The sequence below is a fragment of the Platichthys flesus genome, chromosome 5 (genome assembly GCF_949316205.1).
Source record: "Platichthys flesus chromosome 5, fPlaFle2.1, whole genome shotgun sequence".
In the NCBI taxonomy this organism is placed as follows: domain Eukaryota; kingdom Metazoa; phylum Chordata; class Actinopteri; order Pleuronectiformes; family Pleuronectidae; genus Platichthys; species Platichthys flesus.
The window spans coordinates 7410159-7697626 of record NC_084949.1 but is presented as its reverse complement, the minus strand read 5'-3'; the positions used below and the strand labels follow the sequence as shown (position 1 = coordinate 7697626).

The 287468-nt window shown below is 42.1% G+C and overlaps 13 protein-coding genes, 1 long non-coding RNA gene, 2 other non-coding genes and 1 pseudogene across 27 annotated transcripts; 9 read left to right on the top strand and 8 right to left on the bottom strand.

Annotated features, from left to right (window-relative positions):
• Positions 1-3267: 3267 nt before the first annotated feature.
• On the bottom strand, positions 3268-4390 carry LOC133954283 (uncharacterized). Its single transcript, XR_009920766.1, has 2 exons — positions 4014-4390; positions 3268-3767 (listed from the first exon to the last, which is right to left on the bottom strand). It is a non-coding gene; the product is annotated as an uncharacterized LOC133954283 (long non-coding RNA).
• Positions 4391-23246: 18856 nt separating this feature from the next.
• Positions 23247-30986, bottom strand: LOC133954440 (protein Wiz-like). The gene is made up of 9 exons (XM_062388870.1): positions 30899-30986; positions 30305-30360; positions 29155-29631; positions 27807-28586; positions 27382-27714; positions 25716-25930; positions 25417-25603; positions 25146-25305; positions 23247-24179 (listed from the first exon to the last, which is right to left on the bottom strand). The coding sequence occupies exons 2-9, from the start codon at positions 30327-30329 to the stop codon at positions 24023-24025; spliced, it is 2334 nt and encodes a 777-aa protein (XP_062244854.1). The 5' UTR covers positions 30330-30360; positions 30899-30986; the 3' UTR covers positions 23247-24022.
• A 2295-nt stretch (positions 30987-33281) lies between these two features.
• Positions 33282-38163, top strand: prdx2 (peroxiredoxin 2). The gene is made up of 6 exons (XM_062388869.1): positions 33282-33430; positions 34247-34364; positions 35259-35412; positions 36286-36408; positions 36582-36712; positions 37785-38163. The coding sequence occupies exons 2-6, from the start codon at positions 34262-34264 to the stop codon at positions 37865-37867; spliced, it is 594 nt and encodes a 197-aa protein (XP_062244853.1). The 5' UTR covers positions 33282-33430; positions 34247-34261; the 3' UTR covers positions 37868-38163.
• A 1199-nt stretch (positions 38164-39362) lies between these two features.
• On the bottom strand, positions 39363-40983 carry LOC133954438 (transcription factor JunB-like). 2 transcript variants are annotated; one of them, XM_062388867.1, is made up of 2 exons: positions 40846-40983; positions 39363-40635 (listed from the first exon to the last, which is right to left on the bottom strand). In XM_062388867.1, exon 2 carries the CDS (start codon positions 40595-40597, stop codon positions 39704-39706), a length of 894 nt encoding a protein of 297 aa, XP_062244851.1. In that variant the 5' UTR covers positions 40598-40635; positions 40846-40983; the 3' UTR covers positions 39363-39703. The 2 variants fall into 2 exon arrangements, with proteins under 2 accessions (XP_062244851.1, XP_062244850.1); XM_062388866.1 differs by having other exon boundaries at positions 39363-40954.
• Positions 40984-72409: 31426 nt separating this feature from the next.
• Positions 72410-73802, top strand: LOC133953938 (protein Hook homolog 3-like). The gene is made up of 3 exons (XM_062388117.1): positions 72410-72610; positions 72725-72799; positions 73519-73802. The coding sequence occupies exons 1-3, from the start codon at positions 72560-72562 to the stop codon at positions 73642-73644; spliced, it is 252 nt and encodes an 83-aa protein (XP_062244101.1). The 5' UTR covers positions 72410-72559; the 3' UTR covers positions 73645-73802.
• Positions 73803-73890: 88 nt separating this feature from the next.
• On the bottom strand, positions 73891-80680 carry best2 (bestrophin 2). The gene is made up of 9 exons (XM_062388116.1): positions 80529-80680; positions 80335-80429; positions 78811-79044; positions 77039-77193; positions 76535-76612; positions 76120-76272; positions 75926-76006; positions 75655-75809; positions 73891-75446 (listed from the first exon to the last, which is right to left on the bottom strand). The coding sequence occupies exons 1-9, from the start codon at positions 80678-80680 to the stop codon at positions 74654-74656; spliced, it is 1896 nt and encodes a 631-aa protein (XP_062244100.1). The 3' UTR covers positions 73891-74653.
• A 2188-nt stretch (positions 80681-82868) lies between these two features.
• get3 (guided entry of tail-anchored proteins factor 3, ATPase) lies at positions 82869-89716 on the bottom strand. The gene is made up of 7 exons (XM_062387907.1): positions 89528-89716; positions 88594-88741; positions 87378-87526; positions 87080-87230; positions 86795-86902; positions 84846-85043; positions 82869-84727 (listed from the first exon to the last, which is right to left on the bottom strand). Exons 1-7 carry the CDS (start codon positions 89668-89670, stop codon positions 84599-84601), a joined length of 1026 nt encoding a protein of 341 aa, XP_062243891.1. The 5' UTR covers positions 89671-89716; the 3' UTR covers positions 82869-84598.
• A 2083-nt stretch (positions 89717-91799) lies between these two features.
• On the bottom strand, positions 91800-93932 carry LOC133953392 (noggin-2-like; annotated as a pseudogene).
• Positions 93933-93972: 40 nt separating this feature from the next.
• LOC133953837 (target of Myb1 membrane trafficking protein-like) lies at positions 93973-102875 on the bottom strand. Of its 2 annotated transcripts, none has more exons than XM_062387964.1 (15): positions 102681-102875; positions 100446-100530; positions 99823-99901; positions 99461-99610; positions 98558-98692; positions 98313-98462; positions 97383-97499; positions 96471-96604; positions 96314-96356; positions 96028-96163; positions 95560-95626; positions 94976-95051; positions 94782-94841; positions 94627-94666; positions 93973-94480 (listed from the first exon to the last, which is right to left on the bottom strand). In XM_062387964.1, the coding sequence occupies exons 1-15, from the start codon at positions 102751-102753 to the stop codon at positions 94335-94337; spliced, it is 1491 nt and encodes a 496-aa protein (XP_062243948.1). In that variant the 5' UTR covers positions 102754-102875; the 3' UTR covers positions 93973-94334. The 2 variants fall into 2 exon arrangements, with proteins under 2 accessions (XP_062243948.1, XP_062243949.1); XM_062387965.1 differs by having other exon boundaries at positions 96028-96160.
• A 4417-nt stretch (positions 102876-107292) lies between these two features.
• grk4 (G protein-coupled receptor kinase 4) lies at positions 107293-150608 on the top strand. 2 transcript variants are annotated; one of them, XM_062387609.1, is made up of 16 exons: positions 107293-107688; positions 121755-121850; positions 126504-126616; positions 127647-127724; positions 128327-128427; positions 133653-133745; positions 134476-134539; positions 134849-134989; positions 139178-139368; positions 141370-141407; positions 142025-142114; positions 142740-142948; positions 144632-144769; positions 145414-145551; positions 145878-146055; positions 147222-150608. In XM_062387609.1, exons 1-15 carry the CDS (start codon positions 107637-107639, stop codon positions 146052-146054), a joined length of 1719 nt encoding a protein of 572 aa, XP_062243593.1. In that variant the 5' UTR covers positions 107293-107636; the 3' UTR covers position 146055; positions 147222-150608. The 2 variants fall into 2 exon arrangements, with proteins under 2 accessions (XP_062243593.1, XP_062243592.1); XM_062387608.1 differs by having other exon boundaries at positions 107294-107688; positions 145878-146009.
• Positions 150609-151531: 923 nt separating this feature from the next.
• Positions 151532-184886, top strand: htt (huntingtin). 6 transcript variants are annotated; one of them, XM_062387093.1, is made up of 67 exons: positions 151532-151904; positions 153844-153927; positions 154537-154657; positions 154895-154954; positions 155114-155193; positions 155448-155586; positions 156058-156199; positions 156389-156567; positions 156650-156854; positions 157117-157164; positions 157439-157516; positions 157652-158055; positions 160663-160789; positions 160879-160994; positions 161138-161249; positions 161437-161574; positions 163072-163230; positions 163326-163423; positions 163495-163634; positions 163720-163783; positions 163908-164008; positions 164704-164850; positions 165014-165134; positions 165236-165381; positions 165529-165707; positions 165805-166016; positions 166891-167017; positions 167117-167241; positions 167319-167429; positions 167595-167672; positions 168284-168507; positions 168612-168690; positions 168804-168965; positions 169418-169473; positions 169576-169724; positions 169825-169961; positions 170066-170182; positions 170286-170408; positions 170517-170776; positions 170891-171033; positions 171121-171349; positions 171543-171684; positions 171782-171961; positions 172116-172292; positions 172403-172479; positions 172663-172798; positions 172983-173105; positions 173293-173500; positions 173606-173751; positions 173941-174118; positions 174236-174337; positions 174496-174680; positions 174766-174892; positions 174985-175088; positions 175482-175636; positions 175719-175858; positions 175952-176034; positions 176140-176270; positions 176383-176515; positions 177637-177792; positions 177894-178084; positions 178368-178482; positions 178611-178824; positions 180399-180507; positions 180703-180865; positions 181525-181685; positions 182244-184886. In XM_062387093.1, exons 1-67 carry the CDS (start codon positions 151807-151809, stop codon positions 182455-182457), a joined length of 9468 nt encoding a protein of 3155 aa, XP_062243077.1. In that variant the 5' UTR covers positions 151532-151806; the 3' UTR covers positions 182458-184886. The 6 variants fall into 6 exon arrangements, with proteins under 6 accessions (XP_062243077.1, XP_062243073.1, XP_062243076.1 ...); XM_062387089.1 differs by having other exon boundaries at positions 180288-180507; XM_062387092.1 differs by having other exon boundaries at positions 175949-176034.
• Positions 166120-166247, top strand: LOC133954539 (small Cajal body-specific RNA 14). The gene has a single exon (XR_009920799.1). It is a non-coding gene; the product is annotated as a small Cajal body-specific RNA 14 (non-coding RNA).
• On the top strand, positions 167717-167844 carry LOC133954538 (small Cajal body-specific RNA 14). Its single transcript, XR_009920798.1, has one exon. It is a non-coding gene; the product is annotated as a small Cajal body-specific RNA 14 (non-coding RNA).
• A 1279-nt stretch (positions 184887-186165) lies between the features above and the next one.
• On the top strand, positions 186166-231390 carry LOC133953853 (regulator of G-protein signaling 12-like). Of its 4 annotated transcripts, none has more exons than XM_062387991.1 (19): positions 186166-186264; positions 188732-190008; positions 190327-190566; positions 190881-191873; positions 196023-196142; positions 214878-214899; positions 221568-221737; positions 222256-222348; positions 222950-223093; positions 225091-225273; positions 225414-225564; positions 225909-226003; positions 226162-226374; positions 227222-227295; positions 227409-227535; positions 227649-227745; positions 227873-227940; positions 228865-229036; positions 229420-231390. In XM_062387991.1, exons 2-19 carry the CDS (start codon positions 188923-188925, stop codon positions 229992-229994), a joined length of 4623 nt encoding a protein of 1540 aa, XP_062243975.1. In that variant the 5' UTR covers positions 186166-186264; positions 188732-188922; the 3' UTR covers positions 229995-231390. The 4 variants fall into 4 exon arrangements, with proteins under 4 accessions (XP_062243975.1, XP_062243974.1, XP_062243978.1 ...); XM_062387990.1 differs by having other exon boundaries at positions 227870-227940; XM_062387994.1 differs by lacking the exon at positions 228865-229036 and having other exon boundaries at positions 229420-229631.
• Positions 231391-234871: 3481 nt separating this feature from the next.
• Positions 234872-236248, top strand: LOC133953854 (leiomodin-2-like). Its single transcript, XM_062387995.1, has one exon. The coding sequence runs from the start codon at positions 235259-235261 to the stop codon at positions 235688-235690; it is 432 nt and encodes a 143-aa protein (XP_062243979.1). The 5' UTR covers positions 234872-235258; the 3' UTR covers positions 235691-236248.
• Positions 236249-238014: 1766 nt separating this feature from the next.
• Positions 238015-262071, top strand: dok7b (docking protein 7b). The gene is made up of 12 exons (XM_062387627.1): positions 238015-238107; positions 238216-238261; positions 239430-239512; positions 240431-240581; positions 242530-242730; positions 248815-248934; positions 251580-251696; positions 252225-253129; positions 258283-258348; positions 258542-258578; positions 259589-259678; positions 259842-262071. The coding sequence occupies exons 1-12, from the start codon at positions 238054-238056 to the stop codon at positions 260198-260200; spliced, it is 2229 nt and encodes a 742-aa protein (XP_062243611.1). The 5' UTR covers positions 238015-238053; the 3' UTR covers positions 260201-262071.
• lrpap1 (low density lipoprotein receptor-related protein associated protein 1) lies at positions 261880-272699 on the bottom strand. Its single transcript, XM_062387628.1, has 8 exons — positions 272414-272699; positions 270910-271054; positions 268674-268804; positions 267155-267275; positions 265961-266116; positions 264773-264855; positions 264069-264245; positions 261880-262857 (listed from the first exon to the last, which is right to left on the bottom strand). The coding sequence occupies exons 1-8, from the start codon at positions 272573-272575 to the stop codon at positions 262789-262791; spliced, it is 1044 nt and encodes a 347-aa protein (XP_062243612.1). The 5' UTR covers positions 272576-272699; the 3' UTR covers positions 261880-262788.
• Between the last annotated feature and the right edge of the window lie 14769 nt (positions 272700-287468).

Genomic DNA, 287468 nt, shown 5'->3' with positions numbered 1-287468 from the left:
AATACACAAGGGCTTCCAGAAAATGCATATCGCCAACAGCTTTCTCCATTAAACGCTGAAACGTCGCCGGCGCTCCTGTGATTCCCTGTGGCATGCGCTCAAACTGATAGAATCCGAGAGGGCAAATGAACGCCGTCTTCTCTTTGTCCTCCGGAGCCATCTCTATCTGGTAGTAGCCACTACGCAGATCTAGGACTGAGAACCACTGGCTGCCTGATAAGGAATCCAAAGCGTCGTCAATGCGTGGCATTGTGTATTGGTCTGGTGTGGTGCGGTTGTTAAGTGTCCTGTAGTCGATACATATTCTTATACTCCCATTCTTTTTGCGTACTACGACTATCGGTGAGGCGTAGGGGCTACGGGACTCGGTGATAATGCCAGCGGCCAGCAGTTGTTGTATGTGCCGCCGCACATCGTCAATGTCTGTAGGGGCTAGTCTCCTTGACCTTTCCCTGAAGGGTCTGGGATCATGCAGGCGTATGTGGTGTTCAACCCTTTTAGCCAATCCAACATCCCACTCATGCAGCGAGAAAACATTCCGCCTTTTAGCCAACTTCTGCTGAAGCCGACTCTTCCACTCTTCAGGGACGGAGGAGTCCCCAAAGTTAAAGAGACTTGGGTCTACGGTTTCAGCTGTGAGGTCGGAAGGCTGGATTGGGGTAACTGTATCCACAGCATACATCTCAGCAATGATGGTCCCCACTGGGATTGAAGTTGTCTTTTTGGATTCGTTCTGAATGAGCACAGTGAAACTGTTGCTGTCTACATCGGTGTCTGAGAGCACACCAGGCTGCACCAGCACACCGGCAGGGAGTAACTGGGCAGTGGGTGCATCGATCAGCACAAGGTCATTTGACGGGGCACTCTGTCTTTCTACTTTGCAGGTTGCATAGTACTTTGCACCTGGAGCAATTGAAAGTGAGCCGGGTCCTTTCCACTTTATCTGTCCCAAGATTTCATTCTTGGCTAACTGTTCATGAGCTTTAACAGGGGCGTACACAGACTGAATTCTCATGGAGTACACAGTGTTCTTGTCACCTTTTGTCTTCACCAGCTCCCATAAGCGGCGGAACAGGGATGCATTAGTTCCAACCAGTACAGGGGTTTGTTGTTGGTTTCTTGGCTCAGGGCAAATCAAGGCGAGCACTTCTACACGTCCCGACACACCAGTGATCTCCTCAGTAAACTCCATCTCAACAACAATATACCCTTTGTAAGGATACTCTGTGTCAGCGAGGCCCCAAAGTCCAAGGCAGGAGAGGGGTTTTGTCGGGATACCTGGTAAGTGTTTGTTATACCAGCTTTCAAAGATAATAGTTACATTAGACCCACTGTCGATGAGAGCATCGCAGACCACATCATTAACTTTGATGGTGTGTATAAACGATGGACCTACAAGACCTTCAGGTAAGTCAGTGTTGTTCTCTGGGACTTCAACCTTATTTGTTCTAGCTACACAATGCTCTTCAGCTGCAGGCTTTGGGTTCTCTTTGTTGGGAAGAGGGGAAACTCGCACCAAGCGTATGAGCTTTCTGATGACTTTCTGGAGGTTCTCAGGGGCATTACATCTGGTGGCTATGTGGCCATTTTCTCCACATCTATAACAGAAAAACTCATCATTGTCTTTGGGAGAGGATACTTTAAAAGGAGCAGGTTTGTGGCCTAGAGCTGCTTTGTATCGATGAGTCTGTGGTGTGTGTTCTCGTGGGGGGTCTGATGTGTACTTAACTGTCATTACACTCATTTTATTTTCTAGTGCTGTCACTTGTTTCCTCAGTAATTGCAGTTCACTCTGTGACTCATTTTTCTGTTTTGGTTTCTCTGTAGGACCTTTAAAGGAATCATCAGATGGCGGCTGAGGCCATGGGTTGTTTCTTTCCTCTAACTGTGTTCTCAACTCTTGAATCTGAGCTCGCAGTTCACTCTGAGAAACTGATTCCGATTCTTTTTCCTTTTCTGCTTGGATGGTGCGTACACGCTGAGGACGCATGGGTGCCATTTGGCTTTGTCTGGCTGACTGGCGACCTTCCTCTTCCATCACTTCTCTTAACAGGTTCAGGAATGTAGGGGGATTACTGCTCCGCTCCCTAATTTTCAACTGAAGCAACATGATCTCAGAGGTGGACCCTCTAATAAGCTGCTCTAATCGAGCGCTGTTGGCAACGCTAACAGATAAACCACCTCCCTTTACTACTTTGACAAGGGATCTCTCTAATCTTCGTAGGAACTCAGACAGACGCTCACCAGGCTGTTGGTGGAGGGCTCTAAACGACAAATATAGTTCTTCTGAGGACTCTACTATACCAAAAATGCTCTCTATAGCCTCCATGTACTCATGGGGGCTAGCATCAGGTTGAGTCAGACGCACAGCTTGAATGATCTCAAAGGCGGGACCTTTGAGACTTTCCAATATCCGACGTCGTTTTTCTTTGTCTGAGCACTCACCTTCCTCTACTAGGAGTTTTGCTTGCTCCAGCCAGTTGTCTAAAGACTCTTCTCCAGTGGGGGTGGGACTGACCCCAGAAAATGTCCGCAGCCGTCTGTATGGGTGGCTGTCAGGTTGTTTGTTCGTTCTGCTCATAACATCACCGACTGCACGGATGATGTCTTCAGGGTTGCTGTTACCTTCTTTGGTGGGGGAACATAGACCTTGGATGTTCTCTAAGGTTCTCCCTTCACTCTGCAAAAAGGTAAGTAACTTCTCTTCAAAGTTATCAAGCTGAGGCTCTGTGTAGTAGACAGCTTTCCAACCCCTTCCGCCACTTATAGGCATTATCTCGGGGGGAATTTTAGAGGGGTCTACCTCTTCACGACACTCGCATAACACCATCAGCGATAGTTGTTGAGGGTGAAACATTTTGCCTCTGACTTTAACTTTTCCTAAGGCTTTGATAGTCCCTGCTGTTTCTTCAATATCTTCCCTTGAAATACCTTCAGGCACTCCATAAAGAAGGAGGGCATGTTTTACATCTACCGATTCTCCTTTGCACCAGTTAATTAACTCAAATTGCGATGGACTGCTTGTTGTGACTGCCATTATTGTTCTCTGTTTTAAATTACTTTTAATTATATACTCTAAAGTTGTGGGGTCCAGTTACTTTTGATTGTCTAATATTTATCTTACGTTAATAAAACAAAATAATAAATCCCAGCGGTGCCTCCATTTATGTAACCCAGATCTCCTGGGCCTGAGTTCATTAACACTAAAAAATGTTTAAATCCCCCTAATTACTATTGACGACCACCACAACTGTATTTACAAAAATCTAAACCGTCAACAGGTGTTTATTTTCCATATAAAATAAATGCACAAAATAAAAAATACAGGGTTTCTTTAAATGCTGTAAACAGTTCCTGAATTTCTAAAATGTTAAATAAAAATGTACCTTACCCAGGTCTATGAATCAAACAAAACAATTCAAGTTTAAATTTACAAACAGAAAATCATATGTGGGCCCACTCCAGAAAATATAACCTTGAGGCTCAGTTGCAGGCCTGTGATGATGCTCGGGTGCGGTGAGACCTGAAAACTGTGGTGGCCACTTCACTCAATCCAGAGCATAAAATAAAAGCACGTGCATTTCATGTCAGTTAAATACTCACAAGTCCAAAACGAGGAGCAACAGGGCAATGATAATCTCAGATAGGGGTGATGATGATGATGATGACAGTCAATCCAAACACAGGCACAAATCCAGAGAAGAAAACAACAGGGTCCATCCAGCAGCAACCATCTCAGTTTCTCTCCCTTCACAGACGTCCGTCTCCTTTAATTACACATACTATGTTGAGCCATAAAATCTTCACACTAAATCATACAGACTTAACGATTATCCCGTTTTAGCATTGAAACAACATTAGTGCTAAAGCTATGCTATTCAACACGTGCTGCTATGCTAGCGGGTGGCTCGTGTTGCTATGCTAGCGGGTGGCTAATAACATTTCACATTCGGTCTGTTTCACTACAACATGGAGTTACAGCATACAATTGAAGGCATACATAATATATTCACCTTTGGCAGGCAACATAGAAGTGCACACAACAGGACAACGAGTAGTCGACCTCGAGACACCTCTCCAATGTTTCCCAAACCACGACACTTTCCCTCCAGGACTCCGGACCATCTCTCTCTCCCTCTCACCTGCTCAAAGCATGCTGAACCCACACGTTGCACCTCATGTCCCTCCCCTTTCTAGATGGATTGGCTGTGACTTTGTTACTGCCCAATGACCACACATCTATTTATTAACTGTGTATATTATATGTATCACGTTTTATCCCGTATTTAACCTTAATTGAACTACTATTTTTTAATAATATGAACTTGTCTATTTATAATGAACTTTCTGCACTGTATCCTAATGATTGTTATACAGGGCTACACCACATTATCCAACATGTTTCTACCATTGTTCAAACCCAAAGAAATCCACAATTTTATTCAAGGGTACAGACACATTTCCAAACTAGAATGGTACTAAGATGTACACCAGGCTCAACAGGCTCCTTATGAATCCACATAGAAATGAACTAGATCTGGATCTGGATCTGCGTTCAAACTGAACACACTCATATCTATCAGCTGCCCAAACATGCATGAATTATTCTCAGGGAAATCAAGGAAATCTCTATAAATTAAAGTTGAAAATATTTTGTCTAGTATGACACAGATTTCACTGTAAACTGTCTATAAGCCAGGCTGGAATGTAAAGGGTTGACGGGGGTGGTTTCAGAAACTGAGGCAGGCAGGGCTTCTAGAATCATAAAATTGAGATTTCAAACCCCTTCTGAAAATATCCCAGCCAACATGAATGTGTTAAGCAGGTGCAACAGGGATGGGAAGTGTTTTCTCTCTTTGTTCTTACTGACTGGGAAATTTCAGCCGTTTGTAATCTCAACAGTAACAGCCCGGTGATTTCTTCACCACACCACGTCTTTCTGCTCTGAACCTGGGGCTTCTGAAATGCCTGAGCCCATGAATCACAGATCCCTGTGGAGAGGATGAAAGGGAGAAAGAAGCTGGGAGGTGAAAGCAGTTATGAAACTACATGGAAGGTTGATCCAATGGGTGTGAAGCTGAAAAATCCAGTTTCATGGATGTTAGGAGAGTCCATTCATCTCAGGAGTTGTGTCCAATGTGTTGGCTGCCCTCTCTCTGTTCCTAAACTGTTCTCGGGAGATCTGAAATATCGCAATATCAGATCATATTTTCTCTCTTTTTTTCTGTAGTATGGGTGGGTCAGTTTTTATAAATCATTGAACAAAAATATTCTAGTTTTTGCAGTTTGAGAGGTGCAGTGTGTTGCTGTATGATTTTTATGGGAAATTTGGCAGGAAAATTAAGGAAACAAAAAAACGCTATCCACATGCAGCCCTTAGTTGGGGCATTTAAAGTTTCCACCTTGAGGAAATTAAATAGAACTACCTCTGTGTTAATATATTGACTTGACTTATAGGTGTAGCGTGCTGTGGGTGGAGAGGACACTGGGTCACTGGGTTGGTGTGGTAAAGTCAGAAAGGGAGCGTTGGAGTCTGCTGGCTGATCTCCATGACATCTAAAAGCATCTCATGAGACGTTAGCAGATGAGAAGCAGAGAAGCAGACAGAGTAGTGAGTTTGGGTGTGTGTGTGTGTGCCACTGGTTGATAAATGTATTTGTTTGTATGTAGTCTGATTTAGTTATTCCTTTTGCACACTTAACACTAACCCCTGCCTTGAATTTGATTGGATCGATCCGTTTTTTTACCAACAGCCGCAGAAGCACGTCATCAATAACGCTCCCCCAACAGGTCTGCCAATAGAGCTCTGACCTCAGGAAGTAAACAACATTCATCACGTAAAGGTCATTGGCGTCTGTAATCTCAGGGGCCTTTAATAATGGATTAAAGCAGCGGTGGGGGAAACTTTTTCCAATTAAGATCCATTTCAGTTTTACAACTTCCTTCTGAACACAAATATCACGCTAACATTTCTAATGCAATTATATTGGAGTTGCTTCTCTGGCGATGAGGATGATGCTATAAACGCGTCTGAATTTATGCAAAACAAAGACAGCAAAATATCTCATCAAACTCGGCAGTCATCACATTGGACTGTAAATAAAGACGGATGACATGTCTTCACTTCCACCCACTATCCAGAAATGAACCCCCAAAGTATCTGTGATACAAGCACTGCCATCTTACATATTTTTTAGAGTCTAGAGAAATTTGGGAGATGGAGCCGCAGTAGCGAGGTCTCACCTATACGCGCAGTGGACCAATCACGAGTCAGTCTAAGCTGTCAATCCTGGTGTTTCATCCCTTTTTTATTTCGTCAAATCACCCAAACTTACCGGAACAATGGACATTTAGGTTAAGAAACCATCTTATCTTTATGTATTCTGACTTTTTGGTCTTGTCTATGTCCCTCCTGCTAACGTGGAGGAAGGAGGGTTTATGACCTGTTCTGCAGTCAGCCTCCAGGGGGCAATCAATCCGCTTTGGTTACTCTTAAGAGGAGCTGTGATGTCATCCGACTTTTTATACAAGCGGTTACATATCAGTGGCACAGCCAAGGCCGAACTGAAATGTGACCGCTGGTCTACGGAACATCTTGTCGCCTAGCAACAGACCTGCAGTTGCACAAAATGGGAAAGTTTACTGGCTCAGGACACATGTTTGTAACATGAGCACTGTTTGCTGCTCGGTTGAGTTGACGTGTGATGGTCTTGGCACGTGCCTCTGTGATGAACGGTTTGTCACTGAATCACAATGACTCCTGAGATGGGTTGGCTCGAGCAGGATCCACATGGGAGCCTTCGTTTTGTGCCGATGTTAGGCCACATTTGAAGGAGCCTTCGAAATTGGACGGTCTCGTCACGGCACTTTGACACAATGGGCCTTCAATTGCAGCCTCCAAAGACTGCAGCCCCTGAATTGAGAAATATCTACAGTTTATGGATCCTACGCCCCAAAACGGCTGGCTGTTGTTTCATCACAGATTTGTCCGAACTCTGTGTCCTTCACGTTTTTTTCCTCAGTGTTTTTCCTGTGCTATATCAATAATCTGCTCTGCGGCAAACGGACACTTTGGAACAATTGAACTTTGTCTGGTTCCAGCAGCTCCACAGCAGCAACGAGGCTCCTTCACTAATTCTCCCTCTGAGTGAGGTTTCGGCTTTTTAGCTGTTACCTCACTCACCACAAAACTCGCCTGCGTAACGTTGTCTCCGTCCCCGTGCAGCAATGTGATAGCTGCTTGTTGGGCACACTGACTCCTGGAAAGAGCATTCACTTTATCGAGAGCTTTTGTCTTTACAGTTCATCCAGTGTAGCTGCATGTTTCCAGTTGAAATGAGGCTGGAGATTAATCTTTTTCATAGCTCATATTTCAACCCTGCAAACTAGGTGATGGTTTGTCCGTTTCTCTTCGAAAGCACCGAATTCTGCATCTGCTCCTTGTGACTGTCAGCAGGATGCTGGGCAGAGATGATACTTAACCAACCACGTGTGTTTCATTCACCCTGACCGTGATCTGACAGACATACAGCCAAGAGGGACCACCCTGAAGGACACGTTATTTAATTTGATTTCAGATCTGCTTTTTTATAATATTCATAAATAGTTTCACAGGCTGGATCAAACTGTCTCTTTGTGAAGGAACCCCTGCTGAGGAGGAGGTGAGGAGAAACAAGGCGAAACAAATCGGAGAGAAGAGGGAACAATCTGTTATGAAACAACATGAGTCAACGTCTGCTCAACAGCCAAACTCTGCTTCTCCCTCAGCGGAATCAGGACGATGCATCTATGTACAGCAGAGCGAGGCATCAGTGTAAACACCGCAAAAATAAAATTACACAGCAAGCTTTCAGAGATTTTGGTCGCTCCCTAATATTAATGGCTCCATATTTGGAAGCTTGTGCGGCCCTGCGCGGCATCACGGCGCTGTGAAGGAGTCATGTGTTTATGTGACACAACCAAGAGTCACTGAATGCTATGTTCAAACTCCAAAATGTGTAATTTCTCCCCTCTGCTCTGCAAATGATGTGAGACATACAAAAATGTCACAAGGTTTTTACTTTTCCGAAAAAGTTCCCTTTAACTCAGATGACTGATATGGAATGAATAAACAGTGCTGTGTGAAGGGTACTCTACACAGAATATGGGATTACTGTTGCTGACAAGGCTTTATAGTTTGCAGTATTTGACTTGATAAATGAAGTGTTGATCTTGAATAATTGCAGAAAATAATAGGGTTTCCATTTGCCAAGTTAAACATTACGGACCAAATTTAATATCAGACTTGGTCTTTACCTCAAACCACCATATGTGTATGGACTTTTTAAACACTGATTAAGGCTGACTCACTGTTCATCCACTGGAGCGGCTGTATGTTGCTCTGCTTCAGATGATCCATACCAAAGTGTCTGCTAACAATCACAAACCCATTGTACCGTACTGTACGGCTTTCCTGGAACTTGATTGCATGGCTTAGTTGAGTCATTGTGTGGAGTTCACTGTTGCAGAGGCAGACTCAGTTTGAATCAGCCACAGGTAGAGACTACACAGTCTCCAAAATAGCCCTGTGGATCTTAATCTACACAATAAACGTAGGAAGAAAACATGCTGAGGGTCAACGCAGATATTAGTCACATACATCCCTGGCCGAGCCTGAGATACACCTGGAAAACAACACGCCAGCAGGGTTTTACATTTGTTGGCCATATTTGATTATTGCTCTATTTTATATCTAAGTATTTTACTTGACTACTTTCAAAAGTATGAGTTATACTCAACAACATTCCATGTTTGCAGGAGGCTTTGAAAGACGGAAGTGTCCTGCTCAAAAAGTCTGAATGTAACAACATGTGATTTCACAGAAGGAGGAGATCAGGCATCCATTTCTCCATTCCATATAGACTGCATGGCCAACACGTCTCCACCTCCTCTCACTATCCAGAAATAGCAGCAGCGACCAGGGGACGGAGTCGGGGTAGCGAGGCCCTGCTCGACCAATCATCAGTCTCCGCTGTCAATCATGATGTGTTTTTATACCATCAAATCACTTATGAAAACCAACTCTATGAGCACTTGAACAAGCATCAGTTGGTTAATAACTACCAGAAATGACAGGAACAATCTTTGAGAAAAATAATGTCACAATCATTTTTATCTCCCTAATACATCATGTGTTTTCTCTCATTTCTGAACCCTCTGCCCTGACGTCCTCGTGAATCATTAGTTCAGTTCGGGGTCTCAGAAACCCCAGTTTCGGAGACATGGTTAAATATAATGGACTGAATGATTTTCATATGCTCGATCTGTGATTCTGGCTGACAGTGCCTTTTATGCAGGACTAACATTATAGGGATTTCTCTCTATTTAGTTTAACTGTGAGTCAGATCTCTTGACTTCTAATGCTTAATGACATTGTGTGTTCCTGTAGCTCTGAATGTTTTTTTTTGTCAACAAAAATTATACAGAATTTGCAGCTAGGCAACATATAAATCACAAAATATTTACCTATTTGGTGTTTGAAAATGCTTTATGAAATTTTCTCGATTTTAGCACCTCCATCAAATATGTGAGCACAGCTTGTGCTCACATATTTATACAAAAATACAAAAATACAAAATAATACTTTTCTTAAAACGGAGTCGTTAAACTCTAAAGAAATAATTAAAGTAATAAATGCATGTATTTTAAGGAAAATATGTTTTCTGCACACTCAACAGTAAGATCTGAGGGAGGAAAGCCAGAGTCAACAAAACACTGGGGCTAATCTTCCCTGACACTAATTTAAAAAACTCTTGCTTAACAGAACCAGAGAGTTCAAGTTCTTTGGGACTGGAAGTGAAATATCTATTTTGCATGGCTTACACCAGATACTTCACTGCTTCCACATTACAGGAGCCACATTGGTCTGGAGCTGGAGTGGACTTAGCCCGGGAAGCGTTGATGTAATGAGCTGAGCTGCAGTGTCAGTCTGGGCCCTGTCACAGTATCCTACCAAGTTTTAAAAAATGGTTCATGTAAGGTTATACAGCGATGGGAAGGAAGCGACAGCTTTTCATTGAACTGCTCGTAATTGGTGGAACTTCAGAGGCTTCGATGATTTACTTCGAATTTCAAGGATCTCTCGGCTCATTCATCCGAAACTCTCCCTGGGCCCATTCACACTGTGTGGTTAATGTGGAGGCGAGCTGTTGTGGGAGGGAATCCATGAAGAAATGGTGGCAGATTCGGAGGCAGACGGAGGCCTGGAAAATGCAATAGAGGATATTTATTGTGTCAAAGCTGCCGGGTTTTCGGCAACCCCCAAAATGTCAACATGTACTGTATGTTTATATAGTCAAGTTCACACTTAGTACAGCTATTAACAGGAGTGACAGCCGGGGCCTGAATATTAGTTTCTTTTGTGGCCAAATACCTATTTCCTGAGAGAAGAAATGTGATGCCCCGTCACATCATCTCTTTTTATTTCCCATGAGTGAATATGAATGTGACTCATATTGTGTTCATGATTACTATCCCCGTGATGGACTGGTGAACAGGCCTGGCGCTGCCCCTGGCCTCCAATTTAATTCTTGTCTTTGCACCGTAAAAACGTCAACATCAACACACTCCATATGGACAAGAAATAACGTGTAGTTCAAACAACTTCACTGGGAACTCTGTGTGTTGGTAAAAGATTCATGTTACAAAACACAGAAACGCAACCATATGATCTGGGGTTGCAACCAGGGGCGTTGTTAGGCCTGTTTTAGGGGGGCTGAAGCCCCCCTAAAATGTTCCTCAGCCCCCCCAAATAATTATTGTGATTTTTTTTTTTTTTTTAATTTAAAAAAAAATTTAACTATTGTTTTACACATGGACAAGTTATTTATAACTCTAACATGCTACATATGTGAGTGTGTTTCTGGTTTGTATGTTTTCTCCCCTTCAAATTACAATCCAATAGCCTCTCATCATACTTAACAATAAAAGACCGGGCACTAGGACCTTGGGGAGTCTGCAAATGAAAGGGAATATTGTAATGAGCTATGTTAACACTTAGCTAGCTAGCTAGCTATTTTGTTAGTAAATGTCTCCAGTGAGCAAGAGTGTGAACGAGCAAATTTGAAATGTAAGAAATAACTATCAACAGCTCTCTATTCTTTGCATTAATATCTATCTCTAGTATTTAAAACAATATTATCAGTGCCTTCTGCTCATAATACAACAAATAAACAACTCAGAAGTGACGCTGGCAGGTCCATTCTCCATCCATTGTGTGTGGTCCCTTTAAGAATTAGGATTTGGGAGTGACGCGGATATTGAAAATTAGTATATCCGTCTTTCCTTTACAAGCAGGAAAAATAATTTCTCTCTATTTGAGAAAAGTTAATTTTTGTGTTGTCAAATTTCACAATGACCCTGAAATTCTGTCTCTTCTGTCATCTTATACTGAATGAATGCAAGGAAAGATACAGGGAAAAATCACACTCTTTCTGATTGAACCAATCAATGAACTGTCTGAAACAATGGATATCCGCAGCCCCAAATTAGCCCTGAAAAAATAAATTTGGCGCGCGCTACGCGCGCAAACATTCAGCATCCTTAGGGGCTAAGCCCCCCCTTTCTTTCAATCCTAGAAACGCCCCTGGTTGCAACGCAGCTCTGTAAAGAAATTCAGTTTTGCTTCCACATCGAAATGTTTCAACTTGAGAATTCACCATCACAAATTTAAATTGCTGACATGGTTTTAATGAAGTTGGGCAATTAGTGGGGACACAAATTATTATCCTGTTTTTCATGTTGAGATTATTGGGCTTTGGCTTATTTTCTGTGCGTGCCATTGTGTAAGCGAAGTGTGTGGTCCAGTTATTACATGTATAACTAATGTTGTGGCGACTTGTCCATAAAGGGAAGAAAAACAAGTCCCTGGCCAAAAAAAGGGCTGGTCATTGGAAGATCTATATTTACAAAACAATCATTGGGCTACTGCCATTATATCTCTCCTCTCTCATCAGCTGGAATTGTAATAACCTCAATACCCGCTCCCAGAGCAGGCTTTCATTATATCTGCTTTGTGTTAACACTAACTTGGGGAAGACAGTGTTCTGTTATAAGGCACCCTTCATCTGGAATGAGGTCAAAAAAACTTTAAATTCTCGAGTCTAGTTTCATGTACGGCTGGCTTCGCCTGCAGTGATTGTAACTGTTAGTTGGGTTAGGCTTAACCATATTGTTTTATAGTATGTTATTGAATCGTCAGGGTTGATTGTTTGTGACCTTTTCCCATGTGTTGCTGTATGTATATATGCATATTTATTTCATTCTTATTTATTTATTTATTTTCTCAATGTATTAACTGTTCATTGTACCCTCGGCACCATTGTAAATGAGGGTCTTATTCCTCAATTTGTTTTCCAAGGCTTAAATAAATAATAAATCAATCCATCAATAATGTGAAGAAATGTTTGAGGCTAAGTTTGAGCTTCTCCGCTCCCTTCACTGGCTACCAGTGGCTGCCCGCATCCGTTTCAAAACATTGCTTACCGTGCTGTGAACAGATCGAGTCCAGTAACAATTCACTAGCACTTAGATGGCACTTACTTATAGCACATTGTAGTACTTTTTTGGAAGAAATTGTACTTTCTTGATTCTTGTTGATCTGGGTCTATACCCTTATGGTTGAATGCACTTATGTAAGTCGCTTTGGATAAAAGCTTCAGCTAAATGAAATGTAATGTAAGGGTTAAGGTTAAGGCTAAGGCTAAGGTTATGGTTAAGGGACAGAAGCTGTGTCCTGCAGCCACAGCTGAAAGAAATATGGTAATGCTCATCCTGTATCACAGCTCGCAACATTAAAATTCAAAAGATAAGTTTATGGTTTCACACTCTGGCACATCATTGTCACAGTTTAGTTTTCCTTGCACTCAGATTGTGTTGCTTAAAGCAAAACCAGTTGTTTTGTTGTTTTTGTTGGATTTTGTTAGTCATGTTTTCACCCCACTCCAGAAGTTTGTTTATGAGTTGGTTAGTTTTTGTGCAGGATTATGCAAAAATTACTTGATGGATTTCCACAAACCTTGGTGAAGGGCAGGGACATGGGCCAAGAGAGAACCCAATACATTTTGGCAAGGATCCGGTGGTTACCGGATTTGTTATATCATTTCCTTTAACATTGTGAAATAGGTTGTTTTTCAACCTTTCTCAGAGAATAACTCATGGATCTTGATGAAAGAAGTCAGACATGTCTAGAGTACTGATATATACTGATATTTATCGATGTGTATAATTTGGCAGAGATCGAAGTGAAAGCTTCATAAGGGGACTATTGGGCCATTCTGGTTCAAATGGTTTGAGCTGTCAGTGTACACGTCTGCTCAAACCATTTTGTTAGGTCACTCAGTTTACTGTATGTCTCGCTTTCTTAGCAGGATTCCTAAGTGGGGCTCTGTTGGTTTGACCTCTTCCATGTTCCCAACTATCGACTTAATTTGCTTATTTTTCCATTGATTTGTATTTTTAGCATCTTATGCCAAATACAATGACAATCCCATTTTTAAGTAATTGTGTGTTCATTTGACTGCTTGGTCGATGACAACCCGCCACGCATGCACGCACAAACACACACACACACACACGTTGCATCATAGCGCTGTTGACCCTGCCTACTCCTGCTATTCCCACACTCTTCAAATGTTGTAGTCGCGCAGGAACCGGCTCAATGTTATTTCAAAACATTTCTCACAATCTCACCCAGCTGCAAATTCAGGGTGGAACACAACAAACACAGCATTTTCACAATCCATCAATAAATAAGGCAAAAAGATTCTCTGCTCAGACGGACGTTCGAAATGAGCCGAGCTCCCAGAGAGCCATGTGTAAATCTGTGCTCTCAGTTTTACAAATCAAACCAACCAACCAACACCACACAAAGGGTTAAATTCCTCTCAACAGCTATTGGACTCCAGTCAATACAAATCAAATGCAGTTGCACCGAAAAGGAAAAAAAAGCCGGAGCTGCACATTTGAGGTAATTCATCTGTGGAACCAAAACCATTCCCCCTGAAAGAAAAATGCATGATTAAAATGACCCAGTGATGAGAATGGCCTACTATGGCAATGCCACATAGTTTTGTAAATAGCGTGAGGAGTATTATGTGATAAGATAATGATCTCAGAGGGAATTCGTGAAAGATTCTAGTTACAGTCAAATATGTAGACATTACGGGGCTTCATGAGAAAAGGGGATCAATAAGTACCCTTTAAGAGACGTGCATTTATCTGAACTCATTTTCCTAATTACTGATGAAAATAGCCGCGGTGAATCACTGGGATGTGTAGCCATCCAGCGCCTGGGCCCAGGGGTTTGATGTTTTTGAGTGGTTAAGTGTTCTGCTCAGATGAAAGCTCCTAGGGAGAAAAAGAAAAATACTGGAAAGACACTTTATCTTCAGCTGGATTTGTTCTCATTTGGCACTGGTGTGTGGTTGGGTCTTTGCAGGAAATAAAGGGGACCTAACACTTCCATTGTACTTCCTCACTGAGACTTTTTCAATCACTGATGCCTTTGAAGACGCAGAGTTATGTATTTGCGCTGATCCCTAAGGTCTGGTGGCGAATGATGTGAAGGGATTTACTGAAATGTTGCGTGACTGCTTTTCAGATGAAATTATGAGGGGGATCTCCGGGGCCCATATTTGTCTCATTACAGAGGAAATTCTAACTAATGTAAAATTAGTCTGTTTCCTATTCTTAAATCAGGTGTAATTCACATTCTTTATAACAACATTGGATCAAATGACTGCAATGGGAAATAAATCATTCATAGTGACAAACCAGAATCTGCTTTTCCACTTAAATGGTTTTATTGGGGTCTTATTGACTTTCACCTCATTGTTTTGGTTTTCAAGCTTCCAACTGAACATTGTTACTGGCTCATGCTCACTGATCCTAAGGCTTTTTTTTTTTCTTCAGAGGAAAACCAGATGAACATTTAGCAGAAGTTGGTGCAGACCAAAACAGAGCAACAAAAAAAGTTAATGAGTTCAGTGCATGTCTGAAAGCAGCTTAAGTAACTGCTTGTTAAGTTTGCACGACAGATGTTTTCTTTTTTTGCCTTATCAAAACCTGGTGTCTACATTACCCACAGTGCAACACAAAAGCTGACAGACTTTACTGCCATCAGTTGGTAACTGATTGTGTGTGGGAGGCAGCACGTGCTCGAAATGGAATAGGATTGGGATGGCACCCCGAGCTATATTACGTTACTTGACCACATCAAACTTTCTACTTTAATTTGGCAAGTTTGCCTCTTTTATTTTACATGGTTCATTTTCTTCTTAAACAATGGGCTTGAGAGACCGACATCCTGATATCACTGTGTTCCACCAGGCTCTTCTTACAGAGTAGAAGAGAGGCTATTTTAAAAAAGGTTCTTTTTGCAAACATTTTAAATTGATTAGACCAGGAACTACAGAAACTTGAGCTCCTTCCATGCTTGTTTATCAATTTAGTATATACCAGTGACTGCCTGCATCCGTTTCAAAACACTAGTACTTGCGTACCGTGCTGTCAATGGATTGGGTCCAGTCTACATCACGCTATGAACTGTGGGTAATTCCCTTTTGGCAAAGTCTGCACGAATGGAAATAGAAAAAGAGCATAAAAGGCTCATAAAAGCTGCGAGGGAGCCCTCACGCACTCTATGATTTGACAATGGGAAAGCCCTGAGGCCTCAGGGACTGACTGGAGCCTTGAGGGTGGGACTGGGCCTCGGATGTTCAGAGTTGAGGAGAGGTCTACAGAGATGTGGTAAGCGCACCATTAACATGGGGGAGCTGGATTTATAGCCTATACTGCAGCCTGTATTGGATGTTCCCTATTAAGTTCTTGAAGGTTTAACAGTCAGCGGTGTGTTAGAAATGAAATAGTTAAAAAGTTCTGGCTGATATCTCCAAAGACGCACACACACATTTGTAATATCTCTCCTGGCTGTGCACCACAGGTGGTGCTGAAGATGGCAAGATCCTCCTTCCACTGCACCTGACTGATTTACACTGATGTTCCACCTCGATCATCACGGGTTTGTTTAGATTGTTGCAACAGACGTCCTGCATGCCTCCATCCACACACATGCTGGAGTCATTTGAGGGGGCAGATCACTTCAGGGGTCTCTCTCACACACATACACACACACACACACATACACCCACACACCCACACACACACACAGAGAACACACACAGGCAAACGCACACAGTACTACTGTATACGTGCTGAGCAAATGTGAGCTTCACTCTGTATCCGCCCCCACAAACACGCAGCCCAAATCCTCGGCTAGTTATCATAATGCGTTGTGACAGAAGTCTGTTCTGAATCTCTCCAGCGGTCATAGTTTCATGGCCATATTTGTCTGGGGGGTGGAATAATTATCTAAAATACCGAACCAATCGTTATCGCACATCAATCTGTGGAGAATTTAAAGCAGGGCTGCAATAAATGAGCTCTGCATCCAATTTGTGACTGGAACAGGAACACTGACATTTGACAAAAATAAGTATTTTTAATGAATGCATCAACGTAATGACAACAGTTTGTGGCAGAGGGTGAAATCCCCATTTCCTTACTTGAATTCAATTGTGAAGATTTATAGTTTTGTCGAAGACGCATGTCGCATGTTTGCAAACACTTATCTCCGTGCTGTCCTGCTCTGTCCTGTCAGTCGGAGGTGCGGTTGCATCCTGTCCGACACACATCTGTTCAATCAGTTGGTGTGCTGGTGTCTGGCTTTGTTCTCCAGCCTCGCACAGCTTTTGCTGGTTAACTTTTTGTGAAGTTCAGTTGTAATACACAAATATGAGCCTGGCCGGGATTTCCAAAAAGCATCTTGGCAGCGGGTCGTGTATTTGTTCCACTGTAAATCAGAGGGGTGATTAGTTGCTTGTGGCAAATAGGTTTCAGATTCTGTGTGACTGATCCAGGGTCTGTTTGGTGACCTCAACCCAGGAGTTATGTGAGGTCATCTGACCAGCCTGCAGGAAGACTGGCAGGCTGATACCTGCGGCAGATGCAGCATGGCCCTTTGCCTGGGAGACGCTCTGTGCATGTCTCCGGTGTCTCGTGTCACTGCAAACCACACAGAGGAGCCAAGTGCACTCCGATGACCTCGATATAACCTGACCGCCTGAAACTGTCAGCGCACCAAAATGCTACATTGGGACCGTGTGACCGTAGGGTCTGTTAGACTTTACCTCTGCTGCACAAATCAACGAAGAAATGCGATGTTTCACTAATTAAGGAAATTCCCAGTCATAATTGCACACACAGATGTGTGCACTGATCTGTGCTGGGACCAGTCCTGTGTGTGTGTGTGTGTGTGTGTGTGTGTCTCTGTGCTGGGCCCAATCCTGTGTGTGTGTGTGTGTGTGTGTGTGTGTCTGTGTGTGTGTGTGTGTGTGTGTGCGTGCGTGTGTGTGTGTGCGTGCGTGTGTGTGTGTGTGCGCGAGTGAATGCTTATCTTCGAAACAAGCAGAGAGAAGAAACGGAAAAGTACAAATGAACCAATAATGACAGATTGCACAGTTTGGGGGATTCTGTCCCTCAGGATCATTGCGAAGCCACAAGTTATGTGATAAAACTCCATCTTCTGCCAAGCCCCTTAAACATACTATAAATCATACAGGAGATGCTGGAAGAATGAACTTCCAGACACATGAGTCATAGACAAACTGGAGGAAGGAGAGAAAGCCTGCTCCATTTTGGATTCCCTCTCCCTCCTCCTCCTAAATAACAAATCAATGGTCATAAGCATCTACCTTATCCTTCCCTCAAAGAGAGGGACCACAAGTTACTCTGTTTACCAATGATTATAATTCCTGTATCAGGTTATGGATGATTGCATTGTGTTCTGGGTCACAAGATATTTAAAAATCTGAAGATGTAAATATTATATTAAAAATATTATCTCATTACAATATTATATAATATATCAAGTATACTTTGTCTGCTGATGCTGTTTTCTCTCTATGTATTACTTTACAGTGGTTGATCGTCTATTTTTCTAAATCAAGGCCACAAAAGGGCCACAATATACAGGGGAGGGGGCGGGAAATTGTTCCTTGTTCAAGCACATTGTTTATTTAAACAAAGATTAGAAAGTAAAAATTCTTAACACATTGTCATATTTATTGTTTGTAAGTGATTTGTTTATTTATTTTTTTAATTAACAGGAAAGGGGAGGGTATTTCAGGGGCCAATCAGATCAGTGTCTCCCTTGGCTTGGTTCTGGCTATTTTCTCTTTCTTTGTCACAGACCATTACAACAGGAATGAGTTGACTTGGGACTCGAACGCTGAACAGCGACAGACCCACTCTGTTGCAGTTAGCCGACTACACTTTAAAGATATTAAAGAAAACACTGCTGTCGTAGCTCAGCTGCACTGACTGACGTTTTGGTTGAGTATAGGCAGGACGTCAAGCAGGATCTTAACATCTCGACGTTTTATCGCCCGGTAAAGCTCCGATGACTAATGTGTCATATTACAGAGCAACATCAGCATTCGCCTGGAGTCATGTTTCTGGCAAACATTTACGGCCGGAGAGAAGAAAAAAAGGAAAAGGGTTAAAACAGTGGTTTTCTTTCATGTTTCCCTTTGGAAGCTGAAATAGAAAAAGGGTTCAGTGCAATACATCAGGACCTTCTCCCGGCAGACACTTTTTGCAAAGGCGTGCAGCCGGAGAGACTGTTATTGGCTACACCTGCGTTAGACAAGTCCAAAAAGAAAAAGCTGCGTGCCGCTCCAACGTTTAGGTTAAAGAAATCTGCGATTTTTTTGTTTCCGAAGAGACCAGGAATGTCACCTTAACTACATCATCATTGTTGGACATATAAAGAAAGAGTCTACTGTATGATTTTCTGGTCTGCTGTCATAACTGCAGCCTTGTCAAGAGAAGTTCAACCAGGATTACACTTGACGACGAGAGTTGAGTGATTGCGCTCGACTATCCAAGGTCCTTGCAAAGCGGAGCCACGGTAAAGCCACGGCGGATTCAAAAGGCCCGTGAAGCACAGTCAGGAACCAGAAATGGCGCCAGATCCTCCAAATCCCACGGCCCTGGGAGACAGATGTGCTCCTAATTCTGGCTCTCACTTCAATGAGCGCTTTGAAATTCCCCCCCCCCCCCCACACACACACACACTTGTGTACGTGAGGCGTTGATAGCCGTGAGCAACAGCCTGGCCTGATTTTGTCAGGTGGGATAACTCGCTCGCTCCGCAAGTGCCTGCGCATACCAGCGTTTATCCATCCGCGGGCCGGGGGCAGGCCTCCCTCTGGCAGTAAATCACACGTTATCAGTATTGAGACTTCAGGGAGCATCACTGTGGCGGTAATGTGTAACAGAGGCAGTGACAGAGAGAGTGGAGAGCACGGACTGTCTATGGCGGAGGCAGTAGAAAACAGAAAGAGTGTTTTGTTGCATGGAAACCTTTTTACAGCTCCTGCACAGCCTCACTGGAGAGAGAGGAGGACAGCACAGAGGAGGGTCCATCAAGGTACGCGTGCAGGAGGATTTTTCCTCTTTAAAAAACAACAAGCATGTGTTTGGACCCGCTGCTTTTTATCATGCGAGTGTTCCCAGACATAAACCTGGCAAAAATAAAGAAATGTATGGTGCATATTATTTGTTGCTTGGAAGGAGGATGATAACTTCATCTGGGCTCAAAGCGCTGCCCCCCCCACGACACAGCAGGGGCAGGAGAGAATAAATGACTGCATGTTTTAAAGCATAGGACAAAATGGTGATAATCCCTTGTTATCTTCTGCACTAGTTTTATCCAAAGCGTCGTCCAATTGGTGCATTCATCATCTATTAGGGGACATTCAGGGTTTAGCGTCTTGTCTAAGGACACTTTGGCATGGGCTGGGATTCAAGCCGCCGACCTTGTGGTTAAAGGACGACCTCTCTACGCCCTCAGCCACAGCCGCTTGATCTTTAGTTGCCGACCACCGGGAGACATTAGCGCCCACCAGCAGATGTTAGGGACATATGATCAGGTGTGTTACTTTGTTTAATCGGGTGGTTCACCCTCTTCTCAGGTTGGTCCACCGCAGGCTGATCAGACCTGGGTGTGTGTCCCCTGCATCTTAGGGACCAGTTGGTGTCTTTCCTCCTCATCCAGAGCCATCGTCTGCTGTGTGCTGCAACCCCCTGGTTTGTCTTTTATGGTCTAGGCCTCACCGAATTATTAATCGCTCTTTGACAAATCTGATGGTGGATGCTGAGAAAAACACACATCTCAAGCATTTAAAGACTGATGTATTTTTGGAAAGATGGGCCCCCGTAACTGAATTTTTAAAACTGAAAAATGATGCAGAGTTCTACTGACATAATTGAAATTAGGCCGAATACGACATCCATCTTCAGGAAAAAATCTGTAACCACTTAAGTTATTCTCACTATTGGGAATTTTCAGTGTCATTTCTTTCCCTTCCATCTTTTGTTTTGTCATTACTTATTCTCCCCTGGCACTGAAGTCCTGACCGATATAAGGCGTGTATTACACTGTACTTTGTTTCAATGACAACAGCGGCTGAAAATGTTAAATGCACAAATGTTAAATTTTTTTTAAATTAAAAAAGCAAGTATGCTTGACTCATTAATGTGCCAATGTGGCCTGAAAGATGCAAATCACCCTCATATCTTCTGGTTTTCAGGAAGTGCAAAGCAAATGCGCATTATACACAGTAAAGAGGTGCAAATCATAAAGACATATAAAGCAGTGTTTGACCCATAAGGCAAACTCTGCTCACATGGCCAAACAGGGACACCAAAGAAATCACTTGTTGCGGACGCTTGACGCTTTTGGTCTGAGAGAACATTATATGCAATATTACTTATTTTGCCATCTGGTAAAATAATCCTGTATTCTAAGTCCTTAATTCCTTATGTTATCAGGCTACTACATGATTGTTGATTGTTGTTGATTTGTCCACTAGTCAGTGGCGTGTTGATGTCCAATTGTGGTTGCTAATTGAATTGAAATAACGAATTGTTCTTCTGGTATTATCAAATTGTTGAATTTTGAATTTAGATATGAGTGAACTCAGTGCTGAGCGAGGTGCACAGACATACAATCCCTAAGAGGTGTTGCATTTAAAACCTGGGCAATACAACTAGTGTTGTCCTGGAGGAAGATGAGTAACAAACTTTCACTCACATCTGGAAGACATCACTTCCAGAAACTGGTTTGATACAAACACCCACATGGACAATGGTTCAAAAATACAGTAGTACACACATATGGGAGGGGAAATATGACTTATTGTTTAGAGTGAAAGATGTGTTTACCAGATAAAGTGAAAAAATGGATTGAGAGATAGACATAACACTATTATGAATATAAATTATTGAATTAAGAATCCTGATAAAGGTGAGATGTATGAAAAGTGTCCGATGTAAAAAGGTAAAACCCTTTACAGTTGTTTCTTACTTCTTTTTTGTCGTTTTTTTTCTTTTTAAAGCAGCAAAGACTAAAAAGAAAGATTTTCCTCTTCTCAGTAAAAAAACAGATTTTTTAAAACCTGAACACAAGAAGGAGAAAGTGAAGCAGAGGAGACACTTCATCAGTCTCACAGATTTCCATCTGATATCACTTTCGTATTCTTGGACATTGTAATAAAGAAATTTTGAATAATAAAGTGTTCAGTAATTTATTAGGATGTAAAAACGAGGACATGTTTTGAGAGAATCTAAGGGGATGAGGGAGGCAGATCCTATTTTATGGACGTGTGCAGTTTTCTAAACCACGTTCCCTGAGCAGTTCACAGAGCATCTCAGAGCAGTAAGGATATCGTGGACTGCAGAATCCATACAGGTTGCAAGATTGATGACCCTGGAAAGAAGAGGGAATCTAATCAGAAGTCACACTGTGGATGTTCTGGGACACGAGGTTACGGCAGCTCAGAGATGTTTTGCTCTTCCGACTGATATTTTAAAACTGATTTTAAAGTCCCTGCTGCTTGCATCAAGACACGTGAGGTGCTACCCAAACGCCTGCAGGGCTGGGGAGCTGCACACTGCACTCTCATGCTGGTGAGGTTCTGGTTTTGAAGGAAAACATGGCTCATAACTCGGATGCTGGATGTGCAGCTTCTATCTCGGCTCTTTCCACAACTTTAACAGACAACAATGCTCCGAGGAGCTGAAACGCTATCGTCTGAAATGTCCACAAGCTTGAGATTGGTGGTTTACACAATTTGGAGATACTCTTATTCCAATCTGGCAGAGACGACACTTGATTAGACTTGATTTTTCAAGGAATGTATAAACAATGGAACTTATTTTTTTCTATACAGGCGCCATGAGAAAAGCAGCAATCTGTTGGCGAGACTGTGGGGAGATAGGTCCGGGGGTTAAAATCTAAAATATTTCTACAGCAACACTCACTTTAATCCTGGTCAGCCTGAGTGTGAAAGTTAAAAATTATAAATATGCTTTAGAAACAACAAGGTTTTGGATGTGAAGTAAAAGTGAGAATGGAATAAATGGGTTTCTGCAGGTTTCAAGTACGACAGATATGAAGGAATATCATAGTCCCAGATATATCTAGACTTCCCTATAACTGGAGATAAGGTGAAGTAGCCTAGTACAGAATTACCACTAATATGTTATCCCTCAAACTATAGACAGAGACAGTATGTATCTATAATCCTTCCCACAGCAAAGACTGAGATATCAGTTGAGTTTTATTAAAGCAAACATCAGTTTGTTTTTTTTCTCCAGAAAAAAAGGAGAAAATTATTTTAAAGTGCAACGTAAGAAGCATTTAATGAGCATTAAGAAATTAGGACATACTTTAAGATATTTAAGACCTAGGCCATAATATTTGAATTGATCAAAATGGCTTTTTAAGTTTAAATTAATTAAGTCATTAAATATTTATCATTCATAGCAACTCTTCAGGAACGACAGAAAACCATCTATGAGGAAGTGATTTCTCAACATACTGAGTGAGTCCATCTGACGTAGATCGTCTCACTGTCACATGGGACCTGTGTAGCATGTCAATTTCAATCTTTCTACTAAGGACTCGAATAAAAGTATAAAATGCCTTAAAAATTATAAAAAATACGCAAAAAAAGCAAAAATGTATTGAAATGAGAAGATAGGAATATAAATGTGTTCGATCCCTGACACGAGAATCTGTGTGCTGAATTTCACACAAAGTTCTTCCATAAACGGCTAAGACAAATATTGAGTCTTACAGTGAACACAGTGCACGCTCATGTCCATTTATCTTCATTTGTACATAAAAATCATGTTTTGTACACAATACGTTTACAACAAGACAGAATTTAATCCACAAAATGGTGTTAAAAAAGGAATGTATATAGAATTTGATAGTGTGTGATCAGCAATTATACCTAAACATGATGTGTGAACAGAAAATGATTGATGAACCAGTTAAACACACATTGTGTAACTTTTTGGTGTCAATGTTTCACACCTAAGTGTTTTCTGTTTGATGGATAAATTAAATTGTTGAGGATTTAAAAAGTTAAAGACTTAAAATGTACATTTTTAAAACAAGGCCTGATTCAAAGGAGAAATCGGACATCACAATGAAATGGCGACCATGCCAGTCTACTCAGGAGAACAAAAACATAAACTGGAGATTCAATTTAAGCTCAGAATGTCCTCTTAATGTGGGATTGGTTATCCATTTATGACATTAATCCGATTGGAACACATTTAGAATTGGTACAAATGGAAGGAATGTACGGGCAGGAGGAATAAAGCACTGATGGTCAAAACGAGGAACTACTTTTTCCAGAAACGCCCACTTATCAGTGTTGTGATCGACTGTATCTGTGGGATTTGTATAAGTGGATTAATAGCGCCCTACTTTCAAACATGGCTCAGGTTTGAAACCCCCAGGTTAAGACAGCAACATCTATTTCACACTCATATTATGCACTTCCCCTCCACTCTGACTTGGTTAAAATGATTACCACGTGTGATATTAATTCCAGAGAGATGTCGTGGACTAGACAGCGACTGGATCCACGAGCGCAGGAGCTGCCACCGGTGGGGCAGGAGGAGATGCTTTGCCTTTGTACCCCAACGACAGGATGTGTTTCTGGAGGTGAGTGATCCACTGCTCCTGAACAGACAGAGGGCCGTGGAACACCTCTTCACAGAACCTGAGCAGCACGACAGACAGACAGATTTCATTCAAACTGAGGCACAACATCATTAGTGTTTACTACATATCTATATAATTACAATATTTATTTAAGTGAATTGTGACTCATAGTTTTGTTGTGGTAACACAATGTAGTTTTGTTTCCTCTGTCCATTTGATTTTCAGCATGATTATACAAAATCTACGGATTGTCATGATTGGTGGAAGGATGGGACACGGGTCAAGAAAGAATCCATTCAATTTTGGATCCAGACAAAGGGACAGATCTAGAGACAGAGCCCTGGTGGAAGTATGCACACTACTGAGTGCCATTCTATTTACTATTTACTATTTATCCTGGAAAGGCAAAAAAAAGTGCAACCTATGGATGGAAGGGGAGGGATGTCGTCCCCAAAACAACTGACAACTGCTAGAAACCGACTTCTACGTTACTCGCTCGGTAACTTCTGGCTATTGTCTCTGTTTCAGGGTTTGTGTAGACAGGCAGGTCAGTAAGTGACATTCAGGTACACCAGCGACCTGGCATGTTTGTTACCGTGAGGGCCACAGACACCAGCCCCCGCCAGATTTGTTGATGCTATCAGATCATAAAGAGGATTTCAATTTCAACAAATAAGATAAAAATGTGTTTCAGAACCAACGCTGCTTTTAAAACCGCAGTCTGACTTGGTAAAATCCATTTTGTATCTTTTTTTGAAAACTTCAGTGAAATCTTAAAGTCCTACACGAGAAAGGAATCATTTTATCCACAGAATTCAGCTCGATATACGGTATGAAGCTCCCCTACACACAGAAAAAACTAAGATCTGAGAGATTGACCAATGTAGATGACAAATCAAGCTGCTGACAATCTCGCTGTTTCTGCTGATGGACTAGTCTTTTTCATCGTGTCCATCAGGAAGGACTTTTATTATTCACTTAATACAATACAGGGACAATGTCATTTTGAGCTTGATAAACTGACCTGCACTTGAGTGAGTAGATTTTGCCAACCAGCTTAACCAGTGGAGTGAGCGGAGGCTTTGGCAGCATGGCAGGGATGCTGCCAGACCGTGGTGGCTGCTGGGAGTTTTTGTCCCGACTTTGTCCCCCCCTGGCCGCTATGTGTTTGGGCGGATGGACCCCTGTAATTTCACAGAGAGCCATTACAGTGATGTGGGGAAAAAAGGAGGAATGTTTTCACTATCTACAGTAAATCTGTATCCGGTCATATTCCAGAGCCTTTCTTTTCTCACCCCTTGGTGAGCGCACACCAGGGTTGCTGTGGCCTGCAAGTGTCCGTGTGTGGCCTTGCGTTTGTCTGGATGAGCCTGCCATGACGCCCAAGTTCTCTCTGCCCGCCCTGGGCTCCAGCTTCATGCTGCTGCCTGGCACAGAGTCGGAGTCTGGGGACAGAGGGGGCGAACCACCGGGCTTCTGGACCTGAAAGAAAAATAATGTGTTGTAAATGAGAATATATTAGATACATCTGTGGATGTGTCCAAGTCTGACTTGGAACTACTTATTCTGCAACATATTTTAGAGCACAGCTCACCTTCTTGATGTACAGGTCTCCTGAACGGTAGCGGCGGGTTATTGCCGCCACTTTGACTGGGTCTCTCCGGATCAACTCACCGAGGAGCTCGATTGGCGAAGTTGCTCCGTCTGCCTTCCATTCAATGATTCCCAGCTGTCGGAGGTGGGCCCGCGCGTGACTGGCCAGGGCCTTGCGGTTCTCAAAATTAAACCCACAAAGCTCACAGGATGTGTCTGACACAAAGAAGATGAGACACTTTTTGGACGAGTATTTTTAGACGAGTATTAGTCATGTATTACCAATTTAGTGAGATTCACAAATCATTTTGCCATGTTGGAAATACATAAATATGGACATTTATGGTACACTCCCCTCTAATGAACTGGCTTAATCCACAACTGCCTTCAGGGATTTCATCCGTAACACAATGCCATGAGATGTGGATCTGCATTTTGGTGCAAATACGTAGAAACAGCTATAGATAGTTAGAAAAGACAGTTGAGTTATGGCAAGAGTCAGTTTTTCTGCATTCTGGGGTATCATGGGGTGAGACTATATGGAAAAAGCTAAACCTATACAGTCAAGTCTGAGTTATTAAAGGAGATGACTGGTGTTGACTTCTTATTTTCCAACTGCATTTTCCTATCTGTTGCACTCTGCCAAAAACAGAGTTCAATTTATTTTTTAAAAGCTCAGTAATTTCCTAAAACTGCTGCACAGATTCTACCGAGCATCAGGGATGCCACGTATGGAAATTTTCACATCGGATAATAAACTTCTGACAACACTGGTGTGACCAATAAAACCGGACATTTAACAAAGCCAGATGTGTGTTGGCTTAGTTCTGTGCAACATTTACTGAGCGAGACCTGCAACATTCGATTCTACTGGGGGAAGCCTCGGACTCTTCTGCTGCAACTGAAGATTTGTGCAGTGTTGGATTACCTCAATACAAAATAAAAGGCTTTAAGAAGCTTTGTGCTGTAGGTTCATTGTGAGGTGCAGAACACCCTGCACTGGTCTCTCTCTCTCTCTCTCTCTCAAACTAGAGTGAGCATACCCCACCTGTTGGGAACTGTCAGGAACCATCTGAACCCACTGGGAAAGATCAGGTTCATACAATAAAGGTGACCCGAGTGACACTCTTTCTAACACACTCTCCTGTGTGTTGCCGAGTTGGTGGACGCGCAAAATATCCAACGTTGTGATAATGTTTTAACAGCAAATCCTCATCATCCTTGTCTGTCAACTTCCATCTCCTCCTGTGATAAGACTGTTACTCTTGTGAGGTGACTCTGCCGCCGCGTGGAGCAGATACTTCACTTTATGACCGCAATATAGACTGAATATAGATAATTAGTAGCATGGGTGCTACCACTGATACACACAAGTGAGGCGGACGGTGTGGCTGGTGGTAAGTGACAGAAGGTACAACCTGGACACCGGTAACACAGACTACAGCAGGAGGTGTCCACTCCCACATTCTTGGAGCTCTAGTGAGTATTTATGGAACCAGGACAGGGTGCTTCAGGATTGAGTCAGTGCCTGTGTATGCCGGTCTACTTGTCATATCACACGTGCGTTATTTCTTAAACACAATTGACCACAATGCAAGAAGACACTTTGTTCAGTGGAATATGACACAAAGAATTAATCTATTGCTCTTCAGGGTTGCATGTCTTACCAGGAAACAAGGCAGCACTCTTGCCAGGCGGAGATTTCTCTTTCATGGAATAGTCAACAGGTGAGGTGCAGGTGTTGGAGGCTGGCTCCTTCGACTGGGGGCGCTCCGGGGCCTTTTTGGAGGCTTGAAGCATCCAGCTGGCTTTGCCTGAACCTTTAAGGCCCTCTTCACCGCGCAACATGACCTCTTTGAGAAGGTCGATCGGCGACGTTCTGATCGACCAGGTGAGGCCGAGCTGCCGCAGGTGGGCGCGGACGTGGCAGGACAGGGCTTTGCGAGTGTCAAACAGCTGGCCACAGAAGTCACAAAGGACGGTAGGTGGGGTTTCGACGTCTGAGGACATACAGAGAGGATATGTACATGTACAAATACAAACAAACGGTTGGAAAAACAAGTGTGTTGGAGCATGAATTAAAACGCTTTACCTGCACTCAGAGGCTTTGAAGCAGCAAGAGCCTGGGGCGACTTCTGAGGAGAGCCGCTGAGAGTGTTGGGTATCTCCGATGGAGCAGACACCTCAATCTCCTCAGGCTCGGGCTTCAGCTTTCTGAGGAGGGGGTCCACTGCTAGCCGGAAGCCTTTCTTTGCCTTTGGGGCCTTATTAACCAGAGGTGGAGGAGAGTGAAGGCTCTTTTCAGGGCGCTGGGACAGGCTCAAAGCTGGAGACAGAGCTGGGGATAGAGGACAGGCTGGGGATTTTGATGGCACCGATGAAGAGCTGGATGCACGGTTAGGTTTGGGGTGGTGCACAGCTTCCAACATGCCACTGCTGACCAGCTCCTGGAGGGTGTCAAGTGCAGAGTTTTTCCCCATCAAGTCAGTCATCCCGAGCTGACGCAGGTGAGAACGAGAGTGGCTGGCCAGGCCTTTACGATTCTCAAACTCCTCCCCGCACAGGACACAGGTGCAGTCCTTCGTGGTTTTGGGACGTTTGCCTGGGGGAGAGGTCAGCTCAGAGGGACGTTTGGAGGAAGAACCGGAGGCACGGTTTTTGATGAGCAGCTTCTGCTGGTCAGGGCTGATTGGCTTCAGGTCCTCCTCCTCCATAATCCGGTAGAGAAAATCAATTGCGCTGCCCTTTATCTCGCTGTCAGGGATTCCAATCTGACGTATATGGGCCCGAGCATGACTGGACAGGCCCTTGCGTGTCTCATACCAACAGCCACAAAGTTGGCAGACGTAGACCTCGTCAGGGGTGTCAGAGGCTGCAAGAGGGAAGACAATGATGGAAGAAAAGCACCATGTCAGCAGGAGAGTACTGAGGACCTGATAATTAGATCCATCCAGACAGATCTGATCACAATGAAAAAGCCTTAAGTTCACAGGGCATTAAAATGGGTCCTGAATGTAACTCATGTGACCACTTGTGATCGGATCTCACTTCCCTGCTCTATACACAAACATACAAACAAAATCAATATATGGACACTGAGAAGCTTCAAAAGAGACGTCAGTCAAGTATGTGGTCCTTCATATGTGACCCAAGATTAAATTGGGTTCACGCAGCAAAACAAATGTGGCCACGTGCCATTTGAGTGATCGGATCACAGGACGTATTTAAGTGCGTTGACCACTGGAGATTGTATCACTCAGGTTGGATGTTGATACCAGGTCTGAACACGGTCTGAGATGTACTTGATTCAAATGGAAATGTTACATCTACAGCCAAATATTTACACTAAATTAGATATTTAAAGTTGTCTTCCACAGGGAGATACTCACCTCGCTACTTACAACATTTCTTTAAGACATTTATTCAGAATTCAGCCATACCCAAGGTAATAGGGGCATCAGTCTCCAGCGGTGCCCACAATGGCTTGGTTGGTGTTTGGTGCTCTGTGGATGACGAGCTGCTGCCTTCAGAGAGCTTATGAGCCGAAGGAGACGACGGCAGGACAGTGGCTGCTGACTCTTTAGATCTAACTGGAGATCCCTGATGATCCATCTTGTGGGGAGATGTCATGACTCTGACCCCTGGAATGTTAGAGGGACCTTTGTCCTGCAGATTTAAGGGAGTCCTGGACTCCTGCTGGCTTTTTTTCCTGAGGGGGGGCTCAGGAGTGGAGGAGTCTGCTTTGAACTTGGGTAAGGAGCCACCACTCTCCTCCATCAGCTGGTAGAGGAGCTCGATGGGAGCTCCGCTGCTTTCTGACAAGGTCACGCCAAGCTGCCGCAGATGGAGGCGGGCGTGGCTTGACAGTCCTCGTCGTGTTTCAAAGTATGTCCCACAGACTTCACATATGACTGTTGCTGTGGGGAAGGGCAGACGGCAGGATGTCACCACAAATTGCGTCTCTAGTAAAGAAATAGCCGTTGTCTCTTGAATGTTCTGCTCATACTATAAATATTCTGTAAACACTGTTTAATATTTGTATTCTATTTTATAATATCCTTGTGTTTATATTGCATGTTTACTTATTTAATATTGGTGTCTGTTTTCTTTTACTTTCTCCTTCACTGCAGCAACGGCCAATTTCCTCATTGCGGGACTAATACGGGATTACCTCATTTTATCCTATCCTAACTTCAAATGTGCAGCACATCTGTATCAAACTGCATGGAACTTGTTGAGATCACTTTTCTGTAAAGTAACATGAAGCCCTCCGATGAGTGAATGTATGTCAGTGTCTGTCGTATAAATCCGGCGGATCTATCATCGATCTCGTTGATCAATAATATACTTGAGCCAGTGGAATGCACAATGACAAGCTCAGTATGAAATGGCCAATAATTACTCTCGTCGAGAAGGTTATGTTTTCACCCCTGTCCTTTTGTTTGTTGGTTGTTTATTATGTTTGTTTGATTTCCTCAGAACTTTGTGGAAGGATGCGAAAACTGATTTCAAAATAAATCAATCAACTACACTGCTACAATTAAGATCTAATGATGGAGGTGTTCTCATGAATGAGTGCACACCTCTTACCTTGTGCATCAGTGGCCGCAGACATGTTAAGTGAGACGATTGACTTCCTGCCGATACTGTGAGATACAAGATGAAGAATTCACTGAAATCAGTCCACTTAGAAAATGACAGAAGAAATAATGCTACTGCTGTAGTCAGGGACTTATGGATTTACAGTTGTCAAGCTTTTCAAAATAATAGATATAAGTAAAAATGACTTCTACAAACACAGTCTGAGGCAGATATAGATGCAATGAAGAACAACATAGTTGCTGTGAGTTTAAGTATCCGTTGGTATATTACTGTACAGCTGTAAGCTGCAGCTTTTCACAGATAAACTTCATTAGTCACGATTCTACGGTTTGCTTTTAACAACTATTAAAGGTCAGAACGTTAATGGTAAAACTGTAGAAAAAGTGGCTTAATCCAACATTTGACAGCTAACTAAACTACCTCTCTTTCACCCCTTTGTATTATTCCTGAAGCATGCTAACGCTAGCTTCATGCTAGCCCGGATTACAGTTCATATGAGAAATATAAAATAAGTACAAACATTGAGCTGTCGACTATAAAATACACTTCAATGATCACTTAGGGAAGTAAAAGTAGATTTACCTAAAAGCCTGATCAGACTGTCTCAAAACATAACATCAGCTTCACACAAGGACTAGCTTAGCGGAAGTAGCGCTGGGGCACATTTCCGGTGCTGCTGGTCTTTCATAATAAAAGCCCTGAAGATTTATCAGCATTGGAGTGTCAGGGGATCGCCTGCGCCCTCTAGTGACTCTCCAGATAAAGGCCAACTCATGTTCACCAAGGAAAACGTTATATATGTCATTCAATTTTATGACGACATGAAATAGATTTTAATATGAAAAAATATGAACAGTGAATCCGTGTAAAATAAATTAAGAAAACACAGAGGGAAATCATGATATACTCTCTAAGAATGTTTTATGATCTAGATCCCCACACTTATCTCCTGTATAATATCCAATTTATATTAGTATTAGTACTGTTTTTCTAATTTATTTGTCAGTGATTAATAACTATTGTTCCACTCAAAAGTCAACTGTTTAGTATTTTTTAAAAGTAAACCATAGTTAAGTAAACTGAGTTGTCTCTGCAACCATTCAACGTGAAAAAAACAGGATTAACTATTAAAAACAACTTAAATAAAAACAAAACTTTACAAAAAAGAGGTAATTTAAACTTTATAAATAAATGTGCTTATTCCTTAATAGCATCGATTGTTAATCCTTTCATTTTTATATTTCAATCTAAATGTATGTTGTAAAGTTGTAGCTCTAAAAGACTGTATTGTACAGTTGGAAGTTAACGTGTCACTGCTGAAAGCATCTTTCTGTATCTTAATAATGTGGTTGTGCAGTTAAGCCCTCTGGCTATCCTTGTTAATGAGATGAGATTCAAATAAATCGACATGTACTGTTCATGTTTGCTGTTAGATGGACTGATGACTGGATCATGGTCTTTGTAACCACATATGACTTCATGTTGTGTCGATCTCATCTTGTCCTCCTCAGTCCAGAGAGAGAAAGCTGCTGGCCTCCCACCACGATGTGGAGGTATTTGTCTGTGAGGGGGCGTCAGGAAAGTGCACTGACACTGAGAACTAAAGAAAGGTTGCCAGCAAAATCTCCAAAGATCTCCCCTTGGTGCAACAACAACCACTGGAAGAGGTGGAGTACAAACTGTTGGTTTATAAAATCTGAAACTGGAGTGAGCACGAAGAAATATTTCATAATGACATCTATCACATTTCAAAACCAATCTGAATAATGGCTGTACAGTTTGTGTTTTACGCGACAGAATAAATATAATCTTTCATCTGGGATATTTCATGATGCAAACAAGGGATCAGCACTCATCACAGTTGTGCTTTCACTAACCCTTATAAAAGTATGGTCCTGGACTGAAGAGTCTACGTGAAAGAACCAGGGATAGTTAGATAACAGAGCTTCACTGCCACCAAGTGGAGTCTTCTTAAAACACATAATTGTTGGGAACCGCAGTGGAAAAGTAGGTCAGAGGTCACTTAAAGGTTCAGTGTTTAAGATTTAGGTGAAAGGGATTTTTGGATATAAAAAAAGTGTGTTACATCTACATTGCACACATTTTTGTTTTCTTTACCCTAGAATATGCCCATTATATTTAAAAACTTGATATTAACATTGGGAGAGGGTCCTCTCTACGAATGGCGCTGTGTTCTATAACAGTAGCCCACACTGGACAAACTAAAGACCTTTTGAGGTTTTATGAAAACTGACAGCTTCTTTGTTGGGAAGAGGCGGACGAGGTGAGGGGTATTCATCTGCAACATGCACCTTCATCACTAGATTTCACTAAATTATAAACACTGAACCTTTAAAGTGAAGACATTTTAATTAAAGTACTTTGAAATTGTGCTTTGATTCAACTCGACAATCTTCAGATCTTTATCCTCTGAGATTTCTCTCTTGCAGAAGTCAGTTTCAATAAGATTTAGGGGGGAGCAAAACGTGAAATGGCTTTTCACAATTTAACTGATGTTGGCTCGGAAGTCAATACATGTGTATACAATTACACCCCCTTCCCCTCCTTACCCACATACCCCTCAAAGGATAAACAGTATAGACAATGTATGGAGGGATGGAAAATGCATGTCATTTGATTATTCGGTAAGCAGTCATATCATTTTGTGCATGTTCATTTTCTAATGTTATAAAATGTTTTACATTATTAGTTTGACGCTTTAAAACAAGAACTTTTATTAGAATGTTAACTCTGCAAATGGATGAATTACAAAAAAAATATATATATATATATATATATATACTGAACATGACAACATGTATATACAACACTGTTTGTTGTGTATTGATTGCAGTGCACCATACTCTGTGCTTGATGTTACATCATTTAATTAACCGAATATTTGAATTCATTTAAGTCTCTAACGATTTATGTGGTTCACGCGGACGGAGGGAGGCAGATGCACAGTCATATCCCAACTCTTACTTTGAAGGGTTGTCATTTTGACTTCCGCTCCTGCCTCCTTCTTGCTGTCGCCTCCTCGCTCCTCCTCTCTCTTCTTCTCCTCTCTACTCCACGGAACCGACACTTCTGCACGACTTTACTGAAACACAGGTGAGTGTGACCTGAGCCTTTGAGCCACGTTTTACTCTGAGAACTCGTCTTATTTACTCGCACAGCTCGGACCGGTGCAGCGGCTGTTCCGAGGGGAACAAAGCCCAGCTCGAAACAAGCCGGTCCGGTGCACGAAGCTAACTGTGAGCTAGCTAACCAGCCTCCTCTGTGTGAAAATGTGTGGGCCTGTTTCTGGCTCACTCTGTTGTCTGAGGCTCACAGACGCACTCCAGGTCACTGACCTCCTCCATGTGGCGACCTGGAGCTGCAGAGGAACTGGGACCGAGCGGCGCCTGCAGTGCGTCGCTTACACAACCCATTGAAACCGACAGAGCAGCGTTAGCCTTTGTCTGCCTCTCACTATGACCATGGCAGACAAATGAGGATATGTCTTAGTGTGAACTCGATTCACTGCACCGCTGAGCTGCAGCCACTTCAAGGACTCGATTAGTTGGATCAGTGGTGTCCGAATGTCCATCTTAACCATGACTAACCGAACTGGTTCGCCTGGTCGCGGTTATATAAGCTTCTTAATTCGCTGTTGTTCCGTGCTGCCTCAGCATGACTTGCATGTGACTGCACGAGCTGCTCAACCATGCACTGCAGGATCCGTGAACCCTCAGCTTCGACCTCAGGCACTTAACGCTCAAACGTCATGTTTGCTCTTTGACTGCAGCTTCGAGATGGTTTTGTTATCGCAGCCCCAGACAGTGCCCCCCCCCCAGGCTCCACCCAGCTGCTTCACTTATCTTACAATGGTCCTTGAGCTGCAAGCTTTTTTCTGAGTTACTTATGTTTGTCCCATCTCCCCCTCAGTCATTGATCACCACCATGTCTTCTGGAAATGCCATGATTGGGAAGCCTGCCCCAGACTTTAAAGCCACGGCCGTAGTGGATGGGGAATTCAAGGACATCAAGCTGTCAGACTACAAGGGTAAGTGTTCTACTGAATGTACGAAGACGCTGGTAGGGGTCCATGGCACATTTGTCCATTTGTCCGGCGCTGCCTCAGGATTGGGGAAGACACACACATTACGCCTGGTTGCCTTTTACTGTGCTCAGGTGTCTCCTTCCTCCCCACTTTCCTGTTGGCCTGTGCTTACTTTGCACTTTAACAAGAAACATAAACACTAATCAGAAGTTATTAGGTTCACTCCTGATTTTATGAGGCGTTTCCTGTAAACAACTGGGTTCGGGTGCATGCAGTTCACCTGCCACACACCCCATAAGACACCAACATTCAGTACGACAGGGGGGAAGCTGACCCTAATGATTAAGATTCGTGATCTGACACCTTTGATAGATTACTAAATAAATGTGTTATAGGTAAACAGTGTCAGAGACGAGCAGACGAACACTGCAGACTGGAGAGAAGTTCTTCATTCACACGTTGGCCGGCCTGCCACCACTGCTAAGAAAAATCCTAGAAGCAACATGGGACTTTATTTATGAAACGCTTTTCCAACTTTAGCGTGAAAAATGTAAAGAACTTTATTTGATTGATTTTTATCACACAACATTCACTGCCTGCACAGCATCGGCATTTTAGCATCAGAAGCAAACAACTCTGTGTAAAATCTTTCCAACATGGGACAAAGTTTGGTCCTATAGTGGCACTATAAAAGTCTGTAACTTAACTTGTTTATAGCACCAGATGCCCTGTTATTTCATTTGTGATGAGAAAAGCTCTTCAATTTAACCATATGAACTTTAGACCTAGTCTGACCCATTTGGTTTCAGATTATTAACATTTATTTTTCAGCCTTCTCCTATGTGGTCGCATCAAGCTTAATACTTTCCTTGTTTTTCTCCCCCTTGTGCTCTGTAGGGAAGTATGTTGTCTTCTTCTTCTACCCTTTGGACTTCACCTTTGTGTGCCCCACTGAGATTGTGGCTTTCAGCGACAGAGCAGAAGAGTTCCGCAAAATCGGCTGCGAGGTCATCGGCTGCTCCGTAGACTCTCACTTCAGTCACTTGGCATGGTGAGGATTCTCACTAGCTGGAAGGAAATCTGGACTTGAGTTCAACTGTTATTAGTGGGATTAGTGAGATTGTATGCTTAGGGAACATGACTACCTCAGTCGTCCTGAGCCAACACTTAGGAAATAATAACATTCCCTCTGACATGTGTCAGCAAGTGATTCATTGCACTGAAGCTGCTTGTTAAAAACTTTTGTGTGATACATTTTAACATTTGTGTCGTTCCTCCAAATCCTGTCTCCACCAACTCCAAAAAATGCATGTGAATATTCTTAACACTGACACCGGAAAAGCTGTTGCAACCTAAGAAAAAGCACAAGGATTCTAGTAAATCCAGCTGTGGTTAAAACTCGACTTTAGGCATTTTGTATTTTTTATGAAGGGGTAGTGTGCACTCGTATCTTTAATATGGAGGGGGGGGGGGGGGGGGGCAGATATTTGATCAGTACTTTGTAGATATCATCCGATTATCAATGACTCCATAGTCCGTAGTTGACAGTTTTCACAATACACTGTTAACCCTGAAGATTAATGGCAGATCTGAAGCAGGATCCTGGTCTAGTTGTTTATCTCCTCTCACTCAGCTACTCTGCGTAGTCTTGATAAGTTCTGAATTAAACTGCTCTTCATTTGAGGAATAAAGAGGAGTAAGGCCATGTGGGGCAGGGATCTGTTTGACTTAATGTCAAGATTTTACTCATTGGTATTGTTTAATCTAAATAAAATTGAGGTAGGAGTTCTGTTCTTTGGTTCGATTCTTTTCTGGATTATACTTTCAGTAGAATACTTAAGTACACATTTGTTGTATGTGCAGCTTCACCATATTTACCGACAATGGATTGTTGCTCTTCTAATTAGCCTTATATGTCATACAGGATCAACACTCCAAGGAAGCAGGGAGGTCTGGGAAAGATGAACATTCCTCTTGTAGCAGATCTCACCAAGTCAATCTCCAGAGACTACGGTGTGCTGAAGGAGGATGATGGCATCGCATATAGGTAGGACCACTTGTCATTTAAATACCGCATCAGCCCAATAGTCTCTGTCTAGTGTGAGCATGGTAACATGTATTACCTCTGCACTATGGTTACTATAATGACTACGTAAGCTCTGAAAGTGTGGAGATGTTATAATTCTGTGCAGTATTTTAACCTCAGTTTGTGCTTCTCAGGGGTCTGTTTGTGATCGACGACAAGGGCACCTTGAGGCAGATCACCATCAACGATTTGCCTGTGGGACGCTCTGTGGACGAAACCCTGCGTCTGATCCAGGCCTTCCAGCACACTGACAAACACGGAGAGGGTGAGGAAAATGAATTGCTATTTTCAACTTTAAATGTGTTGCACTGCAAGACATCTAAAGTTGATATTTCACATCTAGCATTTGGATATATAGGAGGGGAAATGTTTGAAATGTTTTTATTTTATTTATTTTTACAAAATACTCGGCTGTTAGACAACAATCCTTTTTTTGTCACAACTTGTCCATCCCTTTAAGATACATTAAGATGCACATTACATCCATTTTGTCGTCTCAGCAAGGTTCTACCTATATTGTCCTGTCTATGGGTGTTGCTAATCTCAGTCACAGTGGCCCCTAAGCACACAGGCAGAAGCAAAACTGAATTAAGTGACACTGTTTACATCCGCGTAAAGTGGATCCATACCATGTCATTTTTAAAAACAAACTAGTCTGTTTTTAAAAACTCTTCTCTGAGTGAACCGCAGTCTCGACCGGCTTGCATGGCGACTAGCAGCAGGTTGGCATAGCTGTACAGCCCATAAACTGTATAATATGAGGTGTACCTGCTGTGTTTCTGTTTAAGCAGCACTGTTAAAGACAGAAAATGGATGAAAATTACCGTGTCCACCTTGGTGTCATTGCCACTCAGCTCACTTAATGAAGGTGGAGAGGACCAACTGTTTAATAGAGAGGGACTAACATGACCGGCTACCAGATTGCAGCACACAGAGCGACCTCGTTATCTGCTCAGGGTGCTATCACTCCATTATATTTTTACATAGAAAATGGATGTGGACTACTATATTTAAAATCTTGTGTGCGTGTATATTAGAAATAACTATATTCATTAAGCTACCTGTAGGTACAGGGGCTCATAGCCATCCAATTTGTACTGTAATTACCTGTTCATACAAATTGCTTGTCATAGCAAATTTGTCTGAAAAGGAGTGTCCGGAAAAGTAAAGTCCTAGTAGCTATAAACTGACCTGGTGCGTTCAGAGGATAGACGTGGACTTGAGTTGTTAGTTTATCCTCCTGGGTAATAACACATGTACTTTGTCCTCAGGGTTTGCACATTTTATTGTTTGCCATTGACGCCTTATTTTGCACTTTGTCCCTTCCCCCTCTTCAGTTTGCCCCGCTGGCTGGAAACCTGGTAGTGACACCATCATCCCAGATGTCAACAAGAGCAAAGAGTTCTTCTCCAAGCAGTAAACGTGAAAGTGTCCTTGCTGATTTGTAGCACTTGCCTTCAGATGAGGTGTCCCTGTGAAGCAGTATCTCATGGCGTCCAGTCTAATCTATTACACTCAGCAAAGTTTCTGACCTTGTTGGGGGAAAAAAACCTTTGTGGCAACTCTTATCTATGTATTTACAGTTGTTGGGGCGACCGCATAGTCTTAAGCACTGAAATAATAGTATTGTTCCTTTTTCAGAAAACTTTCAGATGATTTTCCTTGCCATGAGTAATCCTGTTACATCTTTAATAAAGCACTTGGGAAAAAATGCAACTGTATTGTCTCGTAAATTTATCTTATGGCACTCAATATTTTCTGATCATTCCAAATGTGACCTCAAGGTGGTGCCAGAGATATTCCTGAATCACTTCTAGATTGGTGACTAAATTGGAAAATATATATTTGCGAGCAGACATTTATGAAATATACTTGGTGTCGGTCCTGTGCCTGGCAGAGGCTGTGAGTACGTCATGAGGCTGAGTCTTGGTTAATATTGGAGTTCTTGTGGTGGCTGACTCAGCTCAACAATCTGGTGTTGCCAAATGGCACCGAGAAGCTCATTGGGAAAGATTGGATTGTTGGAAAAAGATTTAACACAGGCAAACACGATGGTCGCGTCTAGAGGTTCCTTAGAGGATGTCTCGTGATTGAAAGATTCAAACTCTTAAGATACAGTCGAATCATCTGCTGATCCTTGACAACTCAAAACATTAATTAGTGCGGAAGAACTTCGAACGCACCAGATTCACCATCTTGCCCTATATTCTTAAATTATCTGATCACTGTATATTTGTCCCTCTGGTAATACTATAATCTTCTGAATAATAAACATTGGACGACACCTGATAACTATTATAGATAGTGGAATATATATATCACTACTCTGAAGTAATCCTATGTTTAAACGTGTTATTTGGTACTTTTATGTTGTCTGGATTCTACTAGCTGGCGGTTATTTCTGCCAGTGACTGTTGCCACTAATTCTTGTAATTTCAGGCCAACTCTTTACCATCAGACAGTCTGATGACTTCTGCTTGTTTGTGTGGAACTTTTTTTTTGCAACCTTTTTTTCCTGAACTGTTCTTACAGCTTGTTTTTGGGAAACTGAAAGCCGAATGGGGAAACTCCATTAACTCGAATCAACCACTCATTGACAAACCTTTATCTATATACACACACACATTGTGGTGTGAAGTGGAGAGCGCAGCGTCTCTGCCGGGCAATGTAGGAGGGAGTTCCCGGAAACCTTTTCTGTTACGTGACGTGTGTTAGCTAAATTGACCATATATGGAGTGACGCATGTACGTCAATAGGGAAACAGTCCTCCACTGGGACGTCTCCAACGTGGAGAAACTGCTGTAAACTTTACTGACCAGAAATAACAGCAGCACTGATCCACTTTATTCACCGAGTCCTAATAAATGTCATCTAAACACAGGTGATGTGAATAAAAAAACTTCAGCTCTGGTTCATAGTTTTATAATTTCATTTACTTAAATATACTGTACAAGTAAAAAACGACCGGCTCATCAGGCTCAACCTGATAAACTCAAATAACTTACATAAGAGGCATCACAATATGCAGTCAAATAAAATGTAAACAGGCAAAGCCAAGACGACACTTTTAAAAACGTATTCAAAAATGTCCAAAGTGTTCTTTTGTTTTTTTAAAGTCTGTTGTTCCCTGCGAGGAGGGTTCTTCCCTTTCAGCCAGAGGAGCCACACAGGTCCAGCTCTGTCACAGTCTATGGAGCTCATGGTGTAGTCAGTGCAGTCCTTGTCCAGTGTTTGTTGTTGAAAGTGCATCGTTTCTTCAGTAAGACTTGACTTTGGGCGCCAACATGAGCTGGCAGCCACTGCTCACATGTGTCATGACTTTCTGTTTGAGCTGGGCCACCTGGTCCCTCAGCACGGAGGCCGTGCTCGAGAGTCCGGCGTTGTCCGTTTTCAGGATCTTCACCTTGTCCTCCAGACGCGAGATGCGCTCCAGCTTGCGCCGCCGACACTTGGAGGCTGCGAGCCGGTTCCTCAGCCGCTTGCGCTCCGTTTTGATCCGCTCCTGGTTCTCCATGTTGATGGGGGACATCGGCGGGGAGCTGTCGCTGCTGTGCGTGTCGGGCACCGTCTGCGGCTCCTCTTTCAGCCCAGCGTAGCGCTGCAAGTGGAGGCCGGGGCCTGCCAGCGAGTGCTGGAAGTGGTGGGACCCGTGCGCAACGGCCTGGTGATGCTGGTTGTACTGGTGCGGCAGGTAGCTGATGGTGGTGGACGGGTAGCTGGCACCGGAGGACAGGCCGGGGTTGTTGTTGCAGCTGCTCAGGGTGGTGTACTCCAGCTGCTCCGGCTGCATGGAGGAACCGAACACGGAGCCCGGAACCGGGCAGCCGATGCCGCCGTTGCCGATGGACACGTTCGGAGGCGCCATCTGGTTCATCTTGTGCAGGTCGTCAAGCGCTTTGACGAAACCCTCCGCGAAGCCCTCCTGCTCCTCTGTGATGCCGCGGCTGTAGAGGAACTGGCCGGGTGTCGGCGTCGTAGTGATGACCCCGTTACTGTTCTGGATGATCAGTCGCTCCAGCTCCGGGGAGGCGAGCTTCAGAGAGCCCACGTCCGCCGCCGCAGCCGCCGGATAGAAATCAGTGTCGGCGCCGCGCAGGTGCTGGGACTTGAAGTTTGAGCTCCGATATGAGTCGGAGAAGTTCAGGTTCATATTCTGCTTTAGCAGCTTGTAGTCGTGCAGTGCTGCGCCTGGATGGCCATAAGCAGAGAGAAACGAGTCGTCATAAAAAGGCTGTTCCATTATTGTGGACATTATTTTTCAAATCAGACAGTCAAATACAAGAGTGCGCTGCAGCAGACGCTGGACACCGAGGCTTCAGTGTCCCGACCGAGTTATCAAAAGCAGAGCAAAACTTCCAAATGAGTGGAACTGTACTGTACCCAGCCGACGATTTGTACCTTTTGGGTCGCAGTGACTAAATCAGACGTTTTCAATCCACTCGTCTATCGGAGCTCAGCGTGTGTTTCCCCTGTTACTGACAGGCAGCCCGAGCCGCTCCTCCGCATTTATAAGATTCGGCTCCACATGCGCTCCGAGCAGCCCTGTGATTGGCTGTTTCTCTTCCCCGCCTCCGGGATGTCACGCAGATCTGATGACGTTGTTGCCAGGAACAAGGACTGTAAACAAGACGAGGCCTATTCAGCTCGTGTGTGTGTGAGTGTGTGGAGAGAGGGAATCTAAACCCAGGTACCGGCGCACACAGCCTGCCTCCAGAGAGCACCCCCCCCTCTCCTTATTACTAAGTCACCTTTACTGTTCCCCTCTTCCACTTCAAACACACTGAGGCTGTGGTCCTGGGACTCCTATAACACCACAGCAACCACTTTCCCCCCAGTTTCCCTTCCACATCAGGCCCATGGGTTTAGGGATATATACTTCTGGTGCTGAGTCATGCGATCCAAACTGATATCGAGCAGTCCATATTTGGGTATCCTGGCGCAACCAGTTCCTCCCTGACAGGAGCGGGAAGCCAATCCCATCCTGGCGCGCCTCCAGTTCTGTGGGATGTGGGAGGTGGAGGAGGCGCATTCTGCTGCCGCTGCCGCCCTCCCTCCCTCACCCTGCAGGCACGGAGAGGATGGGTATAAGTGGTGTTAAGTCTTGGGCGTGAAGTCTTAAAAAAATAAAATAAGAAACGCACCAAGCAAATTGAGTGTCTGGCAAGGGAGGACACAGGCTCAGGGGATCAGACGGGACAATGTTATTCATGTGATGAAGACAAATACTAGGAGATTATACCAAGCTAACACCAGCGTGGGACTTTTAATCCATCATGTAAAATGTGGTCTAGAAAGTAGGACGAAACGTTCAATATCCCTTGTAAGGTTGAAGGTCTTCTGCAGAATATAGGTGACAGAGTGTCAGTGGATGTTAGCAGGTTTTAGTGGCCACCAGTGAATGTAAGGGACACACATTCAGTTGTGCACCCTAGTGTGTGTTTTGGGCTTGTAATCAATGACGCAGGCCGAACTTGAGGGTACACTTAGGTTAAAGGTGAATCTCACTGGCTACTGGCTTGTATGACAGTACTATGAATGTCATGGGAGTAGATCCCGCTCAGTAGATCAGACAGCATTACCTCCATGCCTTAGTATCATTAACACAACTGGGCCTTACTGTTATAGCAATAGTTGTCGTTTGGGTTTGTTGTGTGTCCTGAATTCAATATCTGTAATCTATAGAGATTAGAGCAGTGTAATCACATGACACAGCCTCGGAGATACTTGAGTGTAAAAACATGCTCCTTGAACAGAACACCTGTTTGATAGAAAGACGTCTTTGTCTTGTCTGAATCACTTCCCAGAGGGCCACACGCCCTTTGTAAGTGTGTGTGTGTGTGCGTTTGGTGTAAACACACATGAGATAACATCATTGTAAGACATATCTTATGAATATGAATGATATGAGTTAATCTACGTTTATTTATGTTTATTTCATGTTCACTAAAGAATTACCGGTCAAAAATAATATGAATGAATTCTATTTATGAGTTACGCATTCATGTTCCTTCCATTATGGCAGGACTTTAGCATGAATACTTTTGAGATGCAATCAATCGTTGTAATCATTAAAAGATAACAAAATAAGATTTTTTATTTAAAAGATACATATTTCCTACTTTCATGATTTACCTTAATAAGTTAATGTAAAAGCACTTTCCCGTCCCCACTCCTGCCTCACGAAGTCATTAAGGTCTCTCGCTTATCAGCTGTAACATTTAACAGTTTGGTTATAACAACTTGAGCTAACCCACACCATTAAAGTTAATGGAAAAATCACAAAATTGCTCTGCGAGTTAGACAATCCAAATGTAGCTTCATTATCTTCCCTGTTCTTTATTAGGAGCTGAGTGCACACACAGCCACAGAGACATCAGCATTGAGAATGGCTCAGGATGGGTCGCATAATAGGATAGTTACAGCAGTGTTGGACACCTGATGGGATGAAGTTTTACATAATAGTAATAATAATAATAATAATAATAATAAAAAAACGTAATTTAAATGTGCTTTGATGGCAAAGCTAGAAAAGTGTGTATAAGAGAAATAACAATCAGCAGGATGCAATGTGACAAGGAGGCCAGACAACCACTTTTAGGTGGTCGAGAAAAAAGGTATAGTGTTCAAATCACATAAATAAATATAGAGATATGTCAGATGAAAACTTGAACACATAAAAACATAAAATCAGTAATATGACAATGAAAATAAATGAAAGTCTATAAAAATGTTTTTTAAGAATTGATTTAAAAGAAGACATTGAACACTATCTTCTGTTTGGAGCTGTGAAAAGATGAGCTTTAAAGTAACACTAATGTTTTAGTATTTTTCTCAAATAAACCCTAACTGACTCAGACACTCAGATTTGAAAGGGAATAGGGAAAGTTGAGGCAGCAGAGGCCGAGATATCCAGACTTTAGTCTCATATATTCAGTTTACTTCCAGGATCGCTGGATCCTCCGTTTCCCATAATGGAGGTTAACAGCTATTTTTATTTTTAGCCTTGTTCAGACCTGGTAGTAACAACCCGATTTGTCTAACTTCCCGCTCTACATATAAAATACACACATAAATCAATTTGGTTTGCACAGACCACATTCTTACCACATTGTATAAAGATGTGTCTGTTGTCTGTTTTTTGGCACGAGCAAGGGAGCAGTAGAGAGAGCGAGGAGCATTGTGTTGTGAGCAGTGTTGATACTGTGACAGTGGCCATTAAAAAAAAAGAAAAAACGTATGTGCACTGAGATATGATACACTCCGTTTATCATATAGTGAGGACGTGAGCTGAGTAGGTGGTTGATTAGATGGAAGAATAGGGCCACATGCATCCAAGACCTCTGAATGTGGTCTGACTGATCGGACCTTGTGACACATTTGTTTTCACAAATGAAATTCTGTTGAATCCATATTACTATGTTTTGGTTTGGAAGCGCATCAACCCTGCTACAGACACGCCTGTTATCCACACTATTCAGAGGTTTAGGAGCCGTTAAAACAGAGAAGTTTGGAAACTCTGCTGCCCCGTTCTACCCTGAAATCTCCGGGGTGGCATTTTCCAACAGCTTGCTGAATAGGTCATTTCGGTCATAACATAACCTCCACTGATTTGTCATGCTCCTATCACATGACCCTTCCAGAAGCACAACTTTTGCTCAAGTTCCTAGTTGACATCACCATGATGTCATCTGGAATGTTTTTCTCAGACTTCCCAAAGGTGGAATTCTTCCTCAATGTGTATTTTACTCTATGGGTACCTGGTCGTGTACATTTCAGCAGTTCATGTGATACTGAATTGGAATGATAAGTTTATTCTCTCCCCTCAAGTTATAAGAACAGGTTGACCTTTGAACCGTTGCCACAAACAATGCTCCAACAGGCCTTACATGAAATAATAAATGTTAAGGTGAAACAGAGAGGCTGCTTTTTGCATTAAGCAAGTTTATTAGAATATTTGTTGCACCATCAGTCCTGTCCTCCACTTCCTCAGTTTGTGGCAGTCGCAGAATTCAAAGGTTTGGCCGGCCGTCATGTAAGCTGTGGTCAGCTTGGGCTGAGCTCCTCCCACTCAAACATGCGACCAGGTGTCTGTCAGAGAAAAAAAAAAGCTCAGGGGGGAAACTGAAGTAGTTTCAGGGAAACGGACTGAAGTATCAGCAACTGGTCAGTTCCAGTTTCAGACTGACCTCATCCACTTTCCTTATTATGTTCATAAGAGTCCCTGCTTTGAGATATCAGTAAAAACTGTGAGCTCTTTTCATCAGGTTTGATGAACGTTTTCTTCTGATGAGAGGATGAACAAATCAAATATCCTCTGTAATATTTCATTTGATTGACACATTGTTATTGATTATGTGACTATCTCTGCCTCATCATTGTTAAATCTGCAGGTACTAGAAACTCTACTGTGCAGGGGGAGATCATGGGCCAAGGAGGGAGGGGGGGGGGGGTGTCACCAAGCTGAAATCTGACTGGCCCCTGATGTGTCCCTGTCCTGTCTGTAGCCTTCAGGCTGCTGCACACTAGAGGATTTTTAACTCTTGATTGATTTTCCGAACGTGGGAGACCTCAGCTATAAAGACAGATTTAATCATCACGACACACACACTAGGTGATTTGGCCAAAACATAAGACCACACACTTGCCCTTTGTAGGAAACAAGTTCACAGTGGAGATCCAAGAGACATGGAATCTCACAGGAACTCGCCACATTATTCACATGACTTCAAAAGGAAAAACAAACATGATGGAGGACCAAAGCTGTTTCTGGTTTACATAGAAAAAACTATGGATCAAATCATAGCTGAGAAGGCGGAACTGGCTCTCAGCGGCTATTGCAGGTTTCTTACGGAGACGATTATCAAGCATTTAGGATATTTATGATTCAACATGCCCCCCAAATTGTCGGAAGGGGTTAATTGGGTCAGAAATCAGCGCCATTATCCTCTAGTGGGCAGCAGCCTTTACCAACAATACTAACAATAATAATAATAATACTGTGCTGACAATGCTTATGGTCTAGTGGCAGGAACTTGGACTATGGGCAGAGAAGGTCTCCGGTTCGTCTCTGGTTCGACTCCACAGAGAGACAACAAAAGGACAAACCTGGATTGATCTGTCCAAAAATCCAAGAGTCTCCCTACGCTGTCTAGTGCCCCTGAGCAAGGCACCTTACTCCCCCAACATCTGCTCCCCCTCCAGATGTGTCAAAAGCAGAGATTAAATTTCCCTACCTGCATGAGTGTGCCTTTGCATGTCTGTGCATGTGTTTGGGACTAATAAATGCATCTTAATCTTAATCGTAAATGAAACACCCCTCCTTTAAGCTTTTTTCAGGTACACAATGTGCTTAAGGAAAACAGTTGTAGATATATTCGATGAATTGTAGCTTTGCTCATAGCTAACAACAATCGAGGAATGACTCAAATGTGTATCTAACTGAATCAAGAATTGTGCATGAATGTTGCAACATACAATTGGCACCTGTGTGTAAATTCTGGCCCCTGATTTAAAATAACTTAGATCCGCCACTGGTGGACTATTCAGGTTGAGAGAGAACAAGAGCAGCAGCGGAGTTATGAAGAAAAAACCAGCATGAAAGCCACAGAGGTGCGTTAAGGTTCAGTTAGTCTCCGCGGTGCAGACGGCCCCTGTGGCTGAGCCATATAAAAACACTAGTTCCATCAGCTTTTAGCACATCACTGGTTACCGCCGGCCGTGCCTGGGAGAGGTACCGAGGCAGGGGAACTGAACTGTGAGAATGAGAAATTAATTCAATTTGACACATTACTGTACAAATGGGTCATTTGGAGCAAATGTATTATAATGTCAACCAGACACCTGCACTCCTTCAGTTATTCTTAAAAAATATAAGAATTCAACTACCTGGAAGCAGCCAGGACAGAGCTGCTTTAACCACTGTCTGGTGTGAAGTGCAAAATCATGAAGTATCTCAGTCAGGGTTTCTTAGGAGTGTGGGAGGAAGCATAGTACCCGTGGAAAATCCTCACAGACACAGGGAGAACATGCCAACTCCACAGGAGCACTGTATGTGAAAACGCAAATGTCAGAATCCGAGGCTTTGGACTTTTCCAGAGTGTTTCCAGCCAGCGCCCAAGAACTCCGGAGAATGTCTGATTGAGCTGATGTGAGAACACAACAGGAGATCCTCCGCAGGATTCACTGCGATTGAGTGGGTAAGTAGACGATGTTTCTAACAAATGACAGATGCAAAAATGAGAAAAAAACAGAGAAGGTCCTGATGCAATGTTTATTTGTGAAAAGCAAACTCCCGGAGAATGTCTGCACAATTGCGTCCGACTGAATCAGGATGCAAACTGGGAACCATTTTGCTGTGGGGCGACAGTGTAACCCACTGTACCACTGTGCCGCGGTCAAATTGTAATATGGATTTACAAAACTTGGTTTGTGCCCTTTACTCACCAGGCGAAATGTGATGCCTTGAAGGTGCTTGCATGAATATTCTCATAGGACCAAAACAAACTGATGGGTATGGTCCTCTCTGAACTGTTCTCTGTAATTACTTCACTGACTTCCACTTCTGTCAGAAAAGGACAAAACTGAAGATCGCCTGAGAGCTGCCGATGCTCATTTGGCCTTCATAACCACTTTAACTCCTTCCTCTCCCTCTCGCCCCATAACACGGCCACCGCAACCTCTGCAGCTCATTCAGGCACTAAAACACATTGCCGGGATTTATTAAATGAACCAGAAGTAACGTTTCTCTTGCCTCTTTGGCAAGGTCTCCCACGGTGCAAGCTTGATGACCTGGAAGGGGCCTGTAGGTGTGGTGAGTCAGGTAGGGGTGTTCGTCAGGAGTTGGCTGTCCCCGCGAGGAGAGGACAGCTCACTCCCTCACGAAGCTTATTCAGTCAGAGGACTGTTCGTCAGTCCTTTAAGAGTGTGAGGGTCGCTTAAATGAATGCTTACAAGCAGCCATTGTAGATGTCTCTTTCACAGCGTCCTCCTCTCTCTGAGCTGAACCCCCCCCTGTATCAAAAGTCGTCTTCCCCTTCATCGTTATTTGGCTGCCTGTGGGAAATTGAACCGCCTTGTGCATGTAATCGCTTTAATGAAGGCATGTTTAATCAGCATATTCTTCGTCTGTAGCTCGCAGATAGTGCCAAGGAGCCTTGTAGCAACGAGAGACCTTTAGCACAAGACAAGATGATTGCTGGGGCCAAATGAGTGTGGCAGGAAAAGACAGTCGGACCCGGCGGTCCCCTCAGGCAGACGTAACGCATATGGAGCTGTCCTTACCACTTCCCCTCCATCTACACGGACGCTTAAACTCCCTGTCACTCTGCCCGTCTGTAAAAAGAGCAAATTTTTTTTTTTAGACGAGGGACGGGGTTAATAAGTTCTAATCTGATTTCACATGGCCATTTGGTTTATTAATTGAGCTGGCTCATCGTTGCCTTTTTTGTTGAATAAAGAAAAAAATTTGAATGTCATAATGAGTGGGGGTGGAACTGTGAGCAGAACAGTGGCAAAATAAGAGCTTAGTTTTTCTAATAACCTCCAAACACAAAGTACAATGGAGGCTGAAGTAAATATCATTATATTACATAATGATAATAAAAATAAACCAAAATAGGGATGCAATTTAGGGTTATTTTTAATATTATTATCCAAAGAATACGGCTCGCAATTTGGCTGAATAAATAATGTCACAGTGATTTATTGATTAACTATAACAGAATATTAGGGCCAGGCTGAAGATTTTGAGAATCAAGTATTAATATTAGGCTTAGTGCCATTTTACGAGGGAGTATCAGACAATCCGCCTGTCCCCTGCGTTAAAATGTTGCTTTACGTTACAGTTATACAAATAATTCAATTCTTAATATTTGGACTTATCAGCACAGCATTATCATACGTATCCAGACGTGGAAGAGATTGTGAAAGAAGCTGAGTCTATAAGAATAACAAAATTCAAGGAAATTGCTTCTTGTGTGGAGGAGGAGATATCGGGTAGTCGACTGTGTGGTTATTGCTGGTAACATCTGTGTACAGGTTTCATAATTTCTCAAGAAGCAGAGAGATTAGTAATCAAGATTTTGGAGGCAGAGGGAGTGGACTGCTGTGAGCAAAGGCTCTTCTGCTTATTTCCAAAGAAATGTCATTTTTTTTACTTTGTTCTCGCAAAATTACAACTTTGTACTTCATTTTCTTTATAATATTAAGACTTTATCTGTTTAATATTACATGTTTCCTCATATCATTTTTTCTTGAAATCTAAGATTTCCTTTGCTTCAATACTATATTTATCAGAATAATTGATGATACCTTTTCTGATGATCAGCCAAACAATGAATCTTCAAATTGTTGTAGCTCTAAACAGAAGTGCTGGAAAAATAAAAATTTGGTCTGATGGCTGTGGTTGATGAAAAGTCAAGGCATCACTAAAATAACTTCATCCTGAGGGGAGCGTGACTGCGTGCAACACATTTCATGGCTATCCGTCCAATCAAGTTTGGAGTTTTGCTAAAATTGTGTAATGACCAATAGTCGAACATATCCATCCCCACATTCCTCTGGTATCAGTTTGACTGTATCTGTTGAATGTGCACATGTACATTTATGTGTATTTAGTCATGAACCAAAACTGCTATCTAAAAAAAAAAAAAAAAGAATCTTATTTTACCAGACTCGTATGGGAGGAAGGTCTGAAGTGGAAATGAGCAGCAATTACAAAAAGGAACCGACAGGTCAGAGTTTGATGTCAAATGAGCGACACAGTAAAAGTGAGTAAGAAGCCGAACACAGCTCTTTCTCCAAATGAACCCAAACAAGACACATCATATGTTTGCTGTGAAACTGTCAGGGCTGATATACTGTGACTAGAAGGTTTGCTCCCAGTGCTCTGAGCCTATCATTACGAATACAATAAAAAAATATTCATATAAAACAATGAGTACCTTATTACACACCCTGAGACTGCCTGTATTTTAAACCTAAATAAGTCCTATAAAGATGAATGGATTCAGATTTGTTCTGAAGTGTTGGATTGAGGAGGAGAGGAGGGATGTGTTGCAGATGTTGAATTCCTATATCTGATGCCAGCCAAGAGTTCCTCTTTGTGAGAATAGGAGAAGTGAGTGCGAGGTAACAGGAGGCCAGGGTGTGGAGGATTTGGGTAAACCGCATTTTCATTTCCTCAATACAGTGTGTGGCAACGGGCCAGCTGTGGTGCCAGTGTGGCAACAGCAGCCTCGAAAGGTTCAGGCCAGAAATCACATTATAACAGACACATAAATTTAGCTGGTAACCAGTACTGATATAAATCCTTCCAGGAAGTGTTCCAATGAAATGCTAGAGAAGAGTTTTACAGTAAATCATTCCACTGCTCCTTGATTAACCTCCACCAGTCACATCATTCTATAATGCTATTCTTCGTCATTATGAAACAAATTTAACTTTCATATTTATGCTACTATGCTATCACATGTTTATTAGAAAATTATTGCCCAAAACACTTAAGAAATGATTACAAGTTGCTATTTGGGGAGTGAGACTGGGAGCTGGGATTGCCTGCAGCCACTGTGGATTTCCTGGCAAATGCTTTGGTGATAAACAAGACTGCAGTGTTTATGCTAAGCTGAGCCATCCCCTGGCTCCAGCTTCATAGTTCTAAATCATCTCATCTGACGCTCAGGAAGACAGGACACAAGTTTATTTACCAAAACTTTTCCTTTAATAGTGGAATTTGTACACAATATCAAAATCTGGGCTCCGCATGAGCTGAATGATGCAGTTTCTCTTTGTCTATGTGAGGTATGTTCTGGCATATCAATGTCAGTGGTTCAATCCCCAAATCTGAAGAGTCCGTGGGCAAGATGCTGAAGCCCAAATCCCCCCCTGATGGCTGTGCGGACAGTGTAGGAATGATTTGATAGAAAAAGTGGTTGATATGAGTGAAAAAGCTCCATGTCAATACAATCTATTTAGCATTCACCCATGTGTGTTTGTTTGTTTGTTCATTTGTCAGCAGGACTATGCTAAAACTCCTGAAACCAATTTGCAGCAAACTTTATGGAGGAATGGGACCTACGCCTAAAAAGATCCCTTTACAATTTCCAATTGATAATTTCCCATCATCTCTTAATTCAGACCTAATGCACATGGGTCATTCAATTACCCCTGTGCAGTGTGACCCTGTGTAAATATCTCACCCTCCTGCTCCCCTTGTCTGCAACATTCCTGCACAAACAAATTGCCCCTGTAAAAATAACCATGTGGAGAACGTAAGTCTTGACCTGTGAGAAAGCGAGCTCATTTAGACGAGGGCAGACTGTGACATTAATCACAGTAGCTGGTGTATGACTTGTCTTGTTTACGCTCGACGCGGAGAATGAGAAGCTGCGGTATCGGTTCGAGGTTAGAGGCCCCACTTCAGCCTACACAATTTCCCAGCAGGATATTTAAATGAGATATAGTAGATGTGTATAACCAGGGCAGAGACAGCATCGGTAGATTATATTACCGATAAAGATATTTCAAAAGTGATTAGGTGGATGTTTGAAACCCGAACAGCATACCCAGGAAAGCTGATCACAAGAACTGTTGTGTCTCTAATGAATCTACTATATAGATAATAGTAGTCGACTCATAAACCAGTCATACTGTGCCTTATTTTTGATTTTATTGGCATGTGTGGGACCAGCATTCCTGCCCACAACTGTGAGCGCCTGTGTTATGAGAAATGTTTACCAAGGAGACCCAGATACAGGGAAAGGACAGTGAGACTAATCGCGTGGTTACTGGCGAGATCAATGGTGCGAGCTGGGCTGAAACTGTGTAGGCGCCTCGAGCACATTCTGATGCACTGCCGCTGATGATCACCGAGAGTCGGCGCTGAGAGACGTTGCTGCTTCCAGGAAATAAAGCAGAGAGAAGTGAGCAGAAGTGGATACTATGATTCGGCTGTCTGAAAATAGGCACGGTAAAACTCCTGCATGGCTGGCGTCACAGTGAACAAGGGAGGAGAATGTAGAGCAAGTGTGGATTTTGATTCTGTGTCAGTGTTTCAATACGTAACATCTGCTCTAACCCCGAGCAGCAGAGGAGGGCTTCAAAGTCAGTTTCCCACCTCTCTCATTCATGAGAGCAGCGCGCTCATCTCACTGTACCCCACACACTGATGTGCATTTTGATAAGGCAACCAGACTGAGGATGCCCACACATACAATGTGAATCATATATAATTCAGCACACAGCAGAACACGATAATATTTATCTTAAAATGAAATATTCCACGTGAGAACTGTCATAGTCAGAAAACATGCTCACTTAATCCCCTAATTAGTCATTCAAACCCCCTCAAACTTTCATCTGGATTCTGCAGCAGCAGAGACTTTTCACTCCACCTCGTTATTTACTGCCTGTTTCACCAGCAAGCACAGCCCACCACTATCTTATTTACCTACACAAACACCCAGACAGGAACAGTCCTGTCAGAGTGGAGTTGTTCTCTCACTAAGAAAATGGGAAAGGCTGTCAAAGGTGCCAGCTTTATATATCTGCGTGCGCTGAATGCCTCCTCTCACAGCTATAAGCAGGATCCTAGAATAATTATTTCAACCTGTGTATGAATATGAGACAGTGGGGACAAGGGTTTCAGCCAGTGCTTGAGCAGCTATGTGTATCTGTGCTATCCTGAGTTGTACTCTGAAAGTTTCAGATTCGAATCGTCACTTGACCCGATTGTTCAAGTGCAGTGTTTAGTTGTTGTTCTTTTTGTTTCCAAGGATCCTCTGTGGCTGCGCAGACCCAGACCCAGGGTGAGTCTGAGTGAGAGGGAGGAAGCTGACCTCCAAGATCACATCGGCATCCGCCTTCTGCCTAGAAGTGATGAAATTACAGCTCACGTCACCCTTACTTATATACTGCACTTTCTACTCCACTACATTTTTACAAGGCAGTTTGTCAGGTGTTCACATTGTGTTCTTTATTATTTTTTTTATTAATCATTAACAAGAGGGGAACTGGTCCAAGGATGTGTTTGGAATGGTCTGTTAACTTGGCCTCCGAAACTGTAAAAGCGACCTGCAGTACTGGAGCCACAGCAAGTGAAGACCAGCTGACAGTTCACAAACCCCTGAAGCTGCGTCTCCCCTGCTGCACAAAGAGCTGTTCACCGGTTTATTAAACGTTCAGTGAAGCTTTACTCAGTACACTGAACCACAAACTGGAGCCGTCGATGCTGTTGTCATCATCAACAAAGGACTCCTTATCTTATCTTATCTTATCTTATCTTTTCTTATCTTATCTTATCTTATCGATGACATCACTTACTTTGATAAGTCCCAGCTGCCGCTGCTACAGTGCTCTGATTACAGCTTTATTCAAGGTTTATAAATGTATGACGTTTCCAAATTGCACCAAATTCAACACAGCACTTTGTTGGACCCTTAACAATACAATACAGTACTCGAGATATGCGTTCCGTGCACAGTCAGACAGGCAGAAAATGATTAGTGGAAATAGTAGATAGATCCGACCATGCAGGTAACACTAAGTCCTGCCTCCTGCAACAGCAGCATCACTGGTGTAGAATAAACACCTGATATGGATTTGGGAGTGGCCGATACTCATGAGGTATAGGCTACTTTCTTCAAAAGCTTTTACTTTTAATACGTTAACTTTAATTGAAAGCAAGTACCTAATTTTAATCAAGTAAAAGTAGTACAAGTCAATGTATTAATTTTACTTTTACTTGAATACATTTTTGTATATTTATTTGTACATTTACTTAAGTACAATATTTGAGTATTTCCTCCACCACTGATTGTTGACTATTTGTATTAGTAGAATCTGATTCTGCTGATAAAGCTCTGCCTTAGTTTGATCATTTACTGTATCTGCTGTTTAAGTCCTTTCACTCAGTGTCTGTGTTGGAACATTCAGAATGAGCCGTGAGTTCTCAGATGTCTTTTAACTGATGGTTTGATAATCAAGCAGAAGTTCCTGATAAATGAGTCACCATCAGTGTGAATCCAAACTGTATGACTGGTAGTGTTGGGCTGCCACATATTGAGCAGCACAAAGCAAATAACAAATTTCACATATTAGCTGGAAATGTTAGTGCACAGCATTTCGCTTTGCGTCTCATGAGAAACACAAGCCCAGGTACTTCTAAACATGCTATTCATTCATGTCAGCTGTACATTCACATTCTCTGTTCAGTGCCCTGCTAACATCACACATGCTTACACAGTTTTTCAGGTTTTATATATTTCACAATCATCCATCTTAAGTGCTGGAAAACGTAAAATGTACATGTCTGAGTTTGTCTTTAATATTCTATGGACCTTTTAAGAATGTATAGCTGAACTGATGATTTAAATCATATAGCTCTTAAATGTGTTTCTTTGTTGGATTCAAGAGGGACTCTAGGACTTTTAAAATAACAAAAAATAACTCAATCTTGCACTTATAATTAAAAAGCTAAGCTAAACATTTTATATTTTATTACTTTGGCTCAGAGGTTCTGCTGTTGATTTGTTGGCCAATTCAAATTTAAGCTACATTAGCTTGTGTAACTGATATTACTGACTTGATGATCTTCTCTACATTTGACCTCTTCTACTCTAAAGAATTTTTTTTTCTTTAGACTTGTTACTCAGCAAAGTTTTTCTATTTTTGTCTTTACTTCCCTTTTATTGAAAATTCGGACCAGTGTTTCATCAATGCAAATATTAAAGATGCAAGAATTAATTTATTCAAGTTATTATTCATTTTACATAACATGTAAGGGCTCATTCATCAATTCATAAAGGATCTCTTCACATTTGGTTTCCAATTGATGTCCAACTGATGATACTCGAAGCCATCATATTCACTCCCCTCAGACTCCCGTGAGAGTAAAAGGGACAAAGAAACACAGCAAGGGGGGAAATCGCTGAGTCATTTGTAAACAGTCACTTCATCGAAAGGCATCCCATATGCACAAGCACTGAAGTCAGCAAGTGGAGAGCCCAAGAGATGACGCACATATGCTCTTCTCATTAACTGAGTTTTATCAGGACATTTAGTTTCATTTCAGGGAAGTGCAGGTTCAACAGCTTCAAACCACCATTGTTAATGAGTGACTTCAAGAGGCGTCCTCGCGATGCTCAGTGATCTGTCAGGTAGTGGTAGAGGCAGGCGTGACAGGGAGAGGTCCATAGCGAGACTTTCATCACCGCTCATCGGATTGAAACTACTAATACATAGAGACTGAGAGAGACAGCTTTTAGTCAGACGACCGCAGCCAGCTCAACTCTGTCCGGCAGTGAAACGGTTAAAGTGCACTTTTGCTTTTTTTCTGCCTCCCAGCTGTCTGGTTTTACTGGTGGCGTCCTGTGCCCAGAAATGAGGTGGAGGACTTATCACTCAATCAGATGGGTACGATAGTTACCATCAGGCAATGTGTAAAAGGATCTATACTTGGCTTTGAGGTTTTCTCTGAAATACAGCGTCCTTTTGTTCCTCGTAGGTCGTCTTCTCTTTATCTATCTGTCCATCTATCTGTCGGTTTGTCAGTCTTTATTTCTCTCCCTGTGTACATGGGCGCATTAGGTGTGCTTTGCTGAGCATGCTGTTTGACCCCAGGGTGTTTTTCTAAGAAGACATTCTTGGCACAAGCAGTGTATTTAAAATTCTGCCCAGGGGCAACACTTGACCCTTGTTTACGATGCAGGAACACATAGGTGCACACACGGTAATGATGACACAAAGTGTTCTTGTCATGCAGTTTCTTGATCGAAACAAAGGCGTCCAAATGCAAAGATTCCGACAATGTTCTGCAGACAGTGGGCTCATTGACCCCTTGGTTTTATAACGGTTTTACAACGATAACAGTAAACGTAGTCTTTTCTAACAAATGTTTTTACTTCTTCATTAATTCAATAGAAGAAGGTTTTCCCTTACTATTTAATGTGGTCCATGTTCCATCAACCAACACGGAGAAGGCTAGGTTTATAACCTACACAGCAACCAGCCACCAAGTGGAGATCAAGCCCATTTGGCTCCACTTCTTGGGAGCGGTCATGTTGACAGCTTATGGTAGAAATGGCATGCTTATTGGTCTGGGACGTAATGCTAGATTGAAATTAGCAAATTAGTTAGTCTAGCATACTAACGGTTAACTCTTAGATTAGAGCAATGGCTGCCTATAAACCGAACTGTGTTAACCATGTTCCTGAAAAGAGTTCACAATGCAAACATTTTGAATTACTACAGAAATAATTGATTTAATCAGCTCAATCTAAATAAGAATTGTTTCAGTTAACATTGAGAAATGTGAGTCATCTTTCTGAGGATACATCATGTTTTTAATTGACCATCTCATATTTGACACTCAAACTAGTAAACATCGGTTGTATAAACTCAGATTTTCATTCTTCAAACACGTGGGCCTAGAGAATGACTTGTAATGATAATTACACTATTGTAGTACTTCAGAGGTGCTGTGAGTGAGACTGTGGTCCACAGTGAGAGTGGCTCTCATTCATAATACACTTTAAACACGCTGAGTTACTAACCTCACTTCCTGTGCCAAATGCAGCAGGAAATGCTTCATTTCCTGTAGTGAAGTGTGGGTGGGGGCTACAGTGTGTGTGTGTGTGTGTGTGTGTGTGTGTGTGTTAATCTGACACACTAGGGGTCTGTATTTGTATGTTAGTGCAAACATTTAATTGACTTATAAGGGTCTATCAACCACAGCAAACACTTTTCTCAGAAACATTTCCTGGGAGCAGCCCTTCATTAAACACGATAAATTGGGACATCCTGTTTATTTTTGGGGATAATGGCTTCCTCTTAATGATTATTAGGTTCCCGCAGATGGACTAGGCTCATTAACAACTTGGAAATTGCAGAGAAGTGTGAAATTTATTTAATCAGCAAAACCAATGACCCACTAAGCAGTAAAGGAAACGCATCTGATGTCGTCTAATCCCCTGGATTTGTCATCGTCTTCATGTCATTGCCCCAAAATGACGACAATGAATTTCCGAACAGATGACAGATTTGACTCGTATGTGACTCTCAAATACAAATATATTATCCACCCATATCGCACATTGTTGTGTTGTTTTAGGGACTAAATCATACGTGATCTCAACAACGTTATGACTCTGAAAGTGACGTAAAACTGAATTCACCAGAATAAGTGACCTTGTTTTGTAATTTTTTTGGAACATCCCTCTTGACTAAACAAGCTGCTGTGTTGAATACGCACACACACGCACACACACACACACACACACACACAGATCATACGCGTACATGTACTTGTGCGCACAACTGCCACCTCTGATCCCTCAGAATACTATACTGTTGTCAAGGAAACAGCCACAGCCTATTAAATTACGTGTGTGTGTGTGTGTGTGTGTGTGTGTGTGTGTGTGTGTGTGTGTGTGTGTTTTACATCTTGGAATAGCTTCAGTGACGCATACATTTGCTCCCAAACACCATGCCAGCAAACCGCCCTCTTTCACCTCTCTTATTCGCTGTTACAACATACATCCATCTGTCTACCCATCTTTCCCTCTTTCCCTTACTTTTCTTTACTTATCTTTGATTTGATTTGATTTTCGTTTCAGCTCTTCTCTCCTCTCCTCTCCTCTCCTGTTGTTTTTAAATCGCTGTGAAACACTCTCTCCTCCCCCCTTCATGGAAAATATGAAGCAGGATCAGACATTTCCCTTAAACCCACAGATTCAAGTTCCTCCTCGTGTTTGATCAGCTATTTATCCTCCTGACAGCTACAAGAGAAACATGATCAATCCTGATCATATTCTCTGATTTGACCAATTTCTTAAAAACTAATTTCCACTGAGAAAAGAACAATGCACCACGGGCTGCCAGAGCTTGTTAGTTTGTGATATTGTTGTTAGCAGGTCTGCTTCGGAGGCACGTAAGGTTTATTTTTACAGCCAGTAAAATCTCATGAGGGAGCGATGATTTCATATCGTCTCCGATTAGTGGTTCTACACGAGGATGGGGGCTGAATGTGAAAACTCAGCCAAAATCCCTTCCCCTCCATCCCTTTAAGGCATCTATAACCTACTTTCATACAACAACCACGCTCTGGTGTCAAAATGTTGTCTTGTTTTCATATCTGACTGTTGAGGAAAACGTTGTCCAGCTGATGTTTTACATGTGACATGAATCTCAATGTTGTTGATCAGATAATTATCCCCGAAAATAACAAATATAGGCGTCAGTTGCTACGAGATCTCGAAGGAACAGGTTTGGCATGTCTGAGGCTCTATCGTCTAATGTGGATTAATTTTGACGTGACAACAATAGCTAAATTTAAATACTAATCCCTAATCCAGCATCAAAGAAGCTGAGGAACTGGTACCTTTCATTACTGATAAATATAAACTTAAGCTCTGTGTTCACATGTTCACTTTTACGGCCTCTACATCAAATACATGTGACTGATACATTTTTAGCCACATGAACAAAACAATGCAGATAAAAAGGATGATTTCAGGCCACATGTGACAGCAGATCAGGAGACGTGTCATCAGACAATTCCCCGCTCCCTTATTGGTGAGTCCTCCTGCTTTAACCCTCATCCTCAACATAACAGCACTCACCGTGATCGACTCGCATCATCCACACGAGCTCAGAGGACCAATAAAGTTTGCCACAGTTCTGGCATTTTGGCGAGTGATTGCGTGTATGTGAGAGTTTGTGATGTGTGTGCGTGCGTATGACTCGTTGTGAGTCACTAGCTGTCCCCCTGGGTGCACAGCCCGGGCAATGCAGAAGGGTTTCTGTGTGAGTGTGTGTTTGAGAAAGAGAGGAGAGTGTGTAGACAGGCCTATATGTATGCATGTGTGCACAATAGCAGCCATACATATGTGCGTACGTGTGAGTGTGTGTGTGTTTGTGTGTTTGTTTGTCCCGTGGAGCTGCCCAGACCTGAACCCCCTCCTATGATGACTCAAGACTGTGACTGCCTCAACACTGACTCTTTCTGTTTTAACTGTCGAAGTCTGTGTTCTTTAAAAATGTTGTTTTCATTTTGAAGGGAATGTTTTAATATTGTATTTATTGTAAACAAATAACATAGAAAAAGTCATGTATAGGCCTACTACAAAAAATTACACATCACTTATTGTTGTTGCACTGTCCCATGTTCCCTTAGCATGTAGTTTACCTAATTAACCTAGTTCGCTTTGAATGAATCCCACACGCACCATCCTGCTGCCATGAAATCTCATAAAAGTTCAAAATGTGTATTTATCCACAGTTTTAAATAGTCCTGATCTAGGCTTCCAAAATGCACTATTTTAACGTAAGAAACATTTGCTGAAAATAATTTTAGTCTATTTATTTTTTTGTGTGTACTTTTCTGACAATTTTTTTAGGATTTTTGACCTCATTTACTCCAGCCGTCTACTTTGAGGTAATAATAAGCTGGGGTCAGACATTCACTTAAGTTTGATGGTTTTCCTGAGGGGCTGTGTGTTGGAACGGAAATATCCGAGTCAGTTGTTCTGGACATTTCCTGGAAATGTCAGGGCAGGCCCATGTGAGAATTCAGTTTTGGCGTGTAGATGATGTTTCTGACACATGACAGATGTAAAACTGGATAATTACAAACATCTCAGGATGAAAAACAGGAGCCAGACACGTAGAACACATGGATGAAGAATTTCTTTTTCTGGACTTGATATCTGAAAGGAGGTATATAGAGAAATGGAATGTGAATGGTCACTGTTATCTTCTGCTGACTAAAAACTCTGACTCCTCAAATAAAACAAGATAACTAGGAGATAGCTAACCACAAGAGCCAAAACAAGAGGGCCTGAGCCAGCTGGTCTGAACATGTGATCTGCCATTAATCAAACAGTCAATCCACTCTGGTGCGTGTGAACAGACTAGTCTAATATCCTTGGTCCACCTGAACTCAAGCGTGTGACTCAGTGGGACCAGCAGCGGAGTGGGTGAGGAGCAGATCCGATGGGCTCTTCCTCACCAGAGCCAATTAAGCCGTGAGCTTGTGTGTGTCTGTGATTGGAGCGGGACCCACTGTCTGTGACTCAGGATGCTGCTGCCTCTATGAAGCACATGGAAAAGCAGCATCATTTCAGGGGCCTGAGTCTGGTTCTTTTGGAGGGGGCCTCCGTCTGGACTGGACGGACGGGAGTAGACGGAAAGATGAAAAGATTGAGAGAAGGAGGGTGTGTTTCCTGCCAGCATCGCGGGGAAAGAAAACATGACAGAGGCCTGTTACAGAAACTCGGCTGAGATTAATCGTGTGGCTCTGTGTAATTCCTGTCTGATTATGTGTGTAATTTTATGGTTTGTGTGTTTGTGTGTGTTAAACGTTTACACCCTGTGACAAACTGTGTTGACATTAATAAAAGAACATATAGTGACCTGCCGTTGAACTCAGCAGATGAGTGACTATCACTTTCAGACAAGCCGTCAGTCAGTGAATGTGTTGTCTTACGAACGGCTGAGCAAATAGCAGGAGGTGGGATGAAAGACGGAGAGCGGCCCTGTCAACGGCGTTCGCCCAGGCGGACCCACGGAGGTGTAAGGCTCCACGGGTAGACGTTCACATAAGACACGTCTGGAACTAAAAAGGAGCAGTTTCAAACTGCTCCTGTGACTCACGGCTCCTTCTCCGAGCTTTACGGGAAGTGGAATGTGTTTTTAATTCCTCAGTACTGCCCCCCCCCCTCTCCTCTGGTTAAGGTTTTTCTGTCTGTGTGAATGTTGTGGTGTGTCTGTTTGTTCAAGTGTCTCTCTCCAAGTCTATGTTTTATGGCAGATAGCCTGAATGACTTCATTGCTGTCTAGAGAGAGTTAGCCTAGCCACTCCGCCTGAGAGTGAGGCCTCTGCGGTCTGAAAACTAATATTAGGGTTAATCAAAATGACTGAGCAATTTTAGATTCTAAGATAAAATGACAGTTTTACAATTTGTATTTTTGAGAAATAAGACTATTTGCATTCGGGTCAAATGTGCAGATTGAAGGTGGATTGGTGATTCGTTTCTGAAACACTTTTTATGTAATTTGTGGAAATCCTCTCCATGGCCTGAAAGCATCAATGAGAAAAGTCGTCTGAGGATGAAAAGAAAAAAAGTTGGTGTTTGTGACCCTCGCAGGACTGTAGTGAACAAAATAATTTCAGGACCGGAGTCTTAACCTGGAGAGGCATACAGTGACGATAGAGGATAGAGAGCAAGTCACGGAAAGGTTGTCTTCTACCAATTGCCAGGCAGTGACCGTTCATGTGTTTTCAGCTCAACATACATACAACTCTAATGTTTATATAATGAACACAACCCTTTACAGCCAGCTGTCAGTTCGTTTAGCTCAGACTGGGATATGGCCAAACAGCGAGCCTGGCTCTCACTGAAAACAAAATCTGCCTACCAGCATAGAAGGAACTGTAACGTGTTATGTCTTGAACATTTAATCTGCTCCAATACTACAGTGTAAAATCAACATGTTGCAGTTTTTACAAGGGGCTCTGTTTCGCACTATTTCTTGGCTGGGAGCTACAACTTCGACCATTTATTGCTGAGTGCCTAGCAACCCTGCTGTGTTGACAAAACCTGTCAAACTGCTCCTTGAGGCAAATGCTGGGAATAAGTGGAACACATGGTTCAAAAGCTCAGAACATATTTGAATCTTTAAGTGTCTTTTCACACAAATATGGTTGTTTATACAATTGTCTCTTTCAGAATAAAGTTCAAGGCTTTTAATCTGGAATGCATATGCCTCAAAAATGATGTTGCAAAATGCTTCTTTCTTAAGTTCCTGCTATTAACATTTATGGTAGTTAATTACAGAACAATATGCCAACTATGAAATAAAATCATGGTCTTACAAGAGCCTCAAGATGAAGAAATTGTTGTTGTTCTCATGTTTCAGTAAAGTCAAACTATAGCACCTTGAAATTGCCTGCACGAGTAAATGTTTTTTTTTCCGACTTATTGATCTTGACTTTTATTTTATCTTCAACCCTCAACATTAAATCATAAATATCTGAAATAACACCTTATAATACCATTTAATATCCTTTTAGGCTTGTTGAGGAAGACGGAGCCAGCGGACATTCATCTCACCTTAGAGTCTGTAATCAATCTAACAACAATCTGCATGGCTGTGGACGGTGGGAGGAAGCTGGACTACCCAGAGACAACCTGGATTTGAACCAGGAACCCTCTTGTGATCAATACTAACAACTGCCACACCGTGCTGAATAAGTATTTAATATTTATATTATATTAGAAGTACTGTGGCTTTCCCCTGCAGTGGCCGTGACCTGTTCACTGTTCCAATCTGTTCCTTTGCTGCATATCTTCCCCCACTCTCCCCATTTCACACTTTAGACTGTCCTGTCAATAAAGGTGCAATGCCTGAAAAGAATCTGCAGAAAAAAGAAACTGTGTTAATGTAAACATCTTCCTACACTGCCAGTAAATATCACACTACAGGAGAAAAATCCACATAATAATTGTCCAATACATCGGCCCTCCATCAAACACCATCTTTCTGCAGCTCAAACTGTTCTTTTACTCTCTCTTGTATTGTGCTCCCAAGTTGAGCCTGTTAAAATGTTTTTTAGGAGCTAAAGAATAATGAGAGCTTTTTATTACATCTGCTTCTAACCGCCACCTTACAGCCATAAATGCAGAGCCTTGTTCTGTTGCCCTGTGTCAGTCAAAAGCATCACCTCCAGCCCAGCCTGGCTTCCTCGGAAACTCTTGGCCTATTTCTGCTTGACGAGGGTTTTTCCAGCCTGAGGTGGCTATTTTGGTCAGATAAATACAATGTTGTTTTGGGAGCGGGGGTTGAGGAGCAAGGCGCAGATGAGATCACCTCTCGAGGCTCCTGAGCAACAAAACAACAGGCAGCAAGACAAGACAAGAACAGAGGCGGAAAATAAAAGGCTCGGGAAATTGTTGACTTCCCTCGCTCTGGATTCAGGTTTGCCCGAGGCGAGAAATCTGGAGAGAACCTGTCCATTGTCTCCTAGAAACACGGGGAGAGAGATTTGGAAACATTTGAAAACAATTCAGCGAAGAAATATTTTTTGATCATAAGACACAAGGCTTTGTACAGCTGAAAAGAAGAAAGTGTGTTTAATAGCTGCTGAGTGTATTTTTAAGGCCTCCACCACAGCGCAGACCAGGCACGTCTGTATTTCGTTACATGATTGGTTTTGATTGTGTGTGGGGTGTTAGAGCCGTGAGAACATGCACCTCTCCAATTCAGTTTTTGTGTATTTCATACGCAGAGAACATCTGTCTTCCTTACTGCCTCCCTGTCTGTCTGTCTGTGTGCGTGACTGTGTTTTGACAATAGGAATGACTTGAATGACCGCGTTCTTCTAATCAGTGGCTACGAGTGAGTGTGTGCTGGTGTATGGGTGTGTGTTGCCATGTTCACTCATGTCTGTGTGTGTACGTGTGTGTGTGTTTGTGAAAGACAGTTTATTACCATGTGGCTGTCTGCGGTTCCAGCCAGGTGTGGTGGTAGTCGGATGGCTGTTTGGCTTCACTGCCAAGGTACAACACCTGCATGAGCTCTCAGACACATACAGCTGAACACAGCATGGTGCGTGTGTGTGTGTGTGTGTTTATTTCCATTTTGCAGTCCTTCCCCACTACATTTAAGAGGGGCATATTATATTTTGAATGCCCTTACATTACTTAAAAAAAAAAAACATGTACGCCTACTTCAGGAACTCACTGCTCAGCCTAGCTAGTTCTTGCCTTCTGTTTCCGTTTTTTGGGTTAAGCTAACTGGGTGATAGCTTAGCACATATTCCCGGAAGTCACAGCTCAGCCTGGCTCCTGCCCCGACTTTCCAGCTTTAGTGCTAAGCAAAGCTAATTGGGTGTTAGCTGAGCTTATTAGCACATATCTCTACACATATGTCGCGTTCCAGTACACCTTGGACCTCGGAGCTCGTTCCTTGGAATGAGGTCACACCCTAGCCATTGTTAGCTAAACCAGTTCATAATAACACATTACGCGGCATCTCACACATTCTAATGCCGTATTAAAACGTCCACAGACAGTAATTGGACGGTACAATGTGTAAGAAACATTTGATTGCATAAGTGCTAATAACCAGTAAAAACTAAATCCTCACTATTGTATATATAAGGAGGGGCTATCTTGGATTTCGGAATCGGGGTGGAAGGAGGTTCCTAAACTTCCGAGTCGAACTTCCAACTTGAAGGGGCGTTCCAGGGTAGGAAATGTCAAGCTCAAAGGGTTAATGGAACGTGGCATTACTCCGGGAGGTCACTGCTCAGCCAAGCCAGCTCTTGCCATGTGTTTCCAGAGTTTGTGCTAGGCTAAGCTAACTGGGTATCATTTACATATTGCGTGTGTTTGTGTATGTGTCACTAATATTTTGATATAATGATTTTCGCAAATAATTTCATGGCCTGCAATTGTATATCGCTTTGTATGAGCATGTAAAACATGCATGCTCATATCTGAATGTGTTCAGTTGTGATAGAACATGTATCTTTTGAATGATAAATTATGATAAAGTGTTGCAGCTGTAGAAATTAGTTGTCAGATATAATATGTACCTTTGGCAAATATGCAGTTGGCTTTAACAATAATCCTTTTTAATTTTTTCAGTAAAAGATATTTTAGAGCAAATGTTAGGATCTGGTTAACATAAGTCGGTCAATAACGTCAGTGGGTTCAATGTAATGAAACCTAGTACACCAAGATAAGAAGAACTTATCCTAAGTAAACATTCCCTCTAAGGCAAGTACGCTCTGCAAAGTTTGCACAGAATCTATTTAACATTCAAAATGATGAATGTCACTTGCTTCCCACCCATGTCATAGAGGTGCCAGTTAACATGATAGCTCGGCTCACGTTGGCAGTTCACAGATGTTTGGAAGGAATGAGCCAATAGAGGCAGGACAGGTGACAGTTTGACGATCAGTGGACAGGGTTTGTAAATCAGCTCAGGTCAATGCTTGTGCTTGTGACCTTTGGCCTCTAGCTTGTATCTTCGATGAAACGTGCACAGATCAGAATTTGTGTGTCGTCACTCAACCTTTATGAAATCAAAAATTTTAAATACACCCATGCAAATTCTATTTACACACACAATTTTTTTTTTCTACAGATACAACATTGCACACAAAAAAAGGGGGTTGTGTGACAGGTGTATGTTGCTGGAGTCAGCAGGCTGTCAGCTTAGTTTAGCTTAGCATGAAGGTGAGAAGTGGGAGACACAGATCAGCTGGCTCATCCAAAAGTAACAGACATCCACCACAGCATTGTAGTATCGTACCTGAGGCTTAAGATCATCGTGTTTTTATATAATATAATATATCTATTATATACATAAATACTTTCATAAAACAATGTTTAGACAAATTAGAATCTGCCAACAAACATGATGAAAACGTGCTGAGGTAAATAAACTTGGTTTACTTCAGTGAGAAAGTTAAGCTCCACTCCTGACTATGTCTGTGTCTCCCACCGCCTCCACCAGCATGCCAAGCAGGATTGGCTGGAGAGACGTCACATGAGCACAGATGCGTGAAAATTGGTCCGTATTTACATACATCATGAAAACAAACGTAAAAACAGACGTAGGATTCATATTTTACCATAGCCTCCTGATTGTTGTAAGTCCTACTACTGTCATTAAATTATGAAAATATGGCACATTGTGTACATTTTGGCATTATTGATCATAATATCACAAAATATTATTATTATGTAAATCATTTCACCTGCTCAAAACATCAATGACCCTCATTTGAAAAAAGTGACAGAAGCAAACATTACACAGATGTTATAAGGGTAAGAAATTGACAAAGGTCGAAGGTCACGTACCGCCGTCATCGTACTTTACCAACATTGTTATTCTACTTGTTTATTCTGATTTTATTTATATAAGAAAAGGCAAATTTTATACATCTCTAGGGTGTGTGTGTGTGTGTGTGTGTGTGTGTGTGTGTGTGTGTGTGTGTGTGTTTGTGTGTGTGTGTGTGAGTGTGTATGGGTACGTGTGCACATCCTCATGCATCTGGAGCTCCTTAAAGAGTGTGTGGGCGGAGGGAGTTATGCGGTAAAATGAGGTCATCATTGCTGTTGATTTATGTGACACACACTATTACTTACACTCCTGTGACTTCACCACCGTGTCAGCTGACAGCATGAATAATACATGTGCCCACCGAAAGATGACATCCTCCACTTTCTCCTCTCTCTCTCATGCGCTGTTTTCTAAAGTTTACTTCATCATTACTGACCCATGACAACATAACGTGTGTGCGTGTGTGTGTGTGTGTGTGTGTAGAGTATGTCCCAGTGTTATTTCCAGACCGGCTCCAGAGATGATTACCTGCCATCTTCCATCCAGTTCAACAAGTTCGGCCTTATGTCAGTAGTTCATGCCATCGCACAACAGGAAGTGGGAACAAGTGTGTGCATGTGTGTCTGTGTGTCAAACACAAAGCCACTCCCTAGTTTTTAAGTGATTGGCATGCTTGTAACTTCACTTGCGATTAATTGTGCAACTGTACACAGGTGTCAATCTGACTAATCATAAAAATGTATCTTACGCATGAAATCAGTTGAGTCATGAGAAAAGCATTTTTACAAGAAGTAAAATTCCACTTTTCTCTTTCCGGAGACATGCAGGGATTTGCCTGTAGCGTTGAGAAGCACAACTTGTCCGTGAGAGATTAATAGTCATGGATGGGTGGCAGATCACGTCCTGAATGTGCTTTTGACAGCCAGGGCTCAGACGTTTTGCCCCCCCGAAGAAGCTGAGAGCCGAGCCGCAGGACGGCAAACTTCCAAAGCGAGGTCACAGTGGTCAGAGCTGAGCGGGCGAGGAGGCGAGCGGGCAGACTGAAGGAGGGAGGAAGGAGGGGGTTGGAGGGGTTTGGGGTGCGCATGGGTGGGCGGGGGGGGGGGGGGGGGGGGGGGGCGATGAGTTAGGGGACGGAGGACAGCAGTTCCTGTCAGGATCCATCAAGGAGCCCAGGGGTGACATGGGAAGAGGCAAGAGAGGGGGAATAAGGGGATGATGATGAGGAGGCGAAGAGGCGAGGGCGGCGAATCGGCCCTTAACTAGTCACCCCTCAGCCCTCCAGTACACTTGTTTGCTGTCCCACACCCCACACCCCACACCACCTCCTACCCTCCTCCTCTTTCTTCATGTGTTCACTGTGCAGATGTGCAGCCCTGCAGCTGCAGGATTTCTCAACATGTTCTGCCATACAGGACCAAGCTTGTTGTTACAGTGTTAACTCCAGATCATGAGCACAAAATACACCTCGAACAAAAAGTAACCGAGATGTAATTTTCGTACAATGCATGATTTGGTTTAACCTTCTATCGCCCGGTTGGTCAGCTCCTCCATGGCTTTCAACCAAGAACAGACCAGTCTTTAAATACAGTTTATCGTTATGTCGTTTCTAATTCCGTCTGAAAATCCTCCTCAGCTAAAATACTTAGCAAGTCTGTGCTGGAAGCCTATGACCCGTCTGTAGTGGTGTTTAATGTTGATACACCATAAAAGAGTACATTTTAAAATTATCTTTACACAGATACCGATTTTTTGAAAATATGATTGAAATAAAGTTCTGGACAACTCAACCCATCAGGTATGTTTGGCGCTTCCCACTGATCAGGGACTTTTCTTAATAAATAAAAAAAAACAACAGACAAAATGAAACAGGATAATGTGGAAATAACGTTCTTGCGAAGATTGAGAATTTAGTTTGCTTCATTTCAAATATAGTGTAGTCACATGTAGTCACATGACCAGAAGGGACAATTTGAAAAACAGTCATTAGGGAAAGTCCATAATCGACATTACCAGTCTGTAGCAACAAATCTTAGAGACAAGAAAATGTCTCTGCTACTTCGCTAGATATTCTTTTTTTATTTCATTTATTCTGTCATGCACAGTTAAGTGCTCCGCCCACACAGACATTATAAGTACGTTTAGTGTGGTGATATTATAAAGCGTATCCACATGACATTAATCTGCCAATAAGTAACTCTGTCTAATTGTTGAAGATCAGTCTCATGTTTCAAGGTGAACAAATACAAAAAGTGGCCCAATCATCCAACCAAAAGAGCTCATGAAAAAACTTTATGGTCAGTGCTCTTAAAACTCTGAGGTCAAAACTTGCTTGATCGTTCCCATAATCAAGATTTTCTTTCTATCAAGAGGAAAGATTTATTACACCTGAAATGCTGAATCCTCCTTTTATTCCCCTTCCGTTGAATAACAGCTGTAGGTAGAAACCCCTCCCATCTGTGAAGCTGTCAGCCTCACCCTCAGAAATAATAACCTCCTCAGGCTGACTTAGATAATAACTCGCAGTCTGACTGCGGAGACGTCGTCTGCCCGGTTTTTGGAGCCTGCGAGGGAAAACATGTTTTGCTGCGGCCGGTCAGTGCTGAGGGTTTCAGTCCAGACATAAACAGTGGTGTGGCCGGGCAGAGGAAGCTGTCAGGTGGCGGCTGGCGGTGCAACAGACAGACTGACAGGCCTGCATCACTGTGTGCTCAGGTGTCAACACTGAACACACACTTTGTAACTCACCGAAAAAACACACACTTGTTGACGATCAAACATTTCTGACACATCAGGGATTTGGAATGAACGCAGGGTGTTTAAGGGTTTTCATGCTTTTTCATATCAAAAACTCTTCATCTCCACCCCCAGCCCACCTCCTGCCAAAAAAGAAAATTACCCGCATTAAACCATGGACCCTGTTTAATTAGATTTTTAAAAATGATCCTTTGGAAGCACATCTGAAAAGACTGTTGTTGTTAAATATAACTTGGAATGGGATTATACAACTGAGTTGATGCCAGCAGAGGAACAAAAAAGAACAGTCCATATATGTATATATTTTACTTTGAGAGGGTAAAAGCCAGTAAATTTCTCATCTGACAACCTGATGCCACTTTCTTCAGCCACTGAGGTTAAATATCATTGTAATAATTCTACATGTGCAAACACAGCCCTGAAATACTATACTATACAAGCATTAGAGCTTATTATGTGAAATTAAGGGTGAGGCTAGTTTTATCCGTGTTATAGGCGTGTATAACTATCTAAAGCTCAATTCAAGTTTTTATTCTGACCTTATTTGTCCTGCAGTTGATCTTTAGCTCTTATTTAGTTGTTTCATTAGATTTACTTGATTCATTTGCCTTACATTCAATTTCAGGTATTTATTACTTTTTTACTATTTGGCAAATAATAGTTTCTTCTTTGTGTTTTCGTGGTGTATTGGATTTATTTAGTAAATTAGGTCTCTTTCTCAATGTTATTCCAAGTTAAAACAAAGGTTCAATGAACGAATGAATGAATGAACTCAAAAAAAGTACTATGCCTAGAACCATGACTTTATATGTTTCGATTACATATACAATTTCTTAAAATAAATAAGAGTGATTTTAAGTTAGACTTATACATAAATATATATATTAAAAACACAATTTACTTAAGCAATAAATGATTATTTTTTGGAGTATACTGGACTGTGTCTCCAGCTTAAAGTGACCTCCTGTTGGGCCCGCAGCCTAAATAGTGACAAAAAAAAAATTGGCATTTTACTTTTTTTTTCATTGGCCGGAGCCTGGCTCATTGTTTCCACTTCATTCCAGTTTCCAATATAAGTGGTATCTATCTTCTCATCTGAATACCATCACATGCTTTTCCCAAAATGTTGAACTGTCCCTTTATGTAAAGATTGAAAAAGGCCCATCAGGAACCATGTTATCTCCCGGGTGCTTTTGACACACAGTTAGGATCATTGTTCACAACTGTACACTCAACCAGCCAGCAGAAGTCTTTGAGCTGCCATTTATCTTCATACCGTCACTGTCAGACAGACCATTAACAAACAGTTGATTCATTCTGGCTCAGACAATACTGATAAAGTGCTCTTGTTTGAACAAAGATAGTGCAGCAGACAGCTAAAAGGTACTGTATGTGTGTGTGAGACAGAGAGACAGAGAGCCAGTCTGTAATATACAGGGTTGACAGGCACACACACACACACACACACACACACAGACACGCACACAAACACACGCGTAGAGAGAACCAGACAGACAGGTCCTTGTGCGCAGAGTATGTTTTTTTTCATTGAAGCAGGGTGTGTAAGACAGGGAGTGCCTGACAAACACACACACGCACAAACACACTGTACAGACACACACAACAGACAAAAACAAATGTGAAAGTACAGGGTTGGAAACGGTCCCACAAAAACTGACTGGAGTCACATGCGTGTTTACTCCTTTGAAAGAGAACATTAGACACCATTATTATCTACGTGCAAACAGTGGAAACAAGTTGAGGTTGTAAACAGTGAGTAAATACGTCACTACAAATATTACTGATCTTTCTCTGTCTGATTATATACAGTGTGAGTTTATATACATCTTTTATTCTAATGTATTCACAAGGATGTCCATTCTCCTCTGTCCTCTGGTTGTTTTGAATTTTATGGACTTCTGGTGTTCAATGTTCGTCTCTAAGTAAAATCTTCCTTCACTTCCCTGTCACCGACATCATGACATGTCATACACATCATGGTTTAAACATTTGTGACTGTTTTTTATTTAATTTACAGAATCTTGTGTTTCTGTTAAACCATATTTCATTGATTTGTTTAAATGTTCTTTTGTTATATTGAACGTAGCATTAGTATTTTTTTATTTATATAATAATAATAATGTGATTGTGATATATACTATTTGTATCAAATTTTTTAGATTCTTTGAGATTGCTGTGACATCATGTAAACGTCAGACAGGGCAGGGAACACAAACAGGCAGGTAATCAGACAGGGTTGAGGTTAATGGGTTAGTCAGACACATGATTAAAAGTTCAAAGTACGAATAAGATCAACTTATCTTAGATGCGACAAAGTGTTAAACACATATCGCTTTCCTGTGCAGTGACAGGCCATTACTGACGCCTCAGGTTTACTCAGTTTCAGTTTTACCTCTCAACAATGTGGTTTAGATGATTTGGTAATCTTTATTGCCCCACTGGACTGCCATGTAATGAGGTTGATGTGCACGTACACTCCTGCAATTACTTTTGTGAGTACAACGAAATCAGAGCACATACTGTAATGCAATGATTTTGCAACGTGGTGAGTTTCCTTTAGTGTCGGGGTATTAATTGGTTTAATAAAACTCATAGCTTGAAGGAAAGTAGGAGGAAGCTTTCACAAACAGATGCTCAATTCCTGCTGTAACGATCAGGACCCTACAGCACCTTGTAGGTCTGTGGGGGCCTGGTGAGCAGCATCTGGTTCAGAACAACATTTACATGTTTCAAACGAGGCAGATTCCAAGACACATGTCTGTGAAAGTTTCTTTTCTTGGCACGTTTTTTTTTTCCTCTGTTTTGTTTACCTCAACGCAGGTTTGTTTTCGACAAAGACCCACAGTATTCCACAGAAAATGCACGAAGCTGGTCTGATAAGTCAAATCTGAAAATCACACGTGTGCACACACTCGCAAACATCCATTACCATGTGGTTAGCGTGGCCACATCACTGGTGGAGAGCTGCAGGGCAGATTTCAGTCCTAAAATAGATAGTTTCAGTTATTCTTTCTGCTGACCTCAGTCCTCCCGGTTCCACAGAAACAGGCACACACACTTGCACGCACACACACACACACACACACACACACACACACACACACAGAATTCTTTGAAATCCTCCCACACGCTTGTGTTTTCACACTTAATGACAATAACATGAACCACATTTCCCCTAAAGCCAGTACAGGAGTCGGTTGATCACGGTGAAGACTGGCACTAGGAGACAGGAAATAGAAAGCACCATGTCGACAGCCGAACAGAAGTGGTCAGACCTTTTCCCCGTAGCTCCATCTCGGCTGATGTGCTGATACTGCTGCCCTTTGAAGCGGGTCAAGTGATAATTAGGGGAACTACAGAATTTATGGGTCATGAAACTGGTAATGACTCAATTAAACAGACAAACATGCACATTAACTCAAGGATCCATTCATGAGTGAAAACATTAGAGCCCCTAGAAGCTCTTGTACTTGCACAGTGTGGTCCACAGCAGACACTGCATGTGTGTCTCCCAGTTTGGATTCAGGCCTCAGACACCACGTTAAACCTCGGGATTTAAAACGTTCCTTTTTGATAAAGCTTCTAGTTCAGGCTGGACCAGCTGAGCCCTGAACCTTCTCGAAGTTATACTGCTGTAGGTCTAGACTGCTGGGGGAACTCCCATCATGCACTGTGCACTTCTCTCTCCCTCTGTGCCCCCCTCCCCCACAGTTTGTGTGTTCTCACTCTCTCTCTCTCTCCCTCTCTCTCTCTCGCTCTCTCTCTCTCTTTCTCTCTCTCTCTTTCATTCTGCAGGTGTCTCTAATTAATATTAACAATATTGTAATTATCAATAATAATAATGATAAATTTGACAGCTACAAGTATGTTCCTGGTGTCTCTCCTCTCTTTTCAACTCAACCTCTCCTCCATTCTTCTCTGGTCAACCCAGCCAGTTGATCTAGATTCACCCACATTGAGTCTGTTTCTAGAGAAATGCTGTGTGTCCCTCTAATAATTTACCCCCTTTATGTAAAGTGCCTTGAGATAATATATCTTGTGATTTGGCAAATAAAAATGTAATTGAAATATATTAAATTAATTTCACCAAGGCAACAAACATGATTCCAAACCCTTATGTGCTTTGGAGTGATTTAACTTTCCCCTCCCACTTTTCATCAATGAAGTCGTATCTATTATCGAGGTGGTTGTATTGTTGTCCCTTACTGATCCCAGAGCCCGGTGACTGACTGTCAAACAGTGAATGTGCCGCAGTCAGCAGGATGGCATCTTTGACAGTGGCGAGGAGCCAGAGCACTTAAGCCTGCAGCGACTCTCCATATTGTTCTATTTGCCCCCCACAACAAAACCAGGGCCTCTGCTGCAAACTACAGCCAGGAGCCGCACTGGGCCACAGACAGACGGGTCCTGTCGGGGGGGCTTCTGTCCGTCAGGCACACACACATAGTTCGTTGGATTTGAATGTGTTGTGATACATTTTGAAAAAATGACCACCAACGAGGATGTGAGACTGTTTGACACCACAGCTGCCACACAGGTGAGATTGTGTCCGTTCAGGCTGAAGCACAGTTTGTTTGTTTTGATCCTGATTTCACTGTGCTAATCTGAGCTGGTAGAAAAAACAACACTTTGTGATTTTCCAATGTCCCAGGACTCTCGGGGAGATGACGCGAGGTCGAGCCAGGAGCAAGAGGAGAGACGGATCCTGACGGCCTGGAAAAGCATGGTGAGAACATGAGGGAATCAAAATCCTGATAACCGTGTCCCAGTATACTTTCGATCAATTTCGATTATTACAGTGTGTCAGAGGTACAATGAAGTTTGTGTTGTGATTTAAAGTGACATATACATTCTTAATCATAATGAATCTAACAGTTCAAACAGGACCACACGCTGTTGTGCAGTGGGTGTGTGATTGAAGGAACATCTGTGTTGGTGATAACGTGAAGTAAGGCTTTGTAGTCTGGAAATATATGTAACACTTTTGAACTTCACACACAGTCGTGCATCAAATTTCCCACTTCAAGATAAGTGCTGATTTGTTCCGGTAAATTTGTTATTTTCCTTCCCAGGTTTTTGTGCTCTGACCATCAATGATAATTGATAAAGGATAATTCTACTATTGATCATGAAGAGAAGACAGCCTATTCGCTTCTCTGCTAATTAGACCAAAACAAAGGAGATTCATGTCATCCCTCACTGGCTCCCTGCAAACAAGCTGTTTGTGTGGTTTGAGAATCAACCTGTTTTCTTCTCAGCTCAATAAACAAAATTGTATATTGATATCGCTCTGAGGCGAGTGTTACACATGATCCAAAAGTCAAATAAAAAATAACAGTAGTAGCAGTTGCATATTTTATTCGTGGCAATAGGCCTTTGACGTTCCTACATTTGAGTATAATAGTGTTTACAATGACATGTGAAAGGTGTTTGTGCCTCTTTCAGTCCTCCACTCTCCATCGACACAGTCTGTGTGAGGACTCCGCAGCTCCAGGACCAGCTCAGTCTTTCCTGGCCCAGCAGAGACAGTCCACCCTGACCAGGAGGGTGCTCCGACTACAGCCCAGGTAGGAGGCCTCATGTGCAGGGAGAGACGGAGGAGATCAGGATGAAGAGCAAGAGTATGGAAGAAGGAGAGAAGGTTTTTTTCCTGTTTGACCTTGGTTCTCACTAATGTTTGCTGCTACCACCTCCAGCTGGTCAATGTTGGTACTACAGTAAATATTAAAAGATCATGTTTAAATCGTAACTATAAACGAATGCTGACTATTTCTTTCTTCGTTAGAGTTCGAAAAAAAAACACAAAAGCGCATTGAAAATCACTTTATTTACAGTTTTTTAATAATCAGGGTGAATAAAATAAAGTTTTAATTGTATTCTCTCCAAACTGCTGAAAAAAAAGTTGCCCAGACTTAAGTAGTAACAGGTCATTTGTACGCCTAACTTAAGAACCAGAAATTAATTATCTTCACACACCCTATGCTCTCTGGAAGAATTGACCTTTGATTTGCTTAGCAGAGCATAACGTAGCCTAGCACACAGGCTGACAGTAGTGAGAAATAGCTATGTAGTGTCAAATGTGTTCAATAAATGGAGATGTGAAAAACACAACATTTTAAAGAGCCTCTAGCATATTTACTAAGATCTCTGCATCGTGACACCTTCAGCTTCATAGACTTTCATAATGAGAACTAAACCCTGTGACTAGTGTACTAGCTACCATGAAGCAACATGTCAATAGAAAAATTGTCCTTTATTGTGTCCAGTTTCCATTCCTTCCCTTCCTTCAAATACCAAACATTCCTCCCAGGTCCCAGATGATGTGTCGCAAAATTGAGTACATTTCAAAAAGTATATTTTCAAACATCATCAGTAAGTCGGGGGATATTTTAGAACTATGAGGGGGCTAATGCTTTACATGACAATGTCAGGGAGGGTCACTAACTTCCCAAAAGTGCTCCTTGTATGGCCCCCAAGGTGCAGTAGACTCAAAGTAGATTAAGTAGTAGTACAAATATTTATAGTTTTAACAGATCTCCCTTGTGCATTGAAATTAAAAATCACAGTTTCAACAGTCAACCTAAGATCCAGTGAGATCTGAGCCCATGCTCACACTGCGAAAGCGCTGAGGCTCGTTGTAAGACGGCACAGTGAGGAAGGACTTTTTCTTCCCAGCAAATGGGGGTTTAGGAATTGTGGGCACAGCTCTGTTGTGGTTGATGGCTGGCTGGGAGCTGCAGTGCTCCAGACTGGAGTGAGCAGTCGGGTGAAACTGGAAGGCAGAGGTGTGATGGCAGGTGATGGGAACGGTGGAGGCCGGTCGAGTGGACGTCTCCATTGATGACTGTGGGGGAGGAGGAAGCAGTGACACTGACACAGGAGTTTGGGCCTCCCACGTTGTACTTCCTTGATCCCCTCCTTCCTCCCTCATCTGCCACTCTCCATCATTCCTCCTCTCCGCTCCACTCACCTCATTCCTCTCACTGAGGGCAGGGTGGCCCCCTCCCCTCTCCTGCTCCGCCCCAAACTTGATCTCCAGCAGAGGAGTTCTGAGGCTCTTATCGTCCGTGAAACTGGACCCGGTGCTCTGGTTTTCCTGCCCCAGCCCTGATGGCAGAGAGCCCCCTTTGCCTATCTTGCAACTTTCATCGTCATCATCGTCGCTGGTGCACTGGTCAATGCTGGGGGAGTGGCGTAGCCTTTGGAGCTGGGCTGAGGTGCGGCGAAGAGCCCCTCCCATGAGGCCAGTGGGGGATGGAGCTGCGTTCAGGAGGCGGTTAAAAAGGGCCATGTTGGGGTGACGATTGCTAGACTCCTCCATGTTCTCAGCAATTTCTTCCAGAGGCTGGAAGTGCATCTCCTCCTTAGGAACCCTGTGCAGAGATGATAATGCATCAGTACTTCATTTACCTGAAACACAATGACTTCACAGATCTCGTGTTTGAAGTTTTTCACACTACTTCTGAAAGAGCGCTTTCATTTTCATTGTCTGTGACTTTCTCACGCTACTGGGCGACTTAAACTGAAAGTGTCACGTTCACGGTCACACATTCAGCGAGCGCGTAAAACCCCAAAACTCACGCCATGTCAAAAGTGGACCCTTGGAAGGAGGGTTTGCGGAGGACAAAGAGGGTGGCGGCGGTGTACGGGGGCCGGGGGTTGGAGTCATTCCAGTAGCGGTCTCTCTCCATCATTGGCAGATCTCCGTACATCTCATCCACTGCCATCATGGACACCTGTAGAGGTGAAACAGCAGACATTGATCAGGCAGTACTTACTAATCATTGGCCTTAAATTGCATTTCCTGGGGCAGGGTAACGAATTCAGAACAAAAAAAAAGTTATTAAGAAACCTGGAAATTTCTGTCTATCAGCCAGTTAGTCTCAAAGTCATCATCGTCTTCTCCGAAGGGGTTGATCAGCTGCTCTGCCACCTTCAGCCCAGAGAAAGAGTAACAAACTATTAGAAATGGTCCCTGGTTGTGAAAAGCAAACATTGCGGTTGAGTATCTCACAGACCAAATGGTATGTGACCCTTTTATCTGACCTTAAGCCACCCTGCATAGAAGAAGAACTGCAGCAGGGTGAAGATGGGCACGTAGAGGTCGAGGTCGTGACCTGGGTAACCTCGACTCGGGTCCAAGAACTGACGACCAATCAGACACACCAGGAAAAAACTGTACACGGCTAAAGTGACCACCTGAGGGACAGATTAATGGACACATGTTACTTTTGCCTTTAGATTCCAGTAATACCTTTTTACTTTCATTTCGTAATTCTCACACACAACAAGCTGCGGTCTGAGTTTGCGTAATGCAACCAGAAACCTCACACTGTTTCAGGCTCTGTAAATAAAACATTAGCGGAGGAGCAGAGCTTTAAGAAACCACCGAAAAGTATTTTTTGATTATTTAAATACGTGGTGTGTATGTGTGCATGAGAACCATATACATAGCACCTACCTGAGTGTAGACCAGGGGGACACTGATCATGTCATAATGAAACAACATACTGCACTTCCCTCTGAAGCCATTCAGCTCCTGTTGACACAGAAAGAGAAACTTTGTGAGATCTAAACTCTCTGTCTTCGTGTCTCTGTGAATATACATCTCATATTAAAACACAGGAAACTGCAGTCCCTTCTGTGTGTGTGTTCGTGTGTGTGTGGCTACTCTTCCCAGGGTCCCCGCAAAGTTTCGATACAGTTTCTATTTTTATATACTTCAATGATGATGCCTAATTTGAGTCCAATTGAAGAAAATAAATCACCTCTGAACTTTAACCATTAGGTTACTAAGAATAAAATGAGAAAGGTGCTCATTACATCCACATGATAGCTTCAAGATAAAAAAATAAGTAAAACGTGTTAACAAGGAAGTCACATGTGTGTTTGTGTGTGTGTGTGTGTGTGTGTGTGTGTGTGTGTGTGTGTGTGTGTGCGTGTGTGTGTGCGTGTGGTGGTGCACCTCCAGCAGCAGTTTGAGTGTGTGGTCGTCTTTGATCCTGCCCTCGCAGCGGGCCACAGCAGCCAGGTTGGTGAACCAGACGCATGGGATCCAGTACTTGTTGTAGGGAGAGTGAAGGCCCTCGAACTTCTTCCTCTCCTCTCTCGTCATAAATCCTGAATAAACAGCAGAAAACAAAACTTCATGCCTCAGATTCGTTAGATACAATCATAATATAAAAATGTTGCTCACAGAGAGAGAGAGGAATGACTGATCAGGATTCAGCAAGTGGTGGTTTGAACTTTTCTATGAGTCAGATTTCCAATCAAGGCGTTACAGTGAGTGAGAACTTCTGCAATGTGTCGAGAAATGACACCAGAATGGCTCCATGTATAATTTATAAAACACAGAGGAGGGGACACCGTGTCTTGTGATCTGGTTACGGGTGTTTGATAACATCCCGTTATCATCTGTGAGTTTCAGTATGTGCCTTGTCCTGGTGATTTATCCTGCACTCTCTGGTGTAGACAAGGAACAGAGGAAGAAACAACACAACAGTCATGACGTGTACGTGTGAAAGGTCAAATAGGCCAAGGTGGCTGGATTGTGCATTGGAAAAGTCCATTTGATTGATTTGATTGGGAGCTGCTGTGACTCATGAGACAGAGCTGGTCGTCAACTACCCAGAAGGTTGATGGTTCAATCCCAGTGAGTGCAGAAGTATCCTAGGGCCAGATACTGAACCTAAATGTACCCTGGTGCCAGTGCCAACAGTGTGTGAATGGTGTGTGTGAGAGAAAGTGCTCCACATACACTCACCGGCCCCTTTATTAGACACACCTGTTCAATTGCTTGTTAACACAAATAGCTAATCAGCCAATCACGTTGCAGCAACTCAATGCATTTAGGTATCTAGACGTGGTGAAGATGACTTGCTGAAGTTCAAACCGAGCATCAGAATGGGGAAGAACAAGGATTTAAGTGACTTTGAACGTGGTATGGTTGTTGGTGCTCGATGGGCTGTTCTGAGTATTTCAAATGCTGCTGATCTCCTGGGATTTTCACGCGCAACCATCTCTAGGGGTCTACAGAGAATGGTCCGAAAAGAGACAGATATCCAGTGAGTGGCAGTTGTGTGGACGAAAATGCCTTGATGATGTATGCGGTCAGAGGAGATTCGGCAGAGTGGCTTGAGATGATACGAAGGAAACTGTAACTCAAATAACCACCATCAGCAGAAGACCCCACCGGGTGCCACTCCTAACAGCCAAGAACTGCAAACTGAGGCTACAATTTGCACAGGCTCACCAAAATTGGACAATAGAAGATTGGAAAAACGTTGCCTGGTCTGATGAGTCTCGATTTCAGCTGCGACATTCAGATGGTAGGGTCCATATTTGGCGTATTCAACTTGAAAGCATGGATCCATCCTGCCTTGTGCCAATGGTTGAGGCTGGTGGTGATGGTGTATTGGTGTGGTAGATATTTTCTATTAGTACAAATTGAGCATTATATAAATGCCAGCCTTGTTCAATCCATGCTACGAAGAATTAAGGCAGTTCTGAAGGCAAAAGGGGGTCCAACCCGGTACTAGCAATGTGTACCTAATAAAGTGGCCGGTGAGTGTATATGCACTGTATGAATGTGTGTGTTCTGTAAAGAGCTTTGAGTCGTCTTAACTACAGACCATTATCATCCCAAGCTCTATTGGTTTAAAGCTGCTGTGGATAATTGAACGTACTCTTACTTTACTCACTGCTAAATCACAGTTGGAGCTGGAGGTACCGACTCACCGGCCTCCACCACATGGTCCATGGTGGGGAAACGCTTGAAGACGGCCGTGCTGACGGAGCGCAGGATGAGCAGGGCTGACAGGCTGGCGTAGCGCATCATGGTGCGCCTCAGCAGGCGGCCTCGCTCGTCGCTCCCCTGGAGCCCCCCCGACAGGACACACATGAGCCGGTCAGGGAGAGGGATGCTGGTGTACTGGCTCCACCAGCGGTTCACCACCAGGGTCACGTAGAAACCTGGGAAGAGCAGTAATGAGGAGACACAAAGGTGATTACACTGGAGACGCGGATCAGAGCTCAAATCTGGCTCTCCACTGAACTCTGGGGCCCAACGGTTCACATCAACTGAGGTCAATGGAATCTCCAAGAAAATGTACAGCTTTATTGTTACATAACTCACTCTATTAGGCCCAGCTAATACATCACAATGTAAGTAATATATGATCATCTGGATTCATAACACACTGACTATGTATGTAAGCTTTCACAAGATGATGTAAATTCATGAAGAAAATAATATGTGGAAAAATACCAAATCAACATATGTTCACTGTGGAGTCTTTAAGAACCAGGGCCGATATTTAGATCTATCACATACTGTGTTTGTATGATTTATGATGTATGCTTGACGAACACAATAAAAATAGATATATGAAGAAAATCTTAAATTAATAAATGAGTCTGTAAAAAACAATTAATACCATGCTGTGTATTCATAGAAATGTTCCCCACCACGTTTTAATTGATGTTTTTGCTTTATCAAAATTACCTCACACTGCTCCACAATTTCCACAATTAGTTAAATAAATAAAAATTCTAAAGTTGTTTCATTCAAATTCTTATCATTAAATAATGCTGTCTGGGTTTCCCTTGTAAAGTCTGACGCTTTTCAGCTGTTGCCCCAACAACAATAAAAATGTTTTTACGGTCACACAACATTATACTATGGAAAAAATGCATCAGAGAGCAATACTGTCAGATCTCTGTGTATGCATGGTTTAGTGTATGTATATGAATAAAGAAGTAAGAAATATATGGGACAAAATATTAACGCAATAAAGTTGTAAGTGCATTTGTTTTAGTAAAATGCACGTTGGAGTCTGTAAGAAGAGGTTGATATCATAATGTATAGTCAGAGAAAAGTCCCATTTGTATATAATATATATGTTCTAATAGAATATTTGATCTCTCCCAAAAATCTCTATTGACATAAATGATTTCTGCAATTAATTAAATTAAAAATGTGTAATTTAATCAATGTTCTCATCTTAGTCGGCTACATATATTTATATCTATGTGTTCAATGCAAACCTATAAACCAATAGAACATATAGAGGGTTTGATGTCTATAGATGAGGATCCCTGACATGAAAACAGATAATAAACTGTCATGAACATTTTCTGGTTCTCCTTCATCAAACCCATCTTAGAAACAAACAAACATGCAGACGCCTGGGACACACTGTGGCTCGGGCCCTGTCCCCTCCACTGTAATCTCAACGTAACAATAACATGAGGAAATCTTACCCAGTACGAAGGACATGGGGATGAGACTGGCATAGTGGTTGCAATAAATCGCCAGTTTTTCAAAGTACCTCTTTTGGTCATCATAGAGGACAAATCTAAAAATAAAAGACAAAATTATTATTTTTTTAAAGCTCTGTAAATGAAAATACTGATGCGTCTCAGTGGAGAGTCTTTTCTTGAAGCTGCTGTCTCACCTGTAAGTGACGCTAATGGCCGTGTACATGGCAAAGAAAGCCAGGAACTCTTTGTACAGCACCTTGTAGATGCTCCCCTTCCACACCAGCAGCAGCTTGGAGAAGCCACAGAAGCGGGCGTTGGCAACTCTGGCCGTGTAGGTGACCGTCATTGATGAGAGATCACTGGGTCCTCAGGGTCAGAAGAGCTGAGAGGAGGAAGACAAGCACCTTGTCTGTAGGTAAACATCTGCAGTGGGACCAGAGCTGATCATGGAACAGAGATGCTCCAACACTCATATCACATTCAAGTTTTTCAAGGTTTCATTTGTTCAAACTATACAAAAGCATAGAAAGTTTTAAGATGTGAATCCTGAACAAACAGAGCTCCCCGTAATATTAAAAAAGAATATGCAATGCAAAACAAATGCACTACTTCAACTTACAATGATAATGTTAATAAAAACAGAGTGGAAAGGAATTCATATCTATTTGAATCACAAGGGAGAGAACTCAATACCAACATGAATTAATTCATTAATAAAACAGTTCAACTAATAAAGCAGAGTTCATTGTTTGCTTCCTGATGTGCCACTTAAACTTAGTCTAGATCACATTCACTTCAGGCTGGGATATACGTTTAACACCACAGAGTTTAAAGCTAATGCTTATTTATTTGATATTTATATTAAAAAAGCTTCTCACCTCTTGTGGGGTTTTTCCCGTGATGAACGCGCCACTTGCTCAGCGCATCCCTGTGCGTAATTGGCACCACTGGAGAGGCACAGTCACATTTTTCACTTACGCAGGCCAGTCCTCTCTGTGTGCTCGCCGGTGGTGGAGTGTTCCTCTGTCTTTTCCTCACAGAGCTCATAACTCTGATGTCCCCTGGCGTCAGCTCGGTTGACTCGGGGCTGCTCCGGCTTGTAATGGCTGTAATCCTTCGGAGCCTCAGTCGGTGCGTCCAGTGGTCAGTGCGCCCCCGGGGTTAAATCCCCCCCAAAATGAGGAGGAGGAGCTCGTTAACGCGGCCCCCGACCGGCACAGCGCGGCTCGCTGATGGACCACAAGCGACAGGCCGCAGCGCCGGGGCCACGGAGAGCGCACAGGGCAGTGGAGGGGATTATACAACTGCAGCAAGTGGACCATGGCAAAGTTTCGTGTTAAGTGATATGAAAACAACAAGCAATTTGCGGCGTCACAGATCTACAAGTCGCGAATTGTTGCGGATTGAATAACAAACTGATTATTTTACACCAGAGCAGACAGACACAGTGGAGACGTTTGTCACTGCGCCTCCTTCACCTTTTCTTATAAGAATAGATATAAATTACAGTTGGATGAGAACATCCCACTTGTTCCAAACAGTAACTGGACCGAGTCAGTTTCACCGCAACGTTCCACCAAAACCATTTTTTTAAAGCAGTGTGTATTTTTTTAAGTTATGCCTTTACACGTATCCCTTTCAAATTTACCATTTTATAAAAAATATGAATAATAAACTCAAAAATGTTAAATCTTAATCTAAATGTGAATTTAAATATTAAATTCAAATCTAATCACTAAATGATAAACCTAAATGTTGAATCGAAATGTTAAGCGTTAATCCTAAATATGAAATCTTAATATTTCATGTTTAGGCTAAACATGGAAATCAAATTCAATATATCTTTTAATCAAAAAGGTAAATTAGACAGCTTACAAATATTGCTGTAAACCAAAAGTAAAAAATTAATGGCCAAAATATGGGGAAGTCGCTGTTGTGTTCAGCCTGTGCTGCAAACATTTAACCCACTATCACCAACAAAAACCCACAATATTCTCAATTTAAATCTGTCATCATCTACATAACCTTTGTGGGTTCTAAGACTAAATCAAATATTATAAAATAGGTAAAAATGGGTTGATATTAGGCCTTACAGAGCGACTCTCAAATTGTCACTGTAGAGAATAAAAAGGTTTCTTTAATTGACTTTGGAAAACTCTTCCCCTTGCAGTTGGTGTCCCTGACCAGTAGGAGGCACTGTAGCCCCCTCATTTCAGGTGTCATTGCAAGGTTTTGAATAAAAAAATGTGGGATTAGTACTTTAACTTCAGTAAAGGATCTCATTACTTCTTTCACCACAAATGCAATTCTGCACCAGTAAAGTTCATTTAAAGTTAACACTTTATAATTTAACAAAATCAATTGAGAATAACAATGGCACTTTTTGAATGCGTCTTTCATTTTTTTTAGCATAAAAGGCTTGTTTGTGCTCCTGAATCTTCTTGCTCGAGGTTAAATGAGTCCGTCGGACACAATCTGCAGCCTGATCAGGAAAAAACATCAGATCAACACAATGACCACAAAAGGCTCTGAGCTGAGGCAAGTTCATTTTAATCAACTCTTGCTAAATAATTTATAGAAAACAGCTTTGTATCGTCTCAAAAGCATTCAGTTACAGAGGGGAGAGATAAAGAGTTGGATTGAGGGGTGGATAACCTGTCTTCTCTATGTGTCTGTTGGGAAATGAAGTAATTCAATCATCAGGTCAGCCAATCAGAGCCCACTCTAGGGCAAAGATGCTTTACTCACCATTGATTGGTTCAACATTATTGATCAAGCAACATTCATTATATTCTTAGCTAACAATGCACTAAATAAGGCTACTAATGTCTTTCAATTGTGTTCCCATAAGTTATAGTCTTCAGTAAACAGATATAATGATGGACAAAGCTTGTGGGAGCATGTGTTGGGGATTCAGCAGAAATAATAATGAACGTTCAGCCACTGAAACATCAGGTCACAAGCATCATCTGTCTGAAGCAACTAGATGCTACGATATTCAACAGAGGCCATTAAAGGCAGGGTTGGTAATTTATTGAAATCCTCTGCTCGTCCTGATAGCCATCAATAAATACCTTCTTTTTTTTTAAATGAAGAAATGCCTGTGTCTGTGCCCCTCGCACGACTTAATGAAATGATTGGCTGGTGTACCTGTCAGTCACTAACGGATGTGCCTGTCTGTGATTCCCCTGTTCGTGCTGTCACAAAGCACAGGGTCTTCACAAGTCGGGGAGACATTCCCCTCTGAAGCAGAGACGTTAGCCAGAAGTTAGTGAGCTTGTCACAAAAAAGTTGTCTATTAGAGGTTGTAAGTCAGTGAGCTTTAGTGTGCTTCAGGGGCATAGCTTTGTTGAGAGGGACAATGGGAGGGGCTGGGATGCATCTGTGATATGGTGTAGCCTGCTTTTGCTAGCTTCTCCAGGATTACCAACCCTAGCTTTAAGACTGTCCAGTTAAAACAATAACAGAGGCACAGACTATTTCAAGCTCCTAGTTTGACTTGATTCAAAATCTCATTGACGTTAAGTAACTGCATTTACACCATAGTCGCATGGAGGAGTGAGTAAAGATTTGACAAATGGTAAAAGACACTTTTTTGGTCTCTGCCAAAAAAATTCTTTTCTTGACCACAAGCCATATTCCTTTTAAATAGTTTTTCTTTATGTCTGTTTTCACTGCCCTGCTGTCACACTGAATCTGTCGACATCCGGATGGAAGCTCCGGATGTGTGCGAGATGAGTTAGTGGGAAATTTTAGTCAAAAGTCAAACTGGAGAACGCACACAGCCACCAAGTCACACGGAATAAACATCAACAATCTGAAATGAGGAACACACAGCACCGTCACTGGAAACACTTATTTAGTTTTTACAGAATCGATCGTGTCAGATGGACGGGGAGGGGGGATGTTAAGAAAATGTTAAATGCTTTAAGTAGGAATAGTTTGACTGGCACACAGAGGATATGGAGACAAGCGGTGAAGTTGAGAGTCAGGCAGCGCCTATCTGTCTTATCTCTAACAATACAGCAGAATATAATTCGGTGTTTGTGATCATCAGCTCCCCTTCATTAAGCGCCTGTGTCTCGCTGTAGAGGTGCTCTACTTCGGATGATGGGCTGACGACTGAGTGGATCACCTTGAGCCTGTTACTGTGGGGCTTGAGGCCAGTGTAGGAGGGGGCTCACAGGAGGGGAGGTCAGACTGTAGATAGAGGTGTGGTCTGCAAAGAGGGGGCACAGGGAGGGAAGTCCTGCAGGGACGGAGATCACTTGTTTGGGGGCTTGTACGGTTCCAGAAGTTGCTGAGAGAACGTGTTAACCTTTTCGGCACCTCGGACTTCATGGGGCAGCAGCGGCAACTTGACTATGTGGAAATCTTCATAAAGGTCCTCCATCTGTAGAGAGAGGACAGGCCATGAAAAAGGAGAATAACATGTTACACTTATTAAAAATTTTGGTTTCAATAATGCATCTGTATTTTAACAGCTTTGAACACAAACTACTACCTCTTACCTGGTCTAAATACTTGGACTGAATTTTATGGCGGGCTTCACACATTTTACACGGCCTCTCTGTCTCAGGGAAAACAAGTTGGTTGACGATGATGTTGTGCGTGTCGATGCGGCACTTGGCCAGCTCCTGGATGAGCCTCTCCGTCTCGTACAGGGAGAGGAACTCAGCGATACAAACACAGATGAAGGTGGTCTGTTCCTAATGGACGGGAAAGAAACATAGAAGAGTTACACCCACATAAAGAAAAGCTTTTAAAACAACTAATTTAAAGCTAGGGTTTGTAATCTTGGAAAAGCTAGCAAAAAGGCAACCGATGTATCCCCTCCCATCAGCCCTCAGATTTGTGATTGTGTTATGAGATTTGTGAATTTCTCAAAATCTGTATTAAGAGTGTGTGTGTGCGTGTGTAAACCGATACGTAAATGTGTATTTAAAATGCATGTGTGTGATAAGGATTTTGAAATTGGTAAAGATAATATCTTAAAATATGTATTCAGATTTGAAAGTGTATTTATATCTGTAAATGTAAATCAGTTGACAGGTTGAAATGGAAATGGGATGTCTACGTAAAGCATGAACCAGTACTAAAGCAATTTCTGGGAAAAAACATTAGAAACATTCATTCTTAAATGACAATTTTATGCAGCGGTGTAGTCATTGTGACATGAAAACATGATCTAGTATACAGAGGAGTGAAACTGTGTTGTTGATAGTCCTCTTGTCACAATACTACATGTCCCACCATTGTACACAGGCGTACAGTAGGACGGGTTGAAAGGCTGCACCAACAAAGCACGTGCCTCACGTGTAGATGCTGTATAAATGCACACAGCTCAGTGATGAGAAGGTTTACATTATAAGTGGCTGTGCTAGATCACTAAATGTTAAATTGGTTTTAATAACATTATTTGTGGATTATATCCTTTTCTCCACCTTCTTCAGTACTGGCACCACTTCCATACTTTTGTGAAGCTGTACATAATGTAAATGAACCAGCTACAGAGCTGGAAAGCCTTTGAGCTCGGCTACAGCCACATCTCATAGGAGGAGCCCAGGAGCTTCATTTTTAAAACAGTGAGTAGGATTCATACTAAAAGTGTACGCATGCACAAAAGCCGGAAATGGCGCATAAAATTCAGATTTATAAAACCGTGCGCACGCACACCTGAACGCAAAGTTCGCTTTATAAATCACAGTCCACCTGGAAACGTTCGTACGTGGATCTGCCTCCAAATCCGCCCTCCACACGCCCACTTTCAACCATAAATGGTCAATGCAAAGCACGGCATGAATATTAAATTATGCTGCTGACCAATGGATTTCCACGTGAGTCCTGACGGAGTCACGGCATCAAGCGATGAGAAGAGGAAGCGAAACTTTCAGACACTGACATCGATGTGTTGTTAGTGAGGTGGAGGTGAAGAGCGACTTTATGGGACAGTAGTGATGTCACTAATAAAGAAAATACTCCACTGTTAAATGTAATCTAAACGTAAGTTATTTAATATAATTTTTAATTAAAAAGGTTCGATTGGAGCAGATATGTTTGTATGAGCAAAACTAGGCAGTTGGTTTTGGTGTAAATTATGAATTGGAGCAATAATCCGGCTTCAGTTCACAACCTCACGTCTGCGTCGCCACTTTCCCGTCTCCAAAACGTTCGTACGCATTGGTCAGATTTTTGATGGATATAGGAAAATGTTCGTCAATTTTGCTTTTTTAAATCCCGACGTTTGCGTTAGAAGTGGTGTACGCACGTTTCAGGCCCCGTTTTGTGTGTATGCAACGGTTATAAATGAGACCCCAGGTCTGTAAAGTGTAGTATGACAAGCCTAGTGTATATGCACACAAGCACAACGAAAACAAAAAACCCACAACATTACCCACACTGTTGAGACAGTAATGTGATTGTAAATTAACTACAAGTGTTGTGTATCTACGTAACTTACAGGGTCTTTGAACTGCTCACTGACTGAGCGGATGACAGGCAGCGTCTCTTCAAGCTTCGAGGCAAGCTGGTCTGCGTTCATGTCACCCAGACCGAGCATGTTACACATCTACAAACAAGGAGAGAAACAGAGAGAAGGCTGTTGGCATTGCAAAAGAAAACATTTCATAAAAACCACAAATATAATGTGATTGCTGCTTTTTCCATTCATCTATTTGTTTTATTATTTCAATTGAAAGCTCATCAGCAGCCCAACGGGTTTTTGGACACCCTTCATCTCACTTACCTGTGAGATGAAAGGGCTGATCTGGTTCTTGATCTGCATGAGACGACCCAGCCCACGCTCCACGATGGTGGGGAAGTTAAGCAGCCGCAGTGTGTGGCCAGTGGGGGCAGTGTCAAAGACCACCACTGAGAAGTTCATTCCTTTCACTAACCTGATGCACAGGAAGACAATTTTATAACTCAAAACTGGCCAACTATTCTTCATGGACTCCATAAAGGTATATGCATCGGTGGATCTATGAAACAGTGCTGCTTGTAGGAAAATGCGCTTTGGTTCTGTATCGACCAGGAGATCTCACCTCATGACCTCTGCGTAGCTCATGGCCTCATCAATGCCAGGGAAGGCACTCATGGCTTCCTGCATCATCTTCTTGCCCATGCTGAGCATGTTGTCCTCTTCGAAGAACTCATCAGGCAGCTCTGCTACACCCAGGCTAGGGTCAATCTCCTGCACTCACACACAACACAAACACACATTGACACACACACCAAAAAAACATGTTTGAAACTGCCTGCAAATGTTTTTGGGGCCTCCGGGGATTCTGTTTGATACACAACGATGGTTTGTACTTTTGAGACCCAGATGTGGAACTGACCATCCTCATGACACAGAAGAGATACTGATCTCATGCGCAAAACTTCATTTTCCAAAAAGAGCATAAAGAAACCTCTTTAATAACAGATAGAGCAATAATTCTATCCACTTATTTTAGGAGACGTTTAAAATGTGATAGGGCCGTGTCAAGCGATTTTAAGTGTCATGGTCAGAACATCACTTGAGCTGTTGTTTAGTCAGTTTTAATTTCATCAATCAGAGGTTATATTTGTGAACACATCCATAATTGTCAGATGGCGACAGTTTATTCAGTACTCCATGTTTGTATAATTTATTTAACTCCATGTCTGGGCTTTAGGCTGCTAACTCAGTTGATACAAGGTAAAGACATTGGATACATGGATGGATGGAGATAAACTGTGCAATTTTTTTCTGTTTCAATACTAAAAAGGAAAAGTATTTTCTTCATTTCTCCCCCACCGAAGGCAGAACTGATAACGTCAAAGCATTTCCAATTGGACCAGTTAAATAGCGGGTTTTGGAAACCATCCCTTATGGTGTCAAAAAGCAAATTGAGTCCAAATTAGCTGCTTTAGTTTCAGGGTCATGGAATTGTGCATGCCTGCTCATTGTGTCACACTCTCATTTTGTTACTGGGGCTCTTGAACCGTCTGAACTTTTCCTGCAATGAATAGTCCAAATGTCTCCTGTAAAAATGTTTTACAGTACTGATATAATTCTAGCTTTTAAACAATATTTCATTTTAAGTTACTTGAGGGCTGAGTGCACAATCAATCCGTCTATGTTGATTGTGTAGCTTTTCCCATTACTTTGATTTAACTGTGGATTTTTCATTCAACTTATTTGTATTGTAGAAATTAGATTACTCTACCACCATTGTACAGACACTCCTTACTCCGTCTGCGACATGTTCCCGTTCTTTTCGCAGGTTGACTCACCATCGCAAAGAGGTTTTCATAGCCCATGACCTTGGTCGGCACCTTTGAGAACTTCTGGTCAAAAGCATCAGAGATGTTATGGGCAGGATCTGTGGAGATGATCAGGACACTCTCCCTCACAGCAGCCAGCTGGACAGCCAAACTACAGCTGAACAAATGACACAGAGGAGACACCTTGGTCAACAGCTATAGAGAGCAGCGGTTAAAGTTCCATGTTGTATCTGGTACTGATAAAAAGATTGAGATCGAGACTTGTTGTGACGTTGTTAAGCTCCTCACATGTGCTCTTTTCCTAAGCTGCATCAGGTATATTAATTCATTTTAAATCATTTTATTTGATATAAAGAGTGCTGATTAATCCAAAGACAAAACACTGCACATGAGCCAGAGTTACAAAATATTCCTAATGATATTTTAAGCATCACTCAGTGAGTCTTGGCAGCTGCAGTTGATGGAAGGTAGCGAGCTAGTATGTAGGCTAGTGTGTCCTCAAGAAAGTAGTCGTCCCTTAGCCACAAAGCTAATGCTAAGTCTATTTAACACGGTTTAGCTAGATCTTCCATTGAACATGGAAATAAACAGCTTGACAATGTCAAACCGCAGCGGAATGATCACAAACACACTGACAAGTGCATGTGTCAATTGGCTAAAGTTAGCAAGTGACAGTGCTAGACAGCGAACAACCAGCCGGTAAACTGTGTACTAACTCAGCTTGCCTGACTGACGTTAAACACAACGCTAATGTCAATATAGCTCAATGCTAACACGTCTTCAGGTAGTGAGCTAACTCCCATTCAATTATTGTTCAGGGAAAACTGCGCGTGGGACTCGTTTACTCAAACTGATCCACGTCAACTAGTAATACAGGCTAAAGCTAGCTGCGTTAGCTAGCGAGCCGAAGCCTGGAGGCGACGAGCGCTTCTCCTCCACTCACCTACAAGTCGTTTTACCGACACCTCCTTTCCCTCCCACAAATATCCACTTGAGGGATTTCTGCTCGATGATGTTCTTCAGAGTTGGTTCTAACGGCTCCACGTCAGGAGCATCTTCAAATTCGTCTTCCACAGAAGCTGCCATCTTGTCTGTGTACAGTACTGCACCGTGCGGCAGTGAGGGCAGGCCTAAACCGTGGCAGGGCGGCCTCGTAGAGGCACTTCCGGTGTCAACAGTAACTCCCAGTGATATCGAAATACAGCCTTCTTTGAAGCCACACTAAAGAAAGATGTCAGAGTTGCCACACTGTCTGAGAGCCACTAAAGCTGTTTGTGATTTATTCAATGAGATGTAAACTGGATTATACAAGTTTATTAGATAGTTTGATAGCTCGGGGGTTAGACTCAAAATGAGTCAAGAAGAGTTGCACATCTATCAGATCCATATGCATGATCTTGGTGTCTATGGATAAGTGGGAACTCAAAGACTATATTAGCAGTATCAGTTACAGTGGGACTAGTGAACTGGGATAAACCAAAGGAGAAATGTACATATATATCCTTGCCTTAAATGGTACATTGATTAGATGGTGAATAACTCCATGATAGCAATGATGCACAGATATGCCACTGTTCGTGTAGCAATTTATTGACTACAACTGTACCAAAGTAGATGGAAATACCTCAAAGGAACAAAGTGTTTAGCAACGGCAGTAGTACAAGGCACTCTTTCCATATATTATTTAACATCTCCATGATTTCTTTATAAATGTCATTATGTTATTTGTCCGGTGTTGCTGTCAGGGGTCTGACGTGTGGCACAGGCAAATCTTATAAATGATCAGTAGACAAAAATTACAGAATTAACATGGCATGGCCCCTTAAAATGCTTAATACATCTTAATGTGCAGGTGCCCTAATGCAGCCTGGCCAGCAGTGGGATTTCAAGTTTCAGTTTAATGACACAAAACACAGGCAGAGCATCGACAGCATTTAAGCAGAATCGGTACAAATATGACAAAATAATCAGCACATGACCGAGCCACATGAACGAGCATGTTTCACCAAACAAGTGGAGAAATACAGATCAATTAGTCTTGGTGCTGAAACACGCTGATACACATTCATAAACTACGTATCTCAGGGAATAGGTCACAAACTGCGGTAGTTTCCCCTAAAACAGCTGTGACAGCTGCCTTTACCTATCAGTGGCAGTTTCTGCTGCCACCGGAAGTGCGTCACAGAGCTTCTGTCTCACCCGTGAGGCTCCTGAGAGGGGAGGAACCCGGATGTAGAGATTCTGATGCATTCAACGACACTCGGAGTTCTGGCTCTAAATACAGTGGGAGTGGTTTAAAAGCATGAATGTTTCAGAATAATGATAAATACTGTCAGTTCTTAAAATACACCCATGTTTGAAAGTAAAATCAGACAGCAACAAGAAGTAATGACAACAAATGGCTTTGTGGTCAGTTTGAGGGATGTATCCTAATTGTTGTTCTGCGTCAGAGTTTATGACAAACTACCTCTAAACGTGTCACTATCAGGGGAGGAGGCAGAATGAACAGCACAGTGGACATTTCAAAAACCAGGTGGCAGTAGTGAGTCTGTCCCCTTGATTTTATTATGGCCCTAGCACCAGCAGTGCAAAGGCCCTACTGCTCATCATTTGATTATATTCAGGCAAATGAATCACATTTTTGTTGGCCTGAACGTACTTGAAAACTCACCAAACTTTGCAGGCACGTCAGGCCTGGTGAAAATGTACGTATTCTGGAGTAATTTGAAATGGTCGTGGCAAAATGACTCAACAGCATCACCTACAAACACAGACCTTGAGTTTGCTTTCACCGATTCACTGTTATCCTACTGCCTGGAGCAGTGCTAACCCTTTAAGCTTTTACATATAGAACTATGAGGGCATCACATACAAGAAACATCAACTTGCAACTTTTCCCTTGGGTTTTTCATTGGTGAGTTGACATTGTAATGTTTTTTTGCTGTAAAAAATTAATTAATTTGTCACTCTTTAAACCCAGAGGACTGTTGAAAAGTTGGCAGTGTGCTGAAAATGCTGCCATACACATTGAAACCACAGCCCACATGACTTTATGCAGCACAACCCTCGAGGGGCTGCCGGGGTCTTAACAATATATGTTTAGCTTCACTGATTCCAGACATTTACTTTACTTTTAGGGGGACACTCGTAACAGGAAGGCTGGATTATTCTAGAGAAGTGACACAGAGTGATTAAGTAGCATGTTTATATTTATATAAGAGTAGAGTATATTTTTATTCAGGCATGAAACATTAACATAGTATACACATAGTCAACATTCTATGTAGAAAGAGAGTGAAAATACAGGCAGAAGCATGATGCTTATATGACTGTCCTACATTACTGTCCTTACAATTCATCATCCAGATATAAACAAAGCAAAACAAACAGAGTATTCATACTTGTAACCCTCAACAATAGCGCCACAGACCTATACATACAGAGTAACACAAAACTTTACATTTGCGTTGTTCCAGTCTAACCCCAACATAATAAATGCATCTCCTTTTGATCTCCTTTATTGCTTTTTGTACCACAAATTTGCAAACTTCTCTTTAATCATATTTACTCTCCTGAATTGAAAAATACTTTTGAACACAACTTTGGAGTGACTTTGATATAACTCTAGACCACAATTGCATTATTTTATAATATATCAAATCAGGTAATTTCCTCACATCGGATTTTATAAATAATTTGTGTGATCATAATAACCTGCCTTATTGATAATACGTAAAGCTCCTTTCTGGAGTAATACAATGGGGTTTAAAGTTGTTTTAAAAGTTGACCCCACAGTTCCACACAGTGCGATGGATAAGGAAGTATTAGTGAACAAATCAATGATATGGAAAGCATCATGATGTAATGCATCTTTAGATTTGTACAGGATTGCTACAAACAATAAACTTGGGACATGGGTAAACTTGTCCCCTCATTGGTTGTATGGTTGCCAAGTGATGTTATTGAGAAAAAATTTCCAGAGGGAAATTTATTAGATTCTGCCTAAAGCCATGTACAGCACATGCAATGTCTCATTTAAAGGTGCCTCAAAATAGCAGAATAAAAAGGGTATTGTGCATATTGAAACCCAGCTGAAGCCGGTGAAGAGAGAAACATTCACTTACATGAACATGTACATGCTGGAACCACAGGATAAGACACTTTCCGGCATAAACAACTCTTCATGGCTTCACTTGTCCCCACTTCTGCGCTGGCATTATACCCTTTGGTCTTAATCTTTCTAGAACCACGCCAACCTCCGTGTCTAGTCCCCCGAGCAGTGCCAAGCCAGTATCTGTATATTTGCTGTCTGAGCTCTCACACACTCCATTCCACTGGGAAAGGAGGAAGTTCGCACTTGTTTCGATCTTTCGCAGTTTGTTTGCCGCAGCCAGCGAGACCAGAAAGCTGGGCCCAGGTCCTGCCACTGGTAGTTTAGTTCACACGTGGCAGAGAGTAGCAGCCAGGATCAAACTGAACTGGCGCATCTGTGGGAAGAGGACCCAAGTCTAGACCTGCAGTTTCCTTCTCAAGCTTGTGGTGATGGTTTGCTGCAGCCTCTTTCAGCTCTGCAGGAGGATTCAGGTTAGTGGGTGATTTGTCATGCGGTGTGTCTCCATGCAGTGGCCCCAGGTGACTTCTCAATAGACATCCAGAAGGGTTGGAAAGAGCATCCAAGAAGACGCAGGAGGCGAGAAGGCCGGCGGTGTCTGGGTTTAGGCATGTCCTGGTCAGCAGAGCATATGGACGCATTGGCTGAAAGAAGGACAGGAGACTGGCTCACAGCATAAGAAATGGTGAATCAAAGCTTGAATCCCCCTGGTCATGAGGGTTTGAAAGTCGAAGGCTCCAGACATGATCCTGTGACTGTATGATTAAACAGAGGAATGTAAAAATTGTTCCTCTAATCTTCCTCTGGCTGCTTCAGGGACTCAGTGTACTCAACACCAGACATCCTTGAGCTCTTAACCAACAACATACTGAAAATGATGGCCTCATCACACAAACAGCAGGCGTATCATGGAGTATGGCCAGAGGCCAACCGAAGCTCCCACTTCTCCTTCAAGGCTCTAACTCACCAGAATGAACCAAAAGATACAGCACGGCTCTGCTTTGGTTTCATGTAAAAGTGTTGATTCCCATAAGTAGAAACAGAAAAAAAACCATTTGTATATTTCACACAAAGCAGGAAACAAGACAGGAAGAGGCATGACTTGACCTCAATTAAGAGGAGCTTTGTCACCAACACCAGACACAAGATCTTCAGAAACAACAAAGGAAGAGTTTTCTAACACAAAGACGACACTGAGATCGGATAAAAAACAAGCTCCAGGGAAAATTCACTTCATGCCGGCTAAGAGAAAAAAAATGTGAAAAAGAGGACTGATGAAACATGTTTGCAGGACAATGCCCCGTTTATTCTCATTTACACAAAATCAAATTTCTTTTTCGAAGGCCTGCGATGGTGTAATATCAAATATATGTTCAACTGTTAACTCTTGTTCACATCGACATTAGAATAATACATTTTATAAATACATCCACATAAAGTTGTTCTTACAGAAAGGTACAAACAGCTAAATTAACTAAGAAATCCTGCATACGAGTTGATTAGGCACTAGTTCTGTAGTGTCAGGTTTTTACTCTGTGTGTGGGTTTGTGTGTGTGTTTGTGTGTGTGTAGATGTACTTTCAGCGATAACCTGACTTGGCACAGCCTGTCTGTATGCTAAGCCTTCCACGTCTCCCCACTCAGAGGGAAAAAAGCTGGTCATGTGATCTGTCCTGTTGCTGGGTGGCCGGTGGCGGCGGTCTGGAAGCTGCGGGCGGCATGCTGCGGGTCCCCTGGCTGCTGTGGTCTGCCGCCTTTGCCCGATCCTCCAGAAACATATCAAATTCTGCAAGAGATGTTTACAGTTAAAAGGTGTGTGTGTGTGTGTGTTTGTGTGTGCGTGTGTTTGTTAACATATGAACACACATTACAGAGCAGGATCTACAAGAACATATTTAAAATTAAATGGCGGTAATGTGGCCAGTTACACACCTTCACTGGACACTCCCTCACTTACTGAGGACTGCTGCCCCTGCATGTCCAAACACAGAGATAACCAAAGGTTAAAGTTCACATCATACTCTTATCAATCACTCTCCCTCCTGAAACTCACTGCGTTAGTTCCATAGAAAACTGTATAGCCTCACCATATCGCCGGATAACCACTTGTCAATATTGTTCTGTGGAGAGTTGCTCGTCTGTGGCATCTAAGGGGAAATGTAATCAAGAGACAGACATGATGACCCTGTGTAGTAGATATGTATACAAACAGAAATACACTTTGTACTTTCAAAGGGAATCTTCTGTTCACATCCTGTGTGTGTTTCTGAGGTTCACTCACTCCTCCTGTGACCTGCAACCTGGTGTCCAGAGCTCCGGCGAGGCCTTCCACTGCTCTTGGGTCCTCATATCTGACACTGGACACAGCCATCAGGGACATATTGTAATAACGCAATGCAATGTGGGTTATATTTAAGTGTATAGGAACTGACAGTTGTGTGGCGGAAGCGGCAGCTGTCATTACTTCAGATTTACTGAAGTAAACTTTTTATTACTTCTTTTTACATTCATTAAACGGCCATATCATGAAACAACACAGGAAATATGAGACAGACGAGGATGACATGCAAAACAAGTCCCCAGGTAGGAATCAAACCATGGAAATTTATGTGACATGCACTGTAACCATAATTCCTGATTTGACCACCACACAATGATTGATACCTTTCTAAAATTGGTAAAAAAATCTTTCTTCATAGCACAGGTACATGAGATTCATTCACATCCTCCTGATCTCTCGCTATACCTCGCTCAATCTGACACACAAACACCCAAAAACTGTGTCGAGTCAAATTGTATCTCTCATGGCGGATGTTAATACCAGGTCTGAACAGGTCCTGTCTGTCACCGGTTAGCACCACTCACCTTTTCCTCTGATCAGCCAGGGAGCTGCCTCTGGTCTGAGCAAACATGTCAAACTCCTCCTCCTCTTCTGAAAAGCAGAGGTTCCCTCATGAAGTCACGACTCAATGTAACAACAGCCAAGATTTCGTAATGCATCCTGTAGTCTTTGTAAAACATTACTCACAAGCAAACAAATGGTGAAAACATAACCTCCTTAGCGCAAGTAATAATAAAACCCTTCTGACTGATCCTTTCTCCACATACAGATCACATGGTACAACAATGAATTTCTTTAGGATTTACTCCATAGATCCACTGTTGCTTTCCCTACTATGCATAATTCCCGCTCATGTGATGTCCAGCCACAACATCCTGTTTTTACCAGACATACGAATAATAAATGCTAGACTTTAGTTACAAGAGATCATTCATGTAGATTTGCTGTTGCAAAATAAGGCCCATACAATGTGAGGTTCAGCGTTGACTCACTGTGACTGGCCGGTTGACTCTGATTGGTGGAGAGGCTTTCTGTTGGTTGGCTGGTTGTTGGGATGACAGCAGGTTGGTTGAGCGTGGGAGGCTGTGGGCTGACGTCGATGAGGCTCGTACTGCTGGTGGTGCTCTGCTGAGAGGAGGACACGGCCCACCGAGTGTGAGTAATCTCTTATAGCTAACGTGGCAAAGACAAGAAGTTCACACCTCACAGCCTTTTGGGAAATGCAGTAGTGCGTTCATTATTTCAAACAAAAGAGGAAGACCACATCTGTCATCGTACCTGCGGAGGACTTGATATCTGGGCCTTGTTAAGTCGGTCAAACCTAAAACACAAACACAATACAATGAACGTGAAATAAAAAAAGATACATACAGCTACTCTTAAAACGAGCCCTGTCTGACTCATTTTAAACAGCAAAAGCTCGGCTGCAGCTCACCTCTCGTAGCGGATGAAGGCGTTGTTGAGGTCATCGTTGACCACGAGTAGCTCTTCCATAAACCCTTCATCCAGCAGCTGAGGGATGAGCTCCACCACCCGACTCTGCATGTTCTTACACACTGAGTACAGCTGCTGCTCATGGAGAGGGAGAGAAAAGTCAAGATCGTTAAAAATCCTTCATGTTGAATCCAGACCAAGACATGTGTATTAAGATCAAATGGTATTGACTTTTTTGGTGTAGCCAGTTTTACTGCTACATCCATATCTCACATAAATCACTAACTCCTACAATTCCCAGCATTTGTTTGACTACAACACGAGAGGGAATCTGATTGGGCATTCACTTGCTGTTGGAATAATCGGAAAATGTAGTTCCCAACTGGGAAAAGTCACATGAAAGCCACCTCTGGTTTGAAAAACCACTCAGGAAAGTCAACGAGTGGCTGACATGATCACTTTTAAACCAATTAACATAATGTTACATTCAGCTCCAAAAACGCAGCTACTTATGTTAGCTTGTCATATTTTTGTCACTTGCAAACTAGACTTTTTAGCCATTTCAGATTTTTTTCTGTTGAACATGCACATTTTAAGTTATTTATATGTCTGTCACACCTAATCCAATTTACTTTGCCCTTCGTTATTATGCAAATATTGGAAGGAGATTTCAAGACGTTGCTTAAACGTTCAAAATACCTCTAGAGCCTCCATGTTTTTGTCACATTCTGACTTCAAAGCACATGATCACAACAAGGTCAGAAGACTGACTTCACAACCCAGGAAAAAGGACCTTTCCTCTGACTCTTTACTTTGAACATAAAAAGTGGTGATAAATGGTGGGGGCATGTTATCTCCATCTGTCACACTATGATAAGACATGCTAGACCATTGTGACACAAAAAGTACAGACTTGTAGCAGCTCCGTATCATCAGGCTTGCTCTGTCCAGGTACGAGCTCATTCAGCATTTCAGACATCACTGTGAGATTCCCCTTCACCAGCGCCAGCTCGCTGCGCAGCTTCTGCTCCTGGATAAATGCAAAGAAAACTAAACACGGCCATTCTACAGTTTGTTTTTTGCTAACTGTTAAGGTTAACAGTGATACAAGCAACACTGTTACTATTTAAGTCTGATTTGACTTGTCATAGCAGGAAATAAACAGATGGAATTAATAGTGTTAACACTGGCTCTACTCCAGCAGTCACTGCAATGCAATGTAACAATGTTATACAATCAGTTTAAAAGTTAAAAAGCATCTATTCAACTTCAGTTTCAGCCAACACATTAACAGATTAGTTAAATCAATTTGATTGACAGACTGATATTTTTATTCTGAAAACAAATGCTAAAATACTCTCTACTTGTCAAATTAATTGATTTGTGTTTTGCACTGTTGGTCAGACAAAATAAAGATATTCAATTGTCACATTTGGTTTTTCTTATTTTAAACTTTTTTAAACAAGCCCTAAATTGATTAGTCAAGAAAATTAGACAGGAAAATACTCAGTGGTCTAACTAAAGAGGAAATCCTCCAGATAGGAGAAAGCTTAGTTGAACTCCTAGACCTGATTAAAGATACAGTGTTATTTGTATAAATGGTGTTCCAGAGGCTATTGAAAGTGAAACCTCACAATTGAATGTGTTTTTCGTGCTGTAAAGTCTAAACAATAATAAAATACGGATTGTTCTTTGATTAAATACATTAATGTCTGTTTTATTAACAAATGTTTTAACGGATATTCAAATAAAAATCTACATTTAGGGGTTGAACATGGCTCATATTATCACCCAGCCATTGCAGGGCCAACACTAGCTGACAGCTGTTATTTGGCAGTGGTACCTGCTCTGCAGACAGCGATGCCTGTCTCTCGTTGGGCTCAACTGGCGGTGAGGCGTTCATTTCCGTCGCCTCTACGGGAGCCTGTGGTTGTGACTGATGAGCTGGAGGAGCGACAGCGGTCGTGTCAGGAGTTTCGTTTTCTGGGATACTCTGCGAGATGAAGGCAGAGAGGTCCAGCATACTTAGATACACACGTTTCTGCTTTGATTTGATGTGGTACTTATAAAATCTGCAAGTAGTCTCACCCTGTTTGGAGTGTGGATCGGGGACAGAGCGTCCAGGTCCGTCATGGGGAACTCCAGACCTCGCCTCCTCAAGTCGTCATACACAGTCACCACCCCAGCCAAAGAAGGAGAGCTGCGAAATGCATCCGCCCAGGACTGGAGATGGGAGCGAGAGCATATGAGGCCACATAGTAAGAATGAATGAATCTTCCATCCCGAATCAATAATACAGTAAACAGTCCAAAACAAAGATCACATGTGAAGAAGAAGAAAAGCAACCTCATAAATGTTGAGTGTACTAATTGTAAGTCGCTTTGGACAAAAGCGTCAGCCAAATGACATGTAATGTAATGTAATATAACAGGGAGCGAGATGAGACATAAATGATCCTTTAGCATTAACAAGCCTGAATCTGTCTGTCTGATGTTATCATTCCTGCTAAAGAATACTGAGGATAACACTGTTGTACATGTCTGCAGACATAATAGAGTTGAACTTGAGTAAATAATAAAAGCTGTGGGATGTCAACATACAGCAAGAAAAGTACTCCCACTCTTAAAGTAAAGGGCAGAGTAGTGCTGACCCAATAATGGTCAATCGATTGTTTCAGTTGGTTTTTTTAAAGCAAAAATTACAAAACAGTTTCGATTCCAGACCCAGGTTTAAAATATTAACAGTTTTTTATAACATTTATTTTCTAATCTTTTTGTCAAATGTGCCGGAACGAAGGTAACTTTCTCTTTGGCCAAAGCTATAGAGTTACCAGTCATCAGGAATTGTTGGATGTTGGACATAGAAAATGTGTCATGAATATTCCTTGAACATTAAAAGAAACAACCAGCAGATTAATTCACAATAGAAATACTCATTGGTTGCATTTGACAGTTTCTATCACACTGTCCCCTGAAGGAAGTATCCCCTTACCTGTATGAGGCTCAGTATCCTGTCATGCAGGGCAGTGGGTGGGTTATATTTGGGCAGAATGGAACGAACCAAAACCCCTTCAACGAACTCCTGCGAAGCCACGAGGACATGGAAGCGGTGGCCGCAGTTCTTCACACAAGCCTCAAGAACCTGTGAGACCCACGAGATAAAGAGACATATTTAAATGTAAATCAAAACATTAAAATAAAGCTTTGGTCGTCATGTTCTCATTACCAATGTTGATCCACTATAAGCATGTGCAATGAAACCATTGCCTCTAGACCAGCAGCCAATCAGGAGCTGATCTCATGAACAAATTCATAAAGCATTTATATACAGTGACCTACAGATGATTAACTCACAGTAAGGGCCAACATGATCTCTCTGAAGTTCTTGTTTCCTACGATCCTCTTCTTTAGAGCTTTGACCGCATCTTTGGGACTAACAGAGAAAAGATTTTTTAAAAACAGGATGTTTTAAAAAAAAGAGAAATAAAAGGCAATAACTGTAAAAAAAAAAGGTAAATCGTTTTTCTGTTGCAGAAGCACTAATGAAAGTAGAGCTGTTCATGATTCAAATGTTCATTGAACGTTATTAGTAAATAAAAAGGTTTTACTGTAATACAACATACACACTTTAGACTTACAGTGACATTCTTCATGGCATCACAAACCAAATGGCAAAAGAACTATAGAACTGGTCCTAATGTAATAATAAAAGCCAGCACCAAAGAGAATAGTTAAACCATGAAGGTAAAACTATAATACAGTGTAATAACTCATCAGTAAGGTTGGGCAGTGTGCATCATATCATGAGACTGTGCTGGGTGGTCTGGATTTGCCTCTTTCACCAGTAATCATGATACTGACTTGTACTGAGAGGTCAAGAACAGGACAATCTCAGTCTCTAGTCCACTGGCTTATCTCCTCCAGTGGAGAGATAGAGACCAAAAATAACTTAGCAGAGGAAACGACATTATCCTTACCCCTCGTCCGTCTCATTGATGATGTCACATATCTCTATGTTGAGCCCCCAGTCCTCTGACTGCAGAGCGCCGCCGGTTGCTCTTTCTGTCAACAGAGGGATAATCAAGAGAAGTTAGATTAATACTACTGACATGGGAACAGACACGTCACAATAACCAGAAGAAATACTCCCACTATTGAGATAACTGAGTCATAACAGGAAGTCATTTGAGTTGGTCTTTTTAAGGATTATTTTAGAATTAATTTACAGGAAGCAGGATCACCAAATGACTGTTTCAAGGTCTGCCTTCATGAGGTGCTTTTATTGCTTTATCCCTCGATCTTGCACAAAAGTTCACATTTCCAGTTCTGATCACTTGAGGTTACATTAAAGAATCTGATAATTTACTTTCAATCTTAAATACATTTACAAAAAAATAACCTGGTAAAAAAATACGCTTTAAATTTGATCTGATTAAACCTTTTTGTGACTTGGCCAAAGTATGAATCACCTGTGAGCACAATGCTGAATGTCAACCTGTTGAACTTGATGGCAAACAGTGGCTTATTTATGTGTGGTTTATCCGGTATTTATGCATGGTGCTTTATGCAGGGTGCAATATGCATGCTCTACAAAGTCCTGATGGAAACATCTGGCTCTGTAGCTGATAAACACTTCAATATGTTCACCAAGTAGTCGCTAGCTTTTTCCCAATATAGTTGCTGGCCAGAAAACCAAAACAACTACAGATAACCTCAAAGTTAGTTTCTCCATGTTCATATAAAATGCTCACTAGCAAGGCTTAAACAAAAGTCTCTTAATCTATCTATCTATCTATCTATCTATCAAACAAATTAATATGAAAACACAAGGACCTGGAGTTAATTGAGGCAGCATACTCAAAAGATATTCTAGAGTTTTTCCTGAATTCTACATTTCCCATTATACGGCCAAACAATCCATCAGTTTATAGCTTTAGTGCCAAAAAGAAAATGTCATCTTCAAACCCAGGCCGAAATAATATTGAGGATCATTTAAACTGTAAAGTAAAGAAAAAAATCTACAGTGTGTTTTTATGGGAACTGCACTGCTGGTTGAGGGAATACGTTTTCACCTCTGACATAAAAAGTTTAGCAATCAAAGCCAGCTTTCTTTGCACTCCACCCCTCACAGGCTCCTCATAATCTCCTTCATTCCTTTCCACCAACACAGCCCTCCAACCCCCCTCAAAGAAAATCTTCTACACTGCTTTTCTCAATCCCATCGGGCTCCCTCCCCTCTCCACCCTGCTGCTGCTGCCTCCACTTCATGTGACTGTCAGCTGCTTTTGTTCTCCTTTGCCTCAGAAGGAGCTGAGGCCACTCGGAAATGTATGTGCTAGAAAGTGAGAGGGGTTGAGAGGAAAGAAGGAAGAGGAAGGTCGGCTTGAGATCTGATGGGTGTGTCATACTCTCTCACTACTCATCACTGTCCTCATGACACCAGTAGCTGCTGCTGGCCTCGAAGTAGTTACACACACAAAAACAAAAATCACACTAAATTCAATTTTATTTGTATTGCACCCACATATATCACCTGAAGGCACTTTACATTGTACGTTTGAGAGCTTTCAAAATTAAAGAAAAACCCAACAGTTCCCACAAGGAGCAACCCTCTAGTGACAGAGGAGAGAGAGAGAGAAACCTCTTAAATGATTATTATGTTGGCAGCTGTGTGCATCGACCGGTTGGGGTGAGAGGGGAAGAATGGGGGAGAGAGGGAAGGGTCTAGCAAAGAGGGGGGAGAGAGAGAGAGAGAGCACCCTGCCGCCATCAATGAGGAAATATAAATCTGCTTTCAAACTGGCACTGCTTCTCATTTCCTTCTTGAACCGGAGCAGCGATGTTTCTAACTGTTGTGAGGCTGTAGCTTCACTCAGCACATCTGTGACTGAGGAAGTGAGAGGAAGCAACAAGCGGCTGTCTGATTCGCCACGGCAGCTGCCACTCTACCACAGCGACCGATAGCATTCAAGACTCCGAGAACCGAGTCCCGCCTCCTCTGCGTCGTTTTCTCTTCAGACTTTTCTTTTACGTTTCTGTCATTATTAAACATTTAGGCATTTGGCAGCTAGGAATAAAAGCGTGTTTCAGTCCCTTTGCGCACCGTGGGTGTGGTTATAACACGTAAATAAATGAATCTACTGACGTTTATTTATTCCAGCAGCACAACGACTCACATAGACATATAAAGTTTGAAAAGCTAAGCGACTCACCGATTCTCTGGCCGACGGGCGTGGAGAAGGGGTTTCCAATGAGAAACTCCATCTTCTCCCCGAGTGAAAACATGCCGGCAGACTGGCTCCACGGCGTTCAAGAGTTAAATGCTGAGCTGCAGCAGCCTGTGTTGTTTCCTCTTGGATCCCAGTGAACACCGCTGCCTCTGAGACGCGCTGGCCCTGTGAGCGGTCACGTGAAAACACACAGAGTCAGGAAACAGCATCAACACACACCGCTGCCCTGTGATCACATCAAACACACTCAGTCACTCACTCACTCACACACACAGAGGATTAAGACGCTTGATGTTTGATTAAGGCCCCAAGTAAAATATATATAAAAACATTCAGAAGTTTTCAGGATTAAAAATAAGTAAAATTTAGGACTTTTTTTTTTAAGCAAGGCCATTCGAGATGCTTTTAAAAGACTTAATGGTACATTGTGATAGCAACATATACTTACTACACTACTAATAAGAGGTACAGACAACATAACAACATAAAAATGACAAGCACAACAGTAAAAGCAACTACACATAGTAAGAAATGGGTAAATATTGATTTCAATAAAAGTTCATGGCAAACAGGAAAGTCTTCAGTGTTTTCTTTAAAGAACTGAGAGTTGCAGTCAATTCTCTGGATGAATGTTCATAATATGTGAAGTATTTAGTTTTGAGTACTTAAAATGAAAAATTCCCGTTTAAAACTCATTCAAAGTAAAGGCCTTTCAACTCTTAAATGTAAGCACTGAAGCAAATTACCTAAGTACAGTAGAAGTATTTCTAAATTATTCTTGAGTTCCACCATTAATTAATCGATTATCGTTGACTTTAGTTGTCAAATGAATTGACATAGACTTGATTATTTTGTTCTGAAACAAAGCGTGAATGAGAATATAAGGTTACATAAAATACCAAACGTGTTCTTAAATGTATTAAGGTAGTTTGTACCATATTTCAAATCCAAGCATCATTATATCTGCACTTGAAGGTGACTTTAACTTTTCCTCTATCTTTTTTCATTCCCATCTCAAATTGCCTGAAGATAACCTAACCAAGAGATCAATTCTACACAGCTAGAAATGCGAGAGAGAGAGAGAGACCGGATTATCTGCTCAATCAGCTTCAAAAGATTTTATTCAAAGTGTGTTAAACAGGTCCTAATTCCCTGGGGGACTCATATATCATATTTATTTGAACAGTTTGAAAACTTGTCACTGATAATATGTGCAAGTCGTTTCTTTGTGTACAAATACCCTACAGCTACTTTTGATTGCAGCACCAATAGCTACAGCTTTGCAACAACCAATGATAGTTGATATAACGATTTGTATTATTATATCTTCTTCTATTTTAAAGAAACATTAGAGGAAATGTTTAATTCTGTACTGGTTGTTGTACCCAGAGACACTGGAGTTTGCTGAGCTGTTAAAATTAAAAATAAAAATAAGAAGTTTGCCCTGGCAGATTTTCATTCTACTATTTCACAAGTTTATGTACTCATCTACAGTGTGTCGACTTTCGTAAGACTGTTTATTGCCAAACTACTAAATTCTTCTCGGAATGTGCATCCTCTCAACAAAAGTCTTATGACATTTTTGTCAGTGTTGCGTTGCTGTCTCTCTGTTGTGGATCCTTCAAAACAAAGTTACAAAGTGCTTCACAATAAAACAGATGATGTAACACATAAAATAGAAAGCATATGATGTAATCAGATAAAACACTATAAATAGTTTCAACCATTGCAAAAGTTCAGAATATGCCAGTTTTAAGAAGAGATACTTAGTGTGTCTGCCTGAAATCTCCAGGCATCAATCATGAAACATATTAAAAAGGTACATTGTCAGTCTTACTTTGTGTTTGTGTTCCCATTTCATGCCAATCTAGTCTTATTTTTACATGCCTACAATCTCAGTCTCACATATATTGTAAATATCTAAATATGTATATACAGTGCACACTGTGGTTACTTAGTAGAAATTCCAAATGATGAAACCACAGATAATTCCCTGACTTGTGATGCTGTGTCCTACGGTAATACCACATTTATGAGAGTAGCACCACCTTGTGTCGTTTTATGTATCCTGCATCACATCAGAAAATACACGTGAGTTATACCGCTTATGTAAAGAGGAGCAGTCACTTACTGACAATATAAATAATATGTTAAAAGCTAGTGACCATATTTGTAATTCTCTGTTCTCTGATGTTGTAGAGAGAGATGTGGTACAACATGTAACAATAATGTCCTTACCTGGACACGTGTGAAAGGCAGCTGTACAAGCCACCTCTACCTGTTTCACACATAAACGCTTAGTATAGGTTTGTCTGCAGAAATGACCATTTCCTCTGAATTATTATACTACTTTTATTTGCTTTTGTATCTCTTTATATTTTATCAATTACTTCTTCCGCAATCCTTGTTATTATAAAAGCTATTAATGCACACATACATATTTTATCTCGTACATGCATACGCAAAATCAATCAAACATGTATCTAATAATAAAGTATATTGCCTACTTTTTTTTTTTTGTATACCATATCTTCTGATATATGTATAAATGGTCTAACCTGCACAACATAACCACATTTGGACACGTTTATCCAAATATCTCCTTATACATATTTACAAACAGTTGTTTACATACTCGAGCAATCATCCTGTGTCAATTCACTTCACTGTCTATACATAACATGTCTATATCTTATCTTATCTGATCTTTGCCGTCTTTTGTGTATTTATGCAGTGTCAGCACTAGGTGGCAGCATTGAATCTAAATGTGATGTGAGGAATGGATCGCTCTGTGATTTGTGCAGTCTATGGTCATGGTGTATTTCTGAAGTGGTGAAAGAATGACAGTCAAGTTGATGTACAGACTCTCTTACTTGAGGAAATCTCCTCTTATGTGATCCTGATTTAGGACTTGAGTTGTAGTAATCCATAACCTGTGTCTCAGAGAGGAAAGTATGTCACAATAAATTGAAAGTAAGAGCAAATCCTGTGCTGCTGTGGACAGTATAGTCCTGATGCTTTTTCAGATTCAAACCTGTGATTGTTATGTTTGTGAGCATCCTGATTGTATCTGTCCCAAAACCACAATCCGGTTTCTCAAGTAAATAACAATCATGGTAATGTCTGGAGAAGGTGTGAGAAACAGACTAGCCCCAATTCCCGATGTCATGTTTGAACACGCATACCTGTTCCAAAACAACTCCATGCTTAAAATCCATGTCTTTCTGCTGCATAAAAAAACAAATGTCCAACAGTCCAACATCAAAACATGGAAGAGGGGAGACAGCACATGATTGATCCCAATGCTCTGATTGAACAGCAACTAACATTTTCTGTCTGTGACGATGTAAACTTAGTGACCTTTAAGTTCCTCAGGGCTCTGGTCCACAGTTTCTTTAAGGCCTGTATTGTTTTTATGATCCTTGCGTGTGACTACTCTTTACTGTTCCTTCTCATACATTACCACCATGAATAGATTCTATACATACATCTACAGCTTGCACAGTGTATTTCGGCAGACTTGATGCATTGTGGGTTGAGTAGATAATAAAGAGTATGATTAGACAGCCCAGAGGGGTGAGGATGAGAAAAACCAGTGTGTTGTCGCTTTGCTCCTGGCTGTAAACGGCCTGGCATGAACCAGCAACTCAAAACCCTCACGCCATTGTATGCACAATGAGAGGTCTGTATCAGGCTCTGTGGACAATGACATGCATGTTTCCTGAATACATATTAGCCTGCCGCAGAAGAAACAGCCACATAGCTGAACATGACAATAAGGAAACATCTTATTTTTATGATGATGATGAGGATGATGATGATTGATTGTATTATTATATAATAAGCATGTTGTCTTCAATGTTTTTTATTTTTGTTTTCCCTTTTCCTATTTGTGAAGCTAATAATTATAATCAATTTATATAGCACCTTTCAAAACAGCTGTTCAAAGGGCTTCACAATGACAACAAATCAAAAACAAGACAACTAACAAAACAACAATATATCATAGGCAGCAAGTAAAATAATACATCATTTGTCAGCATTGGTGAAAAGGAAAAAGATGAGGTTATTATAGGTAATTGTGTAAAAGTACGTTTTGGGAGACGGTTTGAAAACTAACAGTGAAGTTTCTTTACTAAAGTGTTAGAACCTTGACACCTTCAGTCTAACTCATCATATCTTAACATATCAAATCTTAACTTATCCTTTCCTATCCTAACTTATCTTAACGAAAGAGTATCTTAACTCAACTCATCATATATTTTCTTATTATCCTAATTTAACTCATTTTTCCTTAACTTAATTTATCTCATCTTATTTTACCTTAACATATATTACCTTAACTTAAAACTCTGCGGGGGGGGGGGGGGGGGGGGGGGTTGTGTAGAAAACGACACAAGAAAACGAGCTGTCACAAAATCACGCACGACTATGGAAGCAACCAAGAAATCGCATGCATGTATGTAGAAAATGCACTTTGCCTGTGTATGTGTGAGTGTGCGTGCGTGTGTGGTTGCACTGGTTGTAAAGTGATCCCTCCTACTCCCGCTGGTTCGTTGTGCAGAGGAGGGGCGACGAGGAGGAGGAGGAAGCAGAAAGGCAGGCAGGGAGAGGGAGAGTGAGAGAGAGAGAGAGGGGTAGGGAGTCAGGCTGTGAATGCTAACGAGCCCCGTTCGTAACCGCACGCAGCTCCGTGGGTCGGCTTCGATAAAAAACAACCCGTGTAGCAATGGAGAGGACCGAGGAGCAGCGTTAGAACCACCTACTATGCGCCAGTGCCGCGTCCGCCCCGCAGGCGTGCAGCAGCCTCACCGTCGTCGGCACGTTTGATACGAAGAAGAAGAAGAAGAGGAAGAAGAAGAAGAAGAAAAAAACCACAACGTCTTTTTTTCCGCTGAGTGAAATGTGTCGCTGCTGCTCCGGACTCACATTCTGACAATGGAGATTGAAAATATCGTGGCCAACACGGTTCTCCTGAAGGCGAGAGAAGGTAAGAGCCGTTTAAATGTGTTTGTGTTGTGTTCACCCACCACCACCACCACCTCGGTCACGGTAGAGCCCGGAGCTGTCGGCGGCAGCAGCCGTCCTCCTCCTCCTCCTCCTCTTCCTCGCTGGGATTTACGCTTCCTCCGTCTCATCATCCCCTTTGCGCAGCGCTTTGTCTCCGGGCAAAAACACGGAGCATACTGGGCAGTAAACCAGCAGCTTGTAGCTTCCACCACCACCGGCAGCTCACATATATGTGTTATCGTACCGGGCAGGTTAACACCGGGCCCGCCAAGCAGCGGGGCTGAAGAGGGGGATGAACAACGCAGGGAGTGTTTGCAGCATCGAGCGTTGCATTAGAGGCTGTGTCGAGTGGATTTCCTCTCATAAGCACCATTGGTTGTTTTTTTTTGGTGGCTATTCACAATGTAAGACGATTTAGCTGTCACCAAAGTGTATCCCCGCCACACGACGGTGGATGTGGCGGCAGCTGAATGTGCGCAGTGGGGCTGCGAGCCTCGTTCTCACCTGTCATTGTAGGTCTGCGTTCGGAGCCTCGTGATGGAGGGGGACGTGAACGTGGGGTTCTGATTTGACGCGAGAATGATGTGCTGCTTTTCAGCTGGGATGGATTCTCCTTATCTTGGGATAATGGTGGGTTTAGGTCTAGAGGGGGAGTGGGGGGTACAGCCCACCACCACCAGCAACACCACCGTGTAGCCCCGGCGGCCACCGCTGCTCGGTTGGCCCGTGATGCCAGAGCAGCTCACCTGGAGGTGGTGAAACGAGGAGGAGGAGGAGGAGGCGGCGAGTCTCCATCTGTTTTCCAGGAGGAGGCAGAGCAGAGAGGCTGCTCGGTGGCCTGTGAGTGGGCGCAAGGTGGGTGTTCAATACTGGATCAGCACCCTGAGGGGAGAGAGAGAGAGAGGAGGGGGTGGTATTACTGCTCAACGATTTCCACTCGTGTTTTTTTCCTCTTTCCAATCGGACTGGACTGGACAGCAGCAGCAGCAGCAGCAGCGGTGGTGTATATGGTCCCAGAGTATATTGTGCAACTTGATCCATTTTGCTTTTACATACATCGCTGGAGGGGCCGTGTCTCAGCACCCCCCCCCCCCCCCCCATACACACACACACAGAGGCCCTCCCTGCCTGAAAGGCTCACATTTTGTTCAGTGTGCGTCGTCAGCTCAAGACTAAACCCTGCTGTGAAATGGATTGTTCACAGCACCACCGAATCCGTTTCATAGCAGCAAACAGCAGCTCCCTTCGAGGCAGCAGGCTTTCCATTACCTGCCATCCAGTGGTGCCAGGCATTGTCGTGAGTGTTGTTGTGCACCGATCAGCTGCACAGGCTCGATACCTGTCACAATCTATGGTCACCAGCGGCTCCAGAATGCCCTCAGTGATAGATCTGACGGTGTGAAGCATTCAGAGAGGGGCAGGAGCCTGGTGTCGCTCAACATGAGGCCCCAGAATCACTAAAACATCTGTTGTTAGATCAGTTGCATTTTAGAAGATTGTGATATTGTTAAGTTTGGAATCATTTGAGTTGTCATTGATCTTTATTTTAAGCGAGGGAATTCGATTATTAGATTAATCAGTAAAGGAAATTATCTGTATTTGTCGTCTTTCCAGTTTAAATTTAGTTGGTATAACATGGAGAATGCTGTGCAGCATAAAAAAATGTTTTTCGTATATATTTCGCCCTGATAATTCACTGTCTTAATTATCACAGAGATTAAATCAGTTAATGGCTCCCTTTTTATCTGTGTACGGTGCATAGGAGACTAATTTGGTTTTAATTCACATTTCCAGTGGTGGATGTTTGTAACTGTCAAAGTGTTTCAATATGTCACAGAGACGATGCTGGTTGTGTTACAACCCCCACGTTTAATCGCATAAAACCCAAGAGAAAACAGCTCCCGTGCATCAGTGGTCAGTGGCCATTCATCGGAGGGTTTTGTCTTCGGCCTCCTTCGTGCACGCAGGTGGCATTGCAGCCTCTGCTTGCAGCAGGATGGTGCTTGCAGAGGCAGCTTTTCATCCGCAGGAGCTGAATCCAAGCCACTGAGTCAGCAAGAGTTTGCCCTGCTGATGTGTCCTTGAGCAAGACATTAAATCATTTGTTCTGTAACTCGCTGACCTCGCTGCAAGAGACTGGAGATGACAGAGGAATTCCCGGTTTGGTGCTCAGTCTAAAATCCACTGTGCACGCAGAATTGGAAGTTTTCCTAGTTGGTTCTCCATCTCAGAAATAACACTTGGCTAAGATGTCATCCTGCACATCCGTCAGTCAGTCTTTTCACAAGATGATCAAAACTTTATCGTACCTGTTGATGTGAAACTGGGTGGCGAGAGTGAGAGGGGTTATGACGGGGTGTGATGGGCCTGGTTTGAGTTGAAATGACACATCAGGGGAAGTGGTTTAGAAACAACAGTGTTCCCAGCTCTCTACCCTGGACGCTGTGAATGCACACATACAATCTGGTACAAAATGTAGACAGGAAAAACACATTTGCATTATTTAGATTTTATCTTTGCCTCAGAGCTACTTAGACTGCCTAAGAGACGGGTGCATGAGGAGGAAGTCTCCTAAAGTTAAGGGAGTTATTCCCATAGCCCCCCTGAGAATATCTACAATTTAGAAAATTCGTGATAATCCCAGGAGGGATATATTTTGGCAGAGATGCAACCCACAGTTTATGAAGATTTAAAAGCCAAGCCAAGTTTACTAGAATATTTTTCAACATAGCAGTACGTGTCCTCATTGTTCATCTTTAACACTATCAAATTTGTAATTGTTTCGTGAGTCTAAACCCTTTCAAATCTGTTACTACCACTGAATGTGATCAGTATTTTTTATACAGGTATTGGTGCACACATTGGCTCATTTCACTGAAAGCTGCAGTGCATAACGCAGTTAAAAGTCCTCGGTAATTTAGAAACAGAGGAGTCTTGGTTGTCCCGCAGACTCCACTGTTTACAATACTTTGCAGAACCTGAGTGGGCAGAGCACCCTATCACAGCGCAGCAGATGGTGGTGCGAAGTTTGTTAAAGAAAAAATATGCTTACTCTTTAGCTGTCAAATATCCTGCCTCATTCCACTTATTTTTCAGAGCATTAAGTAACCAAATCGTAGGGTCTCGTTTACCTATTCGTTCCTCATAAAAACACGAGTTAAGAGAAGTTAATGGGAAACAACCGTTGACATAAACTGTTGTGTCCGGGAGCCTTACATGTAGTTGTATCATAGATAGAAGTAAGCTGGGCTGATCAGCTACTGGAAAATGTTTTTGAGACATATTTTTTCCTTCTTGCAGAAAAAGTCGACGGATACGAATCCTTATCTCCCCTTGATGCTCTAAACAATCAAAACCAAGCTGAGGTTAACATATTTAAAAAACATCTGCTCTGATATTATTAGATATAATTAGTCTGTACTCTACAGGAATTATTTTGTGAAACTCTTTGTGTTTCTGGTTCGGCAGATGACGACCACTTAGACTGATGCAATATTTCAAAGAAAAGTTGAAAACACAGAGGTTAACTGTAAACATTTTTTTAGAGTTGATCTTACGGCTTATGCATTTAACGACCTACTTGAGGTCTTTTTAAAGCATTAAAGTATTAGCTTTTGTGAACAGCCCTGGTTTGAGTGATGTACAGCACCAAAGAGGCAAGAGGAGGATCTGGGTGTTATAGTTTTTAGGTGACAGCTCTTTAGCATCTAGGGAACTAGATCAAGCTGCCAAAACTGACATAATAAGGTTAGTTGTTGTCAGTAAAAGTTCGTTGCCTCTGCCATTGTTACCTCTGCCAAGGAGGTTTGGTTTTTTTTTCTTTGTCTGACATGATTACAGAAAACATGCTACAGGGATAATGAAAAACATTATCTTTAACATTATGAGAAGGGCCCTTTTTCATGATTTGCCTTGATTTGTTTTTTCTTAGAGCATTATAACTCCATCTTGATAAACGAAACCAGGCATGTTAAGGGGACTAATATTTATGAGTGTGTCTAATTTAGTGCATACAAAAATCCTGATCTAGTGAATTTAGCTGTGGACTGTGTGCTCTTGGTGAAGGGAATTTAAATAAAAATATTGATTTTTAGTTTAGAGTTTACCTGGATTAATACCTTTTAACAGATGTGAGTTATATTTGTAGTTGCTGTTGAGATTATCACATGAGTTGTATATGATGAACTAAAAATGAAAAATTGTTGTTTTTGATGTAATAACGAGTAAAACTGTCAGTTTGTAAGATTGAGGGTTTTGAAGAGAAATGTTTCACAGCCAAGAAGCAATGAAACTGAGGACAGAGAGGAACAGGATTAACTGGTGCAGCTCAGTTTCAATACAAATACCAGCCAGATTAACATATTTTTACCACATTACATTTTCACACATATTTCATTTATATATGATGAACAGTGACTGGACATGAATATGACACTCCTCCTACCTCTTTTCCCTGAAGTCACATTTACTTGTTAATACAAGATGAGTTTCTGTCATTATTGCAACTGTTTACTTCTAGAAGGAATGCAGAGAGTCCAGTGCTCACATTCCTCTGACAAACAGAAAAAACTTTTATCCTGCTTATATATCTCATTTCCACCGTACAAGTTTGAAACTTTACTCTGATTATTTTTTTAGTTTTAAAGTATAACATTACAAATGTCTGGAGTCGGTGTCACTAACCTCTATGCGCTCTCGGCTCCACCACAGCTCAAATTGTAGGCCAGCTGGTCCTCTTTGACGACTTGTGAGGGTTTTTCGTGACGTTAGCCAGCATGGCTTTATTAGTCTTGTGGCTATAGCTAAGGCTAACACTTGTTGTCATCACTCTGGGGTGTTTCCTCCAGCTGAGGCTAATAAAACACATTGCTTTGTGACTGTCCCTTGATGTGGGACTCACTTTACAGTTATGACACCCACAAATGGGCCGTGCGGAGAATGAGACTCTGTGTCGCGTTCACAACCTCTGCCGCATGGCAGTGGCAGCTACGCTTTGCTTGGTGGCTACTGGGATGTTCATTAGCACAACTTCTTGGCAGAATGACGAACCATAAAGAGGCACTTTTTTAGGAACATCATAGGGACGTTGCTCCAGCTTCCTTCCGAGCTGAATCCAACAGTACGTAGTAACAGGTTTTTCAGGTTCAAAGAAAGATTTGGTTTCTCTGAAAAGAGTTTTAGGTTGTTGGGCAGAGTTTAAGTCCAGGAGAATGCACGTTATATGTCAAGGTTCCTCATGTTTCTTCAGTTTAAAGCTAGGCTTGATAATCTTGTATTTTAAAGTACATTTGCAACTATCCCACCACCTCCCCTCTGCTCTCTAGTCAAAGTTACTTCCCCAAACACATGAGCACACACTGCCTGACAACTGCTAGAAGCCGACTTTTCCCTGACTCACTCGCTAACTTCTTACTGTAGTCTGTGCTTCAGCTGTCTATGTCTCTCAGTCTGAAGACTGCGGTCATGCGCAGTGACAACACTGGCAGGGTGTGCACAGGCAGGCAGGTCGGTTAGTGACCGACAGGTACACCGACCAATCATTTCACTCGGTTTTAATGAAATGTTAATTTATTGATGGGTATCGGAATGTGAAGAGGGTTTCAGAAACCAATTACCAAACCTACTTGTAAGGAAATAACTTTTAAATCTACCCTTTGTTAAATACTGTCAGTCCTGCTTTGAGATATGGTTCAAAGGTTTTGTTTTATCAGAGATTATCTTTAAGGTGTAATATGTGCTATGTGTTCCACACTCAAGGGCTCAGTCCTGGAGAGGCAGGTTCTTAGGTTTCCTGTCCTTTCAGGACGGCCATGAAATTAAGCAGTGGGCGCCTTCATCTGCGAGACAGCTGTAGATAACATATAGATGATTAACCTAACAGTTTGTGCTCTTACACACTTAAAACATCTTCTTGCGCATCTTGCTCAAGATTAGTCTCACAACGTTCCCATCACCCCCCTCTCTCCCTCAAGATGCTGAAAACATTGTCAGTTTTCGAGCACGTCTCAGCTCAATATAATGGAACATCTCAAACATAGAGAGAGATGGACTGCTCATTCCACAGCACGCTGCTGGAATGAGCAGTAGCCTGTGTGTGCGTCTCGGGGGTTTAAGGCTAGTGTTAGGTAAGAAGTGGTGAGGTAAAATCAAAGCAAGTCTGTGTGTTGTCCTCAAAAGTGACCTGTTACTACTTGTGTGCTCATGTGAAAACCTGCTCTACCTCGTGTGACAACCAGCACCTCGTGCTTGATTGTTGTCGTGTCCCGAAATGTATACTGATGTTGTAATGTGGTTTCACATTTTTGCACATGATTCAAGCCTTTTCTCTCTGTGCCATATGGATCAAGAGAGAGAGAGCGAGAGAGGGAGTCTGGCCATAAATAATTAACGAAGACATAGCAAGAGAAGAAATGTGTTTAAATGGGGGAGGGGAACAAGGAGCTGAAGTCAGAGAGGGGATGAAAAAGGGGAACGGGGTATGTGAGAGAGGTGAGGATTAGAGAAGAGCAGCGGTGCATGATATTCACATGTTTCTCTTTCCCTCTCTCTCTCAGCTGATGTGTGAGTATACACATGGATTACATTGTGCAAACACTGGGCCTTTGCTTTGAATAGGCAAATATACTTGCACCTAATGTTTTCCTTATCAGAGGCTACTCAGGCCAATCACACACTGTATTGTAGAGTGACTAGGAACGCAACAGGCCCATTCATTTCTTATGGCAGGACTCCATTGTGCCCATGTGCATGTGCATGCTCATATAACAATGGGCCCTAAAGTGACCCTCTCTCATTTCCTACCATTTAAGTAATAGTGGGAGAGTAGTGCAGCCGTCCAATCCGATCCTCTGCATTTGCGGCTGCTGCAGGGTGAAATCAGACGAGGCAGGGCTGGCACTAAATACTCACCGGACGATTATCCCGGTGAAAAATATTCGCTAAACAGTGTTATCAGTGTTTTGAAAGTTTGAAATAATACCGTTACTGCCAAAATGTAATGGAGTTACCTCACAGCATGTTTAACTTTTCTTCCTTTTCACTCCTTTTGCTCTTCTCTTTGGCTTTTCATTTCATGGTCACATGATATTTCCAAGCGCATAGATCTGGATTTTGAACTCCATAGTCTTTCATAAAAGCAAGCATCTACTCATATGTTAAAGCGTGTAGCCAAATGTTTGGGAAGCCCATTCGGTCACTGTCACAAACGACATGCATTTTCTGGCCTTGTGGCTGTTATTCTCAGTTTCAGCAACTTCTCCCATATAGTGATGAAAAATAAAGACAGGTTGTGAAGACAGCAGCACCGCACCGCTCTGTGTTCAGGGTAACATCTGAAAAAAACTGGGAATCACAGCAGAGGTTGCCACTAATGCTGTTTCCAAGTGCTTTTATTTTTAGTTTATCACATCTTTGTCTTTAATTATCACAGAAGCCTAGTTGTCAAATAATCCCCATATGTTTTCACATATTTTGTTTGTTTTCTCATTTAGTATAGAGTTGATGAATAACTAAATAATGTTAAGGGCTGTAGCTGGATGTATTGCCATTGTCAAATGATTAACCAATATAACTGTATTAAACCAACATACTAATTCTCTGATAACTGGTTATTTGTTTGTTCTGTAAAATGGCAAAAAGAGTCTTGTGTGATTCAGTGACTTTTGGCCAAGAAAGGCATTATTCTTATAACAATTAAAGGTATTCAACAAAATTCTTACCCATACATTTTCCAATCAATGACTTATTATTTAATCAGTTGTTATTTAAGCTCTTAACGGATTTGAAGACTAAATCCAATCTCACTGTGTCTGTTTTTCTTGTAAAATAACAAAATCAGCATTTAAAAAGAACTGAAGAGAATATGTTTCATATTTTGTTGTTTGTATCTGACATATTTGGTATTAAATATGAAAATAAACCTGAAACTGCAATACAAAATCTGACTGATGCGTTGGACACAAGATTTGTGATTTAAAAATGTCAGACAACAATCTCACTGAGGCGTAACGATTCTGAAACTGAGACTGAAACTGTGACACAAACGTCCTGGCTTGTGACACAGGACGACACAGCCATCATACCTAAACTTCAGCCCTTTGCCATCTCTACTGTTGAACTCTCATTACGACCATTACTTTTTTAACAACTCTCATTTTACCACCAAAACTTCAACACAGGTAATCACTAAATTATAGTTAATCCATGTGATCCCTTTGGTCCAATATCGACCAAAAAGTAAGGCTATACCTAAAATTGGCCACTGAGAAACAAAACAAACCATGATGCATTTTGAGAATTGTTACTTCCCTAATACCTAATGTGTTGGATTTATTTAATTTGTGACAAGGAACTGTACTCAGTGCTGTGGTCAAACAATGTGATATTAACACGTTTTCTATATAACCTCAAACGTATCTTTGAAATTTTTACAGCCATCTTTTATGGCTTATCAGTTGTTTATAGCTGATATTGGCAGACATTATGAGTCCAGACTAGTTGTACTTGTTTCCAGACAAAAAGTCAACAGATAGAAAGCAATTAAAATGCTGTTTTAATATTTGAACATTTGAGTTATAATTTAATTTATTACACAGTCATGTCTTCTGTGAGCTCTGTCTTATTTTTTCACTTTAGCATTTTGAATGTGAACTAAGTGATGAACTCTATTTGAACTGGCATTAAAAATATATAAATCTGACTTGGTGGAAGCTGTGTGAACTCTGGTATGGTGGGGTGGGTGGAGACTCGCTCTGAGATGATGCTGCCACATTCTACTGTGAGTGACCTCCTCCTGTCTGGCTCCTTCTCCCACTTGAGATGAAAGGGAGAGGAGCATTTTTTGGATGGTGTTGTCAGACTGTGTTTTGCTGCACACGCAGTACGAGCATGTGAAAGCTGCATCCACTCACAGGGGGAAACTGAGCAGAGACAGAAAAGACCCATAAATGAGCATTGACTAATACACTCATACAGCTCACTCCAGACCGACAGAAACATATAAACCAAAGAGCTTTTTTTTTACTAAATGATCCATCTACATGAGAGGTTTGAATCCCAGGTTTTAATCCCAGTCCATACTGACATTTATGAAAACGCATATCACATTACCTCTCATGTACACTTGGCATACACATGCTGATGTAAAATGGAATTGTTAGAATACAAGTCTCCTAGTAAGCAGTGGTATATTTGTAAAATACAGAATTGAACTGCACAACAGCTGTGAAGCAGCAAACACAACAGTAATCACTTGTAATTGATTAACCATGTTGTGTTCTGCACTGGTAGCTGAGGTTTATGCCGGTTGTTGTCCTCTGAATCCGCAAAGGCTACGTTGTGACCATAAATACTCAATCAGCAAGCAGCTGTGTTTCAAAACGTTCCCATTTCTGCCGACCCAGACTAAAAACGCAGCCCCAGAGTTTTCAAACTAAAACAGGGTCAGCAGCCTTTCCAAACTTTTCAGGTGTAGTGTGGATGCCAGGTTTATCCGTAGCAGAGTTACAACTGAAAATGCGGTAATATATATTCAGGCTTAGCTTCCTGCTTTAAATTGTGCAACAAATGAGATCAGAGTTTATAACGTTTTGCCTGCTGACACACTGTTACGTTTTGCTTTGATGCCACTTGGCACTCTATGTCCCCTTTTTTAAACTACAGACTGTAGGACTATTATCAATGGGTAAGACTTTGCTTCCATAAAGTTGTTTTAAATGAGCTGAGTATTATGATAGCTTATCTATTCAATGGTGGCCAAAGCTGTTTGTCGCAGTTCTTTTAAGGCTTTTTCTTTGTGGCGTTTTGTTGGTTAGTTGACGGTAGCAAGTGACTTCTAAAAAGAGAATGGGATGATGTAAGGTAACGTTGTGTGACTCAAATCAGAAATGTGCGCCATTTTCAACACATCTGCCTGCTGTGCCACCAGGATGCCCGCTATGTCAATAAAGCTGCAAAGCAAATTAATGTGCGTCGTCTAAGTCAAGCAGCTTGAGTCTCATCTGGACATCAGCCATTTTCAGCGTTTGAATCTCGTGACTGCCGCACATGCGCAGACCCGTCCCAGGATCCTGTGCGATGATCTCAGCGCTGGCTTCAGCTCGGCAATGAATGAGCAAAACTGCACTGAAGTCAGTGTTTATGGAGGGCCCCGTTCTCTCGGAGGGGAGAACCAAAGTTCAATAAATACTTGCTCCATCCTGTCTGCATTAAGGGCCTGCACACATGGCTTTGACGTCAGAGTGACATTAAACAGGGTGGGGTGGCCCAGCCGGCTCTGACAGGCATGTGCACACACGCACACATTCACTTGCATACACACAGACGCTCTCTTCCGTACCTCGGCATTCAAATCCCTGTCTTTCTTTCTAGTCAGAACCTTTTTTTCACTTTTGTCATTTCCCCCTGATCCTCTCTGAGTATTTCTTTCATTCTTTTTTTCGACTCGACCTCAAGTTTAGGTCACATTTCACCCACATTGTAGTCGTCTGTACAGGATACAAGTAGGGCTTTGTGTCGCTAACTTTCAGTTTATGAAACATAAAACAAATTTAAAATAAAACTTTCCTGAGAAGAAATTAAAGTCTTTAAATGTCTTGTTTAGTTTTGGGGGAAACAACAAACCCTGACCCCCCTGGATCAGTAAATCAAATATCCAAATGGTTGATTGACTACTTATTTTTGTGTTGATCAGCTCATCCATTAATTGAGTTAATTTATTAATTGACTAGCAATGACACTGCCATACTTTGTTGGTCTTAACACTTAAGGCCCTTTTCTGACATGAACTCCGGTGAATATCCACGCATCTGGGTCAAGACATTCTTTGGAGTTTGCTTCCTCTCTCTCATATGGACAACCTGGCAGGGGATTCTCTACTCAGCCGTGTTCACAATAACACAGAAATCTCTGGAGTGAGGAGTGGCGAAACAGACAGAGGTCCAATGTGACACATAAATTCTGCTGCAGAGATCACATGTACTTATTTACAACATATGGACACCGGTATTTGCCCTCATCACTAAAAGCTCCCTTGACATCTTCTTCTGTGTCTTCTATGTGTATGGCAGTGCTTCACGACCGCTTATCTAAAAGCAGCTTTAGTAAGTGATTTGCACTGCGTATGGCCCGTGGTCTGCACTAAGCTGTCTGCGTTGTTCAGAGATTTTCTTCCACACGTTTACTCTACCAAAAACAAACTGTGACTTAAAACATGCCTAACATTCCTACCTGATCTGAAAATGTGTTTCCATGATATAGCCGCCCTCCCGAAATACACGTAAACTTGTGTCACATAATATGGTGAACTCGGGTACACTCAATATTTGCCTTTCCTCCATAGTGCATTCTGTGCCTGGCTGGATGCTTTGTTTCTAATAGACACACACAGGCTCATCATGAGCTTTGCTTTGGCGCAGTGAAAAATCGATCTTGCCCGGCACAGCCCAGGAGGTTTGTGTAAGAGTGAGAGCAGGCACACTCCATACAGTGCCTGTTTGTTTGTAGGGCGTTGTTTTGCATGTGTTTGACCACATTGACCCCTGTATGTTTTTGTATTGAAGTTGTCACGTGTCACTGCTGGGCCAGCTGGTGTGTAGTGAACTTAGAGGGCAGAGGATTTCCCTCCCTGTCATCCTAAGAATGTGTACATGGTTCACTCGATCTCGGGCAGATTCGTCAACTTGATGTTTTAACACAGAGCTGATATGTTGGGGTAGACAATTTTTATTCAATTGTTCTCTCTGTGTCTGTGTGGTTTTTCTCCAGTTAGCCCAGATTAATCACAGTGTAAAGACATGCAGATTGGGGTTAGGTTAATTAAAGACTCTAAATTGACCGTAGATGTGAATTTGAATGGTTGTTTGTCTCTGTTGGCTCTGTGATACACTGGAAACCTGCCAAAGGTAAACCCCACCTTTCACCCAATTACAGCTGGGATTGGCTCCAGCTCCCCCGTGACCCTCTAAGGATAAGTGGTTTAGATAATGGATGGATGGATGGATGCATTAAAATGAAGGAAGCCTTTTTGCCAAACTATGGTAACATGTTATCTAGAGTGCAATATTGAGACAGACAACAGGAAAAATATGATGATTCTTACTTCTTACCAATCACTAGACTGTATCTAAACCATGGCATTTCCAACTGTATTTGATTTACAACTGCTTATGTTTCAGAATTTGTAACTTGTGAAGTGTATCTTGACCTGTTGAAATCTGTAAGGGGCTTTGTAGAAAACATGTTTGAATGCTTTAGAGAGAGTTATTGAAAAAGGCCTTTCTTTTGTTTCAACATTAGGTATCCAAATTCAAGCGTGTCATCAAATAAACTTACCAGAATCCAAGTTGCCTTTTAAAAAGTTTGGCAAATTAGATAAAAGTCATGGAAAGCGATTGGCCTTTGGCATTTATATAGTTTCTTAGCTGGTACTAAGAGCTGAAGGCTCCATCAGATGTTTTATATTAACGTCAGTTTGGCGTTTTGTTTTTCCTTTAAGAAAAAGCAGCTGTTTTTTATCAACAGTGAAGAAGAGGAATTTAGTTACATAAACTTCATTTAAACGAGTCAAGTGTTATGTCTTGTTATTGTTAAATCTCTAAAGGCTCTTATCTCGATATGTATTGTTCTCTTCAAACGATACATGCCCCTACATTTGGGTTTAAATCAGAGTTCTGACAAAATATGTTAAACAAAAAATGTTACCGTAAAGAAAAGTTTTATACTCATAAAGGATATGTACACTTCTCAAGAAAGTAAGGGAACACTTACATCAAAATCAGATCTGGATGAACGAATAATTCAAGTTAAAAATCTGCATTAATCACATGCAAGCCATTCCATTTTTGTGGGTTGTCTTGCTTTTTCCTCTCCATTGCACCTATTGTCATTTCATTTGCACCAGATCAGTGGAATTGATTCAAAATCTGCCGTGCTTCCTAAATGGACAGATTGATATCCCTGAAGTTTAACTGACTTGCTGTTATATTGTGACGATTAAGTGTTCCCTTCATTTTTTTTGAGCAGTGTGTTTTGGATGTGCTCTGGTATTTTCAACTTTCTTGGATATTAGATAATTATATAGAGATAGATAGGGAATAGGGGCAGAGAGAGGAGTTTAACATGAAATAAACGCACCATAGTCATTCTCCTACCAAGTTGCCCCAATAATGATTATTTTTACAAACAGCACAGACGTTATTAATAAGACTGATATCTACGAGTATGTGTAATTGAGAGCAGCTTGAATGAATTTAAGCTGTCTGTCGGGCCTTGGTGGAGTTATGTGCTCCACTGAGTTTTTCATTTTAATCATTATGTCAGAAAATAATGTAAAATATCAATCTCACATTGCCAGAGCTAAAAGTGATGTTTTACAATGATGAACTAAATCTAAAAAGGAAAGTCATCGCATTCGAGAAGTTGTAACCAACAAATCGTTGTTCATACATAAACAACTCGTTTGCAAGCACACACATACACATACATTCTGTCTGCCTCTAAGAGTAAATACCTCAGATTGACTGTTTCTTTCACATGCACACAACCTTGGTGCTGTTGGAATGTGCATGTGATATATATTGGATGACCCCTGGCAATTTGAAGTCTATGGTTCTACCTAGAGGTCAATCATCTCTCACACCAGGGTCTTCTTCTAATTGGCCTAAAGAACTTCCCAGTACCACTCTGTGTGTGTGCGCGTGTGAGTGTGTGAGATAGCCCATGAACGTTATGTTTGGCTAATGTTTGACTGAGCTCCAGGGAAAGAGCTGTGTGTGTGTATCTGATGATCTTTGAAGCTGTCAACATTCTTCACCACATGCTCTGTCATGATGCATAGAGGTGACTGGTGAGATGAACCAGCTGTCCCTGCCTGTGGTTACTGCAAGGCCAACATGCTCACACTTGCACATGCACAAACACACTTGGCAGGGTATCTTGTTCGTGCGTTGAAATTGCCATCAGATGTATGTGGTTGAAGACTCAAGTACAGTGTTTAACAGGGACCTGATTGATGTGCTGATTTACATATCTTCTCTCTGTGTATCTCAGGTGGAGGTGGGAAGAGAAACGGTCGAAGTAAGAAATGGAAGGAGATGCTAAAGCTTCCGCACATCAGCCAGTGTGAGGAGCTCCGTCGCACCATCGGTAAGAAATGAGGGAATGTATGTGTTGCGTGAGGCAGAAACATATCGTGCCATGCTGTTTCTTTGGGGTGTATCTGACTGCGGGAGGAAGTTCAGATTGGACTTCCTTCCTGTTTCTACCCGTCTCCACCCGTAGTTACAGGCAAGGGACAGGAAACACAATGTGTGTGGGTGTGGGTTTGTGTGTGTGTGTGTGTGTCTATCTGACACAGGGAATCCATTTGGAAGACGTTTCTTAGTCTCACACTTATTCCTAATATTTTGTGTGTGTCAAATCTAAATATCAGTCAGTCCTGCTTCCTTCCTGTTCTCTGAGTCCAGGTTTGACTCAAGGGTAGGGGCAGGATTTTCTCTTTGTGGCCAGAAAAGTGCTCTACTCTTGGGCTTCATTATCTCCACATCCCTTCCACACACTGAGGTTCTCTGAATGCCAGAGCACTCTGTGTGTTTATGTGTGTGTGCTGGTGCCTGTATGTGTGTGCGTAATAGTGCGTCACAGCTATCTCTGCCAGAGATTGCAGTGCAACCCTCCCCCACATTCTCTCCCTCCCTCTTTTCTATCTCCGTGCCTCCCCCTCCAACTATCTCTATCTCTCCCTCTATCCCGCTTTCTACCACTTGAGAAGAGGAGAGTCATGAAGAGAGAGTGAGTGAAAATCAGAAACAAAGACAGAGGTTTTTACAACGGGAGGACAGATATCTTAAGGACATGAGCGAAGGAGAGAAACATGAGGGAGGCAGAGTGAAAGATGTGGCTGCACATCATTCTATCTCTTATGCAGTGTTGATTGTGTTCCTCATGGAGGTGTCTTCATGTCACAAACCGTCACCCACCGATCCAATTATCATAAACTTGAATGTATCTTTTGTCGGCAGTGATAAAAGATGATATCTATTCAAAAAACAGCCCATAAATGTCACCCTAAGTGTGAAGAAGCATTGTGATTATCATATCTTGCATATATATTGCCATTTGGATTAAAACTTTGCAGAGGATTCAAAATAATGGACTGTATGTGCCTCTATTTCTGTGAGTGTGTGTGTGCAGGCAGCAGCTGTTCAGGGTTACATACGTCACTATTACATAGACACTATTGCGTAATTTCCCTATCACACTGAGCACAGATCAAAATAATCCCCTTTGAGTACCTAAACACACTGACGTGTAGGCATGTGCATGTGCATATACACACCTGCGACAAGCACACGCATGCCCATGCACCACGTAGGCAAAGTGGATACAAGGATACAGTAAAGTAACTGATAAGTGTGTCTTTGTTGTGTCTTGATAATGTCAGGCATTTGACCTTAGCCTTGACAAGTGTGCAGTACTTCTAGGAAGCCCAGATTACATTATGTCGGCTGCAGCCACTTTGTCTGCCAGCGTCTGACCGCTTTACAGTTCTGTTCCTCTCCTTCTGTCTCCCACTGTCTTCTTTAGTCCGGTGTCCATGCAGCACATATGGTTCATGTGCACCTTTTGCTTTTGATCACTGACATGTAAGCTTTGTTCAACCTCCCCCTGTAACCAGTTTTACGGAGGCTAAACGCTCTCAAATGCGCAGCAGCCGCAGCAGTACTGACTGTGACTCAGTACTAAGGTCTGTGTCTCATAGTGTGCACACAATTCAATATTTCACACAATTGCATTTGTGCACATTTTAAAAGCCATTCACTGTCTCACTAACTCACTCCGTCTTGGCCTAAATTGAAGTTTTAATTAAAATGTAATTGCAGCTCACTTCACGGTCTGACAGTTACTAGTCCAGACTAGTTCAAGCTTTTCAACTGTCCCCTCCCACTTTTCACACCTCATTTTCCTGCTCCATTTTTCTCTGACACCTTGCTGTCTCTCACGCTGTATTTCCCCATCTTTCTTTCTCTCACACACACACACACACACACACACACACGCACTTTACAGAAATGACTTGCAGATAAAGTCCAGAGAATTAACACCAAAATCTCTCTTAACATCTTTGGTGTATGACACCACTTTTTCAGATAATCCGGAGACTCTCACTTGGACATTTACGTTCTCACAGGTACTTCCTCTGGAGAAAGTGCGGGGAATCAGGGATATGAATAAAAAGACACATTTTATCAACGGTTTCTCAAGAATTATCTATTTTATACCTCGATTTGAGAAAGTTCTCTTCTTTACCATTAAATTCTGAAATAAATGGATATTTAAATGTGTGTCTGGGCATTTTTCTCACATCACAGTTCTCTGTGTAATGACAGTAAATAACACGTTCATGCTGACACTGCTGAACGCCTTCCGAGAAATTGGAGATGAACTGTGATAGAAGAGGCCTGTGACCACAAAAAAACTAACTCTGACGAATTAAATTAGCATTCTTGGTTTGCCACTATTTGCCACAGAACGTGGACTGGGATACTGACGCGTTCCCCAGTCCATCCACATATTCAGTACACAATTATGGTGTCTTGAATAGCCGTTGAGATGTAGGCAAAAATATGTTAAATATATATTGATATATTGTATCATTGTGGCATAATTATTTTGAATCAGATGAGTTACCGAATGGGAAATTTAATAAGAACATGGAAACCCCTTCAAGAACATTGTAAAACAGTTTCTGGGATTTTTGCTCCACCTCTTTGAGTTGCACATTATATTTGCGTGGACAATAATAACCCAACTATTGACCCTGTTCTGAATAAGAGATTACTCCATTCAAGATGTTTACATGGGTTGATAATAGAATATTCCATTCATATTCCCCTTTACATGTTACAGACATGAAGTGAACGCAAATGTGTTGGTGATAGGTTCTGGAGTTTCTGAGAACTTTCTTCGCCTGGCCCCCTGGTACTAAGTCTGCAGAAAGATCATAGAAACTGATGTTAGAAGCGGGACTTCCCCACTGGACTCTTCAGGCAGAAGACAACAGCGAAAATGTTAACCGGAGATCTTCCGCAGGACATGTTTAAAAACGGCTTCTGATTATGACTCATGTCGTCATTATGTCCACTAAATAATACATCAAACATTCCTGCCTGCAGTTTAAAACCTTATTACCCACCTGAACTCAAATATTTTTTGAGATATGCAATTAAGATGTAGTCATGTCCACATAATGCGACTGAGTACGAGATACTCCACATATTTGATAATTTCTTATTCAGGTCAATGTAATCTGAGAATGCTGTTAACATGACAATGTCCTATTCAGACTAATGTTTTAATCAGGTTAAAATTATATATACACGTCTACTGTGTGTTATTTGATTGTAAGCAGCTCAAACGGTGCTGTCCTCACCTGGTTCAATTATATCAAACAAAAATTGCTCTCATCAACCAGGAGTGCACGGGGAAATTCCGAGCGCCCTCCCACAGCTGAACACAGCTGATAGGGAAACACCAAAGTAAACCTCGAGAAACTTGGTGATCAAAGATGAAAAGGCGAATTCTGAAGGCAGCGAGACTTTCTCTAAGAGCTTTTGTTCTTCGAATTGAAAACACAGCGGTCACACAGGGAAAAGGGAAGCAAAAAAATATCTCTGCACTCTTCTGTTTGCGAACAAACTGATAACTTAAGGTTCGTGATCGTACAAGTGGTGAGTCTGAATGTGGAGCGCTCAGCTGCAGAGCAGAGGGGAATGCTGTGCAATAAACAGTGCAGCTACAGGGCTGTTGTGGAGATTTGATTTAGCCCGCTGTGGGAGGTTTTCCTGTAGCTGTCACTACTCAGAACAGTTCATCCCATGCATCCCTCCTCCTCCTCCTCCTCCTCTTCAGGCCACAAGCGTGCATGTGTATGTGAACGTGTGTGGCCTATTTTTGTTTGTATGTTTATCTTGTCTTTATGTATGTGTGTCCTTACTGTCAGTCAGTGATGGAAAACGTCCTGGGTCTTCTTCCTCATTTGGAACCAGAGGAAATATTACTCAATTGGATGCCATTAGTCCTAATAAGCTGGGGCCAGCTGCACAGAAAACATCAACACACGCACACAAACACAAATAGGCTTACACACATACAGAAAGCATGGATCCAGACATACTGTTGGTTTATTTGGTAGGGAAGCGCAATATAAGCAAATGTACAATATTTTTCCTCTCTCACTTCCTGTTTAACGGTTTTCCCAGCCTCTGTTTACTGCATTTTTTGGAAAAGGGTGTTACAAATCCTCTGTCTTTATTTTAAGCTAAGGGTGTTTCTCGTTACACTGTAAAGTTCTTGTCCTTCCTGGAATTGAATGTGCCTCTTTTTTAGATTTAAACAGTTATGTTTAGTTTTTAGGAAGGAAATCAAAAAAACATTCTGATTTTAGAAACTAGTGAGCTAAGCTAAGCTTGCACCCTGGTTCAAAGCGGTGAACCGAGACATTAATACATGCTAATGTAGTAGGGCTAGTTCATAGATCCCAATGTATTTCAATGAAAGACTGAGTCATTGTACTTTCTCAGTTTTAATCCAACTTTTAGACTCATAGATTGTGAGAACTGCACAGTACTTTCAAAAAAGTAAAGGACGACAGAAATATCTGACATTATTTTCCACTCTGGTTGTTGGATCTGACGCCAGGTTCAGAAACACTGTTATATTGTATTTATTTGTGTAATAACATTTCTCCATCTGCCCCCACCCCCTTGTCTCTTTCTCCCTTTCCTGTCCTCCTCGTAGAGAGGGACTACACAAGTCTATGTGAGAAGCAGCCCATTGGGCGGCTGTTATTCCGTCAGTACTGTGACACCAGGCCGGAGCTGAAACGCTGCATTGAGTTTATGGATGCTGTGGTAAGAGTCTATAACTACCATCACTCCATTCTCTGACACATCCTCTTTTTCTGGTCTGTCCCTGCGTTCTCTCTTTCATGGGACTGGCGTGATTCGGCCCCCGCAGAGCAAGAAGTAGGAGAGGAAAGTCAGTCTTGGTCTTTTGCCTGCTCTTGTTGGCAAGCATGAGGTGTTGGTGGGGTGGGCGTGCGGAGTGATTACCGCCTTAGACAGGCTGTCAGAAAGCAGACCCCTCCTCTTCCTCCATGCACTCCTCCATGAGGTCAAGCCCACGTCAGAGGCAGGTCCCCTGGGTGAGCAGGCAAACACAGGCCCGAGCTTGTGTCTAGGCCCCTGGAGGTATGCGAGAAAGGAAAACAGGGGGGAATCATGCTTATTTAATAAGAACCTACATTAGTCATATTCAAGGTAGGCAGACAGGCAAGTACATATGTGCGCTGCGAGTCACACGTACTTCCACTGGCTGACAAAACTCAAGAAATGAAACAAATATTTTAACGCTCAACATGCTGTTAGTCTCACTGATAACTTCATACCCTGACTGTGATGTGTAGTGGCACGACTTGGTCCCGTTCCAGTCTGCCGAGCTTGTTTTCAAACAAAACATATGGTTCTAGGCAGTCAAACTCCAGTCCATCTCCCTGTTGACAGCCATATTTGACCAAAAACACAATCTGTGCTGGTGCGATGGGGTGAGATCTATGGCATCATCCTGGTAGGTGACAGATGTAACGGGCTATGTGTGAAGATGAACACAGTTGCTTGTTTGCTGCTTTAAATAAGATGATATTTGGTCATCAGTAACATCTCTATTTGTCTGTGGTCCCACGCTCTGTCTTATTTTAATTGCTTTCTCTGTCTCTCTTCTCATTAACAAACCCCCCCACCCGTCCTTCTGGATCTTCCTCCTTTTCTCAACCCTCTGCTCTCGCTTTCTGTGTCTCGTCTCTTTCTGACCTTATTTGGAAAGATATAAAATATGGCTTCCTGCGCTGTTGTGGTGGCTCACGCTTCTTTTCTTCTCTGTCAGGCCATGTATCAGCTCGCTCCTGATGAGAAGAGGAGGGACTGTGGAGTGAATCTTATAGACACGTACTTCAACAATGGGGTGAGACACACACGCACATGCTAACAGCAGGCTGATATGGACTCAATTCATTTTTTGATATTAGTCATTAAAACTTTTTAATGCACTTCATACATAATTTGAAATAAAACAATTGTTTTATGGTTTGATGTTAATTACAATTGAAATACTGACCACATTTGCCAGAGATGTGTCACGTATGATTTACTGTGGACATTATCATCGTTATCCAAAGGTGTGTGATGTCAGCCTTATTCCCCTATCTGCAAAGGGCTGTGTTTACACTGTGTTTTGTTTTTTTGTTATGGGTTAATGAACATAATTGGCAAAGATTCCTCTGTACTTCAGTTGATGATAGAGGAAACATCTTGTCCATTACTGCAAAGAGGAAATATGCTGTCCAAATTCGTATGGTCTAGTTTTTTTTTATGTTGCATACATATATCATAAATTGTTATGTGCTCACTATAACCACAGTGAGATCTCTTACATCTCTACCAGACAGACAATATAGTCTCATAAATAGAGTAGGGTAGAGTGGACATATACCATATTGATCAGTTTTATTATTACGCCAACATCTCACTTCTGTTTCTCTCTTTCTCCTTCCTTTTACCCCCAAGTCGGCCGCCCATCTGCCAGACGTACCCCAGGATGTAGTTGCTGGGTGTCGGGAGAGGCTGGAGCAGACTCCGTGTAAGGAGCTCTTCAATGAGTGCACAAAGTAAGTCTGCATCTCCCACACGCATGTGGCATTGCTCTGTGACCATACTCTCCTACAAAATTAACTGACCTGCATTTCTAGGTTTGTGATCAGGAGTCGAGTACTCCCAACGCTCATACCGTTAATGTGAGCGATGCTTGTTATTTGGAAGTGAATCGTGTTTCTGTTTTTCTTTCAAATTTAGCCTGTCAAAGTGCAGGGGCACCAACAAAATCTCATTCCTGCTAAATTCATGCGTGTTTGTACATTCTGTGGACTAATGCACCCTGTCACTAGTGATGATGAGGCAGCTGGCACTGGGTGTGCAGCATTTTACACACACACACACACACACACACACACACACACACACACACACACACACACACACACACACACACATATACAGGGCTATGCAAAAACATACGCATGGTGGATGTGAATGAAAAAGGGCAGTGGGCAGGGAGAGCATCCGGATGGCTGGCATGAAAACAACAGCCACCTCAGTGTTCCCTGCACACACACAAACGCACACACACGCTTGCAGGTGTTTCTGCTTCCTGTTCTCAGAGCCAGGAGAAGCAAACAGGCTGTGGATTATTATCCCCAAATGTACTTCTCATTGCACACACACAGACACACACACAAACACACACAAAATAAATATCATGATAAGTTGTCACGTTTAGCTTGGTTATATATTATATATCTATTATATATGTGTCAGTGCACAGTCAGTGCATTATATTTTCTACCACAGACCCGTCCCTGTGTTGACTCTCGTCTGACGTGCGGTTATTGATGAATTACAGTAAGAGCAGTTAATGATCCAGAATGCTTGAGCTGAACTGTGAGCTGATTGGTTGGCTGGAGCTGTTGTCGGAAGTTGTGGATTGTTTTATATATTCTCCGATTAATTAAAATGGAATTCAGAAGTTTAATGTAGAATTATGATGTGAGGAAACTGTGGTTGGTAAGATAAGTTCATGATGAAGAGACAAGGGAGCATCTTTCCTTTCTTATGTATGAGCATATTTATTTGTGAAAGACACCTGAGATAGCTTCAGGAATAATTTAATTTAAAAATATGTCTGTGTTCTGATTTGATTGAAGTATCATTTTGAGAGGAAGTTCAGGTTTCGATGTGTATTGTGGCTGATGCCTCACGCACAGTTTGAGAGAATCTTGTTCACAGCAAACTACTATACAACATTTTACCTTACGGAATTTTATTAGTTTCATTAGCTTTTTTGGGAAGTGAAAAAATAGTTGTATGTAATAAGACAAGAAATATAGATAACATCATAACAGAGGATGTACATCAAAGCCCTCATCAGATCATTAGGGTGAAAAAATAACATGTTTCCTTAGTCTTGGCAGAAGATGTATTTCTGCAAAGTCTCAACTTTTAGCCACACAGGCAGATGGATTTGGTCTGAAAATGCTGCGCCTCTGAGTCACTTGAGCTTCCCCTGGGAATACTGGAATCTTCTAGATGAAATTCAGGAGAAGTGGGAACCGATGGGAAAACACTCACTTATGTTCTCAGGCTGTACTCATGTTTTGGCAAAACACACGGGAAGAGCTGTTCCCGAGCTGTTGGATTTATAAAATCAATAACCCACATGATCCAGAAAACTTGCTTGGCCGTTTGTGGCGGCTGTGCAGGCAGAGTTGCTGTTGACAAAACCTTTTGAAGCTGTGATCAATTTGTTTCCAATGAATGTTTAATTTGGTCTGGACTGGGTGATTTTTCTTTGGGGGGCGGGGTTGTTCAGTTTATCTGTAGTTTATTCACCTTTACAATTAGGGAGATGACGCCAGAAAACTCAGCATGATGGGCCGCACAGAGGTAAAAGAAAGGAGGGCAAAAATAGGGAAATTGGGAAAAGGGAGGATTAATGGAAAGAGAGTGTTAAGGAGAGCAGGGGAAAACAGCAGGGTGAACAAACATAGAACAACACAGGCACATGTTTGTTACTGGAGCCTCGCCGCAGCTCAGATGTTTTTGAATGAGATTCATGTTCAACTTCTGTCATCACTCCTTCCAGTATCATCATTATTTGTATTCCAATGTGGTATTTTGATTTTCTTCAATTTCTTGTTCTTTTCCTAAATTCCAATACGTAATTCGGGACCCGGGATTACTCAGAGGGACAGCCTGTAGGAAAGCATGGTGCTACACATGGAAACGTGATTTCTGGCAGAGCCAAATATCCACTAGAGGAGATGTGTTAGCTCACTCATGGATTTTCTTCTACTGCAGTGGAACATATGGTTATGTCATAATAAGAGTAGAGCATGGCCGTTCAGTCCATGTGTTATCATGACATTTCAACAAAGGTCCAGCTGCTGATTTTCCACCCTTCTCTCTTCCTCTCCACACTCCCTTTGTGTAACAAAAGCCATATTATGGCCTTTTTTATTTCTACTCCCAGTGGTGTCTGTCTGAGACCCGACTCCAAGCCAGGCACTGCTAGGCTCCTGCCCTTCTGGCGCCCCTTTCTTTAAGTGTCCAGGACCAGATTTGCCTCAAAAGACTCTGCAATGTTCATTGACCTAAGAGAATGTGGATGAGATTCTGGGCCAAAAAAGAAAAATCAATAGCTTAATGATGAGAGTTGACAAAGAACTTAATTCATAGAAAAACGTATGCTGTGCTCAAGATTTTCATTAAAAATAATTTCTTTAAATGAGCGTTGATACAAGATATTAGTGTAGACTAAGTCTCAGAGCTGAGGAGCAGCAGAGAATAAAGTATTTAAAACCTTTAGACATATGAGAAAACTCAAGATCTCTTCAGGAGAGATGATGATAGATATACGATGACATACCGGTAATTCAGTTTTCTTTAACACTGCAGAGGGTGCTCCCCATGTTGAAACTCAACTCTTCAGCCCTTTTGCCAAGAACAGCCACCCCAGCGCTGCTGGTAACCACAGGCAGCTTTCCACATTCTCCTTAGTGATGAAGTAATATGGTCAAGGAAAATCTCCAGGCCAAATATGAGCATCTCTTCAGCGTCTGGGTGGTAGAGGAGGGAAACGAAGTTTGTAATTTTGGTTTTTCGTCATGTGTCGTAGGCTGGCAGAACCGTTTGTGATTGCACTGATCAGCAGTAGAGAAAGCTGCACAGCACAGGTTTTGTGTTTGTTTTGTAAACACCATGTTTTGGATCATAATAAAGTATTTTGCCTCATTACGTCTGTAGATATCCAATGTATTAGCTTAATCACTTGCTTGCTATTTGGAAATACTCTAATGTCAATTAAAGAACCTTCATACCACAGTGGTGTTGTCCACAATAGAAAAAACGTTATATAAATTTGCAAATTTCCTAATGTAATATTGTTTAGTAAAAACATGTCACTCCAATGGGCAGTTCATCACTCAAATGTGAAGATTTTCTTTGAAGATTGCACATAACCAATTGCATTTCCCCCACTAAGACACGTTAAGTAAAGTCTTAAACGTGCCCTGATCAGTTTTCTTGTTAATAAACACATTTTCTGTTCACATTCAGGCTACATCCACAATTTGTAAATGCCGGGCTCTGTTTAAAGGGCCCATATTGTGTAATGACTTGAAGGGGTCAGTTAGGACCCTCAAAGTGTGAAAACAGTCACTCCACAGACTTTTTCACTCAGTCCATTCTAAGAAATATGTTTCGTTTCCTACTTCCTCCCCCATTTGAAGTCATTCGGGATTGCAGTCGTCTCTCAGCTCAGTTACCCGGTACCAGTCACGCCGCCGAATCCACCACCCCCGCTCCTCACCACCATCCCTCCACACCAAACTCGACACCAAGCAGACTTGTTGCAGAGCTAGCAGCTAGTTTGCTACCACAGGCTAACCATAACAAACTGGTTACTCCTTACTGAAACTCCATTGTGAAACTTGGGACTGAAACTTGAGTGGGTACTCCTACAATGACCAACTGTCCTGCTAAAACTCGAACAAACATGACGATGGTGTAACTTACCGTTCAGAAACATCCTGTTGTAACCGCTTCATACATACTTACGGGACTTTCAAGTGTGTTTACCAGAGAGATCGATCAATGCGCCGAAATGAGACGTGTGATGGGCCTGGTCGCATGTCACTCAAAGTGCAGTAAGCAAATCAGAGGAGAGGCTCAGGAGGCAGAAGAAAGGGCATGGAAATACACATTGCAGCTGTTTTTATTACAATAAACCACCGATATATCATCTTAGGGGTACAAATACCTCAAATTAAATCCCAGAAAGGTGTAAAATATGGGTCTTTATATTTGGAAACTGGGGTTGTCATCAACACTGACAGCAAGGACAGTAGAGAATTAAGTCGCCATAGACACCACAACTGTCTTTCTGACCTGAATTGTTTTTTTCTGACAATCCATAGAGCTGAAGAGGTAGTTGTACGTTACCTATTGATTCAGCTCGTGCCTGTTTGGTATGACTGTGTTAAGGAAACAGGGTGTTGTAGTCAAACAACATCTGTGGTCAAGTCGACGTAGTTAAGATGGGCACTAATATGAGAGGCCAGAGGGGTCAAGTCAAGAGTCATGTTCTAACAACTCTCAGTGGACTGATGGTTGACTTCTGGCCAGGAGACGTTGAAGCTGTGACATTTCATGACCTTTCCACTCTTTAAAGAAGTTAAGTGGTGTTTCGTGTCATCGTGTGTCTGGGCAGGAATTTCACAAAATCAAGGTTTTTTGGTTGCTAACGTCAGTGTACATGACATAATCAGACAAAGCCAGACATACTCACACCCACTTTTACGTTTCCACTAAGGCGTTCCACAGAACCGCCTGCTCAGTATAAAACGGTTTCCCCAAAGTCCCCTGTTTCCTGTTGCAGTTGAGAGGAGTGTTTCTGTTCAAAGGCATTTTTCATTTTTCACCGTGACGTATCCACAACGAGTTTTTCTGTCTTTCCACTGAAAGCGGCTTTGATCCATAAAACAACCAGCAAGGCCTTAACACACGCACACACACAACGTACAGTTATTTATTCAAATATGCACACATGTGATTCAGGAAGCAGTCAGATGAAGATGACATTTTATAATCATTGCAAAGGTTAAAAGGCATTTTCTAGGAAATGCAAGTGAACTCTGAGTGGAAGATTGGGCATGAAATCTAACATGAACTTGTTTTATTTTCTTCCCCTCTTTGCTTGTTGACATGTAAATTGCAACGTCCTCATTAAAGTGTTCTTGAAATAATCACCACTCCCCTCTCTCTCTCTCCTTTCCTGCAGAATAGTTCGCGATTATCTGAGTGGAGTTCCATTTTCCTTATTCCATGAGTCCATGTACTTCTCTCGCTTCCTGCAGTGGAAGTGGTTGGAGAGGTGGGTAGTTGGTGCAAACATACAAAATAACCCTTATGATCTTGTTCAAATTAGTATGTGTATTCTATGTTTGTGTTTACTAAGGGCAACACTTAATCTCATTTAACCCAATCAGGTCTGGGGTACAGAGCAGAATTGCATTCTAAAACCCAAGCGTTGTTTAAAAACACCCACTTCAAAGCTGAGGGCTTTCTAAATAGCTGGCAGAATTGCCAATGTTTAATACAACTTGTATTTTCTCAGCCTCTGAAGCAGAAAGAGACAAAAGTAAACAACATTTGATGGCTTAAACATTGGACTTTTTTTGGAAATAATTTTTTCCAATGTTTCCTTAAACTTAGTAAACAAAAATAATCAAGCTAGCAAACTCGCAGAGTTTAATTAATTAGAATTAAATATATTTAAAAGTAATCTGTATAATTGCTAGACATATTGTATGCAAAATAAATTGCATATTGATAACATGCTTTCAAAAAACAATAGGCATTATATCTTTACAGTATGCCCAACTCACAAAGGTGGTGACGCCAATCAGTGTTTCTGTGTGACTTTTAAATAATTGATGATGGTTTGCATAATGGCTGGGTGGAAAAAACAGTCATCAGGGCAGATAAATAATATATTAGAGCATTACTCTGTCTGCAACAGCACAAGGTCTGAAAGAATGAAATCACTTATCAGATTTTTTTATGTCCCCCTATTTTGTCTCTCTATCTTTCTTCATCTACAGGCAACCAGTAACCAAAAATACCTTCAGACATTACAGAGTACTAGGAAAAGGTGGATTTGGCGAGGTGAGTGTCTCAATGATCAGGAATACATGTTGTAATGCTGTTGCTGTTACAGTTTACCCTGGCGTTGTCCTTGTCAGAGTTTTTCTGACGGAGACTGAACCAACATTATGTTCCTCCTCTAAGTTTGAAAATTAGATGTCGATGTTAATGATTTCAATTTCTAAAAGTAACCTTTAACACTTTAAAATGCAGCGCTGTTTATGTCTCCGCTGCAGTAATCGGTGGTGTGACTTATTAACTTCCATTAGTTACACTTTTAGAGGGTGTTCTGCATGTGTGATAATGATTCCCTGTTGCTTGTTTTTCCAGGTTTGTGCCTGCCAAGTACGTGCCACCGGTAAGATGTACGCCTGTAAAAAGCTGGAAAAGAAACGTGTGAAGAAAAGAAAAGGTGAAGCAATGGCACTAAACGAAAAACGCATTTTAGAAAAAGTTAACAGTAGTTTTGTAGTAAGTACTACCTTTTTCTTATTCAACCTTTTCATCCGAAATGTACCTGTTTTCTGTGTCTTTGTGTGAGTGTTTGTGTGTGCACCCTGTCGCTGTCTGTGAGAGTGTTGTTTGTTATAACTCCAGGATCCTGCAAATAAAAATGAATGGCGTGTTTGCAAAGGCCGTTGATCTGCTTCAAAGACAGTTGCTGCGACCTCTCAACTGTTTGTTTAATGACGTCCACGACGGTGACTTAAAGTTCCACGTGTTGCAATGTGGAGAGACGTGACAAAACCCCAAAAGGAAGGACATAATTATGTTGCAGGTGCAGCCAGGCTTTTTCCACAGTATCTGACTAGTTCTTCCGACCAGCATAGAACCCTGTTACGTTATATTTCCGTAGCAAACCTGCCATTTTGCAGACACGCCATGTTTAATTTTGTTTGGAGTTTTCTGTCAATCCTCAATCATATGTCGATTTGTTCTTGAATTGATTGAAACCTGTTTACGGCCTTACTTTTCCCCCGATGGTGTTAAAAAGCGAAACCTAAGCTGCTTTCAGACATGCACCAAACTCTGGATAATCTCCTAAAATGATCCAGAAGGACTGTATGTGAGAACGCAAATGTCTGAGTGTGCGGCTCCTGACTCTCTTGCCAGTCCCCTAGTAAAAACTCTGGAGAATGTCCGTATGATCCCATGTGAGAACACAACAGGAGATCCTCAGGAGAATGTACGATGAGTGAGTGGGCATGTTGATGATATTTCTAACACCTGGCAGATGCAAAAATGAATGCAAATATCTAAATGAAAAGCGACCCCATACACGTCGAAGACATCCAACTGAGATTTTGAGAGAGTTTTTGGTGATGTGGGCCGACACTGGTGTCCATGAGCTGTAAACAAAGATATGTGATCTCTGCTGCGGAATTCATTCATTATCTCCTGCCGTGCCTGCTGCATCACCCCCCACCTCAACGCTCGAGAATCTCCTGTTGGGTTAATCATGTGTGAAAGGCAAACTCCGGACAATTTGCAAATCCAAATGTGTGGAAACTCTCTTTGGTTCATGTCTGAAAACAGCTTTACTGGTTGACAATACACACACGCACACGCACACACACTTACTTTCTATTTGTCTGATTTGAACTTTTTACTACATCCTGATTTCACTAATGGCTGGATTCCTCAAAAATACTGGTATAGAGTCACCTTAAACTGAAAAAAGCCCATTGTAAAGATTCTTTAAAATATGAAGATCAGATACCCGTTACTAATTGACTCAGTTTATTTGAGGCCAGAAAAAAACAGGCCTGCAATCGGAAGAAAACTGCATGTCACAGAAGTAACCTGGGCATGGTATATAAGCAGCTGTTTCCATGAACAAATTACAAAAGAATTTCATAATAGAATTGCTACTACGCTCATTTGGGAAACACTGTTTAAACTGGTTTCCCTGGTCATCCAACCACATTAAATAATAGGGAAAAATGTCACTAGCATAGTTGACCACAGGATTCAGAGGAAGGTAAAAAAGTTCAAAGCTTTTCCAAGCAGAGCAGCTAAATGTAGAATGAGTAAGTACAGTGTGTACACATGATGTGCACCAACCCAAAGATAGAAAATCATTACCCTGCCACTGTACCCCAATGCCTCAAGCTCTTAATGGTGGCATTGCTCTTGGCTGATTTTCCAATGGAAGATTTCTATAAATTGAGCCATAATCATGAGTAAGCAGTGGTTTTTGGCCACTGCTGTAATGCCAAGCTTGAACGCTTTTTAGGGAGTCACCTAGCTTTTAATTTCTTCCATGCTGCACCAAAGCCCTCCACTGAAGGGCTGGAGTTTACAGCTAATAGTCCGTTAACCTGTAAAATGAAACTGTGGGAACAGATTATAGGAAAATTTCATGACCCTGAAGGTTTAATTTGTCAACTATAACATGTAAAGCATTGTTAATTGGTATTCTATCAAAAAATTATTTTATAAATGATAAGCAAGAGCTGCTATTTGTCAGTGTTTCATCTCCTGAGACAAAAACACAACAATCAATGAAGTTTTAGTGAATCAGAGTAGAAGTTTAACATTTTACAGTTTTTAATTTCCATGTCATGAATCATTGAAACTACTATTACCTCTTACTGTGTTTGAAGTTATACATGTTCCTCATGTATCAATATTCCTTCGTCCTCTTCTTGTCACTTGCTGTGTATAAAAAGTTAAATCCTCCTTTAAAGGAACATGTTGACACCCGGACTCAGACGCATTTGGAAAAGTAGTGCTGTGGTTCTCTTTCCATTTTGTCCAACTGTACGCACAAGAAACGTCTCAGGTGCTCAGGCAGGAAAAGAAAACTTAGCTTTGGCTCAACGTCCTGGTTCCCCCAGAAAAATGATTGTTCCAAAGACAAGAAATTGCAGCAAGTGCTCATTTAACATTTTTGGAACACGTTGAGGAGAAAGTAGAGGGATCATTTTTGTTCTGTGGGTGTGAGTGTGTGTACTTTAAATATTTGTACATACTGTAGAACATGGTGTAACTACAGAACTGTGCTATTGATCTCTAGTACAATAACCTAGACTGTAAAAGAGCCCCCCCCCCCAAAGTCTCTCTGTCTCTCTGTGTATTCTCTATGAGAAGCTAACGGTTGTGTTTGGGTTCTACTACGTGTTGGATTAGTCTGTTTCAAATGCCGCATGAGCTATGCTGCATGTCCTCGTTTTGAGTGAGTCATGGCAGAGACATGTATGGGCATGCACACACACACACACACACACAGAACCATTTGCCAATCCCAGGTGACACGATCTGCTAGTCTGAGGTTCTGTAACAAGCCCACTCGTGTGTGTGTGTGTGTGTGTGTGTGTGTGTGTGTGTGTGTGTGTGTGTGTGTGTGTGTGTGTGTGTGTGTGTGTGTGTGTGTGTGTGTGTGTGTGTGTGTGTGTGTGTGTGTGTGTGTGTGTGTGTGTGTGTGTGTGTGTGTGTGTGTGTGTGTGTGTGTGTGTGTGTGTGTGTGTGTGTGTGTGTGTGTGTGTGTTTTCTCTGTGCTGCAGGCAGAACTGATGACTCTTCATGTGCCTCTCTACCTACGAGAGCCGCTCTGTTGCCTAGCAACACTGACCAAACAGCAGTAGCAAGGAGAAGAGTCAAGTGCTCTCTCAAAACCCTCATTTCTCTCTCGTTATTCTTCTTTACCTATTTTTTTTATCAGTGCATACGATTAGTCAATACATACTGTTTGGTTTAAGATATAACCCATCCACATATTTTGCATGTGGGTGCGTGTATGTGTATTTTGCAGTTGCCAGTTTGGTCAAATATATTTAACAATTTAAACGCTTCTTAAATTGAACAATACAAGATTTTTCCATAAAAGATTATTACATAACTGATCACATAGTAACACAAGAAAATCTAATTTTATCAGTGAACAATTGAACATGAGAAATGTCCATAACTGTCGTGTTCATTACTTGAGAAAACTCTGGGGGGGGCCACACATGTTGTGATGTTATGATTCACCTCCTTTGAGAGTAAAGCCATTTCCAGTGAGCTAATGGATGCTCTCCTATCGCAGGAGAGCAAGTAGACGACATTTTGATTGTACAGTTAAACAGCTTTTTTCATTATTGCGAGGCTTTTTGGAATTATAGATTTTATTTTATTATTCGTTAATGTGTGTGTTTGCGTGTGTGTGTGGTCCAAATCTGACGACATACTCTTTAGCAGATGGGATTCCTCCCAGTGGCAGCAACATCCTGCTTGTACATAGCGGCACATGCACACTCACAATACCCTGCATGTCATTGAACCACAGGGGGGAGGAGGAAAAGTGGACGCTGGTGGGAATGAAGGGAGAAAAGAGAGATAGATGGTTGGATTAGAGGGACAGGACATGAGCGATGGAGTAATGAATGGAGAGGAAGCTTCTGGTTTTCCATATCTGTGATGTATCGCCCCCGTTTTTCTTTGTATACATTCTTGAGACTGTGATGTGGGATAATGGACCAATAATTTGGGCATTAACCAAACCAATTGAAAAATATTGTGCTCCTCTAGCCACTGTGTCTCTTACCACTGTTCTTCCCTCTTCCTCCTCCTTCTCCCCACTCTCTCTCTTCTTGTCCTCTTCTACACCGACTTCTTCCCTGACTCGACCCTCACCTCCCTTGTTATCGCTTCCCCCAAATTTGCCTCCCTGTCCAGGTTAGTCTAGCATATGCCTATGAGACCAAGGATGCGCTGTGCCTCGTGCTGACCATAATGAATGGCGGTGACTTAAAGTTTCACATCTACAACATGGGCAACTCTGGCTTTGACGAGCAGAGGGCCATCTTCTACGCTGCTGAGATCTGCTGTGGCCTTGAGGACCTTCACCGTGAGAGGATAGTCTACAGGTAAAGGTCACACATGGGTTAGAAACACTTTGGGCCAGGTGAAGATGCTTTGTCAAGTCAAAAACATATATCATTTTATTATTGTTCCATGATCATGTCTTTGTTTTGAACATTTTAAGGTCCTGTGGGCCATATGTACTCTCTCACGTCAATATGGAGGCTTTAGGAAAAATGCTTGGGGTATTTTAAGGTTCTTTTTCTCAGGGGACATTGTGAGGTTTACAGGCCCAGAAGCACTTCATGAAGTTGCCTAAAACTGTCTAAATGTCCTGGAATTTAAAGGAGCTCTGTTCAACTTTTTCACATGAAGTTCAGGTTACCTACTCACAGCGGTACTGTTAACATGTGAATGTTACCAAGCCCTATCTTTTTTCCATACTTAACTCCCTCTGTAGTTAAGTTGCATAGTATATTCTGGTGTACTATTTAACCATAAATAGTCTGCATTTAACATGTTTTTTGTTTCATACTAAGTTTTCAGACTTACTCAGAAGCTTGCATACTGTTCTAATGTAGGAAATGGCTTGTTGGTAGCGAATTTCCAAAGTAATTTTCCGACACTGGTTGAGGTTTGGCTAAGGCTATTATAAATACCAAGATCATGTCAATCAAGATTTAAAAGGCCCACTTAATCTTAAAATGAATAATCCAAAATTTTGAGAAAGTAAACATGGGCAGATTAAATTTATAATTACCTCAAGATGACAATGAAGTTTGATGATTTGTCATTTATTTCAATATCTTAGGCGGTGACTGCAGGTATGCATACACTTACAACACAACATGGCACCACAAATATTGCACTAAGCATGGAATGCGTTGACTTTAAATAGTGTAACCACGCCACTTTCTGCTCGCCGCTACCCTGCCTCACTGTGACTAAAGCAACATGTAGGGATTATAACATAGCAACATTAGTTGGCACGCAAACCTCCTTGTCCCGATTATTAAGACCTAGCTTGTGAAAAGTGAACACATGTATACTATTTTGTGGCTGAGAGAAAATATCTGAATTAAGACATTTAAATGGGATTAGAGATATCTCAGATTAGGTTTGGGGCTTGACATTTGTATTAAAATGGGTGTGGAGATTGAAATGTTTTAAGCACAGACAGTAAGGATGAAATGAAAAGATTTAATCCCAATGCGTCATGGAAGATGTGAGATCTGAGATATTGAAGTCATGAGATCACTACTGGATGAGCAGTAGGGAATCAGTGGGATATCCCTTATATCAAGAGACGTAATTTGGTGTAACAATGCAAGAGGTTTAAAAAACATTCAAGAAATGTCTGTCGGCACTCTGACCCAGCCATGGTGTTAATAGGAGAGATATTTTAAAGAAGAAGAATAAAATAACGTTTTGAATGATGACCTGTGACTGGATTAATGTTTTTCTGATTTCACTGAGGTGTGTCACACTCAATGGAACCTCAAAGTAATGTCAACATAAACCCTGATGTTCCTAGAACACACATGCTCCCTCATACACACGCCCCACATATTCACATAAACACACACGGTATTCTTTGATGTCCACGTGTGTTATAAGAAACCTCACTGTTAGTACTGTGGTTAAGGTTGGCATTCATGAAGTGACCCGGTTTTCATATATATTATAATAATACAATAAATGGCAAACGTCTGGTATCTTACTTTTGTCAAACATTACATTACCTGCGATGATTAATAAAACAAATGATAATTAAATGTTTATTAAATGACAAGAAAAACAAATTGATGAGTTTTGAGGGGGGTTTAATACAAAACAATGACCAACGAGCTTAAATCCTCAGTGGCTCAGTACCATACATTACACATTTTGTCACAGATAAAGCAAATTAAGATAAATGTTATCTAATCTATTTAATAATCTAATCTAATGAGAGACTGTAAAAGAACAGAAAGCACACAGGCACTAAAAGACAAGCTAATGACGAGTACAACTATTTATCCAGGGTTTTGTGTATCTCTCACTAATGTGCCCTTCTTTTCTGGCAGGGATTTGAAACCTGAAAATATCCTTCTTGATGATCGCGGTAAGTTCCAATTCTTTTTTCCCCTCTTGTTTAGTTAAGACCATAGTGAGCCAATATGTGGGCAAACTTCTTGGCTTGAGAATATTATTTGTTTTCCACTGTTTATTTGAAACTCAAAACACTTAGCTCACAATGTTCAAAACAAGTGAACAGTTTTGTAAGGAGCCCAATTTGTAATGTGCTTGCACCACAGCAAAATGTCTGCCCATCGTTCTCAGGCCGAATATTCCTCTCCTCAAGTTTCTCACATCACGCTCTCTCCTCTGACTCATACTCTTACTGTATTTTCTCTTCTCTGAGACATGGTCTTATCTTGAAATAGAGGAATCTCCTCTTTGTCGCTCCGAAACATTTACTCTTTTTATTCTCTGTCTTAACCACTTATATGTATGTATGTATGTATATATGTATATATACATTTTAGCATAATATGATTGTTGTCAGGGCACTTCTGCTTCGACCTTTGCTACTTATTAGTGGTTTCTCAGGACAGTGGAAGTCCCAGAAATCTAATTATATTTCTCTGTACATCACTTAAAGAAGTGTAAGTGATTATTGAAATATGCACACCACCACCACCACCACCACTGGGTAGTGAATCTGTGGTTCTTGTTTAGGACACATTCGGATTTCGGACCTGGGCCTTGCTGTTCAGATCCCTGAAGCAGAGACGATACGAGGGAGAGTGGGGACTGTTGGATACATGGGTAAGAATAAAATAAAAAACTTTATTAAAGTTGAAAGCGAGCATTAGCACACATGGTCACTTTATTAAATCAGGTTTTGCTCAAATATCTCTCTGATACCCTCTTCTACCCAATTTCATTATTTTTACCTCAATACAACCATCCTTTGCCAACCGTGCTTTCACATGCTCCTCGGAAGGTCCCATTTCCTGAGTTTGGAAGTCATTGTTCTGAAGTCTGTGTGATCATGTGCTTTGAAGTTGGAATTTGGGAAAAAACATAGACGCTCTGTGTTGTATTTATGTGTTTGGAGACACTGTGCACATTAATAGTAAAAATGTCTGCCCTGGCTTAAAGAGTGAGAGATTGACGTACAGTTTGCAAGTGACAAAAGTGTAGCATTCAACAACGTCAATTGAAGAGCGGTTGTTTAGAGTTAAGTGCAAAATTATGTTAATTGTTTTACAAGTGATGACGTCAGCAATTCTGCAACTCCAGTACTAAAATGTTGATGTAGCGTTTTTGAATTTTCCCAGTTGAGAACTTCTTTTTCCAATTATTCTGACACCACATGAGCACCACAACTCATCTGCATCTGTATCTCAGTCTTAGATCTTTAATTTCTTCCCCCTCATTTCTCCCTCAGCTCCTGAGGTGATCCAGAACGAGAGCTACAACTTCAGCCCGGACTGGTGGGGGCTGGGCTGCCTGATCTTTGAGATGATCCAGGGCCAGTCGCCCTTCCGCAAGCGCAAGGAGCGCGTCAAGCGGGAGGAGGTGGACAGGCGAGTGCGCGAGGACCCGGAGGAGTACTCTGATAAGTTCTCAGAGGAGGCGAAGGACATCTGTAGACAGGTGAGCATAAGAGGATGGAAGTGCTGGATGAATGGGAAAAGAGGACAATGGAAGGAAAGGACATTATAACTTTCAGAAAGGAATACTGAAAAGTCTTTTCTTTTGTGTCATATCTGAAGTTTTTATTAGTTAAGTTGTTTTCTAAATGTCTTCTTCATCACAAGCCTTGTTGTAAACTAGCATTTATGCTAATACACTGTAAACAATGCATCTGGTTCGTCCAATGACATTGTCATGTCCATGTCCAAATAAAATAAAATCAATCAATCAAGCCAATAGCCACCAGTCCCTATTCCCAAATAAATGTAATTTAACCCTTCTACACAATGTTTTCGGCCACTTGAGGGCAGTGGAACAAACTATTAACTTAACAGATATATAGAGCTAAAACTCCCATTCAATTTCGGAATAGAGATTTTCATTATTAGCCATAATTTTGTCCTTTTAAGGAAAACATGTTTGTGTTTTATTACATTGTGTTTTATTCACATGCTGTTTCCAAAGGGGTAAAAATCTGATCATATAATGGAGTGTAGTGTTAGTGAGGGCCAACTTGTAGGTTTGCAATGGTTTTTGGGATTCCTAATTCCTCCACACTGAAAAAGATTATTATAATTATGATCTTTTAAAAGTTGAAATGCTAAATTCAGAAACTGAAAAACTCAAACAGTAGGGCGGAAAGAGGTTTAAATACTCTGAAGAGCTGATGGATCACACTGCTGGGCTGCCATTATACAACACCACAAGAACATTTCACGCACACATAACATTTCAAAGTTAAGGTAAAATATTGATTAGTACAAATTAAAGGAAAGCAAAGGTTTATTACAACTCCATCGCTCTTTCACCTTCTCTGTCCTATACAATGTCAGAAACTTTGTGATCCAAGAGGGAGCCACTGAGTTTATTTGTGTGACGCGGTGGAACATTCTGACCCGAGGTTCAAGCAGATTCAAAGGTTCCCCTGGGTAGAAGAGCAGTGGTGGACTGAGCGGGGAGAAGAGAGGTTTCTGCAAGAATGGGAGTTAGATAATAAAGAAAGCCAGGGAGCGGTGGCTCTTACCGCAGCCAAGAATAAAGTGATCTAAGTCGTCAGGATTGGAAAGTTAGAGTGAGAGTCTGCTTTGAACCCTGGTGTAAATTAAGAAGGGATTGCACAAGGACAACAGCAAACAAAGTGGTAAATATACGAGATGTGCTGAAGAAAGTGAGAGGATATGTGTCAGTGAAAGCCCTCAGCTTTTAGATGCCGAAAGGGCCAGTGAGAGTATCCACTGATCCACTTTATAAGCCTGCTGTCCTGTAGGTGGTATGCTGGTAATAATATCGAGAAGCTCTTAGAGAGACAAACTCGAACTCCATCCATCATAGGGTTGCATTATATACTGGTTTGTATTGGTCTTCATTAGATTATTTAGGATCAGACACATTATGGACCATGGGTGTTTAGTATATGATGTACTGGAGAAATTGGTCATAAAACTCTCATGAGTTGTCCAACACCACCTCCATGGGTGTGTGATTTGTCGTCAGAGAAAAGGGCTTTAATAGTTTTATGGTATTCTACATGAGAAATTAGTATCACGTTTAGCTATAATATATCTACCAGAGACATTTGGGCACACGCGCATCTTTAGAGAATTAAATGTATTCACTCTTCCTCATCCTCCTCCTGTGCATCAGCTCCTGGTCAAGGACCCCAAGGAGCGCCTAGGTTGCCTGGGTCACGGGGCCATTGAGGTCAAGCAGAACCCGATCTTCAGAAACATCAACTTCAAACGCCTGGAGGCAGGCATTCTGGACCCTCCCTTCAGCCCAGATGTAAGAACTACTCTCACACACTCACAAGCTCCCAGCATGCACTCCACTGTACATACAAGCTCAATTCACAGCTTGTAGCCTGAAACCTTGTTGAGCTGCGAATCAGCATACAGGAAATACCATTGTTACAAGTAAACAAACACTTCCAGTATAAGACCAGTGATCAGGGAAGCCAGAGAGGCTGATGAGGTGTGGTCGTACGATTTCAGTGTTGTTGTATGAAATCCCAAAGTGGCGGATGGAACCAATTATTGCAGACATCACAAATGGATGTAGTTCAACAAAAATAACCGCTAGCTTTCGTGCTGCACTCACAGACTTGTGACTAGCATAACAAAGCTGTTCATAGAAAGAGTCATCACAGTTTCAGTGTCAAAAATAGAGTCTATGAGGGAGAGTGAATGACCCGAGAGCTTAAATCGATAGCTGAAAGTAGATAGTGTTATCTGCAATTCTATTTTGGGTAATTCCGGTCAGTAGAACCACACTGAAGTCATTAGAAACACAGAGGCCCAGTTGTGTTAAGATTTATATGTTTGTCAAATATCCTTTTTTCCCCCTTTCGTTCAAAATACACGCGCATTTAACACTTTTCTGTCTATCTCCCTCTTTCTCATTCAATCACGTCTCATTCTCTCTTTCAGCCGCGGGCCGTGTACTGTAAAGACGTCCTGGACATTGAGCAGTTTTCCACTGTCAAAGGCGTGAACCTTGACCCCACAGATGACGACTTCTACCACAAGTTTGTCACAGGCAGTGTCTCCATCCCGTGGCAGAATGAGGTACTGCACACCCAGGCCTCTCCGATGATGTCATTGTTCAGTCTCACAGTACAACACGGGTGGTGTCATAGTGATACATGTATCAATGTAGGAGGATAAATTGTGGTTGATGCTCATTTACAGTTAATTCTGAATGATTAAAGTCGGTGGGGTGTTGATGATTTACATCCTACATGTGTAAACCCGATGGATATACTGAAGGTTTTCTGCAAAGAAGGTTGCAGATAAACAAACCCACCTAATGCAAACTAACATGTCTGTTGTAGAATTAAAATCTGAGAGTGAAAAGTATCAGGCTTCATAACAGGACCTCTCGTCTTTTGCAGATGATCGAGATGGAGTGCTTTAAAGAAATCAATATCTACGAGACGGATGGGACCCTGTGCTCAGACCTAGACATAAACCGGCCCAACCCTCCACCAAAGAGAGGCTTCTTCTACCGCCTGTTCAGAAGAGAGGCAAGTGCTAGTGCTCCGGCAACTGTTCGAGGGGGTGGGGGCTAAGGTACTTCCTCTCTTACTTCTTTCCTCCCTTTTTTTCCGAGGCCTTGTCCAAACTCCACATGTGAAAAGATTACTCCTCAACCCCAGAGTCCATTTGTGTTAGTTGGAATAAGGCCTCAATGGGAAATTTTCTGTCCCTTGCTTATCCCTCTGCACGTCCCTTCCTGTATTTTCCAATTATAATAAATGTAACTTTATTTGTATAGCATTTTTCAATACAAGTAACACAGTGCTTTCCAAAACCAATATGAAGTTCACAAACGGAGTAAATAAATAAAAATAATGCGGATACAAATAATAAAAGTGATAAAATCTTTTTCTATAAAGATGTGTCCTATGAAAGGGAGATAAAACGCTAACTGATTCTGCCAGTCTCATCTCTTGTGGCAGATTGTTCCAAACTGTAGTGCAATAACATGACAGTTAGTGTTAAGTTGCCAGCTTGATTACCAGTCCATTTTACTTCGAGTCTTAAATACATCTGTCCAAGATGAGCTTTGATATTTCAAGTTAAAACCGACCTCATAGCTAGGAAGTAGCTAAATACTATTTAATCACAGCTTCTGAGCTGTCGATATGTCCCTCCAGACTGTAAAATCTGTTTGTCAGACATACTATTCATATGACTCATGAACACTAATCACAGCAGTACAATGTTATTCTGTAACATCAGGATTTGAGCTTCCCACCCTGAGTGTGATGTCAGCGGAAAATGTCCACCATGTGTAAATGGTCTACGAGCGTGTCACTGACGTATTTGAAGGCACTCCACCCTCCATCGAATATCAATCCAAGATCCACTGAGATCTTCTTAGTTAAGACAAAAATGAATACACCATCAGCTGTCAATCAAGGAAGGGTTAGTACAGAAAAACATTTAAACGGACAACGTATTACATTGCTTAATGTTTTATTTAATATTTCTATTATAGAGGAAAGTGCAATAACAGAAGAATCTTTGTTTCCATCTCATGCCTTACGTTTTCTTCTAACATGCTCAGAGTGTCTGTGTCTAAGTGCTGGACACCTGCTTCAGAATTACATAACGTGGTCAAGTCATGGACGGTGTTCTAGATATCATGGCAACATTTGTTTCACAAGTGAGATGGCAAAATGGTGAGAGTTGCTGATAGTAGTGATATATTTTGACCTTTTGGTTCTCCCCAGGTCTGTTTTAAGAGCAGTTACAGTGATGATGAGACCGGAGAGCCCTCGCGACTTTAAACCACTCCCTTCAACCCGCTGGTTAGCCCCGCCCCGCCCCCCCCCTCGCCGCTGAACTTCACCACAAACTCCAACCAAGCGCAGATCTTAGGAACTCAGTGAATGTTGACCTGTATTTATGAGCTGTATTAAAAGTGTATTATAATTAAAGAAAAAAGTATGAGTTTTAAGATTTTGTACATTTGTACTTGAATTTATGTCTAGATGTATATTTTCACTAAAGGTTGTATTGTACAAAAAGCCATAAAAGTACCACTTGAATGCATACATTACATTTTTTTTTTTTCCTTTCTTTTTGGAATGAGTATGGATAATGTGTATTGGGGAGTTTTTTAAGAAGCACAGTACCAGTTGTTTGTTTTTTTCTCAATGTAGCATAAGGCCTTTTTTGTTTTTATATGTGCTGTATGTTTGTCATTGATTTGACCAACGTGACATGTTTTGAGCACATCAGGTCCAAACCCATCCCGAACTATCCTTTAGCCTTTCGACCCATTGAGGCTCAGGTAGATTTGATTGGGCGTAGATCTAAATTAATCCAGTCTTACGTTGCTGTGTTAGGGCCATGCTGCTTAAACCTTCCCACATATTTCCCAGCTCTCCACATTTTTCTTTAGGAAACTAAGATCCTTCCCTCAGTCCAGTTAGGCAGTTTGTGGTGGAATGGACGGCCTGCGTAGTTGAGCATCAGCTAGTGGCCTGGACCTGCTCCATTCTAGCAGAGACGCTGGATTTCTTCCTGAAAATGTTTTCGTCAGCGCGCGCAACATTAAGTATCCCTACAAATACAAGGGACATATTGTGGAGGTCAGTTTGCGTGACACACAACCTGATTATCATTCCTGGACCTCTCCAAAAACCTTTCCAGAGAGGCAAACTCAGATGCGCAGTGTTTTCTTTGGGCGCGCAGCTGCTGAGTAAACGTCTGTTACATTGCTCACTCAGGCAGAACATGATTCGGTGACCTGTATCACCCCCTCCTCATGCTTTTGTCTTACTACCTAGCTTTTCTGTGTCATTGCTCCGTGCAGAGCGGAAATGCTTTCACTTGAAACTTCTTAGTAATTTGCTTCTGCTATTTTTTTTGTACACTAGAAAGCCTATGAGTGATTGAACGGAGAATGACTTGGAACATATGGGGGACAGCTGAGGATGAGGACAATGATGCCACTGTATTAGATCTGACCTGCAGCATCATCGAGAAAACTAATTGCTGATGCATCAATCTGACTTCCAATGATCCAGCTGTCAACAGCTATTAGCCTGTGCACACAGTCGAGACGCAGCCTGCTTTGGCCTCTGCCTGTTGATCGTAGATAGCACAATCCCTTTTGACCTCTTATCCTGCTGGTAGAACGCTAGTAACATCCAGTGGCTTCAGCTGTGTTTGTGATCATGATCAAGTGGCCATCTTTGATTATTGCTTTGAAGTCCTGGATGTTGTTCTCTCAGAGGAACGACATCAGAAAGTTGCTTGTATGAGAGTCGACCAGGAGAAACACTTGACCACTTTCACTGCTACAATATTTATGCATTTAGTTTGGTTACCTTTCAGTTTAACCATTCATGAACAAATACATGCTCTGTACATTGCCCGACCATGTAATACACAGGATTACTTTTTCTGCTCTCACTTGCATTTCTGATGCCATTTTGCTTCATGAGAAAGATGCTGTATACTCCCAATCACCTGTTTTAATGCTGTGAATATCCAATCTGGACATGTTAGCTTTGTGTGTGTATATTACACTGTATGCTAATGCAGCTTTTGGTCAGTCTAATGCATTGAAGTAAATTAGCCCTGTGCTGTAAGAATTGAGTTACATTAAGGATTCATTCATAATCTGATTCTATTTTTTTTCTCCACAAAAAAAAGCGATGCCTGCCTTTTTTTGTCAGCACAACATTTCAAAATCATTTGGGGGCTTGAACACATTTCCAACATTTGAGATGACCTGCAGTTGAAATGGTACGCATAGAGTCCCCCGTCTGTTTGGAGAGTCTGCGGTTTGCTGATTTTGTGATTTTTTTTAATTTTTTTTTTTAAATGTTTTTTTTCTTTCCTCCTCCCCTTGTTGCACACTCCATTATCAAAATCAGGAATCGAACGGCTGCATCTAGCTGTTGCTGGCTTTCGTTACTTGAGTTTCCTTAGTGTTTCCTTAATTTTTTGTTGTTGTTGCTCTCAGGCACATTTTAAAGCTGATTTCTCTTGCCAGTGTAGATTTTAGCCTTTTAGCTCTTTAGCCTCAAAAACCTTGTAAATGATGTATTTCTAACATGTAACTAAGCTCTACCACACACACACTCACAGGGAAACAAATGTGTTTGCCTGCCATGCCTCTGTCATTGTTTGGAGTAACTTTACTGTCATACCACCCATACAGCAGTAAAGTTGAGTTCTTTTCCGTTTCATTGCACTATGGTGTGTTTTGACAATGATTATATAGGAAGTGTCTTTAACTTTTTTTGCCAATGATACCAAAAGCGACATTTTAGTAAATCGAACTTGTTTCGTTTGCTGAAGAATTTACTAAAGAAAGACTGACAGCCTTTATTCTATGTGCCAATTATTAGTTATTTTCTGACATCCCACCTTTTTTCAACCTCTTTATCCTTCCGTCCGCTCTAAGAGAAATTCCCTCACATAAAGGAATTTCAACAGTTCAACAGTTTTGAATGTCCGCACTAAGTGCATTTTAATGCCTGTTTAAAAAAAAAAAATACATATGTTTTATTACTCAAGCATGTATTGGTTTGTAATACTTCAGGTTCCTTATATATGTAAATTATGACCTTCTAGTGCCAACATATCTCACTGGTATCTGAGAAAACCTTATAAATGGCATGGTGACCAGCTGAATTAGCCCAGTTTGAATACACAACAAGCATTCCTGCTCTCCTGCCTTCCTCCAAGGCGCTGATGGCAAGTGCGTCTCCCTACAAAATGGGATGATGCTCGCTAGCACCGGTTAGAAGTGAGAGATCCTCAGTTCCTTAATGTCACCTGAGTCTAGTTTAGGGATAACCACCAATACAATTCTGGAAATTCTCCAGGATTTTGTCCAGATGTGACAGTGAAGTGATTTATTTTCTTTTCTTTTTTTTCAAGTAAGGAAGCAATGGGAAAATGCATTATGGGTGTTCAGACTGGGCCTGGGACTTCTTTTCTTTTCTTCTTTTTTTGTATCTGTACAGTCATGTCGTTCAACCACTGCAGTCATTGTTAATTATTGTACAAGTTGTATCACTGGTTGTTGTACCATATCTGACATTTGTAATTATGAAATAATACACTGCCATTTGTATAAAAAAAACCTTTTGTCTTGACTTACTTGTGTCATATTTAATGTTGTGGTTTGCTGCGAATAAATTGGACTAGACACGGAAAATAGTTTCATGCTGCTATAACCTGTGTCGTGTCCAAGGCACAATATGCTACTGCACTGATTGCATTAGAGCAGGGACTCCCAAAAAGTGTCAGGACCACCTGGGGTGTTGTGAGACACAGAAACAGGCTCACAGAACAACACATACTGTTTAAAAACAACACTAAAACATTTTAGCCATAATTTCTTACTAAAAATTAAATAAATTGTTTTTGAATTTAAAATCAAGCTATGCACATAACATGTCTTCAACCCCACTAACTACATGTGATCATGACAAATAAGTGACAGCATCAGTTGCATAAATGTCAATTTACAACAAATACAATGAATACTGTGAGATGTGCTTGTAGATGATGTATTTCATATCCATATCCTTTGCGATTATTGGAGTATTGGGGACCCCTGCAGTAGAAGATAGCTGCTGCAGGTGGGACTTCATTTAAGCTCCAACTACTAGTACTTACTATACACATTAAATAAGATTTGATGACCTGTTGAAGTTATAGATTTCTTTATAATTGACTGTAGTCTTCATTCATCCTCTGCCACCATCCAGTCTGAATGATGGTAATAATAAACTCAGTGTGTCAGATAAAGTTAGATCTCCATCCTCTTTGGTCTAATTCCCTTGTCGCCTCCTCCCACTCACCACTGATCTCCCTGCTACAATATAACTGTTTCACAAATCTCTATTTGTACCGATCTGGATTTCAGGGTCCCGTGACAGCAACAATAACAACAGGGTGAAACAGTGTCACAGGCAACCATTGGTGTCCCCCCAAGTCACTCAGGGTAAACACGCATCCTAATTGGCCGTTGAGGCTGAACCACGCCCCTTCTATGCAAGCTGTCACAGACTCCACTTCCCGGTGAGATTTGACGGGGGAACGCGACGCTGCATCGGAGATGGCTCGTCACCGACAAACGATTCGCTCACTCGGGAATAACAGCGCGAAGGAATAAGATACTTTGTTCGTGAAGAGGAAGCGGAGAGCCGGCGGTAGCTGTCGCGAGCAGTGTTAGCGCTCTGGCCGCTCCACGCCCCGCTGTGCTCGCTCCGTGCGGCTAACCTGCCCCCTCTGTGCCCGTTAGCTCCCAGAGTAAATATTAGCTTTTTTTAGTTGTTGATTGCTAAAATGGCCACCATGGAGAAACTGATGAAGGCCTTCGAGTCCCTGAAGTCCTTTCAGCAGCAGCAGGGGCCACCGACCGCCGAGGAGCTCGTCCAGAGACAGTGAGTGGATTTTAGTCTAACGAGGGCTAGCCGCCGCTCGGCTGGACGGCGAAGCTTAGCTCGCTAGCTAACGTTAGCACCCCTCATATTTAGGAGCTAGCATTAAGCTAGCTACGCTAACAAGCTGGGAACCAGAGTCGCAGCTGCTATTTAGGTATCTCTTGGTACAATAGCTTCTTGCTAGACACTGTAGCTACAGATGCCGAAGCTCCGATCCTCGTTACGCACCTCATGTGTTAACTACACAGGTTCGGAGGATCACAGCAGCTGAATGATAGCTTACATCGAGGCTACGCAAATCTATACCCACGCACCTGCAAAAGGAGTCAAGGACCGAATGATCAGTTCAGATCTGTGTCATGAGTTAACCTCGGCTCTTTGAAAAGACGCGTAACCAAAGTGATGTCACATTTGGCATGTAACGCTACAGAAGGAGGCAGGTAGTAGAAATGCTGCATTCACTGCCCTTTTGATGCACTCACGTCATTTACTCCATCGTGATCAGTGGAGCAAGTGGTCCTGCAACAATCCGGCCTGTATGCCTTGTTATTGTTATGCTGCTGCTCAGGAAACGAAGCATGTCAGTCACATGCCAGGTTCTTTCAGCAATGACAGCACCGTCTCTTCAAATGTATAGTTCACTTCTAACAGAAGGTAATAGACAGGATGATCCAAATCCTTTTAGTCCGACAAAGGGAAATGTCCAGGGGAAAGTCAAAACAGGCAAGGTAATATAATATGAATAGAGAGACCTTGCATTGTCGTCATAGGGATCTGTCATGTTATGAATATGACTTTTCCGTGGTGCTACAATGGTTTTAGCCCAGAGGTCCCTAAAACAATTCTATCCCTTCTCAGCAATACCTACTCTGTCAATTTCCCCCTTTCTGAGTGGTATAACTAATTGATAGAGGTATAATTAATGTCAAACAGTATGTTATCTACCTTGTTGTATGAAATGGGTATCGCCCTCTATCCTACACAGTTGAAGGCGATCATCCAGAATATGTTTTGATCTACAAGGAATTACTGTATCTAAAAGGAAAGCAGGTCTCTCCCATCACGCACTGAGCATCGGTGGAAAGCAGCTGTGGTGCCAAAGCTGCAGCTGCCTGGCGTTGGATGATACGATTATCATTCCCTTCTCAATGCGACAGGGCAGCAAGTCCTGAGGAAGTCTGACTAAAGTTTATTCATCTGACATGTTACGGTCACATGAGATCAGTACAGTGGCAGGTCATGTTCATCCGCATGAAGTCCACAGCATCTTTTATTGTTGTTTGTATGTAGACTGTTCAGAAGGTTTCTATAAGGAGATCAGGTTATTTGATTAATTATGTAATGACTGATAATAATTGATGTTTATTCGCATATGACACAAAGGGAAACAGCAGCTCCTTTAAATCTGTACCTACCATTTACCCTTATACTCTACATCTACATATTCTATATTAGGTTTGGTGCATGCATTTACTGTTAGATGATGCAATGATGTCATAACCATGGATTCCGATGCTCAATCGACTCAGCAACCTTATGAAACCCTGAAGCCAACAGTACATTCCACAGGCTCTTACCTGAGTCATGCTACTGCTATTTCACTTAAATATGAGCTTAATGATTAGATATGGAATAGCTTCAAAGCATTTGAAATGGACATTTCTGTTATTTTATCAGAGGACAATGAGTGGCACTGACTTCTTGTATTTAGTATTCCAGTCATTGTTCTGTTTGGCTGATTAGCAAGAGATTAAATTAAGATTCCATCTTGAGATGGGAGATTTCTGGCTCTGGACTTGCATGAAGGCACTGACATTGCCTGCGAACACGATAGTTTTCTCCAAACCTTCTCTCTTTCTTTTTCTGTCCCTCTCTTTCTTTTACTCCCTCTTGCTTTTGGTTGCTTCTACTCATGCCCTCCATCTTTCTTCTTTCACAGGAAAAAAGAACAGGCTACTACAAAGAAGGACAGGGTGACCCATTGTCTGACGATATGTGAAAACATTGTGGCTCAGTCTCTGAGGTAGGCCTTGTTAGTTTAATTAAAACATTTTTCCCCCTGACGTTTAACGGTCCAGTGTGCATGATTTTGGCTTCATCAGTAGAACTTAAATATAATATTCCTAATTATGTTTTCATGAGTGCATAATCACCTGTTATTAAGAATCCTTGTGTTTTCATTACATCAGAATGAGCCCTTTATATCGAAATCTATTTCTACAGTAGCCCAGAACATACAAACCAAACACTGGCTCTAGAGAGGGACTTTCCCGTTGTTGCGTTACCTGGGGTGGAGGTCACTGTAGTGTAGGTTCTTCTACATGCTTGGAAGGGGAGGGTCTGGCTAGATGTTACTATAATCATCAATAAGTTTCCATCTAAAACTCTTTCAATTATGTCAAGTTTTATCACTACTTTAGTTTATCCAGTTATAATGGAGAATGTTATGTGTGTGCATGTGTTTGTGTGAGTGAGAAATGTTTGACCAAAACATACCTGAGTGGAAGAATGTCGCTGGTGTGGGCATATTCCTTTGTGAACAGTTGAGAGTCGAGTTATGACATACACCAGCAATGTCTGTTATATATAATGACATTTGCCTGACCTTTGTTCTCTATGGTCCTGGGAGCAGAACTTCTCCAGAGTTTCAGAAACTGCTGGGCATCGCCATGGAGATGTTCCTGCTCTGCAGCGATGACAGCGAATCAGATGTCCGAATGGTGGCCGACGAGTGCCTGAACAAAATCATCAAAGTGAGCAGGAACCCATGAACTCTCTGGCCGGCTCCCTTCAACAGCCTTCATGTTTCCTTAAAATGAATAGAACAATCAATATATAACAAGTTAATGTCTATCTGGTGCACACTATGGACATGGTAGACCTAGGAAATAATGACTCATCCCTTTATTTGTGTTGATGATAATCTTAAATACGTTTTCTTTGCTGAATCGTCCATGTTGTTCACAGTTCTTGTTTATATTTCTCTTAAGGCTCTGATGGACTCCAACCTGCCCCGACTGCAGCTGGAGCTGTACAAAGAAATTAAAAAGGTGATGAGATATGTCTCTTGTGTGAGTCAGCCTAATGATCAATGTGAAGTGTGAAACCTAATTTATTGATATTGTTTTTTAAAGAATATTGCTAAGATTATTTTAAATGGTGTCAATGTGATGGTGGTGATGTTGATAATTGTTTGTGTGCCTCTGTAGAACGGTGCCTCTCGGAGTCTGAGAGCAGCTCTGTGGAGGTTTGCTGAGCTGGCCCACCTCATCAGACCACAGAAATGCAGGTAAATACCTGAAATTAGTTTCTTTACTTTGTTCACATCACAACCATATCCTAAAAGAGAAGCAGCTAATTTTGGTGTACATCTAGACATCGTTACTCATTCAAATGTCTGTGCCAAGTTATTCATATCCAATGTGTTTTATTATTTGACATTGCATGTCTCAGAATCACTTGCTTAAAGGAACGGATGCAATGCCCTCTACTAATCTCACCCCCCCCCCCCCCACTCCCTTACATCTCCTACTTGTGGTGCAGACCCTACCTGGTCAACCTGTTGCCGTGCCTCACCAGAATTACCAAGCGGCAGGAGGAGTCGGTGCAGGAGACTCTAGCGGCAGCAATGCCCAAGATTATGTCAGCCCTTGGACACTTTGCCAATGATGGCGAGATCAAGGTATCGACACAAAGTGGCAACAGTGTCGAGTGGACATGACATTTATGCTCAGATAACTACTTCAAATTTTGCGTTGAGGAAACTGGTGTTACTTTTCATGTCCTGCTCTCTTCAGCCTATCACATGCTTGACATAGTTTATACTACAGGTCAAACGCTTAAGAACATTCCCAGTTCTATATTTTTTGTCCAGTGAATAAGTCCAGTGAATAACCTGGAATTATAAAAAGTTAAAAGAACAAATTGCCCATGGTAAAACAAAAAAATGTAGGCCACCAGAAAGTGACAAATATACACTTAAATATAAAACAGGCCTTTTTTGGAGTGATTAAGAAATTGCATAGCTTATAACTTCCCTACAGCAATGGAAGTAAATCAAAACTTGAAAGTTATGAATAATCACATTCTATGTCACTGTCCTATGCTTGTTTATGTACATGTTTTCATTGTAGTCTAACCACATCTGTTCCAGTTGCTGCTAAAAGCATTTGTGGCCAGCCTGAAGTCCAGCTCACCGACCATCAGACGGACTGCAGCGAGTTCAGCCGTCAGCGTGTGCCAACACTCCAGGCGCACCAGCTACTTTTACACCTGGCTCCTTAATGTGCTGCTGGGTAAGAAACCACAGAGACCAACACACGTCTTGCCTTTTTTATTTATTTTTCTCTACAGCTGAAACAAGCAGTCAATAAATTACATTTAGGAGCTAGTTTAGTATAAGACTGCTTCAGTTACAGGTTCAAAGCAACACATATTCACATTTGACAAAGAAATACACTCCCTCACCGTCTGTCTTTTTCCAGGACTGTTGGTTCCAGTGGATGAGGAGCACCCCACCCACTTAGTCCTTGGGGTGCTGCTAACTCTTCGCTACCTGATGCCTCTGCTGCAGCAGCAAGTCAACACCACCAGCCTCAAAGGAAGCTTTGGAGTCATGAGGAAGGAGGCAGATGTACAGCCAACACCTGAGCAGCTGCTACAGGTAAGGAAACGATTGGTGTGAGAGAGATGTAGAGATAAAGTCCTAATAAAGTTTTGACTCACTTTTCTGTGCGTGTCTCAAGGTGTACGAGCTGACGCTACACTACACGCAGCACTGGGATCACAACGTGGTCACAGCTGCTCTGGAGCTGCTGCAGCAGATGTTCAGAACGCCGCCGCCAGAGCTTCTGCACATGCTCATCACCGCTGGCAGCATTCAGCACGCCACGGTGTTTCGCCAGGACACAGAGAGCCGTGCACGCTCTGGCAGCATCCTGGAGCTCATTGGTAAGCACATCTGTTAATCCCTCTTGTGCAAGGTAACGTGGGCCCTGCAGTGGTTAATTCATTATCCCCATGTTAACTTTGTCAGGATATTCGTCAACCTTTTCTAGTTACTGCTTTGGTCTGTCTTTGTGGCTTTGGGTTTGCTTTGCTAACTCACTCCCTATCCTCTCAAACTAATGTTCCCTATGAGTCTCTCTGAGCTTTTGCTGCTTTTCTCTTCCTCAACTTCCTTTTCTATTTCCTGCTTTCCTGCCGTCTGCAGCAGGGGGAGGGTCTTCCTGCAGTCCACTTCTTCTCAGGAAACCGAGAGGTGACTAGTTTATTTATCTCCTGCTCACCTCGCCCTTCTTACTGAAGTTCAAATCAGGGCATGGGCAAATTTTTGACTTGACCTTTGACTCCGTCACTTACTGCAAATCATCAAAATAACTTTAATGTGTATGATTACTGATAAACTATGAGAAAGTTGTTGGTTTCTGTTATGAATGTGCTCGGTCTGAAGCAAATTGCCCACCCCCAGGTTTTCTCTTATCTCCATCTGGTGTTTATTGACTGTTCGTTATTGTGACACCTGCTGTTTTCAGGTAAGATGCTGTCAGGAGAGGAGGATGGTTTGGAGGACGACCCTGAGAGGACAGAAGTGACTGCTGGTGTCTTTACAGGTGAGATACATCAACCTGGAGGCAGAATGCATAGTGTGTAATAAATGTGGCGCTCTGACCAGCTCACTGTTTACACAAGGTTGTAATGCCCCAATCTGCAGTAAAAAGTGTTATTGTCTATATCTTTACTCACAGCGTCAGTCGCTGGTGCAGACAGCTCCTCTGCAGCTCAGGTTGACATCATCACTGAGCAGCCCCGCTCCTCCCAGCATACCCTGCAGCCTGGCGACTCCGTGGACCTCAGTGCCTCCTCGGAGCAAGGCGGTGGCGGTGGCGGCACATCTGCGTCAGACACGCCAGAGTCTCCCAATGACAACGAGGAGGAAATGCTGAGTCGCAGCTCCAGTGGTGGGGCTAACATCACTCCAGAGACAGCTGACTACACCACGCCAGAAAACGCCACCCCCGAGGGGGGGCCATTGGGAGAGGGTGGGAATCTGCTCGGCACTAACGATCGCTCATTCCCGGCCAGCGACTCATCCCAGACCACCACAGAGGGGCCGGACTCGGCTGTCACTCCCTCAGACGTAGCAGAACTGGTCAGTATGACTGTACGCGCATCTGAGCGAGATCTAATGAGTTTAAGGACATCAGCTTGAACTTACAGCACCTTATTTCTGTTAAATTTAAAATACAGAGGACAACATTCTTCCCTGGAATAAGAAAAACTAAAATACGGTCAACAACTTGGATTTTTCAATATCCAAACACCCAGTTAACGTCTTTGAAACCTAATTCTATAGAGTGAAATGTAGCATAATTCATACATTTTATTCCTATTTCTGTTTGTCACAACAGCTGCAATTTTACCTTTCTTCAAATATTAATGCAATGTTACTTTTTTACTCTAATTATAACCTGAACCTAAACATTAAGGAAAGATAGACAGCGATTGTGGCATGAACAAAAGTTTGGGTCATTTTGAGTCAATACTTATTAACCTTCCATTTTTTTTGCACATTCATATTTGTAGCGTGCTTAGAGTCTTTCTGCTCTTGATTCAGAGATTTTCTCTGTCTCTGCTCGACCACTTGATGGTCTGAGATATTTTTTAAGATCTACAAACAGATTTCCAGTGATATTAAGGTCTGCAGGATTGGGGAGGCTTTTTTCTATAGTGGATTTTGGGGACTGCTCTGGATCATCATTGTGTTGTAGAAACCAGCTTCTTTTCAGTTTCACTTTGTCGACTCCTGGTAATTTTCTTCCAGAATCTGGCAATGGTTAGTAGAATCCCTCCTCCCCCCTCATCTTTGCAATGTTTAATGTGCCCCTGGCTGTCTCATAACCCCAAAGCAGAATATTTCCACCCCCATGCTCACCAGTTGGCAAATGGGGGCGTTAGTAGCTTTAGCACTTGCCGCAATTAACATTTAAGGAAAGAGTAATTTTTAATGTCTGTTTTTCTGCAGGGGTTGTTTCATTTTAAACCACCACAATATGAGTACACTTCTCTGTCAGTGCTCTCTGAAAGCAAAGAAGGATATATTTGTTATATCTCATTCCAGACAGCCAATGGCTTCACTTTGTGCAGTTCAGTATGAAAGGATTTGGTTCATGGTGGTGTTGAGGGCTGAGATGGTGAAAACAAACTTTAAACTAATCAAACCTCCGTGAACACTGTTTTGTTAACGGTGTTTCCAGGTGTTGATTATTGAACTGTTATTCTCTTGTACACAAGCACCTTAATGAATGACTGGGTTCAACCATGTCAATCATTCGTGTGTGTGTGATGTATGTTAGAATTTAAACTATGGACATCTCCTTACTCTATGATCGACAGCCGTGTTTGTAATGAGGTTTTTGGTATTTAATGGAGTGAAGCATGAATTTCAAATGTCACACAAAGATTGTTATAAAATGTTCTTCTCATCATAACTCATTGGAAAAATGTGGCCGCTCACCCTGCAGCTGGAATCCATTGAGTTTTTTGAGGCAGGTCATTTGAACCTGTTGCCCTCTGGAGACATCATGTTGTCAGATTGTCCTGTCTAACAATTCCTCCCCTATGATCTTGCCCCCCCCCCTCTCCTTTATCCTTCTCCTCACTCCGCCGCAGTCGCACACTCCATTGCCACGGGTGATCGAGCCGTCCCCACCCTCGCCAACTTCCACGGAGGGTCCTGACGGCACCGACAGCGACTCCTCTGTCTACACTGCTTCCTCTTCGTCATCTTCGTTCTCTTTTTCCTCCTCCTCCTCTTTCTATGCCACTTCCTCCTCTAGCACTAGTGAAAAGGTCAGCCAATTGGACACCGTGAAAACGAGTGGGAGGGGCTTGCTTGTCTGGAAACTTTTGGCTGTCTTCATTCTTTCACCTTCCGTTCGTTTGTTCTTCCATGCAAAGAATTAGCCCTGATTATTTCTTCTTCCCCCTCTTTACTACATTGCCAACATACTCCCCTTGTTCCCCTTGTGTCCAGTGATTTTCCTTCAAAAATAACAAGCCTCTGAAAGTTCATCGTAAAAACAAGCAACCCTGATATCCTCTGTTACTGGCTTTCCACCAAGTTCAAAAATAGAAGCATGGAGACCATATGTTCCTTAAATGTGTTTCCCTTTCCCTTTCTAGAGGCTGTGACGGGCTTTTGTTCCAGCTGGAGTCATACATGGACAGAAAATAACAAAATATATATAAATTCCTTATGAGTACTTTATAGATACAGCCTTTTATCTCCCAACTAGTTTTCTGTAAAAATTCATGCAAATGACCTAACAACCATGTGCACCTTTCTTGGTTGATGTTAAAATGAATACTTGACTGATCTAGGGGACATTCATTTTAGAGAGAGTTTGGATCAAAAGCTTGCTCTTCCTCTGGCAGATTGTTGCAATCACAATTGAAGTCGTCGAGCCTGTGCTTCTTCCTGTATGCAGTTGATTTACTGTAAATTGCGTTTGGACCCAAGCATGATTCAAATGACGAGTTTTATTTTAGGGAACACTAGTTTGACATGCAATTCTAGTCATTTGTTGTGCTGTGTCTTTGTGTTTCACCCAGCCAATCTAACTCAGTTACTCAAACCTCTTCAGATGTCCTTGCACGTGATTGCATTTCAAACTAATGCAGATCGTCACATTGGGTGTGTTTGCAAAGTTGAGTTGAGTTCCACTCTGGAGATGTCTGTTTTCTGTCTGTGCACAAGGTGCTGGACGGCAGTGAGAGTCAATACTCTGGGATGCAGATTGGAACACTACAGGATGAGGAAGAGGAAGGAACAGCACCGTCCTCCCAAGAAGAACCAGCAGAACCCTTCCTGCAGTCAGCACTGGGTATGTTTGTGAACACGCACAAACACACACAGCTCTGGTGACTGATATTACGCCATGATTATGATGAATGTTTCTGTGTTTGTGTGCAGCTCTGAGCAAGCCTCATCTCTTCGACGGCCGCGGTCACAACCGTCAGGGTTCAGACAGCAGCGTGGACCGCTTCATACCAAAGGACGAACCTCCTGAACCCGAACCAGACATCAAGGTAGAGACTCACCCAACATAAAAAAATCTCCATTCCGGCATTTCACAGTGGACAATAAGGTCTACGCTACAAAGGTCCAATAGAAGCAAAACGACAAACAATTCCTGTGTTTTGATTATGAATCTCCTCTGCCTGCTTCTTAGCAATCACGGATAAAGGGTCCTATTGGACATTACACAGACCAGGGGGTGGAGCCACTGGTGCACTGTGTACGGCTTCTCTCTGCTTCCTTCCTGCTGACAGGACGAAAGAATGGTGAGTGCTAATAAAAAATTGTTTAAAGGTTGAGGTCAATGAAAATGAACTGAATCTGAACATTATGGTGATATGGTAACCATTTATCCCCTACGAAGAACAGATAATTAAGAGAACAACGTTAAAAACAACCATTTTGGTAAATTGATAACCACTTAGTCTTCTAATGTCTTTTCTCTTTTTCTAGGTCTGATCCCCGACAAGGAGGTGCGAGTGAGTGTGAAGGCCCTGGCGGTCAGCTGTGTGGGAGCAGCAGGAGCGCTACATCCTGAAGCCTTCTTTAACTCCCTCTACCTGGAGCCGCTGGACGGCGTCCCAGCAGAAGGTAGGTCTCTGTGATGCTTGACGCCTGAATCAGTCGCTATCAAGAAAAACACATAATCAAGTCAATGGTCCCTAATTTAGAGGTGCACCTAATGGACAATGTTATGTTGCAATAAACATCAGAGCATTAAGTCACATAATTTCAGTTGAGCTCATCCCTCAGACTCAAGCTGTTTTAATAGGTGTTTGATAAGGCTGTACCTAACCAAGAATTTTACATTTAAAGATATTAAACAATTTGCTCCGTATATTAGTGAGACTATAAAGCAACACTTCATCCAGATGCCAGATTTTTGGAACAGTTTTCCACGTGACCTTCAGGCTGACTTTAAAGTCATATAATAATCAAACATAGTAATCCCTCTGAGCTGAAACATTTTAGTGACGGACCGAAAACCAACTTGCTCTTCTCTACATTATATATCCAACGACAAATCGTGTTACGTTGCTGTGTGCTGATAATTCACAGCTTCTAGGCAGAAAGTGAAACATAGCACATCCTCAGAGACTGACCTGTCAAGGCTCTCTTCCTCTGGGCAGATGCCTGTGTCTCACACTCCTCTTTGGTTTGGCTCTGCGGAGGGGGCGATCTGATGTAGTGATGATTTTACTTCAGATTTTATTACCTCTCCCGAGGAGGTTTTTATTCCATATGCGTTAGTTAGTTTGCAGCAGCAACAAGTACTCTTGATTACCCTGAAAATGCTGTGAAGGGGCAGGGCATTACCCAAGGAACAACCCATTAAACCCATAAGGACGCCCAGCACCCCTTCAGATGTTTTCAATTGTTACCTGATTATACCTTTGCACAGGGAAAGGGTGGGCGGGGCTCCACAGGAAGCATTGTGATGTCACTGCACACCGTGAACCAGTAAACTAGCAGGAGAGAGGGAGGTGCAAATTAATCACAGCTTGTACACACTCATGTAATCAGGCCCTAAGTGAAAAGACCAAGTGTCGGTGGAGCATTGATATTTAAACCGCTCACACTTTTAGGCACCTTGAGAAGGACTAAATACGAGCTTGCCATGAGGTTGTCATATGGATATCATGATAAATTAAGACTAAGTTTAAGATTGAATGTAGCTCGTAGTGCTGGATTTTTTATCTTTATTTTTTGTAGTTTTTCTGACTTGTCAGATGATGGCGCCCTTTGTTCAGCCCCATGAGGCAAACTGGGACATGTGCCTATGGAGCTCTACAAATATAATGTTTATACAGCTTTATAAAGTTTTGAAGCAAACAGCAGGATTCTTGATGCACTTTTGAATTGTTACAGGTAAAAGTAACTGTTTGATACAATAGTGTTTGTTCTTTCTTCCACTAACAGACATTGTTAATGTGGATTTTCTTTAGCTAAGGCTGTTTTAGTTTATCTAGCATAAGGAGTAGTTTCAAGTGTTTTAAAATGAGGTCTTGTGCTCTTGTTAAAATGCATGAATTGTATTTGTCTTTTGCACTGTCAATGACCCTCATTCCTTCCTCTGCCCCCTTTCAGAGCAGCAGTATATCAGTGATGTGCTCTGTCTCATTGACCATGGGGACCCTCAGATCCGCGGGGCCACAGCCATCCTCTGTGGAGCCATCATACAGGCCGCACTCATCAAAACACGTTTCAACATACACACCTGGCTGGCCAGTGTGCAGACTTCAACAGGTTAGTGTGTGTCTCTTTACACAGGCCTGTTGGTCTTGCTGCTGACAAACGGAAAGACTGGATTTTGTTTAATGGTGCACTTCTCACCTGTCCAGGTAACCCTCTGTCCCTGGTGGACTTGGTGCCTTTACTCCAGAGAACGCTCAAAGATGAGTCCTCCGTCACCTGCAAGATGGCTTGTTCTGCAGTGAGGGTAAGACACATCTGTAAGAGTGTGTTGATCACCTGTGTGTTTTGAGTCTGACCTTTTTATTGTGTGTTCAGCACTGCATCATGACGGTGTGCAGCAGTACTCTGAGTGAGCTCGGCTTGCAATTGTTGATAGACCTGCTGGCGCTGAGGGATTTATCCTATTGGCTCGTTCGGACTGAGCTATTGGAGACCCTGGCTGAGATGGACTTCAGGTATGGTTTTTTTTTTTTTTGGTTCCCAGCTCAAACTCGTCAATGTTTTATCTGACTAAATATATCCACTCATTTGTGTTTTTAGATTAATTAACTTCCTGGAGAGGAAAACGGAGAATTTGCACAAAGGAGATCATCACTACACTGGAGTATGTCATTCTACCTTTCATGCATTTCCTGTTCATGTTTTGGATCCACAAACATGTGCAGCGTAATTTTCATCTCGACCTGCCTGAACTGTGATCCCTAATTTGTCTATTGTTCTTCATCCAGCGGCTGCGGTTGCAGGAAAGAATCCTAAATGATGTGGTCATCCGTCTTTTAGGAGATGATGATCCAAGAGTGCGGCACGTGGCTGCGTCTGCTGTCAGCAGGTACTACATCTTTTCTCCCACAAGCTGTTTTAAGACATGTCCTGTGGAGCACTGCAGAATTGGGTCCGCGCTGAGTTCCTGTTTCACACATGCACAACATAGTGGGAGATTTTCTGCTCAGACTCATTCACAACAGCAACCAAAAGTCTGTATGATTCAGGTGGGGGGGTGCAGAGGCAGGAAGTAACTAATTTATTCCACTGTAGAGATCACATGGTTTTAATTACAGCACAACAACATTGCTGTCGGCTCTTATCTCCACAAAATCTCTCAGCATCTTCCTCAGTGTCGTACGTGTGACACACTTTTTCACCTGGCTATAAACAACTTTTTTTTTCCAGTTCTTCATCTATTGCATAAGAAGCATTATCAATCCCCCCCCCCCCCCCCCCCCGCTTGCTCGTGTTGACTCAAGTGTGGATCCCCTGCTGTGTTAAGATCCTGCAGACTTTATACCAGGGGACCAGACGGAGAAAGTCCGCAGGAACCGCCCTAACACACATAAACCCCCTCGGGAGAAAATGCAGGGGAACTCCGGAGCTCAGTGCATATTCGAAACCAGCTATAGTGTATTGTCAGGGCTGCACATCTTGTGTAAAAAAGCCCATTTATTCGTTTTTTCTTTTTGAATTTTTACAATTTACTAAAACTGTATTTTTATTTCCCTCATGTCCCTGTTTCCACCCCTCCAACAGACTGGTCCCCCGGTTGTTTTACGACTGTGACCAGGGCCAGGTGGACCCAGTGGTGGCTATTGCCCGAGACCAGAGTTCAATCTACCTGCAGCTGCTTATGCATGAGACACAACCACCCTCCCAGTTCACCGTTAGCACCATCACAAGGTAAATGCATTAATTTGCTGTCACTTGTGACTTTGGTGTTGACAGTTTAATCTTCAAACCATGAAACAACAATTTACACTTTTCTTTTCCATAAGTTCAAGTGGAAAGGTTATGACTGAATGAAGGAAACGTCTTTGTTGAACTGGTCTCTTTTCTATGTCAGGACGTACAGAGGCTACAACCTGTCCAACGCTGTGTCCGATGTTACACTGGAGAACAATTTGTCCAGAGTTGTTATGGCCGTCTCCCACGCTTTCACCTCCTCTACCTCCAGGGCTCTAACTGTAAGCCTCTAGACATTTGTATAAAAGGCCTTTTTTCTGTGGTGTCAAACTCATGGTATTTTTGCAATTTCATAACTATCATTCCTTTTATTTCTCTGCAGTTTGGCTGCTGTGAGGCTTTGTGCCTCCTGGCTTCAAATTTTCCAGTGTGCACTTGGACCACTGGCTGGCACTGTGGATATGTTAGCTGCAGTAGCATGTTTAATTCCCGCTCCAGCCTGAACCGCAGCAGGGGCAGGGCTCACAGGTTTGTCTCGCCATCTTAAATTCATTCTTTTCTGTAAATTTAAGGCCATTCTTGTAGTTTAATCTGCACCGTAACGTTACCGTTACGTTTCAAATGTTCTACTATATTCACAACTGATTATCCTGTCACTGTCCTGTCCCCCTCCAGTCTGTCCCAGCCCAGCAGTGCTCCAGGCTCTTCAACCACCTCAGCACAGGACACAGAGAGGAGGACTCTGACCGTGGGAATGGCCAACATGGTCCTCTCCTTGCTCTCCTCTGCCTGGTTTCCACTTGATCTCTCTGCACATCAGGATGCACTTATGCTCTCTGGGAATCTCCTTGCTGGTGGGTAATATTCTGAAAATGTCCACCCTGTTGTAGCTTCCCTCAACCTTCATGGAAAATTGGTAGCCTGTAATTGGTGAATCTTTGATATTTGCAGCTGTGGCTCCAAAATGCATGCGCAACCCCTGGACAGGAGAGGAAGAAGGTGGCAGCACTAGCGGAGGCCAAAATAAGATGGAGGAACCCTGGGCAGCACTGTCGGAGCGCTCCCTGGTGGCCATGCTGGAGCAACTTTTCTCCCATCTGCTAAAGGTGCTCAACATCTGTGCCCATGTGTTGGACGACACACCACCTGGACCAGCAGTGAAGGTAAGCCTCATTAGCGATTGTTATTTTATAGGCTTTTATATGAAACATTTAATAATCCAAAATAATTGTTATATTAGAAAAATAATATAACAGACCTGTGTGTGTGGGGTCTGAATGGTGCCAGCACTGAGCAGTGTGCTGCACCTGGTGTGACCCCACACAGAGTGATACTGGTTCCTGCCGACAGAGACTGTATAGGCATTGTTCTTCTGTGCGATGGTTCCATACATTCATATAGCAAAATATTTACAGTAATGTACTGGTTGAAAGTCATCATGTTGGAGAAGCTTGATCGCCTTCAAGACAGAACGGAGCATTTCTTTTTCCTGAGTAGAATAGACACTCACACTAACAAAGCATTGTTTTATTCAAGACCAAACACATCAATGGAAAGCATTCTATAAATGTTTAGACTCTAAGTAAAGGCACTGACTTTCTAGATAATAAAATGTTTAATATTAAGAAATGTTTCCAAACTTGATGGATCAAATCGTAACCGGTCTGTGCTTGAAAGCATATCACAAGGAAAATTGAACTAAATGCTCACATCTGTGGCCTCTATGTTTATTACAACCTCTTCCTTTACTTCCATTCACAGCGTGCTACATCTGACCAGTTCAAATTGGCGTCTGATACTCAACCACATTTTAAAAGATAATGTGACGAGCTACATACCAAAAATCCAATCTACAAAGTCTGAATTGAGGACTAAACAGAGTGAACATGGCTTCTGTCTCTTTTATGCATTTACAATGCCAAAGAGGAATCAAATAACAACACGATATTTAACATTTTCCACAAGCTTTTTTTTATGCAAAGGAAGATGAAGATTCTTGACTTGTCTGGTTTGATACTTATTCCCTGTACTTTTCAGGCCACCCTCCCCTCCCTGAGCAACACCCCCTCCCTCAGTCCTATTCGCAGGAAAGGTAAAGAGAAGGAGGCTGCGGAGCCCAGTGCGGCCCCTATGAGCCCAAAGAAAAGCAATGATGTCACCACAGGTACACTAACCCTTCGCCATGCACTAACCCAGGTACAGCTAAGCTGATTGTCTGTGAATACTTAATAAAGATGTTGCTGGTTGTTTTTTTTGTGAGCAGGGAGGCCAGCAGACATCACAGGGTTGGCAGCTCTGAACAAATCTTCCACGCTTGGCAGCTTCTACCACCTGCCACCCTACCTCAAGCTCTATGATGTCCTCAAAGCTACACATGCCAACTACAAAGTAAGAACATGTTTTTTTAAACGCCTAACAAAGTATTTCATGGAGCCTAAACCGTGTCACTGTTTTTTTGTCTCCAGGTGACGTTAGACCTTCACACTACCCAGGAGAAGTTTGGAGGTTTCTTGCGTTCCACTTTAGATGTTCTGTCTCAGCTGTTGGAGCTGGCCACACTACACGACATCAGCAAGGTAAAGAAGATGACATCACCTCTTTGACCATCTCAATCTGTCAATGATAGTGGGAGCAAGAATGAGAGATTGGAAGCAAGAATTTATTTTTGTGTTAATAAACCAATGAACAAACTCTAATGTTTGGCGTTAATACAATATGATGGGGGTTTTGTTCTCTTTCAGAGTGTGGAGGAAATTTTGGGCTACCTCAAGTCCTGCTTCTCCCGAGAACCAACCATGGCTACAATTTGTGTCCAACAGGTCAGTAATCTGTTGTGTTAATGTCCTAAATGTCCTGTGTGTGTGTGGGGTCTGAATGGTGCCAGCACTGAGCAGTGTGCTGCACCTGTTGCGACCCCACACAGAGTGATACTGGTTCCTGCCGACAGAGACTGTAAAGGCATTGGTCTTCTGTGCGATGGTTCCATACATTCATATAGCAAAGTATATATAGTAATGTACTGGTTAGCTGAGTAGCTTGATATGATCACCTTCAAGGCATTAGGGATGATTTAAATAAAAGTATTACAAAAACTGTTCCCTAAATGGATTGGAGGATCTTTTCTCATTAAACAAAATGCTGTCAAAGATAGCACAGTTTGTGGAGAATATATGGCGCATTTCTTTTTCCTCCGTACACTAACATTACAAAGGATTCTTATTCAAGACCAAATACACAAACGGAAAGCATTCTTTAAATGTTTAAACTCCAAGTAAAGACACTGGCTTACTAGATAATAAATTAATGTTTAATATTAAGACTGTGTTCCAGAATTTCTGCAGTGAGATACTCATGAAAAGAATGAGAACTATTGGGAGTCTGAGTTAAATGTGGTATTCTTTATGGTAACTGAAGATGTCACTTTCTATAGCTGTTAAAAACCCTGTTTGGCACCAACCTGGCCTCCCAGTACGAGGGGGTCCTGAGTGGACCCAGCCGTTCCCAGGGTAAGGCTCTGCGTCTCGGCTCGTCCAGCCTGCGACCAGGTCTCTACCACTACTGCTTCATGGCCCCGTACACACACTTCACCCAGGCTCTTGCAGATGCTAGTCTCCGCAACATGGTGCAGGCTGAACAGGAGCAGGACACATCTGGGTGAGTTGTAGGAAAGCACAGATTAAACGCAAGCAGACAATCTCATAAATTTGCTATGAAATATGTCAGACATTACTTAATGTCCCTCCTTTCTATGCTTTTAGGTGGTTTGATGTAATGCAAAAGGCCTCTAATCAGCTGAGGTCCAACATTGCAAATGCAACTCGCAACAGAGGAGACAAGGTACTTGCATCGTCCTGCAATTTTTTCAAAAACTGTCATAGGATGTCATGTCAAGACTCTAAATGTTTCTTCAGTAAGTTGCTGCTGCTCTAAAATGTTCCTTTTCTCTGCAGAACGCCATCCACAACCACATTCGTCTATTTGAGCCACTGGTGATCAAAGCGTTGAAGCAGTACACAACCAGCACCTCTGTGGCCCTGCAGAGACAAGTGCTGGACCTGCTCGCCCAGCTAGTGCAGCTCAGAGTCAACTATTGCCTGCTGGACTCGGATCAGGTAAAATAAATACACGCTGATGGCTTTACATGGGTTCATTGGTGGATCGTGGTCTAGATGGTTGCTGAGCATGGACTGTGCTTGCAGCGGGACTGCTTGGCATGTCATGTTGGGGTTGTCCTTCGGGATGTCTACCCTCATCAATGCTGCTAGAGACTTTGATTATTGATGATGTTGTCCTGCACGTGGCATCTATTGCACTTCTGTCCGTCCTGGGAGAGGGATCCCTCACATGTGGCTCTCTCTGAGGTTTCTACATATTTTTACCCTGTTAAAAGTTTTTTTTGTAGTTTTTCCTTACTCTTGCTGAGGGTTAAGGACAGAGGATGTCACACCCTGTTAAAGCCCTATGAGATGAATTGTAATTTGTGAATATGGGCTATACAAATAAAAATTTGATTCATTCAAAACTTTGAAAAGCTCCCTCATTCAGAAAATATTTACTGTTTCAGGTGTTCATCGGCTTTGTCCTTAAGCAGTTTGAATACATTGAAGTGGGACAATTCAGGTAAGTTCTCCATCACTGAATTTAGTTAAACTTCAATATATCACCAATGTCAGAAACCGTTCACTTGGATCTAAATGAATTGCTGTTAAACTTTTCCAACAGAGATTCAGAGGCCATCATTCCAAACATCTTTTTCTTCCTGGTGCTGTTGTCCTATGAGCGTTACCACTCCAAGCAGATAATCAGCATTCCAAAGATCATCCAGCTTTGTGACGGCATCATGGCAAGTGGCAGGAAAGCTGTCACACATGGTGAGAGGATCACAAGCAAAGCACATGACATTAAATAATTTGCTGTACTTGTACGCATGTTCTGTTTAGCCCTTTATTCATCTGTGCTTTTCCTCGACAGCCATCCCAGCGTTGCAGCCAATAGTTCATGACCTGTTTGTCTTGAGGGGCTCAAACAAAGCGGATGCAGGCAAAGAGCTGGACACACAGAAAGAAGTGGTGGTCTCCATGTTGCTCAGACTCGTACAGCACCATCAGGTAAGGTTACAAGCTGCTTCAGGAAGACAACAGCAGGTTCTCTACAATTATTCCAGCCACACGTTCCTCTGCCTGACTTGTTCCTCTCATATGCATGTTTTTAGGTGTTGGAGATGTTTATCCTTGTGCTGCAGCAGTGTCACAAAGAGAATGAGGACAAGTGGAAGAGACTGTCCAGACAGATTGCTGATGTGCTTCTCCCCATGATCGCCAAGCAGCAAGTAGGAAAATCCATGCATTGTTTCTTTAATTGGTCCTTGACACTATAATGCATGTAAGAAAGGTCTGAAGCTTATAACGTATTTCCATGTTGTGTCTTTACAGATGCATCTGGACTCTCCGGAGGCTTTGGGAGTGTTGAACACTCTTTTTGAGACTGTAGCTCCCTCTTCTCTCAGGCCTGTGGACATGCTGCTCAAGAGTATGTTTACCATCCCAGCCACCATGGTGAGACCTGTCTTTGCACTTGACTACCTGATGTGCCGTATCACCTTGTCTGCTGATTGTTAAGTGATTGCAAAGTAGATGTTTGTAATCAAACCTCTTCTCTTCCAGGCATCAGTAGCTACTATACAGCTGTGGGTGTCTGGTATCCTCGCCGTGCTCAGGGTACTCGTCTCCCAGTCCACTGAGGACATTGTCCTGTCGCGAGTCCATGAGCTCTCCCTCTCCCCACATCTCCTCTCCTGCCACACAATCCGCCGCCTGCATCAGCAGAGCCCCTTTCCGAGCGAGCCGCCCACTGCTGACACACTTGTTAACAAGGAGACTAATGGAGAGGCACAGAAAGTCCAACCTGAGGAAACCTTTGCCCGGTTAGTAAGCGTATTCACTGTCCCATGATTTTAAATGTTTCTGAAATGTTTTTTTTTTCCTATTTTGTCCTACACATTTCTGAATTTGAATTGTCATGTTCCACCTCCCTCCAGGTTCCTCCTGCAGCTGGTAGGAGTGTTGCTGGATGATATATCCTCCAGAGAAGTGAAAGTGGACATTACAGAGCAACAACACACCTTCTACTGCCAACAGCTGGGTACACTACTCATGTGTCTCATACATGTCTTCAAGAGTGGTGAGCATAGCATTTTATTATTCAATTTCTATATTTTAAATTTCATAACAGGTTTTATTTTGAGATTTATCTATTTCCTTCCTTCAGGAATGTTTCGCAGGATCACAGCTGCAGCCAGTCGTCTCCTGAAGGGCGAGGGTGGAGGTGGACAGACTGGCACGGAGGCCGGCCTCTTTTATCCCCTGGAGGGCCTGAACAGCATGGTGCAGTGCCTCATCACCACCAACCCCTCCTTGGTGCTCCTTTGGTGTCAGGTCCTCCTCATCATCGACTACACCAACTACTCCTGGTGGGCTGAGGTTCACCAGACACCAAGGTAAGAACAGTGTTTTGGCCACATTTGTCATATGTTTGTAAAGACTCTGAAGGACATTTTCTTTAAATGAGATTTCCTATTGTAATAGATCCCAAGCAGCTTCTGGCCTTATACTGAATTGATTTTGTACATGGAATGTTATTGAATATCATCCTGCCCATCAATCCTAGCTCTTTTCTTTTCCTTCTGACAGGAGACAGAGCCTCTCGTGCACAAAGTTGCTGAGCCCTCACTCCTCAGGGGAAGGTGAAGAAGACAAACTTGAGGCCCAGTTAACAATGGTCAACAGAGAGATCGTACGGAGGGGAGCTCTTATCCTCTTCTGTGACTATGTGGTGAGACTCCTAATGTTTAATTTTGCTGACGTTACTTTTCCCCCCCGCAACTTGGATGTTTAGATGTTTAAGCGTGCTGTTTTCTCACCTTTTTTAGTGTCAGAATCTCCACGACTCGGAGCATCTGACCTGGCTGATTGTCAACCATGTGCGTGACCTGATTAACCTTTCCCATGAGCCGCCGGTGCAGGACTTCATCAGCGCTGTACACCGGAATTCATCTGCCAGTGGCCTCTTCATCCAGGCCATTCAGTCGCGCTGTGACAACCTCACTAAGGTATCGGTCATTTCATATCTGCTTTATTCAGTTTGGTTTTCGTTCCACTACCTGCTGACAACCTGGTTAACTTTTCCTTTTCTTTCCTCTCAACCTTTACCACCCTTTCTGCCTGGCCACCATCCCCGTTATTGATACCTTAACTCTGATGCAGCCTACCATGTTGAAGAAGACTCTGCAGTGTTTGGAGGGCATCCACCTGAGTCAGTCTGGATCGCTGCTCATGCTTTATGTAGACAAGATGCTCAATACGCCTTTCAGAGTTCTGGCTCGCATGGTGGACACGCTGGCGTGTCGCAGGGTGGAAATGCTGCTAGCTGAGACTCTACAGGTACACGTTACATGTTGTTGTTCCACAGGAGTTTGGCTGTAAGTTGCAAATATGATCCTGGGTTATATATTGTTTATATACCTCACTACATTGTTCCTTGCACCCTCCAGAACAGTACAGCCCAGTTACCTGTGGAGGAACTGGACAGGATCCAGGAATACCTTCAGACCAGTGGGCTCGCTCAGAGGTAACGTTACTGACAAACACTTTAATGAACATACTTTTTTCTTATCTAATGAAGTAAGGAGCTAGATATCCCACCAGCAAAAACAGATCATAAGTGAATACAACCAAGCACACTGGTTTTCTTTTTTTGCTTGATCTCCCATAAACTATTTAAAATCTTAATGTGTTGTATCCTCTGTCACAGGCATCAGAGGTTCTACTCCCTGCTGGACAGGTTCAGAGCCACTGTTGCTGACACAAGCAGTCCCAGCCCTCCCGTGACATCACACCCGTTGGATGGAGATCCACCCCCTGCCCCTGAACTGGTTATTGCAGGAAAGGTGAGGAATTATCCATTCGGCCTTTGCAAGTTGTGTTCAGTCAAAGCTGGATAGCAGAGTACTAGAGTGTGTGTATATGTAACACAATCCCCAAAACACTTAAAGGAGAAGCTCAGTCTCCTAATGGAAAACCATTTAATTCATGCACATTAAGGAAATATTAAACCCTTTCTCATGTTTCTAGGAGTGGTACGTGGCTCTGGTGAAGTCTCAGTGCTGTCTTCGTGGCGATGTGTCCCTTTTGGAGACGACTGAACTTCTTACCAAACTACCTCCTGCTGATCTCTTGAACATCATGAGCTGCAAGGTGAGACGTTACACATGCAGCCCTTCAGTCTGCACACAAACTTTACTTTTGCAGTAAAATATGTCTATATCTATTTTTGCTGCAGTGCCAAGGAATCGTACCTCACACGTCAATTTATTGACAAACTGGCATTTTGTATTTTATTGCATCACTTAATCTGAATTTTGCCCTGTCGTCTTTTCACCAGGATTTCAACCTAAGCCTGCTGTGTCCATGCCTGAGTATAGGCGTGCAGCGGTTAGCACGAGGTCAGGGTCCGCTCTTGTTGGAGACGGCCTTGCAGGTGACCCTCGAGCAACTAGCAGCGGTCACCGGGTCTCTTCCTGCACCACACCAGTCCTTCCTGCCTCCTTCCCAGCCTCAGCCCTACTGGGTACAACTGGCTGATGTGTATGGTAAGAAACATTGGATGAAAAAGTACAAGTCAGTCCAACTTGGTTAATGCTCAAGTTGTCATTCCTTCTATTTGTTTTCTCTGATAAAACTTTCCTCTGTTTCAGATGTGGCAGATTTCTACCCTCGCGTTTTGTCGCTCTGCAGAGCTCTGTCCCAGTACCTGCTGAGTGTGAGCCAGCTGCCTTCCTCACTTCATATTCCCTCTGACAAGGAGCATCTCATCACCACTTTCACCTGCACTGCCACTGAGGTAAACAACCACATAATGTAATTATCCTTTTTGAGTGCTTCGGACGACATCTGCATCATCTTGCAGCTGCAATGAATCAGTATTATAGGAAATAAGTATAAACTTACGCAATTAGTTGTGATTGCTTTACACCCACTGCCTTTGTATTGTTTTGCTGTCATCTTACACCTGTGAATGTGTGTCTGACAGGTGTTGGTGTGGCGTCTGCTCCATGATCAGTTGCCCCTGAGTGTGGACCTACAGTGGGCTCTATCCTGCCTCTGTCTGTCTCTGCAGCAGCCCTGTGTCTGGAACAAGCTCTCCACTGCAGAGTACACCACACACACCTGCTCCCTTATCTACTGCTTACGTCTGATCATCTCTGCAGGTAATTGAGGCCAGCAGGATCATTAAATCCCTGTGATTTGGTTCTGTAACATGCCACGACTGCCTCAGCAAAAAGTTTGATCCATGATGAAATATTCCAATTCCTATGTCCTCCTAGTGGCTGTGAGTCCTGGTGACCGCTTGCTGTATCCAGCAAAGAAAAAGACAAAGGCAGAAAGAGACGCTGAAGGAGACCAAGTGGACTCGGCACAAGCTGACCGTGAGCATTCACTTACACATTTAATTACATTATATTACATGTCATTTGTCAGACGCTTTTATCCAAATTGCCTTACAATAAATAAAACAGTGAATGTAAATCAGTACAATGTCACAGCATTTAGCTTGGAATTTACGCATGTACTGTTTCCTCTGTAGACATTTTCAAGTGGCAAGCATGTGAGATCATGGCTGAACTGGTGGAAGGGCTGCAGAGCGTCCTTGCCCTTGGTCACAATAAAAACAGTGTATTCCCAGCTTTTCTCACACCAACCCTACGCAACATTGTCATCAGTCTGTCCCGACTGCCTCTGGTCAACAGCTACACCAGAGTTCCTCCACTGGTCAGTGTTTGGAATGAGATTCTTTGTGCAATTTAGAGACAACGCATTGGTGTATTTGTTTAAATGGTGGGTGTTTGTTTTGCAGGTTTGGAAACTGGGCTGGTCCCCTCAACCAGGAGGAGAATTCACCACAACACTCCCTGAGATCCCTGTGGACTTCCTGCAGGAGAAGGATGTCTTCAGAGAGTTTCTCTATCGCATCAACATACTAGGTACAGAATTTAAATTGTCTCCCTCCTTTCGTACAGTATTAATGTCAAATTGTTCCTAATGTGACGTTTACATTTTTTTCACCACTGTACAGGCTGGAGTAACAGGACTCAGTTTGAGGAGACCTGGGCCACTTTGCTGGGGGTGCTGGTCACCCAACCCATCACAATGGACCAGGAGGAGGAGACGCAGCAGGAGGTACACACTGAGATTTACTTGCTTAAAAAGAACAAGTGAAAGCGTTTTGTCTTGACACCTGTATGAAGCTATTATTGCTGCAATCTTGTGTGCGTGTGTAGGGAGTTTACCAACTGTATCTCAATCTGTGTGTGTAAATGTGATTTGATTGCAACTCTGATTTGTAAATGGTCAAAAGAATCTGAAGATGTGTGCAGAGATTTGTGAATGTATACAGGAATCTTTAAATGTGTTATGCCATTTGTAGGTCTATTGAGCTTTCCACATGTGTAGACCAATCTGCAAAACGTGCATAGATCTGTGGTTGTATTAAGACATCTTTAAATACGTACATGGATAATAGTAGCTGCCATTTCTTTGGTTTTACTAAGGCATGTTTATCATTGTCTTTAGGAGGATTTGGAGCGCACCCAGTTGAATGTGTTGGCAGTGCAGGCAATCACCAGCCTGGTGCTGAGTGCCATGACCCTGCCTGCTGCTGGCAACCCTGCAGTCAGCTGTCTGGAACAGCAGCCCCGCAACAAGAGCATCAAAGCCCTAGAAACACGGTAGCTCTACAGCTATTGTCTCATGGGGAATTAGCCTAAAATAGGAATGTGGCAATATTTAACTTGTTATATTTGTGTCCAGGTTTGGAAGGAAACTTGCGGTGATCAGGGGCGAGGTGGAAAGAGAGATTCAGGCTCTTGTGTCCAAAAGAGACAATGTCCATACACACCACCCGTACCACGCCTGGGACCCTGTGCCCTCACTGTCTGCAGCCTCTGCAGGTAATGGACAACCTTCATTCAAACTGTCTGCAACTACAGCTCCACTTGATTTAGTTTAAACTGAATACATTCTGTTATACGCTGTTTCAGCAGGCACGCTGATCAGCCATGAGAAGCTGCTGCTTCAGATCAATACAGAGAGGGAGATGGGCAACATGGATTACAAACTGGGGCAGGTGAGAGAAAAGCAGTGATGGGTGGAGGAAGCTTGAATAATGTAGTGGATTTAATAGATAATATCTAAATTGAATATGCATTTTTCTCTGCATCTCTTTTTCCAGGTCTCAATCCATTCAGTGTGGTTAGGTAACAACATCACCCCTCTGAGGGAGGAAGAATGGGGTGAGGATGAAGAAGATGATGCAGACACTCCAGCACCCACCTCTCCGCCGCTATCTCCTATAAACTCAAGGTCTTACAATGACACATTCATTCACATGCAGTAATGCCTTAATCTCCAATGCACAGGCGACTGAGCATTGAAATAAGCTTGTACACTGACTTACCATTGTCTCTGCTTTCAGGAAGCACCGTGCAGGTGTGGACATCCATTCATGTTCTCAATTCCTCCTGGAGCTCTACAGCCAGTGGCTGATCCCTGGCTCCCCGAGTAACAGAAGGACTCCAACCATCCTCATAAGTGAAGTGGTCCGATCGGTGAGTTAAAACACACGGTTCCTCCATTCTATGTTTGGAAACACAAACTCTGATACGCCTGGCATCCAGTGCTCCTGAGATTTAGAGCTGCTAAAATGGAGAAGTTTGAAAAAGCTACTGGCCCTGTTAAAGTTTGAAAACTGCAGGGCTGCATTTTATTCTGGATGGGTAGAAACTGAGAACTTTGGAAACAATGACGTAAACACTTGCAACGGCGTGCTGATTAAATCTTGGTTCATGATGTAGCTTTCACTGATTCGTCGGGCTCTTATCACATCACTCCGTTCAACAAGAAAACAACCTGCACCGTTAAAGTTAAATTCTGCATTTTACAACTGACATTTGTTGGAGATGAGCTATTACTTGATGAATTCCTGTATACAGTGGCACGCTCAGCCTTGTTTAAGTTGGCACGTGCATACAATTGGTCACATGATGTGCATTTTCAGGTGTCAATGTGGATGGTGATTAAAACTTGTATGCCGCAAAACACTTTCCTGGCGAATATTGAAACTGAGAAGATTGTAGACACAAAGATCTCCCCTCGGTATGAAATCGAGACGTTTGTATACCTGCTGTCAGCGTAAACATTTATTGAGATTACAATAGACATTGAAACTAGTCGTGGGGGAAAAGATTCGTTCTGTTCAGTATTTGTGATTATTCTCAGGTTTATGTTACTCTATTTCTGCTTTATGTTACTGTACTGTATTAAAATAATTTTAATTTATGTGCTGGGAGCTCAGCGTTCATGTGGGAGGTCTCCTATTCAGAAAATAATTACAAAGGTCCTGAATGTTGAAGGACTTAGTTTTTGCACTTCAGTTAATGTGTAGAAGACAATGTTGTTCACAGAATTAAATGTGTCATTTGAAGTAAGTTGAACAGTCTTATTTTTTATAATGCCTTTAAATAATATGGGGACATGTATTGCAATGTTAAGAATCACAATAATATTAAATCCTGGCCCAAATATCGCAATACTATGGAATCGTCAAATTTTTGCCAATTCCCACCCCTAATTGAAATTTTAAGGCACCTAAAGAATATTATTTCCATGTGCATTGAACCTAAGGTCACTTCTCTTCTGAACCTCTCCACCCTCTTGTCTTTCTCTGTAGCTGCTGGCAGTGTCAGACCTGTTCACAGAGAGGAACCAGTTTGACATGATGTTCTCCACCCTGATGGAATTGCAGAAGCTCCACCCGCCAGAGGATGAGATCCTCAATCAATACCTGGTGCCTGCCATCTGCAAAGCTGCAGCTGTGTTGGGCATGGTGAGCTTGTTTTTGTGTTGGTGAAATGTTATTATTTTGTGACACTAAATAAAGCTGATATTCGACAGATAAATATTAAGCATCTGAATGTGTATTTCCAGGACAAAGTGATAGCTGAGCCTGTGTGTCGTCTGTTGGAGACGACCCTGCGCAGCACCCACCTGCCGAGCCGCATGGGGGCCCTGCATGGAGTGCTGTATGTGCTGGAGTGTGACCTGCTAGACGACACAGCCAAACAGCTCATCCCCACTGTCTCGGAGTACCTGCTGTCCAACCTCCGGGCCATCGCTCAGTGAGTATCGCTCCTATTCTCATTACAGAAACAAACGCAGACCCTGACCTAATTAAATGAGCTGCATTGGTAATGAAAGGGTCACATTGAGCCAATGTGTTAAATGTCAGAGCTGAGTCTGACCCCCTCCCCTCCACACTAAGTGGACCATGTAATCTGTTTTATCCAGCTTAATGCACTGATTGAATCAGTGCAGTGCAACTGTTGGCCACTAGGTGCTGCTCTTAACGTTTTTTTTACAATCTGAATCGTTGTCCCATTCACACCTCTTTCTATTCTGCAGCTGTGTGAACCTTCATAACCAGCAGCACGTGTTGGTGATGTGTGCTGTGGCTTTCTACATGATGGAGAACTACCCTCTGGATGTTGGAACTGAGTTCATGGCTGGAGTTATACAGGTGTGGTCAAATTAATATGGGAAAACCAACCCTAATGTATGTCACACATTTCCCAGTAAACTAAAGCAGGAATGTATAAATTATAAGCGTTTCTCTGTCCCGCTCTCACTTCCCCTCCTGTGCCTCAGTTGTGCGGTGTGATGGTGTCTGCCAGCGAGGACTCCACTCCCTCCGTCATATATCACTGCGTGTTGCGCGGCCTGGAGCGCCTCCTGCTGTCGGAGCAGTTGTCGCGTGTGGATGGAGAAGCGCTGGTGAAGCTCAGCGTGGACCGAGTCAACATGCCGTCACCGCACAGAGCCATGGCTGCACTCGGCCTCATGCTCACCTGCATGTACACTGGTAAGTAAGGTGATAACACACCTGCATGCTGGTTAAACCACCAGAGTTCACAGTAATAGGACTGTGTTGTAACTTTGTCATTCTGCTGCAAACTCATCATGGCATCTGGCTAACTCTCCTGCATGGACCCTTGTTGTAGTAGTTAACTACTGAATCCTGACTAGTCCTCACTGAAGCTGATGTAGTACCAACACTAGGGAAGCATAGAGCCATTCAAGTTAAATGCTCTGCGCTCTCACACCAGGCTCCTTGAGCAGGATAAGATCTGCTGTTAAACAATGAAAATGTTCCTTCCCTCCTGTTCCACTCTTGCCTTAGACTATTTATCTGCAATACTCTGAAACAAACACAGGTTAAAAGCTAAGTGTAGCAAACTCATTGGTTGGGAAGATGAGGCTGCTAGTAAGCCCCCTGCATTGCTAATTGGTTGGCTTACAATTTATTGTGTATGCATCTGAAACAACATGCACACATAAAATTGTATGTTAAAACAAATTGGGATTTGTGTGTAAGTTACTTGCGAGCAAAAATTAATGTGTTCATTTTAATGCTACCATCAGTACTCAAAGTACTGTATGAAAGTATTTGTATTTACTCAAAGTCCCAGTTTTCATTTCACCTATGACATCATTTTACAAACCTGCTTGATTCCCTGCATCTAATGCGTATGTTGCAGTGTTTCCTACACAACTAGACTGTGGTGGTAGCTTACTGGGCTGGTTGTGCTGCATACATTCCAGGCACATGCAAGTGGCATGCTCTCATGCACACCCTAAAATATTTTTGACCATCCACCTGCATGACAGGATTTCTTCTGGTGCTTCTGATGAACAATGTGTACGAACTGTCAAATACATCAATGTATCGTAAACCTATATATTTAGTTCAGTATGGAACAGTGGTGGGCTGCCACAGTCTAGGTAACTTTTGGGGAAACACTGTATTATGTACAAATGGTACCTCTGACAGACCCTACCTCTAACCCCTACGTTGGTCCCTACTAACTCTCCCTAGCAACTCTTAGCATGTTGTCCTTATGCTGACAGCCTAAACAACTTATTAAAAAAAAATCCGCTGAGATACCCAACAAATTCCTTGAGGAAACCTCTGCTCTTGCAAACCTACTTATCACTTCCTGCATACCTCCCCTTTACGTTCTGTACAGCAGTGCAAGCTGAAGCACATTGGGGTCACAGGAGAGCTAATCTAGTATGTGCCGTACCACTGTACCCAGGAAACATGGCATTGAAAAACTCTAATACTTTAAGCACCAGTTGCTCTATAGAAACCCTTCTGAAGAATGTTACTCGACGTGCGTAGCTCCCTGAAATATATAAACCAATTTTTGATTATGAGATCAACTCAATTTTGGTCTGAATCTTGTGATGGCAGTGTCCCTACTCCACCTCTAACCTCTCACCCACTGGTTCAACCGGTTCCAACCCCCCCTCTCGTCCTCTCAGCGGTGCTTGCGTCGGGTTCAGACGTGACAAGGGTTAGAGGTCAGGTTGACTCTGGCTCTGCCGTAGCGGAGGCGGTGGGCGTCACGGCGGGTCATGTTGGTTTCTCCTCAGGCAAGGAGAAAGCCAGCCCTGCCAGTCGCCCTGACCACGTTGACCCTCAAGCCCCAGACAGCGAGTCGATCATCGTTGCCATGGAGAGGGTCTCTGTGCTCTTCGACAGGTACACACAAGCACACCAACCCACCATTGTATGTAAACTTAATTTAAAATGTATATTGCAGCCTTCTTCTTTTTTTATTTTACATGCATGGGGTTTGTAGAATTCAACAAAAGGCTGCTGTAATTCATGATAAAAAGCAGTTCCACATGTTTGGTTTCCTGTCATCTGCTCTGTTGTGGGGTTTCCTGTTTGTAGAATCAGGAAGGGTTTACCAAGCGAGGCTCGTGTAGTGGCCAGGATTCTGCCCCAGTTCCTGGATGACTTCTTCCCGCCACAGGACGTCATGAACAAGGTCATCGGAGAGTTCCTCTCCAATCAGCAGCCCTACCCGCAATTCATGGCCACTGTCGTCTATAAGGTCAGCAGCAAGACATGAGTCCATGCAAAAGAAAATCACTCAAGTTTGTTTTCCTTGGGCATTTTATGCAACGGCAAGATTAAAAGCTCTCAAACAGGTTTAGCTCTTTAGACTCAAAAGGCAGAATTTGATCTGACTTATTCTTTGACCAAGGAAATACTGCATTGCTCAGTTTCCCTTTTACCCCTCACTCGGTCTGCTTCTTGCAGGGAGCAGTGTCTCAGTAAAGTCATTACTTCGCTTTGACCATGTAAGCCAGCTCTTTTGTTGTCCAATCAGACAACAGGTTGTCAAGACAACACAAGCTTGAGCAAATACAAAGGGTTTAACGTTTTTGTCCAGGAATGTAACATGGTGATAAAATATAATAGTTCAATAAAATATGAAGCATGACTTGCGTTTGTATCAAAATTATTATTTTTTCACATGTTGGTATTTTCTTAGATTGAATATTTGTTTAACAGAAATTAAGTAATTTACCTGAAATGTTCAAATTGGCTGATAAATAAAGACACCTGGCATTTCAATGAGTCTCAGGAAAGGAGAGCAACTGTGTTCAATGCTCCTCTTTATAACAATGTATTTAGACGATATTCTCCATTCAAATGTGTTGGCCTAATCGTTCCTCAACTCTCCCATTGCTGTGCACCCATCCTCAGGTTTTCCAGACACTCCACGCCACAGGCCAGTCGTCTATGGTGCGAGACTGGGTGCTGCTGTCCTTGTCCAACTTCACTCAGAGGACACCCGTTGCCATGGCCATGTGGAGCCTCTCCTGCTTCTTTGTCTCTGCCTCCACCTCTCAGTGGATCTCAGCCTTGTATCCTTTTCTAGTGCAGTGCCTGTTCTAAACATGTCTGTTAGGGCTGGGCTGTTTGCCTGGCCTGTGATAATGCTGGTTGCAGCTTTCTTTCTTTTGTTTTTTGTTGCACCAATTTGATCCTGTTCAAAAAATGAAACTGAATTAGCTTTGACTGTTCACTTATCTGGTTTCTACATAGAATGACTTACTAAACCTGTTTTTCATACATTGCATGTTGGCTATTTTAGAGGTCTCTTAAGCAATCAACAATCCTGACTGATGGTCTGTAATTGAGAGGTCAGTTTGCTTGTTTAATCATATTTTATAAATCTTTATTACAAATTTGACGCTGCACTTCCCTGGTCCACTAACAATACACATGCCGGGTTTGAAAAGGATAAGATGAACAGTTCTTGAGATGTGTTCTACATTCAGGCAGGTCTTTGGAATTAGTAGATAATGAAAAGCCGCTCTTTTGAACAAGACGGTGATTGTCTTGTATTGATGGTCTTAGACAAGCAAATGAGCGAGAATTTGTAACTGTCTGTTGTCCTTAACCCCCCCGCTCTTAAACAGACTGCCTCATGTGATTAGCCGGATGGGCTCCAGTGAAGTGGTGGACATCAACCTGTTCTGCCTGGTTGCAATGGATTTTTACCGGAACCAGATTGACGAGGAGCTGGACCGCCGGGCTTTCCAGTCCGTCTTTGAGACCGTGGCCTCACCCGGCAGCCCTTATTACCAGCTGCTGGGCTGCCTGCAGTCAATCCACCAGGACACATCACTGTGAGAGCAACAGGCTGAGACGGACATGGAGGCACAGAGTGAAAAAGAGGGGCCGGGGGGGGTGGAGCATGGGTAGAAGAGTGGATTAAGGTGATAAATGTGGCAGGCTGTGAAATTAAATCGAATGTATCCCGCCGCCTCGGAATGCTTCATTACAATGACAAAACTTCTGAAGTCACCATAATAAATTCTAAGGAATCAGTGTAAACGTATTTCAAAAAAAGAAACTAAGGGAGATCTAACTCCATGTCAGGTTTAGAGTGTAAACTGTACAAGAGCAGTCTCTGAATAGGATGAGTGAGCTCCTGTCCCTATTATGAAGGACCACACCCCCACCACAGACATTCCTCAAGACTAATGACAGCACCTTGATTTAGAAAAACAATATAAAGATCACAAATTGGAGTTGTTTATTTTCCTGTGAGGACTTGCTGGAGTATTGTGATGTAAAGTATAATAGAGAAGAGAAAAAAAACATGAGAAAATATTTACTATATTTAAAGTTTCAATGCATCTATTTTTCAAGTGTGTTAAATAGGTGTGATGGGCCGACATACAAGTTGTTAATAACTAGTATCTTTTTATATTTGTTGTGGTCATTCCAACACATTGATAAGATTTCATGTGAGTCATTTATGGCGTTGTCTTGTTTGTTTTTTCGTGAGCAGGGGATGGGTATTGTGATGTCACGTTACTCCTGCATCCGTTCAGTGACACATTCTGGATGTTAAGTGAGATTACAAAGAACCAGACGGGTACAAACTGAGCAGTGTAAAGAGAACCTCACTTTGTGCTGATTCTAAATAAAATAGTTTTAAATGATTAAGGGCCCATACGCCTAAAGTCAAAAATACCAAAACTGCAGTGATATTTTTTTATTTTAATAAGTTGCAGGAGGGAAATCTTTTCCTCATGATTTTATGATCTTGCGTCTGTTTATTCCTTTGTTTCCGGTACAAACACCTCCCCCAGGGCACCTGAATGATTCCACCTGTCAACTTTAATTCTCAGGATGTAAGATGTGACTATTGTTGTAATAAGGCCAGATGTAATTTACAGTCTTTAAATGGAGTTACCTTTTGTATCTTGTAAAGTAATATGGAAATCATGGTGCATGATAAAATGGGAAGCTGTGTAAAGGTGAGATGTTAAATAGATGCATTATATGACGCCATCTTCTTCGTCTGTCTTAAAACACACGTACACGATGAGACGAAGCGGCAGAACGCTTGTTTCATTGAAGACTTGACCTTGAGTTGCCTGGGAGTGTTCTGGATGTCGTCACTCTGTACATACACTTGCCTTAGATAAAAGACTGAATATATGTATGTCCTGTACACTGAAAGCTTGAAAGCATGCTTAGCATTACTGCTATTTTCTTGCGTAGTCCTTAATACTGTATTTCTGTGGGCCGACTGTTGCCGTGACTGTTGTGAGGGAGAGATGCAACACAATCCAAAGGGAGCCTTGTAACCTTAGCAACCAACAGCCGCTTTGACAAATCATCAGACTGGGAGTGAAGCGTAGAGATGCCATGTGACGGTGGTTAACTGTTTTTGTTGAGCTTTAAATATTGTTTTGTCTCAGTTTAAGATGGGTAAATATTTCATGGTCTTTGTACAGAATATTAAATACACCTAGCACTTAAAAACAGGAAGTTGTCCTCTTCATGTCAGAGCATAAAAACATTTGACTGCTATTCAACTTTTAAAGGCAATGGGACCGGTTTCCTTTGGTCCCGTTTAAATAATATATTCCCATAATAAATGGGTCTTATTGAAATCACAATGTGAGTGCTGAAACAGATCACATTCGTCAGATCAGTTTGGATTCATTATTTTGTTGTCCTCTCTTACCTCTGTCAACTGGACAGAAGAAATGGTTTCACCTAGTCCTTTGGTATTTCCCCAGGCGTAAGAAAAGCAAATGCCTGACTGGGGATCCCTGCAGGGGGTAATACGATTACCCAGAAATCCTTTGTGGTTTTGAGAGATGGGCGGGGAAGCTGTGGACAAAGGTCATGTTTGACTGATTTAACGCGCTTCCCTTCAAGACTTTATTTTCCTTCTACTGAAGGAATGAAGGAGCTCAGAGGATAATGTAGTCACTGCTTTTGAACCAATAAGTCTTTTCTCTGCCAAGTTGTCCCATAATGTCCCCTGAGTTTACGATCAGCATGTTGACGCTTGGCATTAAATTAATTCATCTTCATTTGGTGCCCACTTGCCACAGTTGTGATCTATTCAATAAGTGTGTGGAAGAAGCAGATAGTGAGAATTCACTTTGCAGCTTTTTAATCTGTAGCCTCCATCTTTTTTATTTACATTTGCCTGTAAAAACATGATTAAAAGCGATTGTGTATTTCAGTTCATTTCAATATTTTGATCACTGCATATGGTCCATTGTAGAAAATGAATAAATTATTTAAAGATGCTACAGTTATGTTTCGTTATTTAATGATTTCCTCCCCTGTGGATTCTATGCTGGGCTCGACAACCTGACCGGTTGCCTGGCAAACACAGGGGCCGCTGTGCGTCTGTAATATGATCAAACAATGAGGTTATAACCATTAAATGTTCTGCCACGCTCTGCCTCCTCTTTCCCTCTACCAGAAAGAACTAGCTGTGGCCGGCCACCTCAAAATAACCAAACGGGCAACAACTGGTCAGGGTTTGATGGAAACCACAAAGAGATGATGGAATTTGTTGCCCTTTAAAGATCTGTTGTATTTGACCTTATCTTTACCTCTTAACTGACCTTTTCCATGGTGAAGTAGGTCACGGTCACATTTTGTACAGTTTCCTTCTCATCCAGGCTGTAATTCCCTTTTATTGACCAGAGTATGAAAACGTAGTTCTTGGATTTACAGCACCCATTAAGATGGGCTCTTCATGATTAAAAGGGTGTTAACAGGATTACAGCAGCTGCCATATGGTTCATGAAGCACTGAAATCACAATGGTACAGGTACAATGCAACTATGTACAGGAAAAAACTTAAGGCTGAACTTCAGACTTTATCATGTCATCTGTGCGACCTACACTAAATACTTTAAATATCAGGACAAACAGACAATGTTCACATAATATAAAAACAAATGGATGACACCTGAATAGAAAATAAAAGTATGTCCCAAAAATGCTTTAGATCATTTTATAGACCTATAGAAATATACATGTCAAAATCAACTTTTGAAACAGAACAAATCTTCAGATGTGATTTGCTGTAACTGGTCTTCTATAGTTTGAAATAAAACTTGGGATGTGAAAGTTGTGCCACAGCTTGTACATTAAAGATGTGTTGACGTGCAGAACTTACGGATGGAAAATTATCTAATGTCCCAACAATGCTTTAGATTGTTTTAGAGGCCTTATTGCATAATTAAAATAACTGAAACATTAAAGACAAATTAAAGACAGTTTGACCCTCAGAGGTACAGATTTCTTATGGAAGTGAGTTAGTGAACAAAATCTGAGTGTTAAAAAGTGACTGCTTGTACCTTAGTGTGAACAGCCTGGATAAACTTACCTCTCTCACACACACTAGTATAAATGGATCAGTTGAGCTCCCTGGATGAAAACTCTATCAAATGAACTTGTATTATTTCATCAGTTTGAAGTCTCCCCCCTCTGCTGCCCACCCTGAACACCCCTCCCTCCCTCACTCCCTCCCTCCCTCCCTCTTAAGGCTACTTCGCCAGATGGTGCAGCCTTTTCTTTTGTTTACCCATCGTCCCTGTGAGTTTACCGAACCAACCCTAGCTACTCAACTATGGAGCCTGGCCGAGCAGCATCATCGTCCGACGGAATCAAGTAAGTCATTTAGGGGGTTTTTTTATTCTCCGGCTCTGGAGGGATCCGCTTCACCAAACTTATTTATCGACACGTTAAGAACAAACCCTGCATCCACCTTTTCCCTGAGCTGTCCCTTCTTCAAACCCACAGCTTGTTTGAGCAGTTTCCCATCTTCAAGCTGGTTAAACACTGGTTTCCACACGCGCCCTGCTGCTGATAACACTTCGTATGACTCCGTAAATGAAGTTAAGGGGACATTGTTGTGACTGTACGTTTTGACACCTGTGGAACGAGCTACTCTCGCTACTTTTAGCTGTGATTTCTCAGTCGAACTTTCGTCAATTTGTCCGCACAACTGTTGCCGCTGCTGAGTGACAGCTCCGCGCGCCAATGACGGGACGCGAAAGTCTGTGTACAGTGCCGTCGCCTCGGTTACGCGCCGACATTCCGAAGATGTGGGAAGCGGGGGGGCGGGACTAAGATTTCAGCATGGATGGATGCACTTTTTTTTTTTTTTTTTACAACAGCAAGCCCAGGCAAGTAAAAACAAAGTGTTTTAAAAGTTTAACGACCCGACGCGAGGGGAGCATGGCGTTGTTAGTATGGTGAGAAACTCATGGTGTGTTTTTTTATCCCACCCGCAGTCTTTACTCTACCAGCGCTAACTTTACTAGCATGCAGAGCTAACTGAGCTAACGGTAGCTCGACAGCTAACCATAGCTAACAGGTTCCAGTAAAAGTCCGAGGCTCTTTATGGAGAAATAGTCGTTCAACACTTACACGGAGCGCAGGTTGCGTTGAGAATTAGAGATACGCCTGTTCTAACGTAGAAGACGTGAAGTTCCCTGCGAGTCTCAGGTGTTGTCTGCTGTGTGTGTGTGATTTACCTGTCAGGTGAGGACACGCCCCTGCTCAGAACACACACATGTGTGACTGGACAGAGCTGCTGTGACTCCGCCCTGCACAGGTGTGTCTGTCCCATCCCGTCCATGTGCTCTCTGAACCTATCAATACTCAATAATAGTCCAGTACCAATTGTATTGATCACCTCCACAGGCCAGACAGGCTGTTCGATCTACTTCAGGGCTTCATGTATGAGAGAATAAACATTTCACATATTCTTTCGTATTTTGGATACTGGATAGTCTAAATTCATCTGTTCATCTCTGACATGCTTAATGTTATCGTCATTATGGGCAAATGTCACATCCACTGCAGGTCATCAATGGTTTATTAGTCTACCTACTAATTCAGATAATGTCTGTCTCTCTGTATATGTGCAAAGTCCGGTGGTCCATAGAGCTCAACACACTGCAAATTAAGAAAATGCATGCAAAAAGAAAACAATACATGGAAATCAAGATATGAGCTTCATCAATTTGTAAATATAGAAACTTGCTGCAAATATAAAAAAAACACACAAAATGTTTCCAGGGGACCCCAAAGGTGATGAACCTGGCTGAAATTCAGTGCTCTGAGTAGTAGTTCTTGAAGTAGTAGACTTCAATAATTTCACAAAGCGTTGAACTACAGCCAGGGTCGTCACCTTTTTGGATCCCCTGGAAACATTTCAGTTGTCATTATTAGCTATTTGTTCTGCGTTTCTATATTTGCAGTGCATGATAAGGTTATTTTCTTTGTTTGCATGCGTTTTCTTATTTTGCATTGCTCCCGGCCACCGTGTAAAAACAATTCTCTGCTTCTTACTTGGTGTGTTCTTTGTCGTCCAGGGAAGTGCAGTGTTGAAGTTGGTGTGATTTTGACTCACAGTTCAATATTGATAGAACTTGAATGAACTGACCCGCACTCCGTAGCACTTGGGTGTGAAGATTGTGTGGATTGCTGGACAGAACGTAACACCAAACAGTAATGAAGCAAATTTCTGTTTTATTTTATGAAAAACATTGACATCTTCACTTCAGATAAACCAAGTAGTTTGACCACTACGTTTTCTAACCTCACTCTGCACCATAGACTCTTTATGAAAAGCTCTGCACACAACGCCCAGCACACAAACGATAAAACCTGACCTGTTTGAAGACGACTCACTAATAACAACGAATAATTTTGAAGTAGCCTCAGAGCATTAATACAGGCCTGTATTTGAAGGTTTAGAATGGGCACCACACTTGTGGTAAACCGAATGCACTGTGGTAAAGCAAGGACATTTTATGAGGATATATGTAAGATCTTGTTTTGATTCAAGTCTCCCCTTTTTGGAGGTCTGATGTGAGCCGGTTGGCAGGATTTGTTGGCAGGGCTGGAGTATGGTATTCATAGGTGTGTGTTTAGACGCACCTGACTACACACTGATCCTTTAGTCTATACTTCCTATCCTATTTTGTGTGTATGTGTGTGTGTGTGTTTGTGTTTTTTTTTTTAATCTAATTTCTTATACTTATCGAGTCACTGACTGAGAGACAATAAGAGCATGTTTTGGAAGTAAAAGCTGCCACTGACTTGGTTTTGTTCCTTTGTGCTGCAGGTAAACTTGCCCATGAATTGGAGCAGAAAGTGACACCAGGATGGGAGGGCTAGCGAGACCGTGCCAGAACTGAGGCCAAACTCTCACTCCCCTGCTGCATTCAGGACCGCTGCTCCCTGGATATTTCCTTGTGTTTCTGCCTGAGCAGAGCCCGGGAGACGAATGATGACTAACTGAAACTTATTGAAGCGATGGACTCGAGAAATCTCCCTGGCACAATGTTGAGGCCAGCAGACACATCATCCAAGAGGCGCCCGTGTGGTGGAAGTGGGCCAAACTTGCCTCCTCCTCCCCCTACCTCCTTCTCGCACCAGCAGGGCCGTATCCACGCCGTGGAGGTGGCACGAGGGAGGACAGGGTACGGCTTTACTCTTTCTGGTCAAGGCCCATGCATCCTCAGCTGCATCCTGAAAGGGAGCCCTGCAGACTATGTGGGCTTACGTTCTGGAGACCACATCCTCTCTGTTAATGACATTAATGTGTCCAAGGCCTCACATGAAGATGTGGTCAAGCTGATTGGACGCTGCTCTGGTGTTTTGAAACTAGTCATCGCTGAGGGAGAACGTCAAAGGCGCCACCATCACCACCAACGCGCCGCTGGAAATCGTCATCACAGCAGCACTACTCTGGGAGCATCTCACCTGGACTCATGCTCGAGCGATGATGAGTTGGATGGCTTCTATGACAACAGTGTTAACAATAACAATAACAGCAGGTCAGGCTGTGGCGCTCGTGGGGGGTTGTACAAACCGAAAATGGATTCTAAGCAGCTGGGCATCAACAGGGCAGAGAAGGTGGTGGCCGAGCTGCAGTCCGGAGGAATCTTTAACATGATCTTTGAGAACTCCAGCCAGTCGTCCAGTAGTTCGGACAAGGAGAGGCCGGGGGTTAGTTCATCATCAAAGCCTCGTCCTCTGTCTGACCCAGAGTTCCCACAGTATCGAAGCTCCTCCTGTACCCAGAGCAATCCCAACCTGCTCTCTGAGGAGGAGATGGCTCAAGTTCTGAATGACGATTCAGTCTTCCTGGACTCAGACTTCCGTCACATCCACATCGACCCGCATGAAGAGCAAGACGTAGATGTAGGAGATGAGGGCGGCTTGGGCCTCGAGCCTGGTGAAGGCATCCTCAACGTGGGCATGATCGTTGGCTACCTAGGCTCCATTGAGCTGGCCTCCTCTGGGACGAGTTTAGAGAATGACAGCCTGCAGGCCATCAGGGCCAGCATGAGGCGTCTCAGAGCCGAGCAAAAGATTCATTCATTGGTCCTAATGAAGGTGAATCTAAATCTTTTATTACCCATCTGAGGAAAATAGCTTGTCAGCTGTATTTTGTATCTAGTTTCAAAAACAATAGCCTAATTGAAAAACCTAACCTTGTAAGACTTTAAATGATATATTGAAAGGCCTTGAATGAGTCAAATGTCTGCAGATCTATTAGCCTTAAACATAGAGCTGTTAGAAAAGCAACTAGTACATTTACTTTGAACTATTTCAGCAGATTAAACAGTGTCTATAATGATGTCAGGAATCTGTTATTGCCTCATTATTTCCCTTGGCACCAGGTACTAACATGCATTACTTATATCCGGCCAGGTGATGCATGACAGTGTGCGTCTATGCAGTGACAGGGGTCTGGTCCTGGCCACCTATCCTGCAGAGAAACTAGCCTTCAGCGCCTGCTGTCCCGACGATCGGCGATTCTTTGGACTGGTCACGATGCAGGCCACCGACGACCACGACTATCATCGCTTTAGCAACGGACAAGATGAAGATGGCGGTTTGAGGACTTCCTGTCACGTGTTCATCGTGGACCCAGACCTCTGTCACCACCAGGTAACGAGAAAGACACAAGTCCAGGCTGCTCTTAGAGATGCAATAAAAACAAAATCACAGACCAAAAAGATACACAAAAGATGACGGCTGTGCCAACAGTGTGTGTGATGGAGAAAAGGCTGCACATAAATGCACTGTATGAATGTGTGTGAATGGAAAAACTGAACATTGATGTGATTTGAGTGGCCTTTACTAAAAGAATACAGAACATCTACCGAATATATTCTTATGCATTTCTGTCACAGAGAAAAAGTTAATATATGCCAGCATACATCCAGCCATACACACTCTTATGGTGACTGTTGTTTCCTCAGGTCCATTTAGGTGTAGCCAGGAGGTTTGGCTTTGAATGTACCCCCGACCCGGACACAGGAGGCTGCCTGGAATTCCCGCCCAGCTCTCAGCCTCTCCTCCAGTTTGTCTCTGTCCTCTACCGAGACATGGGCGACAACATTGAGGGGGTTCGGGCCCGGGCCTTCCACGATCCAGACAACGACGCCCAACAGAACCACAGCACCAGCAGCAACAGTGATAGTGGGATTGGCAACTTTTTACCAGAGGAGAAGAGCAACCGAGTGCTTTTAGTGGACCTCGGAGGTCCTCCTAATCACAACCACATCTCCGGGCCACGACACTGGGACAGCCCTACTTCCTCCCAGCAGGCCTGGAGCCCCACCCTAGGAGCCGCCGCCTCTCTCCCACCTCCTCCTCCTCCTCCTCCGCCAGCTCTGAGAAATGGCCACTACCGCCACGATCCACACCTGGCTGACCTCCCTCACCCTCTACCCTTGGCTCACCCTGATGTCTCCAGCAGGCACTCCCGAGGGGTCCACCCTCACCACTACCAACTGGCGAAGCGGGGAGGAGCTGTGGGAGGAGGAGAAAAGAGAGGGGCTGGAGGAGCAGTAGGGGTGGAGCCACAGCGGTGGCTCCCAGTCCATGTGCTTAGAGACTGGCGCCAGCAGCACCACAACAGCCACCTCCAGGGCCTGAGCAGCGACCAGGAGTCTTATGCTGAATCCACTGACGGGTGGTCATCGGCCAACTGCAGCACCTTGCCTCCACCCATGAATAAGATCCCTGCAGACCGCTACCGGGCTCCGCTAGCTCCGGGAGACCACCTGCCACCACCTGGAGGGAACCATTCTCCTCCTCCGGCACATCCCAACTCCCACACCCAACGGCTGGCCGCTCAGAAAGATGAGTGGGCCAAGAAGCTGTTTGGCGCTGGAGACAGGGAGCGGCCTCGAGCAGAGAGAAGTGAAAGAGAGAAGAAACGGAGGAATGCAAAGGAGGGAGAGAAGAAGGTAAGATTAGCACAAATTCATAAACATTTGTTTTTTAAGACTCTAGATTCAATGCTTACCACGTTCACTTGTACTTGCTATATAGCCAGGGTTTCCATAATAGGGCATTCATTGAAGTGTTTCCCTGTGCCAGTTGTGGATTGTGGGGCTTTTGGAAGACTCGTGTTAAATCTGACCATGAGCTGAGAAGCCCGGGCGGCAGGTAGAATCCTCATCACACCCCTCTGCTGTGGAAATTTCCCCTGACTAGTGTATGCCCAAGGCTACAGTTTATTGAGGCTATAAATCCATCTGTATTTATCCCTCTGTTAGCCATCGCATTTTCACCCTCTCTGTCAAGGCACGAAAACTTGAATTCTCTCACTTAGATGGGAAACTTTTCAGTGGTGTTTAAAGTTGTAATAAACAACATCCACCTCAGCAAACGTCCCTGTGCTGTATTGAATAATGTGAATGCCGCAGTTGGCTCTCTACCCAGACTTAGTACAAGTGAATTGATAAGTTATTTATTCCCACTGCTCCGGTATCATCAGGTCATGTATTATGCACCAACCAGCCATCTGCCTTCACCTGAAAACCACCTGTTTCCCACCGTAATTAGTCAGTGGTAGGAGCAGGGGATGCGTATGATAAAGTGCTGCACATACATGCACTGTGTGAATTTGTATGTGAAACACTGGCACAACTGTACTGGCAAGCTCTTTGAGTGGTCAACAAGACTAGAAAAGTGCTATAAACCCAGACTGTTTTAAATACTGACCTTTTTTATTTCACACAATATATATAAAAATAAAGTATGTGTGGGATGTGGTAGAAGCCAGTGACATCTTTTAAAAACCATAATCAAATATAACAAGAGAAATTCAGAACACACTGAATCTTCAATCCAGGTTATATATTAGTATAAAAGAGAAAGTTCTATGAATCTTAGTATAACAGAAAAAACACATTTCAGAAACATTTACGTGTCTCCATTATACGTTATATACTAAACATTAAATACCCTAAAACCCATCAGCTGAATTGCTTGTAAAAATGGTCAATCATTACAATTAGCCAGTAAAGATCTGCCTCGTCTCAGTCTGCATTTAATACAAATAAGTTTCTTGTTTGTCCCTGACACTTAAGGAGGTTGTTGCTTCCCCCAGTAAATCTTGTGGAGGACAGGGTCCGAGGGGAAACCGCAGGGGGAAATCAGAGCAATTGTTTACAAGGTCAGGGTCAGTAGACAGGAGGTTGGACGTCAACCTCTCTGAACAATGTTCTCAGAAAGCTGTCCCAGGAAGCCACGATTACTTGTAGCAGAGATGTTAGTTTTTCCTTACATGTACTTTATGCTTAAGAATTACATTGATATTATCTCTGAGTTGCTTCCTACAGTATATGTAGCAAAAACATAAGTTGTTTTCCTATATTACCTGCTTTTGTCTGCCACATGGTGGCACTGTTTTATCATCTAAACCATAAACCTCCCTGCGAGCCTCATGCACCTCCATTGTCAATTGGGAATAAAAGATATACTATCAGTATACGTTGTATAGTACCAGACATGAATCTGTAAAAATGAAGTAGATGTGGCTTTAGTTTACTCGTGTGCTGGGAATTATAAGGAAATGTCATATTGGAAAAAAAACACTTAAATGTATAATTGATAGAGAAAGCAATTGAATTTTATGAATATGACACATTGTTCATCCTAAATTTCAAGTTCATTTAAAGATATTTCATCAGTTTTTTGCAGTTTTCAATGAGGCCTCGTTGTACTGCTGCAGTGTCTGTTTTTATAAGAAATAAGTGGGATATTTGTCTGTGTTTGTGCTTCGCTCTTATGTTGACAGCTGTTTCAGTTGTAAACAGGAAAGATGCCTTGTTTCTTTGACATCTACCCCGTATGTGTGTGTGATTGGAGTTTGAGTTTTCCACTAAAATGTTCTTTCTTTTAGATGTTTCTGTTAAAGCGCTGTGGTGCAGCCACACCCAAAACAAGCACAACATCAACATGTTATCATTTCCTTTTTATAGTTAGAATCTTTACTCTCTGAGAAACAATTTAGTTTGCCTTAAGCGTAAGTGCTATAATAATTAAGATGTTAAACTGAGCAGGTTAAATGTGGGTCACTTGTGAATGTTTGTGTCTCCATATGTAATCTCTCCTGACTGATACACACGCACTTAGACGAAGGGGTGACTTTGTTTCCAGGCAACACTACTGGTCATCTCCTGATGAAATGCCAACAAGACCTGTTCCTAATCAGCCAGTTGGATTCAACATGCGCCACAATTGGCCTCTGGATCCTGACTGTCAACATCGATTAATTACTCATTAGTTAACGGCTCCTTTGGCGTATGCTCTCTGCTTGAGTTTAAGGAGATTAGCCAAATGCCATTTGTGAGCGGATAGAAAGAAGAGGAGAGTATTTGTCTAGTTCTCTAGAAACAGAAGAACAACAGTTGTTAAAAAGCTATTTGTAAACTTGGGAAGGCTACACACGCCTCTCCTCTTTGGTTTAGTGCACCACTCACTGTGGTTACATCATTGTCAGATGGTCTTCGGACAATAAATCCTGATGAACCAATGACTAATTTTCTAGTGCCCATTTTACTCAACAGTTTTATGGCATCATGTAGCAGCTGGTCAGTTTAAACTTCATTCCAGTGTCACAGCATTAGTCTGTACTTGCACATTCTTTTTGTGTGTATTTTTTTTATCAGTGTGAGTACCCTGAGCAAACACAATAATGACACTACCTTAGCGATAATTAAATCTTATGTTCCTTGCTCTGTAGGTGTTGTTATCATGACCATCCCCTGGTTGTGTGTCAGTGTGGGTTTCTCTGCTATGCATGGTTGTGGGTTGACTGAAGTACAATATGTTGCTGCAGGCACAAAACACAGGACTATACATGCCTGTGTCCACCATGTGGAATTTAACATTTAAGTGGAAAGGAAAAATGCGTCTTAAACAGGCACGAATGTGTAGCAGCAGGGCTTCAGGCAAAGTGGCATACATCCCCGCATATAGGCTCTGATATAGGATTCGTATGTGCTATGTGTGTCTTTTTGTGACCTTTTAACACTTAGACATTGCATTTTCAACAACACCTTTTCCATCACACTCTCACACACACACACACAGGGTGCATGAAATAGTGTCATGCTGTTTATGAACGTGTTATTGATAAAAACGTGTTTCAACTGGAACACGGTTTGGATGCTACTAACAAACAGATTCTCAAGACAGGTTTTGATGGAAAGCCTGTTTAGCTCAGTGCATTAAAACCATCAGTGAACTACACTGTTATTAACAGATTAAGTAAGACTTTTTAGCTGCTGGTTGCCATGGTTGTGACCCAGCACAGCAGCAGCACAAAGACTGTCACGACTCCATGTGCTAAAATTAAAAATTACATTGATCATTTGATTTTACAGCAGAAATAGTGACAGAAAAGCAGAAGAATAAGATAAATGCTCTTTGCCCCTGCCAAGGAGGAAGCTTTGTTGTACCTCCTGTATGTCGGTCTGTTTGTGGATTACACAATAACTTATTTCCATCAAACTTGGTGGCTGGATTGGACATGGGCCAACCCATAAAACATTCTGTCACTTCAAAGGCAGTATTTCATGGATCTTGAAAAGAAGAAGACATATTTAATAAAACTGATAACTAATAGTGTGTGCAATTTGGTGGAGCTAGATGGAATTTAAGGAGGTATATGCTCTTCTGGGGTCCATTGTAGTTGCAGGCTCTAATTCACATATATTCACGTGTATGTTTTATTATCATGGTGTGCACTGAATAGTGTCAGTAAAGAGTGATAGAAATACGTTAGAGCAGAGAGAGAGTTAGAAGTCTAATGATCATGGTTTGCTATTCATTCAGAGTCATTCACTTCTACATTATCACATAGGGGAGGTTCCAAGTCAACCTCTCATTTCCGCTGACTTTACGATGAGGTACCTTATTGGGAGCTCAGCAGTAGCTGCTGACGAAGGCGAGACACTCACTTTCCCCTCGAGCGTTCTCACCTGCTGGAGTTTTTTTTTTTTTTTTTTTTATCATCACCACCTTGCTTGTCTGATGAGTGGCTACTGCCCTTGTTATACTTCATTCTGAATGCTATTTGAACATGTGTGTCTTTGTCCCCTCAGGGCAGTCGGTTCCGTGGTCTCACAATGGGCTTCCCTCCTCTCCCACAGCGCTCGTCAGCCCGACGCTCCTTCAGACGCTCCAAACGCCACAGCATGGCCCGCTCCCTGGACGACTTGGAGGTAAGAGGGTACACACACTAACACAAACAGACTAACACACACACTAACACACACACACTAACACACAAACACAGAGCATTGTATGTTAACGCAGTGCTCAATGTCACTCTTACCACTGCATTGTTGTCACATTTGAACCACCCGTGCACCATCTCTAATAATAGCAGCTCATGAGCATCATACATCCTCACATGATAGGTCAAGCCCTCTTCTCACATCGCCATGGCAACTTGCACACATACTCATGGACAATGGTTTCTTATAGAAAGAGCCCTGAGACATGTCAGGCATATAGATTTGGGTTAAGATGTCTTTTTCATTAGATAGCAGACGATTACTGAGGTTACCGTTTGTTCCTTGCAGCCACACATTTAGTGGAAAAGCATTTCTTCGGACTGGGTGCTCTACGGCTATACCGTTACAGGAATTATGCTTTTGTTCTCCCTTTAGCTGTAAGAATTGACCTGATATCCAGTCATTTGAGAGCCATGAGTTTCCCCTAACAATATGCCCATTTAGTTCTTCTTACAACATTTTATAATTAGAAAGTCTGCAGTAGCTGCTGTATTACTCCCGACAACAAATGATACAATAGACCGCTATCATGATTATCACAGTAAATCCTTGCACAAGGTTATACGAATCATAACAACGATGGGATTAAAATCTATGGTGTTTCATTTCCAGAATCTATATACATTTTATCCATAGTATGTTGTATGTGTGTGTGTTTGTGTGTGAGAGACAAGAAACAGAGTCCTGCTGTCTGTGATCACGGCTCATAACAGTAGTTTTGGTCCAAAGATAGAGATCAGAAGAAAGCTAAACGTTTCCGCCATTTAGTGGCTATACTGAGGCAGCCTGGGAGCAGATAAGGAGATCCCACACTGTCGCTTCAGTAGTGAGACTTGTTTTGGTTAATATACTGTACATATTTGGAATTTTTTTCTTTATTGGATGGCTCAGTAGACAGTGACAGGGAGAGCCTGGGAGAGACAAGGCTCTCCCTGTCACTAAGAAAAACGTTAGATGGGTTAGATGGGTTTAAAACAAGTTGATTTTAAGTACAATTAAAGCGTGTAAAGTAAAGTTTAAAGTTATAAACCATATAAAGGGGAGATGCTATTTCTAAATCATGTATTGCCAGAGACTCTGCCCACAAATTTCTAGTGTTGTTTAGCTTCACCTCAAACTATAATTAATTTGTGATTTGACACAGTGTTAATTTCCATGTTGCACTGAGCTTATGCCGACAGAATACATCACAAAACTAGAAAGGCTCTCAGTAGAGTGTTGGACCCAGTCTGCTTAAATCAATCAAGCTGCACCAATATGTACAAAATCTTTGATATCAGTTCCCTGAATAGATTTTTTTCATGAAAATACATGGTAAAGAAAGTGATATCCTCCTGTTTGGCCTGTATCTGTGCCAAAGTTTAAAGGTTTAGTTTTTTGGCCCAAGTCCCATCCTTCCACCTAATTTCAGGAAAATCGATTCAGTAGGTTTTGCGTTTTTCCTGATAACAGAAAAGCGATGTTTCGTTCAATCATTATTATTAATCACATTCATTTCTTTTTAGTCATTAGGTGGTAATGACAGGAGCACCAGTGCTTTATAAAGGGGTAGATGTATCTCCCTCCCACTGCCAGACCATCCCATGGTCTCTCTCGCCTTTTCTCCTCACAACCCCTCCACCCTCACTCCCCTCTATTCTACCTTTTTCTTCCGGTCGTTAGGCCTTTTTCTCTTGCTTCACATTCGGCAATGTCGATTAACAGAGAGGGCTTTGTGTTGTGAGAGGGGGAAGGACGGAAAGATTGGTGTTTGTGTGTGCGCTTGTGTGTGTGCATGCGTGCGCATGTATTAATGTGTGTGTGTGTGTGTGGTGAGGTGGTGGGGGGCAAAGTGTTAGCCTGCACTTCTAATGAGCTCTGATGAGCAATAAGCTGACATTGTCCTTGTTAGTGAGGCCACAACACAAAAGTGTTACAGACACACACAGTGGACAGACACACACACTGTATATATGAAGAGCTGGGCGTGCACATACACAAGCAAGTTGCAACCCACTCCAAGTCAGCAACACAAAAACACACTGATGCATATAAAACTTACATCTACACACATAGTCATCCTTATGTTGTTGCTCTGTTATTTTCATAAAGCGATTGAAGTGTGTATGTGTGTGTGTGTGTGTGTGTATGTACATGTGTCTGCAAGATCTTGAGGCTTCCTTCTTATCTCGTGATGGTTCTCATTATAGAGCCTACATGGACACACAGCACATAACACATATGAGACACATAGCGACACTCACAACAAACAAACAGACAAAGTCTTATGACAGCTAGAGGGAAGAAATCAGGCTGTCCACATCAGCTCTCCTGCAACTGTGTGTGTCTTGATTACAGTGGCCTCATGAACTTCTTTGCACTTATACAAACAGGCCAAGAGAAACTTTCAAAAGATTACATTTGTAACTTTGATGAAGCCGAATCCGATACAAGTGAAGTAACTGGCGAACAAAACTCAGACGTTATAAAACAACCGACAAAACATAGCATGCCTCCATACTGCTCGTGTGGTGTCATCCTCGTGTCCGTAAGCCCTGACATTCATATTCAACTTGACACGGCATCATTTACTCTGTGATTTTTGCCTTAATTTCCTCTGATATCTTCCTACGAGTTGCGTTCACTGACCCTCTAACACACTCGAGTGGCTATACCTACTAGCTTAGCCACTTTCAGTGGACTTTTAAATTATCTGAATTTACATAATATACATTCTATGGTGCAGTGAGAACACTTTTAGTTCATCCTACATGGTTTCTAGTCAATTTTGTCATACAATGAGAGTGAATTGGTTTTATTACTGTTGACTTATTTAGCTATTTCAACAAAATAACTGGTGTGCTTTTACTTTGAAGACAAATTACCGGGCAGCTCCCATGACTCCTGGGAATGCCTGTTTCTCAGTCCGTTATGCAGAATTATCTAAATGATCTGACGCCAACTTTTGACTCGCGGTTTTACCCAGTTATAGTTTATCAGAGCACATAGAAGAAGACATGTTCAGCCTGGCCCTCAGACTGACTGTTAAGGCATGCTGCTCCCCCCTTCCACTCACCAACACACTGACAGCTACAGAGCACTGGTGTTATTTTATTTCCATTTTGTTAATATTGAGCATATACCATGTCCAAACCGCTCCAAACTCGGCATTGCACTTCTCTTAACATATACCAACTGTGAAGTCTACAATATGAAAAGTTTGCGAGATAAATATTTCACATAGTAGGTACATTAAAAACAGCAGAAGCACTTAACCTTTACTAGTCCTTGAACTTGAAGTATTACTTGGTTTACACATCTAAAAATTGAAAACTGTTTCTCCATGGGGAAGAAGTGGGAAGTCTCAACTGATCTCACATGCAAACACGCACCATGACCTCAAAAGTCAAAAGCAGTCTTTTTAGTGGTGAAACAATTTCAGGGTTTTGAAGATGCACCCCTCATCAACCTCCCAGCAAACCCGGGAGGTTGATGTGGGGTGCATGTTCCAATGTCTCAATTAGCCCAGGATATGCTTTGCCCATTGTTACCTCTCTTATTATTATATAAAGTCAAAACATATTAATATTTTTACAGTAAAATGCAGTGGTTTGACCAAAAAAAATAAAAAAAATTGTGATAAATGGTGTTTCATGTGCCGTGCGTTCACGCTCTGCATGTCCTTTGGCCAAACAGATTGAGACCTGCTGAGATCCCTATGATGTTTGATTATATTAAAGAATTATCTCTCCAAATGACACTGTAAGTGGACTTAGTGGAGCTGTTCATGGCTCCCTGGGTGTCTCCCCCGGACTTGGAGGCGCTGTGGCCAGGCTGCGTGCCTTCTCCCTTGGGCTGTGGATATGTGCGTCAGTAGTCAGGGACTGTTTATGTATAATTTTCACAAGTCATATCATCATTGCGATATTCAACAACGTTATCGCTTGTTTTCCTAATATCGTGCAGCCCTTCTTACAATAGTACCATCCATATATGTAGCTAATGTTCATTGCAAACATTTCAGCTCTTCTCTACCAACATCGACCATTATCAGACCTTTTCCCAACATGATTACAATTTAAGAGATGGCAGATAAAATGCACATGTCCAGTTGTGTGCAGCAATGCATCCTGAACAGATAGTGGGGATGTATGAATATTAGGGCTGTCAGAGTTAACGCGTTAATCTATGAGATTATTATGCTCGCGATTAATGCGATAAAATATTTTAACGCAGTTAACGCAACTTTGTTTACTTCCGGTGTGCGGAAGAAAATTCAGCTCCTCGAGCAAGCTGTAAGCGTCACCCTTACTGGTGACCACTGGACATCAGTCAGCAATGACAATTACCTGGGTGTCACAGCTAATTTTTATTGACAATGGTATGGAAATTTTGATAATTTGCATCGAATCAAAAAAAACAGAGACCTGACATACAGCGGAGAACTGTGCAGAGGAATTCCTTGACGCACTTCAACACACAGCCAGAATGATTGCTCTTGAACATATTTATAACACCACACTTGAGCACAAACAAATGATCTTAAATCACACACAAAGTCACTCGCTTTTCAGCCGAGTGATTTTCTCTCAGGTGTCTAGTGTCTGAGGCGCTGCCTTTGAAAGTGTGAGGACCAATCAGCTAACAGCTCTCACCTGTGCTGTTTGATCCTCTGTGGTGCAGGTGAGGGTTCTCTCCCAGCCCCTTCACCTCATCATGCTCATAATTCTGAATTACATTTTATTTTCTATTCAAAATTGAATGTGTCTAGGCAGAATATTAAAATTGTCAGGATGTTTGAAATATTCCGATTGCACAGTGAAATAAGATTTCTAGGATTCGGTTCTATTAAACTGCACATTACTTAAAATCACCCTGATTTAAATGCATGAGTGGTAATAATCATATAATATATAGAACACAATCACAGGTTCCTGAATATGAGAACTTATTCTTCTCTAAAACTTTCTCTTGTGTAAAAATAGTTTTAATGCCTGTAGCATTATTTTTCATGATCTGCATACTTGAGTACTACCACTCCAGATGTTTGTCTATCGGCAAAACTTTTCAAAGTTGACATAACTTTGTGGCATTTCAAATTTAGTTCTGATATCTGAGAACGTCTGGGACTGAATCCGGCTTGAAAGCCAAAACTTCACAATAAGTTCACAGGCCAACTTCGGCTGAAAAGTCCAACCGAAGCCCCGGAAACTGTAATACATGAAACATGAAACGTTAAAAAAAGAAATCCCCTGGGGTTAAAGTGGGTCACAGGGATACGCAATACAGTCGCAACTGTCAAGACCTATTGGTTTACTAGTGAACTACTTAATGGGGGCAACAAGTACAAATACTTTCAGCCTTACTTTATAGATCCCTGAGGGGAAAATTCTCTTTTGAGGCATATTTAGTTTAAATAGAACGTCTCCAAACATTGTTACAAAGTGCTGTCTAACTATGAAACACGCAAGTTATAGGAGAGCTAATTCCATTTATAAGGTGCAGAACACCTGAAACCATTAAGTTCTGCCAACATCACTGCAAGCATATAGGATATCTAGGGTGATATAGTCACTGGATGGTATTCTACTGTATTATCTCTTGTTTTAAATGAGAGAAGTGTTTTTAAGTCCAATTCTAAGATAAGGATAAAAACAGAATCCTAGAATTCCCATAAATTCTCACAAGACCATCCCTATCTTTTTAATACCTGCATAGTTTACTTCTCATATCCAAGATAACCCTGATAACCTAATCTTTTTTCTCCTGGAGCTTTAACCATGATGAGTATAATGATCTTTATATGTAAAACTGGTGGAGCAAATATCTTCTCTTTTATATCTCTGTCAGTCAGACATGCTGTTCACACACAACTCACACCAATGTGGAAAACCATTGTAAATAAACTGCTGGGACAGCCCCTGTGTTATCCGTGGACTACATGAATGACCTTTATCTGTATTGCTTCTCCTAGTTAAAGGACTTTTAGAAAAGTTCTTCAAATCAGTTCCCAGAGCCTTTTAAAAGTCGTCTGATTTGCCTTATTGTGACAAACCTTTTTCTTTGTAATGTTATCTTTGTTATTTAACAGTTTAAATTGTGAGTGAGGTGGAGGACTGACAGGAGGGGCATTTGTGTATATGTGTGTGTGTGTGTGTTTGTGTGTGTGTGTGTGTTGGTGTGTGTGGGTGTATGTGTGGTGGGGAAGGGTTGGTGGGGGTGTAAGGAAGAGTCGAGGCATGTTGAGGAATGCAGCTAACTCCAATCATCGTTAGATGATCAATCCTTGCTGTCAGCTGTAGCTTGACAGGTTAGTCGTCTGCATCGCTCTCTCTCCGTCCTCCTGTCGCCTCTCACTCTGCTGCTTTGCCTCTTTTTGTGCCCCCACCCCTCGGTGCCCCACATCGTGAATGTCAGTTTACTCTCCGTGCCCGTGACATGCGCAGGGCATACTAAGCAGATGACAGAGGAGCGCTGAGGGTAACGCATTCAACTCCACACTGATTTTACTTGTGGGTGTGTGCGTTCCTTAATGGCAAGGGGTCTGCCTCCGCATTCGCCTTGAATGCGTGTGTGTGTGTGTGTGTGTGTATGTATGCGTGCGTCTCAGCCCACAACAGTGTGGGTGGAATAGAAATTATACGAGGGTGGGTGGAAAAGCAGAGAAAGAGGATGGGTGGGGGGAGCAGAGAGGCAGGGCGAGGGAGTCGATAGAGAGAGAGAGGAGGAGGAGGAGGTGGGCGAGCAGGGGGATGAGAGCGAGAGGGAAGGGGAATCTAGCGACAGCGACACTCTATAGTGGTTTGGACATTTGAAAGCCATCAAGATTTGCCGCTTCGTGTCTGAACACAGACACACACAGACACATTCAACAGCTGATGAAAATGTGTACTGAGGGGAGCTCTCACATGCAGTGCTGAGGATTACAAGTCTCTTTCTCCATGGAGCAGCAAACTTTGAGCGTGGATTCTGAAACGACCGCTGATCCAGTGAGTAAACGAGCTGGGTGTGCATATGTTAGCACATTATGTGTGTGTGTGTTTCCCTATATGTGATACAGACAATATTTGATCCTACAGATGACTCCGTTGCCATACATGATATGAAGGCTTCGCCACTCATTCTGTTATGTGTGAGATCTGTGTTGCTGTAACAGGTCAAATATTGTTGAATTTGAATGCCTATCAAACTCTTACTTGTGATTTTGAAGCTTTACAAGCACCAACATCCGAGTTGACGCGACTGCTAGTCACCGCTCTTTTTCTCTGTTGCTCTTTTGGGTCTGTACATTTTTAATAATGGGTTAGTATTCATTGATTTTGGTTCAAATGAACTGAATGCACTGAAACTTTACCTGCAAGGTCTATCTCTGGATTGACAGATCATGTGACACGCATGGGCCAATCACCAGGCTGCCTTAGGCTTCGCTGAGTCAAAGGGAAACCTGTTGATTCTTTGGTTTAGTTTATTCAAACAATTCAAATGAGGAAACTTTTCCAATTTTGCGCCAGTGGTCCTGAAGAAAATGTATGTGTGTGTGTATTGCTGGTGTAGTTGTATGTCTAACAGTGAATGGTCATCTATAGTTCAGTAGTGTTCTGTGTGTGTGTTTTGACAGTTTGGTGGAAAGCAGCAGCAAAGGACATTATTTCACAAAACACAGCAATAAGAAAAGAGCTGCCTGCAAGCCGTCTGACCTCGCACAGACACACTCAGTCTCTCTAACACACACACACACACACACACACACACACATTCACACACACACACTCGCACACACAGGAATAAAAACCTAATTTATATTGTAAAAAAGTAAATAATCACACAATCAGACGCACAAAGATAAGAACCTGAATGCACATTTCTTCTTCAGTGTGTGTGTGTCTTCTTGCTGTGTGTTTAGTGCCGCTGCTTGTTGATGTGTGTGTTCCTCGTGATATCCCCTGGGTACAGTAAGTTTGGGAAGGAAAATCAGATGATAAGACAGAATCAGCGCTGCTCCTGTACATGAATCACCTCAGGAGGCCAGCAGTTACATCAGACGCAGCTCCAATTTTCAATAAACACAAGTGCCTCTTTTTATCTTCGTCATGTGCCAGATGGCCACAGTTTACCACATCAGCACTATCAAACTGTGTCATGGGATTATTAGTCAGTTGCGGGCCTGCATATTAAATCGACTCACGGATACAGAGCGTAGACAAAACTCACCAGTTTGAGGTTTAAAGTAGCAAATATCCTCTCAAGTGTCCCAGTCAGTCGGTTGGTGGAGGTCTACTTGTGACTACTCTTCCTCTTCAGCTGTGCACTTTTTCTGTGTTTGATATGAGTGATTGTGGTTTTCATGATTTCTCCCCTCTCCTTCTTAGATATTTTTACACAGTCTCAAATCTAATTATAAAAGGCAGCAACACATGTGAGTCATATTAGGTTGAATGCTAATTGGCATTATGTGTCATCTTTAATAGACAGCCGCTGAGTTTGTTTTTAAAGAAAACCCGTGACACAATATCAGATACACATGGCTGCATTATAAGTCTTTCTGTTATTTTGTTCAACACATGTACTTTGACTTATTTCATTTGACTAGATGCTGATGCTCTCAGTCATTAGGGATCAGTGTTATCGAGGTTTAAGGTCTCAGTTCAAAAACAACAGCAGAGGGCAGTGTTGAGTTTTATTGAATGTTTTTCTGCACAGGGGAAAAAAGAAAAACACAAGGTGATAAACTCGTCTCTGCAGAAAAACATAGTTCTTTTGACTTAGATTGGAAGTGAGCTGACACATTTCTGAACTGGTCACTGAGCCGTTCAGAAAAAAACACCTTTTGAATCCTTTAATGTTGCTGTACAATGAAACTCTCTGTAATATCATTGCAGACAGTGGTTCTCATTTCCTCTAATTGTATTTCAAGCATTAAACTTTTGAAACGTTGCTCAGTTTTGTAATAAATTCACACAAAAAATACTTGGTAAAACTAGCAAGGTAACAGCGGTAGGTTTGAACAATGTTCTGATGTCAAATTAATCTATAGCAATTAGTCGAGGGATGCTAACCCTCTGGTTGTATATGTTAGCGAGGGGCAACCCTGTGAATTTGTGAGAAGAACTGCATTATGACAATATGTTGGATTCATAGGGAATTTGTATTAATGTACTGAAAACCCCTTAATTTGTCAGCTATTTAATTCAAGAAGCTGGCCAAAGACATTGTCTGGTGTATTTATCTAAGAATATTCTTATATCCAGAAATTGTACTACATCATGTACATACATGATGTTGAATTGTATTGTTGGTGAAAAACTGCACACCTCCTACTTTTTTAAGTACATCATAATGTTAAAACACAGATACAGTAAATTACATCTACAAAGACAATGTTAGAAATACCTGACAGGATCTTGACAGCACAAAAGATGACATGTGATGCTATTAACAGTCTAATGTGACCTATTTCAGCTGAAACTAATTTGTGATAGGTTCTCAATTCGACTGTTCCATTCCCTGACTCTGGCTCCATATAGACAAGATGGCCGAGTTAATATCAGGATACTTTGTTTATTTCTGGGTGGTGGGATGAGGTGGGGATACATTCTCCATCTTTATATACATCTATGATACAAATAAAAGGGAAAACCTGAAGGCGAGTGGAGAAACAAGATGACAGTGTCCCAAACAATGAGTCAATGGTTTGATGAGGATGGAAATGATGTGAATAATATGCTATAGCCTTCCCAGTCAACACCAAGAGGAGATTTGGTGTCTAATCATGCTAGACAACACTCCACCACCACCATCAAAACACAAAATGAAGGAATCCCTTTTGAATGAACAGTGTTTGTCCCTTCAGTAGAGTCCACATGGTGGTCCAACTTCTAACAGGGACACTATTTTGTACGCGTTATGAACTCTCTTTGACATGTGCCTTTGTTATTTTTTACCAGTTTAAACACAGCATGTGTTCTGCTTTGTTGCCAAAGACAAATTTCCACATAAGTGGACAATCCAAATGTCTTTGTATTAACACTTAGTTGATGCAAGTGCAGTTAACAGGCCGTACAGGAGTACACAGCACCAAGAGTTTTTGTAATTACAGTACATAAAAGAAACTGCCCCCCCCCCCTTATAAAAAATAAAATAAATATTTATCTTCATATGTAGCCCTTGAGGAATTAGTTTCTTTTTTTTTTAAACTGTCCTAGAAAAGACCATGTTCTACGGCACACGCACATGCACACGCACACACACGCATGCATTCAGAAACATGCATGCACAAACAAAGGAAACAGGGTTGCTTGGTCAAACCACAGAAATTAAGGTAAAGAGATGCGTGAGACATGAGAAATATTTCATCTTTTGTTTTCGTTTTTCTCTCTTTGTCTCCGGTCATTTCCTCCTTTTCTCATCAGGATGTGGACTTAGCCAACTTAAGCTTTGTCTTATCTGTTGTGGCGCTCTGCCGCTTGTCTCTTCTCTGTCCCTGTGCTGACGGATATGTTTCAGACTAAGCTTCAGCACATATTACTCATACATCACTTACTGTTCTTTTCTTTTCATGGAAAGTCTCTCTCACACAACGACTCTACAAAATGTGTTAGATTACCTATGAAAAAGAACATTGGAAATTGAACCCCCACAAATATATACACATAGACATACCAGTGCTAGACCAGGTTACATACAACCACACACACACACACACACACACGTTTACTGTAAAGGTTTTTCTTGTGAGTCTATATTTGAGTCATCACAGTCTAAGACAGTGAGATGGAACAGACAGAGTGTCTTGGAATGAGAGAAGGTGAAACAGAAACTCTTAAATCTTTTTTTATTTTTTTGGCCATAACAGGAAATTAGGGGGAGCTAGGTGTAGGCTCAAGGCTATATACACAACTTCAATTGCAGCCTTTGTTTGTATGTGAGAGAGAGAAAAAGAGAGCCTGAATGACCTCCCTCTCTCCCGTGAAGTGACTTTGTTGCGTCCGTTCAATAAACCTGCAGATTTCCATGTGGATCATAAGATGAAAAGTCTCTTTTTACTCCCCTCTTCTCCACTTCCTCTGGTTATAAATGATAAACCATTAAAGACTCTTTGTTTCTTAAATCACTGTTGAGTGTGATCTTAGCTAAACCTGCCGAACGGGGATTTTAAACAGGCAGGAGTAGGAGGAGGGCGGAGAGGTGAGGGCTGTGCTGCCGCATGATTGGCAGACTGACATTTATTCCCTCCCCGTCTCTGTAACTGCTGCCTGATGGGGGCGTTTCACTATGGAAACGGATCTGTGTGTGTGTGTGTGTGTTGGCGTGTGCGTGTGCGTCTGCCAGAGAATGGAACTTCCTAGTCAGTCTGTCCGCTCAGTGAGTTTGGTGTGAGAGCGAGAAGCAGAGGTGTATATGTTGTTGCGAGGGACCTGGTGTGTGAAGCAAATTCCAAAGTGTGTATGTGTGTGACAGGGACATGCTGAGCAATGGCTCCATCCAAGTTAGCTGTCCGGATGAATATCCTCATCACCCTAGATAGCTTCTGAAGAAGCTCTGTCAGCGTGTGTGTGGTTTTGTGTGTGTGAGTGACTATGCGTGTGTGTGTGTGTGGTTCACATATGTAGATTGAGCAGTTAGTGGGTTTCCTCCTCTGTGAGAGGGGAGCAGGATGAGCCTGAGGAAGAGGCTCTCCTTCAAGCGGGTCTGGAACTTCAATGCAGTGAGTAGTACCTACATACACAAACACACATATACTGATGTTTCTTTACAAGTGGTCTTGTGCACAACTTGTAGGTGAGACTAAGTTGCATAGTCATTTACTCATTAAATCATTTATGTATTATTTATGTCCACAGAAGCTGATTTAAACCCTGCTAGATTCAAATATGCCTGCATTCACTGATTTAGAAGTCCCATTAGTTTTTAATAACAAGCTAATGTCTGGCTCTCAGGCCGCCAACAGTGTCAAGAGCAGAATGTCTTCACAGCCGCAACAAAAACCCTTCACCACTTCATTAAACAAATTCATTAAGAGCGAAACCATAATACTTTCCAGTTTTGTTCTGGTCACCAGTGAGAAAGACAGGGACAGATGGAGGACTAAGGTAACTATTACCGAGCAAAGTACGGACGGAGAATAAGAGGAATCCATCATCTTCAGATCGTATGAGGGGGGAAAACAAACGGATGAGAGGACGCGTACAAGACAAATGGAGATGAATGAAGACGAGAGGTTGTGAACCTTGGGAAAAAAACTTGGCAGAAGATGAAATGAACAACTCATCCTGCTTGTCTGGTGTTTTTTCTTGAAAAGGGGGCACAGTGGTGGCAGACTGTGGAAGTGTGCGTGAGGGTAAAGTGAGACAACAGGAAAGAAAAGACTAACAAGAGCTGGAGATGGCTCCAGGCTGTTTCTCTTCCTCTCAAAGCCAGATGTTTCTGGGGCCAGAGCAGGCGGGAGAGAAAGAGAAAGAGAACAAGGGATTGAAACAAATGGAGTAGAGGACAGAAAGAGCTTTTCTGTCCTCGTCTCTGCGAGTCCTATGGTTTGTAGATTTCACCTCGAAGGCTCGTCTTGTGTGTGAGTGAGTGTGGATGTTAAAGAACGTGAGAAATGCATTAAAAAAGGTGAGCTGAGTCACTCATTTTTTTGTGCAACTCACTTAATTCAGCGTGTCGAGCAACGGCTGGGAGAGTGTGAGCTTGGGTTAAGGCAGAGGTTTCCAATCAGATTATGTTTAAATCTTGTTCCCTCATCTGCCTGCATGACGCTGGTGTGTTTAGGGCAGCGAGCCAGGTACAAGAGACACTTATCAGCTACTCAGCCTCTGAGTCACTTCTCCTGTGTGGCTCTATTGTACAGAAACAAACATCATCCGCATTCCTTTCTTTCGAAGAGAGTGGATATAGATTTCCTAATGCATCGCAGCGATGTAGGGCTTTGTCCCAGTATTCCAGAGATGGTCACAGAGGATTTCACTCTGGAATATAAAGTGTAGTTTTAAAATGTTTGTGGGGAGATGTTGAGACGGGTCCATTTAAAAATACTATTAAATCCCCCCCCTTTTTTTTAATTTTTTAATGTCCCATGTTTCACCACGTTTAGTGTAGGGGACAGAAAACCAAATACACATGTCATGGCTTCTGCTATTGAGATTTATGTTGACACTGCGGCTGAGGTCAATGATGATATCTGCTGTCACTCGCCTTCCCCTTCACGCATCATGCTCACTTATTTATAACCAATAATGTGAATATAAATAAACTTAAACCCTACATCAAGCATCTTCCGTCATGCTCACACCTGCAGGTCCTCATTTGGCGTTTGGATCATTAATACCTAATCAGCTTATGCCCCTCATCCTTTCCTCTCAGAGTTAAGCTACTCTAAAGCTCAAGCACTTTCATGCCCGCCAATCCTGGCAGGGTGACTGGTCTTCTCAATGGCAGCCACTATTCACCTCATTTTCAAAAGTAAACACACAGGCATGCACGCACTAAGGCAGCTTCCTCCTCAGTTGAAAGTGTATGTGTGTGTTTGCACGCGTGCAGTGGGGAAATCTGTGTTGTGAATTCCAAGTCACCTCTTTAGGACAGCATGTGTGTATGTGTGCGTCAGTTGTTTGGTTATAGGTGTGGTCTCCTTTCGCCATGCCAGGCCATAAGCAGATATGTTTCGTGTCCCTGGATGCATCAGTCTCTTCAGATATCTTCTACGGAAGCTCGTATAAGAGTGGATGCTTATTCTTACCAAAGGTGGCAGTTATAGCTCCAGCTGTGGAGCCAGGAATTTGTTCCTTTGGTACAAACAGTGTTGTCTTTGTGTGTTTCTCGCAGACAGTTTCTCCCATAGATAGACATTTTGTATTCACTGTGTCAAATGTTAATGGCTGCGCTGCTGTGTGTCATCCTATGTACCAGAATGCCATTTTCCAGGCATCATCTTCTACACACACACACTGACCGGGAAGCTTTTGGAAACTTAAGATTGTTTAAGAGAACTTTATGCTTAAAGTGTTGATATTATAATAACATTGAGAGAGAACAGCTATAAATTGTGCCCTGTGTTTAACCAGAGTTTGAACCTGACCAGGCTTCATAACAGATGATGTAAGCCAACCCTCTCCCTCTAGTCACAGCTAATAAAGCACTTGGGACCTGCGCGCACAGTGACCAACCACTTCCTACACAAACCGAACATAAACAGGCCTCGGCGTGTGACCTCAAGGTGCCAATTACTGGAGGTGGATGTAACTGATCAAATTGGGACCTGCAGACAGAAGTTTGCTCATAATCCAGCTGGTAATCAACAAAGTCATAAAGCAACGCAACGCCCCGTCCACACTTTGCTGATTTGTCCTGAATTCCAGCCAGGGACTCTTGTGCAGACATGTGATTCAGCCATCTTATCTTTGTTAAAGTGGGTGTTGGAGTAATGTGTGCTCATTGTATAAATGTCCACAACACTTCCACTGTATTGCCGTCATGCTCACAGCACTTCTCAGAACACCACAATAAACGTGTTAATTTTTGTGAATTCCTAGATTTTCATCTCGATATGACGGCATCATCACACTGACTATTATTTAAAATAAGGCTCGTAGCTTGGTTGCAGAAAAGTAAAAAAAAAAAAAAAAAATCCCAGTGACTCTGCAGTCAAATCTTTGCCAGAACTGCTTCATCCACATAAACATCCGTGTCAGGCGTTTTGTTTTTGATGCACTTGTTAGTGCAATAGAGAGTCAAACTAACTGAAGTTAATCTGTTGGAGTGGTCATTTGTTCGTATAATTGTGTCTATGCAGCTGCAGCTTGTAGTAGAACTTTCCTTCTTTGTTATTGTTGAAAGGATGTTTGAAAATATAGATTCTTTGGTCGTCTTTATGTTTTGTTTCTTCAAAATCCTCTCTAGTTCAGCATGCCTCTGGACTGAAATGTCATAAAACCATAGCTAGTAATGGCTGTCACGCAGAATCAGAACTGAAAGCATCTGAGGCTGATTGAAAGCAGAACTACGTATAGTGATGACATGTTAATTGATGAGAAGAAACCATTAGCTAATGCTCTGTGTGGCCTCATGACATTCATTAGCACATACAGACACATTCTGAGGTTTTGCTCTGAAATATATTTTCCCTCTTTGATCGAAATTGACACCATAGTCCTGACCCTCAGTCATGTACTGCCGTGTCACTGTTTTCTGTTTATCTTATCAATGCATTGCCTGTATGATGGGAACATAAAAGCCCCAGTTATATATGCGAGTAATCAGTGTCAGAACAGACAGTAACTGCGGACAACATTGGGCCTCACATGGCGGGACATTTTGTGGAGTGGAACTTATATAGTTGGAAAGCATGAAAGCTACAAGTAGCACATGCATGGCCTATGGAGAAGCTGGACTTTGTTACATGCTCTGGGAGATGTATTTGATATTAGGGCTTAATATTATCAAGACTGTTACATTTTCCAGCTGCATGTGTCTCCGTGGTTATAAGGGCGGGCAGAGGAAAGGAGGGAAAATTTGGAAAACCCCAGTCGTTCCCTGTGGTCTGTAAGGAATGACCAGGATCTGCCAGGAGAGGAGGAGGAGGAGGAGAAAATCAGGTTGAAGGTTGAAAGAAGGAGGGAGTGAAGAAGAGAATGACTTGAGCGGAGAGTGGAAGGAGAGAAATGGGGGTAAAAGGGGGGACGAGTGGGGAGGAGGGAAAGAACAAACAAAAGAAGTTTGAGGATAAGTTTGAGGGAAGTTGAAGGAGAAAAAGAGAGGAGAGGGGACTGGGGGCCTCAACCACCAGCGAGTATGCCTGGAAGTGGTCACACACTCACACACACACAAATGGATGCCAAAGAATGTACCCTGCAAATAAAAGACACATCTCTACCAGATGTTGACCATATGCATACATACTGTAAGCTACTCCCATTCATACACACAGATATTGTAACACGCACATCAGACACAGAATATGCACTGTTGAAAAGTGTGAGATGTGAAATGTGTGGGATTCTAACCAGCGCGAGGATCGGGTAACCAGTTTCCACTGGTGAGGTTTCTGCCTCTGTCATTTTCTCAGGTCCTGTGTGGAGGTTCAACCACAATCAGCTGCTAAAAAGTCACATCAAATCTCTCCTCACACACTGGTGCCAGCCTCCACTCTTCTGGAATAGTTAATCCCAGTAATTATGCTGGCTGTGCCATATGGTCCACACAGACCAGCTCAACTGTGAAAATGGCCCAGGTATGTCTGTTGAATCAGACCAGCACATATGCTGTGCTAAGAGGTCAATGTCATCAGATGTAAATACTGTGCATTAAACCTGAGTCGAGAGAAGGATCTGTAAATGCTCAAATGCTCAATTTTTTCACAAAAGCTGACTGTTAACATGTACCACAGAAACAAGGTCGCTGGAAGGAAATCTGGTTATGGTTGGAAAACGTAGGCGTAACTGCAAATTGTGCATATTCTTTGATGAAGGTTGGATATTTTGTTATTGTATGAAGCTGGTTTCAGACGTTTACTGAACTCTGGGTAATCGTCTGGCATACTCCGGAGGGGCTGTATATGTGAGAGTGCAAACGTCGGAGTGAGAGGCTCTGGAGTTTCTCCAGAGTATCTCTGGCCATTAGTAAAAACTATGGAGAATGTCCGATTGAGCTGATTTTCTGCAGGACGCACACGGTAGAGTGTGTTGATGACATTTGTCCTAAGCGTCAGACGCAGAAATGAAACAAACAAATGGTGACATTGACAGAGATGTCAGGAGACTGTGTAGTAACGAGGGCTGAAAACAAAAACAAACCATCACATGAATTCTGCGAATGCTCTTTTGCTGTTGTGAATGAGCAGAGCATGTGTGAAAGGCAAACAGCTGACCCAACTCCTCAGCAGGTCATGTGTGAAATCAGCCCAAGTCCCAAGACAAAACATTAATGACAGCAACAGCAAAACTTAAATTTATTATTAGGGCCCGAGCACCGAACGGGTTGGATGCCCTATTGAAATTGAAATGGTGAAAATGAACGTATTCTGGAGTATTAGGAAATGGGCGTGGCATAATGGCTCAACAGCGCCACCTGGAATATAGCTCATACGTTTCCACACGCTCAATCTTCACCAAAATCGGAATACAGGTGTATTTTTTCTTGCGTTCTATTTATTTGTCAACTCTCCTTGAACTCCTGCTCTTCTGTGCCATCCTGGGAGGAGGAAGAACATTTCACAGACTGGTCTTGGCTTTAAGGCCCCATTGGGAACCCAGTTATGCATATATATATTGCATTAACTACCTCATTCAGCAGAAACACAGCTTTCTCAAAAGCTTCACTTAGCATTACACTGACATTTAATAAATCAGGTTACTAGAGATAGCTAACGTGTCAATGCAACCATTTGCTGGTTCTCCATGAATGGGTGTCGCACTTCCCTCTCGATTAGAAAGCTTTCAATGTGAGGATAAGGATGTGTTGTGGACACCCTGCTGCTCAGTGTTTAATTTGAATATAATATCATGTTAGATTTTTTGCGGAGAGGCTGCACCGACAAAGCCTTAAAGTATGCAAAATCTACAGGCCACTGTATTAAGTTTCAATCAATGAGCTAAAATGGGGAAGAAAGTTCCTTAACCCATGTAGCTGCTCCATGACGAACCTTCTACCTAACAAAACAGGTCATTAACAAGATTAGTGGTCAGATTAAAGACATCAAAAGTCTTTTGACACATCAACACTAGGGCTCAGTGTTGAGATTTATCCGGAGAGCTGATCTTATATCAGCTGATCGAACACCAGCTCTGTGGATACAAATATCACTTGTATTCTCTGCTTTTTACGCTTTACTTACTTCTTTCTACCACAATGTCTTTTGTCTGTTGCCCCACACCTTCTCTCTCATCCCTCTCCTGTCTGTCCCTCTCTCACCTCACCCTTTCTCTTATTTTGACTTTGCCTCCGTCACGGAGTGGTTGAAGTTTGTTCCAGAGTTAGTTACATTACTGATGTGTCTGTTGAATGATCTCATCCCAGCTCGGCATGTCTGGGATAAAGATCACTGTATTTTGTGTGTGTGTGTGTGTGTGTGTGTGTGTGTGTGTGTGTGTGTGTGTGTGTGTGTGTGTGTGTGTGTGTGTGTGTGTGTGTGTGTGTGTGTGTGTGTGTGTGTGTGTGTGTGTGTGTGTGTGTGTGTGTGTGTGTGTGTGTGTGTGTGTGTGTGTGTGTGATGGTTAAAGAGTTGATCAAACTGTTATTGTTGATTGTTAGATATGCAAGCAAACATCACACTTAATTGTGATATCGGGTCAGGGAGACCCAGAGTTCCCCTTCTCACCTCCTCATACACAAGCACACACACACACACGCACACGCACATGCACACACACACACACAGTATTCTCCACCCCCCTTTGGAGGTTTTCTTGCAGAGCCAGTTCACAGATGATTCCACCCACTCACTCACTCACACACACACAAAAGACATTGAGTATTCCGACTCTGTCATGAAGTGCAAGTGTGTGTGTGTGTGTGTGATAATGGGCCTGATCCTGTGAGAACCACACTCAGTCTGTCTCCATTTGGCCGAAAGAGCATGCCTGGACAGCTGCCTCCCTAACCTCATGTCCTGTTGGGACTTGTATGAGTGTTTGTCATCTGGATGATGAGCGAGGATCCTAATCCATGTCTCTCTGTGTTTTTTTACAGTCCGCTGCAGTCTCCGATGGAGGTGAGTAGATGTACCTTTTCAACATCTGTCGTCCTCAGTATCTGTTCACATCATTTATTATCCTTTGAGTTATCTATAATATTTACTGTTGCTCCACCATTTCCTCTTTGTTATCGTGGTCATAAAGACATTGACCACGATATATTCATGCACCACAGTTCTTTAGTTGTTAAGATCAACCCTAGGTACATATATACATATAGTTATCCTGTTCCACTCTGTATGGCCAAGCTTAAAGGGGCTTTTCAATGATATCCGGCGGCTTTCATTCAAGTCCCATGAAAAGTCGACAGTCTGGTTTGACCTGTTCAACTTCTGCCTCACCTCTGCCTGCTCTGTTGCTGTTGACAGCTGCAGCCTAAAGATAGTCCCCGAATCTGTAAACGTATTAGCTGCACATGAGCACTTGTAGCAGCAAGTCAAGGATAGGAGAGGCTGACATTTTGATTTTGCCCCACTGATTGTCATCAGTGTGTTTGTGACATGAAGTATCATCTGAAATTGTGCAGAAGCGTTGGTGTTTTTGTTGTTGTGAGTCTTGTGCAGTTCCCAAAGACAACTGTGGTGATGTGCACATGAAAAGTGACTGAAGAGATTGTGTAAAATAAAATAAGCGAGAGAAGTTGAAATCCTGTCTGCTTTCTCACCGCCACACAGCTGGCATACATCTCGGTGTGACGTGTTTGTCATCCCAGAAAATCACAGAAATTGTTGGACACACTCTTCAGTACATTGGTGTAGATGGAGAAATTTCATGGTTGCAACCATTATCAACCCATTCGGACACTGTGTTTTTACATGGATGGATTCCGTCATAGCATACTGTTGTATCTGACCTCATCTGAAGCACACTGTTGTTTTTGTTGTGCAATTAGCACGTGTCAGTGATAACAAAAGCTCTCAGACTCCTAATGGTGCTTTAACGCCTCAGAAATGCACATGAAAGACACAATTTGCTGCGGATCCGAGATAAAAGGAGGTGAAAACCAGATAAAAGAGGAGAAGACACCCTGGCTTCAGTCTGAGCTCATGTCCAAGTGTTTACGGCCTCTGTTCACACCACGTGTGTCTCCGGAGGGAAGAATGTGTGGTCAGTGAGTGAAATGAAAAGCTTGATCTCCTTCCACATGAGCTGTATGTACATGTGATGTAGGGAGCATGGTAATAGAGATGAGTGGAAATCTTTCCTTCCAGTTGTTCAAACTGTAAAGTGCTAGTTACAGCATGTAGCTGCAGCAAGCGACTCATTTATGCTGTTTTCAGACATGAACTCTTGTCGACTGCGTCTGGACATTTTCCTGAGTTTATCTTTCACATACACACAGCAAGAAATAGATTGAGTCTGGCACTTTCACAACTGGAACATGACCACAACATCCAGGCCAGGGGTGGCGCCTGTAGAGCTTGCAGGAGGGAGGGCGCATAAATTCTGCTGCATTTAACTTACAGCACATTGACACAGGCGTTGGCTTGTATCGCCAAAAGCTCTCGAATCTCGTTGTCTTTCCAGGATGAAACCAAATTTTTCTTCTAGTTTCGCGTCCGTTGCATGTTAGAAACATCTTCAACATGCCCACTTGCTCACTGTGGATTTTCTGGACATTTTCCTACTGTATTCTATTCTAACATGGGCTCACTCAAACATTTCCCAGACATTTTACTCGGGAGCTGGCAGGAGAAGTTCCAAAGAATATCCAAAGCAGCTGACTAGGAGCAGCTTTCCTATACTGATGAGCGGGGCAACATCCCAGCTTTGGTTTATTTAATTTTTTGCACAAATATCTTCAATATTGTCTATTTTTTAGCTTTTTATTGTTGCATAATTCGGAGACAACAGGGAGAAAAACTGGGAGAGTGGTTGTTCATTCATGCAGCACATCAGGAGTTGAGATACTCATTAACTCAGTCCAAGATAAATGGTGAATGTTGTAAGTAAAATAATTCTGCAGAGATAACCAAACAGCTCTGTGAGAAGGTGGCTTAAAAATCTATAAAATAGAAGAGATGCACAATTCAAGCGCTGTTCCGGGGTTTATTTACCTAACTGTAATCTTTATGAAGTTATGGGACAGTTGTGATTCATACATAGTAACTGGAAGTATTACGTGTCTGTACAAATTTCTAATGAGAACGCCTGTTTCCACATAATTTGTCACCAACCTTAAAGTACACCTTCAACACTTCTCAAACGATTGAGTCCTGTAGTCATTCAAATAACACTAGTAGAGATGTTGATAATTTTGTGAGATGCAGACCTCTGTGCTGAAACTGTCTGTATCTCCTGAACCACATGAGACACCACTTCCCATTTCCTTACATTGTTGCATTATCAAAAATATTTAAAAAAAAATCTCATAATGTAAGACAAAGTTAAAATAAAATGTGGGTTCAGTATCCCACCCTTCCACCAAGTTTCCATAAAATCGGTTCAGTAGTTTTTGCCTAGTCCTGCTAATAAAAAAAAACTTCTTTGCTAAGGGAAACATGTTGGTACATTATATCTGATACATTATAAATGTATAAAATTGAATTTCCCTTATTCTGATTTGAATTTACATTTTCTGAACTTCCTCTGTAATTTCCCAGGTCTAATAGCAGGGCTTTTGCCAACTTTAGTGTGTACTAAAAAACTGTCTTAAAATATATTTATCATAGATTTATTTTGATCTGTTGTAGAAGTTGAGACAACAGTTGTCTCACAAATATTATTCCATGCTCTTTTAATCAGTCTCTGTATCTGTCTGTGTATGTATTTGTGTTTATAGCTGTATGAGGGCTGTGGGCCTCATTAGTCTCAGTTGTGGCCTGTCTTTAACAAGATTCTCATCAATACTGCAGTGTGTGTGTGCGTGTGTGTGTGGGTGCGTGTGCGAGTGCTTGTGTTTGTTCTGGCGTTTTTAGTTCCCCCCTCCCTCCACTCTGAATTATTCATCATTTCGAGGTCTGTGTGTGCTTGTATCACTTACCTGCCTGTGTGTTTGTGAACGTACGTGCGTATTGTGACCTGACTCTCTGTAGTCTCTCAGGTTGTCAGCCAGGTTGGTCCTCACCAAGCTCGCCTCCGACCACCTTCTTTTTTCCCAATTCTCTCTCTTCCTCCCTAAGTTTCTGTCAGTCATGAGTGTGTGTGTGCATGCTCAGCCTTGGACCATGTGTCCAGCCTGGTGTGTTTGAGGTTGTGTGGGGCCCTGATAGGCTGAGAATGGATGGGGGGGCTTGGATCCCCCTCAGGATTCGCTACCTGCCTCGCTGGCACCACACAGGCTCCTACCAGCTCTACCCAGGTGAGGTGAAAGCTGGAGCTTAAGATAGCCTACTTGTTTCTTCAGTAAAGGAAGATATTTTTAAGGCACAAAGGAGCAGTTAACTTAACATATTGATCCTGAATATTGGGTTAGCTTTAGTTAAGCCGCTTAAATTCTTTCAAGAATTGGCAAGTTCCCCAATCACAAGATACAAATAGTTTGTTGGTTTTGTATCTACCAACAGCAGGTTGGGGCTTAATGAGCCTAACCTTTGTGAATGAGTGTGGTAGTCCAGCTGATGTTTAACAATGCTGTTGCTAGTTTAAATGGTGTGATGATGATGTGGTTTATTACATTGTACTGTACCATCCCCATTACAAGTTAAAAGTGAATAAAGAGTTGGCTTTGAAAAGAAAGTGTCAGGAGCCAGTGCTCTGACCAAATTCTAACATTTCTTAAATAGGGAAATACTTTTTTTTAGAATGGCATGTCATTATGGCAGTGTAACTTTTCTCTCTTGGTCCCTGCTAAGTTCTGTTAAGCCTTTGCACTGCAAAATATCTCATGAAATGGTTGATGTCTTTTGCATGGGTGGAAAAATTAACCTTTTTTTAAAGATTTTTTCTGTTGACAGTGTTAGCATGCAATGGTGAGAAAGAGAGGGGGAGACATGAAGCAAAAGGATGGGTCAACACCTCAAGCCCCCCTATATAGCTCACCTTGTAGATTGGGCACCAAATCTACAGAGGCTTGAGTCCTTGGGACTTTTAACCTTTTGTGAAGATATCAAAATGCACAAAATTAATAAAAAAAAAGGTTAGTTTAAACATGCATATCCATATTTTAGAAAATTGCCTTTGTCTTCAAAGAAAAAAACAAAAATAGATTATAAATAAAAAAGAACAGATAAAAGAGTTGAAAAGTTCTCTTGTAGCCATGTTGGTGGCTCCTGGATTTTTATAGCACTTTCCCGTGAGAAGCAGTTTAAATTGTGTTTTCAAGGACGTTTTAACATTGATGTTGCTCGCCAGCAATAACCACTTGTGGCAGTTTCGCTCTATACTTAACAGCCAACTCACCAGCACAAGTGACCACGTTAAAAGACAAGATGCTTTCCACTAAAAACACAATCTATGTTATCTATGAAACTCATAATACAAATACAAATAATTTATCATACTTAAAACCTCCAAAAACTTGGGTTTAGTGGCATCTAGTGGTGACATCGCACATGGCAACCACCCTAACCTTGCAAGGAAGGTGGAGAACCTACTCTGGCTTTCCTCTGATGTGAAAATACAAAAGGCCTTCTCTTGAGCCAGGGCTTGGTTTGTCTTTTCTGGGCCACTGTGGAGCGTGGAAGTGAAACTTGATGGGCCTTATCACTCAGGAAAGGAAACACAAATGAAATGACACCTACCTTCAGGCTACTATACGCTTATTAAGATAAACCCATTAATATTAAGTTCTATTTCTGCTAAAAGATTCCTCTAATTCCTACAAACTAAAACTTTAAATCTCTCTATGACATTATATATTCATTAAGCAATAACGCAGAAAGTTTTGGAATTGGACATTTTAGATGATAAAAAGCCTCTGTTATTATTGATTAAGAGTTTAAAACTTATTTTCAAATATTCACCTATTTTCTATACACATGTGTTGTACTTAAAACATAAAACCGGTCTAAAATAATGCAGTCGTATCTAGTGAGAGAGACATTCACAAGGCTACTGTGTATAGTGGCCTACAAATCAGCACAGCCTCGGAAGTGACATTTAAAAAGATACAACCTGGTCCAACACATTATTCAGTTGTGTCCAGTTTTGGATTAAAATGTTGCCAGACCCTGATCCAAATTCTAACAATAAGGAAAGAAAATATTCACATTGTTCATTCCAATATTGACACTGGCAGAGATTGTTATGTTCAACTTAAGGAGACCCTGCCTAATGTTTTAATTTAATTTAATTTAATTTAGACGGTACTGACTGGAAGCATTTTGCTTGTTTGGTTTGGATGAGTTGACCCAAAACGTCATCAATAGTTTATTGAGATTACATTTTTTAGGAATATGTTGGAATTAGTGATGCAAAAACAAGGTTGCCAAACAACACAAATACCTGTAGCTTTGTTCTTGTTATTAGCATGGTATGATAACGAGTCCTATTGTTGTCCTTCTCTGTGATATACAGCTGCTTTATGCAAGGTGTGCATTGTGGTAGACTCCCTGTGACACTGAAGAGTTGAGAGGAGGAGTCATGGAGGAGTCATGGATAAATGTTTGCTTCTCAGTCGCAGAAGCAGTTTACCTTAATGCCTGAAGTTGTTGAGTTGTTTACTGTTAAATACTGATTGAGAGTGAAAGAGCCAAGCACTTAAGAAATAGTGATGAAAAAGATATTCATTGTGAAACCTCGTTGAAAACATTAGGCTGAAGAAAAAAATTTTCAAAAGCAGAAATCACACTGGAAAATATCCATGAATAGCCAAGTTTCCTAGTTTTAAATCACACAGGCCTTTGGCTGTGGGCAGGATACTGCTCTTACAGTTCAGTTAGAGGATTTGCGTAGTTTCAGGCACCTGACCGGTGATGCCTTCCCTCTGGCTGTTCTTGTATTTATTTTATCTCAATTTAGAAGCCCAAATTTAGTTCATCCGGCCTGAAGCACCTTCACTCTGGTTACTCTCAACTTTTCTGTGTGCCTCTGTCTTTGTGCCCCTCTGTCTACACATGAGGAACATAGAGGTAGTGAGTGCAGTCCAGTGGTGGGCACAGTTATCATTGTTAGATGAGTTGGTATTATACGCAGGGCAACCGAGCGTCACACACAAAACTTGTTAAACGGAATGTTACAATTCCCTTTTATTGTATTTAATAAAAAGAAAAAATGTCTTCAGAGTTTAACTTTCCCAGGCTAATGTTTCTACATAAAAATGTCACCTGCACCCATACCCTATGTGCCCCCCCCCCCCCCCCCCACACACACACACACTTAGGATAAAACAAGCAGAAGTACACACAGCTACACAATGCACCAACTGAGACAGACACCAAGGTAGAGATCTATATGGTAGATAAGAAAATGGGTTTATCATGAAACTGTGGCAGGACAAATTAGAATACAGAGGGCGACCACAGAAGGTAATTAATGGGAAACTGTGGTATTAAAGGGATTGCATGAGTGAACGTGTGCAACATGGATTTTGCTGCTCGGGCCTAACGAGCTCTTGAAAGTGCTGCTTTCAAGTAGAGCCTCTGTAGACAGAGGAACAGTTAACAGCAAGAAAGCAGAGAGAACCTCTGAGATATTGTGAAATGCAACATTTTCTCAATATGATAATTGAAGAATCCGAGCCTTGTCCAGGTCAACCTACTACTGTACAGCTGTTTTAACGGTGTGTGTGTTTGTGTGCAATCAGAGCTGAACAGCGTGGAGCTGCAGGGCTGCAACAGCGACAACAGTCTGAACAGTAATGCCAGCCTTCCAAGCGTCCAGAGCCACAGGCGCCACACAGAGAGGAGAGTGGCCAGCTGGGCGGTCTGCTTCGAGAGGCTGCTGCAAGATCCCGTGGGAGTCCGCTACTTCTCGGTACGGTGACAGCACATGACTGGTGTTGGCCAGCACATGCTCACCGCATAATTGACCTTTACTTTATCTCGTAGAGTTGAAACTAGTAAAGGGTTGCTTGTGTGAGGTGCAGAATTGGTTTGTTTTTTGCACCAGCTAGTTTTGACCATGCATCACACTGTCAATTTGAAGAAATAAACCTCTGAGCATTGTAATGAAATGTGATAAGAAGCCTTATCATTAGAAGTTAATCTCTTATCTAATATATCCTGTAGAAGTGAATTACAAGCTGCAGCTGAATCTATGATAATAAATAATAAAAAAAAACTGAAGGAAATTGTTTTTTCAAAATGCTAAACTAAATAAAATGTCAAAAATGTCTTGGCTGGTAAGGATGTATCACCAGACATAACCACTGACTGCAGCAGAATAGATTTATTATATTTAGAAATGAGAATTGTAAAACGTCACCTTATTGCATTTCTGTTTTATTTATTTTGTCGTTTTTCAGCATTTCTTATTTAATTCTTGTACTACAGGAGTTTCTGAAGAAAGAGTTCAGTGAGGAGAACATCCTGTTTTGGCAGGCCTGTGAGTTCTTCAGCCACGTCCCTGAGAATGACAAGAAGCAGGTAACAGACATGGTTTGAAGAATATCTATGCACAGTCCTCTTGTAATAATCTGATTTCAGACATGCGCTGTACTTTTGAGAAACTCTTGACAATTTCTCTGGCCGGTTGGGGTTAGCGCAGAACTCCGGAGAATAGCTGCTGAGAGCTAGCTGGATTTGACGGTTCTCAACCTCTCAGTCCGGTTGTTGTCATGTCCTCACTCCCGGAACCCCTCACCCAGACCCAGGTCTGTCCGGGTTCCCTTCCCCGTGGACTGAGGGTCCGTGTGCGGACATGAAGCTGAGCAGTGGGGCTAGCTCCGGGCTGCTTCCTCCAGCTGCTAACATTCTCACTGTGCATCCTCCTGTCACATAACGAAATCCAGTATTTTCATCGATGAAAAAAAATGTCATCTACGAAATTCTTAATGTTCATTAATGGATCGTTGATTAACTATGCCCATCCCTAATGGCTATATTTGGATTAATCTGTGAGCTGTTGATCAGTCCTCTTCACTGCCCATCTTATCTTTCTCTCTGTCTTATCCCTTTTTTTTTTTTACCTTCAACCTCTCCTTCACCCTCTACTCCCCATCTTCGCTGACCCTCTAACCCTCTCCAGCTCTCCCAGCGTGCCAGGGAGATCTACAACAGCTTCCTGTCCAGTAAAGCCACAACGCCGGTCAACATCGACAGTCAAGCTCAGCTCGCTGATGACATCCTCAATGCTCCCCGACCTGACATGTTCAAAGAGCAGCAGCTGCAAGTAAGCAATCACAACAAATGCACATACCAACACCAACACCACACTCAAGGTACCCACTATTCACCTATGTATTAGCGGAAGCTTCTTCTGCTTTTAGATCAAACTGACCTTTAACCTTCCCTGTTAGGCGGAAGGGAGAAGCGTCTTTCCCTGAGGGGCGCTTTATTTTTACCAATAAATCAGACACATCTATTGAAAATGCACTTGTATTACAGTACTTGATGCTCATAAAATATAAGTTCAACTGTTCTTCCTGGCCGGCTGTCTGGCATCATGGATCTGAATGGCTTCTTAGATGTGCATGTTGTGGGTGGATGGGGAGGGGGATAACTGGCTGAAAAGCTCCATTGATTTCAACAGCTGAGCTATGATGTTCCAACTCTGATAAGAGTCACAAGGCTGGAGATATCTGCACCGTCACCCTTTATATTTTTTCACATCAAACATACACACACACACACACACACACACACACGCCTCAGACCAACTTTTCCAAGATATCCCTGGATTGGAGATCAAGGGTCAGACAGGAACTTCATATGGATTTAAGCATTCACAAATAAAAACGCATAAATACACACACATATATTCACAGTTTATTCAATACATGTACTCCTCTTATATGCATATGTTTTTTAACATAACGATTATCTAGTCTCTCATTCAAAGTGAAGTTACAACTCTGGACTAATACAACATGGAGATGTTAGTTAGACATTGACTATTGATTAAATATGAAATTCAATGTGTTTATTAGCTTACTGGCCAATGGGGATCTCTCAGTAAATAAAACCATAGAGTGTTTAGCCAAGCAGTAATCTACATAGTGTTTTATATTTGATAATGTATAAGAAAGAATCAAGGGGAGCCTGTTTAAAATTGGTTATGGGTTCATTGCTTGTTGCTGTGCTGTCATTAGAAGAGTTGATCATCAGCCTGTTTTAATAACCAGGTAGCAGAGCCAAAGCTCAGTGTTATTATTTGTTATTCTCTATATTTTGGTTTCTACAATTTCATTTTCATTTTCACTCATCTTAAGGCGAATTAGAAAATATTTTGTTCAGTAAGTTTCGTTTGTACCATGTTCTGTTCAGTACAGTTCTTTTTTTATTCTTAGATCAACAGATGGAGCAGACAGTTTTACAGGAGGGAAGATTTTAGTGTGAGCACGGGGGTGTCAGGTGTGACTGTGAGGTGTTATGGCAAATGGTTCACACGGCTCATGAGTCAGGTAGGAGCGGCCCTTTCTTCAGAATATGGCTTTATATCTCAGGGAGCTCAGGGCCGACTCTGGAGTGAACTGAGGCACGTGCCATGAATCCTGACATGTGTATGTGAGGAGGGAGAACCCTATAGCTCCCTAATGCATATCATTACATTTAAGTGGATCTTACTGCGCTGCCGAACACAGTGAAATAAAGTCCCCTTTAACACAGAGCATTTTATGCACAGTGCTGGTACATTGCTAATTTGATTTAGTTGGTGTAATATTTTTTCACATAAGCCATTTCTATTTGAACAGTCTTAGTCGAGAATTCATTGATTTAGTGTGGGCCTCACTACATATTGTTTACCAGTCCTCTTAAACTAAAAAGTTAAACTTATACATGTACATTAAACACACAATCTATTTTATCAAATCAATCTCAAGTTGTTTGCAAACATACCTGGGGCCTTATGTATGCATGCCTCATATACGTACACCCAATGCCACTGCAAGAAATCTAAAAACAGGCTGATTGCAATCATTTGATGTTGCAAATTTGAAGGCACCAAAGATCAGTAGGTTGATGGTATTTCTAGAAGACTTCATCATTTTAAATGATTTAGACTTGTACTTCCTCCCATTTGTTTTCAACATCTGTAAGCATCTGTTTTTTCTCATCTCTTCCTTCATTTATTTTCACTTCTTTTTTTATTTGTTCTTTGTCCTTCCCTCTTTAAACCTTTTGAGTTTACTTCATTCCACTGATTAATTATTTCTTCCTTTTCTGTAGATCTTCAACCTGATGAAGTTTGACAGCTACACACGGTTCCTCAAGTCTCTGCTCTACCAGGAGTGTATGCTGGCGGAGGTGGAGGGCAGGCCTCTGCCGGACCCTTACCATGTCCCCAGCAGCCCCACCTCCAAACACAGCACCACAGGCTCCGACCGCTCCAACCTCTCCACGCCCAAGAAGGTAACACAGCAAATATGGTCGATTGTGTTTCCTAACAATTCCTATTTCAGGGTTGACAGTGACTCATGGTCTTACATCCATCATGTGTGGCTGCCTTTACCTCTACCCCAACCTTCTTTCATTTTGTTTTTGTGATACAGGAGGACAAAAAGAGTAAATCTGGTCGATCGTTAAATGACGACAGCAGAGATGACTCAGGCGACAGAAAGAAAGGCATTTTCTTCTCATGGTCCCGCAACAGGAGCTTCGGCAAAGGCCCCAAGAAGCGAGAGCTGACAGACTTCAACTACAGTCAGTAGTCTTCTGTTTTCATGCTGAGTTTCCTCGGTTGAAGTATTTAATTGTAAACAAAAAAGTTCCTATGAGAGAACAATGGCAGAATTGTTTGCTTGTGCAATAGCACAGATCACATGATTCATCTCATACTGTAGCTAAAGTTTCCCTAGAACCTTATAAGTTACATGTAATTGATTTTAAAAAAATGTATTGGAAGAGATGCTGTAATACGATGTGTACAAAAACATGTTAAAATTTGGAGGGCCATCTTTTATGTTGCATACAGTGGTTTTGAATTATTCCTCTGTTTGTCTCTCCTCTGGATAACACTAAGGAGGATGTTCTGTATTGTGTTTTAGATTTCTCGGGCAGTAATGGTCGGCGTGAATCGCAGGGTTCACTGTCGTCAGGAGCCAGTCTGGAGCTGGGGACTTCAGGGTCTGGGAAGAATGAGGTCAGTCTGGAAAGTGATAATCAGCTTAGATGCTTAAGCATTCACGTAAACTTTATCTTCACCCTCTTTAACTGATTTACTTTAAAGTAATCATGAATAATAAGACTGACAGTTTTGTTGTTTCCCTCCTCGTCCCTGTCTCTATTCTCTTTTTCCAGGGTGATACTTCCCGTGGTGCTGTATCGCTGTCAACAGAGCGCGGAGGGGGCAGCGCCCCCTTGAGGCAATGTAACATAAGCTTGCCGGATGGCTCGTGTTGCTCTGTGCCACTGAGGGCCGGAGTGTCCATCAGGGACCTGCTGCTGGGCCTCTGTGAGAAGCTCTGCATCAACTTGGCAGCTATAGACCTCTTCCTGGTCGGAGGGGAGAAGGTATCCCAAACCACAAACTGCATTTACAAATCCGAAACCAGATTGAAAACACTAAATTAACAATGCTTAATAGTAATGATTATTATGCTTGATTAAAAGAAGTCTATTTATTAGGATGATAAAGCATCCCTTATCATTAATGTTATCAGAGTAATAGGAGATATGCAAACGCGATTTGAATTATCATCCGACTCTGCAGTTCTTCTTTAGTTCTATGCAGTGTTTTTGTGATTTTCAGGTCATTCTTTTGGTTTTACAGCCCCTCACCTTTACTGTTTTAGTTCTCCCGCACCGCTCAAACAGGCAATAATCAAATAACATATATACATATTTTGCGCAACATTAATACAAATTGAATGGATGAAATATAAAAGATATGTGTGGGGTATGGTAGAAACCATTAATGGCTTGTATGTAATCCACACCAAATATCCCAAAAAGATAAAACATACAGAATTCTAAATACAGGTTATGGTGAAGATGTTTATATGATAAACATGCAATATGAATTACAGAAACTACCATTTCATTGCAAATCAAATGTTGTAACAGCAGAGCATTTCTAATTCTCTTTTTGCAAATGGACAATAACACAATGAAATCCAACAAATGTTCCACAAGATAACTACACACTAGTTTATAGAAAACTAACCCGCAAATATCAACTTTATACTTGATGTAGGACTTACAAATGATAACTGCTCCCATGAAAGATGCATTTCATATCATATCAGGGGATCAGAGAGATTCCATTCCTTGTAACTCAAAGGGATCATGAAACTTTGAGGTTGTGCATGAACATGGACACACTTCAAGAAGACATTGTCCTGTTTCTCTTTTCTCGCAGCCACTTGTTTTGGACCAGGACTGTATGACGTTGTGCTCAAGGGACCTCCGACTTGAAAAACGCACTCTTTTCAGGTACAGTGACATCAAGTCTTAGACAGTTCTGTATGCTGTTGTTTCACTGGACGTCAATGTTCCAGCCACAGAAGCCTACGGAAAAGCACTAAATCCATTCTCTTCTTCTCAAGACTCGACTTAGTCCCTATCAACCGGTCTGTGGGCCTCAAAGCGAAACCCACCAAGCCAGTGACAGAGGTCCTCAGGCCTGTGGTCGCCAAGTACGGCCTGCACCTCTCTGAATTAGTAGCTCGCATTGTAAGTCCCTCCTCACCATGGCCCGCCTGAGCACAAAGAGAAAGAAATACACAGACAGTGAATGTGATGACCTCAAAATCTTATTTGAATGTGTGTGTGTGTGTGTGATGCAGAGTGGGGAGTCAGAACCTTTAGATCTAGGGCTTCCTATTTCCAACCTGGACGGGCTGAGAGTGGTGTTAGATGTAGCGGACTCCACTCCTGGAAAAGGTAACACATGTTGGCTGGTGTCTCATTGACCATAGCTTCTGTATTTGTGTTACTTTGTATCATTGTTGTAATTGTATATACTCTGTATCAGATTCTCGAAATGTGCCCTCTGTCCTTCACTCAGCAGACAAACAGAAAGTAACTCCCTCTAAGAGTCACATCCCGGCGTCTACGAGCAGAAACCAATCTACAACTGTAAGATCTTTACCAACTTTTTGTTTCTTATCTTCTTCTCGCTCTGGAATGTTCCATAACCCACCCAATGTCTCCACTTCCTGGTTGACGATGTCACGCTACTAAGTGTCCCTCTCTTGTCTGTTTGCAACGTGTTAAAAGCGTGCGCAGGCGTACGATGTGTGTCTCTGGCAGCGTGTGTGACTGTATTTATGTGCACTGTCAGTGTGGAACCAAGAGCCGCATTACGCTCTCCAGGTTATTATGGTCTGCCTGTGGCCGAATGCATCATCAACTTTGCTCTCTGGTTTGCTGGTTCTCTTTCTTCCATAACACGCACACTGGCCGGGCGAGACCAGCCCGGCCTCACGGAGCAGATGCTGGTCTCACAACTCTCGAAACTCTTTCTAGGGATGCAGGTGGTGGTGGCAGCTCTCTGGGTTTTACCTGTTACCTGAAATGATCATTTATTGATTTCATGGTTGTTTCTGGATATTGTTTCTTAAAACAGGCTCTACCCTCCTCAGGGGCAGTAGTGTTGCTTTAAGCTGTAGATAGTTGGTCCTCTGCTGCTGTGGTGTATGATCTTTGTCTACATGTTGGTGCTGCTGAGTAAACACTGCCTGACATTGTGGTTGTATGAGACATCCCACTTGTCTTCTAGTTAGAGCTGATCAATATATATATGTTTAACTAGAATCATTTCTAATTAATGAGTGTCATCGATTATTATCATAATCATTTCACTGTCATAATTTATCTCATGTAATTGTCCCTCTCAAAAACAGCCACTGTCTTTGAAATGAATGCCCCATACCCCAATCAAATTATTTCCACCATCAGTAGAATTAGTCCCCATGTGTTGTCATCACTTGTGCCCGTACTTGCACCACCATGACTCATCAGGGCTTCAATGCCTCGCTCCGCTCTCCTTGTGGCCCCCAGGGGGAGGATAGGCCAACAGGGAAAGCCGGTTCAGCCCACCCCCGTGGGGAAAACGGCAAAGCTGGGCACAGCCCTGACCCAAGAGGCCTGGCCTTACCCAACAACTCTGGGTCTCTCCATAAGGCTCCGGAGAAACGAAAGCAGAAAAAGATTAATATAGACGAAGCTGAAGGTAAAGACTGATCAACCTCTCTCTCTCTCTCTCTCTCTCTCTCTCTCTCTTTAGCTTCGTTGCTGTGATCACACTAACACTTTTGCCTGTCTGCAGTATTGCAGCAGCAGCACAAAATGCTTTCAATGCTAGCTAGCTACATGTAGCACAGTCTGCTCCAACTGAATGTAGCTTTGACCTGTCTGATTAATACACACCCTCTGCTGCATGTTTTCTGAATGACAATGAATGTTTTTAAACTGTTATTCTGGGTGAATATTCATTTGCGAGTGTGTTTGTGTGTATGCACATGCATTTTCTTTTTTTATGAATATATGTGTGTGTTTGTGTGTGTGTGTTTATATATGTGTGTGCATGTGCGTGTGTGTATGTGTGCCCTACAGAGTTCTTCGACCTCATATCCAAAGCTCAGAGCAACCGAGCAGACGACCAGCGAGGCCTGCTAAACAAAAGCAACCTGCAGCTTCCAGACTTTCTGCGCCTGTCGCCAGGGGCAACCAACCCATCGGCCCCTCCCCTCTTCGACCCTGAGCCCAGTTGCTCCACCCCTAATTCCCGTAACCCCAACAACGGCAGCTTCCCTAGCAGCGGTCGCCGGGGCAATAAGACAAACAGCAATGACAGGGGCGGAGGCGGCGGTGGCCCTCCCTCGCTCAGCGCGAGCCATCAGTCCCAGAGCCTGGACTCTGCACTGGGCACTGAGAACGGAGGGGGGAGGAAATCCAGAGCACTGCCACCGTTTCCCGGCACCGTCTCCCCCGTCCACCCCTCATCCGGCAGGGGGGAATCCGTCCAAATGCTGGAGGAGGACACCCTGTCCGATCTGACTCTCGTGGGAGAGGGGGACATTAACAGCCCCAGCCTCAACTACATCACTCCCTCAGCCCTCCCCTGCAAACCCCAGCCCCAACAGCAAGCACGGAACAGTCGGCCTAGCTCAGGTACCTTCCCTGTGTGACCCTTTTGAACTTTCCCCTCTATCTTCACCTGACTGCGAGCGGAACTGGAGACCCCACTGCCGTCAGGCTGAAGCCGCTTGTTGGTCTGTGGCTGAACGGCCCAGAATGCATCCAGATCTCCTCCCTCTCGTTATTTAGCTAGAACATCTTTCAATTCAACACATCGCTTACGACACTCTAACGCTAATCTCAGATTGAAGTGTAAATAAACAGTAACTAATGTAAAAAATACAATGCTTATAAGAGAAGTGAGGTTTCATATAGCGAAACAATGGATAGTGAGTGAACATAGTGATGTATGCACTACTTTCAGGCCAGCATCTACTGTACATCAGCTGCAGCCCTAAAATAGACGAGGCTCATTCAGAGAGGAAAGATGGATGCATTAGGTCCGGACGTGTCTTTTCCCTGTGTGGTGTGTATCTGTGTGAACTCTTGAGCGGACTTGCTGTGGAATCCATTTTTCGGAGACGTAAGCTCAAGGAAGAGCTCAGGACAAATTGGCGATGACCAGTGCCAAACTCCTTCTTCTGGCACCCCCCTTCATTGTACAAAATCTAGCAATGCACTTTAGCCTATTTACAATAAGGAGACTTAACACGTCTTTACATGTCTTTCAAAAAGGTCTGTTCCACGCTCCAGTCACCAGCTCTCCCACCTCCAAAGTGGGACTGAAGCTTCAGCTGTGCTCTTACAAGTGGACTGTGGGTTATTTCGGGTTTATTAAAAGCCCGTCAGCACACTGCCATGGCAGGCCCGACCCTTAAAACACAAACATATGCTGCAGCACCGTGAACACAGTCATTTGCATCAGCTGTTGTTTATCATCTATGACACAGCACGTTCCACCGCTGTCCTCTCACATCAAGCGTTTCTCGTGTCGCCCACGGAAACACAGACTGTGGCGAGCGGGCGGACATTCAGCTCTCGCCCCCTGTGATCAAAAGGTCCAGAGTCTTCTGCAGCGACTGTACATGAGCGGCCCTCTTGTCTGTTCCTAATTTTCCATTCTTCTACTTTGTGCTTTTATCACACAGCAGCACGTTTTTACTCTCGGCCCCTCCACAGTTTCACAGGGTTCACAGCTGTTGGCTCACTTCAGGGTTTCAGCTGTAAATAATTGGACTAATAAAGACAAACCTTTTCACTTTTTACCAATTCTTCATTTTCAAGAAAACATATATTTATCCCACCTCCTTTTTCATTTAAGTCTCAGTTAAAAGTATTAACTTGTATATAGTCAAGTTTGTGAAACCAGTGTATTGTTGTAGTAATGGTTAAAAGGCAATGCAGCCATGCTGTTGCTTCAGTTGTGTCACAGTAGAAATCAATTCTCCTCTGTTCAGTTGACTGTACTGTCTGTAAATAGATCTAATAAATGTTTAAGAGGTTGAACTTGCTCTTCAGAGCCTCTTGGTAGCTCCCTCTTTTTCTTAGACTGTTTCATCTGATTTATTCTGTTCTCTGCACCTTTTCTTCATTCGGTATCCCACTCTGCATGAAGCGTCTGACACATTAACACTGAGCCTAGTCAGTGTTAGTGTGTTAAAGGTTGAAGGATGCAGAACTCCTATGCATCATCTTATGATGGTTAATGTGGAAAAAACGAATTCCACCATCTTAATAACCAGTGGTGTAATGTAAACAAACACATTTACTCGAGCACTGTTCCAGCCTGTCATGTGTCACTGTTACATTCGAGTCACAGATTCGACAAAATATAATTTGCCAGTGAATTAAGATGGTAGATTGAAACACCATTTCTCCTTGTCCGTTTCAACATAAAGATTCAGAATCACTATTAGTGCTATACATATTGTATGGTTCATATTTGACATTTTCACACATATTAATATTCTGCAAGGACCTGTTATCTCTTTATACAAGGTTTATAAAATGTGATTACAACTTAGTTTTTTTAGAGTTGAGGCTTTTGCATCAGAACATAAAATATGAATATAATAATTAGATAAAGTCCTCTATAGTGATAGCTTTTGCTTTGTTTTCTCATATCGACTTAATCAAATGATTTGACTAGCTCCTCTATCACTTTGAATAACTATTATTAGCTAATGTTATTAGACCCAGTTTTCATATACTTAAATCAACCAACCGCTACCAAGTTGAAATGCTTTTCAGTTTCAGTCTGGACAGTGTGAGGAAATCTTCAGTTTACTTCTTATGTTTCTTACCTTTGCCCACTTCACTCCATCTCCTCTTTATCTCACTTGATATTCCTCTCTTCTCTCTGTTGCCTCTTCTGTGTGTGTGTGTGTGTGAGTGTGAGAGAGTGTGTGTGCGTGCGTGTTTGTGTGAGTGAGTGTGTGTTTGTGTGTGTGTGTGTTTAGGACAGGGCTTTTGTTTCAGGGTACAAAGGCTTTTTGGGGTAGAGGGCTATTAGTTATGCATGGGTTCCTCTCTGCTCAACGCCTTATTAGGCAGGCTTTGTCATGGTGGGTTCTTTGGTAGCCCAAAAACAAAACCAGGTTCTGTCTCTTCTTCACACACACACTCATTTCCACTTAACACATACATACCCGTTTGTGTGTTTTTTGTGTCACATGATGATCTTATTCTGTCACGGTTTTCATTAGAATAATTCTCCAGTGTTTATTGTGTTTGTGTCCCCCGGGACTGACATGTGACAACAGCAGCAAGCGATTGTACTTAACCATCCCATTTTATGAACGAAAAACACAGACACACACATAGAAGAGAGAGATAAAATATCTTTTGTTGCTCCACTTTATCTCCTCTCAGTTTCACGCACAAACACAAAACCCCTTTAGTTTCTCTTTGAGCATTTAGTTTTACATTTGTCATAAGACTGTCAGGGACAATGTCAGTAAACTAAATAGGACAAGGATCTCTATCTTTGAGGACCATGGACACTAAAGTTGTCTCCTTTATTTGTGTTATAAATATATTGTAAATGTATCAGATGACCATCAGTGAAGAGCTCTATTCATTTGGTCCAAGATCATTTGGTAAAATTTTAAATATTGAGAAAGAGATAAGTGGTCCTCAAAGTCTAAATCTATAAGTGATTCTGTTCCCATGCACCACGATGCAGTGAGCTGCTGTGATTTCATGGGAACACCTCCCTCAATGAAGCTCTTATACACAAATACAGCATTGGCTCTGAGTTTCAGTTCACCAGCTCCTGTTGGTTTCCACCAGCCAACAAGCACAAAGTCTCTCATCTCACATGGCTCCATCTGCTGGTGCGGAGAGCAAGAAAAGGAATGGCTGAAAGAGGTATAGAGGAAGAACGGCAAAAGGGAGGGCGGGGGTATTTTATCTCTTTTAGCAGAGCTACAACAAACTGGACAGTTTCATATCCAGAAATGAAATTCACCAAAAGTTTTCTTACTGATTGGACTAATAATTTATTCATTAAATTTCCTTAAGTGCATTTAAGGGAATCTCCACCACTGTCCCACGTGTTTACAGGTCTTGTGGCTCGAGATGGAGTTTAGTTTTTACTCGGATAACCCGCCTCAAGTGATGTCACATGAAAACTGACCACATGATGAAAAAGAGAGTTTATCAGAACTCTGTCTGACTATCTCAGAGGTGTCAGTGGTGGCATTGTGGGTAATGCAGGCGGCCGGTTCTGTCAAAGATATTGAGGAAAATTCATTTTTTTATTAAACATCAATTGCGGTCCCTTCGTAAAAAAAATTACATTATCGGGTCTTTGATCATGATTATTTTGTACTTTTTTCTATTCCTTTCTTAATTTTGTTCACTTTCATTTGTAGTAGCAGCACAGCCAACTGTCTCAAGCTCGTGGTATGGTTCATGGTAAATGCTCTGATTTTATGTAGCACTGTAGTCTTGATGACAGTGCACATCACTCACTAAGTGCTGGCTCAACCATTAGGGACAGTTTAGGGGTCAGCGTCTTGCCCAAGGACACTTAGGCACGTGGGAAGGGGGACTTGGATCAAACTTCCGAGCTTCTGGTTAGTGGACGACCTGCTCTTCCTCCTAAGGCACAGCCGCCCCTTCTTAAACAGTTTCCTTTCTTATATATTCGACATGAACGCTGGTTTTTAATGACTTATAAATCTGTATTCCTGATCCACAGTTTAGTGGCAGCTTAACAGCAGGATGTGGAGTATAAGGGAAGAAGAGAGGCAGCATGTTTCCTGTTACAAGTCAGTGTAACCATCAAAAAGATGTTACCCTAACCCTTGTCCAATAGTTGCCTGATATTGCTTAAGTATAGCTGATAGGACTGGCATTAGCTTTGAGAAAGCTTGACCTGATGGTGAGAATAAATTATTTTATGATACAAAGAGTTCAAATGAGAAAGTAAGTTACACAGTAATTTAAACATTTGTTGCAATCCAGCAATCACAGACTAAGATATGTCTCTCCTCTTTACCAGTAGATGGCAGCATTCTGTATCAAGTCTCTTTTCACCACACGCACGCACACAAACACACACACTCACACACACACACACACACGCACACTGAATACCACTGAATCCCCCTTTTCCCATGATGTCATATCCCAGTGCCATGGGAATATCTGTCACATCCACTTAGTGTCCTGCTGCCTCCTCATTTCTCTCTCTCTCTCTCTCTCTCTCTCTCTCTCTCTGTATATAAAGGTGTGTGTGTGTTTGTGTGGGTTATTAGTGGGTATTGCCCATGTTGTAGGGACCTAAATCTATTTACACAGCCACAATATGATGGACGAAAAGCAAGTCTTCATCATGTTAATCATCACATTTTAAAATTGAAGATTAAGGTTTGGGTAACGTTAGCTTAAGTTTAGGTTTAGGACACAATAAGCCTCCAGTAAATTAATGTAGATATAATGTCCTCTGAAGTCATGGAGACGTGACTGTGTGCCTGTGGGCGTTTGTGTGTCTTTGTGTGTCTATGAGTGTGTGCGTGGTGTTGGAGCAGTTGGCTTTAGGCAGCTCTTGGCTGTCAGAGTGTGACATTTGCCTGAATTCGACGATGTGAGTTTTCATCTCTGTTTGTCACACACACCAAAACATTGCAGGAGATGAAGATATGTTCTAGTTTTAGTTTCACACTCTGTTTCTCACTGCAGCACAGAAGTGCCGAAGATTTTGCTTTTGTTGTTGTGTTTTCTGTGAGTGCTCCTTGCATGAGAATTGTTTGCAGTGCTGGTGGGTGAGTGTCTCCTCCGCTCGTCTCTGTTTAAAGCAGCGTCTTCTTCCTCAGGTAAAGACAGAGGCAGATGGAGAGGGAGGGAAAGAGAAGGAGGAGATTTCAAAATGCAGGACCGACGAACAACATCTTCCAATCCCATCCCTCCCTCTCTTTCTCCTCCTGCGCCTCCTCCTCCACCACGGCCTCCTCTCCGCTCACGTCGCAAATCCAAGTCACCTTCATCCCGCTCCAGCCACGCCACTCCAAAACGAGCTTTGGATTTGGATAAAATTGGGTCCAACTCAAATTCGGAAGTCACCAGGCAAAACCACAGAGGGTCCCGAGACCAGCGGGGCTCCCAGGGCTCCCAGGGCTCAGAGCTGGACAGGAAGTGGGAGGGCGTGGCCCTGGAGCTGCGTCACCGTGGCGGCAGGATGAGGGCGGCGGTGTACCAGACGTCAGACTTGCCGTCCATGGTCAAAGCCAAGAGACAGCTGGAGCAGAGTGAGGGCAGAGGGCAGATGGACCGCAGTAAATCGAAGGCGACGTTTGTTTGAGGAGGAGGAAACGTGTGCGGCGTGCTGATGTGCGCTCAGTGGCCACGCTGGCAGGCTCTGCAGCAGCTGAAACTCTGTCTGGTTCAAAGTTGAGGCAAAGTGTCAACAACGGTGCAGCTGCTCCCACACCACACTGAGGGCTGCTGCTGGCAGGCCCTCATCCATCAAATGCTTCGTGTCCGATCAACAGCCTAACCCTCATTCTGACAAGTTCTGTGCAGTGGAAGTACCTTGACACAAGTACTATCTTACTTCACTTCTCTGTACCACTACTACGTACCACTATACACTACACAACATGCATCTGACCTTTGATCCATTTCAATAATTATTTATTTTAGATGAATTTGCACAGCAGAGTTAAAAGTGTCTTTGACCAACTGCAAAATTGTAATTATTTTTACATTTTAATACGTCAATACAAATGGCAATGCAGCACTATGTATTAATATAACAGTATTGACACTATTGAGGGATATTTTTCAGATGACACTGTTCACTTAAGTACATTTCTTTATTGATGGACTTAATTTTAGCACAACTTTCGAATTGTGTCAATGTTACGTTTAATGATCATAAAAAACTTTATTTATGTAGCATATTAATAAAGAAAACTAACTCAAACAATAGGAAAGAGTTAAAACGGCTATTTGAAGATCACACAGCAATAGAGCACATATACAAAATCAGAAAATGTTACTGAGGAGAAAAGAGTAAAAACCAGACAAAATAAAACAATTAGAAATGATTAAAATATTATGTGCAGAATTTCTGACTAAGTACTAAGTTTAGATGACATCGTCCAATTGTGTCCACACACTGTATTAACTAAGATTAACTGGTCTTTGTGTGTGAACGCTGTGGACCTGATGAAAAACTAGAGCAGTTTTAAAGGAAATAAAATAAATTTTTAACAGATACTGTTTCATATGTCTACCATCTGAATTATAATTGGAAGTTAATGTCTTTTTACAGTTCTAAATAACTATTTTTGAGAAAAGGTGTTTGTTGTTTGTTCTCCCTGCACTGAATCGTCTACTTCATGAAAACTCATCTTTAATCTGAGTAACAGAGTGTTTGGCCCTGAACATCTCAAAGCGCTGGAGGTGCCACCTCGTTGCCCCAAACATTGTTTGTGAGTCAAGAGAAACCGCAGGAGGATTTCCTGCATATTACACTGGACCTTGTTGCTGACAGACCTCAGTGATTCGCTGCCCAGTAAAAACTACAGCACAAATCTGTGTTCATGCAATATAGTATTTTCTTGAATAATTGTGTTTTGTAATCCTTATTGTTGTTGTCCTTTGATTTGCAGAATTAAAGAAAATTTAATTTAGTTGATAAAGCATCAAATCACAACATGATATCAAGATACTTTCGAGACCTTACAACATTAAACCACTTCTCCAGTGGTAAAAAAAACACTAACATCTGGCTTTTGTCTGCAATGGGAATGGATACAGTCAGCATTCAGTCCAGGATGGTATAACTCTGCAGTAGACACAGGATTTTATTGTCGGATTGGCAGAGATATAAATTGACGCTGGGGTGAACGATGTAATTTGGCAAAACAGCAGGTGAGAAAGTATCAGTTTGTGGTGCATCTGGGACATCACGAGGGGGGGGGGGGGGATCACCATGGGAACTCACGTTTGAAAATCCTGCATATAACCACTCACTTTGAGGTAAAAGAGGTAGAAACGGTTTCCCAACGAGAACTTGGTGACTGGAGAGAAAAACTCTTAACTGGTAGATCTCTCTGACAGAAGCAGAGAGAGGAGAGAGACCAGGAACAGTTGCCTCATAAAACCTCTCACACTGGTTGTTATAATACAAATAATAGGAGTGCTATCAGATGGAATGATGTTATCAATGATGGCAGCATCAGTTATACTAATACTAATATCAATGTCACAATAACAACAATAATAATATCATTAGTGATAATAATTGGTTGTTAATGCAGCCTTCATTTGCACACTGTTTCCGCAGACAGTGCCGAGGCTCCAGTGATTAGTATTAAGTCTTTGTGAATCCCAGTCTGACACCCGGCTCACAGCTCAGGTGCGCCAGTTATGCGCGTTTAATCGAATTAGCTCGGCTGTAAACAACATGAGGTCCTGACGCGGGATGACAACTGTACTGAGGTGGCAGGGCCCCGCGGGGGGAGGCTGCCCTCTGCCCGCCCCAGTGCTCCCTCTGTCGGGGAGAGAGAGAGTGGTGTGCCGGTGCCGGAGGGCCCGGAGCTGTGGGGGGCTATTTTGAAATGTGCACCCCCCACCCTCTCTCTCTCTCTCTCTCTCTCTCTCTCTCTCTCTCCATTACACACACACACACACACCTGCTCGGAACCATGACAGAAGATGACGGATACAGTTGTCGCGGAGGGACAAGTCAAGTTTAGAGATGGGAAAAAGGTGAATTCCAGCACTTTGTCTGTTGTTCTAAACTCGAAAACATGTTCCACTTCACAGTCTGTCCGGGGGAACGTTGTGATTTATTGTTTCCCCTGAACTTGTCCACAGTGGAAGACTCGCTGGGTCGTGCTTCGGAAGCCCTCTCCGGTCGCAGGTATACGTGCCGAACCTCTCCTACCTCTTTAATGATCCGGTCTTATCGTATTCTCCTCTTCTCAGCGGTGCAAACATGGATTCATGCATTTGTGTCGGTCAGCGTTAATGTCTAATTACAAAGTGTCCATTGAGTTCTTGGCTGTGCTCCACGCGAGCGCGTAATAGCGCCAACACACTTTACGCAATACCACAGCTGAACGGATCGATTGAATGAATGAGAATAAAGCTGAGTTCAGAATCACCTTTATAGGCTGCGGACAAAACGTGTCTGTTGTTCCCTTTCAAATTAAGAGTCTGGGTGTTAAATCATCTAAGGAGTTGTCAGTGCCACCCTGGTTGAAGGTTAATTATTTGAAAGCCCTCCAACTAAGATCATAAACTGTGACACTGTCGGAGTTTAATAAAGTTCCCTTCAATAAACAAGCTTTGCAGAGTAACAGTACTGCCGGTCTCTAATTCTCAATTGAGTTTCACTTGAGATGCTGTGATGTGAGGAATGAGTCTCAGAATACATGGACATATGGCTCATGCTCCTGTGTGTGTCCTTGGAGAAACTGCCAAGTGTGATGGGAATAATGTAAAGTATTCTAGTGTGTGTGTGTGTGTGTGTGTGTGCCCAGGTATTACTCATCTTGTGGAGACCCAAATCTATTTAGACAGTCACATTAGAGAGACTTGTCAAGTCTGCATAATGTAAATAATTTAATTTGAAGACATATTTTAAGGTTAAATTTAGATTTAGGTTTCGATTTAGGTTTAGGTTAGAGTAAGGGTTAGGTTAGGGGCGAGGTTTAGATTAAGGTTGAGGCTAGGTTTAACTTAAGGTTAGAGTTAGGTTTAGGTTTAGTCAACTTAATATCCTCTGAAGTCATGGAGCCATGGAGCAGGGTTGTGAGTGTGTGTGAGTGTGTGTGTGTGAGTGTGTGTGTGTGTGTGTGTATGTGTGTGTGTATTTGCGGCTTGACTTTCATCATCAGCTGTGCCAGTGGATCATTGTTATAGGGTTTGTTATTATGACAGCCGTGCCATAAACGCTGGCAACCACACAGGAAGGATTACCAACAAAAAGCGACACTTGTTATTCCACATTCTCCTATTAATCAGAAAATGGACCTCTAAGCCTGTCAGTTTTTACAGCTCAGTGCTCGTGTGTTTGTCTGTCTCAGACTGTCTGTCGCTGCTCGTGTATAAGGAGAAGAAGAAGCGGAAGGGCACTGGCCACAAGGAGAGGCTCAATGTAACGCTGGAGGTATGTTCAGCTGCAGCACACCAAAGGCTCACTCCTGCTCAGGTTTTTCCCCCCAGCTCTGTTATGGTGCTGTGTCTCATGCTACACCTCAGGCTTCCTACTAATGTCCCTGCCACATGGAGAGGGACATAAGGTGGGTGGTATCAGGCTAATTGCCAAGCAGCAACATTTGTCAGCTGTGGTGTGAAGTAGCTCTTCTAACCAGACTTTGATATGTGAGACTGTGAACAGTTCTAAACGAACAAAAAAGAAAAGGGCTCATGGGACCACAATTTAAACAAAAGGGACCAACACCCACACACTATTCCTGAGTCAGTAAGGTGCGCATTAAAGTCATTCCTTGTGCACTGTGAACTCTATTACTACTAGTTATGATTCAAAACCACTCATTGAATATATTCAGAAAATTGTTCCTTGTTCAAACACATTGTGTTTTTAAAAAATGCTCAGAAAACCAGAATTCTTAGCAAATTTTCATATTTATTGTTTGCATTGTACGAGAACAGGGGGTGTTCAGGGGCCTGTCAGATTTCCCCCTGGCCCCACCCCTTGATCTTCCCCTGAGTCACAAGTTCTAAATGTTTAACAGGGATGGAATAAAGAAACATATTTAAGGGCTGCTCAAACATAAGAGTGTTTATGATCCTACAGCCCTGAACTGCGTCAGACCAAAGAGCCCAAAGGAACCAAAGAGACACAAGAGCTGCTGAAACCTTCACGAGTCCGACTTCCTTCCCACAGAGCTCACTCTCTGATATCTGAGAAAACCATGTGTTGTTGTATTTCACTTTCTGTTTGTCGCTTCCGGCGGCTGGAAAAGTATCCAGACGCCTCAATTTAATGTGGGTCAAATCCTCCCAACCTCTATTAAGAATGACAAGATGTTTTTGGTAAAAAAATCTAAATCTGCTCCTTCAGGGGATCTGTGGTGTAGAGCCGGGACCCGGCTATGATGGCGTGACCTACACTCTCACCATCCTCTGCCTGGCGAAGGCGCTGGTCCTGGGCTTCAACAGCAAAGAGGCCCTGCTGGCCTGGGACGCCCATGTCCGCTACAGCCTGGGAGAAGGTCGGTGCTGTGATACTGTGTGGATGCTGCAAAGCTCAGTAGCTGTTCCAAGGATGTGATGTGCAAAGGATTTATGTGCTGGCCCAACTTCCCCATGTGGGAAAAACCCACTTAAATTCATCTGGATTTTTATTTGGATCTGCACAAAGATAAATATCAGTCCCCTTAACATGTCTTATTAATTTCATTAAGATCCACAAATTATTTTCTGAGAAATCTAGGAAAATTTTGAAAACTGCGCCATGTGTACTTCCCTGATCTATGGTGCATCCTTCCACCTTCTGTCATGTAGTTTTGTGTAACCCTGCTAAATATCAGACATACGAACAAATGTAGCCTCTTTGAAGGAGGGACAATTTAATTTGAATTTAATTTCAGATTAGATTATGTGTCAGCAGGGATCCCAGATAACAACATACCAGCAGCAGCAGGACCAGCAACCTGAGGGTCCTTTCATTGATGGAATGATTGAATCAAATTTAATATTTTAAATATGAATATAATAAAGGGCAAATCTAATGCAATCAAATATGTCTTGTGTTTTAGGCCCTAGCATGACATCAGTCCCCCTCCTCAGGGTGGTCTGTAATATGAGATCTGTAATTTCTGACAGGGCCCATTAGCTTTGTTTAAAGTGGTTGTGAATGAGAAGAGGGTGTTGATTAGATTGAACTTCAGAATACTTGTAAATCTAAATCCAAGTGCAGAGCAGAGCCTGAGTCTGAAGAATCGACAATTCTCAGCTTGCGTGGCAGGTTTAATGGACTCATGTGTTATTAATCAACAGATAAGCATCTCTTCCCCTGTGACCAGCGGATATGATGCTCTTGTTATAGTAGATTATTCATTTCCCTATATAACCTGAGACTAGCACGTGATAATGTCAGTTCTTCGTTGATTAAACATCCTTTACAACAGCAACGCCTTTAAGTGATCAGGTAAATATCACAAATGCATTGCTCTGTGATTGGGTTGTTGATTGTCCTCTGACGCGTGTGAAGCTGATGGAGGAGCCAGTGAAGGTCACTGCTCGGGATCAGAGAAAAGACACAGATTCAATCTGTCTCTGGCTTCTCTGCTCCTCGTCTCCCTATCTGCTCAATCTGCTGTCTCCACATAGCAACCTTTATGTCAGTGGCATGAGGTGATCAGAGGGAAACAGGAGAACATATGAGGTCATACGAAACAACAACACACGCTGACTCACATTAATATGTTTGAACTAAGATGGAGCTGCCCTGATACAGGTTGTGAGGTTTAACTGAAGTTTTCCAAGACTCTGATGCAAGATTTTAAAGAATTAATGAAAATATTGTACCATAATAATAAGGACCTTGTTTATTGTGGTATTTGTTTTCCGACAGTAATGTCAGTACTTATATTTCTAAACAACGTTCTGAACACCTGATTCTTCTCCCTCCTCCAAAAAGCACCTTTATATATTTATCCTTTCTCTCAATTGTATAACGTTCTGTTTCTGCATCTCTGTGAGTATCACACAAGGTTTAATGTCAGAGAGAGCATTTAGTCAGTTTAATAACAATAACAGTTCTTTCTGGTGCCTGTTTGAATTTAATCCACAATACATCGGATATATTACATTGCAATTTGAAACCCACAGGATCATACTTCCAAGTTTCCGCTGAACTATTCAAAACATTGATGTCACATCCCTCCCTCCTCCATCCATCCATCCATCCAAAATAAAAATGATTATAATTATTTATAGTTAACCTGTACCCACCTGATGTGTTGTTACATACAACATGACATTTGTTGTGTGGTTGATGTGCATCATGATCAAAGATATTTGAGTTTTCTTCAAGACATACACGCATGCACACACACACTTACACACACACACACACACACACACACACACACACACACACACACACACACATACATACATATAAACTTATTCCCATCTCTCTTTCTCTCTATGCAGTCCACAGATTCAGTGTCAACGTCGAACCGGGTACCAAACTGGAAAGTGGCCCCGCCGCCCTCCACCTGTGCAACAACCTATTGGTCCTCACTAGGGGTCTCCCTCCTGCCGTCATTGGCCACTGGAAGTTGTCGGCGTTGCGTCGCTATGGTGCCGTGCCTAACGGCTTCGTGTTTGAGGGGGGGACTCGCTGTGGATACTGTGAGTAACCTATGGATTCATTTTTGATTTCTTACTGTGTGACGTAAAATAAGCAGTCTGACGACATAAAGGTAACAATTTAACGAAAGCAGCTGAACGATGACAATATGTGCAGTTGTTTTGTTGTTGTTGTTATATTTGGCTTGTTTTGTGGATTATTGTCTGAAGTCTCGTAGTTTGACGTACATTGTTCAGATTCAAGGAGCTTCTTTGAACTGGCTCTCAGTGTTTACCAAAGGCATCAGAGTAAGCAGTGTTGGTCAAATCTCTTTAACGAACACAATTTGTCTCTATTCATTCATTCAGTCATTATGCTGTTGTACTCGTCGTGAAAAAGGAAACACAAAGATCAGTGAATTTTGAAAGAGGAACAGTAAAACGTTGGTCTCAGTATTTATAAACCATTTTCTTACTCAATGAAGAATCAGATGCTTGATTCCCGTATGAAGGTTACAGATAGCATCATACATCCTCTCTAGGTTATAGGAAACTAGGTAACTTAAGTAGCAGCCGCAGGTTGAAGGACACAACAAAAGGGACAAGTAATCCATGAGAATACAACCAACCACCAGAGACTGAGGTTCAGTGTAAAACTAACTGAGGATGAAGTACTCAGAACTCACTGGTCCAGAAACTTGACCCATACGATACTCAAGCACTGCAGCAAAGTTATCTGAAGGCCACTTTTCAACACTGGTGGAAGAAGCATTCAGATTCTTTACTTAAGTAAAAGTTATAGAGAAACACAATATATATATAGTCAAACAGAAGCATTAGAAAAATAAAAGGTCAAAATAAGTCAAGAATAAGGTCACTGCAGTGAGATGACTAATAACAGAACTACTGGGGGATGATAGACCTCCTCAGTGTTGAGCAGGACAGAGACAGCAGTCTGCCATTGAATCTAGTCCTGGTCGCTGCGTGTGCTGTGCAGGGGGTGGTCTGCATCGTCCATAATGTCCGGAGGCTTGTTTAGGGTCAGCAAAATATATTTTAAGTAATAAAGTAAAGGCATTGGTTTGGTCCTTGTGACTGGTTTATTATTATTATATACGATGTGTACTGTTGTAGCTGCTGGAGGTTTAATCTACACTGTGATATTCAGGGACAGCAGATAAATCTGAGGGGACATGAGATGATTAATCATTAGTGATTTATTGCGGGTGTTTGTACAGTAACTTTATCCAGAGACGACTTTCTATGTACGAACCCTGTACGTCTGCCCACCAAATAATACTGTGTGCGTGTGTGTGTGTGTGTGTGTGTGTGTGTGTGTGTGTGTGTGTGTGTCTGTGTGTGTGTGTGTGTGCGCCATGGTTTAGGTATCTTCTGAATGTCCAGCTGATGCAGACATGAATGTAAAGAATGAGCCGCAGTTTATGATTTGGTGTGTGTGGGTGTGTGCGTGGATGTTTGTGTGTACAACAAGGACAACAAAAATAGTGTTGAATGGGACATTGTTTGTATTTTAGGGGGAATTTAATAACTTACCTGCCCACAGCAGCTGTAGCTGTGGTTTAAAGGACCATGGGGAATATGCTGTGTCAGTTCTCCCAGTACATAATATATTTCATACTATACTACATCCTCACAATTTTTTTTTTTAAAGAGATGAAGCAGTGTTCAGAGAAAGTTTATGAGTTTATGTGTGTGTGTGTGTGTGTGTGTGTGTGTGTGTGTGTGTGTGTGTGTGTGTGTGTGTGTGTGTGTGTGTGTGTGTGTGTGCAAACAGACACATGGCTCCGACAGGAATAGCCATGAGGTCCAGAGGCTCTGGTTTCACTGTTCCGGTGAGCCGCATCTATAAATACCAGCCTCCCCCTGTAGTGGCCCCCCAACCAATCATAAAGTAGCTGTCGGCTACACGGCCAATTGCAGTCTACTCACTCACCTTGTCTGCAAATTAGCCAGCAGCCACAGGGGCGGTGCAGCGAGGCCCTCTTGGCATGGCTGCGTGAAACGGAGAGTGACAGAAAGAGAGATGCCAGAGTCACATCGGAACGTTACATTCCTTGCATGAGTGCAAGGTAGAGCAGAGTGTGAGTTTACATTTCTACATGTTTATTTGTATTTGTTGAACACGTATGAGACATGACACCACCAAGCTGTCATTTTACGGAGAGCTCCACCCGCTGCATACTTTCTGTTGAGCAACAACAAACAAGTTGTGCGTTCAGGGTTCAGTTAGATTTTTCTATAAGCCATTACGTGAACACACAGCTACTCATTTGCCTGTTGGCCCTGATTTGGTTTTACCACAGGGCCAACCCCTGTCATCTCAATCATCAGCCCCTAGTGCTGCTGTCGGCTGCTCCAACAACAACACTAGTGAAACTCATTCAAGCGTAGCATCTTTTAGTTTGGCAGTTTTTTTTACAATTGGCTTTTGCAGCTAACATTTTTATAGTTGCAAGCAGGAAAAGTACTAGTAAATAATAGCTTTAGTAATGGCTACCTTCAGTTTAGGTCTGTTATTATGCATACTGGCTCATCCTCAGGTCAACAGAGCCATTATGAGCGTGAGCAGATCCACAAGTGCTTGATATTTTAACTTGAGTTAAAATATCAAGTTTGAAAGAGATGCTGCTGAATTAATGCGATGATTAAAGGTCGTGATGGCCTCTTCTGGTCAGCCAAATACTAATGGACATGAACCCCGCAACTCTTATATAACCCTGATAATTATTTGGGGCTGCAGCTAGTGATGTTATCATTATTGAATTTTTAAAAGCCCGATACTTTAGACCCGTTACTTCCAGATGAAAAAGTCATGACAATGTTGCTGATCATTTTCATTTTCTGTTGATTGATTTGTCGGTCAGCTCAAATAATTTTTTCTTTTGATGAGTCATGTTACCCAGATGAATGTGACTGTAAAACTGTGACTGTCTTCATGCAGCTGCTTGTTGGTTTCTTGAAGGTGACCAGGGTCCATTAACTCATTAGAATACATAGGAACCCACACACTGATGTGTTTATAGTGAACAAACCCCAGCAAAGGAACTGAGTCTGCTACCCAGAGCACAAGGAGCTCTCTAATAGCACTCATGTGTTAACAAGCTTGAGAAGTACAAACAGGCAGAGCCTGTGTGTAGCAGAGTGTCGGACCATGAACAAAGCAAGATGTGCAAATGCACGGTGCAGGATAATTACAATATTAGAGCTTTGAACTTTGTAAAACACCCGCTCAGCTCCCTAATTTCCCTCAAGGACCTTTTGTTTGACTAAATCGGAGAGCGCAGACCTCTTGGTCATGTAATGCTGCCGTGGAAAAACCTCTCACCCTTCAATGATGCACTGCTCTCTGCTGCAGCTGCACTGCGAGAGTCAGCTGCACGACAGAGTGTCTGGCTGCAGGCTGTGATAAGAACATGTACGACATCGTATAGTCAGTGATATCAGGGCTCCAGCTGTCATTCGACGTGATAATGATGCAACCAGCTTCTGCTATCGATGCTTGGAGCTGAGCCTGTGTCTAAGCTGGACGGATATCTTCTGGTTTCATCAGGTCCACACTAACCCTAACCCACACACACACACACACACACACACACACACACACACACACAAACACACACTGCAGACACAGTAATACATGATCCTCTACAGAGTTTAGAGGCTGTCAGTGCCTTGTGATCGAGGTAAGAACAATTTTAAGCTGACACGCCATGTCAGCAAACTTTCAATGACCCACTATGAGCATGAATGCACACACACTCACACAGCTCATATCGTGCTACACAGCTCTGTCTGACAGTTTCTCGTGGGTGCTTTTTTTACTATGCTGATACGTGTGTCATGTTGTGCAACATTTTATCCAGATTCTCTGTCGGCACAAAGTAAAATGCAAACTCAGCAACTTTCAAAAGGATTGGATTTTACACCCAATTCACCTCTTCCAACATAGCAGGGGTATTCCTGATTAAAGGCCAGTCGGGGGCCGATAATCTGCCCTGCACAAAATAATCTGAATGCTACCAGTGTGTCGGAGCTTCTGTTCGATCCCAAGTCTCTGGAATCACTACTTTGAAATTGTTTCAGACAGAGAGCAATTGTGTTGTCTTATGTTCTGGCCAAATCATCAAGTGTGAGCGTTCTGACATTTATAATATGAAAAATCACTTCAATCTTCCACTTTGTCTGTGGTTTCCAATGTTTTTAAATTCGGTAAGAGTCGAAAATCCTCCACTGTGCGCCAGGCCTAAGCAATTTAAAGGAAGGAAGTTGAAGTTAAAAATTAAGATGAATATTGGTCTTGAGTAGTCAGAAAGTTAGAACGTAAGGTGTAATAAATAAAAAGCTGTTTTTTGTATTGTCAATACAATGCCCCACAGCTTCAATGGTTAAGAAAATAAGATCTGTCTGCACCATACTTGTGAGAAATAAATGAGGCCAATCAAAGGCCCCATTGGTTTTCATAACAAATGAAAAAGCAGTATGACAGAGGCTTCTGAGCGATTTTTATAATGCCAGAACATACCTCATTTTTTTTATAAGGTCAGTCTGACAGTGCCCCATAAAGGCTAAGAAAAAGCTTCACAAGACCTCTGATGACGTTAGTTAACACTAGATAAAAAGTAAAGAGTGGAAAGACCAACAGTCCTGATCTCACTTCTGTTTCTGAGAAAAGTGCAGATCTTACACGTTATATGTAAAAATGCAGCTTTGATCATTCATGCCCAAAAACATTTCTGGTAGACTTTAACACTGTTTTAAACACAGATCAAATGACTGTGTAATGTGAAACAGCGATACTGGTGGTGGCGATGAACCCACAGTAAATTATCACACAACTCTGCAGGTCTCCTTAGTTTTACTTTTTAGCATCTTTCTGCTGGTTTCTTAGTTTTCAGGCCCATGACTTATCTTTGTTTTAGTTCTCTATCACTGCTCCCATTGTATCATCAGCACTGTTTGAAGGTAACAGTGGAAAGCCTTTTGACTCAGGAGTTGTTGGAGACCAAAAACAAAACTATAGGGACTTGAACTGATAAGCAAATTTGCATTACATTGAAGCTCAGTGATGATTCAAGCCAGACCTCTGTACGATTATTCAGCTAAAACAACTAATAAATGTAGCGCAAGCAAAAAGCCCTGAATACACACTTATTTCAAAGAGGAAATTAAAATGTTAAATTGAAGTGATGTAATATCCACTGATGGGGCGATGCACACGGCAGAGGCAGAACGTAGGGCCTTCATTCTGCTGCAGAGATAACATGTTTCTGTTTGCAGCCATCGACACTTATCACTACAAACTCTCCTGATATCGTTGTTGATGTGTTGAACGTGTGTGGCTCAGTTTTTTCCCCTGGAGATTGTTTGTTCTCTTTTTCTTTTCATTTTTTTTGTCCGTCGTGTTAGAAGCGTCATCGACTCCTAGTAAATTCATCCACTCCTCTGGATTTATACCACGAGGCCAGCTGGAGGTGTTTTCGCCCTCACATACACCTCCTCTGGGAAACTGTGGAGGAGCTCTGGGGTTCAGTGCTTCGATAAAACTTTAAACTTGTTACTTAAATTTCCCAGCGAAACGGCTTTTCTGCTCCTCAGCTGTTTTGCTCTGTTATTATCAGCTAACCCAGTTCCAGAAAACCAAAGTTGATTTCACCAAAGCCCTGAGTAAGGCCTTACATCGTGGCTCTCTTTTCAATGTCTCCATTATGTGACATTTTGATGTTTCATTCATTTTGTTTTTGCTGCTCTTGTGTTTTCACAGCACCTACGTCTGTGTGGGCTTAATAGGCGAGAGGGTGGTGAATTGATAGATGTCTTATGTAACCTTTAGAAGAAAAGGTTGCTGCTGACTCAAAGAACATCATCCCCTCTCCAGCAGCCTTCAGAGCCTTCAGCGCCTCGATGAATATTGTTTGACCTTACGCCAACATTTTCTTTCACTCCATATTTCACCATCCACTACAGCTTTGTCTTACCTCTATCAGCAGACACACTGTTTACTTTATTTTACGATTAGTTGTTTTTTAGCTGATTTTAACTGAGCTTGACTGATATTTTTTTACACTACTTTATTTATCTCTGTGTTCATCTTTACAGTGTTTCTCTCTCTCCATGTCCACCTTCCAGGGGCGGGGGTTTTCTTCCTGTCCTGTTCAGAAGGAGAGCAGATCAGTTTCCTGTTTGACTGCATCGTCAGGGGTGTCACCCCCAGCAGGGCCCCGCACGGCCTCCGACCATCTCTGCCAGGTGAACACACTCACACACACACACACACACTAACACACACACACACACACACACACACACACACACACACACACACACACACACATACAGACACACACACACACATACAAACACACACACACACACACACACACACACACACACACACACACACACACACACACACACACACACACACACACAGTTAACAGAATCGGTGGACTTTGCCAATAATACATATACACAGAAGTAAATTACGACCATAGTAGTTGTTGTGAACTGAAATGATCAGTCCCATTGGTGTGTGAGTTGGGGACTTCCATGATAAAGGTTTACTACCTGTTTAGTGTGCATGTTTAGCATTCGTGTCAGGCGCCACGCTAGCGGAAACAGCACATGCTTAAAGCCCCGAGAGTCACCTTGTGGATCAAGGGGTCGAGCCTTTGTGTGTGACCCTTGCGCTATTGTAACATACTGCTAATTTCACAGGCATTCCTGAGACCACAAATATGGAGACAGATGGTTTGGTGACAGTTGGAAAGAGAAAAGTTACCCAGGGCACATACCAAGGATCTGACAACTCTATGATGCCTTCGAATAGACACAGACACAAGCACACTGGGAATGTGCGTTAACTGTATACATTCATATTCCTCAGGATCTGTTTTTAGTTTATGTGGTTAAAAATGGTAAGATATGAACATTACAGGTCAGCTTATAGAAAAACCTACAACTTCAGAGTCAGTTATCTTATTAGGCTTTTATCGTATCTCACTGTTTTTGTTCTGGACCCAGTATCCACTTCATTTCCATCACACTGATTGGTCTGGACTTTCCTGTCAGGTCCCTGTAGAGTTATTTATGTCCTGCTATAGTCAGGGAGTTGTCCGCTGCTCTTCTGTAATGCAGGAGGTAAAATCCTCTCAAACCCTTCTTCTTCAACTTACTCTCTTTCCCGAAGCACTGAGTGGGTGCAGTCGTGGAACCAGATTCCTTTAAGATTGAGTGTAACTTAAAGGTGCCCCATGGGGCTTTTTTGGAAACTAGGAAAAGAGTTGTTTACATTCCCTTTTACTCTCTAAAACACATTGTGTATGTATCATGGAGATCAATCTGCAAATGTAGTACATCACTCTGCAGCACTGACAACCTGGTCAGAGGAAATACGTTTCTGTAAGCATGATGCCTTGTACCTCCACTCCTCTGTCCGTCCAGCCAAATTGCGTGAACTCATTGTTAGGAGAGGCAGGGAGGAATTTCCGATTTAGCACAAACGCTAACTTGGACTCAAATTAGAAATATTTAGAGTTTGGTGATCGCAGGTCAAAGGTCACTGTGACTTGACAAAACACGTTTGGCCATAACTCAAGAATTTTGGACGACCCGCTTTACCTCCTGAACCACAGCATCCGAGATGATGAGAAGATAACCTAATTCCGACTTCATTACATATGAGTTAGGATGTACACTTGGTTGGTGGAGGTGAACAACTGTGAGGCGGTGGAATGTGTATTGCATCACCTTTTTTGTGTCCATGTGCATCTGAGAACAAAAGGATACTAATGTATTCTCATTATGATTACATCCGTCAGCAAAGCACTGACACAATGCGATTATTTTGGTTGTGAATCTCATGCGCTCCCTGTCTGGGAAAATCTGTTCAAATAGGAGTCAGTGGTGTAATTAGTGTCAGGTAAGGGGTCCTTTAAGTTCAAAAGTTTGAGAACCACTGGACTAACCAACAACGCATCCAGGCTGAAAATGAAAACTTCGGCTCCTCTGCCATATTTCTTCTACCGTCAGCCGACCTGCGTCTCTCTGCTCGGGGGCCCTCTGCCCCCGCCTATACCCCGCCCTGTGAAGCAGCTATAATTAGTGTGGACTAGCAACGTTAGCAAATGTTAGCTGACACCTCACATAGCATAGTGAAGAAACTCGGCCTCTGCATGCTAGCATTAGCTGCTGCGATGCAGAGGCAGAAATCCAAGAGGGTAGATTGTTGACACCTATACACACAAACACCCTGACCTACTGCGATGTGCTCACATAGCAAATACACACCATGGAAGCCATGCCTCCCCCCTCACACTCAGCCGCCTCCAAACTATATAGCACAGCTTTAAGTGTGTAATTGGCTGGATTTTACACTAAATTGATTACCAACCGACAGTTGAGAGCCTGTAACCTCCTGTGGGAGATGTTCAATTTACAAGCTGGTGAAACGGTTGATGACACATTCACACACAAGGCAGACGACTTAAAGACACTCCTATAACTTCTCATGTTTACATTTGTACTTACACACTAAACTGTTTCCAGGCCTGCTGCCATTCTAATTGTTATTATAGTAAAGGTCTTTGTGTTAGGTAATAAGCCCATGCCCAGGGTAAAATGTGAAATGAAAGTTAGTCACATAACACTGGACCTTTAGTATTAAGCGTACTTCATGTAAAATGGTACAAGGTAAATGTTTTTTTAATGTAGCACCTCGAAAAGTAGAGAATAGAGTTTAATAATGACTAAGATACCGTTTCCGAAGGATTTAGGTAAAACATTTCTGCGGAGAACTTGTTTTGTAATGCCGCTGAGACTTTGACGCTCTTAAAACAGCGTTGTGCTCTTTGTGTGTCTGTGCGTGGGCTGTGTGTCGCGTGTGTGCTCAGCAGATCTGAGTGCAGACCCAGGTTCAGCAGAGGAACGTATCAGCCAGCAGACGTCAGACCTGGAGAAAAGACTCAGCATGTTGTCTCAGTGCAGCCTGGCCAGCAGCAGCAGCAGCACAGGTACGTTGTTCTCTGAGCTTCACCTCACAGTTTATGTGACTGACCAACATGTTACACTGTATGAACTCTCTCATTAATCTGGGCCACATCTCTGGGCCCTCAGATGTTGACGCACTTTTCTATGAATCATTATTTAATATTCTGTTCACACAAAGCCTTAATCACTGGTTTGTGTGTTAATTATATGAGTATATAAGAAAGACGGGTGAAGTCAGAGGCCAGTTGACTACGTCTGGAGCCCAGAGAGTTAAATATATAACTTTATGTTTTCGCTGCATCTAAACACCTGAATACGACCTGAACTGTAGAAAAGGAAAACAGTCAATTAAAAGGAATTTGACAGGGTAGAACATCTTTACATCCAGAGCCAAATAAATAACATGATTTATATAATACTAATATAATATTATTGAATTTTTACAGCTGTTTAGCATGCTGGTCAGTTTATTCAATGTGTGTGTCGCTCTCATTAAATAATCACCTTGTATCCAATCACCTCGTATCCCATAAGTTTCTCGCACTCTTCAGCCTCAACATGCAGCTGCAGCACATCTGTTGCCGGGGACGACCACAGCAGCCTCTCCAGCTCCTCCTCCAGCCAATCAGACACGAGCTACGGGAGCAGACACTCATTCTGGGTGGAGCCGCTAGCAAGACTGCACCTGTCCACCGATACCGTGTCAAGCTCCTCCACCCTGAAAGTGCTGGCCAGTGCAGATGATCGGCTTTACGCTGCTGTGATGGGAGGCTCTGGGACTCGCCCCTCCTCCGCCCAGCTCCATCCTCGTGGTCTCCATGACAGCGGGCGGCAGAGCTCATTGGACAGTGGCATTGGGACAGGGACGGGCAGTCAGTCGTCTTACTCAGGGAGCTGCTCCTCGTGCACAGGGAGTCTGGACGCGGCCAGTCAAGGAGGAGGGGAGGAGGTTGACTCTGTGGCTAGCCAACCTGCTACAGCTTCACCTCCTTCTGCTCCTCCCCCCTCTCCTCCACCTCCTTCTTCACCTTTTCAGTCCACACTCATCCCCGACCACAGTGATGCTAACTGCCCCTGCTCCTCCTGCTCTTTCCCCTCCAGGTCTAGCTCACGTGCATCTAGTAGGCACAGTGAGGACTACCAGATCCCCGGCCTGCTCAGACAGAGGTACGACACCCCCAGGAGTCTCCTCCACACCCTGCACCTGAGGGAAACCCCAGCCCAGGGAGCCCCACCTGAGCTGGGCAGGGACAGCAGGAGCGGTGGAGATATAGGGGGAAGTCAGGGGATGAGTGGCAGCACCATCTCAGGACCGAGCTCGAGGCCTCAGAGTCAGGCCGCGCTGCAGCACCCACACTCCTGGGGAAGTGAAAGGGCGCCCTCTGTGGACAGTGCGGGCAGGTCTACACACAGACCCCTGTTCACACTCGGAGGCCTGCTTTGTGAGGAAACACAGGTAATGCCATGTCACACTATTTCAGCTCATCAATAAATCATGCAAACAGTCGACCAACCACAATAATAACATATAATAATAATAAGTTGTATTTATACAGCAAATACGGTAGGAACTACTAGGGATGGTGACATAACCAATAGTCCTCTCCATATGGAGCCCATCACAAGTTCAGACCACAAGCTCAGTAAAACCTCATTTAGAAAATATGGCTTTAAGGGGGGTTGTTTGTCTCTGTATGCTGGCCCCCATGATTAGCTAGCGACTAGAGTTTATCCGGCCTGTAGCCTGTGTCAGCTGACATTGGCTCCAGCTCCCCCGCGGCCCCTCAAAGGATAAGCATTATGGATCATGGATAATTATCATTTCAAGAGCGATAATTGTTTCATAGCGTGGGCGCCCGAAGTGAGCCCTCTTGGTCCTCATATTGGATTGGCTACCAAATCCTAGGATGAGGACCATAGGTTGCATCCGCGCATGTGTGGTGTCAGATGATCAACGATGTGCTTGGGTGTGAGTCCAGATTAGGCCTTAAAGGTTATTCAGAGTATCTTAAAATCAGTTCTTAAGTTTACAGTGGGCCAGTGAAGTGATTCTAAAATCTGGCCGATCTGCTCGCTTTTTGTTGTGAAGCAGCAGCTAAGTAGAGCAGCACATCAGAGAGAGCACCGCCACATGTACAGACATGGCCAAAAGTTTTGAGAATGACACAAGAATTGGTTTTCAGAAAGTCGGTTGCTTCAGTGTTTTTAGGTATTTTTGTAGGATGTTACTATGGTATACTGAAGTATAATTACAGGCATTTCAGTGTTAAAATATTGTATTGACAATTACATTAAGTTCAGGCAAAGAGTCAATATTTGCAGTGTTGACCCTTCTTTTTCAAGACCTCTGCAATTCAACCTGGCATGTTGTCAATTAACTTCTGGGCCACATCCTGACTGATGGCAGCCCATTCTTGTATAATCAATGCTTGGAGTTTCTCAGAATTTGTGTGTTTTTTTTGTCCACCCGCCTCTTGAGGATTGACCACAAGTTCTCAGTAGGATTAAAGTCTGCGGAGGTTCCTGGCCATGGACCCAAAATGTTGATGTTTTGTTCCCCGAGCCACTTAGTTATCACTCTCCATCATGCTGGAAAAGGCATTGTTCGTCACCAAACTGTTCTTAGATGGTTGGGAGAAGTTGCTCTCGGAGGATGTTTTGGTACCATTCTTTATTCATGGCGGTGTTCTTAGGCAAAACTGTGAGTGAGCCTACTCCCTTGGCTGAGAAGCAGCCACACACATGATTGGTCTCAGAATGCTTTGCTGTTTGCAAGACACAGGACTGATGGTAACGCTCACCTTTTGTTCTCCGGACAAGCTTTTTTCAGATGCCCCAAACAATCAGTAAAGGGATTCATCAGAGAAAATGACTTGACCCCAGTTCACAGCAGTCCAATCCCTGTACCTTTGGCAGAATATCAGTCTGTCTCTGAGGTTTTTCCTGGAGAGAAGTGACTTCTTTGCTGCCCTTCTTGACAACAGGCCATCCTCCAAATGTCTTCGCCTCACTGTGCGTGCAGATGCACTCACACCTGCCTGCTGCCATTCCAGAGCAAGCTCTGCACTAGTGGTGCCCCGATCCTGAAGCTGGATCAACTTTAGGAGACGGTCCTTGCATTTGCTGGACTTTCTTGGGCGCCCTGACGCCTTCTTCACAACAATTGAACCGCTCTCCTTGAAGTTCTTGATGGTCCGATAAATGGTGGATTTAGGTGCAATCTAACTAGCAGCAATATCCTTGCCTGAGAAGACCTTTTTGTGCAAAACAATGAAGACTGCACGTGTTTCGTTGCAGGTAACCATGGTTAACAGAGGAAGAACAATGATTTCAAGCACCACCCTCAGTTTAAAGCTTCCAGTGTGCAATTCTGTCTTAATCAGCATGACAGAGTGATCTCCAGACTTGTCCCAGTCAACACTCTCTCCTGTGTTAACAAGAGAATCACTGAAATGCAGTGGAAATGTTTTTTTGGAGATAAAGTTAATTTTCATGGCAAAGAGGGACTTTGCAATTAATTGCAATACATTTGATCACTCTTCATAACATTCTGGAGTATATGTAAATTGCTATCATAAAAACTGAGGCAGCAGACTTTGTGAAAATGAAGATTTATGCCATTCTCAAAACCTTTGGACCCGGCTGTATATAGTGACTTCTGAGTCCTCTATTAATCTGATATGCCTGTGTTTACACAGCCTCGATTAATAGGACCAGAGAAAACAAGCTTTTATATTTCTAAAGACTAATCGCCCCGAGGAGATTTGGTAAATTACATTATGATTAAGTAAAAAACACATTTTCCACTGTATTTATGATTTATGAAATAGATCATGTAAATGAAGCTCAGCGCTGAAGAGAAATCCTCTGACTTCAAATTTCCATGCTAATATTTGCATCAATAAAACAAAGGGCGCGCAAATCATCACACTAATCACTTCTTGCAACTCTTAGGTGGTTTTCCACTGGTGCTAATCTCTCTTTAATGTGTCTGCTTGCATTTATTAAGCCCACAGTTGGATATAATTTATTTTTGTGCTTAGAAAGAGAAACTTATGTAAATGTTCATGTGCTGATCATCAAGGATGAACTCCTCAGTAGATTTGGGGTTTGGATCATGTGGAAGAAGAAACAGGAAGAGTTAGAACAAGTGACATCGCTGAACAGAGTTATCTCCTGCTGTCAAAGACATTTTACTCCATTAGAGTCAATGGGCCTCAGTGAGACTGTGTAGTCTATAATCTGTGAGTAAGACCTCTGTCTTTCGTGGGCACAGAGGCCCCCACGAGCTTCTACAGTTTTACATTAAATTCTTTTTTAGTTTTTTTGTCAGTTATTTAGCAGGATTATGCAAAAACGACTTAACTGAACTGTGGCTGGGTGGGGCATGACATTATAATCTTATCTTAATCCTCTTTGTACCTTTAGGGAAAAAACTGACTATCGCCCTCTATTGGCCTCTCTAAATGTCAGACCCATCTCTTTCAGCATGGCCCTCACAGATTGCCGCCATGTTGTTTTGGTCCTACCATGTGTTTTTCAGGTTGCTCACACTTTTTTGTTGATAACTATACAAATGTAGATCTACTTTAATGGTAGTTTCTGAGGCCGTAGCTTTTTTCTTTGTGAATTGTTTTAAATTGTATAGTAGAGTCTTTCAGTCAGTCCCTGTGAGGATCTACTTTTTGATAGACTTTTCTTCTATTCGGTCTATGAAGTGGCTTTAACTTTTGGCCTTGTTGAGTTATATACTTTTGCTGTGTTTGCTTTTGATGCACCAGCAGCTCAAAAAGCACTTATCTGGCCTCTTCACATACACACTGCTTCTTGCTATTGAATCTAAGGACTCACTTGGGTGTTGCCTTTGTAATTGTGATTTACAGCAGTCGTTGCCTTAAAGACTCGTGCTGCACTTAAAAAAATTGTAAAATGCTGAGTAGGCTTTTCCACAGAAGCGGAAAAACAAGCAGATACAAGGACTTCTCTGTACAAATCAATGTTCTGTGAATCAAACTGAGGTTCATCAGTAACACAAATCATGACAAATGAGCCCTGCTACTTAAAGGGATAGTTCACCTAGAAATGTAAAACGTCACCCATTATCTATTTACCACCATGCTGATGGAGGGGTGGGTGAGTCCACGAAACACCTCTGGAGTCTCAGCTGTACTTTGCAGCAGCCGAATCCGATACAATTGAAGTACTTGATGACTGAGACTCCAGACGTAATAAAACAACACAAGGCAACACTCTTTGGACAGTGTTTCTCCAAAACATTTTCAGGGTATTAAATTTGCCACTGTTTGCCCCAGTGCATCAGGTTGTTTTCCAGGTTTGAAAACTGGTGCATGTATGTTGAAGTAAAGAGTATGAAATGCACCTATTATTATTCTTATTTTCCATATTTGCACAATTATATGCAAGCTTGCATATCGCATGACTTTTGGCTTGTACTCTGAAAAGAAGAAGAAAAGAGAATAATAGGCCAAAGTCTACTACACAGCCCAGACAAGTGTGATTTCTGTACACGTCCGCCATTGATGGGTTAGGGTTAATAACCTGGTATACAACATGTGATTGGACTGTCCTCCAGCAGAGAGCAAGTAATAGGCCAGGAGCAAATGTCCCGGTCTCCAGGATCCCAACTTAAGTTCCCTCTCACATTGAGGGAGAGCCACTTTGCCCATAACCACTAATACAGGAGAACAATAGTTGTGATAAACAAAAAGAGGTTTGGTTTTCAATTTAAAAGCCTGTCTGGAGTCGTTGTTTCCCCTCAGAGTCTTTGGTCTGAAACCTCAGAAGCTCTCAGATGAGATTTCACCACATTGTGTTTAATTAATTTTCTGATGGGTTGTGCAACGTGTAGAAAGCAATAAATCATCAGAGCAGGAGAGGAAGCAGTGTGTCTTCAGATTTCTGACAGCTTGTGTGGGAGTGGGTGTCTGCGTGTGTGTGTGTGTGTGTGTGTGTGTTTGTCTGTGTGTTTTTGTGTAAGTTGGCGAGACTGAAAGAGCAAAAGGGGAGCGAGAAAGTTAATTAATAGTGCTGAAACCGACAGAAACCCTCAGAAAGCAGAGTCCTGTTGTACAAAACACAAATGAGCTTCTTTATTCATCAGTCCTCAGTGTCAGCAGATCAGTAGAACTACACACCCTGCCCGTCCGGTAATGAGACAACGCTTGGTTCCTCGAGTCGCACTGAAACAGAGTGTATGACAGATAATTATCCTGAAGCGACAGCCGGCCCGCGTTAATAACCGCTGTGTGCTGGAGACAGTGGTAAATAGGGACAAACTGTCAGGGAGATTTTTCACGTTTGAGGCCGCCAGCCCTCTGTCTCCAGTCTGCCACCTCTTAAGATGTCATCCCGGCCTCTCGGCTGTACATCACCCTCTCCTCTTCACCTCATGCCCTTGCCATCCCTTCCTACCTGCCCCTCATCAATCCCTCTATAAGCAGCCTCTCTGCGCACAGCGGCTCAGACCTCCTCTCCCTCTCCCTTTAACATTTCTCACCATTATGGAAACCTGCTCTTTTCCTGTTGACTGCTGCAGTGGAAGCCATTAGTCCTTCCTTGACGTTAACCTCTCTTGTCTCCCACGTACAGTGCAGTGCAGACAACTACATTACACCGGAGCAGTGGCGCTCAGCGAGGAATAGATGCTTGACCCAGGTGAGATTTTAATCTGCCTGTCTTGGCTCGAGCCATAAAAGAAAGCCCATTAGTGCGGTCATCCTCTTACAAATGAATAGTTGACCTTATAAGAAACACATAACAAAAAGAAAGTAATAAGCTGTACAAGTTTCAAACAAATTCTAAAAAGGAGAACAGATAAAATCTTACTTTGTTGTCATCTATTTTCAAGGCTGCCAACCCACCACCATCAGTCGTCTCACCTGCAGGTGGGTTTGTATGTTTTCACTTTCTACTCCACTATGTTTCACTAAGAAGTTGATACCTTCTACTGTCTATATTTATCTGACAGTTTTGTTACTTTAACATGAATGTTTTATATACGGTATAAAATACGACCAATTGTTATAAATTAAGTGGTCCGACAGTATAATATAGTTAAAATGATCTGTGCTGTCTTCATGGCTAGAAGATCCACTGGCTTATAACACATATAAAACAAGGTTTTGAAAAAAAGAGACTGAGTTGTTCTCAATCCTGATTCTGATGATTCTGAAGAAGTTTGAGACTCGAACAGATCCTGTCATTTACAAACGTATTTTTTGAGAATATTTATTTACCCGTTAACTTAAAAGGGAATAAATTAATGAATGGTTCTCATTCCAGTAGATCATCTCCTTCAGCAGCTATGATTTGGTGGCAGATAGTAAAATCTTATGGGGCAACTCTGACAGTCTAAGAAATGACCTCGTAAAGGGATGTTTTGATGTATTGTTATGCTGGGCCTTGACTAAGAGTCTGGCAAGATTTCTTGCTCAACGACAAGTCTCACTCCCAAGTCTCGTGAGACCTGGGTTGTTGTCGGAAGATAAAAGTATAAACATGAGTGAGTCAGAGAGCAAGAGAGAGGAATTTGGATTTTACAGAGACACAATATTGATAAATGATTGGACTGTGATGGCAGTCCCTACAAACTTGTGAAACGAGCCCTTTGAGTGGACATTTCGTGGGCTGTTGCAGTTGCCACATAAGATTACATTGTAGCCACTGCTGCTATGTTCAAACATGATCAACAGGACACTTACACATCCACATAAAAAAAAAAAACAGCTTAAAAAATACAGAAATTCCCCTTAAAATGTGACTTTTACTGAAGAACTTCCTTGTAATGCAGTGTTGGCAGTTATTTCACTACACTTGAGTTATTTTGTCACCCTCTGTGTGACTGTCACAAAGTGAAGGTGTCAAATGCTAATGTGCTAAATAAACCTGTTGTCAGATGCTCATCTCTACGTGAGAGAGGAACGTGACGACAGTGCGGACCTGGCTCTAAAGAAGCCGGTCCCCCCACCTCAAGCCTCAGCCTGTGGTAAGATAATTACATTACTGATGAGTTCATTGTCATCAATAAACGTAGAGATTTTTATGTAAAAGAGGGGCAGCGTCATAATCCAGTTTGAGACTTCACAGTGCTGGCTCAGGATCATCCAGGCTGCCACTTCAACAGCTCTTTTGGGGATTTTTTACTTCAGGTATGTTCCGGTCTCCCTGTGGAGCTCCTCCGTCTGGGACCCTGGACGCTGGGCTCCACATTGACAGGACGACTAACTATGTCAACATCCCCATCAGTCTCCGGCTGGCTAAAACCACCAGAGAGCTGCTGCACAGTGAGCTGGACTTGCAGGAGTCCAGGTCAGCTCCGGTCTCCAGCCTGCACCGTGGTGTCAAAGGTAACGCTCCGCACCTCTGCTGGTCCAGAGCCTTAAATGAAGATTTTAGACTTTATCTCTGTCCCTCTCTGCCCCCCCACCACAAGACACAGACACGACATCACGAAAGACGAAAAACCATTTATATATTCATAGTTGGTTTTCTTGATAGGATGCAGTGACAGGTGCTTATTCCCCTGCTGACATCCATCTCTTTTATGAGCTTTATAAAAAACAAGTGTGGAAATGAAAATGTGTTTTTGCAGCAACTAGATTCAACCAATACAGACACTTAATGAACAAGGAGAGGAAATTTATTCATAGAAAACTGACGTGAATTTATTTTTATTGCTACTTACTACTGATTGATGTGGCATAATGAAGACATTTTCTGGTGGTGAAAATGAAGCAATTTAATATAGTGACACAGAATTTATAGCCGTTTAAACATATTACACTTCTCAGGTAAGGATTTTTAAATTAGAGTTAACATCCTAGTTTAAAGCAATTTACAGATTCTTTAAATCAAAGATGAATGCTTGAAAGATAAATGGAGAACACTATCAGGTAGGTAAATGTCCCTTATTAAATGGTATCGGTAAGTGAACAATATATTACATAGCATGTGTTTCCTGTTAGTTTAAAGAACATGTGTCAAACGGCAGAAACATATGAAATAAGTTTCTTCTTCTCTGCCGACCAGAAGAGGGCTCCCTCAGGTACGCCCACCTCGACATCGCTGCCATGGGAACGGCTCAGCGAGTGGGGGCGGAGCCTGACCAGAGCATTGAGGACACACTGACTCAGCAGGAGCACCGGCGGCGAGGCCACCGCGCTGAGTGCAATGACTGAGTTGATGACACTTTAAAAACACGTTTTCATTACTGACTCTCTCCATCTCTCTGAATAAGCTTCATGCTCAAATGCAGCTGATCATCACACTTAAAGACACACACACACATACACAGAGTTGTACCAGTGTACAGTTGTATTCCCGCAAACAATCCATTCCAATATAAAGAAGAAAATAGGACATCTCTGGATAGATTTTGTATGCAGTTGCCTCATGGATGGGTTTTGTTTATATTCTGTAATTTCTTTTCACTTATAGATTTGAATTTGTTTCCTTTTTAACCTAGAACTTTTTCGTTGGCTGCATGGCACGTAAGCACACTGTGGCATCTGTTGAGGAACTTTTTTGCACCTCTTTTAAGATTCTCTCAGGATGACTGCCGGTCAATATACAACGAACATTACACCGCGAACGACTGTTTACGACCGATATAACAGAAGTGAGACGCTGGTGACATTTGTTGGAAATTCTTATTCTGGATAGATCTCGTCGATTGGGGGCAGGCTGTATTTGTTGTGTCCTCTCTCATGGATTGTTAGCTACTGCCATTGCTTGATTTCATACTATTTATCACCAGTTTAGATCCCACAATGAGATCAAGCCCTTCTTCCCATCGCACTGACACCTGCAATCAGCTGCTCAGAGTCCCAGCAAGCTCGGCAATCATTCCACCTAAGAGCTTAAAAGCATTCGATTGAAATAAGCAGCTTTGAGTTATATCTCGGTTGCAAATTGCATTAATCCAGGCCCATGTGGCCCAAGCAGGACATGACTGAGTAATCAGCCAGCCAGTAACATTATTCATCCCTGTAATCAATGTCTCTGCTTCTGGTCCATAAGAGGGCAAGAATTGATGAATGGAAAAGCGCAGTGTGTGTGCTCCAATTTCTCACCTCCCTCTTGATATCATCAGGACAAATAGTCCAATATTTGAGGGTAATTCATATTTATGGTGGCAGTTCCTCACCAGTGTCTCTGAGGAGGAGGTGAGGAGAAAGAACACGGGGGAAGAGGCATTTTTTGTTTTATTTCAAACCACTGTCTGTCAATGTCATTACAAGAATAACTTTTGTAAATAGTAGCTGCTTTTATTTAGTCAAAGACTATATGAATGATACTGAACTATATTTTTTAATTATTATTATTTGTATGTTGTTGGCACATGTATCTTACTGAACATTAAAGATTGCTGTTACATTTTCAGGTTTCAGTGTTTCTTACCCGAATTCGCAAAGCATACTCCATTTGATATCGATCGGACAATGACAGCAGTGTCACAGTATTTCAGCAGACTGAAGCATGAGTCATTACAGTAGGAACGGCTGATGTGATGGAGCAGTTATTACTTGCAGAGCTGAGGACAGGAAGGTGTAAATAAATTGTCTGGGCATCGATGTGCCAATATGTCTTCTGATGCAGGTGGTTGTCCGCCCCCCAGGACCTGAACCATCTTCGATACATCATCTGGTTGAGTCTGATTCAACTGCTGCTGTCTGGCCCTTAACAACAACCACCCACACTACATTTGGTTCTGTTGGAGTGAAGCTACATCTTCAGTTTTTGTACTACAAGCTCACATTTCTTCCAAACCATCCTGTCATTCGCTGCAGAGTAATTTTTATTTCATGTAGACCCCGTCTGAAAACCTGACCTGGTAGTTCTCACAATAAGTCCAGCTGATAAACAAGAAATCTCTCATACGCACAGTATGTACAAACAAATTCATTAATGCAGACATTTGTGAAATCAACAACTAAGAACACTAGAAAAGTAGAAAACCTTCAATGTAAAAACTGATTCTTTGTACAGTGGATGAAAGGGAATATGGGGAATGTGGCATACATTGTGTGTAGTTACAGAGCAGATTATTTCAGTTCAGTCAACCTTCACCGACGTAATGACCTCGATCTGAGCCGCTCAGAGCTCATTGTGCTGGAGTCCCTGACGAGAGATCTTGTTGGACAAATCCTGCATGTGTTTCTTCATCTGAAAGCGAGACAAAGAATGTACAGTCAGTGGCAAAGTGGCTAATGTCAATACAAGTAACCACTACCACACACAAATTTAAATACAAACATGTTCCTGTTAATCTGATGTTCAGGATCAAATATGCTATTTGTGCAAAATATACTTTCTAAAAATCACCCTGTTCTCTGAAGTGACACTAACAAGCACAGTGTCCACTCTAAACCTAATGTGCTGTTTGTTTGGACTGCGTTATTGCTGGTTGTTGCTTTCTTTCTGAAATTGTAAAAGTGACCTGCAGTAAGTCAGCCATGGCAATTCAAAACTGACCTAAACCGCTGCAGCTGCACAGAGAGCAGTTCACCTGTGTATTCAAAGTTCAGTGAAGCTCGAGGAGCTCAGGAAGCTCACTTCTCAGTTGCCATTGGCATGAACCTACTGTTATCATGTTTGGCAAGATCCCTTACAGTGATGAGTCCCTGCCACCGCTACAGAGTGCTGGTCGTCTGTTTATTCAAAGTTTTTTTAATATTTAACATACCTTCTGTCTAAATAGTAGCAAATTTGACACTCCTGGTCCTGGAGATATTTGAGCAACACACAGACAGAGAGATTTGTGGAGCTAATAGAGATATTCTGAGCTGGAGATGCATCTTGTTAGTTAAACTACTAGTTTTACTGTAAAAATTTCCTCCAGAATGAGTTTTTTTATGCTAGTCCACATGATTGTACTATTACTACTGTTAATATAGTAAATCAATACAAACACCTTTTGGAAGGTCTTGAAATAAAGATGACAGACGGAACTAATATTTATTTAGCATTAACCTCTGGTCATATGAAAAAGCATCCGGATTTATCAATCACAACTTTCCCACACCATATGTCATTGTACTATAGTAAATATTTCTGGTTTTACCACTGCTGTCGACCATGTGTAAATATTAATGGACAGTATTTATAAAAGGATTTTTCTTTGTGTGAGGTTCGAGCGAAGCGTTTCTTTAAGGAGCTTTTCAACATTATCACATGACCTACTGTTTATTAACACATGGTTTATGAATCCTACCGTTCTACAACCATAACAATAAGAAGACTTGTTAACCTTTGTCCTCGACTAAAGTGCAGTTTTCTCCTCTTCCCATTTTGCAACATATGAGTTTAGACCGTCTTCAGTAGCTGTGTAGTGTTTGGAGGAAGTAAGTCTGTGGAATAAAAGCTGACACTTTCACCTTGTAGCCCATCTCCCTGGTCTTCTCAGCGAGTGTGTTGTACTTGTCCTGGTTCCTCTTGATGTGCTCCTTGTCTCCTAAAGCCTCCACGTGTCGCAGCTTCTGGTGGGAGAGCTCCAGCTGCTCCTGGTAATGGCTGTGCTTCTCCACCTTGGTCTCAAAGTGACGCAACTCCTCCTAAATGACCAGGAAAAGGAGGGCAGCGAACACACAGGGGTGCAAGTTCAGTTCACCTTCAATTACATGCACAGCAGCACAGGGGATCTGATATGCATCTTAAGTAGTAACTAGATCAAAAATGTCACACAGAAAATAGGATCCGCTTGCTTCCCTGAGATTCGCTTGAACTTGGGAGCTAGATTTCTTTAAAAAATTGAAATTGGAAATGAGATGCTCAGCGCATTCATCTGCCCATGGGACAAAGGGTGAAAGGAGCACGCTTAGAGACAGGAGAGTGGAATACTTTCAGTGCATTTCAAATTTGTAATGCATAAATTGTGACCATAATCAGGTGCTCTCTTGGCTTCATGGCTCACCATACATAAGTAGTACTTCACTACCACATATACTGGAAAAGTTAATACTGCCGTTACCAGGATAGCTCTTGATTTAGAGTTTCTAAGAGTTGGACTGCAGCAATTCTGATAAAAACAAAAAGTTATATCCAAGAACAGGAATGTCCCAGAGAAATTTTGAAGCACCACCTTGAGAGAGTCCAGCTCGTCTTCGCTGATGTTGGTTCTCTTGGCCGACTCCCACAGCTCAATCACACGAGGCTCCCGAAACTCTATGGAGGACGAACAGACAGACAGAGAGATGAAGAGATAAACAATCCAAGGAGACAGCTTGGAGCCTCACAAATACTGGTTCAGTCGAGAGGGTGGGGAGCTTTGAAGAGGAGCAGTCACAGCAGATGTTTTCTAAGATACAATCACAGTAACAAGCTGTCCTGGTTGCTCAATCATTGGTGTATATACTCAATATGAAACAGGAGAAACAGAAAGTAAGTGCCTGCATTCATATCTCAGCTCGAGTTTCTGCCACAACAAAACTGCACTAATAATAAAAAGCAGACGAAGAAAACAGTTAGAGGGAGATTAACAGTGTTTGTGCTCAGGTGACAAACCAGCCTGGAGGGGAGTGAGTAGAGAGGAAGTAAAGTAGTCAGTATGAATCAGCAGAAGGAACATTGCCTTCGTCTAAACTCCACAACAGACTCCCACTGAAACCTGCACAGCAGCGGCCTCGATTCAAAACAGCTGAATTACAGAAACAATAAAACGATCTACTTGGAGTAATAAATGTTTCCTCCAAGAGACACATCACAAGGACAGTGAATGGATGCTTCACTCCAAGCTGCTGTAAATAACACCCTCTGTAATCGTATTTTTCAGATGCTTCCCATTTGTCTGAGTCTGAGTCAGTTCTCTGACAGTTTCAGTGGACTCTCACCTGAGTTTTTCCTGCCAAACCCCAAAGTAAAAACTCTGGATAATCCGAATCAGCCAATGTGACAATACAGCAGGAGATTATCTAGGGGACTCACAGTGAGGGAACAGGCATGTTGATGACGTTTCCAACACGTGACGGATGCAAAGATAAAAATAGTAAAAAGAATACAAATATCTCAGGATGAAACAGATGTTCCATGCACATAGAAGACATGGACGAGGAAGTCAACTAGTAAAGACAAGGAGATCTGCACGCTTTTGATGCTCTGCCTCATACATGTAGCTTAACCCGTCGCCACAAACAGTCATGATTCACAGTACAGCACAGTGTGTTACTTTGATTACAAATCCAAGTCATTGAGCTGATGAGATAAATGCAGTAAGACTGAGATGCAGAGGTGAGCTGTGTGAGTGCGCCTGTGCGTGCTATGTCTCCCTCACCGCTGTCTTCGGTGAAGCCCTCGTGGCTGAGCTTGCTGAGGCGCTCGAAGCCCTGGTTGAGGTCTCTCATTTTCTGCTTCAGGTCCGTGTGCTTCTGGTGCAGCACATTCTCTTTGACGTCACCCTCCAGGGGAGAGATCACGTTCTTGTGTATCTCTGTTGAGACAGAGAGACAAGGGGGGAGGTTAGGGGATAGCACGGTGGTTTAGAGGAGAGGATGAAGAGGAGAGAAATTCAAGCAATGAAAAAGAGGTCAAGAAAAGCAGCATTTAATTAGGAGTTTAATTTTAGTCGTAAAATAACAGGTAAAATGTTAATGCATTTTACGTGGCTGGATTTTTATTCTGGCTTGTATCACATCTTTTTTCCATAAGAAGCCTGAGTAGCCTGTGAGTCTATTCTTATTGGTGGAGTTGTCAGTGAGGAGATGAGGTTCCTTACTGTTTCATCCCTGAAAAAGGTCTGGAGGTAAAAAGCGGACAAAGGCCAACTGGACAATGCAACACTGACTTGATGATAACGGTTGACATTTAGACCAAAATGTCCGGCGGTATGCGGAGGTGGTGGTGGTGCACGGGGAGACTCCCCCTCCCGGCAACATGTGATTGGCTAATATTTAAATGCTTCAGACAAGCCGAAAAATACCCCTGGCTTGTTTGGCAGAAACACAGCACTTTGGAGATCTAACGAAAAAGTCCTGGCACAAAACGTCTGCAAACTGTCAATCAACGTCCGAAAGAGATGCACCTGTCTCCTGTGTCCATTTGAAACACAGTGGGTCCTGTCAGCTCGACTTAAAACTCACATTCTGATATGATGTGACAACTACTGATAGAGCACAGAGCGCGGGGGGGGGGGGGGGGGGGGATACCTGCCATCTACGTAAATAAGATTAAACAAACAGAAAGGGAGCCTTCTTCACTTGGGCCTGGGTATTTACTGGATATCTGTATGTTAGAAACTTTCCTGATACATAGAAAATATAGATCTTGCAATATTTCTCAGAAATCTTCCAACATTTTATGTAAAGGAGCATAAGTTTAGCATAATTTTGTCTAATATGAAAACATATGTGATATGTTGCTGTGACACAGCAGCACAGAGGAGAACAGGGATTAACTGCACATAAACTTGGCTTCCGAAAAAATCTATAAAAAAGGCATTAGTGCACAGTGAGTTATTCACGCTGCTCACCCTCAGTCCTGCTGACTGTGTCCATGAAGATATTGTACTCATGGACTTTGTCTTTGTGGTGCTGGAACTCCCTCTTAAGGCTCAGTAACTCCTCAGTCGAGAACTTCCCCGAGTTCTTGGCCTGGTGCAGGTCGAGTTATCGGAGACAGAAGGAGTTAGAAATAGCAGGTCAACAGGTATATTGTGGCTGGAGAGGATGGAGGCATGAAATACAGTAATGACTGTAATCTACACATCTAAATATTTATAAAATCAACAGATTGTATAACGCAAGAAGTCTATCGTGCCATTTCACATGACATATAGAAGATACATGTTGTTTGTGAACATTGGAGTTCCGGCCTTGATTGTCCCTGAACCTTCCTGCTGAAGCAACTCGAGACTTAAATTGTTTAATTTGAGTAATTATGATTCTTGATTTTCATTCCTGAACAAGCTGCATAGATGCCAACGCACAAGCGTATGAAATGATGGGCCTGTAGACATAAAATATTTTATTTTGTGCTTTAAAAAAAATGTATGTGTTACTTTGTAAAGGTCTATTGGTGCTGCTGAGAGAAAACTGTGACATCAAAGACCTTTCACCGGGGAAATCATTGAGTATACCTCATGTGTTTTAAGTCGTGTCGACTGATCTCAGATTATTGTATACGTTTGTTTTATGTCATAAAACAAACGTATATATATATATATATATGTCGGAATAGTGCGTTAATAAAAACATTTACGTTAATTATTCATGCGAAATGGAACATAACAGGGCTCTGAGCCTCGATAAAGCGTAGCCCAGCTTCAGCATGGAGGAGTGCCCACTGCAGTGGTGCTCGACCCAGGCAGGCACCCATCAGCAGCGGTCTGTCCTGGCTCACAGATATCTGGCCAACCCTGCCACTTCTGTCTCTGAGAGACTCTTCTCACTCCTTGTTCCCATAGTTCAGAAGAAGAGGGCAGCCTTGAACTCTGAGAATGCAAACAAGCTAGTTTGTCTCTGTCACTGGCTGAAGGAGAGCTAAGAGGTGAGGCAGATCAGTCCATTGGTGTTAAGTGACACTACATGTTGATAAGTCAATCTGTTATGGCCTATGATGCCACAGAGATTTTTGTTTAGTTTGGTTTATTTTTTCATGCAAGATAGTATTATGTAATAAGATGAATACGATTGTAATAAGAGAAATTTAGGTCAATGTGGAAGATATCTTTTATTGGTTTACCCTGTATTAGAAAATGCACTAGAGAGTTAAACTGTTGCGCTCTGTTTCCTAGGTTTATTTTGGCCCATATGATATTGGAGTATTGATGTCAAAAAGACTGTTACTCTGTTGTCAGTTATATATTGTATATGTATATTATTCATTGATTTATCTATCTACCTAAATTAATTTGACATACCACCCTATGTTCCACGTGTGGGGTGAGGAAACTATTATATATATATATATAAATGGTTTAAGCATATATAATATAATATCATTTATAATTATTTTTCTTCCTCTCTTTTCACACAAATACAAACATGTACCTTGTTCCAGAGTTTGTTGAGCCTGGGATCATCAAATATATCTCCCTCCTTGGTGTCGTGGTCCTTCAGGGAGTTGCTCTCAAGCGGCCGTGTGTCTCTTTTCCCATCCATCCCAAACTTGGCCAAGATCACTGAACAACAAAAGCACATTAATTTTTTATTAACATTGATATAAATGATGCCGACGTAAGCCTGTGAGCATTTACAACTGAGCCTGTCATGAAAAGAAGCTCAGGAGAATATAACGACTAAGACATATACATTAATTATTGAAAATGAGAGAGTCTCGCACATTTCACAGTACAAATTAACCAGAGCCACCCAACCCTTGACAGGAACTCATTTATTCCACAGTCGCCACACCAGTTGAAAAGAACAGAAAAAGGGAGCAGCATCCCTAATGAATCAGGAGCGGAAAATAAGCTACGAACACAGAATGGTTGGTTCGTGAAGCAGACATTTTCCCTGACAAATGTAGCACACATGAAAAACCTAATATCTACAGAGGAGCATGAATGAGGAAGGACATTCTCATGTATCCTCCCGCCTGGATGGCAGCACGCTTCCACAACAAGGCAACAAAAAGGGACAAGATTCAAGTGCATCCAAACCTTCCAGGACACTAATTTCCCATAACAGAACACTGATGATGTTGTCGCGTACTTAGCATTTCTGTAACTAATTTGTTTAAAATATGCCAGTTATGTGCAAAAATACTTTAAAACACAATTTATCTTCGATCACGTAGTGTGCCAACATTTTGGACTGATACACACAGCACAACACAGAGTTGGACTTTGCTCTGAAGAAGCTCTACCCTCATTGCTCTGCTCCAGTAAACTCAGATTGCATCAGCTGACTCAGCATCATCCCAACACTATAGTTACCCATCAGTGTCACTTATTAACTGCTGACCCTCCATTAGGACAGTGTCCACACGTCTGCTTTATAATTCTCATAAACAGGGTGAAAGATCTTAATGATATTTTACATTTTATTGTATTGCAACTGATCTGCAACGAGTGCTGAGAGTTAAACAAGTTTATGGTCCAAGATCAACCAATTTACAAGAGTGTTTTGTCTACTCCTGTCTCTTGGCATCTCAAAATGAGAGGATCAGAAGGAAGTGCTGCAAAAAGTCGAAAATAATTGATAGTGACAGGAACACATTTTCCGCCCAAGAAGAATGACTCAAGTAGATTGGTGTGTTTCAGTGAAAGAGAGATGAGGTCCTCCTAAAAAAGATTTATTTATCCATCAAAAAGGAGCACAATGTGGCCATGATGCTTTGCCTGGAGCTGGAAGGTCACTCCTCCACTGAGGAGTTCGGATGGAGAGTTAATGTTGGAGAGTTAGAGAGTCCAGGATGGGGGGACTTGCACAGGGAAGAAAGTCCACTGGCTGATGGCAGCAGAATGTTAAACACACTGGTGTTCAGTATATGGCTGGTGAGGAACCCTTCACACACGAATACACCAGCTCTGGGTGTAATCATGACTGTCCTGTTCCCTCATCTCATGAAGGAACAGTAGCTGTATATGAAGCTACATTCATACTAATATGTGCACTTCAGCCTAGAATCTATTGTAATCCCTGTCCATAGTAATTCATTTCATGTGACCATTCCCACGGGTTGTGAGAACAGGAAGCTGTTTTTCTAATCTGCAGTTAGTTGGAAGAAGAGGGAACAGCAGCGTTTCAAAACTTGTTTGCATTTGGCAGGCGGTAACGTGGCAACAGTGATGAGTTTTTAATTGAAGATGTATTTGTGTGGATGAACTCTGAGGTTAAAACCTGTGCGAAATTATAATAGGTGCAGCTGCTGTAAGCAAAAAAATATCTTAAATCCAAGGTTAACATATTTCACGTTTAATCTCTCATCCTGCGAAATGGTATCTGCAAGTAATTCCTTAAAGCTACCCTTGTAATTTCTGTAAAAACAAAAACTAACATTGGCAGAGATGAGAAATTAAATATCCTCTGGGGCGTGTTTCGCTGATAGAACAGGAATTATTATTATTATTTTTTTTATTACATTTAAGCTTCCATGTCAACACTAATGTGTTCCTTGGTGTTAGTGGTGTTAATTACTTGTCAAAATCATTAAATAATCAGCACAGAGGGCGACTGCCAAGATTTGTGGTTGAACATTCAGGGCAGAGTAACTCAACAGTGAATTCAGGGGTGTAGTGAGGACACAATTCCTGATTGTGCTAGTGAGCAGAGACTGTCTCACCATTGAAGTTACGTCTGAGCTGGGCCTCTTTCTCCCCATTTTCATCCAGGCCCTCCGCCTTCATCTTCTTCCATTGCATCTCGTCTTTTTCCTGAATCTTCAGGTCACTGTGCAGCTCAGACTGCTGCACCGGGGACAACTGCGTCTATCAGGACCAAAACAAGGGACATCGTAAAACTACTGCGACAGAGGGAGGGAGAAAGATTGAGCAGAGAGAAGGGAGGAGAGGGACTGGAAATAGAAACAGTGACAAAGAAAAAAGTAACAGTGTGACAGCTGCAAATTATGCTGGGAGGTAAGTTAGATAAACTGTAGGGGTTCGATCAGTGATAATGGAAAATTTCAATCCCTAGAGAGGATTAAACTCAAGTAGAGACGGAAACATTCTTCACAATTTGAAACTCAACCCTATCCTCTCTCCAACCTCTATGACAAACCTCGAAACCACAGTCTGCACTGGTCTGAAAATAGGGCAGGTCATGTAATGAGTAAAGCATGGTGTGCTGAAGAAGATTTGCTTCACCATTTGTTTTTACCATTGGACATTAATTAATAATCATCATCAAAAAAATGACACTAAAAGCAAATTTATGGAGCACTTTTCAAATCCACACTAAATGCTTTACAATTGCAGCTAGATAAAAAAGACTTTTCATAAAGTCAACAGTTTTAAAACAACTGTAATAGATAAAAACACGTCTTATGAAACAGAAATAGGAAACTAAACCGTAAATAAAATCAGGGAAGGCTTTCTGATTAAGTATAATAAAATATAATGTTATATGAATGTTTTATTAAATTAAAGGGAAATTAGGCTACGTTACAATTAAAGCACTTATCACCTGCTCATATTAAATAATATTTTTTTTAAATCCATAAAAAGGTGACAGAGATATTGCTCCTCACTCTTTTTCAAGGTGATGACAGCTGTCTGTATTTCAAGTTTCAGATGACTTTACTGGAGAAAATTTTAGAAAATTAAAAAGGGAAGTTCTGCAGCTTTTTACATTATATTATTATAAAATTCTAGCGGGGCCCCTGTCTCTCAGTGTTCCCCTCTTTTTCACATGCAATTAAATAGATTTAACTAAAAAACATTTAGCTTTTATTAGGTCAATTATCAATGTGCTACACACGGCCTGAAACAGACATGTTGTTGTATATAGTTAGCTTCACTAACCACCAGCTACTGTTCCTTACTGTGTTAGTGTGGTCGAATCAGAGTGTACAGGAACTACAGCTGGTAACAGTAGAGCTCAGCATCCCTTTTAAACTACAGACCATCGATTACACATAACAGACCATAGATTTAACGCTACAGACATGGATGTAAACACAACAAACAAAGATTTAACACTAGAGACCATATATTTAACACAACAGACATATATTTTTAATACTACAGACCATATCTTGTAACACTACAGATATGGATTTAGACACCACAGACCACAGATTTGAGCAGTACAGACCATCACCAAAGACCACAGATTGGAACACTTACCCTCATGGCTTTCTCCCACACCTGGTTGAGCTTCGCTATCCTGAACTCCACCGTGTGTCCATCACTACCGCTCGGCTCCGGCTCGTTCACTTCCCGGGAGTATTTTCCAGCCGTGACACCACAACACAGACACAGAGCAACAACTAAACCCTGCAACTGCATTTTAACAACAACTACACACAACCAGAGACAGGAAAGGAGCTGGAAGACACAACCTAGGTCAGTCAAATTAGCCGGAAGACGCTGCAACTGTGACTGTTATTGTGGCTCGGGTCGTGAGTCATGTGCTTTAAAGGGGAGGGCGCTTCCGCAACACTTGCATCATGGGATATGTAGTTTTCTCTCGCAGCCCTGTGGCTGTCACTGGAGCGGAAACGATCTTCTTTAAAACTACAATTCATGGAAAGCAGCGCTGCGTCGTTACCAGGCAACGGAGGCAGCGGCGACTCTGAGCAAATAGAATTCCTCCACGTGCTCACGCCCCTGGATGCTGCATCCTCACGAGCGGTCCGTCCTCAGCGCAGGCTCCTGGACCCGCTGCTGCTGCTGGGAGTCTGAGTCCGTCTTATCACAAGCGAACAGGTCATGTCCTCTCAAAACCGACCTGGAGCCTCAGTGAAATTACAATTAGATTGTGTTTCCACTGTAGCTTGAAAGCTTGGATCATTTATTCATATTCTATTCACAACTATACGTTTACTTTCAGATCCGTCGGTGTATATTCTTCGAAGGAGTTTAGCTGAAAAGAATGAGAAACTATCATGTTTTTTTCACCGTATCATATCAACTATTATATATATATAGAAAAGCTGGATTTGTTTTCCTCATTAACATTCGCTTAATTTACATGCAACAGTCCCTTAACGTTATACTGCAATTTATTCTTTCAATTTTAAATGTGAGATACATTAATAACAGTTAAAAGAGTATGGTTTAAGATGCATATATTAGTCCCAAAGACATGCACAGACATGCAAAGGCTCACTCATGCAGGTAGGGAAATTTAACCTCTGCTTTTGACCCATCTGGTGCAGGACACACAGAGCAGTGAGCGACCATGTACGGCGCTCGGGGAGCAGATGTTGGGGGAGTAAGTTGCCTTGCTCAGTGGCACTAGACAGGGTAGGGAGACTCTTGGATTTTTGGACAGATCAATCCAGGTCCATCTTTCATTGTCTCTCCATGGAGTCGAACCAGAGTTTCAAGTTTCTGCCACTAGACCACCGCCTCTCCAATGGTAGTTGGTAAACTGCCCCAAGCTTAACAAATTTAGATCACAGAATAGTGATATGTATTATACATACTCTGCACTAACTGTGCATTAACAGTTGTTGAGGATTAACAAACAAAAGCCGAGGTTAAAACAAGCTGTTCTGCTACTAATGTACATGTTACTACGTGCATCATTAGATCATCATGACTGCACTCAAAAACAACCGGTTGCTCAGGGGTTCGGCTTAAAGAACTGAAACATTAGTAGAAAAGAAGAAGACGGAAAATTTACCAGATAAAGAGCAGCACAGTCTCCACAGTTAAACTTCATGGAGCTGATTTATAACGAACTGTACATAAGGTGAAAATAAAGTAAACTAGAATGGGACTCAGAAGAGCACATATACCAACACAGAGGCCCTAATTGCACACACTCATACACTCATCAGACTACAGAAGAAGTAGGATTTTTCTCCCAGGTAAAGGAGGAAAATTGGGGGAATTATCGATAAACAAAACACAACACAACACAACACATTTGCGGGAAACTCTGAATAATGTATCTTTTCAATTGCAGAAAGAACATCCGGAGTGTGTTCAGCTGCTGGATGAGTCCATTTTCTTTGCTCAATTAAAACAATTATAAAAACAATACAAACTACTGTATTTTTTCATTTATTTGACATTGAAAAGAAAGGTCATATCTAAATAGGTTTTGATATTTTATGATTTCGTGTCACTTAGCATTTATTGCTTGCTCCATTTACCTACTGTTATTGTTATATGGACATTTGTGATGTGTGTCTCATGAACATGCACTCTGGTTCTTGACCATAGAGATACAAAAGATACAGTGAAGAAACCAATAAATCCTGTATTTAGAAACCATACCTTACTTCAGGCAATATAGGAGTTCATGTGACTGGGAACTGTGGTGACAGACTTTTGGACCCCACTGCAGATAAAGTAATACACACAAACACACACACGCACATATGCACACGCACGTACAACCCATATTGGTGCCAGGAAAGCTTATTCGATTTCATATAAGATGAGATGAGGGAAAGATTTTTATTATTGATCGTCTGAGTTTGTCGCTTTCGAAAAGAAAACCTTAATACAGCATCCATGCAAATAGTTCCCATAACTGAACTGAATCCACTTACAAAATATTAAGCTGGGAGAAAGAGAGGGGGAAAGGAAGAGGGACGGACAGATAGACCAAAATAACTTTCACTCCATCGCCTTGATAATATTGTTTCAGAACGTTAACGTCAATAAATCAGATTTAACTGAAAGTGAATTGTATTGAATTGAAGTGAGAGAGAGAGAGACAAAGAGAGAGTGGATGAATAATGGAGTCGTGGGAAGGTGCCTTGCAGCAGTTCAGGGCTGCACAACAAAAGAGAAACAAATTACATAATAGTACAAACGTAACACTTTGTATCCATTTGTTACAGAAATCTTTTATTACTTCCCTGACAAAAGAATGAAAAATTAACTTTTAGGGTTTTTAAAAACATTAGTTGAAATCCAAAAATTTCACCAAGGCGAAAGGCAGTTTAGTCATCTGAGGACACATTTATTTTCATCGGAACGTCTTTTGAGGACACAGCAGACCAGGTGATGTTCACATTAATGCATCTATAATCATGAACCAATACACTTTTAACATGCAGCATAATGAATACCTTAACTCTTGGTTCTTGATGTAATTTTATATGCACTTACAGTTGGAAAAAATCTTTCCAAGCTCCTCGCTCCCCTATGCGTCTCAAGCTGCTTTCAGACACAATAATCTCCTGACTTCCTGTATGTGAGATCAAGTGTCCAAGTGAGAGGCTTCGCAGTTAAAATGTCCAAATGAGCTGATGTGAGTACACAGCCCGAGACCCTTCACCAGGAGCCAGTGGGTGTGTTGATGATATTTTAAAGACAGATCCAAAAATAAAAATGAAAAAATTATACAAATACTTTAGGATGAAAAAGTAGTGTCCTACACATCAAGACAGCTTCTGTTGATGAGAGCAGACGCAGGTGTCGGTGTGCTGTAAACAACATGTGATCTCTGCAGCGTAATGATCAAAAATGTCCACAATGAATCTGCTGCTGACGGAGCCACACTCAATGAAACAGTTGTGTTTCTGGGTTGTGTAAAACCATTCTTGGCAATGTTTCATATCACAGGGAGACAGCAGTACATAGGTCACGTGTCCCCAGCCTCCTGGCTCTATAAATACAAATTCTACTAGATTAATTTCAGGTAGTTTTTCCTACGAAAACAGCATAAGAACAGCCTGTTCTCTCTGCACATTTAAAATATATATAAATAAAAGCATTTAATTACACAGTATATTAACCCTGTCATTAGACAAACAATTTATATTATAATTAGCCTGCACAAGAGCGTAACTTTGAATATTGCATTCAAACTATAAGGAGTGGGACATTGAATTTTGAAGCCTTCATGTCGTGTTTTAGAAAGAGCACCTTTAGCTTCAGATTGGAATGGTTGGTTTGTGTTGTCTTGGACACAAACATGGTATCTCTGTAGTCTAATTAAGGATGCCCTTGTACTCCGTTAGGTTACTTGACGTATTTGAAGATAAAAATCGGTGGGGTTAATGGATCACAAAGGGACTGAACGGGGAAGTGAGTGTTGTTCTGGTTGTCACTGGTTGTGTGAGCCTCATAGGGTGAGCCTGCGCAATTGTGTGTCTGCCGCCGAGTCTCGGGAGTAGGAAATCAAGAAACAGAGAGAGAGAGAGAGAGAGAGAGATATAAGGCCAGAGGGAGGCCACTGCACAGCACACAGCCCACGGTATCACCGTTGTTACATAAACCATGTTTGATGACGGCATCATTTTGCCTCCCTTTGGCTTCCATTAGGTAGACAGAGAGGAATAGGCTGCCAGTGGAGTGTGAGAGCAGTGGGACGCAGGAGAGAGACGGAGTGGAACAAAGCATGAGCGAGAAAACAAGGGGGGAAAGGAGAATTAAAGACAGCGACAGTGAGATAGTGTTTTTTTTTTTAAGCAGGTTTTGTTGTCCTGTGGCTGCTGGGGAGGCATAATGAAATAAAGCCTACATTCAATCACTGGCTGAACAAACACAGTCATTATGCCTAAGTGACCGCAATAAACAGGCATTGATCATCTTATTACATTTGCTAATTTAACTGCATGGAACAACGGGAGCAGACCTCACATTAACTCAGAGTCGGCTTGAATTAGCTCTTCACTAATGGAACGTTCACTGTTTCAAAATCCTCCAAACAGCTATTTCAGACTCATTTCAACAGAAGCGTTTCTAAACTTTATAAATATAGCTGTTTGCAGATGCTCAGTGGTAGGGTAGAACAAGTTTTAAAAAGTTGAATGCATGTTTATTGACTTAAAATACAAAAACTGCTTGCTGATAGAGGGAAATAAAACAATTTATTTTAGATCTTTGACCTCTTAAATATCAGCTCATCTTCAAGTCCAAGAGACAACTGCTATAAATCTCAGGAAATGTCCTAAAGGCCGATGTTATGGACTGTGACCTTGGACCTTTGAACCATGTTCACCAGGCAAAAAAATACTTTTGTGAGGTATCTTGAACTTTGACCTATTATAATCAGGACATCCTTTTTTCTAAGTGAATGTTTGTGTCATATGTAATGACATTCTCTGTGGTTGTTCACAAAAATGTGTTTATTGTGACCTTGACCTTCGACCACAAAAAACAAATCAGTTCATCTTTGAGTGCAAGTGAATAGACTGACAGATTTATGTAACAACATATGGACGGACAACCCAACTAAAAAAGAAATATACCATGTATTTTGGTTGTATTTGAGACCATAGTGCAGAATAATAATATAGCAGAGACGAACATGTCCGATATATTAATGCTATAAAATATAAGTCTCAGTAGAATCAGATTTATTGTTTAATTAAGTCAGCTTCTTCCTCTGCCTCTTTCATTTCTGTTACAGATTCTCTCTGTAATACCTCAACCTGGAGCTTTGAAAAAGATGAGGAGGCTGTTTCAGAGATCTCAAGAGAGAAAGGCTTTGAATTTTGCTGCAGATAGTCTCTGGACTGTCACGTCCTAACTAAATGTGCCAGATATCCATGTCCTGAACTGAGTTCATCCTCAGCTCTGCAGGACTCATACACCACAGGGTTTTGGATGGATCCGCCCCTGCTTTATCAGCAAAGCTCAGCAAGGACCAGCCTCCTCATGGGAGGCGGCTGCTGGTGATTTGATGGAGTGTCGGGCCATAATATATTCAGATGCTGGGATCGTGAGATTTCTTTCAAATTTTTCAGATTTGTTTTTCACATATTTGTGATTGGTTCATTCATCACCCTTTGCTTCTCTGACTGACTTTGTACATAACTCAAAATTTGTCTATGCACCTAATTGCCAACCATGCTGACCACCTTTGTTGATGCTTATATGGTAAATGGCCTACCTTTATGCAGCACTTCTAATCAGAGCCCTACACTCCATATTCAACCTTTCACACACACATTCATGCAGAACATCTACAGTATATCTAATCCAGAGCACTTGTTTTTGCATACCCACAGTTTTTCATGATGTCCTTGGTTTACAGGTGTTCTCACACTTTCCAGTTTGTCAGCAGTGGGGACCTTCAACTTTTCACTTGTACAGCCGAAAATGTGAAATGTCAAATGAGTTATCGTGTCACCTTGAAGATCTTAAAGTATTCTGTAAGGGAATTACATTTTACAATACCTTACTATTTCATAGTAGGTTAATATCATATGTTATTATTAATAGGATTCATTCATTATATCAGTTAATTATAAATGAAAAATCCTGAGGGGTTTCTATTGTACCGGTCTATTAGAGACTGGAACAAAACACCGTAAATGATTCTGCTCCTTTATGTCGGTGACCCTGGTTCCCATTCAGCTATAGGATTTCTATTTTAAAGCTTACTGGCATGGAAAGGCAATACATTTTTAATAGGAAATTGATATGGTTGATGTGGCCCTAATAGTGTGTGTAATATCATGCACGGTGCTGCCAGCGTCCCCATGTCTTACAGTCAGCTTCAATGAAAATGTAGGCAATCATTCAGAACACATTTACTGGTGCTACACTGCAGTTGAAAAAACTAAAATTTTGGTTACACATTCTTCTCCCTTAGCTGCTATATGACTCTTACGTCCATGTTTAAACAAACACGACTATTCCAGTGATTGTCACAGTAAATCTGTGTGTAATCTTCATCCCTTAACTTCCAGTTGCTGACTAGGTTTGGTTCTTTTTTAGCTCACAATCAAAATCAACTTGTGTAAATGATGAAAAGAGAATGAGAATGAGTGAATTATAATTAAATTACTATGAATTAGAGAAACAGACTTGGGCTTTTCTAAGTAAGGTAGATCACTGGAAGCAATGGATTAGTTGTGTATGATCCACACTGGGGGTGGCGATGAAGAATGGAGAACGATGTTGGGATGTCTGGGAAAGAGAACTGTGGCTAGCCTGGGCTAAAATCAAGTCTATACTGAACTTTTGATAAGCTTCATTTCTCAAGTCCCCGCTTAAAAGATTGTGTCTGACCTTTAACCTGAACCTTTTGAATTCTTCAAAATATAACTAAAGTTCAAATATATCTGAGAAGAAGCTAGTGGGTGACATGCAAATCCACTAATACAGTCCTTTAAAACCCAGATCAATTATCCTTCCAAGCTTTGCACAAGAGATGAACCTACAGTCTTACAAATGAAATCCAATTGACATGTGAACAGAGATGTGATAATTATGTTTCTCACAAATGGATCACATGACTATAACAAATCACTTGTTTGATGTGAAGACCTTTCTTCACGGTTAATCGCAGTATGAGGAGATTAGAGCAAGATTAACTTTAGGAAACAGTGGATCAAATTATTTAGTAAAGGTCTGGATGAAGTTTGAATCAAATGTTAAAGTACAGCCTGATTCTGTCTCCTCCTCTTAAGGCTAATTTTTAGTTTTGAGATTTAATTGAAATTTCACTGTGTTACACGTTGGGTCAGGTTCTTTATTGAATCCCAGAAACAGTGGGTATGAAGTAGACACAGTATTGACAACATATGGAGTAGAAGCCCTGATTGTAAATGAGATGCATCTGCCATCAGGGTACAATTAGAAAACTGAACTTTGTGTTGTCTAATTTAAATGATCAAGAACAAGAGACGCTGACGGTGCTGTCCCAAAGATCCCGAACAAAGTATCTCATTCAATTGAGCTATTTCAGCAATGTTTGTAAGAAGAATACAAACAAAAACAAGCCTAAACACAACTAGTTCAATTTAAAGTAATAATTGATCAATTTTATTCATTTGGAGGCACTGGAGACGTAGAAGAAATACTTAATCAGTTGTTTTTTTACCTTTTAAGCTGATCAGGTGAATGTGTGAGCAAACAATTGGTTATCTACACATCCACTTAGCAAAATTAGCATTCATCTGGAGTAATGTCTTTGTCCGCTTGATAAATAGAGGTCCAATATTCACTCTCTTTGTTTTGGTCTGCGCCAAATCCTGAGGGAAATATCTGTTTCTTTTCAGCTGCTAAACGCTCCACCGTTTTTATCAGTTAATGGCTGTTTGGTGTTGAGCAGGTAGGGAAAGAGTTTTGTCTTTTGTTTTGAAGCTTTTTCAAAGAGATAAGATTCCAACGGGAAACAAATTGATGAAAGCAGCAAGAGTCCAACAAATAATACTAATTAATATGTAAAATTGTGATAATATTTATTGTCTCTTCAAAATATAACCCTCAAACATTTTCATTAATGTGCTAATACAAGCTAGAAGAGAAAAGGTAAAGCATAAGCGCTATGTATTGACTCCCTTAGCAAATTGGTTTTGGCCCACCCATTGGATAGAATGATGAAACCATAGCAATAGTGCATATCAACCAAAGTGGCCAGAGGTGGCCCGAATTTGTTTTGGGATATTTAGGCCACATATGCTATATCACAAGTGGACGCAGATCCATTTTGGACTGACTGGAATCATTTGAGATTTGTGTTCGACTTAAACAGATCACAATCTTGTAGAGAAAAGAATAAAAACAGCAACTATATTTTCTATGTTCTCAAAAAGAAATCAATGAACACAAACTCGATTTCTTTGTCTGTTCCATTGTAATAGAAAATGCAGAGCTTTAAATAATCTGTTTCCCAGCCTTTTCATAACACAACGTGTTACCAGATCAACAAATTCAATCTCACCGGAATAATTTTGCAAGTACATACTTTTATTGTTATCGTTATTGCTTTTATATTTATAGATTTTCACAGATATACGTGGGGACATTTTCTCTGATTTAAACATCTCTCTTGCAGGTGTGTGTTTAGTTTGGGTCTGTGTTTGTGTGTGTGTGTGTGTGAGTGTGTGAGTGTGTGTGTGAGTGAAACAGAAAGGTGGTGGTGGTGGGTGGATTCAATATTCATTAAATGTTCTCACTCTGCTGACCTTTTCCATCCTCTTTCCCTGAGTCCATGCTTCATTTGATTCAATAAGAGACTTTAATTTTCAAAGCAAACCTTCGCTTACAGATTTATTCCCTGGAGGTATTGCTTTGTTTATACACAGAGAGGAGGAGAATGAAGAGGGATGATGCAGTTCAGCTGGGAGGAGGCAGGTAGCAATCGAATGGGGAGAGAAAGACAAAAGGGCTGGTTAAATAACCTGTTCTCCGCAGCAGTACTCTTAAACCTGTAATTTTCATAGAGGTAGAGGGAATAAAGGCCAATAATTTGTAGTCTGATTAGTCTCTGGACTCTGAGCAGCTGTGCAGATGTATTTGTCTCAAGTCCACTGAACCAGATATTTGATGAAAATATCTTCTTTTGAAGGGGGCGAGCAAATAAGTAGAGGAGATCTACAAATAACTAGAATATGGAGGTGGCTGAGGATATTGTTTGAGCGACACAACAGAAATTGAATGACAGATAATGAATGCATATAGTGGACAGACAATTCTCTCTGGTTTCCCTGAGAACAGGGGTGCTGTATCTGTGGAGGATATTAGAACTTTAATCAATTTTAAATCAATGTACAATTATTAACCCCTATTACGGACAGAATATTTAATCCACTAATATGGCAAACGTTTCTTTGTCTTTTCTTGGCCAAATCTCAACACCCACAGAGTCTCTGCACCCATCCAGAAGACACACGGATGCAGGGACAAGTTGCTAATCTGGCTTCCAAGATGAAAAGTTTGAAAATAAGCACAGGAGGGAGAAAAGAAGAGATGACAGTAAGTCTGCCATATTGTTGTGGGTGTAGTGAGTGAGTGGTGGAAATAAACTACTTTTACTCCACCAACATCATATCTAAACAGAAAGTTCTGAGTGTTTATCTCTTGCTGTTCTTTTAACAATCATCTTTTTCCTAATTCCACAAATGACTGTCTTTATGCATATCAAGCAAACCATATCCACACCAAATGCAATGCTGAGTTTGATGCAATTTGATCAAGTAATCAATGCACACAAATTTAGAACGAAATCCCTTGTCTGTAGTTTAGAAATCTGGTGTCAGACCTACCACACTTGTCAAATAACTCAGAATGCAGACTCAGAGACAGGATCAGGCTCTAAATGAAGGTCTTCAATATCAATTAACTCCACAAAAATCAATGCAAAAGATAGAGGAGCAGGAAACAATGAAGTGACCAGAATTTTTAGAACATTAGAACATTCCTTATAGAAGGTGCCAGTCTTGCATGAAAAAGTAAATTCCACTGTGAGGAACGTTGCCTGCATATTTGCGCTTAGTGGTATTTTCAGGGTTAGCGTGGCCTGTAGAGGTGGGATGGTGGGGCCCAATGAGATATCTTTCTATGGGGTCCAAACTTCCTGGCACCACCTGAAATTGTAAAACAAAACAGTAACAACAGTTGTCGGTCTGAAGTTTACTGGCAGAATGATTTGTATACTTTTTTGACAGATTTATGTAAAACCAGGTTTTTCCAGTGGCCATCTTTGTATTATTATAAGATCAAAGAATGTGTAATGTATAAAATAGAAATTGCAAGGTTCTGATATATTTGAGAATTAAAAAAATGAACAAGCGACTATTTTATTTGTTTAGCAGATGTGAAATCTCTAAATACAGCTGAGCTCTTGTGTTGTTGTCTATGTACATTGCTCAAAAGGAAATGCAGAGATATGCATTGGCCAGAGTCAAATACTGTATGTTGAGCAGTGTGGGTAAGGGGCTGTATTCGGAGCTGACACAACAAGGGAAGCAGGAGCAGATAAACACGGAGTGACTGTTCCTCCAAAAGAGCATCTTTGTCCACAGAAATTTTTTTCTCAAAGGCCAGCTGAGGCCCGGGGCTGGCTCCACAGACTCCACAGTGAATATCTGGTTGCTCTTGTTTCCCTCGCAGACCCTGCTGCTTGAGTTGAAGTCGAACCAGACAGGATTTGCCTCTGTTGTTTGGTGTGTTTGTGTTGCAGACACACACTGTGAAGTCGTGGGGAATATAGACTTAAAAGTATTTTTTTTATATTTATATAATAGTTTTCTCAGATTGTTATCATGAACATTATGTAGCCAAATGAAATACAATAAAATTAAATGAATTTAGTGGCAAAACTCCTTTTATTCAAACACACATTGGGAGGTTGTGCTACTTGTTGCACCTGCAAAGAAACTAATACCGCATGTCTAATCAGTAGCGTACCTCAAAAACAGAAATAACTTTTTTTACTTTTCTACTTGATATGCCAGTTTTAACAATTTGTCTGTTTGCATCTCTTCCTGTATCCCATCCTTCAGCTTGAAAAAAATATGGAAACTGATCAAGGAACTCCTGAACATAGGGATGTTCAAAGGTTATTTTCCAAGAGGATAAAGACCGGTTTGACCTTCCGAGGAAAATTGGCCCGAGTATCAATGAAATAGTTTTGGCTATGATACCACCTCTGGCATAACGGCTCTGTCAATATTAATCGGAGGTTATCAACAGTCAGATGCTGTGTGCTCGCTGCATTTGAAAAGAGTTATTCTTCATTTCCTGACCCCATCAGAAAACAGGGCAGCCACAGTGTCCTGTTGGATTATGCTGAATTGTATATGTCTGAATTAATTATCAGTGTCTATGAGAATGCTCTGATTTGCGTTAGACATTTTATATTGCCTTTACTTAGAATACACTGAATACACAGGTAATATCAAAATGTACTTTCATATAATTTCACAGCATGGCTGTCTGTATAAAATTTAAATTAGATAAAAAATAGGCTCAGTTTTGATGAAAAGCAGTATAACTCTGAAGTATTCTTATTCATTATTTAGTGAGAAATGTGTTAAAGATCACATGATAAAATCACCAAAAACGCACAAAATGGACCTTGATAGAATTTTCTAGTGATGTGTTTAACAATCCATATTTCAAAGTATTTTTGTACTGTTTTGTTATTTTAGAAGTTGACTGTTGTCTATTAATGACACTGAGCCAGATTTATTCATACTTTTCTAGTCTTTCCTCTCTGCTCCAGCCCCAGACTTCATCTCATTCATCCAATCACTGCAGGTGTTTGGACATTCATATTCATCGACCAACCCATTTCAGTTGTCTTACTCAGACTGCAGGAACCCACCTCACCTCAACACCACCTTTCACCAGACAGCTTAGGACTAATCTGTCACACAGTCCCACTCCCTCCCTTCCCCTCCACCAAACACCCTAACACTAAACATCTCACAGTATGAAGGATGGCATTAGATTAGACAAGTGTTATTGAATCATGTCATCCCTCTGGACTTTCACTTTTGGTGTTTGATTATAGATTTTTTTTTAGATTTCCGAGCTCTATATTCAAGAAGTTCCTTAAGTTCATGAAAGAACGCTTCATATATAAAATCTCATTTTTTACAAAAAAAATTCTATCCATTTGCAGAGCCAAGACTGAATGTGATGAAAATAATGAAGCTCTTCTTATGCCTGCATCCAAGTGCTTGAGGAGCAGGGGAAATATATTTCTAAGAACACATTCAGTGAACAGAAGCCTTGCAGAATATCCAGATATTGATTATACCCTCACTACATCATGAAGGGCAGGTGTATTGTAATCAGAGGTGTTTGTCTGCCAGTCACACCAATAACTCAATAAGCAGTTTTAATTCAATTTTAATTTAATTTGGCAAGTTGATTAAGGGTCAGGTCAGGAGTAAGGTCTCAGCACGCCATCATAGTTTAGCTTGATGCTGATGCATTGGAAATACATGCAGCACATACACCTACCTAGACGACATTGAAAGGGTCCTTAATTCAGTTACAGACAGTAATAGTAAATGTTTATAAATGTTTAGTTGTATGATTTTTCAATAAAAACATAGTACAAAACAGCATTGATAATAACAGTTTACACATAAGCCAACAAAGCAAATAGGCCCATAATGTTTTACAGTAGCTTTGTCACTGTGTTATTCATTTGGCCTATACATGAATAACAAAGTGACAATGCATCCCTCTTATTATTGTCAAGTTATAATAATTGCACAATTTTCAACAGTAAAATTCACCTGTGTACCAATTTTCTGCAGATAAACATTTAACAACAATTTGAGACTGCATGCAGTGCGGGTGTAGCTTCATTCCTTTTTCTCTGTAAAATGTAGAGGTAGAAATCTGAATAACCCTCAGGAATATGAAAGGGCTGCTTTGTCAGATAAACGACTTGTCTTCTTAAAAGTAAATACATGCAGCAGACCTGTTTAAACCCCTGTTGTGATCTGATCCCAGCATGGTGCCAACTGCACACACATATATTTTATCTGACAGGGAAAGCCTCAGGTATTGACGCATTAGAACGGGGTTTACCAGGTAATGCATATGAATGAAGGCAGGTCTACCATACACCCGCCCTTGTAATTCAGAGGGAGGAGAATACATAATAAATAATGAAAGCCCCCGGAGCTGGAGCCAGGTGCTTGATATACAAAAAAGTGAGGTGTTGTAGCTTTGAGGTGTTTCCCTGGAGAGTCTGTCGCTGACAGCCAAAGAACATGGTTCACAGAAGCACTCACTGCATATGTCAGATAGCGACTGGACCTACACTTGAAGGTATTAAATAAGATCAGTATTTATTTTGAAGCCAGTTTCTAGAAAGATGATTAAGGGGTTGACCATTCCTTTTTCTATAATTTTACTTGAGTTGTAATCTCAGTGCAAACTAGATAAACGTCCCTGGAAAACATGTGGAGGCAGGGAGAGTAAAGGCCACGTTTCAAGAGAGAGCAAGAAAAAGAAAATAACGGAGGTCGAAGCCATAGTAATGGAGCAGACTAGTATTAGTCTGAATACAAACCTTATTGAAAAATAGCATTTAGTGTCTGATTCATGTTCTTTTATTCACTCTTCCATTTGAAAAGAAAAAGATCTCTTTCAAAAGCTCACACTTTAAATTTCGTAAATTACTTCTAGTAGATATCCTTCAATGGAAATTACGTCTGATTTTCATGTGAAAATCGTGTGAATTTCTTCACCACCTGCACCATCTACTGCAGGTGGTAAAGGAAATGATCCTTTAGATGCTACATATTGAACCTGTTTGAGAGAGCTTGTATAAAATATGTGGAAGAGGGAGCAGACCACAGCTGGAGTGAGTGAGTATATTTAATTCATAAGGCGCGGGACCATCACTGAACACAATGTTTCAAAGAGACGGCAAGTGAGAGAGAAAAATAAGAAGAGTGAAGGGAAATAAAGGAAAGGAGAAACTGAAGCCCAGTTGTTGGTGACCTTTCTCAAGGAGAGGACGAGTAGACCTCTCATCTGTGGACGAGTGGTTTCCTCTTGGGCAATGTCCAATGTTGCACATGGAGGTGGATGGTTGTAGAGATGTAATGGATTTTGAACCAACAAGCAGACACAGCTGAATAAGCCTGATTTTGATGATAACATTTCATTTTTTTATGTTCAAATTGGTTAAATGTCATGCATGTTTTTAAATGTTCGAATGGATACTTACAGTTAGCAGAGCCTTCCAAAACAAGCAGCTACTTTTAAGGGATAATATGTTTTATTTTTTACGTTTATGCATAATATTGTCAATACCTCTCATCTGTAACCAAATTTTAAAGAGAGTACTTTTGTATACGGGCCTAACCCCAGAGCTCCAATTTAGAGGGGGTCTAATAAAAGACATAGCCAAACATAGCCACAGTGCTGCACTTGTAGACTATATGTTTGCCCACAAAGTAATAGTTGTTTAAAGTGATGTAATAAGAACCCAGACAATTCTCCCACAGCCTGTGTCTGTAGTAATGAGCATCCCTTCTCTGTAAATCTCTGCAAACTACATGCTGAACACAGCATCTGGACAGAACAGGCTCTGCAAACGACATAAAAACACAGTGGGATCTGCCTTGTTCCATAAGCAAATTAATATTTTCTACAAAAAAAGCAGGTCAGTAAATCCCTAAGGTAAAAACATCCTGTTTGTTCGCCTCTATGTCTCAATATGGTAGCCCATAGATATTTCTCTTTTGTTTTAGGAGGTGACTGAATTCAACGTTTATTCCCCTAACTCCTAAACCTTTGGAAAAAACACATATAGATATAACATGTATATCCTATAATACACAGACTTTACTGCCTAAGACATGCGTCTGGAGAGGTGTCATTGAATCGCTATGAAAATAACTAATCCTGAAAATATCCACTGTAAAGCTAATTTGGTGCGAATGGGATTTGGTACTAAACATATGTGGATAGAATTATTAACACAGCTGCCTTACTGTCACCCACCTGAGTGGTTAGAATATATCTTAAAGCCTTCTCACTCTTTCAAACCCAGCCTTCATTG

Coding starts and splice junctions, on each gene's coding strand:
- LOC133953853 (XM_062387990.1), top strand. CDS start 188,923: ATGGACTCGAGAAATCTCCCTGGCACAATGTTGAGGCCAGCAGACACA. Junction 214,900..221,567: donor CGCTGCAGTCTCCGATGGAG/GTGAGTAGATGT, acceptor GTGTGCAATCAG/AGCTGAACAGCGTGGAGCTG. Junction 227,941..228,864: donor GCAGAAACCAATCTACAACT/GTAAGATCTTTA, acceptor TGTGGCCCCCAG/GGGGAGGATAGGCCAACAGG.
- get3 (XM_062387907.1), bottom strand. CDS start 89,670: ATGGCAGCTTCTGTGGAAGACGAATTTGAAGATGCTCCTGACGTGGAG. Junction 87,527..88,593: donor ATGAAAACCTCTTTGCGATG/GTGAGTCAACCT, acceptor GTGTGAGTGCAG/GAGATTGACCCTAGCCTGGG. Junction 85,044..86,794: donor GTGAGCAGTTCAAAGACCCT/GTAAGTTACGTA, acceptor CCCGTCCATTAG/GAACAGACCACCTTCATCTG.
- htt (XM_062387088.1), top strand. CDS start 151,807: ATGGCCACCATGGAGAAACTGATGAAGGCCTTCGAGTCCCTGAAGTCC. Junction 156,200..156,388: donor GCTCCTTAATGTGCTGCTGG/GTAAGAAACCAC, acceptor GTCTTTTTCCAG/GACTGTTGGTTCCAGTGGAT. Junction 156,855..157,116: donor CAGCATCCTGGAGCTCATTG/GTAAGCACATCT, acceptor TGCCGTCTGCAG/CAGGGGGAGGGTCTTCCTGC.
- LOC133954438 (XM_062388866.1), bottom strand. CDS start 40,699: ATGTCCACAATAATGGAACAGCCTTTTTATGACGACTCGTTTCTCTCT.
- lrpap1 (XM_062387628.1), bottom strand. CDS start 272,575: ATGCAGTTGCAGGGTTTAGTTGTTGCTCTGTGTCTGTGTTGTGGTGTC. Junction 266,117..267,154: donor CACAGTCAGCAGGACTGAGG/GTGAGCAGCGTG, acceptor CTGTCTCAACAG/AGATACACAAGAACGTGATC. Junction 264,246..264,772: donor ACGAGCTGGACTCTCTCAAG/GTGGTGCTTCAA, acceptor CTGGTCATTTAG/GAGGAGTTGCGTCACTTTGA.
- dok7b (XM_062387627.1), top strand. CDS start 238,054: ATGACGGATACAGTTGTCGCGGAGGGACAAGTCAAGTTTAGAGATGGG. Junction 253,130..258,282: donor TGCTTTGTGAGGAAACACAG/GTAATGCCATGT, acceptor TCCCACGTACAG/TGCAGTGCAGACAACTACAT. Junction 259,679..259,841: donor ACCTCAAGCCTCAGCCTGTG/GTAAGATAATTA, acceptor TTTTTACTTCAG/GTATGTTCCGGTCTCCCTGT.
- best2 (XM_062388116.1), bottom strand. CDS start 80,680: ATGACGGTCACCTACACGGCCAGAGTTGCCAACGCCCGCTTCTGTGGC. Junction 77,194..78,810: donor GGACCATGTGGTGGAGGCCG/GTGAGTCGGTAC, acceptor CTGTTTATTCAG/GATTTATGACGAGAGAGGAG. Junction 75,810..75,925: donor TGATAGACAGAAATTTCCAG/GTTTCTTAATAA, acceptor TCACCTCTACAG/GTGTCCATGATGGCAGTGGA.
- LOC133953854 (XM_062387995.1), top strand. CDS start 235,259: ATGCAGGACCGACGAACAACATCTTCCAATCCCATCCCTCCCTCTCTT.
- prdx2 (XM_062388869.1), top strand. CDS start 34,262: ATGTCTTCTGGAAATGCCATGATTGGGAAGCCTGCCCCAGACTTTAAA. Junction 34,365..35,258: donor CAAGCTGTCAGACTACAAGG/GTAAGTGTTCTA, acceptor TGTGCTCTGTAG/GGAAGTATGTTGTCTTCTTC. Junction 36,409..36,581: donor GATGATGGCATCGCATATAG/GTAGGACCACTT, acceptor TGTGCTTCTCAG/GGGTCTGTTTGTGATCGACG.
- grk4 (XM_062387608.1), top strand. CDS start 107,637: ATGGAGATTGAAAATATCGTGGCCAACACGGTTCTCCTGAAGGCGAGA. Junction 121,851..126,503: donor GGAGCTCCGTCGCACCATCG/GTAAGAAATGAG, acceptor TCCTCCTCGTAG/AGAGGGACTACACAAGTCTA. Junction 134,990..139,177: donor AAGTTAACAGTAGTTTTGTA/GTAAGTACTACC, acceptor CTCCCTGTCCAG/GTTAGTCTAGCATATGCCTA.
- LOC133953938 (XM_062388117.1), top strand. CDS start 72,560: ATGACCACCAACGAGGATGTGAGACTGTTTGACACCACAGCTGCCACA. Junction 72,611..72,724: donor ACACCACAGCTGCCACACAG/GTGAGATTGTGT, acceptor CCAATGTCCCAG/GACTCTCGGGGAGATGACGC. Junction 72,800..73,518: donor TGACGGCCTGGAAAAGCATG/GTGAGAACATGA, acceptor TGCCTCTTTCAG/TCCTCCACTCTCCATCGACA.
- LOC133954440 (XM_062388870.1), bottom strand. CDS start 30,329: ATGTCTGCGGCCACTGATGCACAAG. Junction 29,632..30,304: donor TGCGGCCACTGATGCACAAG/GTAAGAGGTGTG, acceptor CCTTCCCCACAG/CAACAGTCATATGTGAAGTC. Junction 25,306..25,416: donor TGGTGTGCGCTCACCAAGGG/GTGAGAAAAGAA, acceptor GTGAAATTACAG/GGGTCCATCCGCCCAAACAC.
- LOC133953837 (XM_062387964.1), bottom strand. CDS start 102,753: ATGTTTTCACTCGGGGAGAAGATGGAGTTTCTCATTGGAAACCCCTTC. Junction 99,902..100,445: donor ATCAATGAGACGGACGAGGG/GTAAGGATAATG, acceptor TTTCTCTGTTAG/TCCCAAAGATGCGGTCAAAG. Junction 94,667..94,781: donor AGTGGTTATCCGGCGATATG/GTGAGGCTATAC, acceptor TTGGACATGCAG/GGGCAGCAGTCCTCAGTAAG.